Source organism: Xiphias gladius, chromosome 23 (assembly GCF_016859285.1).
Source record: "Xiphias gladius isolate SHS-SW01 ecotype Sanya breed wild chromosome 23, ASM1685928v1, whole genome shotgun sequence".
Taxonomy (NCBI): Eukaryota; Metazoa; Chordata; class Actinopteri; order Istiophoriformes; family Xiphiidae; genus Xiphias; species Xiphias gladius.
In genome coordinates, this window is record NC_053422.1 from 22,085,001 (window position 1) to 22,307,492 (window position 222,492).

A 222,492-nucleotide genomic window follows, 5' to 3' on the forward strand; every position below is an offset into this window, starting at 1 on the left:
CATCTCACCATCCTTCTCTGTACCCTTTCATCCTTTTTTCGTCCTATCTGATTCTTCCACCTTTTCCTTTCTACCTGTGCCAGTTGCTTACCTTGAGTTGTCCTTCATCAGACACATGTGTGACCTGCCTTTTTCCCCTTTCCAGCCATACCTTTTGTCCTCCCCTTCACTCCTGTACATCAAAAATCCTTTCATTCTATAGTCCTCTTCTATTTCTGTCTTTTCACCACGTCGTTACTGCTTTAAACAGACAACCAGATGCAACTTAAGACAAAAACACAAATTCCTCATGAGTACAGTCATATAAAACTTAGTTTTCAAGTATGTTACATCATATATTGTTTTAGCCTCTATAAATGACACAGTAAGTACAGCAGAAGGTTGCTGTGTCGAAGATGGTAGAGACGGTGATGCAATTCACAGAATAGTTTTAATCAAGATGAACTTTTCAGATTCCTGGTAACCCAGGAGCCAGTTGCACCAGCTCTTTGTAAGTTCAAACTTACATCTCTGAAGTCAAAACATGTTGCACCACACATACTAATAGTAATTAACATCTAGTAGCAACCAGGCAACAGTTGTAAATAAATATTTACCCCCACTAACTGCTAACGGCTAACCTAAAATACAGACAAAGCTAACTTTAGCTTGAAAATATATGACTTGTTTAGAGTGACGAGGAGAAGAGGTTAGCTTATATGAAATCACTGGATAAAATGGGGTTTAATAATGGTGCAAACTAAATAGATATTTAATGATGTCTCACAAAAGTAACACAATATACCTCATATTAGAAAAAGCTACAGTATGCTAGTAACACTGTGCTATGACCAGATAACGCCAGCTAGGTTAGCATAATCAGATACTTTGCACTAATTCTAATCTGTTAGTATTCTAATCAATACTAACTCTGAAAAAATTCATATTTTTTTTTTAGATTATTACTAAATCAATACAGTCTTTACTAGCTAAGACTTGTCTAAGGTTTTAATGGTGCAACAACCACTAGCTAGCAGTTAAAAAGAATTTAGGAAGAGCTTTACACACAAACTTATGAATATTTGGTGCAACTCAATCCTGATTCTTATTTTAACATTACCCCACCCCCCAGTGGGACTGCTCCATCAGCATGAAATTATTACATTTCCCTGAGGTGAGCCAAGCTGAGAGGATGAAGACTATGAGACAGGCAGACAGGCAGTACTATGGGAGACTGAGCATGGCTTTAGAAGCTGATACTCACAGGAAAGACTCATTTGTCACCCTTGTCTCAAAGCCATATGTATTTTCAAAAAGTGTGTGTTTGTGTGTGCATGTGTGTGTGTGTGTGTGTGTGTGTGTGTGTGTGTGTGTGTGTGTGTGTGGCAGGGCAAGGATCATGAGAGTGTGATGCACACTGATTTTGAGGGGGAATCACAAAGAAAGCTTTGAAAGCTTTGAAGCAGCATCACTCCTCTCCGCCACATGTCTACCCATGAGATCAGCTCTTTTGTTTCTCTCTTACATTTTCTCCATCTCCTTCTGCCCTCTCTCCCTCTTTCTCTCTCTCTTTTTGACCACTAAATGTTCTCCCACTCCAGGCACATGGTGATTATGGTGGGTCCACATGAAGACATGTCAGTGACGTTATGAGGCACTGAGCGGTGTCTAACTTTTGGGTTCAGTGCAGCTCTGTGGCCTGGAGTTACCATAGCAGTTTTTGGGCTGTGTGTGTGTGTGTGTGTGTGTGTGTGTGTGTGTGTGTGTGTGCGTGCGTGCGTGCGTGTGTGTGTGCTGTATGTATGGCTTGGGAGCAGCAAAAGGGACAAAGTCATTTGTCACTTGCGGCTTCACATGTCTGGTATTGAAATTGATGACAAATCTATGAGGTGTGTGTGTGTGTGTGTGTGTGTGTGTGTGTGTGTGTGTTCATATTTGCTGGTTATCAAGTGGATGAGGTCATGCATGAGCGCTTCTTTTTTTGTCACACTTTAGGAAGCCAGCTAAGGCCCTGCAGACTTTCAGTTTGCTGACATTGCAGGCAAGGAGTGTGTGTTTGTGTATTGATGTGCATGGGTGTAGCGTTTTATTGCTTTCGTTGGACGTTTGCTGCAGACCACAGGGAAACATTGGCATTCGGACTCCGTCATACACGCCTGCCATCCACCATTACGACGCCCGCTGCCCCTGTGTGCCTGTGTGCAATAACATGGGTGTCCGTTTGTGTATGTTTTGCCCTTTTCAGTCTGAGAGGCGCAGAAATTCTACCTAGCAGGCGTGTTAGAAAAGTTTGAGACGTAAACTGGATGGACGGTGAGTTTAATCCGCCGTTAATCAGCTCCTCGGAAAACTCACTCAAGCATCAGACACCGCAGATTGCTCTGCCTCTCCCTGTAACTCCCTCTCGGTGTTTTTCCCAGTCATCACTTTACTCTCCCCCGTATCACTCCATTTCGCCCCCACCTGCCTCCGTGCTTCTCGCCCCTTGTTTCCCTCAGAGTGCGGTCGCCTCCTCGCTCCCTCCCCTGCTTTTTTCTCTTCCTCTGCTGTGTGTGATGCTGAGAAGCCCTCAGGATTAAATCTAAGTCTTTTGTTTATCATCTCAGCTATTACTGCTAATGCCGGCTCTCCCTCTCCTGCAGCGTGTATGTGCGTGTGTGTCCACGCATGCATGTGCGGGCAGGCTCTCAGATCAAACGCAGCGTAAGACGAGACCATAAACAAGCCTTCAGGACCACTTAGGGTTTTCAGGGGGAGTCAGTGCCGGGGGGGAACGCGGAGGGGGAGCTAGGTACAGAAATCAGCTGCTCTGTTTATGTACCTTTCAGTGCTGATTACCGGTCCAATCTGTCTGTTAAACAGAGGAAATATCATAGCCTGGCAGAGTGTGTGCGTGTGTGTGTGTGTGTGTGTGCGTGTTTGTGAGTCTGGGAGATGCATATGGTACAGTTGCAGAGGAGAGGGCTGGAGCGATGCCACAGAGTTGCGTGGAGCTAGAGTGCTGGTGCAGCAGTAAGTGTTTATTTACCCAAACATACAACCCCGAGTAAGGCGAGTGAAAGCAGAGGAAGCAGAGGACCACCACAGACCCGAGGGAGAGGGAGAGGGCACTGAGGATATGTGTCAGACACACTGTATAGCCTTGGCACGGGCCTGTGTTTCCACACAGTGCAGTGAGGGCTGTGTACTGTGTGTGTGTGTGTGTGTGTGGGCAGACACACTGGCAGGTATTTGCCAGCGTGTAGGAGGGAATATATTGACAGAGTCAGTTTACAGAGTGGAATATTCACATTCAGATGAATAGGCGACATTATAGACTCAAAATAATCACTTTCATGACATTACAGTGCGGCCAGTGCCAGGCTGAGTCATTCGCACGTCACGCACCGTGCCGAGTGGCGCGGTGGCGCGAGCACGGCGTCGACTGAAGGCGAAACGGGAAGCGTTTCCGTCGGAGGAAAGTCTGGGCAGTTCCCATCTGCGGCCACCGGATGGCGCCAAATAAACACGAATTAACTCTCGGGAGGCGATAAATGGTTTTCAGTGGTCACTCTCAAGCCAGCAGCAACAGTCGTTTAAATTAAGCCAGGTGCGAGCTGTCTTTATGTGTGGCGTGCCCCCCCGGAAGGAGAAGTAGATTCTCTGGCTTCTCTTTCGGATGTGATCTTAATCCCCTCCAGCCACCGGAAGCGCTCGGGAAAGCCGAGGTTGCAAAGTGCGTCACATCGCGGAGCTGCTGCGACTACGCGGAGCCTGACCTGCAGCCACTCGTCTGCCCGCACCAGAAACACCACCATGGTGAAGATTGCTTTCAACTCGGCGCTGGCGCAGAAGGCGCTGGGCAAAGAGGTGCCGGCCGCGAACAAGGTGAGCTAACGGGCTTCGGCGCGGCGCCCGAGCCCGGTGTCCGTCTTCTAGCCCGGTGGCGGGCCTGCACCGGCCGCAGACGGTTAGCTGCGACCGTGGACTTTATCCGTGTACATTTTCACGGGGCCTTTATGTGTGCCCGTGCACATGACCCTGTCTAGAGGCTTGCGGTATTTTTTTGCAAAATGCACGGAGATCCGCATCGCACCTGATGCAGCACACAGTGGGGCCGCCCATCATCTGAGCAGCCATTCTGCAGAGGCCAGAGATTCAGTGGGATTATAGGACTCCTGAGTCAAAGCGCCGTACACGTCGATTGTTGAACCTCAGTGCGTGCAATAAGAAAATAATTCACTGTAGAACTGCTGACAGTATCGTGTGTGTGTGTGTGTGCGTGCGTGCGTGCCTGCGTGCCTGCGTGCGTGTGTTTAGGATCCTGAGCTGGCCTCTGCTCCAGCGGGCAACGAGGGCTCCACAGGTCGCTGTCTGCTCACCCTGCTGGGCATCGCCTTCATCCTCAGTGGGCTCATCGTGGGGGGAGCGTGTCTCTATCGATATTTCACCCCAAAGGTATTTCTGTGTGTCGGCTTGTGTCTGTGCACATTGTTTATTGTCATTACAGGCGATATCAGTATCAACATCATTAGAATTGTTTTCACTGATGCTTAGAGGTTGTTGTTTTTTTTGTTGAAGACTACCTTGGGCAAATTTAATTACTGGGTCCCTCTAATCGGCATGAGTAAACTTTGTCAAACAGCCGCACCCTGTTGCCACAGGGAATGTGATGTGACCCAATATACTGATTACACAACTACAAAGCCTCTGTCCAGGCTGCGTAGTGGCTTAAATTTGCTATATTAACACTAAGAAATGTTAATATAGCAACAATCATGGTATTGTTCCATTTAAATAATTGCAGCAGGTTGGAAAAATCGAGTGTCCTAGTGGTTAAGATACATGTCATGTAAGGCCAGTAACTTACAGTACTTACAGTAACTGTAAGGCCCGGGGTTTGACCTTTTTTTTGCATGTCATACCCGTCTCCTTCCCTCGCCCTGTGTTTTCTGTCTCTTTCTACACTGTCACTGTGTAGTAAAGACAAAATGCCAAAACAGGATCTTTCAAAAATGTCACTTTACCCCGAGGTGGAGAGAGGGAGAAGTGTTATTTGTGTTTGGGAAGAATTATTAAGGCTGCTCGTGACTGCTGATGGGACTAACTTGCCTGGGTGGGAAACAGGAGTGCTGACTCTTGCCTATTTCCGTCTTCAGAGAAAGTGCAGAGTTCATTATTTGAGTTTTACTGTGTTGTCAGTGGGAGGGTCTCACACTCAAGAGTAGCTCTGCCCACAGGGATTTATTCTCTCACGCAGACAAAGCAAAGCCTAAAATGTCTTATTAAACGTTTCATACAATGCATAAACAACTCTTAGTTCAAGTGAAATCCAACTCTGTTTAAACACTCATCATTCTTCTCGCCTTTGTCATCTGAAGTCCTTTATCTTGTTGTTATGGCAACAAGTTCCGAGAAGCAGCAGTTTTCTTATTTACCTTATATCCGTTTTTTTTTTTTTTTTTCGAACATGCAAACTATAAAATTTTAATATGACAGATTTTTTTTTTCATAAAACAATATATATGTTGGAGGTTGCAAAAATATACACAGTACACATTATTAAAAAATTACATTAGAATACATTACAACAAAATTCATTATTGAGTTTATTTTTCCGTCCTCTAGTGGCTGAAAATCATTTGATGCAGCGTTAAGCTTCATTAGCATTACTTCTTTAGACCAAGTCCCGTCCTGTGTCATGGTTGAAAGTCCTACAGAACTGTTGGGGAAAACTCTTCTGCACTGAGACCAAATGAAGCCCAAACCGTGCTTTGGCTCCCCCTGGCAGCCACAAGCTGCTGCAGTAGGATATTTCTTAAGTAAGACTGGTGCTTTTTCTTTAACTTAAGGCAGTGGATGAGCAAGCAGGTAGACACGCAGAGAAACCACTGACTGCTTAGATATAGGTAGTTGTGGTTGCAGAGGCAGCCACTGGCGTTGCCTCAGTTGAACAAAAAGTACGTTAGTAGCAGGTGTTGTTTTTGCTCCTGTGTGTGCATGACAAAATGTTGAAGTGTCATACCTCACTGGCTTATTTCTAGTGCAGGTTCAAGCCGATTTTCTGTAGGTTGAAAGACAAACAGATAAAGTGGTGAAAGTGGGGGCGTGAAAAGAAGTAAATGAACGCATTAATGACAAAATAAGGCTTTGAATTTGATTGTTCTTCGCGTCTATCAAAGTGATTTAATTTGCTCTTACTGGGGCATATCTCCTTCAGAGGCTCTATCACGGCGCGATGCAGTTTAACGACGCGTCAGCCGGAGCTGGGGGAGAGAGCCAGCCGTACTACCTGCCACGGGTAGAGGAGGAGGTGGAAATCTCCGACAGCATGGCCGTCATCAGCGTCCCCCCTCCTCGCTTCAGACCCGGAGACCCTGCTTACATCCTTCATGACTTCAACAGGGTGAGGATGAGGACTAGACGCGCACTTAATACCCCACATGCAATACTGTAGATGCTTGTAGATGTGGTTGAACTTCCTGATTACTCTCTCTGTATGTGTGTGTGAAAGTAGAAGCTGACTGCCTATCTGGACCTGACCCTGAGGACCTGCTTTGTGATACCTCTGAACACCTCGGTGGTGCTCCCCCCTCAGGACCTAATTGACCTCTTCTCACAGCTGATGGTGAGCAGTGAGCAGCTTGTGTCCTCAGGGTGCTAACAGAATCGGAGAATGCAGCTGCCAATATAAGAGTCGTAGCTATTTTGGTTGGTGGTAGAACGACTATAGTCACACAGCACTCTCACTCAAGCTCATGTATAGGCCCTAATACTAAGGAAGAAATGTTATCTGGGGAAATCCGGGGATGTGTAATAGTTCCAGAGATTTCATTCTGTGCAAATCAGAAGAGTCTGCAATTTTCAAAATAAAAAATTTCAGCACACATCACCTTCCCATTTCCCAGACATTGTTGGGTATCAGTAGCTCTGTATGACTCAGACTGAGTAACCACTGCCAGAATTTGGTTCTAGCATTTTCTTTTTCCCTTCACTGTCAATAGATATGTGACATGAAAAAGGTGCAGCTGGCACTGATGGATATGTCTTACTCATCCATCCATTACTTATCCAAATGTCTTACTTTTGCAGGTATTTGGTCATAAACCGAATTTTGATGCGATGATGGTGCTACATGAAATGTTGAGAGACGGCCAAAGATACTACAATTTTGTGGCACTCCGTCCAATAAGTTTCATGTTATTTTGCTAAACAACACAAATGCTTACCCCACGGTGGTGGAGTCATGAACACATTCTGCTAGCGTGGCTAAAAATGATCACGTTGTGAACATAAACGGGTCTTTCCTGGTATCAGGAAACATGTCCCTCACACGTGGTTGGGTCTGTCACGTCCTATCACAAATATTTTTGACCAGTGAAAACAAAATGTAATTCTTCCTCAGTTTCATGTAGACGATCAGGTTCCCGTAGAGGATTTTTTTTTTTTTTTTTTTTTTGGCAGCCAGTCCCAAGAGCGTATGTAGGCACTGAAAGTTTACTTGGTTTTAAAAAAAATTGTTGTCACTGTGGCTTCCACCATGACCTGGCGGATTTCATAATCAAGTGTGGAAGCGTTCAACAAAATGCAGAAGTTTTGGGATGACTCACTTATAACACAAAGTCCTTCCCTCTGTTAGTTTTCACCCTTGGCTGCAGTGGTGTTCACTGAGCTGCTTTTCGTTTCTTGAACTATAAAAGCAGGTTAAAGAGGCATTATAATTCCTTCACGATCCGTTGTTTTTTCCCAGTCTGGCTCTTACCACAGCTACCTGGTGCATGAGGATCTGGTGGTGACCGAGCGTATTGATGATGTCAAACCTCTGGGCTTCTACATCCGCCGGCTGTGTGATCGAAAGGAAACGTACAGAATGCAACGCCGCGCCAGCCTGCCGGGTATGGATGTGGTGCACAGCCAAAACTGACATGTTGTCATGTTTCCTAAGCTTCATCCACATTTGAAAAGAACCAGCGCTTTTTCCCATCGTTCTAAAGAGTATTAAACATTTTTTGACATATTTGTGGAAACAAACAGGCTTAAAACCTCTGGGGGACTTTTCAAATCTCAGTGGTATAGCCACACATATTTTACCAGTCATATCATCAATATTGACAACATTAATATACGGGGTGCTGTTATTGCAGAAAGATAGATTAAAATCAAATTTCTTCTTTTTGGTAATTACAATTATGACCCAATAAGAACAGAAGTAAAAAAACACCAAGTTTATGTAGCCTACATAATTCTTAGCAAAAATTAGCATAAATTTCAGTTCACCTGAATATTTAGGACTAATACCTGTGTATCTCTGCGTCTGTCAGGTGGGGGCATCCAGAAGCGCTCTGCAGACGAATGTTTCACCATCCACCACTTTGAGAACAAGTTTGTGACGGAGACCCGGATCTGCAAGGCTTGATGGGAAAGCATGAGCATAGTTCAGAGAGAGAGAGCGATAGGGAGAGCCAGAGTGACAGAGACAGAGAGTTGATGGGAGTGGGCGCAGGAGAGAACAACTTTCAGCAGAAAGTTACTTTTGTATAAAACTCTTAACTCCAGTTTTTGGCCCCCCTCGCTTTAACCCCCGTGATAAGTGAATTAAAGTTACAGCGTTTCAGCCTAACCCCCCTCCTCCGCATTATTCCCCTGTACCTGTATGGGTCATAGCTCTCTTGCGCAAGTATTCACTAGCTAGTCTTGTACTGATAACCCGTGTCATCCTGCTAACTAAGGATATAACCGTGTTTCATTTGTTATGTTGGTTTTCGTTCTGTTGCCGTAGCTTCCTGCAGACTAATCTTATCCTGTGTAACTGTGTAACAGTATCATGTCACCTAGAGACCAGAGTTGCTAGTCATTCTACTGAATATCCTGGTGATACTGAGAAATCATTCATATCAGGCCCATCTGTGTGTCAGCCTACTGTTCCCATTTTTAATGCAGTTTATAGAGCAGACTTGATAAGATATGCTACTGTATATGTTATAGTTTGATATAGCACAAGTCAACCTGGAAAGGTATGGTACAGTCCAGTTACAGTGCACATGTAACATGTTTGCTGTTGTTTTTTTATGGATGGTACCAGAGATGCACAAACCCAGAGCTCTCAGTCACCACTTTGTAGATATTTCCCAGAGTGCCCCGCCGTTCCCAGAGGCCTCTGCTGTCCTGGTGTGTGATGATTTCATGTAAACCTGATGGTGAAGAGTCCAGCACCCTACATGACCAGTGTTTGTGTTTGTGTAGAAGTCCTCATTTGTGACAATAAACTTGAAGGATGGTTGGTGAGCTAAAGGAGTGTATAAGCTAAAGGGAAATTTCACCAAATTTGACACTAGTTTTTGAATATAAATTTGTAGTCCCATAACATGGAGTTATCTTTACCGAGACAGTGAGAAAAAAGTTCCTGTAGGTTTAACATCTTTTTGAAAAACATTATATATTTAAAATTGTCAGAGGAACTAATTATCTGCATAAAGTTGTTTGTTTGATTTTGAAAGTCGGTAAGAAAAAGCTTGTATGATGTATGGAAAGACTGGCTTTTTGTAAAAAGTGATTTCAGTGGTTTCCCCTGTAATGTCTGCACGGAGAGACAATCAGACAGGAAGTGTGCTTCTATAAATGTTTCTGTCTCTGCTTTTTAACTGAATACTAGAAGAGTAGATAAAAACCAATGTTGTGTGCAGCTACTGAACTGAACTTCACTTTGTTGTTGAATAAAGTTGCATTTCTTTACCTACTTGAATATTTTAGCAGTTTGCTCTTCATTATAGCGCCAATGAAAGCAGCACTTTAGAAAAGCCAACACTCACCCTTTTATCATCCTCTGCAAGCTGTTGGCTTATCATTACAGAGGAAAGTGTAGCTGGACTAGGTTTTCCTGTATTCTGTATTTGCTGATGCTTATAAGGGGTTGTTGGCACTGATGGAAAGTTCATCCTTCATAACACGAACAGCTTACTCTTCACCAGGGCTGTATAAATTTGGAAAGAACAGACACCTATTTATTGAAAAATAAATAGAAAAAATTCACATTTTGACAGTCACTCTCATATTTTCACATACTGGTTTGCATGTGTATTACATTTTCCCTAGTTTGTAGGTATGCAGAGAATTAATGTCAGGGTTTAGTGGTCGAGATTAAACTGTTGGTCCTTCAATAGGAGAATTTGAGGCTGCGGTCTAGTCCCGCTCTGCCCCCTCTCCTCCAGTAATGCAGGACAGACGCCTGCTGAAAGTCATACCCTCTGGTATCTCTGGCTTGCTCAGTCGCCTCCAGAATTCATCAGTTGTGAAATAGTACATGAGTGGGTCCAGGCTGCAGTTCAGGCTGGCCAGACAGAGCATGACGGGGTGACATCGCAGAATCAGGTCCCTGAGGGCACAGCTGTCAAGAGCGTTGACTTTAGCCATGAAGTCCAGGGGCATAGTGACATGGTAAGGGGCGAAGCACACTAAGAAGACCGTAGCACAGCTCGACACCATCCTTAGCGCCCTCCGCTTCTCCCCTCGGTCAGGAATTGCCCCCGTTGTCAGCTTCCGAAGGCTACCAGCAGTTAGACAGGTGCAGGCTAACACCAAGATGAGGGGGATGATGAAGCCCACCAGCTCAGCTATGATCAGGAGGCTCCAGGCTGCTGGAGTACTGAGATTCCTCATGGGCAGCTCTGAGAAACACACCAAGTCTTGACCGGGGAGGGGGGCACCCGAGTTGAGGAACTTGTCATTTGAAATGATGTTCTGCTCAGAGATGGGGTTCCTCAGCAGAGGGAACGGCAGACAGGCCAGACAGACCAGCAGCCAGCCAAGGGCACATATAACCAAGTCCCCCTTTCGCCTGGATGAGTTGTACCTCAGCGGACGCATGATGAGCTCACAGCGACGCACGCTAATGCACACCAGGAAGTAGATGGAGGCGTACATGTTGACATACTTGAGATAGAAGCAGATCATGCAGAGAGGATGTCCAAAGGGCCAGGTGTTGTTCAGGTAATAGTAGATCCGCAGAGGCAGAGAGAGCACCTGAGGAGAGCAAGATGGTCGGAGAAGAAGAAAACCCTGTTATCTTTGGATAGTATGCCCTTATTGTGATGACAGATTGAGCAATTCAGCAGCCCATCTGCTTTTTCTGAAACATTTAGTCGGTTAATCAGTTAAAAACATTTTGATAATCAATTAATTGTTTAAAGGATTAGTTCACATTCTTCTTAAATCATGTGGTATATGGCCGCTTATCTGAGTAACTAATACTAGCTTCGACTGAATTCAGAGTTAGAAATGAGGAATTTTATTTGTTTTATTTTATATCACTTGATGTTAAGTAACCCTATCAGTTTCACCGTCACCCCCAACTTTGCGGACATATCATGGACATTTTCCATTATTTTTTGACATTTGACAGGTGAAATGATAACACTATTATAATCCCTCTCTTTGGCATTTATAAATCAGTCAATAAATGGTTAATAAGATACTATAACACACTTTATAGTAGTTGTAAGCTCATAGAGGGACATTTTTTAGTGTTCATTAATGTACTTTTTAACACGTATAATGCAGCCTGACCAGTGTATAAATAAATACACAGTTGTAATCATATAAAATATGTCCTCGTGTTGCATATAAATATGAAATATGACTCATTTGTTTATTAGTTATTGAATATATGTGTTAATGAAGTATGTATATTAAATATTAATTGCATCTATTTATGAACTTTTTTTAATCAATAAGTGCTTCTTCCTCCATCATCATTACAATTGAGCAAACTCCATCCACCGATCAAGGCCACAAGATGTGGCTGAAAGCCCTGCAAGAAATCTAGTAAGTGGCCCCCTGAGTTAAGAATTCGAGGTCAAGAATGAACTTCGAAGCTCAAGATGTCTTGTTTTGAGCCGATAGATGTTCTACTACATAATGTAAAGATGTGTTCATGTGTGTTTGTTCATACATCATTAAATTTCATTACAACTGTTATTCTGCGTAATCAATCAGGGGAAGTTATAATTGTTGACAAATACATTAATAAACACTTCAAAATAACCATAGACTGTACCTGCTTACTACTACATTATAGTGTGTTACATACAATCTAAGTGTTAAGTGCTCATAAATGCTTATTAGGTGGCTTAAAGGGTTAATTGAAGAAATAATTGCTAGATTAATCAGTAGTGAAAATTATCGTTACTTGCAGCCCAAGAGAAATTGAGTCAACAGCAAATTTCAATGATAAATAGTTAATTCTAGCCAAATTAGGCTCGATGAGATGAGACGAACAGACAAAGAGACAGATGAAATTACAGTACTGCAGTTGTTTACAAATGTTTGGTCAGGCTTCAGATGTTGACTTTTGCAATGAAGTCACAGGTTAAGGTTTCCCTTCATGTAGACTTTGTTTGTGCATTAACGCTGCACAGTGGAAAGGGACACCACCCCTCCTGTGTCAGCTAAACCTTCCTGCTCCTTTGCAAGCATATGGGGAATTTGGTTTGCCTTTCTGCCCAGCAGACAGGCAGTCTGGCCTGAAAGTTGACTGACTTCAACAGCTCCCCTACACATGGCATTTCTTAAGGCCATTTCACGAAGTGGAAATGTCAAGATTGACTCTTGATATCTTTTTATAGCCTGTGAAGCTAGCTTTATTTTCAGATCCTCCCACTTCGTAGGTTGCTTGCTGTTGATTGATAGCAAAAGGTTTGGAGAGTCAGAGAATTTAGAGGCGACTCTTGAACTGCCTTACAAGTCCTAACGAGTTAATGAATTTCTGAGTGTTTTTCAAGTCAAAGCGTCCCCTAACTTTTGCATATGTCACAGTTACTGTTTCATTTTTTTTTTCAAATTTTTTAAGCTCGTGAAATAAAAAGCAACAGTGCATTAACATTTGAAGAAAGACTCATTTTTAAAATCTGCTTGCTGCAGGGTTTGTGTTTACTTCTTTTCGCTTTAAACAGGGGTGCATACAACTGTGTATAAGTGATTGTATGAATTTTTAAAAAAAAGGTAATACAATCAAATAAGAAGTACCAAAGACATGGATGGATTTTTACCTGCAGTAGATCGGCCACAGCCAGGTTCATCATGAACACTACAGCCTTCTTGGTTTCTCTGACATAGACCCTGAACACCCAGAGCGCCAGCACATTACCCAGCAGGCCAGGTGCTAAGATCACGCTGTACACCACTGCATACACATGGTGCTGGTACGTCCGGAGATCTTCACTGTTTTTACAGCTTTGGTTAACAAAGTTCATCTTAAGCCACGGGCTGTTTACTGTTAAGTGTTCAGACAAACTGCCTTGTGAACCAATAGGAAGCTTGTATCAGCAAAGCTGCTTGTGGTCTGGTGATGGGTTTATTTGACTGTCCATTTTGTCCATTATGGGGAGGAGGAGGTCATGCTATGACCTGTGCCACTATAGTCCTGGTAGAGAAGAGAAAATTGGGTCAAATTAAGGGCACATTAAGGGCAAGACAAAGGAAACAGTCTGTGTGTCAGTTCGAATGTTGGCTGCACAGTCAAATCACATCAAGGAGGCATGTGTGAATTTCCTCCCACACGAATCGGAAATTCTGAATAACTCTTGTGATATACATGTGGACTGTGACAAACTGGCCACCTGTCCCGCATTTCACCAGGTGCATGCTGGGATAGAGAGCAGGTGGTAGGGAAAGCAGGGTGATTTTTGTGTCACTGTGAATCAATAACAGATAGCGGTATGTTTTGCACGTCGCACAAACACTATCAGGTATTGAGAAGGATCCTGTCCCAAGAAGACACATATCACACTGTAGCACTGTCACACACACACATGCAAACACGCTCACACGGCCTCAGCTCATTACAGCATTTTTTTCTACAGTGCATTTCATAGTAAACCAATTTGCATGAGATCAAAGGCTGTTGCAGTAGCATTTACAGTAAATATGTAAACCCACAGAGAAGTTCATGCTATAATATCCCACATACTGTGCACCGTTTAGCACCACCACCTGCAGAGTAGCCTGCAATAAGCCTAGGAGCGAAGCGTCAGTGAGAGTAACGCAGTTTGCAAGTCTGATTAGCCGTGTGGCTAAGAGGGTCGGGTCAAGGCAGACCTGCCTTCACTAAGCCCGCTTAGATGTGAGAAACAACACCTTTTGTGGCGAATCTTCCATTTCAGAGTGAGCTTGACTTCAAATGGAAATGTATAGTAATGTCTTGAACTGAACCTCCAGCGTGTAGGTGTGATACACCCACTGCTGTATAGTACGTGCACGCCGGCCCAACAGAGGTTTACTTACATTTTGCGACAACCCATATAAACTCATTAAGAATATACAATGTGAGCTATGAAGATTCATGCTACCTTTGATACTGTGGTGTTTCTCTTAGTATCTAATCTGACCCTGTCCAAACTCATCTTAACTGATCATGGAGCAGAGCAAAGAGAGGCAGCTTTGTTTTCAATGTTTCGGTCATCCACACATACGGTATTTTTACAGATAAGAACTTGAACTGATGATTTCATTAATCACATTGGACAAACTGTAAACTCAAGATAACTGCTGATGACTTTCTGCTTTTTGAGGATTTTTTTTTTTTTTTTTTAAACCCTTAAGGGCCATTTTGTCTGGGCTAGAGACAAGCAGAGTTTTGTCTTCCAGTAAATTACTTCAAATCCCTCATTCAAACATGACAGCTGCTGTGATATTTTAACAGAACAGAACATCATTACTTGAGAATGTTTGAACTGTTTAACATCTAACTTAACTGTTATTGGATGTAGCCTAAACATAGTCTGTCACTGTTTTTAGTATTATAAGACAAATGACTAGACTACACTCGAGACTTATTATTATTCATGCCCTAAATAACTGTCACACTGTCACACGTGCTCTCTTCTCTCAGCTCTGTCCTCTTTACAAGTTTCTCAGCAGTGGTGGAATTAGTACACAGCTCTTTGACTTAAGCAAAACTACGAAATACAACAGTGTAAAATTAGTTCATTATAATTACAAGTCTTGCACTGAAAATTGCACTTGAGTAGAAGTACTGAAATATTAGCAGCAAAATGTACTAGAGTACAAATATATCAAACTAAAAGTAGTCCTTCTGCCGAGTCATGTAGTGTTGTGCAATATGCTCATGTATCAGTATATGATCAGCACCTTGCTGCTATTGCTGGTTACCTAACGGCTTTAAATACAGTTATGTAGGGCAGTCCATTGGTTTCCAAACCTGTGGTTGGCCCCCTCCAAAGGGTGACAAGATGAATTTGATGGGGAGTGAGGATTTTTTCCATTTTTTCCATATTCCGGATTTTCTTTAATCTTTGCTTTTTTACTGAACATTTATATAAATGGGGCCAACTGAGATGTTCAGAGGGGAAATCACTCTTTGGTGGGACTATAGACATATGACACATGACAAGGGACCCTAACTGAATTGCCACTGTGTTTTTGTAATGGGTAACAAGCTACAATGGTTGGTAACCGCTGTTTTTAATCTTCAACAGTTTGTTGTATTATACAAGTTTATCATATATGTTTTGTGAATCCCTGATCGGAAAAGTAACTAGAGCTGTAACATTAATGTAGTGGAGTAAAGACTACAGTTTTTGCTTCTGAGACGCCGTGGAATTGTAGTATAAAGTAGCATAAAATGGAAATACTCAACAACGAGTGGACGAATTATGAATAAGTGAAGAAGGGATGTCATCCAGTTCTGGATGCAGTACAGCTCTGGTTTAAGAGCTATAAACTCTTCCACAGCACTCTGGCATCTGCCTCTGTTTGCTGACTTTTATCAGAAAGAGCTCCCAATGGACTCTCATTTGCCAGTTTTCCTTTTAGCTTCATCCACCTTTGACCTGAGTGTGTTTTCTAGTGTGAACCTTTTCTCATTACTCTCATTTGTGCACGTACAGTGTGCTTCTGCCTGTATGATCCTAAGGGACTTGCTAGTGACCAATCAGAGTGGGACTCTCATTTCCGCCTTGAGGCAGTGGACTTAACATGAACAATGTTGATCCATCCAGAACAGCCCATCTCTGATGTCAAATAGCTACACATCGTTTTACTGTGACAGAAATAATATCATATGTCCTTCTATCTGGTTGATATTTGGTTGCACTAAAGAAAAGTGGGTTAGGGGTTTGTGAAGAGTTTTAGTTATTTGAAATTTCTCTGTTTCAGAAAAGAGCTGCATCCCTACCTTGGGATTCAGCAGTATTAGTCCTCAGATTTTGCCAATGTAAACACTTTATGATGATTCATCTGACTGTGGGTTGTTGGCGGGCAATAGTTTTTCCACTCAGACACAACATCTGGCCTCATGTATCAGCAACCGAAATGTTGGTGGTGGGCACCCAGGTCCCTCCGAATCTGCTAACCTAACACACAAAACACGCCATGATCCCCCATCCAAGATACTGTACCCTTACATGAACACACGGACACCGTGACACTGGTCTACAGACAAACACGCGCCCACACACACAGTCAACATTACAGACATTCCACACATTGGAGAAACATACAAGATCCCCCAGGAGGCATGATTCCACACTGAAAGCATCCAGCCTCTCACACAACAGCTCACACTCACTGTTTTTTTTAAAAGAATGTAAAAGAATGACAATATCTCACCTTTGTCTTCAAACTTGAAGCCGCATCGCATCAGAAAGCAGAAGCATGAAGCATCAGCCAACACACATGCCATCCCCTCCCTCTTCCCCTTCTAAGGCTATGCACTTTGTTTGTCCCGCCCTCCCTTTTCTCACTTTATCTTGTTCTGCCTCATATACAGTTTCTTCTGTCTTTTTCTCCTATAATGTTATTTCCTGTTTTGATTTCTTACTATGTTGTCTCTGTATCCGTATCTGCTGCTCTTTCTGTTGGTCTCTCTCTGCTGTACTGGGAGTTTTAGTACTGATAGGGCTTCCTGTGAGTGTAGGGGTGTGGTTTACAAGAATGTTTGACACCATAACTTCTGCCATTATGCTCATCACCATTTTTTCCTTCTGTATCACGTCTGTCTGCCATGTGCGTCCTTTTGAGGTCAAATCAAAACATTATAATATATCAGAACTGAGAATCAGTACTAAAACTAGAAACAGAAAAGTTTTTTATGCCGTTTTGAAACTGCTTTTGGTTAATTTCTCACACATTTTTCACAACTTTTTATTTTCAGTAACTAAATACCAGATAAAATTTGATGCTGGAGTATGACAGCAAATAGGTAGAAAGTGGGCACGTTTTGTCAGGTGAATCAGACATCTGGCAGTTTCTCCGAAGGTGGGCTGTGTGGGGGTGGTGGAGGCGTCAAGAAGAGGCGGGTGGGGGGCGTGGGGGGGGTGGGGGGGTGCGGGGGGCTGGGTTTCAGTTTAAAAGCCGACCTCAGAGCCTGGCAGTTACTGGTTTTTCAGAGCTGCGCCAACTGCTGCCAACTGTCTTCACCACTTTGCATTGCAAAAGGAAGTAGAGCAAAAATGAGCTGGCACCTGTTTTCATTTGCTACTACCCAGAGGAAACCTCATCATGAACCGATCTCAGATACACAATAGAAACAAACATCACAGCACGAGAAGACCAAGACTGAAAGCACAGACTTGCTTTTATTTAAAATACATTTGCATGCATTCACATACAGCTTTGACGGTTATGATATAGCTTATTTAAAGTGGATGCATTTTTACTGAGACGGGGGTTTTAGAGCAGGAGATATAGCTGTGTGATGTAAGATGAACAAAACTTCCTGCATTAGGCAACTATGAAGATATTCATGAAAACATTGTGTGCACACTCGTTATGAAACATGGATTTACATTGTTTAAGTTCATTTAAAATCTTTGTTCTAAGGCAATGTCCTCTGGGAGTCTCTTCAGATTGAGGTCTAAGCTCTTTAGCGTGAAATCCTCTTGTTGTCCAACGTGGATCTTGTCAGTCTGTTTTCAAGTTAAACAGAATACAACATGGAGACCTATGAGTTTGCCATGTTTAGCGCTTTCATTCCTTGAGGGAAAAACACATTTGCCTTTGAATAATGCTACTCCCTGTCTGAGCAGTTACTCTCCATACTCATCAGTCTGTGAGGTGCCGAATGCTGCGTCGGGGAGCTGATCGGGGAGGAGAGTAGCGAGGAGGAGAAGGAAGAGCTGCGCCTGGTGAGGTGCAACCTGAACTCAGCTGTTAGAAAATAATAGAGCAGAGGGTTGAGGCAGCAGCTCAGGCTCGCTATGCACAGAGACACCGGGTGGAACTGATGCACGACCAGCCGGGTAGCACAGTGGGTCACCATGTCCTGCGACACCATCAGATAGAACAAGAAGTTGAGGTGGTAAGGGGCAAAGCAGAACAAGAAGAGGGCCGAGCAGCTCAGCACCATCCGCAGGGCACGCTGCTTCTCACCGTTTGTCTGCTTCTCGTGATATTTATCCGTCTGACAGCTAGAAGTGTGCGACTGGAGTCGGCTGCGTGATGAGGAGTGGTTGAGGGACTGGACAATGCGGATGGAGCTGTAACTGATGCAGGCCAAAGGAATGAAGAAACCAAACAGCTCAGCTAGAGCCATCATGGTAACCGCCAAAGAGAGAGGCAGACGCCGCATGGGCAAGTCTTTAAAACAGCCCACTTTGGTGGCGCTGGGACTGGAGCTGCTGGGGCTTGTACTCAAAGGTGGTGCATAAAGCTTGGTGTAACCTAAGGGATGCTGGGTAGAAATGGCATCCAGAGAATAGGACATGTTATACATCGTCTGCGCACTGACGCTGGCACTGGTGACGCTACCACTACTCCGCATCATAATGAATGGCGAGCAGCCCAGACCGACCACCACCCACACTATAACACTGATCAGCAGGTCATAGCGCCGCCTCCACCGACGAGCAAAGAACGGGTCGAGCAGGAAGACACACCTCTGCACACTGATACACACCTGGAAACACAGGAAACAGGCAAAATAGTGGCATGAAAATCATCTACCAGCTTTAGAGTCATAGTAAGTAAAACTGTTCTGAGAACTGAGAAGAAGGGAGTCACTGGCTTAAATGCAAATGACTTTCGTCACAAAAGTCACGTTTTGACATCTGATTCCTTTCAAATTAAATAGGAAATTCCAGGCTGTCATTTTGCATTTCCTTGTTCCTTCCATGAAGTTTCATCATGATATTCCAGGACTATCTTGACCAAACTGATTGCTTACCAGGAACACTATGGCAGCGTACATGTTGAGGTATTTGAGGTAGAAGCAGAACAAGCAGACGCCTCGTCCGAAAGGCCAGGTGTGTGTGAAATAATAATAGATCCTGAGGGGCAGAGAAAGGATGTGGGCCAGGTCAGCTAATGCCAGGTTTATCATGAAGATCACTGCCTTGGTCTTCTTACTGTGGAGCAAGACGCAGAGGAATAAGCCATGTTAAAAATATATTTGGCATTTCATATGTGTCTGTGTGTGTGTGTGTGTGTGTGTGTGTGTGTGTACCTAATATGTCTGCAGAGGACCCAGAGAGCAGTGGTATTGAGCAGCAGGCCAGGTATGAAGAGCAGCAGGTAGAAGTAGGTGTACATTTTCTCCATCCGCTGTTCCCAGCCAGTCGTATTGTGGTCACAGCGTGAGGAGGAGTTGACCAGGGACTCCTCCCACGACGCAGACGTATTCAGAGTCATTCCCTCGCTCACACAGGCACTGGAGGCATAATTCAAGCAACTTTTCCTGTTGTCAATCCCTCACCTTTTCACTCCCATAACACTGCAATGGAAAAAGGGTAGTTGACATGTAATGGAAAAACATTATAGTATATGTCGTACCCAGATCCCTTATTGGTATCACTTTCTAATAAGGTTCCTTTAATAAATGTTTTATACATTTTAACTAAGGGCTTTAAAATTATTAAATTATTAAACCTTTTTCTAATGCTTAATAAACCAGCTATAAGTCATTACTCATAATAACTTCTGGGTTGCCAGGTTGAGACAAACCCCATGCCCCTCCAATATGTCACTTCTTTCACATTTAAGCCAGCTCTATAATTCATTAGGAAACGTGTTAAAGATCATCTAGACCAAAATCCATTTAATGTATTATGTATTTACACCAGTGCAGACTCCAGGGATTGTTGTAAAACCCTTTTATTAATGACTTTTAAACATTTATATCTCCACATCAGATGGTTTTTATGAAGTGAGGAACTCAACAACAATCTTCTCAATACGAAACTAGTCTTTATAATGAACTAAAGAACAAACTAATAATACGAAACAGGAATTCATGCTGCAGGACAGAGACTCTCCGCCTTTCTGACTTATGAGCCTAGAGTGTAACTACGTACATTTACTTACGTCCTGTACTAAAAGTACACATCTGGTGTACTTTTACTTCTTCTACATGCCACTTTTACTTATACCCCTCAACATTTCAGTGTTAAATATTCTGCTTTTTACTCCATTACAGTTATTTGACCGCTATAATTACTAGTTACTTTAAAAAAACTCTCTATTTTACATGCAAAACATATGATTAGCTTTAAAGTATGACACACTGGTATAGATTTATTTGGCTCCCCTCAACCAACTACAAAATTAAAGAGCTCCTTACATGTTAATGCATCAGTAATAAAAATCAGTATATTATATAGTAATACAACTCTCACAGGTGACGTTTTTCTCTGCATTATGAGTGCTTTTACTTTTGATAGTTTCACTACATTTTGCCATTAATAGTTATACACTTTAACTTGAGTAATATTTTCAGCGCAGGGCTTTTACTTAATATCATCCATGCCCCAGAGTATATTTCATGTAATATTTGCGTACCACTTTCTAGTAAAAAACTCCAAATAAGTGTATCTTTTCAGTAACTAAGGGCTTTATTAATGGTTGGGACCCTTCAAGAGGTCTCTAGAAAAATTTGAGAGGTCACTGACACTTCTGTTTCACAAACTATGTATATTTTTCAGATTTTTCTGTTACATTTGCTTTTGTTTTTTTGTGTAATACTAGATACTTAGTATCCTAAGTTCCTCGAGTAAATCAAAATGAAACATCTTTTTCGTGGAATTGCTCACAACCTGTGTCCACTAGTGATGGAAGGAGTATTCAAATCCTCAACTTAAATCCTTGTAAAATATAAATGTTACATATGTGCCACGGACTCATTTTGTCATTTCTTGTATGTATCATCTGTCTAGATTTTAGTTTCTTTAGGTAACACAATGTTTGGACCATTTTATACGTGCAGGATATTTGCTGAATGCCAAATTCATGGTCATGAAAATACTGATAGAAAGTATGATAAATCAGAGATGTCCCTGACTGGCCAAAGTTTGCAATGGGAAATAAGTAGAAGACAAGAACACTATTATTCTACTCATCACTGAAGCATCAGCCGTCTTTCTGCCATCAGGACACCACACCCTTCCTCTGTCGCCCCAGAGAGGAGAGAGGGGAAACAGTGAGCATTTTTTGCTGTCTCTCTGTATTTTTGTCTCCTGCTTCTGCCGTTGAGGCTACTAGTCTGCTGCAGTCAGCCAACTGACTCTTTCACGCGTCTTGTACAATTAAGAGTTGTGCGAGAATATGTCCTAATACTTGAATTTAAGGAAGTAAGTATGTGGCAGGTTTTGGAACTCATGAAGAAAATTGGCAACTTGCGTTTTCGCAGAAATATTGTTTAAGAAGCATTTGACACTCAAAACACATTTCAAAAGATCCTCAAACTATGTCTTAAAATTCAGTCAAACTTCAAAGTAGTTACATTAAATATTGCTGCAGTGTAATGATTTCACATGCACGACCACAACAGAGACAAACTATCACAAACTTACTTACATTCTTTCTTACATATATATATATATATATATATAAATATATAGGACATCTCTTTTATATATATATATAAAACAGGATACTCATGATATATGCATACTAATAGATAAAGATTTTTTTTATAGTATTCAATGCAATGCAAAGTGAAAGAGGACAAAGCACATAAACGTTACTGCCTCACAGACATTATCTCTCGAAAGAAAAACGATGCCATTACCTTGTGTTCTTCTCTCTAAATGATCAGCCTGCAGTGGAGAGGTCGGACCCCGCAGCGGCCGCCAGCAACTACATGCTTCACACTCCTCCGTAAACAGCAGACTGATGCACAAACAGTCTCTCCTATTCGAGGTGTAAAGTGGCAAACAGGGTCAACAGTCAACCTTCCTGGCGCTTTTTGCACGCAGAAGAAAAACCCGTCAGTGTGTGCATGTGCGCAAGTCAGCATTAACCTGCCAGTGATGTGGTTTTCTGGTTGAATGTGTAGCTGTATCAAGTGGTGGTGTCTGTTGTGGGCTGTTCTCCAGCTCAACTGACTCTCGGTGTCTTGGGTATATAAAGAGGGGAATGGGAAGCTCTGCCCTCACGTGAGTGTTTTTCTGTTGCGTCACAGTGCCCCAAGCAACACCGCCAAACGTAAAAAATATTATCGTGCGCACAGGGAGGGTGAGTTTGTGGTTAAGAAAACAAAATGGCAGCGCTTACAGGTTAAGATATTAATCTAACAGAAGACAGACAGACAGGGAGGCAGATATTACTTTCTCTTAGTTCTGAAATTTTGGATATTTCTAAAGCAGGTGATCTGGTCAGTGGACACAGCAGATTCTGAGGGCACCCACTGCTTTTTATGCAGTTTGTATGTATACATCTAACTACTATACTGTACAGTAGTGTAACTTTTGTCTCAATTTGTGTACTGCTATGTTTGGAGATGTGACAAAAATGAAAGCATCCACCTGCTTCCCCTACCAGATGTTACACTTCCTTTTTTGATGCTGTTGTTCATCAAAGAATTAGTTTTATACGGTAGATTTGCATGTAGATGTTAAACTTGTCTTCTGTGCTTTAGTCTGCTGAATTTTTCAAAGAGCTGGATTTTTCATTTTTTCTGTGGTTGAGGAGTTGTGATATTGAGGAGAGGTTATTCACACTTTTTGTTTCGACTGTGTGGCGTCTAGAAAAAAAAAGCACACAAACAAAACAGCAGCGGTTTTATCCATCCTGTTGGTTCCACAACACTTGGTACACATAAATCCACAACCAAAAACACTGACTTGCTTACAGGTTCCCAGGCTGTGCCAGGCACCTGCGTGGCCTGTGTGAGACTTCTCTGCTTCCTGTGCTGTTTGGTTTCATTGCAACACAGTTCAGTATAAAGTTAAGACGGGCTGAACATAAAGAAACATGACAGTGAAAGGTCAGAAGCGTTTAGTTTGTTGTTTTCACTCAAATTTGTCTTTGTTCCTACTCACGGCCACTAGAGGTCAGAGCAAGCCAATACTCAAAGCTACTGCATGCAGCTGTTTTCTTCTGCCATCAGAAGAGCAGATTGCTTCGATGAAGGAGACATTTGAAGGGTGAGCTGTTAAGTGTCATCCATTGCAAGATTTCCGCCACATTGTTGACACAAAGGGCTCAAGAGTTAAAGGCGAGCTTTTGCATACTTCTACTCTCCCACTCTTCTTATTTCCTGCTCTATTTCTATCTACTCCAGTATGTTTATCTTCCTCTCTGCTACCCTTGACCCAAAATCCTTGAGTCCATCTACTGAGGCCATGAATCTCAAACTCTGCATGGCTCTAGGGAAGAATGGATAAATTACTTGTACTAACATTTTGTATAATGTTCCAAAAAGATGACCATTCACTTCTCCAGCAGGAGGCTATAGTGTGCATATAGAAACATAAAGACGACCCTGCTGCTGGTCCTTATAGTAGCACTGACACTGTTAGAGGGCTCAGGCACACCAGAGAGTGGCAGAGCATAGTTTGTTCATGTGTCCCTGTGAAATAAGCTAGAAGCTTGGTGACATAGTAACGTCTCTCGGGTCTAGTAAATTACTGTAGCTAGAGAGTTAATGGCTAACAAACTAGCAAGCTGGGAACATGCTAGCGCTTGTCAGGCCCAACAGCTCTCCGAGTTATTTGCCCCTGGCAATTTTTTCTCGGGATTGTGCATCATTTCATTCAATAAAAAGTTTTAAAAAAGCAATCCCACTTAGCTAGTTAGCTCGGTTGCTAATTGGACTAATTATTCCCTGTTTATTCAAAACACATATTTGTTTTTACCACTGAATTGGTCTACAAACCAAGCCTCTTTTATGGAGCAATTTGTACTCTGACAGAGGGTTAAATAAAAGTGGATGGAGCAACAAAGTTAATAGGCCATGATAGCTCCCTGGTTTTTGGACTCTCCAGCTCTTAAAAGGTCAGCACTGTCAAGAGACATTTGCCACTGGTCAACTAGCGAGTTAGTGTGCCAAAATTCAACACAGTGGTACCTGACAAAAAAGATTCACAATGAAATCACTAGATTTTGCTGTGAAATCAGTTAATTTTGCTAATGTAGCCCGGTCTGACCAGGCCTCAAGTCCAAATGAGGTCCTGCGTAATAAAAGTCGATGCAGTGATTGTAAATTTGGATTAAAATTTTATAGCAAATGGCCCACAAATTCATACGTGCAAACTCAAACTCCTGGATCTGCTGACTCACTACTGTTTTGTGCTTCATGCAGCGTAACACTGCGATTTTGGGGTATTTAGTCAACACTGTTCACTCATACATTGGAGTGTGTGCACATTGCTGTGTGTAAGAGACTTTGAGCAGATCTGCAGTCTAAGGCCAGATTAAGACAGAGAGACCTCATTCAGAAGCAAACAATGGACCATTGCTTCAGTCATAATAAGCATTTGGCCTGTGACACAGCACACAGGCCAAGGTCCTCGACCGGATCAGAGCTGCCTTCTCCTCTGAGAACAAGATCACACTGGCTCCTTGGTGAAAATGAGGAGTCCAAGTCTAAAAATTCCTCCATGGGTTCAAACCTACAGTCACGCTGACAGAGGCCAGTTTGACCAGACCAACAGTCGCAGAAATAATAAATGCTGCCACGAAAGCAATTCAAAACAGACATTTAATGGCCTCAAACTTCAACATTTAGAGACACATTTAACTCAGCAGGTCAGTGCGCTGCTGTGTTATAATAACAATGGGTCTCACCACACTAAAGAGTGTCATAACATTAATGTCTAAAATGATATAATGCAATGTGAAAGCTTGAGCTTTATGACAATAAAACTTAAGGGCTCAGTGTGTTACAAAAGTACTTAACAGCATATTTCAACAATGTGGACAGAAATCTCCATTTTATCCACAATCCAGTGCATTTGTGAGTGTTTGTGTGTGTTAAGCCTGAGTGATGATGTGTTGGAGTCTCTTTTAGAGGCTCTGCATGTCTCTGGACTATCACAATAGTCCTGATGTGGCTGGGTCTCTGGTCCCTGTAGTGTTCTCTCATAATAAACACAGATACATTCCTCTGCTCTCCAGTGGTGGATTAATCCTTAAAGCCCAGGCCATACCTCAAGACTTACCACAGGACTTAACTAATCTGCTGAGTTATGCTTTTGTCACTTCCAGGACCAAACAGCTGATTGCTTATTTTTTCAAATTCAGGGCTCCTGTCTTTCAAACCCATCCTGTCCTTCTTTACCTTCCATCTTCCCCACTGAGTCAGAACTGACTTTCAGACATCTTTGTCTCTTTTCCATTGCTGGCCAGAGTATGTGTATCTCTGGGGAGAGTATTTGCTGTGTCCTGGGTCTCAGTGTCGCTGCGGGGGATACTCTCAGGTCGGGAGCTGGACCCTTTTCCTCCCATGGTCAAGCTTTTCTGGAAGCTCTCTGAGGTGAAGTAGTAGACCACAGGGTCAAGGCAGCAGTTGAGGCTGGCCAGGCACAGAGTGATCGGGTATAGAGTTCGGGCAAATCGCTCTACAGCACAGTTAGCCAGGGCCTGGGTCCGCACCAGGGCATAGAGGAAGAGGATAGAGTTATAAGGGACGAAGCAGGTGATGAAGATGCCCAGATGGACCAGAATCATCCGTAAGACGCGTCTCTTACTGTCACAACCGTGACCAACAGTCGCCGGGCGACGCAGTGTTCGTAGAACCAGCGAGGAACATACCAAGTTGGCCAACAGGGGGATGAGAAAGCCCACAATCTGGGACAATAATAAAAAGCATAACAAAACTTCACTACTATGTGTCTGATTAGATAAATTAAGTGTAAAAATAGTGTGTATGTGAAACTGTGTGACTTTGAGAGACTTTTGCTGCTAACTTACCTCAATAAAGATGGTGATTTTGGACAGGTAGGTCCTCCAGGTGCTCTTAGAGAAGCCCTCGAAGCATGTGGTGGCTCTGTTTGTGCTGTTGATGGTGGAGAAGAAGGTCACTGATATTCCTCCTCCTACGATGGTCAGCCACACGGCAGCACACACAAGCGCTGCATTCCTGCGTGTGCGGATGGAGCGTGAGCGGAAAGGGTAGACTATCGCCAGGAAGCGGTCTACACTGATGCAGGTGAGGAAGAGCATGCTGCCGTAAATATTGGTGATGAAGGCTGTTCCTGATACCTTACAAAGTCCATCTCCAAACGGCCAGTGACGGTTAACATTGTAGAAGACCTTGAATGGCAGTGTAAAAACAAAAACTAAATCAGATAATGCTAAGTTAGTCATAAACATTGTGGTCTCGTTGCGCATCTTCATCCGGAAGCAGAATACAAAGAGGGCAGCACAGTTGGTGATCAGGCCTAGGACAAAGACCAAACTGTAAACCACAGAGTACAGGTTGTACTTGAAGGAGTCGTCAATCCCACAGTTCTCCATTCCAGTCTCGTTGAGCACCAGACTAGCCATGGTAACAGCTCATACGGTGAGGTGAGCTCCACAGAACAAGGGTACACCAAAACCGTCAGGAAAGAGGGCAGTCAGGGCGGATATGTGAGGATCGAAGGTGTCAGCGGGGGATCCACCAGTCAAGCCCCCTTTGAGCCATCTTGGACAATCAGACACAAAAATGGAGGCAGAGACAGTCAGGATGCACGGCTGCAGGGCTGGTCAGTCCTCCTGTGGAGAGAAAAGGAAAAGGCACATGGTCACTTCCTCACAATAAAAGTTACAGACCAAGAGGCAAACAACTGCAGCTCTCCATAGGACGAAGCACATGGTATATACGCCTTCAGCCATTACACCAGTAAACAGAGCACAAATTCAGTATGTTTAAAATTTAATTTCAAGAATATAGGTGGAAGAAAACAACTTAAACAACTGAATCTTAAATGTGCAATTACCATATAATAGCAAAATCCGTAGAATATTTTCTACAAATTTTTCAAGGTTGCATTTGACACCAGACACAACCTCCAAACCTTGAAAAAGTATTCTGCACGTATCATTAATTTCACTAGTATTTATTTGTCCACATCCATTTTCCAACCTAAACCATTCAGCATCATCCTGTTTTCTTTTGTACCACCATCACGCTGTTTCTTTCGCAATATACTTATAGCAGTTATCAATCGAGTGTCTTGGACCCTTTAGATTTAAACACAGTACAAATTGCACGTAATCTAAAACAAAGCAAGAATGAAAAGATATTAGAGAGATCCTTAAAATCAACTTTTACACACGGATTTAGTTAAATTTAACTGTTTATCAGCTGTAACACTCAGTTTATTTGCTGTGTCTCTTCATCCTTGTAAGGCTGCGTACATACATGTTCATGTGTTATCTGTCAGTACAAACACAACCTCTCATCTGATCAGACGGCCTGAGTTCCAATGCCAGTGCAGCACTCAGGCTGCCATTAGGACTCTGAGAGGTAAATAGCTGCCAGGGACAGAAACGTAGCTTAGATTGGGAGATTAAATACACTTCAGCTAGACTGACTGCCAATGTAAAAGAGCTCAACGTAAAAGCCACCTCGACCATAAACGTACAGAAAGGATCTAAAGCTGAGCTCCAACTGGAACAAGTATATAACTCAGAATGTTTTCTTAGGGGAAAAGTAGTGCAGAGCCACTCCCACCATCACAGAGCGCTGTCGTACAGAAAACACAATAGTTGTGTTGTCAAACCTGAACAGTTAAGCTGATTTGACATTGTGAAAGACAAAGCATTTTGTATTAGTTTATTTAAAGCGATATTTGAGTGTGGGATGTCAGAACACAACACACTTAATTTTTGTATTGTGGAGGTAGTGGCTAAAGAGTCATTCTCCCGTCATAAAAATGTACCTTTTATGTTGTATAATGACCAATTCTTCATGATTCAAATAGTTACATCTACATCTAATTTGTTGAATGGTTGCTTACAAAAACATGTTTGGAATGAACTTGTTTGGAAAAAAAAAAAAAAATTAAAATAAAGACAAATTTCCATATGAAACAATATAGACTGAGCAACTGCCGATTTGTATTTGTCAGCAGCAGACAACTTGTATTAAAGCCCCTAAACAGATGCTACAACACAGAGAGCTGCTTGTGTGTAGAATTCTTACCATTTTCTGCATCGTTATTATTTATAATAAATAATTTATAAATATTAATTTATAAATGATTATTTTATTACTCATGCCACCAGAATAATTTATGAATTATGCTGGTGGCATAAGTATGTGGTGCTGGTAAATTTATGAAATCCCAGTGAAAATTGGTTTAGTCCGAGTGGTGTGGAGTGGTGGAGTTTTGTTTCAGTTTAGAAGCCACAAATGATCTCCCTGCATCTACTGTACAGGTAAACATAAACCGCTTCAACACTGTGCAAAGCTTTGCAAACGATGGCACAGTATAAGTCACAGTACACTATCAGTAGTTTGTCCAAGAAACTAAACTCTGCAGAACCACAAAGGCATGGGCCAAACAAATTATAGGGTTTTAGACTGAATCGCTGGACATTTAAATTACTCTCAGGCAAAACAGACGTTGGTAATTTCCCTCTCCAACTTCACCTCTCTTTCAGTCTCAAAAGGGAAACTCCACCAATTTAACCCATGAATTTCCTGAGGGTGTAGAATATGAAAGATGTTGGTGTTTATTAGGTGGGGGGATCTATCAAATTGCATTATGGGAAGTGCTGGATCCAGGATATTTGGAGCTTGGCCTACAGTACATTATGGACTAAAAAAAACCAGGACATCTTGGCCTCTGTTGTACTGGATTTAACCATTCATTTTATCTTTCTTAATAAAATCTCGCTCCCAAGTCCTCCTGCTTTATGGAAGGGTAGTTCTAAATCACTACAGCACCCGATTTATCAAGCTAAACTGGCCTTATCTTATGTTATGCAACTGAGATAAACCAGCAGTGAGGTGGTCGGCCTTTGGCATCCAGTGTAAAAATCTTGTGTGTCTCTGGATGAGATTCCCTCTATCTGTCTTTTCAACACACACTCACACACATACACAGACACAAAGACAACGCTGTGAGTGCAGGCAGTCCATCAGCCCTGTCCTGTGCCAGCTGCAGTGTGACATCTTTACTGCGTTTTCACACGCCTACCCGAAAAGCTTCCACCGGCCCTTACAATGCCCTCACTGTACCCATCTGCTCCAAAAACACACTTCGAATGCACAAGTCTCCACACGTGCATACACAAGCAGGCAAACACTTACATGTGCCAGTCCTCAAACACACAAACACACCCACACACACACACACACACACACACTGTAGGGGGCTGTGTGCTGTGGCTCAGGCCCAGGACCCCTGACAGTCCCAGTTTCATATTCAGCTGATGTTGTTTCTGCAGGGAGCCGAGTCTATAGAACATTGAATTTGGCCGCTATACAGTTTGTATTTGAAAGAAACAAGAACCACCTCTATTGCAGACTTGTTGCAGACATATTTAGGCATGTTGTGGATTACCAGAAGTCCTGCTGAGGGGGATTTCAGTCCTAAGTGTGTGCATGCGTGCGTGCGTGCATGCGTGCGTACGTGTGTGCGTGCGTGCGTGCGTGTGTGTGTACTACATGTACAGGTCATGGACAGCTGTACAGTCACAGGGTTTCCCCCCGCAGCCGGCGGCGGCAGTGACAGAAACTGGCCTCTGGGACCCGCTGATCTGAACGGATCGAGTTCAGGCTCAGCTCACATCCAGCTGTTCCTTTCTCTCACATGCTAGGAAGAAGAAGGCAGGGAGGGCTGAAGATGGGGGACAACCTGACACACAGTGTTGTGTTTGAGAAAACATCTTCACTGCTTACAGCCAGCACAGCTTATAGTGTTAGTATAAAGAATTTGTTTTTAATCAGGAATATCTTGGTAGAAATGTGTCTCAAGTAACATCAAACTTCACCAATATCACGAAGACATGAATATGAAGTCTTCAAACTACTACTTTATGATGTTTATAATGTTCAGTTTTTGTTAGAGTTAAAACAGCTCATCGATTAACTGAACAGTCAAATGAAGGGAAATTAATCAGCAACAATTTTGATAACTGATTAGGTCATTTGAATTTCACAAATGTGAATACTCAACAGTTTTCTTAGGCTTTTTCTATTAGTAAATTGTATATCTTTGCATTTGGGACTTTTGACAATCTGAAGATTTCACCTTTGATCCTGTCATCCATAATGAAAATAATTTTTGGTTTCAGCTTTATTTTTTTATGATTAAAACTGTCTGATTAGAAAAAAAAATGGCAAACTTTTTGTTGAGTCTGTAAAAAAAAAAAAAAAAAAAAAAAAGATAAATGTTGATCGAATTTTTTGAGGCCAATAACGTAATTTCTGGTGATGTTATGTGATAGTGAATTGGATTAGCCCATAGTGAAAGCTGAAAGCTGTCTGCATTGTTTTGTAACCCCAACCACGTTGGTTAAAAGCCTTGTGATACACATTAAAGCTACAATAACCCTCATAATGTTGAATTCTTATGAAATGTAAAAAAAAAAAAAAAGTTCCCTCGTTGTCGTGTCTGTGTGGAGGCTGTGGTTACACCACCTGTTAAGGGCCTATAATTTGTGCAGTAAATTAGCCTCTACTTAAAGGTGTTTGTGTTATTTGTACCTTAAACAACAGCAGTTCATAGACAGTAAAAAAAAAAAAAAAGCTCTACAGCGTGTAGATGCCTTTTACATGCGCTGTTTAACTCTGTTGTCAGATATGACAGGTGACATCTATATACAGCTGAGTATAATTGGATGATGTGGCGTCAAAGGTTGTGGCCGAACCAGCACGGTCGTTCCCCCACGGGAGAGGAAGATGCCCAGAAGTTCTCTTCCACTACGGACAAAGCATGTTCCGTCGGCCGAACGGAGAAGCGTCGCTGTCTGAGGACAAAGCGGGAGAAACTTACTGGCAGCCGGACGGACGGTGACAGCTCACCTCCCGGTCACTGATGTCTGTCAAGTCTGGCGGAGGCAGCGGCGCGGCTGTCAAAAGAAAAACTCCATACTTTTTTTTTTTTTTTTTTTCCACTCAAATGTTTTGCCGCCGCTCGAGTTCAAACTTGGAGTTTTCAACTTTCCCGAGGCAAACTGTGCCCGAGCAGCACGAAGAAATAACGGAGCCCTTTTAAGCTAGCTGGCGACAACGAATCCTGCGGGTGAGAGTCCTTCCATTAATCCCGACCGCTCGCTCCGTCCGCCCGCTAGACACGGGACCTCATCACATCACATCCACCGCGCCTGCTCACCCCGGGAGTTTCTGCGCGCGCGCGTGCGCGCGTGCGCGAGCGAACGTGTACGTGGATCGCTGCTAGCAAGGCCACAGGAAACGAGACAATAGCACCTCGGCAGGGCAGTGGGAGGAGAAGGGGGGTGGGGGGTGAATAGAGGATTGTGGAGAAGGAGGAAAGGACCTGGGGGGGGGGGGGGGGCATAGACTGGTGTCATCGGCTGGAGAGCTCACAGCTTATTGGGACCGGACACACACTCATTATACATTTTTATTATAATCAATATGATAACAGACATTTCCGCTGTGTCTGTGGCCTGTAACAAAAGAAACTTTGATTAAATAATGTATTCAAGTATAGAAAAACAAATAAAGGTACTTGTACTATAATTGAGTATTTCCATACAGTATTACTTTCTATTTTTACACTACTGTAAATGGACTTGCTTTATTCTCCAACACAGTTATTTCAGAGCTTTAGAAAGGGACAGTATTAAACTTTTATTTAATTATATGGAAAAACAAAAGCCACTCCCATATTTTATGTGGTCGCTCTCATTAAATTTGGGAATAAACCACAGCCTTCTCCCCCGAATATCTTAAAATAATATGTTTTATCAAACATAAAAAAAAGTGTGAAAATTCCACCAACTTTCTATTTTTAATAAAGAGCTGTTGAGTGAACGGCTAGTACAGCCGCTGAACTGGTGAAACAGGTACAGGCACCAGCTTTAGGGCTGCTAACGGACTTGAACACTGCAATATTAAGATTCTGCCTAATAAAATAGAATAGAAATTGAATTAAACCAAATGATGCTATAGACTGATATGTATGAGATCAGATGTTTCCCTGTTTTCCCATCAAATCAATCACATGATACATATTAAATACTGAAAGCCTTTTGTGGTGAAAGCGTAAACTTCCAGACTTATATCAGAAATAAAAATGTCATAAAGTTATTAAACTGAATTTAAACCCACATTATGTGCTTATGTATACCAAAGAATAACTGAGCTTCCCATAGCGAGTGACTGACACTGGACCAACAAGTCCCTGTTCTCACCTACTGCTTACAAACTGTAAAATATAACCTACAGCAGAAAAAAGCTTACATAAAAAGAAGCTATGATTAAAGTTCAGGGGGTGACATCTTCAGAGCCTCTGCCAGTTTCACACCAGTGATGCTTGATACCTCAGAATAACATAGTGCTATTTTGGCTGATCAAAGTCCTGCCACACCATTGTTACTATACAATCTTCATGTCTGAGGCTACCAAAAGAGTTATTTTTAGCAAGTTGACAGGGCGGTGTTGGGCAGGTTCCCATTGTGTTCAGGCTGGCATGTGGCTGTGTGTGTGTGTGTGTGTGTGTGTGTGTGTGTGTGTGTGTGTGTGTGTGTGTGTGTGTGTGTGTGTGTGTGTGTGTGTGTGTGAGCAACAGTGAGGGAGACACTTGAAAGAGGGGAAGTGGTCTTTGGGGGTAGCGTCTGGCAGGCTGACCACTCCACAATAGCAGCAGGAAGGACAGGACATCCTGCTTACTCCATAAGCTGAACTCAGACCCGAACATGCACACACACAAACACACACACACATTCAACATGCAGACAAGCAATACATTACACTAGCTGCCTTTAACCTCTTTATTGTTGGTGGTGAAGAGCATTTAAATAGAATGACTCACAGTCTCTGATAAAAAACATGTTTCCCTAATGAAATTTCATAACATGATTCTAGTATTTTTGTTAATTTAATCAGCTTACACGTGGTATTGCTTAATTAGATGGCAAGTAAATATTCTAAAATCTTCTTTAAGAGTTTCCTATAAATTTGGTAGAGACATAATTTCAGACGTAATGACACACTAGACCATTGTGGGGGCAATGGTCTAGTGTGAATAGAAAGTAAATGATTAAAAAACAATAATCGAATTAATGTATTCTCATTAGACCTTATATTATATCCTAAAATGAGAAAATATTTTCATATCATTCCATAAGAAAAGGCCCCAGTTTTCATAGTTTCATTGGAATGAGTCTTTTCCTCACAAAACGACGATCGTCATTACCCCAGTTTCAGTTTTAGTTCACGTCTTTGAGTTAAGGATTACGTATTCGGCTTTAAAATGAAAAATGAATGTCTGTAGAAAGTGTTGTGGGGATTCATACCGTATTTAACCGGATATTTCAGTCTAAAGAAAAGTGGTAGACAGATCAACCCAACGGCCAGCATTGCCATCATTAGCACGTTGCCGCCAGCATGGCTAAAAGGACTGTTTAACAAGGCATTCTCCTGTTTGTATGATATCCTAGCAAAAGCACACATTTTTCACTTATACCCCACACAAAGTGATGTCTACTTTTTTTTAACATGTTAAAATGTGTATCTTCTTCACATAATTATGACAATAATTTTGGGTCAGTTCTTTAACTTAAGGTGGGGCCAAAGTTCTGCTTTGTTGTATATATTTTTTTAAAAACCCCATTCTACCCCAGCCAAAAAATTCACAAGTTGTCATACATATGCTATGAGTAACAAATGTTTTTGTACAAACAAGTGCAAATTTGTTGTGGGCTCTTCAGATGTCTTTCCCTGCAAAAAATTAAAGGGGAAACACTGCAAAATATTATTTGACCAGTTACCAGTGACAAATAAAGTTATATGTGTAACCTCCTCAAAACCAAGTCTGTCTGTAATGACAGATGATGATGTCTGTGATGTACTGACAGTCCAAGCAACCAATTAGGGCCAAGAGACCAAACTAACAAAATCCAAAGCAGACCATCAAAAGCTGTGTTAAAATTTCATGAGTGGATGAACCATTAGATAAGTTTTGATTGGGCTGCAGAAATCCCCCAGCCCTTACACACACACAAACACACTGGCACACAAAAACACACACACACACACACACACACTCCTTCCGCCTTATCCTCTGTGTTTGGTAACGGTAACTAAGCTGCGCTGCCCCAGCCAAGGCTTTGTGAGTCACACCAACCAGAACAAAGACCCCATTACTGCAGCCCCCCCCCCCATCTGCCCTCCACTCCCTCTCCCTCCATCTCCTCTCTTTATCGACTACTCTCTCCTGCTCTCCTTTAATACGATGATGAGTGTATTTCCTTCGCTTTCCTCTCATTGCCTCTGTCCATCCTCTCATTCATTGGCTCCAGGAGGGTTTAGGGGCAGCCCCGTCGTGCCATACATACCTCTGCCCTGACAACTGATCTGGACAAAAGCAGCAAAGCACTACAACACAGGAGTCTTGGGCTTTACAGGCTTTATGGACTGATATTAACATGACAGCAGTGGGGTCTCCTAAGTGTCTATGTGTGTATGTCTGGAGCTGACCTTAGCCCCTGTGAGCCAGCGTTCAGCTGTGACCTGATTATAGACCAGCTCATCCGCAGCTGAGCAGAGCCCGGATCAATGCTGCTGGCTGTGACTGAGGCCATAGAGGGAGACTGCAGACACTCTGCAGCTACAGCCTGAGATTGAGAAGTGGCTGTTTACCCCACCGCACTGATAGGTGCAGCATGAGCAGTCATGGGTGAGCGTTCGTTCTGCAGACTGAGAGGCGAGGCAGACAGGCTGACCAGACTGACCCCGGCCTGTGCAGACAGAGCCAGCTGTTTGTCTCTGTGATATAATGGACTGATGTACCTTGCCTCAGGGTACATACAGTGAAAATTTAGCTGTCATAGATTTGATCAGTTCATTTACAAACATGGTCTTCTTGGGGGAAAAATTGGCATGACTTGCAGGGATAATTGCATTTAGTTCAGTTCTAATCTGCTTTATTGGCGTGATACAGCAGATAAAGGATTTATGTTGCCTGGGCCATAGCCAGCAGTTTAGAAAGACTGAGCTCATAACTCAACGTCCCCTCAACATCCCCTCATGATACACAGGTGAAAGTCCTAATATTTTTTTAATTAATTAGATTACTTTGCTTCTATTTCCCTATATATAATACCAGTTGGTGTTTCCAGGGAATTTTCTGAAAAATGATTGGGAATTTATAGCCCCATAAAATGCAATGAATCCTACTGACTTTTGAAACCTGACTTTTCATCGAACACCACCGTCGGATCAAAATTTCAATTCATCAAGTACTTTGGTTTATGGCCAAATATCCGAAATACTTATGACATTCCCATCAGCCTGAGCTGTACTTCGTGTCTTGTGCTAGTTAGCAAATTGTGCATGCTAACATGCTAAACTAAGATGGCAAACATGGTAAATATTATACCTGCTTAACATATGCATATTAACATTGACATCGTCTAGCAGGACTGTAGACTGTTAAGTCTTGTTGTACATTGCAAAATACCAGCAACACAATGTAAAACCACAACCTACAAAGGCAATTTACAACATTCAGCTGAAGCCAGTGCATCATGATGAAAATCTGCAAACTTATGTAATAATTTGAGTGCATGATGGCTCATTGTTACACTGTCATGGCTTATTGGGACACTTGTGCTTTTCCTACTATGACAAGTCAAAATGTCTGCTGTGAAAAAGGCCTATGTTAGAAAAAAATGCAGTATGTATAAGTGACCAGAGGTAAAGGCATTAGTGTGTTGGTCATCCTTCACCCACCATCTGTAAAGAAGAATTTTTACATGACGCAGGTGAATGGTGTCATAAGTTCACCACTTCATACTAATATTTACAAAATTACACAGTCCAAAGGGGGTGCTATTGAACTGTATTCAAGAGGCAAGAGGACATACTGTACAGTATGTTAATGATTAGCCAAATATTGGGTTGCATTGTTTCACCCATGGGAAGCAACATAATTGTGTTAGTTTTCTGCTGTCTTTGCATAAAATTATCTCAGTGCGTTGTCTTCTCCTCACTGCACGGATGAACCTTGACTTGTTCAAGAGGACAAACAGGATCTATTGTTATTTTTAAAAGTCTGACCTCCCACATTGTGTACTCGTGAGTGACAGCCTCAGTGCCAAAGTAGACTGTGCAGGGCTACCACTGCCAAACAGAGAGCATCATGGGAAGGAAGCGACCACCAGTGTTCTTCACTCCTCTGTACCCTGTTTTTCCTCAGTTTTCAGCCATAATTGATTAGTTCCAGGAACACTTGAAGTTGCAGCTGCACACAAACACACGCACACACACTGAAGCAGCCATACTAATTAGCTTGGCGTAGGAGCTGAGTTCCTCCATCCTCCTTGCAGAGCCAAGAGAATCTGTAAAACTCAGACTCACTAGCTCTGTGCTTCTCTCTGCTGGACACAGCTCATACTACAACATTAAAATCCAGAATTATTATTTCACTCACCTGAACCTTACACCATGCAGTGTGTCCTCAGTAACTTTAGATAAGGAGTTTTTCTCCTCCTTAGTCTTGTACTTTGCATCAGTGTCAAAGCTGACATTTCTCAGCAGTGACTGTGGCGTGTGATGTGGTTATGCCACAGATTCCCTCCAAACATCACAAATGGAAACAGTTTACCCACAGGATGTACATCTTTTATCTTTCATACTCTCAGAGAGTAGTTTGTGCAGTGCAAGGATGATTGTAGCAGCTGATGTGTGAGCTAAAGCCACAGAGTGCCTGGGTGCTGTCTTCAAGCCCTCAAGCCCTGTATTTGCAGCATATGTCGGAGTGTGTGTGTGTGTGTGTGTGTGTGTGTGTGTGTGTGTGTGTGTGTGTGTATGTGTGTGTATGTGTGTGTATAGAATCTGTACAGTAGCTAGCTCACTAATTGGATGGATGTCAGACAGTAAACAAATTAAGCTGGATCCGTTTCCATTTATCAGAAAACAATCTTGCTGCTAAACCATTCCATTTGGTGTTTTATGCTCTGCATCAGTTTTACCGTAGAAATGGTTAGCTGCAAAACAATGTAAAGAGGGACATTTGTTTACTTCTGGTCAGCAAGAAAGACACGATGTAAAAACAGAACACATCTATAACAACGTTTTAGAGAGAGTGAGGAGCAACATTCTGCACACACTTGTTCATTAGAGTTGTATTTTATTTTAACATCTTGCCCTGGCTATCGGCCATATCCAATAGGGTAGAGAACATGTTTACAATATGAAACAGATCACAATCTCTTACTGTGAGATCAGCTTGCTTCACAAGCATCTCAAATAGAGAACGGAGGAAACGTTTGATTGAAAATCCCACATGAAGCCACAACTGACAAAATATCTATTGGTCTCCTGCACTATATTTATTGTACCAAGAGTTTGCACCATTGTTCCTGCTTTTTATTGAATGCTTGTAGTTCATGTTTTTATGTAACACATTCTAAAATTGGTTGCACTTTTCCTGGAATGGCATTTTCATTTAAGTTGAAACTATGAAACTTTGGAAAGAAGAAATAACAGTCTTCCTTTTACAACTGAAAAGTCCTAAGTCCAAAAGTCCAAATTCGATAAACACCCCCCTTTCTCAGTTCAGTACTCTCAGCAGTGTTGCTGCTATAACCTTGGTTGGTCTGGTATCACTAGTAGCTTACAGTGGCTACTATTAGCTCATTTTAGTTAGAATCTTTAGTTAGATATAGCTGTGTAACACATTTATTGACATTTACTGAGTCAGTTCACTGAATGTTTTGCCTCTCTGGTACTTGTGCTACTGATACACTATGTCTAAGCATGTCACCTAACATTTTAATAATTCCATCACAAAGTGACTAAAGAGTGTTAGTTTGTGTGATGTGGTAGCCACTTGTAGCAACAGAGACTACTTTTTAGCTAGTTACATAGTCAAACAGTAAGGCCTAAAGATATCTTACTCATTGTGTCCATTATACATATTATATTATATATAATGATTAAATATAGTTTTATTATATTAATAACATTGATAACAAATGGCAAAGAATAAAGAGTTGTATGCTATTTTACAGCCAAGGCTTTTAATGAAAGGAGCTCTTTCTTCTCTGTGGTTTACTATAGAAAACAGCACAATGCAGCCATAAATTCACAATCCATAATGTCCTCCTCAGGCAGGGGGAGAAAGCAGGCAGGGAAGGAGAAGGCATCAAAACAACAGATGAAGTTTGAGAGCCTTGGAGTGTTGCAAGGTCCTGCACAAGCTTTGAGTGTAGCGATAGCATGAGTTCTAGCAGTACAAGTATCCAGACTAGGCTGCAGCTGAGCTGAGCCCAGTGAGAAGTCCTGAAATTCCGGGTCTGCTGGGGCCAACGTGACACCAGTGTAGCCTCTAGCCCCAGCAGCCCCAGCAGGAGCAGAGAGGCTAGGTGGTGAGCATCAAGCAGCTGCTGACAGAGCACGCTCACAGCCTCCCTCCACCAAACTGATTCGCCCTTCTTCATGAGGCCCATCTCAACCCCACATCCGACCTCCTCCATCCACCAGGCCAGCGTAAATCCCAGCCAAAGCACCCACTGCAGCAGAACAAGACTGTCGGAGAGAGCCAGATGGCCCAGGAACACAGTAGAGGGCTTGGTGGAGATTTGAGGGGAGTGGAGCAGCAACAATGCCCGCAAGCTCAACACACAGCCGACCAGCAGGGGAATGCCTGCTCCGTGGGGGAACAGCAGCACTGTCACCAGCTTTAGCAGTAAGAACCGGCGCAGCCATCCTCTAGGGGCTGACAGGACTCCTTCTGTGGCTGAACAAGGCCAGCCCCAAGAGCTTATCTCCCAGATGGAAAGTTGGTGTGATCTGCAGAGAGTTGCACACTTGTAGGTTAGCTCAGTGTCACACTCACACATTATTTTGACAGTCTAAATATTCAATATGTCCCTCTTCTCCACCCATTCAAAGGTGCAAACACGCAGACACACACACGCTAGTGGTGTTTTTCTTCCACAGAATTCTCCTTATACCTTTCTCTTTTTTTAATGACGTTATGACTATGCTACTTTGGTATCCAAGTAGGCAGAGGCCCAGGAAAGCAACCAAGCCATCAGAAATTCTTCAGTTTTACAAGTACCATTTAACGTGACTGAGGCTTTATCTCAGCTGGCCTTATCTATTTTTAGTTCCATTGAGAAAGTATTGGTATGGCATTCATTTCATTTGAAAATAAAGGACAAAAGAGCCACATAAACAGCACATGGCACACTACGACAGTTAAATCATTACGGAAAGTAAGTATCTGAAGTGGATCCTAATATCGAAAACTATCAATAATAAACAGCTGATTCAACTTATCATTCAAAAAACATGTGTATCTGCCTTTAAAAGGAGAATTTAATCTTGTTTGTGTGGGACTCACCTGTGTATTGGCAGGAAGTTGAGATTGAAAGCCATTGTCCCGTTTCTCCTGGATGTGGCTCGATAGCTTTTTTTCCCATGCTAGCACCTCATCCCAACCTGGCTGCCACGGGACTTAAAGTGTGAGGTGAAAGTGTGTGAGGAGTGTTCTCTCTTTCCTCTTTATCATCGCTGGTTGCTTCAACTCGACTGGCTCAGTCTAAAAATGTCATCATGTCTCGTATAGAGGTGAGCCAGTCTGCATCTGACTCATGTTGGTGGGTAAATCTGCGCCTGAGGGTTTTCCCTGCACCACTGACATCTGTGTAAACCTGTGTGTTTTTCCATGCAACAAGGAGCCAAAAAAGGAACTCTGTGTGGGAGAGTTGTTGCCATGGAGTGAGCTTCATAGATGTCTCACATACATTCAAGGAATTACTCTTGAAGAACATTTCATACTGACTAACATCAAACCACGAAATAATTCCACATAAACCCAGAAAGTATGTCAGAAATATTGTTGCAACTTGTTGTCAGTTACTGAGTGACTTATGTCCCTGATTCAGCACAGCTAACAACCCACACATGCTGACAGTATTTCAGATGTTGTTTTAGGGCAGGCAGGCTGAAACAGACAACCGTACCCACAACAAATAGCATGTGATCACCATCATAACTGGCCTACCACACAATATGACTCTCCTCTAAAATGACTAATCACTCTGGCATTTTGATTTGCATTGCTTAATTCATTAGTTGCTGCACGTCTGTGTAACTGCCATTTACAGTGTAACTTTTTGTATGAATCAGCTACCATTAAAACACTTTCTACTAATGCTAAAATGTTGATACAGAGGTATAAAATGCAGTTTTTCCCAAACTTCAGTTTTGTTACACATTTCTGTGCTTCATAGGTACCCAGCATTTATAAAAATAGTTTGAGTATAATTTATTTCTAATTTCTTCCCTAGAATTTCCAATTTTACTCCCTCGTTGCACATAGTCATGTTTTCTTCTGCTGAATCAAGTTACATTTAAGTTCCAGTAGGAACCAGTGAATAAAGGATTTGTACCTGATTCATACAGTGCAATTACACCGTAAAGCATAGGCAGTATTATAAAGCATTACTCACTTCTCTGATGGTTGACTGGGAACAGATGGTTTCACTTTTACGCTGGTGCACATAACACACACTTGATGATGTTTAACAGGCCAGGTGTGTTTCTAAGTGTGTTTCACACAACATGTGACTTGTGTCGGACCTCTGGTACGGACATCTTTTTTCAAGTTTAGGAATGAGGCACTAACATTTACAAAGTATGTAGTGTTGTATCAATGAGAGGCCATAATCATGTTGGATAATATGCAAAAACCTTGTACAGAAACAAACAACAAACTCTACATTTTACAACATATATGACTCTGGATATAATTGACATTGTGTGTTTGCTAAATAGGAACAATACAGTACATTTTTTATAAACCGTTTGATAAGCTCTTTTTTTTCATAAATCACACCCAATTTGAACAAAACAAAAAAGGTGTTAGATTTGGCTGGAAACATTAAGATTATTTTGCTCCCCAGGTCACTGGTATTTAGGGGAAACAGGTGGACAAACTGATGTTTTCTTTTAAGCTGTATTTTGAGATGGATGGCAATGTTGGCCTGTTCACCATTTTGATCCATACTAATATATCTCAGCAACTGTTGGATGGATAGCCATACAATTTTGTACAGACATGCATGGTCTCCAGAGGACGAATCCCTTTAACTTTGGTAATCCCCTGACTATTCCATGAGGTTGATGTTTTTGGCTTTGAGTGACATGACAGCCTCTCATAACATTTGGGAGAGACATTCTTCTTCCCCCCAGAAGGAATTCTAACAGCTTTGGGAATCGTTAACTTTCCATCTATCAGGTCAAAGTTTGACCAAAATTTGTCCGGTACTTTGGTTTATGTCCTGCAAAACTAATAGCATTCCCTTCAGGCTCAGCTGTACTTTGTGTTCAGTGCTCAATTAATTACAAAGTGCTAGCATGCTAACAGACTAAACTAAGATGGTGAACAATGTTAACATGAAACCTGTTAAACATCTGCCTGTTAACATTGTCATTGCTTGACATTGGAATCATCTTAGCATGCTGACGTTAGCATCTAGCTTAAAAGAACAACTGTGCCAAAGTACAGCCTGACAGAGCTGCTAGCATGACAGTAGGCTCTTATTCTTGTTAAAATCCAAATGATATTAAAATCCTTTCTTGGCTGGAACACAACAGCAGGGGCAGCCCTATGAACACAAATGTCTGTGACTGACTGACTGACTGACTGACTGATGAAGTTACACCAGTGGTCGGCCGGCCGAGTGATGGAGCTTCCCCATTGGCTGCTGTGCTTTCAAAATGAATTGGCGCTGACAGTTTCTATTACATCATTAGGGGGCATTTACAGGCAGTGTGGCCAATTTAGTACCCTTGTCACTAGATTTACCGTTTTTTGTTTTTTTTTCAGACCCTTTTTCAAAAAAGCACCTAGTGACAAATCTAGGGACTTTTTGGAGAAACCATAGCTACTTTCCATAGAGGAGAGTCCCCATTATTTCCCAACAAGCGCAAGGTTGGGCTTTCCCTCTGCAGGCACACCAGTTGAATGCATCTCATTCAATTGACTGCATGGTAGCTGACATAAACATGAATATGATTCTAATTTTCTCTGTGAGTTAATTATTTTACAAGTAAATATAGCGGAAATCACAGCACAGCCATCTTCTTTATTGTGTACGGTGATTTTGTCAGACGATGTCACTGTTATAAAATCAGGATTTTATCAGTACAGAGCAGCAGCTTGGAAATAGCTTGGAAGCGACAGTTGGTTAACATGTAGTCTTAATAGGCCGCATTTCAGTCACTATTTCATACTTGTTCCGTTGTCTGACAACAGAAACAGAATAACAGGGAAATGAGAACAGCTATATGGGAAATTTGGCTGTATTAAATTACTGTATATGTAAGCACAAAGAGTAGGAGAGAAGCAAACACATAAACGGAAACTGACTGAAACCAGGCAGAATGCAAATACAACGCGATGACATCATGAATATGCTAATTAGCTAATTACGTCATCTAGCGAAATTTAGCGACTTTTTGGCAAGCTTTAGCTGCTTTCCATTGACAGCAGTTGTTTACAGCAGTTCAACAACATTTTTCAACTACGTCCTCAATTTCGCACATTGACCATACACGGTCCAACCATATACAAAGTTTTGACCTAGTCTTGTTCCTCACATGTCGCACTAATGCAAGAGCATCAAAGTCATCAAATGTTCGCCCTCGACCACAATTTCCCACCCTATTTACACTGTCTTTCCCATAGACCTAAATGCAGATGTCACTTCAGTCACTGTTCCTATTGAAACACCAGCCAGTTGAACAGTCTTTGTGACTGAAGCTCTTGTCATCTGTGCCCAAACAATGAATCCTATTTCAAAGGCACTTAGATCTTTTCCTCTCACCATCTTGATACAAAATCAGAATCAACTGGGCCTGCTCAGCATTTTTATACCAGCCACAGAGCATGATGCAGCACACCTGTGTGGAAGCATCTGTATTCGTTATGTTTCTCCACCCATTTATTCAGGTTTTTCCTTTGATATGTAACGGGTGTGGTATATTCCCCGCAGCAACGGTTTCACTTCACTTTGTAATATAAAGTAACAGTCAGCTACATCAAGACTTTAATAACTGGAGCTACATCATGGGGAATTTACACCTTTTGGCCTTTTTTCAGTTCAGTGAGTGGAACAGATAGAGCTCTGGTCAAACACTGAACCCACTGGCTGTACGAATCTTTTGAACAAATCTTTTGAGGTGTATGATATATGTACAATTAAAGCCATGTGTTTACATAGAGGTCATTGGTCAAAGGTCCTCAGAGGGTGCCTCATAGTTTGAAAAGGAAGTTAATGCTTTGTGACTGAAACCATATGTTAGTGACAGTTTTTAGGAAAACAACTGCCCTATTTAAGATTCGGTTATCAAGGCGGATTTTCAGCCTGGTTCATTGGCTTCACACCCTCTCACAAGCAGATGTGCAGATGCTTGACTTGGCGCTGTACTTCTTTGTAGTAAATCTTTATATGCAATCAAGAAGGTGTAAGCGGAGTCTCCTTCATCCTCTTCACATCATCAACACCATCTAATAAACTACACTTTTTAATGAACCGATTCTAGTCATTTGGGACACTGAAAAGAACTGATTTGAACATTATTCTACATGATGGTGCCCTCTAGGTTTGCATTAATATGAGTGAATACCATTCCAGTATCTGTGTACATAGATGGAAACCTTATTTTGATACAGCCAATCAAATCTTTCTTAAAGCAGTAATGTATCATAGACAGAGCTAGCTCCATTTAGGACTGTCTCATCCACTGCATGGGAAATAGTCTCAAAAGCCAAACCATACTTTTTGAAAACACTTCCAATGATGCGTAAATCTCACATTTGAGATTTGAGACTGACAAGCAACACAAAAGTGAGATTTATGCTTTATTGGAAGTGTTTCCAAAAAATATTTTTTTGGTTTAACAAGAGAAAAGACTTCAGCGATGAAGATTAAATGGTTGGTTTGTCAAATATTTGTGTGGTTAACTGCCCCACCTCACTTAAAGTGCAGCACACAGCTGCTTCAGTGCACTTTTCAATGGTAGCTTCCAGGACTGTCTCCCACACAGTGGATGAGACAGTCCTTAATGGGGCTAAGGCAGAGCAGGGGGTCACACTGAGCCAAACAGCAGCCTACTATACAACACAACAGTCACAGACAACATCCCAATTTAGATTTACCTACTAAAGTCTCCTTATCCAACTTACAAACACGAACACGTCATGTCCTGCACCTTCGCTTGTTGAAAGAGCCACCTACCAAAACTTTACAGAGGAATAGTGCACTGCTAATGTCAGTTTGCAGGCTAGATACCTTATTAGTGGCTCAGCATGTAAACTTACCTGCTAATGTCACTTTGATTCAGTGAGATGCCGGTGTGTTCCTTACTCTTCAGTACCCAGGCTAACAACAGACTGGCTCTCCATGACATTTAGCTACAGTGTAAGTTGTTTACTCTGGCCTCCCTCACAGGAGAAGGAGCATTTCTGATATTTCCCCAAACACCTTTTTTCTTCCTTTTAATAATAAAAAATTATCAACAACACATTTAACAAATACACTGACATTATTTTAGACTGCAAAAAGGAATGACTCAATGGGATTTCAGCTTGACTTTAACATACATTAGGTTCAAATCAACATACCAAATGAATGCCATGCTGACTTCACCCACAGAAAAGAAATGAACCCTACCTCCTATTATTATACTACTAATTGTTTTCCCATATATGTTTTGAAGGAAAATATAACTGTTGCCTGGATGCTGTTCATCGGAACAAAATATAATAGGCCTATATGTTGTAGAATGTAAAAATTTCTAAACTTTGTATATATATTAAGGTATTTGTGTATTTTGTGATTGCATTATAACTCACAACCCTACCATCACTGGTGTAGACTATTTACCTTGATCTAAAATGAACTTGCATTTCTTTTTGGTATGTTGTTCATAAAATAAAAGCCCTCATAAAATGGTGATAAACACTAATGAGAAGCTTCCTCGAAATGTACTCTCCGGGGAAGTAACTTTATTTTGCGTATTTCCTTTTTACATAATTTTGAACAGATTTATCTGTGTGTGCATGTTTGTTTGTACGTACTAAACTATTGAGTTCTGGTCCATGCTGGATAGGTGTCGGAGTTTATCCAAACAAGCCCTGAAGCCATTTGTTTGGCAAATGGAAATATGAAACATGAAAGAAAACCTGGTCTCAATCAACCACATGAAGCTGTAAAGGATCATCTGAATATATTTTATCTTCCCATGTACAAAGATGCCGTGCCATGGCTGCATTGTGGCTTCAATTATTCATTATGTTTTTTAAAAGGAATGAAAAGGACATATAAAACAATATCTTTATATCAGCTAACAGACATTCTGAACACTTGCATGTACAGTATCAGCAACTACGAAACCACATAAGTTTTAAAAGTTTGTAGCAAGCCTCCAGTGTTCTGGCATAGTCCTATCTCTGAGCTCTCGTTAAAAAAAAAAACACTCCACCAAAGTGCTGAGATGAATGGTAAATTTCAGAGATAGTCTGACCTACATAAACATCCTAGTCTGCAGGGTATTACCAGCTCTGTCACAGCAACAAAAAAGCCCATTTGAATTACAGCAGATCTCAGTGTAAACAGACCACCCAGATATTAATGGTCTTTGACTATAATAGGCCTGCTTTTCTTTCATCTCAGCTCCACAAATCTGTCTGTTTAATCATGATGAATTCAAAATGAATTAACTAAACTAAACTGTATTTTGCAGTTAGTTGAGGCTAACAGTGTTGGAGAGTTCCAACAACTGCCAGGCACACAGAAACAATTGATGTGTGTTAGCTCAAGACGCAGAGAAACAGCTGCTCTCACTGACATGAAGGGACTAGTTCTGCTGGAAAGGCAGAGGAGCAGCTGGACCCAGGTCAAATACGCAGGGTTTCTGTATCCAGTAAACAAAAGTTAACAAGTGTTCATAACTAAAGGACAACATACTAGGCAGGTTTGTTAGTATCGTCCTAAATGACTCATATGAGTGACCTTTATGGCTAAAATGTGTTTAATTTAAGGCTCAAATTTCTGTTATAGAGGATTACTCCATAACACACTAAACTATTGAGTTATAGAGTATTAGTCTATAACATTTAAGCTGCTTTAATCAATAATTTTATATTAACAGCTCATATGACTATGTATAATGTGAAAGGTCCCACAGACAATTATCACCTGACTCTGCAGTTCCCCTCAGCTCTATGGAGTGCTCTTGTGTTTTGTCCACTCATTGTTTTGGATTTCCAACCCTCTGCTCTACTGTTTTGGTTCACTCACACTGGACTCATCAGTGTTATATCCGGTCGCATCAGAAAGCTGTTTTCATCTTAAAAACAACGTATTCCTAACAACCCAATATTCACTACCATAGTGGAACATTTAGTAACTAAGGGAGCTGGAACCTTCCCTCTGGAATTGGTAGGGACAAAAAAAAAAGAAGAGCTAAAAGGACAGCGAATATCAGTCTTGTTTCTGCCTGACGATAATAATGTTGCTCTGTATTTGCTAAATTAGTTAATAGGCAATTGTTCGCTAACAAGGTTGCCAGATTAATTTGAAAGATTTAAAGATCGTGTTCATGTTTTGAGAGATGTTTGGAGATAGCACGCAAACCTCAGTCTCTGGTGTCAAATGATTTTTAGCCATTCCGGCCTCCTCCTTTAGAGGTTTTGGAGCAGCATTAACAACATCATACTGTAACATGTCTATTACCAGAGAGAGTGGTTTTTACACAGTTGGTCTTTGTTCCTCTTTTTTCTCAAATTTCATTTTTGGGGTTCCTTGTCAGTGCCAGTTTCCACTGTTGACCAGCAGATGCATACCAGTATACTTAAGAATTACATTATTACATATATATATATATTTCCTTTATTTAGAGAGGCAGAAAGTAACTGTGTCCAAATTTCATCTTGCATCTCATCACAGATCTACAATTAATACTTACCTTTCAGTAACCATAACCTTAATATTTTCCCAATGTCACCCAAGAGTTTTAGTTGACCAACCCTGACCATTACTTAACCACAGTTTGCAATTACCACAATCTGCCATGCGCAGGTACTTCAGAAATCAAGAATTTCAAAAATATTGTCACTGCATATAATCCAGGGTTTTGTAGAATCATCCAGTAATCATCCTTGTTCTGCAATGGCATGTGTCCCTTCCAGTAAACTCGGAATCACCCCCCCCCCCCCTCGTCTTGAGGAGTCTCACAAGAAAAAACACACAATTCTCCCACAACACTGTAGCTCAACAGTTGAACCGGTTAGACCCCACCTCGTCACAGCCAGCCAACAAAACTGAAGTCCTCAATACAACCCAAAAGGACCTTCAAACACTGCCAATAGGTCTTTCTCACAGCAGATATTTGAATTTTTAAACACATGACACATATGTAATAATATCAATATTGGCTTCATTTCATGCAGCTACATCTAACTTAAATAAATCACACTTAATGCCTTTTACAAATTGTAACAAGTGACCTGGAAATGCCGAGGTGAGTTAACAAAAGTAGTGTAAGCAAACAGGCCATTTTTGTCAATTACTGTAAAATCCACAGCAAATCCACTTACAAAGAGATGATGCACTTAGTGTACTAAGCATCTCGACTTCCAACCCACATTATTGGATTTTGCAGAATGGCTCCTGAGTGCAAGTGGGGTTGAATGCTTGCCTGTGTCAGCGCTTAACCATTAAATGAGTTACAGATGAATTATCCTGCCCTTCCACAACACAGGCCTTTCAACTGCAAAAATGAGTTTGCCCATTTCCACTGTGGTATCCGCACTCCATTTGCTCACTGTAAGCCGCTATCATTAGCAAAATACATAGGAAATGTTGTGGAATAAACAAAAGTCTTCTCTCATCAGTCAGGAGGGATTGCGTTGCTTGAGCTGTGCATCTTCATATCACTTAGTAGTATCACCTCACACCATCTGATCTGGGGTTACACAGCTCATTCCTGATTTGAGTGAAACAGCTGCACCAAACTCAACAGATGACTTACCGGGAACATGAAGTGTATCAAAAATGCAGGACTCCGGACCTCAATTATTTTAAGTGTCTCTTCATGTAATCATAAGTCAAAAGGTACAAGATTGTTTGACTACTTCTTCCATTCCAGTATACACATTCCAAAGGAGAAAAACCAGTTAGGCAAGCCAAAGTCAAGTTCAAGCCAGACGCAGGTCTGTAGTTGCCAGCAAAATTCAGGGGAATTTAGGAAAATGTATTAATGGAGCAACCAAGTAACAAGAGTACAACTTTAAGTGTTTTGTTTTTTTTTATCATCAGTTGTCTTTCAGTTACCATAATTGTGTGGCTACGTGGTTAATGGTGTCACTGGGTGTGATGCCCTTGTGCTGCACAGTAAAAGAGAAACACCAGTCCTGATAATCTTCCAAAGAGCTGAGGGCTATGAAGAGGCAGTCACCTGCTCCAGCGTCCTCCCACTACTGCTGCAACATCTGGCAGACAAGAAGGCAGCCGGAGACACACCTCTCGTTCACACCAGCAGCGACAATCAACAGCCTGGCTGCACCGTTCTGACAGCAGACAGGGATTCAGTGGTAAGGAAAACCTATTGGAACCAGATTTTATTCAAGTGGAAGTTTTACTGTTGCGAAATCAGATTTCAGTTCAGATCAGATCAGTTTGTAATTTTGTAAAGGGGAATTAACTGAAAGAGACAAAATTACAGTAACGGCATGTAACTTTAATGTAATATGTTGCTATCCAGTGTTTGAGCAATGTAAACATTTTCAGTACTGTAGATAATCTTTGATTGAGCATGCTTCATATATGTATCTCTCACTAAAAAGACAACAGTGACATGCCAATGCAAAAAGATGGTATGAACGAATGAATGAATCTATGATTTGATAACTTTCATTTATGTAACAGGAGATTCTGATTCAATGGATGCATTTTCTATTTCTAATGGCAGCAATAAGAATTTTTCTAGAAAATTACCTTCGCATTTTCAATCGAGGCTGCCCATATGTGAGCAATTGAATTATTTATGACCTGATGTACAGATATTTAGAGGGTAAAATAAGCAATAATATATAACAATATAATATAACAACAATATAATAGAATTTCCTAAAATTGTCTTATACAACAGACAACAAAAGTAGTCTTTTTGCCTGTTTTAATACAGAAATCAGGCAGAACAGTTGTCACCGTTGGACTAAATAAAGGTCCAAAATGCTTATCTACTTTCTCAGTTTCCTGCAGTCTTCGCAGCTGCAGAAAAATAAAGCCAATCTCTGAAACAATCTTTCACATCAAAGTCATCACTCTGCAGAGCTCCGTGTTTTTTCTTGCACGTACGTTTTTTGCGGAGGGGAGTTGACGTGCCTGCAGTTTCTTTCATTTATATGCTTTTGCATTCATCATCATATCTTTTCTCTCAGTCTCAGCAGCTGGCGGTGTAGCCCCAAATGGCCCAACCGAATCAGACAGACAGCGTAGAGAGCAACTCTACTGACTGTCCGTCCATAGATGACTTCCGTAACCAGGTTTACTCTACATCCTACTCCCTCATCACTGTTTTAGGCCTAATTGGGAACGGCTTTGCGCTGGTGGTGCTGATCAGAACGTACCGCCAGAGCTCTCCTTTTCATGTCTACATGATTAACCTGGCTGTGTCTGATCTGCTGTGTGTTATGACACTGCCACTGCGAGTTCTCTACTATGTCAACAAGGGCCAATGGAACCAGGGGGATTTCCTCTGTCGCATCAGCTCCTACACCCTCTATGTAAACCTCTACTGCAGTATTTACTTCATGGCTGCCATGTCTATTACACGTTTCTTGGCCATTGTCTTCCCTGTGCAGAACCTGCGGCTGGCGACAGAGAACCGTGCTCGCCTGGTGTGCGTTGGCGTGTGGGTGTTTATCTGTCTTTCATCCTCTCCCTTCCTCATGTCTGGCCAACATTTCGACTCCACCACGAATAAAACCAAGTGCTTCGAGCCTCCACGGGGTCAAGGTTTGCAGAAACTACTCATGCTGAACTATTTGTCTCTGGTGATAGGCTTTGTCCTGCCGTTCCTGGTAATCCTGCTCTGCTATGCTGGCATAGTCCACACTTTACGGTCTCGCACCCATGCTTCCCGACGCCAGCAGGACACAGGCACCAGAGCCATCCGAATGATTGTCATCGTCCTGCTGACCTTTCTAATCAGCTTCATGCCTTACCATGTGCAGCGCACTGTCCACCTGAGCTTCCTTTCCCGGAGTGACACTACCTGCTCAGAGAGGGTTGCCATGCAGAAGTCTGTTGTTGTGACCCTGTGCCTGGCTGCTGCCAACTCGTGCTTTGATCCACTGCTTTATTTTTTCTCTGGAGAGGGTTTCCGCAGCCGCTTGACCTCCCTGCGCCTGTCAAGGAAAGGCAGCACCCTGCACTGCACAGCCCAGCTGAAGCCCGTTCCAGTCTCCGTGTCTGGGGAAAACCACCAGCTGAAAGTCAGTTAATTTACTACAGACGGGAGGTATCAAATCAAACAAGCAGCTCAGGATATGTTAAAGTGCTCAGGATGACGGGTTCCTCATTAAGAGTCAGGGAAAAAGTTGAGAGAAACATATGAAGATAAAAGGCATAACAAGTTTTAACAAATGTTGACTCATGAGCAGAGTATTAAAAATGTAAGTTACAAGTCTCACAAGGACGATCTTTTCCACTAAAACTGATTATTATTCTAAAGAGCGCATATTGTTCAGTATTTAAGTGATGTTGTTCTGTATTATTATGACTGTAAGCAGTAGCCTGATGTATCTGAAAAATTTACTCACCCTGTCAAATCACAATATAAATATACATCTTATCAATGTATGAATGTATTGTAGGTTATGTTGAAATATGTCTTTTTGTCTGGCTTGTTGATCATTTTTTGTGGAATCTTAATGTTGTAATGGCCATAAACCTTTTTGGCCATGATTATTTGTCATTATGTTCTCGTAACCATTTTTCACTGCCTTAACCATTTTTCTGTTTTAATCTCCGCTGTTATTTTGTTCTTAGTTATTGTAAATCCCCTTGCTCAATATGATAACTTTGACCCAATTAGGATTTGAATTTGTTGTTTTTGTGCAAATGATTTTTATTATTTCTTTGTCTTATTTGCATTTTTTTTTTAACCTTTTATAGAGTTATGCACTGTAATCTGTTTTGAGATTCAAATTAAAGAAGAGAATCAGATTAAAAAGAAGGAGAAACAGCTAGCCTGGCTCTGTGTAAAGGTAACAAAATCCATCTACCAGCACTTCTAAAGCTTACTATTTAAAATGTTTTATCTTGTTTGTTTAATCCTTATTAAGTGTGATTCTAGGCAGGTTTTGGTACCTTTAGATAGAGCCAGGTTACCTGCTTCCCGCGTTTCCAGTCCAGCTGCTGGCGGTAGCTTCATATTTACCATATAGTCATGAGAATGGTAACAATCTTCTTATCTTACTGTATGGAAAACATAATTAATAAACTGCTGTGTCAATATTGTATGCAAAGCATATTTCATGTTATGTATATGTATATGTGATAACTGCATTAATAAATCATTACATATGTGTGAGTTCAGTATGATCTGACCTGTTCCTCACTGTCCTGGAAATCTAGTCCACTTCACTCTGCATAAAGAGTTGCACACTTTGTCCACTGGGTGTCCCACCAGCACACATATTGATACTCCTTCCCCAAGTAAGCCAACACTGATCATTTTCTCCAGTGTTACTGTATTATCTGTCTCTGTTTCTCTAAGACAAGAAAACAATGCGTTGCTGTGTCCATTCTTAGGAGTTGTGGTGCACGTTTACTATCTGTGTTTATGTGAAAAGTATAGGTCATAAAACTGTCTATGTGGTATATGACCGTATTATCTGAGGCTTTTAAACATGTTCCATTTCCAGAAAACGATTAGAGCATATCCTCATCCTTATACAAAGCCACAACATTCAGACATATGTTTAGCTTCCAGGTTTATTAGAAATACAAAACAACACTGAGAGGCCAGGCTGCTGAGGCTGACCCTGCTGGATAGAACATAGAAGGCCACTGTATTACCACTTCATAAACAGATAATATCAAGCACATGATAGGCTCCATCCTCCATTTGCACAAAAAGATGTTTGTTTCAGGCTGCAAAGTAGAGCTATCTTAGAGATGATGGGTTGCAGTGTTAGTGTACCTCATGGCAAAGAAACTCACCATAGAGGAAGTAAAGAAAGTCCCTGCTAAATTCCTTCCTAAATTCCTAATTTGTTTCTAAAGAGGTTATGGAAAACAGCGCACCCCATTACATTGCAGGAAGTCGCTGATATAATTTTATTTCTTTCTTCTGTACTTCAGGTTTGCCGCTCCTTAAGTGATTTGGCCTTAGCATTGAACAGTTTTTGGAATAGGTCAAGGATAAAACTTGTTTGCTTTCATGGGGAACAGTCTCAGTTTTGCAACATGTGTTAATGGCCACCATGTGAATTCTTAAACAGTTTGAGGAGCTCTCCAAAAGGGCTGCTTTTATTGTAGTCATTCAGCTTTTCTGTCATGTTTTTAAATCAGTACTGTAGCCTATATAATTTGAGCTAACTGTGTTCTAAAGTTTTGCCTTAGGCAATTCGGATTTCCTTTATACATGGACTGCCTTTACCCTCTATACATACATCACAATGCAACAGGCCTTGAAAGTTTCTCTGTCAATGGTGTCTTATTATAGGTTCAATTATCACAATAAAATCGTGAAACTTTAAAGGGGCACTTCAATATTTCACTGTCTTAAAGACAAGGGGCATATTAAAGACAGAATGGTCAAAACTGATGCAGCAGAGGCCAAGAAATTCTGACCTTTAGTCTCCTAGTATGAATTTGTAAGATCTTTGAGCCTACATTTCCCATAATGCTATTTGATAGTGTGTTTCATTATACCCTCCGTGCTTGATAAACAGCCAATCTTAGCTAGCCTTAAGCTATCTATCTGAGATTGACATGAGTGATGTCACTTGGGTTGATTTTAGACTTGCACCTCCGGAGCCAAAGGAGATGTCATACAAGGGTAATCGGCTATATACTATTCCCCATGAGTTATAACATGACTTTGACATGTAAAATCAAAGGACTGCCCTTTTAATACAGTACATCAAGAATGGTTCACTGTTCCTGCGTGAATTATTTCTTTGGCCTCCTGTGGGCAGCACAACAATCTGTAAATACAGCAGTGACATATTATCACCTTATAAAGTTTAAATAGTTAAAGTGTTAGAAAACAGTTGCTTGTTTACACATCAAGCAGAGTTGGAGCATCATTAGCATTCATTTGAAGTCATGTGTTCTTGTAACCTGGTGAATATAGGTCCAGTATTCACTCTACTTTTAGCTCGGTTGTGGTCTCCACCAAGTCCTGAGGGAAATATCAGGCTATTTAGCTACTAAATGTTCCACTATGTTTACCACATTGTCAGTAACTGTGTCTGTCTGCTGTCTGGTGCTGGGTAGGTAGCAAGCTGTGGGGTTTTTAAGCCGGTAAACTGAAAACAGCTGTCTGCTGCTGCTCGAAACAACACTGATGAGGTGACTGTTGAAATGAACAAAAATATTAAAGTTGCAGCAGAGTTGAAAGATGCTAAAAAAAAAAAAAAAAAACCTCCATAGAGCTAATGGGAACTGCAGATTTAAGTGCAATCCCCCTGTCGGTTTCCTCACGATGTGTGATCCCTTGTGCATACTCATCAGTTGTTACTATAAAAAAATCCTGATTATGGCAGCTTTAAACATGTATAGTATTCAAGTCTCCAATTATTCTCATGAGCTCATGTACTGTAGGTGATACCTAGAAATACACACAATTCTCTCCTCAATGCAAATAGACAGGAGACAGTGGAAAAAGGCAGAAAAATTGTCCATTTCTTCATGGTTGTCACAGTTCATGGCTGGCCTGTAGTTAAGCTCTGCTACAAACCACATACTGGGCGCAACCAGACTTGATTTATCACCCACCCTTGCTGCCCCCACCTTTTTGATGAATGTTGGAGGGAGGCAGTAAGAGTGCCTGTTGAGGCCGGAAACTGTGTTGCTATGTGCACACAATATAAATCCAAACTGTCGACTCAACAGAAGAGAAAATGGAATCCCCCAAATTAGATCTTTTGTCTGTTCCCTTTTGTATCCTTAGGTATAAAGCAATCAGAGACCAGAGATTTCCGATTTTTCAATAAGGTGCTTTGCATTGCCATTTCAAACATATCTGTGTGTGTGTGCATGAGTGCGTGCATGCGTGGGTGGGTGTGTGTTTGTGTACGTGTGACGTGCCTGCACCCATCTACACATGACACACTGGAATCAAGCTATTTCAGGCTGTTACTCAGACATGTCAGTCAGTTGTCCATTATACATCAAACAGACAGTAAAATTTGTCAGACTCCCCACTTTATCAGATCATGTGCTATCCAACACACCAACCCCCTGCTGCTTTACCCCGGAATTTCTTCGCCCCACAAATGAGGGCCTGCCCGTCACTTACAGAGTTTGTCATTGCTTTAACAGGAAGCTTGTGAACAGTCCAACAGGGTCCACTACAGAGACTGCGTATTCCACTGAAAGTATTTTGGGCCATCAGTGTATTTTTGTCCGTGCTGACGCACACAAAGAGAAAGGCCCCTCAGTTTGCTTGACTTTTAAAATGTTATCACCGAATCACTTCTCCAAATTACATAAAACCTTCTGGCATCTGTAAAAAGTGCTGTTTTTCATGGAACGAATAAACATGAGTGCATGGAATTATTCCATTTTTAAAATGGGGGGGGTATGTAATCGTTTTTTCCCCCTTCATTTTGAATACAATAATTCCACAAGTTCAGAATGTCTTATTACTTTATTTAATGGAGAATGAGGTGATGTCAAGAGAATGAAAAAAACAAAGCTAATCTTTCATTCTGTATACACAAAAAAATGTGTTTATTTTCTGGTGGTTTAAGACAGAAGACCCCATTATCAATCCTAGAAATACGTTGTAGCACATTTTTCTCTGATAATTTCTATCCAGTCTCCTGCTAATGTTCCTCTCTCCTTGCAGACACAGTTATTTCTTCATAACTTGATATGATATTTTATATTAATTAACAGTAGCCACAAAGTTTCATTCGTCTGCTCAAACATCTTGCAGGAGGCTTGACTTACAAAAGCTTTTCTTATTCTCTAAACAAAATGAACACTTATCTGGAGAGTTGAATATAAACTTAACGGAAGTTATCATAGAAAGCTAAAGTTTTACAGAATGTCTGTAGCAACTCTCATACTCTAACAAGTCCAAATGTATTCAGTGTGTCCAAACACAGACTCTAGAAAACATTTCAAAGACCAAGACAGTCATTGAGTTGCAGATGTTTCATTAAGAAAAAACTTTGCTTCTTTCACCAAGTTTCAATCATTTCCTCCATGATTTAGTCATCTAAACCAGTGAAATCTAAGTCTGTTGATTCTTAGCAAAGGGAAATCCACAGCAGTCGTGTTTATCTCTCCACATACCAAGTCTTCAGTGGGAGAGGAGCTTAACGCCTGCAAATGGATGTTTTGTAAAAACTTGAGTTTGGGATCAATTACCCAAACAGAAAACTCTTTGTTCAGGGTCAAAAGAAACAATCGCTTTGCAGCTCTCAGTTTGCGTCTTTCCCTGACAACAGAGGCTGAAAGCATCTTTGTAAATCAATCAGGAGGAGTGCAGTGAGGTGCAGTGAAACTGGGTCATTCTCGTAATACCCCAGTTAAATTTACTGAGTTCTTCTTTCTCTTACACATTTTTAAATGCCTGCAGTGGAATATACTATTGGGCTGTTTAAGGCTCTTTTTGTCCCATGAGAAATTGGTTAGGAGCTGTACATATGCATAGTGATTGAGCAGGCTGTCACAGTTTGTCAAGGCCAAATAGACCACTGTAAACATATAATGGCCCCTGAGGGATAAAGCTGAGGTTTGGCTCTGAAACCTCCTGCCACATGTTAGAAAATCAAACCAAACACAAAAACTGTAAACACTGGTAAACACAATTTGTCTTCATTTAGATAATATTCCTATGTCAATAACGCATTTTAATGAATTTTGTCTTATTTCTTATGACCAAATATGAGTTACCAGCTGATTCACCTTTAATAATGCAAGCATAGTATCATTGTCCAATGAAACCATTTAATTCTATTCAAATGTTACATATTCATGAAGTAGGAAAAACAGCCTTGTTTTAAGCCTAATGCACTGGTTATACAGTTCAGTGGGGTTTTAGAGGGTTTTGGTAGTCAAAGGCATGGGACAATTTAATCCTCCAGTTTATCTGAAAACTTAAAATCACCAAATAAAGAAACCCAGTTTGCCCAGGAAAACTACAATAATGAGCCATGAAACCAACAAAATGTAGATGTATTGTTGTCAAAAATATAACTGAATACATCAATCAGCAATACTATTAGTTAAATCCTTTATGTGTGTAAAGAAATACAAAGCTTTATTCTTTCACTTCCATTCTCTTGGTAAAAAAAAGAAACATTTCTGAAAAAAATGGTAGGTAAACACAATGAGCTAGCTACCCAGTAGAAGCTAATGTAACTTTTGTCATATACAGTACTGTAACTACACAAGAGCAGGTCAATGTAATTGTCTATTTACTTTGTACTGCTGAAGCAGTACTGAAGCAAGCCAAACTGGAGACAGAAGTTCAGGATTTAGTTTCATGGGTCCAGAACCCAGAGGTATAAAGTTATGTTATCAGTGTTTTGGAGATAAAGAAAAAAATGTTCCCTTTTTTAAAGCGGTTAAAGGAAAAGTATAAAGCGTTACATTTCTTTGTACTGTCCACTTTAATTATTCATGTTCAGAAATACTATTAATAATTGATGCATTCAGTTATATTGACTTTTATATTTAATTATATTGATATACACTAGGATTTTTTGTTCTAGCTGGAGATATTTTATATGGCTTACCTATAATTAAACTACATTCATATTTTTAGTCTATTTTGGAATCATATGTGTGAATCTGTCACCTTTTGTTGCCAAAGTTGCAAATAGGAGCTGTTGAAAACTCCCCTTGCTTGAGAGAGTTCAAAGACCGCAACGTCTGAGTTTAAAAGCTGCTCAAGTAATGGGAGAAAACCTCTCATGTTTACTGCTTTCTCGCGATTTTTGTATCTGAAATACAACCCAACTATTTACTGTTTGTTTGTGCATGTGGGGTTTCTAAAGCCCTTCAAGGCATCCCAGCAAAACCAGTCACTACAGTGTGGCTAACTGAAATGAAATGCAAAACAGGATAATTACTCATGTATTATAAGAATGAAAGAAAGCAAGAGAAATAAAAGGAAAAAAGAAAGAAAAACAATATAGGTTTAGACCAAACTAAAATTGTCAAAAACTTAATAGGGCACATCAAAATTAGGAACTAAAGTAACAAACAATAGTGAACATTATTATTCCTATATGTTTTTTTAAACAAACAATTTAAGTATAATAAACAATTTCGGTGTATTATGTTATTTTTTATCTTACCAGATAAGAAGTCTCGGTTTAATCTTCAATCCTGCCGCTGGGAAAGTCAATACAAACTCCATCCCCAGTTTGTGCCTCTCATGTTTTACCATTACATTTGAGCCACAGAGCTAAACATCAGTTCTTCCAACCAATAATTTGCGGCTGAATTAACCAGAATCCCCCAGGTATTTCCAGACTGCTTAAAAATTCATTTAATGATCCCGACCAAAAAAACATTTTCCATCCACAACACAATTTAACAAAGAAAGTTATTTCAGAGATGTACAGTACATGTACACAGATGATTTAGGAGGAAAAAAAATAGCCTACATGCCATGGTTATTAAACTTTAAATTCTTTAAAAGATTCACAGGGTGGAGTCCATAGGATTCAAAAAAAATGTAAAGTGCCTGAAGTGATGGGTCATTATATGGCTGGATGAAGCTCATGTAGGGCTGTGTGACTCTGTGGGTGGGTGAGAGGTCACTGCAGCGGTCTGGATGCAGAAGAGAATACCACCAGAGGTTAATGTTGTTTACTTTCTTCTTCAAGTGGCCATTGTGTTCACTTCCACCCATCACATGACACCTGGTCACAGTCTCCTCATCAGGGTTGTCCTCGACCCTCCACTTCCACTATCACAAAGACACACACACAATCACGCACTTAGACGCACACAATGGGCTGCTTGTTATTCCCACAAAGTGTACAGGAACCCTCCCCTCCAGATTTGAGTTGACTGAAGAGGGCCCAAATCATGATGTTGGCATGATCTGGCATGTGCCCCTCGCTGACCCTGAATCCTCATCAATACAGACCATTGATGCTGCACTCAATTCTTTTAATTAGTTGACAATAGTATCTATTACCCTGCTGCCATTATTAATCCAGTCAACGCTGAAACAGAGAATATGGTCATACTGAATCCGTCGCTTTCACTGGCTTTTTATGTGTTAAATTCTGTATAATTAGTGATTAATATGTAGTTAACCGAAACAGTTGCTGCTATAACGTGGGACATTAGCTACACTATGGTTGTTTGTGAGCAGTAACATACTATAGAAACCCATGATGAGGCTTTCAACCTCACACTGAGAACAAGAACTAGTGATATGCTCACATTTTATTCAACAAGATTATCTCTTACACTTGAGACATTAAAGAGTCTAATTAAGGTTGGGTATCAATTTTTTTTTCTTTTTTTTGGCTTATTAGGACCACAAAAAACATTTTCTTCATAAATATAAAAACCCTGTGTGAAGTAAGCATTTGAAACGTGGCAAAGGAACCCCCGGCTAGAATACTTCCTTCCACGTTTCCCGTCCTCCTCTTCCGTCCCCGATTATGGCGATGATGCTACATGCTGATTTCGGAAACGTCTAGTCAGTGAAGCGGAGGAAAGAAAATGTAAAGCAGATGTCCAGCTGGTTTGTATGCAAAGCCAAAACCCCACCACAGCATCCAGGTTGAGAAATGAGAACATAAATTCTGATGGGATGTTGTGTTGGAAGCCAAAGAGATTAGATATTTCAAAGCAGTGAGTGTTCCTTTTCTACTGGCTTAGTTGAAAATCCCATCAAGGTGCTTTGAGACCGACACATTTACTCACACAGCACGCTCAGTTGCAAAAATCAGCAATCATAGTAGATATTTCACGAGCTCAGAGATTGAACGGCCAGTGTTCAAGATCTGTGCAAATACGGATTTTCTGTCGTCACCTCAGGATTTCAGAACAAATATTTTCATATCCTCTAGGTAAAAGTGAAATCATGAAAAACAAAATTTGAATCAGACTCAGCTGAAGTTCTCTAACCTTCTTTCCACCTCATCTTCTTTCCTTTTCTTTTCTTTAACCCCCTTATTTGTTGTATAAAAGAATCGGTAACTTTGAAATGTCTTTGCCATAAATGTACGGGTATACTTATCTGACCAAAAAACAACTGACAGCTTTGTGTCCCCAATTACAAAGTCTGCCAGCCAGTAATGGGACACATGAGAGCTTCATTAGGAGATGGACGGTGAGTCCATCTGTTGCATAAATGACCCGCAGATTTGCATGTGTACACAAAAGTACTTTAAACTAGTAGCCACAGCAGACAAACGACTCAAGGTCTGACAAATATTCAATATTCCTTGCTGCTGGCCACACACACACTCGCACATTTACACACCAAGGTGGCATTGTAGTCAGAGACATTGTCTTTCAATTGGAGGATGAACGACTTTAACACATCTTTGTCTGCGAGCATCTGCTAAAATGTCCTTGAGCAAGCCATCTGTCCCATCTGTGCTGTGGGATAGCCGGTCCCGTACTGGGAACTTCTTAGAGGGGGCATAGGTCAAAAAGTCACAAACAAAAAATATTTCACACACATAGGCCTATTTGAATGGAAACTCAAGTATTTTTCATGGCGCAGCGTGTTAACTGGAGTCCAGCTTTAGGTACCTGTGGCACAGGTTATGATTAAGTTCACCAACAGATTTCACCCGTTGATAGCATCCCATTAAAAGTAAACAGATATATCGTGTGTGATCAGCCCATATTGTTCTTTAATTACAGATGTGTGACATATGAAAGGTAAAACCACCATGAAGTGTCTTAGGAAGGTGTTGGGCCACCACAAACCACTAGAACAGCTTCAGTGCACCTTGGCATTGATTCTACACGTCTCTGGAATTCTACTGGAGGGGTGAACACCATTCTTCAAAAAGATATTCCCTCATTTGGTGTTTGTGATGATGGTGATAGAGAGTGCAGTCCAAAATATCCCATAGGTGTTCAGTTGGGTTGAGATCTGATGACTGCAAAGGCCATAGCATACAATTCAAATAATTTTCCCACTCATCAAACCATTCAGTGACCCCTCGTGCTCTACGGATGCGGGCATTGTCATCCTGGAAGAGACCAGTCCAATCAGGATAGAAATGTGTCATCATAGGAGAAAGGTGATCACTCAGAACAACTTTGTGTTGATTTGCAGTGACCCTTCCCTCTAAGTGGATCCAAACCATGCAAGCAAAATGCCCCCCACAGCATATCAGAGCCACCAGATCCCCTCACTGTAGGGGTCAAGCATTCATGCCTGTACTGTTCCCTTTGTGTACACCACCCGTAAACTTGCCCACTTGTCAGGATAATGGTGAAGGATGACTCATCTGACCATGTCACTTTTATCCACATCTCTGTAGACCAGTGCCTGTGGTTTTTGCACCACCGAACTCTCAAATGTGCATTCATCTTCGAATCAGGGCTTTATGATGCGCAACCATACTATAATATCCCTCTCTATGTAACTGTCGACGAACTGTTCTTGCTGACAAAGTCGGATCACGTCCTGCCTTGACTTTCTCAGTCACCTGAGGAATAGTTGCTCCTCTGTTTTTGGCTGGATCACAACACTGGGGCAAGCCCTAGAAAAATGAATGTCTGTCGCTGACTGACTGACTGACCGATGAAGTTACACTATTGGTCGGGCAGCCGAGTGTTGAGATTTCTCCACTAGCCATTGTTCTTTCAAAATGAATTAGCAAAAACAGTTTTCTATTTTGTCATCAGGGGGCTTTTAAAGGCAGCGTTGCCAACTTAGGACCTTCGACGCTAGATTTATCGACTTTTCAGACTCCTTTAGCAACTTTTTCACCTAGCACCTAGTGACAAATCTAGTTACTTTTTAGACAAACACCTACTTTCTGTAGAAGAGAACTGCCAGCATTGCCCCACAAGTACAAGGTTGGGCTTTCCGCTGGGCTTTCTGCAGGCACATCTCTCTACGTGTCTCTTTCAATTGACCGCACGGCAGCTAACATAAACGTGAATGAGCGTTTAACTTTCTCTCTGAGTGATCCTTTTACAATTAAATATAGCTGAAATCACAGCACAACCGTTTTTCAGTGTTTCAGTCACTCTTTCATACTTTTTCTGTTGTCTGACAACAGAAACAGAAAAGCATGTAAATGAGAACAGTTTTATTGGGAATCTGGCGTCATTAAAATACTGTATATTTGAGCATAGAGACAGGAAGAGAAGCAAACAGATAAAGGGCTGAAACTAGCTGACACTAAGCAGAATGCAAATACGAAGCACAAATATCATGAATATGCTAATTAATGAATTACATCATCTAGCAACATTTAGTGACTTTTAGGCATTCCGCAGCGGCTCTACTTTTTAAGGATACCTGTTTGACAAAAACCAACCTGTCCGCGAAGCTGCTTGAGTCTTACTACCACTGCTCTATAGAGAGTGCCTTGACATACTGCATCACAACATGGTTTGCCAACTGTTCTGCAGCAGAAACAACCACAAACACTGCCCCCCTCCCAGCCTAACACTACACACCAAAGGACTAAAGAACTTAATTATTAGGAACTGGGGAATTAGGCAATAATTGTTCATGCGCAATAATATCTATACACTTTGCATTTACACCTCATGGAAGCAATAACACTAAGTATAACTACCTCATATTGATTTTTTATATTTATTTTATTATCTTTTAAGTTTTTTATCTGCATTTTTGTTGCTTGACTGTTTGTACAGGTGTGCATGTATGCATGAATGTATTTGGAAATGTATGAACTGTTCTCAGGAGCCGCACAGAAAATTTCGTTGTACGACTGTTTGCAATGACAATAAAGGCATTGTATTCTATTCTACATGTCACACTAATGCAATAGCATCACGGTCATCAAACGTGCACTCTCGACCACAGTTTCCCACCCTACTTACTCACGTCTTTCCCATAGACCTAAATGCAGATCTCACTATAGTCAGTGTTCATATTGAAGCACAGGCCAATTTAGCAGTCTTTGTGACTGAAGCTCCTGCCATCTGTGCCCCAACAATGAACCGTCTTTCAAAGTCACTTACTTCTTTTCCTTTTACCATCTTGATACAAAATCATAATCAACTCAGCCTGCTCAGCATTTTTATACCAGCCACAGAGCATGATTGGATGTTAACTTACTTAACATCCAATGTTGATGTTACTTTTACTGAAATTACTCCAACCATGTGGCCGTTGTCTTGTTTGGTGTCTCTGATTTCATTTCCTCATTTTCCCCCTTAAGGCTGGTTTATACTACTTTCTAGGATCGTCGCAGAGCCTAAACCATAGCCTATGCAGGTGTTCTACACTGCTGTGAGTATTTATAGCTGTGCGCTAGTGTGTCTGTGTCGCTCTGCAATGAAACTGACAAACCACTAGTTGGTGGTAGGGATTTTATGCCACTGTGTTGAATTCCTTTGTGTACTTCAAACAACAACAACACACCGGGTCACAGCGTAGGGTTCCCGGTTATGCCATACACACAGTATAGATTGCGGTGTTGATTTTACACAGAAGTATAAACTGGACTTCACTCAGACTGCTGCAGAGGAAAAGAAAGCATCTTCAGTCGTGGGTACACACAAATGGAGACTCACACACACACACACACACACAGGTTTGGTTTGCTTGGCCACTTCCCCTTACTTAGCTAATAGCAAGCGCTGAGTCTTTCTGCCTCCACGTCTGTCCAGCTCGTCCACGGCTGTCAATCTTATTTCTGTTCCATCGCCCCATCTCACACCAGCAGACTTTCTCAGTGGAGCATCCTCAACTCCGCAGTCAAACTCAATAAGAAAGTTGCGACACTCTTTGATTTTGCTGCCACATGATCACATGGTTCACTTAGCTCTCAATAGTTCAAAACAAATCCATGCTTTCAACCTGTTTGAAAGGTTTAAAGTGAGACAAACAGCAGCGGTAACTATATTTGCAGCAATTTTTGGAAACTATTAACTCATTATGTGCATCGATTACTACACTAACTACACTTATAGTAGAATGTTTGGTGGGTAATGATGGACGTACAGCATTAATCTATTTTTGTGCTCCTATGGTCATAATTACTCACATCCTAATTTTATCTTATGTAAATACATTCACATAAACATGCTAAACAAGTAAATATCAATAAATGAAAGAAACTGCTCAATTTAAGCCAAGAAAGAAGTTTGGGCAATATTGCAAAATAAACAAGGAAACCAAGTGCATTCAACAAAATATTTTATCATAGAATAAATCCAGGGAGAGTGCAGATAAGTTTTTCCTTGAATGAGCAGTCTTCAAAGAAACTTGACCTCCTAAAGGGAGAGACAGATGGCAGAAATTAGGCCAGGAAAAGCATTCTTTCACTGCAACAATAGGAAGAAAAGGAGATCTGGACACCTGGCCGTGAGCACTCAGTAAGCTTCACTGGATGATCAGATTACTGCTTAAAACATCCCCAGACACACTTGGAAGAATCCCAGAGTCAAATACTTATCCAAACAATGATAGCAAAAAGTCCACACCACAAGTAATGCTATAATTACTTGAATTTTTTGGTGAGGGCATTCCACGGACAGTTGAAGACAGCGGAGTAAGATGTATTCAGGTCCTTTACTTGTGTAAAAGTTATAGAACCACACTCTGAAAATACTCCTCTACAAGTAAAAGTCCTCCAGTCAAAACCTTACTTAAGTAAAAGTATGTAAGTATTATCAGCTAAATTTATTTTATGTATCAAAAGTAAAAATTCTCATTGTGCATTATGATGGCCCCTTCGGGTGTATTACTATTGTATACAGTATGATGTTGTTGAAGTAATATTACTGCTACATTAATGTGTATTTTGCATTTTACTGGTGTAGATGTTCAAGGTTGAGCTAATTTTAAAGGTGCTATATGTCAGTTTTTGCTATCGCTACATAGCCAAGGTTAGTATTAACAGTTTTTTAATACCACTTTGTGGTAGTAAGTCACTGAAGCATCTAGTCTTGCTTCAGTCCAACATGAGGTGATGAAGAAGTAGTGCTGCTCAGAGGCTTTAATCTAACCTCATCTTGTAAATGCAACAATGCCCGAAACCCTAAGTAAGTAAACACCTGTTATGCTAACATTGGCTAGGTAGCGATAGCACATAACACTTACATAGCCTATGGCATCTTTAACTACTTTATATACTGCTGGGTATGTTTAACCTATAGCAATACAACATATCATAGATCATCATATGCTGTACTGTGAGAACCACGTATCTCTAAAAAGTAAACCTTTCCTGAGCTCAGAAAAAAAGCCCTGTTTTCAGCTTTGAGACAATGCATGCTCCAGCTAATCCAAGAGGGTTTTTAAATAGTCTATTTATCTTAATAAATAAAAGGGTTTTCTCAGTGCATTAAAAGGAACACTTAATCCTTCAGTTTATCAAAAACAATCAAAATCACTAAATTTGGAAATACATGGTTTTCACTGGACAGGAAGGGTATTGAAAATTGTAATCTGAAAAGTAACTAATAAGTGAAGCTGCCAAACAGATTTAGCGGAGTAAAAAGTACAATATTCGCCTCTGAGATATAGTAGAGTAGAATTATAAACTTGACCTAAATGGAAGCACGCAAGTAAAGTATAAGTGCCTCAAATTTGTACTTAAGTATAGCACTTGAGCAAATGTACTTCGTTACATTCCTCCACTAGAAGCAGACCATGTCATAGGCCCCAGAGGGGACCGGTTCTTGAATCGAGTTGTCGCTACTGGAGAGAAATTTGAGTAGTAAAGAAAGATGAAACCATGTTAAGGTTAATACTTTAAAGCACATAGATTAAATACACATTTAAAGCCAATGTTTCCCAAATAATTACATGAGGTTGAGAATTACAGAAGTGAGAGTGCACACCAATGGGACTATGTAAAATTCTAATACGCTCTACCTCTCATATATATATTTCAGTTTCTGAATGTACTGGCAATGTCAATCTAATCATTTGAAATACTGGAGGGATCATATGAATTTTATTTTGTCTTTTAATTTAAGCAAAATTTCATGGCAGATTGGCTTGTTACACTAGTATGTTGGCTGAGTGTGGAGCATGCCAACTTACATTCTCATGTTGAAGAGAAGTCCTTCTGGAAACAGAACTTAGAGAGAGGGACCAGGTCATCCTGGAGTTCTGCAATGTTGCCACGGCTCAAGCAAAACACTTCACACCCCTGCGGTTACCGGAACGCGACCATGGACGATGATCCATCACCTCAGGAGTTCCAGAGCATGGGGCCATTTCAGCCCAACATGACGATCTGTGGATTTTCTTGGGAGAATTCCTGGTCAGCTCAACTCCACGTAATGTTAAATCAGAGCACTGGTCTGTAGTCCACAACGGTAAACATGGTGCAAATTGCCTGTCCCGATTCTTTAGCCTCTGGACCTTCCGCTGGCCAACCAATTTAACATCCAGAGTTTACATGATGCTGTAAATAGGAGATAAATATCCTTTATCTCCTGCATAAAGGATATTACATCCTCCTCTCTGCAGCTGATGGAACAACACACGACTACATCTGCAGTCGCTGTCCACGTTGGCAACAACGTAATCAAAAGACAGCCATTGGAGCTTCTCAGAGAGGAGTTTGTGCACCTCATGGACAGTCTGCTGGACACCGGAAAGAAGGTAATTATCTCTTTTATCAACAAATATCAAGATAACTCTGCACCCCTGTAAGGCTTGTACACCCTAATTTGCAGTGAGCCCCTCTGACTGTAAATCCCTGATCCCATACAGTAACACTATTTACCCAACATCCTCCCCAAGTTCCCCCTACCTGTATGATACTCCCCACACAGCTTCTACTGCCCCTGTGATATGGGGGCAAAGACCTGTTAATGTAAGGACCAAGAAAAATAATTTCAATAATCTTATTTATATTAACCCAGAGTCTACACCTCCTGCTGCAAATCCCACATTGTTTAATCTAAATGCACCACACTTTCTCAAACCTAGTTCAAGTAATTTTCAACCTAATACAGCCTTGGAACTAGTGCAACTTCAAACACCTCATGAGTTCAAATCTAGTAACAGACTACTATATTTCCATCTTAATGTATGTATTCTGGCATATAAAATGGACTTTATAAGACTATGGGCTGACTCAACTGACTCAGACATCATGGTGTTCTCTAAAAAAGTCAATTACAATTGACATGATTAATATTGAGTTATATACTTGCTTTAAAACTGACCACGCTAAAAGGAGGAGGGATTGCAATTTATGTCGAATCTAAATTAAATTGCACTCGCATCCAGTCCATCAGCAAGCCAAAATGCTTTGAAGTTGATTTTACTTGGAGACTTGGTTATCATCATCCTCAGTCTCATTCAAGGGTATATGTAACTCTCTCTGTTTGGTTAAATTAATAAACTCTCCAACCCGGTTAAACCTAAAAGTTTAAAATAAATCCACACTACTTGCTCAAACCTACCCCACAGATTCTCTATCGTTGGAAAATTTTGTGATGAGGTTAGTGACCACTTTGCAGTTGTCTGTATGAGAAACGATTCCCAAGAATAAACCACGTTTTATCTATAATAGACATTTTAAACATTTTAATGAACAAGGATTTCTGCATGATTTGTATAACAATGACCTAGGCTATGTCAAACAAATGACTAATTTTTACCTATTTTGGGATTATTTTAAATCCACTTTCTTGTCTATATGTTATAAACACACCCCTTTTACAAAATGCAGGATAAGTGGAAAAGACAACCCCTGGTTTAATGAAAATATCTCCTCTTCTATTAGACAAAGCCTGGGTCAAAGCAAAGAAAACTAATAACCCTGTAGATTGGACCTTACACAGGACATTAAGAAATAAATGCACTAAATTAGTAAGAAAAAAACTCAACATGTGACAGCTATTGTTACATGATAAAAGAAAATTTGAATGACCCAGCCAAATTCAGGAAGCTATTCAATTCCTCCTCAGGTTCTACTACGTAAATCAGTCTTCAAGATCTACTAAAAGTAAATGAAAGGGAAATCAAGGGTAGAATCAATATTGCAGACACCTTCAATAGTCATTTAATCCAATTTGGTTCAATCTTTGAATAATGTAATCTTTTGTAATAATTCCAAAGTTTATGTTGCAAAAGGAAACACTGAACCTGTCCCATGTTGCCACTGCTCAACTTTTCATATTTACTCCTATCCCAACCTTACAAATTCATAAAGCCCTACTAAACATGGATTGTAACAAAAAAAATCAGGCCCAGATAAGACAGAGCCTTACTTTTTAAAACTTGTAGATATTATTGCAGAGCCCATTGCCTCAATTTTTAATCTCAGTTTTTGCTCCAACGTCATAACCAGCATTTGGAAATCAGCTATAATTCTCCCTTTATCAACGGGTGGACACCTTTCAGAGCTGAATAATTACTGTCCAAACTATTTGAATCCTTTGTAATTTAAGAACTCAACTCACTTTTTATCTAACAATAATTTAGTGAATTTCAATCTGGTCTTAGATCTGGCCACAGTACTATAAAAGCAGCTATGCTATTTACTAATGATATTATCAACTTTTTAGATAGTAAACAGCACAGTGCAGCTCTTTTTGTTTATTTATCTACACATTTGACTCTGTAGACCAAGAACTGCGTTAACAAAGACTTCACTGTATATGCCTTAGTGAAATGCCTGAATTGGTTTAACAACTATCTATCTGAAAGTCCACAATGTGTAAACCATACCTAAAAGAAAACCATACCGCAGCCTCACTTACAGTGAACAGATTTGTACTTCAAGGATAGATTTAAGCCCCTATCTTATTTTCTATTTTTATAAACAACTTAGGTCAGGGTATAAATGCAGCTCAAATATTTTTTTATGCTGATGACACAATTATTTAAACAGAAGTACCCTCTATTAATCAAGCCATACAGCGTTTCTGGGTTGCTTTTTATTCACTACAGCTCTCACTGCTAAAATTAAAACTGGTCCTAAATCCTAATAAAATGAAATTTATGACCATCACCCACTTTTGATCAGAAGAAGCTGATCCTACAATCGTGATACTGGAAGGGACATTATATAGAAAGAGTTGCATCATACAAATACATATGTATATGGATTGATGAAAAGTTGGTTTTACTATGCACATTGATAATCTAGTGAAAGCTCAGGCCTAAATTGGGCCTTTTTTATGTTTAAAAATCCTTTCTGTTTTAAGCCAGAGATAAAATTGAACAAAACTCATTCATATCAGTATTAGATTATGGTGATGTGATCTAGATGCATGCAACTTCATCACCACTTAAAAACATGGACTCTGCTTATCACACTGCTTTACGTCTTGTAACAAATGCAGGATCACGCACTTACCATTACAATTTATATGAATCATTAGCATGGTCCTCTCTACACCAGAATAGAAAAATACACATGTTGATGTTTATTCACAAGGGATTGTTAATTAAAATACATACCTATATGTCCAACCTTTTATACTTCACTACTATAGCACTGCTAATCAGATTCTTTTAAATGTCCCCAGGGTGCACTCAGAGCTTGGCAAGACTGTGTTCTCCTTTTATGTACCTTGGGCATGGAATGAGCTACAAAATCCGATTACTTTAGAAGCGCTTCCCTTGTTAAATATATATTTTTCTAAACTATTACAAACTGCCCTCAACGAAACATGTTGGTGTGTTATATGACTAACCAGCTGTTTTTAAATGATCAACTTCACATGAGATGGACTGTGTTATGCATATTGATGGGTGGTCAGCATATTTCTCATCCCTAGTCCAAACAACATCCAATTTAACACAGCAAATCCATAAAACTATGCAATAATAACTCGATAAAACCATATAAGATAAGATAAAGGTCAAATATATATAGATACTGATAAACCGAAACTGAATAATGAATTAAAACATGCGAATGTTGGGACCAAGAGAATGAAAAAAAACTTTGCTTAAAAGAATGTCCTATCCTGACATTGTCGTCACTATCAACAATCTCCACCTCCATCAGAAACTCACATGAGAAAACTCAAGCAGCCACATTTCTCATGGTCCCTACATGGTATCTTCGAAGGCACATTTCTCATCAACTCAGAAAGTAGCCCCCGGTATTAGGTACTGAAGTCAACAGCGTAGGGATCAACTTCTGGGACAACTTGCTAGCTAAGCAAACAGCTGCCTGTTGATCTGCACATGCTTGATGGTTGAGGATGTGGGTCACTGTCTATTTAGCATGCAACAGAAGAAGTAGCTGACAACAGAAGATTTGGAGGATAATCAAATGAAAGAGGAAACACAAATAATGGAGGCAGAGTTAGAAAGACAACAGAAGATCACAACAAAGATACTGGTAGATACTAGAAGATACTACAGCTGACTGAAGAGGAAAACTTTGCTGCAAAGAGCAGGACTTGCTGTATTTGGCTAACCAAACAGCTAGCTTAATTAGACGGCTCGTTGCCCCATAAGTAGATCTAAATACACTTAGCTACAATAGCTGATCCAGCGAGTTACTTTCTGTGTTTACTTTCATTTATACTAGGAGATGTAAAATTTAAGTTTATTTGAAAAGTTTTAGGAGGGTCATGCTGCTTGCCCTGAGGTATGCAGTTTTTCCAGAGTCACGTCTCTCAAACCTCTACAATGGAGGCAGTGATTACAAAGTTAACATAATGACCAGTTAGCATAAATTTGTTAGAATGGCCACAATTATGAGGTAAAGACCAGTGACAGTGTTTGGGATTTATAGGTCAATTTGGTAAAATTATTAGCACTTTAGTATTTCCAAATAGGTTGTCTCAGCAGGGTTTGATTATAAAAAGCAACTTTTAAATTTCCAGATTGTCAAATTTTCCAAAACACATTAAAACCTGCAAAAACCACAGCAGACGCTGACAGAAGAAGGTGGATGGATAGAACAGGCTGAACTGGCAAATGCAGCCTCCCATTCAGCCTCATCATGTTATTTTTTCAGACAGCAGATCAAATACAGAAAGGAGTGAGAAGGGGACAGTCTGCATTACAGAGCAGATTCAAACCAGTGAACTCATGATACAGGTTTCTTGGTTCCCTAAGGCTGGAAGCAAAATAGCAATATCTAAAACACATGAGGATGTTTTGTTAAGATCTTGTGGGGTTTTTTTTCTTTGGTTTTCTTTTTTTCTTCAGTACAGCTGTGGATCAGCATGAGATCTTCAGTTGGGTGAATACAGCAGCATGGCTAGCTCACTGTCTGCTCATCGGAGTACTGGATTACATAGCAATGTCTCCGTCTCTCTGTGTCACTTTGCATTCTTTTCCATTTCCAGTCTGTCAGTCTCTCCTTCTTTCTCTTTCTATCTCAGTCTCTCTCCCCTTTCAGATCCTTACTTCCCCTTTGTCAGCAACCATTGACCTCTGACTTTTAGGGTAAGTGCTGAAAAATGGGGAAATTAACGATCAGATAAAGATATCTTTGTTTACACCACATTCAATTCAAGAATACACAGCATATAAGAGATAAAATAACTGAAAACAAAGGAAATGTGGCTGTGAAACACCAGTTTAAGATTGTGTTTAAATAAAATGTTCCCTTTTTAAAAAACAGATAATCTAATGTCGGAAATGGCAAAACTAGAGGACATATTTGATGTTCAGCTTTTGTAAAATTTTGTAATACATTCAAACTGTGAACAACTGAACAATATAACTTTTTCAAGCCCTTGAATTTATGTCCCTCTATCCCTTGCTGCTGTCTTTGTATATCAGCAGTTTCCTGCACAGGGCCTTAGCAGAGAGGAAGTACCCACCTATCCTGACTTTGACACTAGCTGTCTTTTACTTTAATATTGTTGCTAAACAGGGAAAAAAAAGACCCTTTGCCCTGACACTAACATTGTGCTCCCTGCAAACGTTGCTTGACCAATAATAACCCGGATATGTGCAGCAGGTTTTCCAGTTGTTGATGTCAGCTCGAAGTCACTGTTCCTGTTCCCAGGGTAGAAGTGGGCAGGGTGGGTGAGAATTGTTACAGTGTGGAGGGGGTTATGAAGTGTGTGTATGTTTAGTGTTTGTAAGCTGGAAGGAAGCGTGTCTTCAGGGTTATCATTGAGCTGCTGAGGGGAAAACCTGTCAAACAACTCCCTAAAAAAGAAAGGCTCCACACAATGTAAGATCACCTCCCCTTGCAGCACCTCAATGCAGAGCCAGCCCCCGACAGCATCCATCAAACCTGAAAGGATTTCTTTAAGTTAATCCAGACAAGAGTGGAAAGAGCACACAGGGAGATTTGAAATCTCTGAAAATTTTTTTTTTAGCCCCTTTCACAATAACCCCAAGGGTAACTCCTACTCTTTAACTGTAATATCATGTAGCCAACAAAACTGAAACATGCCAGGAGGTAGACACGCACACACACACACACACACACACACACACACACACACACACACACACACACACACACACACACACACACACACACACACATACAAACACACATACACATAGGAATATACAGTACCTACACTATTTACACTGATCAGCCTCAACATTAAAACCGGTAACTGGTTTTATTAATGCGGCTAATCCATGTATACATATACTGTATATTGCAGGCTGAGCCAGGGGACAAATCCCTACCACTTCGCTTTGCTCCATTCCAACTGGGAAATAATTTCCAATATTATATAGTTATCCTAAACTGTAGATTTCATTTGACACAGACATCTCATCATTCATTAGTAAGTACAACATATTCATTTACAAACTGTTTAGGTCATATTATTAGGAAAATCCCCCAGCACTGAGTAATCTAAATAATTCTTAGTTTTACATGCACTGGATCCGGGAAATAGAGCATTTTCCTTATTTGAAAAGCAGGAAAAACACAACACTGAACCCATGTCAGTCACAGCATTGGATGCTTACATGTGTTCATCAGAAGATTGATTCCAACAGTCCCTTATTGGCAAGTACCCAAATAATACTTACACATCCTGAAATCTGTGTAAAGGTTTCCTCTCTAATACTTCCCAGGATTCTGCCTGCTGCCAAACCATCTGCTTGGCTACACACCAAATGTATAAACAGGCTTAGTTTGCACAAGGTAGAGTATGAGGAGATGAGATTTACCATTCTGCAAAACAGCTATCTCGTACGTTATGGACTACAGCAGCAAACTATTTAATTCTCAAATCTGGTATCTCTATCTTGTCTTGGAAATCCTGGTAGGATTGAAGAGGTAAAGTTACATAACTCCAGGAAATCAGATATAGGCAAAACTAATGTTTAAACCTCTGTCACTTATCAATGCAAGAGTGCCATTAACAATGCAATGTAGAGATCAGTATATTTATATATTTATACCAGTTTTGTCCTATGAATGTATTAAAAGAGCTGGATACGATGCTGCGAGTAAGTCTTGCTATTATGTTGTCCCAGTATCCAACCACAGTAAAACAACAAAAAAATCCCCTGTGAGCCAAAAACCATTTCCCCATAGACATTATCTATTTAAAAAGAGATGTATTTTTAAATGGCAAACCGTTGACAGGACACCTTCAACTGCAAACAAGTCAAAAAGTAACTCTACATTATGAATTTTTAAACCATAATATTTGTAAAACCTCTCTAGAGTGTAGCAAAGCTAATTTTGTGTGCCATGAAAATCACTGAAAGCAAACCATTATGCAGTTCATCAGTCTGAATACCCACTACGCCTTACCTATCCTTCTAGCTAAGCAGAAAGTGATCACTACCATAGCAAACACATTTTTTGTTTTTTTTTTTAAACATCACACCAGCACTCTAAAGGTCGGGTTATGCTCAACCAGAACAAGTTTGTACAATTTTTCGTCCGACGACGTTGGAAATCAAAAGTGCTTACAGTTCATCTGAACGGCCATTTTGGAAGGTGAAGTGAAAAGCAGGTCATCATGTAGAAGGGGCGAACTGAAGGAACTCCTGGAAGACACTCATAGTCTTGCACTTGGTTGTTCATCAAGTTTAGAAGAGATGTTAAAACCCTTGGTACTTTCTTAACTCCTCACAGTTGGCCAGTCATGGCATCAGGCGGGCGTGAATTTCAGATCGTTGGTTTAAAGTTACACAGCCTTCCCTAATCTGATATTGGAAATGTGTGGGTGGGTGGGGTTTCCAAAGCTATCTGACTATCTAACAAGCAATTTTGAAGAAGCATATTGGTAGTTTAAGTCTCTTACACTACAAGATTTTCTGAGTTCTTTGCATAGACCTAAAGAGAGACCTATGCATGTCACCACATAATTAGGAATCTGCTTCCCTCTCAAACAGATGCAGTTCCAGTCAGTACCAAACACTGGGGGATTTTGGATATCTGGTAGATCTTGCGCAGATTGTTTCTTAGAGCTTAGACCGTAAAGACAATAAAGACCCAAACAAAACAGAACTAGTCTGTGGAAAAAAATACTCCTCACCAATGTTTCTGTGGTTCAGAAAATAATGAAGCAGTATCTATCTCCAAACTCCACATTCCAAAAGATTACTCATGCAGACAGTTGGTTGAATAAGACAGATGGGAGCACACATAAAATTGAGTGATTCTGCTTTCCTAGCACAGCTTTTCAAAAAACAAAACCATGTTGCGCATTCACCAGAACGTGGCACCAGAACCAACAATCAACACCAGAGCATCTGATAATCGTACATACACCAACCTGTTTCTCTCAGGATTTAATCCTTGTGGGCCCACTATTCACTGGGCACCATGCCCATGATGTGGTCCCACAGTGCTTTCCAATATTGCTTTAAACAGAGCAGTGCAAGAAGCCAGTGAATCCATGTGTACCATAGTGCTGTTGAACCACGGATGACTGGCAGGATCTCATGTGTGAATATCCCAGGCAGACAAGAGAACAGACGGAAGAGAGGAATAGGAGCAAGTACAGTGCATGTGTACACTTGACTGTGTCTGCCCACATGCTGAGAAGGATTAGAAGTCTTGAGGGAATGGACACAGGCTTTCCTCAGCCTTAAACATCAGCGGTGCTTGAACGCCTGCCTGCTTGTTAAGCCACTACGGTCTGGTTGTTTACCTCTCATCCGTGGCTTTAAGTTGTGCCACTTTCACTTTCAGAGGCCGGATGTGGCATTGATCCAGTGGAGTCCAAACTCCAACTGTTTTACTTCATAATGCAGATTCTTCTCTAATTCTATCAAGACAAAACATGAGTGGTTATCCTCACCAGAGATTTCCCTTCTGCTATGATTTGTGGGTGTATCTGGGCAGTGAAAACCTGGCAAGCTAAATCCAGACCTTTTTTTCCAGCAAATTCCGCATCAGGCTCTGATTCCACTCAACTGTATCCCACTACTATAACTGGAGAGCGGTTTCAGTGTGTTTGTGTGTATGTGTGTATGTTTGTGTGTGTGTGTGTGTGTGTGTGTGTGTGTGTGTGTGTGTGTGTCTATGTGTGTCTGTCTGTCTGTCTGTCTGTCTGTCTGTACGTGTAACTTATCTGTCTAGGAATTAGCTAGGGACACAAAATTTGGAGGAATCTATTTCTTAATTAGGCCTTTCAAATGACACAGAGTTTGCCTGGTTTGGTCCTTTCAGGTCCTGGATCGGTCATTCCCTTCTTTTTTCCCTTGCGTGTATGCTGTGTGATGAGGCGAGTTGTTCTGTGCACTGATATCAATAAAATTCACGTGCTTAACTATCTTGAGCTTAACCATCATAGTTACAAACAAAGGTGCGTCTCAGGCGTCGCACAGCCATTGATACACATACTTCTTTGCAAAGTTAATTATTGAGGTTTTGGTCAGTACATTCTTTTTCCCTTGTGCTTGTACTGTGTGATATAAGGTAATACTGTAAGTTGAAAGTGCAATACTGAGGCGGTTCAATACAGCTCAGCTGAATCTGAGGTGCTTTAGTGTATGTCTTCTTTGCTACCTTTTTTTAGTGGAATAAACACTCTACATCATGCCTAAAAAGAAGGGAAAAACAGTAACAGCACAGTCGACAAGACGTTAAGACGCCAAACGCAAGAGATTTGCAAACAGTACTGATTTTTCAGAGAAGTCAGGTTATATTTCGTAAGCATACTGCTGATTCGCAGTTTTGTATAAGCATTTTAATAATGTAGCTACCTACCTACCTGGTGCAGCATATGTTACAATAAGTTAACTCACATACCCTTTGTTACCAGTCTGTGAATTAAATTTAATTACATCTTACTTGTCAGTTACATTGCTTCTATTTATGTGACCTAATTCATTTAAATATTTAGACATAATATTGCTTTACATGGGCGTGAGGTGAACTATCATAGTTACAAACAAAAGTCCATCTCAGGCGTCACACAGCCATTGATGCACATACTTCTCTCTAGAGTTACTTAAATCGACAGTTATCGAATAAACAATGAGACCGGAAGTGGGCGATCAAGAACTAAATCAGTGAATGCGAAATTCCACTATCATAGGAGGCCTCAGAGAGTGGAGGTCACACTGAATGATATCAACATATGTTTCATGTCTGTACGTTCAGTGTTCAGGTAGGACGCTGAGGAGGCGGACCATTTTTCGGCAATCGGGCAGTAAGTGTTTAAAGTAACTTAATAACCCTCCACCCCCGCCCCCTCCTTCTAGTTTAGAAAAAAGCCAGGAGGCAAGTCATATCTGAAACATCCAACACCCAGCTGGACCACTTTGAATATTTCTCTTTATATTAATATTTCCCATAGCCTAAATCTATGTACAAATGATACATTTTGTGTGAATGGATCCAAGAGAGGTTTCATGTTCCTGTTTTGTTGAGCATTTGAAAATGGCCAGAGTATGGGTTGTTGTGGTGCCCTAGAGGCTTAGATATAAACCATATTCTGTGATTGCCACGCTCATGGCTGAATGCCCAGCCATGAGCATATGTTGCATGTCGTTTCTTCTCTTTTTTCCTGCACCTCACATTTGTCTACCTTTGAAAAAAAAAAAAAAGCTAAAAAGAAAAATCCCACAATACAAATCTTTGCTCACAATCTTTGGAGGGCTTACAGTTACTCTTGAAACATCATGAGTGACTCCCTAACTCCAGTAAATTGCGGAGATACACATGTAAACTGGAGCATATGGTCCAGCGCATTCTCTCCAGTGAACTTGTGGGGAGACAACACTCCTAGATGTATTTTAGCAAAAGATATATCCTTAACTTCCCGTAAACATTGATGGAGCTGTCTACATCTTCGACAAACAGCCCCCAAACATGTTCTCCCTTGCCTACGAGGAACCAAGGATGCTCAACAGGGAGAGAGCACTCCTTCTGTTGGGGACAAGATTGTTGGGGACAAAATAAGTTTCAAAAGGTGCTCACTGACCAAGGCCAGAGGCTGCTCCCCCTCACTGGTGATCTGAACTGCAAGACACGAGGCTGTTATCAGCTACGCCAACTTTCCGACACTGACAAAGGCAGCACAGAATTCCATCTTGTTGAGAAAGAATGAGAGAGCATTATCTTCACAGCCAAGCGGTAAAGCGGAAATCAATGTCCAGAGGGATGAGTAGTAATGATGCTACACTCCCCCTCACAGCAGAGCACTGTTTGAAGAAATCCTTGGAAGAAGACCAACTTGTGAAAAGAGCAGTTCAGGAAGCTGGCAGTGCCTGATGTCCTTATTGCCACTGAGAATTGATGGTAGCCACTGAGCTGAAACAGGAAGAGCAGAACGAAGGGCAATCGTGAGATGAAGCTGTCCTTGGCCAGGCTGTTGTCATGGTTGTTGATGAAAATGTGGATGAGGAGTAGGGTTGATCCTGCCCTTTCAAAACGACTGTTTCCTTTGGGTTGACTGAGTTTATCCTGATTTGCTGAATATATTTTTCTAAAATTTATGTGCTCAAATATAGCATGTGAAGATGAGTTTAAGCCTGCAAAGACGCCTGTATCATCTACGTTAATAGGCAAAGATATTTAGAGCTTTGAGAATCAGACACACGGAATCATAAAACAAACATAAATCCGTTACACACATTATAACTTAAAGTCTTTGGTCCAATGGAACACGAGGAGCACAGAGAAGACAACCAGACAGCTGCAAGGTTTCAACACTGTATGTTTGACTATGTGTGCTTGTGTGTATGTTACAATGTGACGGGGGGGGGGGGCAGACTGGTGTTGGTTAGGTGAGAATGCAAAATGCAGAACTGTAAAATGTTTCCCTTTATTCTGTGTTTTTGGTTTTGTTTTGCTATGTGCATGTCTTCTGTTCTGAAACTCGATGACTGACAAAGAAGGAGATTTAATTATCCTCTGTTCTCTGTTGTGTGTGTTTGTGTTCGCGTGTGCAAGTTTGCGTGCATGCCAACCAGTTCATGAGACCACTGAATAAACTGACTCTTCCCTCCTGTGTTGATCCCTGTTTTCAGAGTTCAAAAGTTCTGCAAAAACAATCATTAACCAATGGAAGTTGCTCATGTTTGTTACCGTTAAAGCGATGGTCTTACTTGGTAAGATGAATCTTTGAGTTTGACCTGACTTGTGCATCTCTTGATATTTGTTACAATCATGCAATAAAACATCCTCCATATTCTCAAAGTTATTTATAGCCTTGCAATTACAATGCAAATGCCACCTGGCCAATGCAGCTTCAAAATAACCAGAATTTCATCTTAAAGGTTCATATCTCAGATCCTGTTTTTGAGGAGCTGCAGAATAACACGAGTGTTAGATTTGCAGCCAAAAGCAACATTTCCTTACACTTGTCTTCACTCAGTAGGAAACATTCACAGCTGGCACTGCTCAGCCTCAGCAGATTTATGTCAGAGGTTATATCTAACCCTTTAGTTTCTGGTTTAGTATTAATCAGGGGCCTACATCAGCAGTCGCTCCCAGTCTGTCAGCTGATGATTTCCTGAATTTTCCCCCATAATCCATAAAATCAGGTCTGCTGTGTCTTTTAAAGGACTTCAGAATCCTATGCTGAGATTTATTTATAAGTAAGTATTCATATATTCTTTTCCAGACTAAGAGACTAACTAGTCATGTTTTTAGCTTGCTGTCTGTTAACCTTCTCCATGTCGGTTTCAAAGGTTTTCTTAAGCCTTTTAAGAGTTCAGAGAACTTTTTCAATTACGTGGATGAGCATGTAATCCTTTCTATGAAGAAGAGATGAAAATCAGCAACAATGGAGTTACAGGGTTTTCACATGATAGCAGTCATATATTATTTTAACAGACACAAAGAAAAAGCCTTAATTTGATTTGAGCTGGTTTCAGATTACCCTAATGTGTCTGATGTTCGGGGTTCTCTATGTTTCATAAACAGAGAGTCTGCACCGCAGGAGCCATGTGGTGCAGACAGAAGCATCCTATACTAGAAATGTTTGTCAGGACACCAGCCCGAAGATGGAGCCCTGTCTTGTTCTTTATATATCAGTTCAGTTCAAAGACATGAAGTAGGATCATCTCTCATAATTTGTCTCTTGTTGTCAGCCCTTGTCTTTTCAGTCTCTGACGCTTTTTTGGGTCAGGAAAAAATAACTGTTTTCTTCCTGTCGATACTCTTCCAGGAACAACAGTATATACTGTAAAGTTCAAAGTGAGCTTCTTTCCTGTGAAGGAAGAGTGCTTACATATCAGGAGGATCCGACTGTGTCCCGCCTGCCAAGGCCATGTAGACTACAAAGCAACAGGGACAACAGCAAGCCCTCCCCTCCGTCTCTCTCTCACACACACACACTCCCACTCACACAGGTGCAGAGGAATGCAGTTGACTTGGGGAGAGATAATGTGTATAACAATGTGTATAATGGCAGTAATGTCTGCTAATGGTTTAATAATATGAGACTGTCCTAATGACAATAATGATGCACCAGGAATAGTCACCTCCCAAAATAGAGCACGGGATGGGTGTCATTAAACAAACTCCACAGAAAGGTCCTTTGTTTGGTGTGCGTGCGTGCGTTTGTGTACGTGCGTGTGTGTGCACATGCTGGGTTAATGGCAGTGGTGATGGTGATGGTGTGACGGTTGGGGAACTTTAAGAGATTGATCCTGTTTTCGGCATGTTTGGTGCCTTTGTTTGCACATCTGCAAGCGCGTGTGCAAGTGTGTGTATGAGTTTGTCACAAGCACTGACAACATAAATGGTCTGAGGTTGTTTGTATCATTTCATTATTATTGTTTATTTTGTATATAAAACTACATAAGAATTTTTTTTTACGTCTGTAGAATGCCTTTTGTATTGTCATATTCATGCTATATGGTGAGTGCGACAGACCATCGTACAGCTGAAGTGTAGAACAACATGCATACTCAAATTTATGCATAAAACTTTCTGTAAGCAGATCTTTCTGTTTGTATGACAATGAGTCTGTTTCCACTTACAATACTCTGAACATGGCGGAAACGTCGACAGTGGCAACAACACTGAAAAAAAATGTGCCCTTTACAAGCACAAATAACCAAAACAGTTTAAGGCAGAGCTCACTGTGAACACCAGTATGCTCAGTCAAAGCATTCACACTGTTAGCAAGAAAGTATAGACTCTCCACCTGTAACAAGTGATTTAGTGGTGTAGGTGATCAGAGTGTTACTAGGTCTGTAAACCAAGCTACATCATACTGCTGATTCAGAGCACCATTCACATACCAGTTGTAAGTACACGCTTTTGCAAGGAAGCATGTGCGTAACGCTCGGGTGAGACTTAGTGAAAATCTAAAATCTCACACACCTGAATTGGAGTCAACAAGTACCTCATTGGTTTTCGTCAAGTGCTGGTATGCTGGGGGAAACAGATGTGAGGGAATGTGTGTATCTCTTGTTTTGAAACAAGATCCTGCCAGGGAGAGCCCTGCAGGCTGAACCCTTCCTATGACAGAAGGCCTCAACTGAAGCTCTACAGCACTTCAGATAGGACACCCCCTCTTCCATCTCCTCTCTCTATCTACACTATGTGTAAGAGCTGGAAAACCAGAAACTGGAGACGCGCTGCACATTTTTCAGGAACTGCCCTTGAGTAACGGAGACGGAACAATGCCCGTGTCTGGGATGTGATTGGTTGTTTGCGCAGCCTCCCGGCTTGTGCCTATAAAACCCCACATTGTACTTCGGTGCGTCAGAGCGCAGCCGGGGCGGCGAGCGGAGGATCCTGACGCACAGCCGGACACACTGGACACACCGTGAACTTTCACTGCTGGAACTCCCCAAACAAATCGTAGTAATCCAAACAGCAATTAGCGGAACTCTGCTGGAATACTGATCGGAAAACTCTGGCTTTGGCCACACCACCGCGCCGCGTTCCGGTGAGTCCAGTCACGATGTTTACGTTTAAATTGATATGGTCAGTGATCTTAATTTAACCGACCGCCGAGTTTAATTGTAAATGGCAAAGGAGTGGTTTGACTTGGCGCAACTCAACTGACATTGTTACTGCGCCTCTTTTGATAAATAACTTTTGAACCGTAGAGCTATGTTTCATTATGTCTAATAAAAGTCTGTCTTTCTATCTTGGTTTTAGTTTGATAGAATCAGTCTGCGATTTTTATTAAAGGCTAAATGAAAACGTTTGCTAATTTTATCAAGAGTCACCCTGGCCTCTCCGCTAATCATGTCACGTTTTCAGTGATTGCTGAACCACAACTTTGCATGTCGAGTGTGATTCGTCGCTTCGTTCGCACGCCGTAGAATTTCATATTTGCGACCATCAAAAGTCTTTCAGACCTGTTAAGCGTTTACAGGGCCGGCGTGTTGGGCGGGAGAGCCGCAGAGGTGGCAATATTGTTTTCATGCGGTTACGCAGATGAAAACAGATGCCTGCCTGTGCTGCAGCGCGGATCCCCGCAGTCGGAATTTGCGGATCTATCCATAGGCTACCAGTCACACAGTTTGCGCACTTTTTCCATTTCACGACCTGCGGCTATGTGCAGTTTATGTGTTGAACTCACACAACGGTCTGAAGGCACCATAAAACCTGGCACATGATGGATTCCTAAAGATTGCGTCCAACAACATATTGAAACCAGAAAATGCGCTCAGGAGAGCGCAGAGCTACGCCAAGGACTCTGTCAGAAAACGTACACCAGACTTCAGAGGGACAAATTCTAATTCATTGTAAATGATCTGGATCTGCCTCAAAATGTAATGGGTTCTTCCCCGGCCCGTGCCCCATCCCTCCACCAAGTTTGGTGCAAATTGGTTCAGTACCTTTGGCATAACCCTGCTGACAAACCAACAAGCAGACAGACCTCCTTGGCGGAGGTAATCAAAAGAATGAAACTATGTTTACTTCACCGGCTTTTTGTTCCATGTAGACAGGATTTGTTGGGTCCTTTCACAGGTGAGACCACTAAACTCCAGGGAACTGGCATAAAAACTGTGTTTCACACCTTGACCAAGAATCTAAAATGAGGATGTAAACTTAAAGATGCTTTATGTAGGTTTTCTCTGTCGCCGAACGGTTTCTTAGTTGGTGGTGGTGTTGATAATGGTCGCTAGCCAAGAGCTCCAGCCATTGTTGCATTTACAGGACAAGTGGTTACACCCTCTAGGCAGTGCTACTTCTTCATGCTCTCTTGTTGGACTGGAGGCAGACTGGACTTATCCTTTCCCATCTTTAAAAACAACATTGTGGTGGCGTTTACATGGTTGTTTGCATTTTTACTTGCATGCAGCATTTCTGTTATGATTATAAGGTGTTCCTGTTATTCCAAACTGGACAAAATAACAGGAACACCTCGCGAAACGAAAGCTCAAAGATAACCACAGAACTGAATCAACACCTCTGTGATACGGTTTTACCAAAAACACTGTAAGATTCACATAGGTGGGATTTCTCGCAAAAGCGTTTCATGGTTTGCGTTATCGTGCCATAGATAATAGCTTCTTTGTAATATTTGTATTGTATTTTTGTTACGTTTTTCATACATCTGACACACACTAATTTAATGATCCAATTACTGTGAGGATACTGCTACAGAAAATCAGTGTGCTTTTAAAATCTTGCAAAATGCAGATTTTACCTACTTATTAATCATCAATTTATCAACCTAGGTCTACAACATTAATAATAAAATAACGCCATCCCATTTCCAAAGTTGAGGATCAAAATTAAATGTCTGTTTTCTCGTTTGAATCAGTGGACATGTGCTCTTGGGTCTTGTGCTTATTCAGAAATAAAATGAAGTAACTTTGGAGGAGCACTCTCTCGCTGGCTGCAGTTGTAGATCCACCCTCCCCACATCTTCCTGTCATGCCTCTGTCTCACCCTCAGGTCACTCTCATGACACCCAGCTCTCACTCTTTCCCCTCTTCTGACTTTGCATTTCTCACGTTTTCCTGTTCCTCCTGTTGTTCTTCTAAATGGTACAGTAGCTCAAACTGTCATTCTTCCCAGTCTTGGCCTCTTGAATTGCCAGCATTTCTGTGTTTTTTTGCCCTTTTTTCAACACCCACTTGTCATGCTCCTCTTCCCGCACACAAACACATTTTCTGATCACCCCTAGTATCCCCTCTACTTCCACTGTGCTGCTTGCCAACTTTCCACCTCCTCCTTTCTAAGAACTGGAGCCAGCAGAGCTAAAGGTCAGAGATGGTCTCTAAAAAAAAAATCTATTAGATTAAGAGGATCAGCCCATTTAAAACTCAGCTTCCCAATTAGATCAGACAACCCTGCTGCAACGTGGCCTAATGAGCTGCCATAGAATACAACACAAAGGCATTATTCAGATGACAGAGGGGAATATGTATGGATGATGGCCAAATTTTCCAGAATTGATTTCTTGTGATATGTGTGTGAGTTCATCCATGGGATTTTGTGCCTTTGTGTGTGTGAAGAGAATGAGCCTCTGTGAGCCAAATGTAGCTATGAATGCCAGCTGTGTTTGAGAAATTGTGCGTGCCGCAGAATATGTGCGTGTGTATATGGTGTGTGAATGGGTCTGCATAAAAGTTTGTATATGAACGCACATTCTTAGATGTGATCATTAAAAAGTTAAAGCATTTTTCCACAAACTTTATTCTTCCCAAACCATGGTGTCAAGAGGGTTGCACATCTGCTCTGAGGTGGAGAGGTTGTGTGCATGTGTGCGTGTTATTGTGCACCCTGATAGCATGTGTCTGCAGATATTGCTGCAATCGTCAATCAGCCCATTTATCCCAAGAGACACCCTAGGCCATTCCTGGGGATACACATGATTCTTGAGAGGCTCAGAGCCAAGCTAGGGTCCTCTGTGAGACAAAGAAAATATCTTTGTCAAACGCACACACACACACACACACACACCAGAACACACACTGGACACACAGAAGAGCTGTTCGTCTTCTAACCTATAAACTCAGTGGTCACGGTTCCATTTGTCTGTTTTATGTTTCAGTACTCCCCTCTCTTTTTGTTTATCTCCGTACCTCTTATTTATTTTGTAGTACTTTTCTATTATACAGAACCTTTTCTCACTGTTGTATTGACATACAGTGTGTACACGTACGTGTGCTTAAAGCTCTCGTGTTATTTAATGGAAACTTTAGAATGTCCGACTCAAAATATTTTACCGCCTACTGACCAGTTCGCTCATAAAATAGGATTAAGCTTGATCTCTTTGAATTAACACTGTGGTGCCGATACTTACACTTTGCACACTGTGCCTCCTTTGAACATTTACATTTAAGTTGCCTGACAAAGAATGGAATCAGGCTCTGGTGTTATACAAGTTCAGCTCCCTGGTCAACCCTGTCCCCTAGAAATGAGGTACATAAACAATTACACTGTAACAGCAAATATGTTTTGTAGGAAACGTAATCGCTGGATGGATTACTTTCAGAAGCAACATGTTTTTTTGTTTGTTTTTTTTTTTTTGAATGAACGATTGAAGCCGCACATTTATTAACGGCATCAGATTCAGCAGGGGGTGGATGGAGGTGCAAAACGTAACACTGTCAGGCCAGAGACAAGGGTTAGCATCCACAGTCCTGTCTGTGGTTAGGGTTCAGGCAACAAAAGCACTCTGGTGAAGATAAGGGGGAAAATGTTGTGGTGAAGATAAGGGGGAAAATGTTAAAAGGGCAATACGTAAATGTTTTAGTTTAACAGAATGTGTTCATCCGCCTCTCATGGCTCGTTGTGGCACTATTACTTTGGAGTGTGAATTTGGAAGTTGGATGAATTCTTAAACATTGCCTCTTTATATGTAAATAAACATTGTGTGTTTGAAGTCATTAGAAACTTTATATGTATTATACCAGACTTGAGTCCTTCTCTATCCTTAACCAAGTGTGAGTGTCTAATCATAAACGTCAAAACTTTAATAATACAAGTGGATATTGTACTTCAAGACCAGATATTTTTGATGGAAGGCAAATTGGTGTCTGTGAGCATTTTACTGATAAGTTCAGTATCAACATATTTGCGACCTGCCAAATTCGTAAATTAACAACATAGCTTCATTACGTTAATAGGAAACATAGTCTGGTCACAATTATGTTTCCTACGAAATGTATTTGCTGTTGCAGTTTGGTTGTATATAGAAATGTAATTTCCAGGAGACAAGGTTGCCCTAGTGTGTAGATGTTTTTGCTCTTAGTTCATCAGCAAACATAAAACTGTATGTAATAGTTAAAAGATTTTTTTTGTTGTCAACACATTATCTTATAAGCCTTCCCAGTTTATTATAGACCATGTTAACACCAGTTTAATGAATAAAAAAGACAAAAATATATACAGCCATGCTAGCAGCTCTGTGAGGTTGTACAGTGTTACTTTGATCTAAATGCTAACACTTTTTACTTTATCCGGGGATCATCAAAGTCATTAGGATTCATCCTCTGAGGACCATGAATGTCTGAACAAAATTTCATGGCAATCAGGCCAATACTTTGTGAGATATAAATGCAGCTGCTTTTTTGTTTGTGTGTAACATGATTGTTCTTTTACTTTCTTTGTAGGACAAAGAAACTTGGACTCAGACCCACGCTGCCGCAGTGTGTGGATGTGTGTGAGTGTTTAATTTTAGGCTGCTGTGTGCCTTTGAGTCAGCAAACATCTTGCAGTGTGAGCACGAGGCTCGTATGAGGATGAGAGCCGTAACTCTGCTGTGTCTCCTGATGGTAATGGAGGTCGGAGCCTTTCGATTTGTCCGTGACTCCCAGGGCGGACCTGAAGCTTCAGAACCCTCCAAGAGCAACGCCTCCCTCCCGCTGCCACCCCCACCGCTGGGCCGACCAAGGGGCTCCTTCCCCCCCATGTGCTTAAAGCCCACGGAGATCAAGCACGCCTTCAAGTATGTGAACACCATCGTGTCCTGCCTGATCTTTGTGGTGGGGATCATCGGCAACTCAACACTGCTCAGGATCATATATAAAAACAAGTGTATGAGGAATGGGCCAAATGTCCTGATTGGCAGCCTGGCACTGGGGGACCTGCTTTATATTATCATCGCCATCCCCATCAATGTGTTTAAGGTAACCTCATTTATCATTTGTGTCTGTCCTAGTGCTGGCCAAAAATGAACAAACTAATCTTTTACATTGGTATTTTTGCGACCTCAATAAAATTGGATTTACATTGGTATGTAGTGTCTCGCAGACAGAGCTGTATGCCCACATTCCTTTTTCCCGAATTGTTAACGTGTGGATATTACTCCTGATTCCTGCTGCCTGCAGACTTTGAAGACTTGATTCTGCGGCTTGGTTTAATTACATAACCTTTATTGCCTGTCAGTGTTAAGAATTGTTTCGCATTTTGATTTAAATATTTCTGTCTTTGCCATGTTTTTTTAATTTACTGTAACAATACACTTCGCATCAACACAATTATCACAGTAAGATAAGTAAAAACACTTCTTGATTTCATAACTTATCAGCTTTATGTAGCCTGCAGCTCAATATTTTGGGAGGATAATGATGCGCATTGTTTTACTTCCAATTGATACCAGAATATCAAGTTAGTGTTATTCTTGTGACCTGACACCGTGCAACACCCATTACTGTAAAACTTGCAATACTCTAAATACTCAATACATTTCCGCACCCCGTATATACTGGGGGAAAAGAACATTTGAATATCCCAGCACTAGTCTGTCCAGTGTTTCCTCTGTTTGTATGTGATGATCTCTGCCAAGGCTCTAGTTCAAAGACACTCACTTTTGTATAAAATATAACATGTCATAGCTATAACAAGAGAAATTGGATCAAATGAAAATTTGTTTAATATAAACTCATAAGATGCAGCTTTTGCACATGAAATGAAAATGAAATCCAGGCATTTTAAACAATATTAAAAAAATATATAACTTTATTCTAATGCAATTTATTACCCAAGCAATGGTCTCTATCTAATTTTTATGACTTTAATCTAAATCAATTTCCCTGCCCTGCACTTTTACGGCTGAGGCCTTTGCAATGCCTTTCTTGGCACATCTTCTGGTTAGCTCTGGTTTATTTATGAGTTTATTTCTGTTTGTCTCTAGGTTAAGTGTGTTTCATGTGGTTTTGTTCATTTCCTTTTTCAATATAGACTGTATAGACTTTTTCACCCAGACTACAATTCTAAATAAAAAACTCAGAAAAAGCAGACAAGAGCCAACACTTAAGGTCAGCTGAAGTTTTGGAATTGCAGGACAAACTTTTTTTTTTTTTTCCTTCGCTTGCCCTTGTGTGTGAAGTGAAAACATCCAGTGGGCTGGGGTGTAATTGCACTTTTCCAAATCTGATAGGATTCACTTTGAATGAAGCTGGAATGCTGTGCCCCATTTTATCCAAGGACATCTGAGTAATAGTCACTCTGATTCATATTTTCTTTTCCTAAATGTACTGTATGTCAACTTGATAATGAGATTTATTGAAAAAAATCTTGATTGTTTTAAGACAGTAGAGACAATACCGTAGATTTGTGTAAGAAGCCTCCCAAAAATCAAATGTGTAGCCTTTGTTGTTAAAGACAATGTCCGAATGCTGAACTGGTATTAGGAAGGACTAATGCAGTGAGCAGGAACACATTCCTGTTGGTTTTGGCTTTAGCTGCTGCAGTAATAATGGAAGACACGAGGAAGAAAGAACCCCTAAATGAACCTCAAAGAAGTCTGCCCATGTTTACACTGGGGACATTTCTCAAATTGCTCTCACTACAAACGTCCTTCCTCATGGTCTGTCTCGATTATTTTTCTCTGCAGCTAATAGGTGAGGATTGGCCATTCGGCGTGTACATCTGTAAGTTGGTGCCATTCATCCAGAAAGCTTCAGTGGGAATCACTGTCCTCAGTCTGTGCGCCCTCAGTATTGACCGGTAAGCACACTTCTGCTAAACAAGCATAAATGAAAGATATTAGTACAGAAAACAGCTAATACTTGTGTCTGTGTTTATATGTTGGTGCAGCTACCATGCAGTGACATCATGGAGCAGGGTGAAGGGGATGGGGATCCCTCTGTGGAAAGCAGTGGAGGTGACTCTGATCTGGCTGGTGGCTGTGGTGCTGGCAGTCCCTGAGGCGCTGGCATTCGACATGTTGGAGATTCCATACAGAGGCAACAAGCTGCGCGTCTGCCTGCTGCACCCAGAACAGACCACCAGCTTTATGAAGGTAGGGCACTTGATTAGATGTGCAACCTGTTAGCAGTGATGGAAGTATTTAGATCCTTAGCTTAAGTAAAAGTAACAATATTAGAATTTAAAAATACTCCATTACAAGTAAAAGTCACTCATCCAAAATCGTAGGCACAAATACCAAAGCATTATCTACAAAATGTACTAAAAGTATCAAAAGTAAAAACCCAGATTATGCAGCACAATGGCCCCCCATTAGTATTGTATTATACATTATTTTATTTCATCATAATTACTGATTAATGTGTATTAATTGCATTCATGTGTAAGCATCATGTTAGCGTCGTAGGTAGTGGAGGTGCTAATTTAAACTTCATTATTTTCTGTTGGATAGTTTAATCTGTAGCAATGCAGGTTTTATAACATCGTCATAGATTTTTATACATACAATTTTAAGCTTTTAAGTAACTAAAGCTGGCCAAAAATGTAATGGAGTAAAAAGTAAAATATTTCCCTCCGAATTGTAGTAGAAGTCTTTGCAGCTAGCATAAAATGGAGGTACTCATATAAAGTATAGGTGCTTCAATACTGTATGTAGCTGGTATTTAAGTAAACAAACTATACTGCAACGCTGCCTGTTAGTTACACGTTTGGAATCATTGTTTTTATTTTTTTCTTTAATTAATGCATTTTTCCTCTGCTTTCAAATTAATCATTTGTGTGCACAAATCGACAGAGTATTACGTTTAGCAATATTGTTAAAACTTTAGCACAAAGTCCCAAACTAATTTGTGTGAAAAAATCTATAGCTACACTAGTGGCTCTCTGAGGCTATACTTAGTCACAGAGTTGCATTCAGTCGAATGCATATGTCAGCATGCAGCAGTCGTCACCATGTTCCCCACCTTAGTTTAGTTTAGCATGTTAGCTCGCTAACGTTGGCTAAATAGAACTTAACACAACAAGCTAATGTGTTTACAATGACATGCTCATATCTAATAGGTTTATCTTTAGCATGGTCAAACTAGTTTAGTGGGTTAGCATGCTACCCTTTGGTAAACATTACTAACCACAAAGTACAGCTGAGGCTGATGGGAATGTGATTATAGTAGGTATTTGGTCATGAGTCAAAGTAAATTTAAATTTAAATTTAAATTTTGACCTGACGATTGTGCTAGATTAAAGGCAAGGAATCACCAAAGTCAGTAGGCTTTATCCACTGGCGAACATGAGTATCTGCACAAAATTTCATGGCAATAATAACATATATTTGTATGGATACTTCAGTCTGGACCAAAGTTGTGGACTGACGGACTGACAGACTGACCGTTATTGCAATTTCTACAGCCACACTAGCAGCGTTGCTAAAAAAGTTACGCCGTAAAAGACAGATTGTATATCTAAAAATGACAAACTAGGTTGAGGATGAAAAAATGTGAGACTATAACAACTAAATGCATGACTTTGACAACATGATAAACAGCCGGATTCTTCCATCTTCCCATCATAGAAATATGATCAGAATAACCCTCTGCTAGGCAGAGTGTGGTTACTTATCATGTATTTCAAAATGTTTGATGAGATTGTATGTTCTGTTAATATTTTCCCCAAGGCATATGGTCGAAATATCCTGCACAATGATTAGGATCTCTCCATTAAGGCTAAGTTACGAAATCACTTGTGGATTTTGTTCAGCCTGCACCCAATGTTACTTTCAAGTACAAATGTCAACAGAATGATTCACTTCAAAGTAAAGCGCCTGAGGAGAAACATTATAATTAGCATGCTTCTTTAATCAGGATTTCTTTTTCTTTTTCAAGCGCTGCCAATAAATGAAATAGTGATTCCAACAAATGTAATGCAATACATTTACACTGCATCCAAATCATCTGAATGTGACTCAAAATATTCACGCTGCATTCATAAAGCTCCATAGCAAGAAAGAAATGGCAAGGCATTTCCAATATGCGTGTATTTCCAATTTATTTAAACAAGGGTTTAAGGAACTGTGGGACACGGAGGAAATAATGCATAAAGCTGATATGTCTTTTCATGTGTAATCAGTCATTTGCAATTAGGGAATTGTAATTTCAGCTTGATGTCATAAGAAAAACCATCAATCGCCTAATCACAAATATATAGATGCAAATCAGTTCAGTACTTCTTGCATATAAACAAACCAACAAACAGACACGGGTGAAAACATAACCTCCTTGGCAAGAGGTAAAAAATTATTTTGACAAAAAATTGACCACAATATATATATATATATATATATATATATTCTGGTCAATATATATATCATTCTTTAAACACCTAAATAACAGTTTTCATTTTAACCATTTGGTTTTATGAATAAAAAAAGAGAATGAAAAATACTGTATTTCACTGTCTGTATTATTATAAAAATAGAAGACTTTTTGACTTTTTGTTGTTTTTGTCCATAGGAAATCTTGTAGTTTGTGCACAAATCTTTGACATAACAACACTTCCAAAATAAGTGATCAAAGGTTTTGGGGGAAAAGTTACAGAAAGCACACATAACATCTGTTCCAACTTCACATCTCCATGCAGTGTATGTTTCGACAGAATAAAATTTGTGACTATGTTTGTAGGAAACTTCAGTAACACCATATATAATGCAAAACATATTCGGTATAAAGACTCAAGGCCCCATTCCAGTATTATGTAGTCTACGTATGCATTTGTTGTTGCACTTTTTGTGATGGGATCTTTTGTTTTCCAGCTCTACCAGAATGTCAAAGATTGGTGGCTGTTTGGCTTCTATTTCTGCTTCCCACTGGCCTGCACAGGAATCTTCTACACACTCATGTCCTGTGAGATGCTCAGTCGCAAAAAAGGCATGCGCATCGCACTCAACGACCACATGAAACAGGTATTTAAGCAAAAGTCTGGTGCGCGCATTGAGAGTCACATAACCATAACCTGTAAGACTTGAGGCTGCTCTGTGACATCAGTATTTGTCTTCCTTCTCTGTGTAGCGGAGGGAAGTAGCGAAGACGGTGTTCTGCCTGGTGTTGATTTTTGCTCTCTGCTGGCTGCCCCTTCATCTCAGCCGTATTTTGAAGAAAACAACCTATGATCAAAACGACCCCAACCGCTGTGAACTGCTCAGGTAGGCAAGCAGATACAGTAGGCGACACAAATGTACTGCAAACTTCATGAGAACCAATTGTTCTCTGCTCCACGACTTCCTCTAGTCTTTAACTGTAAACTTTGTTCTTTTCCCTACCAGCTTCCTGTTAGTGATGGATTACATCGGCATCAACATGGCCTCCCTAAACTCCTGCATTAACCCAATTGCCCTCTATTTTGTCAGCCAGAAGTTTAAAAACTGCTTCCAGGTAAGAGGGAACAAAGTGGCACTAAAAATGTGGTGTAATTAGAAAATGCCATGAATAACTGTGCGTGTGTTCCTGTCTCGTAGTCTTGCCTGTGCTGTTGGTGCTACAGAACATCCCCCCTGGACGAACGAGGTTCAGGAGGACGCTGGAAGGGCTCTTGCCACGGGAATGGACTAGACCGCTCAAGCTCCCGCTCCAGCTCCCGCTCGAGTCAGAAATACACAAGCTCTTCATAAATTCACACACACACACACACACACACACACACACACACACACACACACACACACACACACACACACACACACACACACACACACGCACATCACATACCTCTTCTGCCAAACCCATGTTCCCATCAGCTCCCGTTATGGAGAAACAGCGTCGTCACTGCCAGCAGACCGGTGATAATATCCAAGTGAGGAGTGAAAAATGAAGCGAGCTAGAAGTCACTTCTACAGGACTCATGGCAGACTGAAAGACTCTGACATAAAAGGATTGACAAACTGATGAATGAAATAACAGGACTGTACCTATTCAGGCTTTAGTACTAACAGCAAAAACTATGAAACCAAGGCTACATAAATCTGTTTATACTCCGACGCTGAGGCTTGTGTAGAGGACTAAAAGTCTCTTAGGGGACCATTATGGTAAATACATTTATAGAGAATGTTTATTCAAGCCACGTTTAATTTTATGTACAGTATTATTTACATGCAGATTTTAGGCTTATGATCATATCTAGCCTCAGTGCGTCATGTATGAATACCAGCACTGATGAGTACTGCCTGTTGAAGATTTCATACCTCACAGGGAAAGATAGAGGGAAACTGTGACCCTGAGTTATTTTCCAAAAAAACCTCAAAAAAATTCAAGTCTTTTTACAAGAAGTGCACAAGTGCATGTACGGGATCAGCAGCTGATTAACTGACAGTCAAGTGCACGTTGTCACTGCTTGACACCCATGTGCCCTGGTGACATCACACCCGAGGAAAATGAGCCCCACTGTGGGTCTCACAGTCATGTGGAGAGTCGACCGTCGGTGATCATCACTGCCTTAAGTCATGTGGAGGGCATCTGTTGTCCGACAAGACTGAAAAGTACCAGATTATTCCCATCAGGCCGCACAAAGAGGTCATTATTAGCACTATCATTATTGCATTACTCATGCTTTTTGTAAGTGGTCTCCACTGTGTATAAAGTCTGAATTTGTCTCTTACAATGCAGCTTCTATTTTTCTACGAAAATGTCACAAAATAGGTAAAGCTTGTTTCATCTTCCAACATTAGGTGTTCATTTATTATTTCCAAACATTTCATCTCCATCAGCGAGTGGCAATGTTACATAAATGTTCCTGTGGCTTGAAATTACTCGGACAGTTACTACTAAGAGCTGCTTAAGGAATATATTATCTATAATGGACACATTATAAAGCTTTAGGAAGGAAAAAGAGATTTTGTACAGCTGGATGTCTTTAAGAAGTGAATGTTTTTAGCAGATATTACATTTCTTTAATGATCATAGAAATTATTTTGAAATATTAGTACTTTCCATTCAATATAGGTACCAGAAAAATCCAGGTCAAATTCAGGATCTCCATCTGATTTAATGTGGTTAATTGACATAATCTGTGAATGAGAAATGCAGGCTAAAGAATTCTCATAATGAGAAATGAAGGATGCGGGGTGCAACACAGTACGAGAATGTGTTCCTAATATCTTATGATAACTTTAGTGTCTGTAGCTAGAGCTAGATGCAAGCACTTACTAGTCACACACTTGTAACAAATCTTGTGATGCCAGCACATCAAGAAAATACTATTTACACAATTTCTGGCTCTTTAAAAAGTCAGATATGAGGAGAAACTGCAGTTTGTGCCTGACAGGAAGTCTCCAGTCCATCAGAGGGGATGCATGGATTGTGTATTCATAGTATTATCATTTGGGAAAACCTGAGTGTTACAGTTTATTGTAAGCAAACTTTAAACTTAAATGAATCAAAGATTTTTAACACTGGCAGTATTGATAGCACATATTGGTGATACATGCACAAGATGAAACCATTTTATCTGGTGCTTGTTTTGCTCTCAGTGCATTGTGACTAAGATATTATGTTAGAAATCTCACGTATTCCGTTTTCTTTAGCAAGTTAGTAAGCCCATGTGCCCTCTTTTAAAACCTAATTTCTGCTAAGCAATCAGACAATGCGTTTAATCACACTGAAGCATTTTTAAATAGGCAGGATTTATGTGTAACATTTCAATGTTTGGACAAAATATTTCCTTTGCCACTGTATTGGAGTTGCAACAGCACTCAAATCAGCTGATCATATAGTATGTGACTCTTTAAGTCACCGTATCCATTCGTGCCGTCTTCCCCCTGCAACTGTGTGCATGAAGGTCTGAGAAACTTTGGGAGCATCTTTATAGAGGGACTACCAAGCGAAGACAAAAAGTATTTTGAGGTTTAAGATAAAATGTGAATATTAGCCCTGGGGTTTTGAATTACATTTATACTGTACTTATTTGTTGAGAGTATGCAAAAATAAATATTATTTTATAGCATTTGTGTTATTTGAGTTATTTACTGACCAAGTAGCAAATACATGGTGCATGGATATAAGGGTGTTCGTGGTCACTAGTGACGCAGTCTATAGTTGCTGACATAATATTACACGTTGCACATCTGCTCATATTAAGTAGGGTATTTGGAAAGTAGTTTTCATTGAGTTGACTCATGTAAATATTTAATGTAACAGACTTTAAATAAATCTCTTTTATTGTACCAGTAGTATAAGATTACTTTTACAATTGCTGAAAAATATTTGTTGACTTCCCCTTAAAATCAGAGCAAAGCCATAGTATGAGAGTCCGGTGAACTCTTGACAGGAGTGAACATAATCAATCATCTCTGTTATTAACAGCCTGCAAAAGGTTAAATTCTGTTTTCCTGTTTTTCCATTTTTTTTTTTAAGAAGAGGTGACATTTGGTTTACATCAGATGTCAGAGAAAGATCATCAAAAGAATACGTTTCGGATGTATTACAAACTACCTTCTACAAGGCTTTTCCGGGTTTGAAATTATTGCTCCAGACAGTGGGACACTGGGCTCCAGGGGCCAATTCCAAGATTCAGGTTGAGGGAGATAACAGCTGATTGAATCTCAAAAATGATCTTTTATCTCAGTTACCGACTAGATTGAGTTCTGGGTTTTCACTCAGTTAAGCTGTTTCTTGGAAACGGCTTCAAGTTCCAAAAGGCAGGGAATGTTATTTATTTGCAGTTACTTCATTTTCTCATTACTGCAGAGTAAAGTATTAAGGTTTATCTGAGGTTCAGTGTCTATGTTACAGAGGAAACTATTTAGGATTTTTTCTTAACATCTGACAAACCACACGGAACTGACTTCAGTCATTGTTGAAGCATGATGTCAAAGTCGTGCACTGCTACAATAAACTTAAATGCAGGATAAACAAAAATATAGAATAGCTGCATGAAATAAAATCATTAAAGCAAATCTACCGTATACTGTTACTGACAATTTTATAAGTACACAATGTACATATCTGAAAAATAAGGAGAGAAAACAAAGAAAAGCTTATCTGTAATAATTCAGTTTGGGGGAATTTCCCTCTGAATTCGTGAACCCAAGATACACTGAAATGTGTTTATGTCTCAAATAAATCTTGAGCTGGGACTTCATCCCTAATGTGTTAAATTCTGAGCTTAATGGAGGAGTGACATTTTGAACAAAACCACATCAAATGTGGCACAACACAATTATCCACATCAGTGCTCCAGTCTCCTACCGCTGCTGTAAATAAATGCAAATAATATTTTGAGTGTCGTGCCCAGGCTTGATGTGGTTTTGGACATTAGATGACTTTTGGGAATTTCCCTTCTACAGCCAGCACCTTAAGTTGTGGTGTGACATTGCAAAAGTTGTTCAAAAGTTCAAACAAGTTCGAAAGTTGTTCATTTTGAGAACTTAATAGCGTGTTGGCAGTTTGAGTCCTGTCATCCCCACAGTATCGCTTGATTGCTGACCCCAGGTTACCTGTTACATTTAAGTGACTTTTAATGAAGATATAACACAGTCTTTGTCTTATAATAAAAGTTCTTAAAATGCACCCTTACTCAGTTTAGTACACTCCGGGGTTTTGCTGCTACAGCCTCCTTTGTTCTGCTATGTCCCGTAACTTGTGGTGGCTAATGTTAGCAAACTTTTGATTGATATCGTTGAGTAACTGACATAACAGAGTCAGGTCACTGACTTTATGACTGCACTTGTGCTACTATTACACTTAGTACCATCATCCAAGTACTGCCACTGGTACAGCATTGCCCCAAGTGAGCTCTTCAGCAAAGGTTCCACAGGTTCCCTTTATTTCAGTTCACCAAATTTTCACTCTTCCCAGTGTTAGGACCTGGTGTCTTCACACGTTGACTCTTATTAGCTATAAGAGTCAATGTATGAAGACAAGCAGATTAAAGTAATATTTTGACAATGTGGGAAATAACGTTACACTTGTTTGCTCTCGCTTATTTGCTTTCTTGCCAAGAGTTAGATGAGAAGATTGATACGACTCTTACTGTATATCTAATGCTAAATATAAAACTTACCCCAGGGGGAGAAAAAAAAATAAAAAAGCTTACAACTAACACTTTAGATCTTGACTGTTTACTCTGTACAAAAACAAAAGTGTAAAACACTTCGCCCAGCCAAGAAATAGTCCAGCACACAACTCCCTGTAAACCCCAACGTGGCATTTTTTACACATCACTTTTTGTACATATTAAATAGACAAGATAAAGCAACTTAATTGGTTAGCTTTAGAGGCGCTGGTACGTGGATTTTGTTGGTTCAGATAAAACCAGGCTGTGTGCTTCGGTATCTATCTTCTCATCTAATCTCGGCAAGAAATCAGCGTGTCCAAAATTTCACACGGATTTAAAAAATGAAAGTCAACTGGTTCTGACATATGAATAAAAAACTTAGTGCTAGCCTAATTTTGTATGCCGGAACAGATACCATTTCCATACTGCACATATAATTTGTTAGATAGGAGTCGGAGCTGCTGTTTTTCCCCAAATTATGCTCTGTACTCAAGGAGGCAGCTGTGCATGAACATGAGGCTGACAGGGATATAATGAACCTTGAATAACTTTAACCTCATTATTTACACTTCTATCCCCTAATTTTCCCTCTCTGTCTTCCTGGCACTGTATGAAGTCCCTCACACCACATTCCTCTGCTAATGAGGACATTCTAGTTTCCACTTCTTCCTTTACTTGTCAAACATGGCCTCAAAGGCCAGATGAGAGCAATTTTGTGTTTGAGAGACACATCACTTGAAAATAAATATTAAGGCACAAGTCAAAGGGCTGAGTGACTAGTGTTACAAAACCTTTCCACAAAATCCCAAAAATAGGAAAATGAAAGACTTTGTTGACTAAGTTTAATGTTTGAAATCTGTTCACTAATCATTCCAGCAGTTCGGGAAAGATGGACACACATTTATCATACATCATAAATCAATTTGAAAATTATACAAAAGGAAAACTGTACAAATGTTTAAATGTGACAGGATGAAACTAGTTTGAGGGGTAGGAGAACTTGCCATACTTCTCTCTGGCTAGTAAACATGTAAAAAGGGAAAAAATCAAGATAACTAACTAATTTTTCACTTTGTAGGAACTTATGTCTGACAGCTCCACAGTTCCACATCTGATGCTCTTCATTCCATGGGTTGCTCCTGCCTCTCTTTGAACTCATTAACTCTCGCCTGGAACAAAATAAAAGAACATGTAGTCAAAGCTGGAGCTGAAACAGCGTGGAGACTGTTCTATTACATCAATGCTGACAGAGTCTCCTTTCACTATGGGACTAATATATATAGGCAAACAGAAAACCCAGGGTTTTGTCATGTCCCCCACGTGAAAATAATTTTACTACATATGTGGAAATTAATGTTCACTTCTTCCTCGTCTTCCGCTGTAGAGAGGTCAGAGCCAGGGATCAAGTTCTGGACTGAAGCCCTGTGGTGGGCACAGACAAGGACCCTACAGCAGAGCAGACGCTGCTCACCGCTGCCACAGAAGGATGACTGATGATCCTCCCTGCTCAGTACAAAAGTCTGCCATACCGCTAAGCATCAGCTGCCATCCAGTTTTACTGCTAAGTCAACAGAAAATACGAGCTTGTGCATCATCTGTAAATGGGCCAAAAGTGGGTTGGACTATGCTCCACCTGCAGCCACTTACATTTAAAAGCTCCTTACGCTGAGATACGTTTATGTAAATTCAATAACTGATGTGCTCATGTACTGATTCAAAGTAAGCTGTTTATACTTTTTCTATATGAACTGAAGCACAGCCTAGCCACAGATCAATACCAGTACACTGCTGGCCAGATTTTTTCAACAGGTGACTGGTGAACAGTGCTCCAAATGGACACGCAGGCTTACCTGAAATGTGTTGAGAACATGTTGACAAACGTCACTGAGCTCATTCAGACCCCTCCGCAGAGGCTCAGTGGCTGCAACTCCCCCTGAAACAGACAGCAGATACCGCATGAAAAAAAAAAAAAAAAAACCCACCATCATTAACCATAGTAACAAAAACAAGCACAGATGTGGCTGACGTAGTTGTTTTTGCACATGCAGGGGTTGCATGTACTTCCCAAACATTTCAACCTTAGTTCAGAAGACATTTTTGTAGGAGCGTTGGGAGTGTCAAGGTGCTCTTTAGCAAACTTGAGGTGTGCAGTGATGTGTTTTTTTTTGGAGAGCAGTGGCATGGAGCATGGTCACCACCATTGCGTATGGTGTACTCATGAACACTGAGTAATCAGCTCCAATTATTCTTTTAAGCCCACAGCTGTTACTCTGGGCTTCTGTTTTTATCGTTCTTTGTTGTGCCTTTGAGCCATCTGAGCCAGATGCCCACTTCTAGGGAGAGAAGCCACCAAACTAAGTCATCTCCATTTATAGACAGTTTGTCTGACTGTGGACTGATGAATGTCTAAAGTCTTAGAGATGACTCAGTAACCCTCCCGAGCTTTACACAGATCCACAATTCTATTTCCTAAGTCTTGAGACTCTTTTTTGCAAGGCGTGGTTCACATCAGCAGATGCTTCTTGTAAATAGCAAACTCTAAATGATTGAGTGTTTTTTATAGGGTTTTATAAAGTAGTTAATACCACATCTCCAAGCTGGTTTCATTGACTGGACTCCAGGTTTGCTAACTCCTGACTCCATTTAGCATTTGTTGATGTCATTAGCCGAGGGGTCCACATACTTTTTCCAACCTACATTCTGAATGTTTGAATGACGTTTTCAGTATGGACAAGAACAATTCCAATGGGTTCAATAACTTTTTCTTGCCACTGTAACTCTCATAAAGAGCGTAAATTGAATTTATTAAAAGCATGGAAAGACATTTCTGCCTTCTCCCTTGAAAAGAAATTACATTTTTAAATATAATTTATTAAATTAGTCAATTTAGCAAATGCTACAGCAGCGTAAGAAATGGAAAATGAATGTGCCCCAGAAGTGATTACAGTTGCACAAGTACAAAGAGTTACTTGTTTTTTCAGGTTCTTATCACTATAAATTTAACACTTTTGTTTTCCTGGATATTAAATGAAATTAAGTAAGCCATTTTTCAACATCACTTTATGCTTGAGTGCCTTGTTATGGTCATCTAACTGATAAATCAAAACATGTGATACTGAAAACAAATGAATGAAAATGATTGTTAGCTGCAGTCCTAGCCTTCCTCTACCAACTGACATGGAGGACTTCCACCCACCCATTTGCTTTGTGGTCACTGTGGGGAACAATGACAGATGTATATCTAAAATTACAGCTGAATATCTGAAAGCACAGTAGAAAAAAAGGGTTTTTTCCCAGAGCCTGAATGATGAGGCAGTGAGGCAATATCCTCCAGGCATCTTGAAAACTTAGTTCAACAACAAAAACAAGTTGTTTCTCAGTCTTGCAGAGTCCTTGCATGTGATGGGGTTGCTGCTATCTGTTTGCACTTTGCATAAAGCGGCTGACATTTGATTTTTTTTCTCACAAGGCGAGTGGCTATAGCTCTCTGTGGACATGAACAAGATGGGGTGTGTGTGCTGTGTTCTGCTGAAAGTCAGTTGCTGGCTTTTCTTCTGTGGTTAAGTAGAGAAAGTGAATGCACCAGACTCCAATTAACATGTTTACATGTTCATGACACGGCCCGAAGATTCTTACGCTCAAGCTGTCCTACACACGTATGCGCACTTAAACAAATATAGGTTATGGAAGGAAGAAAAATAAGATGACCCGATGTTAGTTTAAAAGGTTTCTCTCACCTCGTGTCTGGATGCGGAAGTTGATCTTGCTCTCAGATGGATGGGTGATGGTGTAGCCACAAAAATCCACATCCACACTGGTGGGAAACAGGAACGTGAAAGTGAGATTTATTATCATTATCAATGTTTGGCTTAAAATGGGTGGAGGTGTAATAACAAGTTTTCGTCTACCAATTGATCTGTTGTTCCGTCGGTCCTGACCTGGACCGACAGAACAAAAACAGAGGGAACAAAGAGGAATAACAAATGCACTCAGAGTCCCTTTTTGATTAGATCATCATGAATTGTCAAAAATTATCTCTCTGAGCTGTAAGGAGAAAAAAAACAGCCCACTCCATTTGGAGTTTGACCACAAATGGCACAAATTAAGCATCAGTCATCTTCTTTGTGCATCAAATGTGATACATGCAACATGGGGGGGCTAAATGTTTTTAAATACAAAAAGAAAAAGAGGTCAAGCAGCATGACTGGAACTAACCTTTTCATGATCATGTATCTGAGGGAGTTGCCCAATGTATGGTCTTCATCATGCAGCACAAATGTCACACAGCCCTCATCAGCCCCATCAGCTTGGACCTATAACGCAAAAGAAATATTTTCTCATAACATCCCACATCCAACTCTGATCAAAAACATCACCCAGTTCCCTCCTTGGGGATCAGTGAGTGGGAGAGTCAGTCACACTGTGAGGTAACTTTTGTGCATTGCGAATAAATTCAACACTTACTACCTCACAGATGCGCATTGACAAGCGTCAGTTGAAAACATCGAGCGAAACGCTGAGAAACTGTGGGAACACTCGGGCCCGTTTGAAGACTGCCCCCCAGTGGAGAAACCCCGAGCCAGCTACGGACTTAGCAGGAAGCAGATGCACAGCAGACAGAGCGGTTCGCCTTACAGCTAACCTCAACTCCACATAACACTACTCATAATACGTGTCCAGGGCTAAGACTGGATTCAAGAGGACAGCTTTAAATGTGGTCTGGGTTTCAGGTGGAATGACTGTTTTCCCATAGCTAGCAAATCTAGCTACCCACGTGAGGCGATTAAATGCTTCCATAAGCTTCTGCAGTTGAATAGTTCTTTTACCCACCTAAACAGAGTTTAACGACGGCAAGGCAATATTAGATGTACGCAAGATTAAAAAAAAAAAAGGTCACAAGGCGTTTCCGCTTCTTACCATCTCCAGCACTGGTTTCTTTTCGCCTTCTCCAGCCATGCTTCACATCCCGACTCCGACCGGCAATACAAACGACGTGGGGTTTGAGCCCTCCCTGCTGTCTGACAGGCAAGAGGAAGCGCGACGGGGATTTGCCTTTTTCCCCACAAAAGGTGTTTAAAAAGAAAAAAGAAAAAAAAAAATTCTATAATGCAAAATACATGTGACAGTAACAAATGGTGTGATGATTTCAGTAAACATGAGGCACATATTCAGAAGTATAACAGAATTATCAAGAGATGCACAGTAGCCACTAACTAGTCTTTAGGCCTGACTTTTTTAAAGTTTGGATATGTGGGTACAACCTGAGCCACTTGTCTGAAAGAGAGCCTTTTTGCTAGTCCGCAAGTTAGAGATGTGCTTGGCTGAATTCAAATAAATATAACTAGCCTACTCTATAATAGCATGTATGAGAACTGTTTGATAAAAAAAAAAAAAGACCATTAACCCGTTGGCTGGTCCGAGCTGCCTTTGGCATCAATTGCTTGTCTGTTATTGATCTGGACAGTGATGGATAGGAATGGTCTTATGCTACTGGAGGTATGAGCAACATTATAAAGGTAAAGCAGCAATTTAATGTTTTATGTAAGCGACATGTGAGGTGTATGGTCACATATGTAGAACTGAAGCCATGTGTTTACATAGAGGCCCTATGTCAGAGGGCTTAGGTCAAAGGTCTTCAGAAGGTGCCTTGCAGTCTGAAAAGTGAGACAATGAAAAAACCATATGTTAGTCACGTTTTTCAGGAAAACAACTGCCCTATTTATGATTCGGTTATCAAGGCTGATTTTCAGGGTGGTTCATTGGCTTCACACCCTCTCACAAGCAGATCTGCAGATGCTTGACTTGACGCTGTACTTCTGTAATAAACCTTTATGTGCAATCAAGACGGTGTCAGCGGAGTCTCCTTCGTCCTCTTCACATCATTATCACCATCGAATAAACTACACATGCAAATACATCAAATAACATATATTTTATATTTCATTATAATGTCTACAACGCTAGTTCTGTAACAGTGGTGAAAATGGGCTTGTTATATTTTAAAACATGTTATTGTGCTCAAACAGCATTAACTTGTACTGTACAGGACATGCCATGCTGGCTGTATCCATTGAACTTTAACAGTTCAGCAGTATTAGAGTACTCTTCCATGATAATGTTGACGATGTTGCAGGTGCATGATAAACAACACATTTCATTAAAAACTTTCAGCAATGGTGCAGTAATGTATAACCCTGTGATTTTGATTGCTAGAATTTTGCTCATATTAGTGTTTGTGAGAAACTAATGTTTTATACTCATAATATAATATACTTTTTTTGTATATGACTATTCTTAACAAAGTGCTTTACAGAAAAAAGAAAAGTAAAAACAGTGGATAAAACAAATGCAATTAAAACAAATTAAAAATAACCATAGGGATCATAAAACAGTAGGGGATAAAGAAAATTTAAAAAAATATATAAAATGAAAAGTGTGGGTTGATAAAACCCAGCAGCATATTAAATATTGATAAATGGTTTCCTGTAAAATAATGTTTTAAGAAGGAATTTAAAAGACGCTAAGGATGTAGGTGATGCATTGCTTAACCTGGGTACCACTACATCTGGCTGACATCCCTTAAATTCACTGACTGACTAGCTTTAGTGTTTGGCTGGCTCTTATGTCATGCTGTTTATAGTGCATCCATAGATGTAGTGTATATGGTATTGATAAAATGAGGTTATCAGTAGCGTGAGTAATCCATGGACAGCGCACTAGTCGCCTGTCAGACCACTACGAGGGCTAAACGGACAAACGTCACCCAGCTTGTCGCCCTAACGTAACGTAAGTATGAAAACATGTGACGTCAGGATTACATAATAGGAAGTTGACAAATTCATTTCAAAAATCGAAACGGTACAATTGAGTACGATAGGTAAGGGATGTGTTAAGAACTACATTACCCAACACGACGGTGACTTGGTTTCCGGTCTGGAGGTCTGGGTGATTTGCAAAGCAGAAGTCGCTCGGAAGGGATTAGCTAGCTTGCTAGCATCTGAAACGTCTGTAGATGTTGGAATTTCCGCTAAATGAGCTACGTTGAACAGCGCTGACACATCGAGGTAGTGGATTTTTATTATTATATATATCACTGTTAATTGTGTTGGCTCAGTAGCCAGAAACATTGATTGTTAGTGCGTTAAACATCCATCTACCTAACGCCGTTGTGTACATTAGTCAACAACATTATTAGCTAGCTAGCTTGTTGTATCCCCGACACCGTTAATCCTGTTTTCGCTTTCGCATTCAAACACACATTTTCCCCTCCTTGATTTCTCTCCTATCTGTAACAGCACCCTCAAATGTTTCACCAGAATCATTCTGTGAACCATTCTCCTTTTACCCCAGCCCATCCTGCTCGCCTCTGGCTCCACCAGTAACATGTCACTCTCACTGCTCTTGTGTTTTCAGCGACTATTAGAGCTGATATCCCAGCTGTTGCCATGGCAATCCTGTTTGCTGTGGTGGCTCGCGGAACCACCATCCTGGCCAAGCATGCATGGTGCGGTGGGAACTTCCTGGAAGTGACTGAACAGATCTTAGCCAAAATCCCCTCAGAGAATAACAAATTGACCTACAGCCACGGCAGGTAGGATGTACACGCACTTACACTTTTCCATACGCAAATGCACACAGACATCACACAGCAGTTACGCACCATATGCTGTGACTACGGCTGACTTCATCTTTCCCGGCTTGGCCCAGATTTGTACCAGTGCCGGTGTGATCCGATACGTGTATACAGTTATAGGAAGTGCATCATGTGTACAACAGTGACACACTTAACCCAAAGGCTCAGGGCTTGATCTACTCCCGGTAGTGGCTTCCACAGGCAAGCGTAAACATCGGTTGTCAACACTTGTTTTTAACAAAATTACCTGATAAGGGAAATGTGTGCATTTACATTGACATTTCTGAAATCAGATGAACACAGAAAGTGGGGAGAGTTGGAATACAGCAAGACTGTGGTTATTACAGTGAATATAAACACTTTGCAAGTAACCAGTCTATCCATGGACCAGCAATGCCTACAAGATCAGAATGTTTTCTGTTTATCTGTATGCTCTGATTCTGTTTGGACTGTCATACAATAGCACAAGTGATGAGCTCTAGATCACTAAAAAATCATATACCGGAGCTTCCAGAAGTCAAACCAAAGGAAATCACCTCCTTAAAACAATAAAGTGGCATCACATACCACAATGGCAGATTTTAAGGTGTCCTCATTTCGAGGCAGTGAAAAGGGTAAAGGAGAATACCAATGTAATTTAGATTTACAGCCATTTACTACTGCTTACTTCTAGTTAATGTTTCCTGAGATATTTTGCAGTGCATATACTGTATTAAAAACCAACTAAAATTCAACTGTGTGCTGTCAACTGTATATAAGCAATGTTGACAAATTTTCTCTTTTTTCTTTCGTAGCTATCTTTTTCATTATATCTGCCATGACAGAATCATATACCTGTGTATCACTGATGATGTAAGTATATAATTGGCTCAGATATCTACACATTTTTTGTTTGGGTGGTTGGAAAATAAGTCATCTGAAAATGCTCAAGGTCCCTTGAAATTTTTTACATACACATATATTTGGCCTATAACAACAGTTACCACAACAGTAGAGTCACAGATACAATGTAACAATATAGAAGAAAGCCATTTTTAATTTCACTACATCTTTAAATTAGCTTGTATTTATAATTTATATATATTTAACTCTTGTGTGCCAAAGGACTTTGAGAGGTCACGTGCATTCAGCTTCCTCAGTGAAGTCAAGAAGCGTTTCCAGACCACATATGGGTCGCGAGCGCAAACAGCCCTGCCCTACGCCATGAACAGTGAGTTCTCCTCAACACTAGCAGCTCAGATGGTGAGTATGACAAGAGCCAGAGATACAAATCAAAATTTTCTTGCGAGGGCTCTCTGACTGCTTTTTACTTCTGTAGTCTATAAAAAAACATAACACATATACAGATTTAGTAATCACGAAAGACACTTAGATGTCCTTTTCATTTCTTTCTTCTCCTCTACCTTTCTCTGTCGTTATTTCTCTTTGTAGAAACACCACTCAGACCCACGTGGATCAGACCGTGTCACTGAGAGTCAGATGCAAGTGGATGACCTGAAGGGCATCATGGTCCGCAACATAGGTCAGCTTGTCATGAGTCCCCTCCTACAGGGATGCCTAATACATGGTTCTTATTAATATGGATCTATAAGATGATAATAGAATTACTTGTCCAGTGTGATAATTTAATATGATTTACAAAAAGCTTACTGTGTGTGACTAGCATTTTCTTCACTCTTAAATGGATGCAGTGTGCTATGGTGGCATCAGTGACCTCTTCATTATGCGGTGCCAGTGAAGCACTGCTATTTGTTGGCCACCGTGCCCAAAGCAAGGTTCTGGCCAAAAAAATTATACAATATTTTAAAATGTAAAATTCTCTCGAAAACTGTAGTGTTACTGTCTCAAATGTCAGTCAGATTTAAACACCGGTTTGATGTGAACCTCATTACACGGGATCTTTTGTTTATCCCGAGTTAACTTTGGCTCTCTCTGTGTCTTTTCACAGACTTGGTAGCTCAGAGAGGAGAGAAGCTGGAGTTGCTGATTGACAAGACAGAAAATCTGGTTGACTCAGTGAGTTTAAAGGACAGTGGTTTTACCCTGTTTGATGTATTTTATTTGGCATTGATGTTATTTTCTCTCCATCCTCCTCCAGTCGGTCACGTTTAAGACCACGAGTCGTAATCTTGCACGAGCCATGTGTATGAAGAACCTCAAGATGACTGTTGTCATTGTGGTGGTGTCTCTGGTGAGTACAGAAAGTAATGATAATTGGCAAGTTGATTATTAGCTGGATGCAGTGTAATTGGTCTTTATCCAAGTATGGTGGATTATTACTTCAGCTCTGTCTCTGCTGAGAACGTGCTTTTAAGTGGAAACATAAAAGAATAGCCAGATCATTTAGCTAATACGGCTTTTATTTTGAACCATGGTGAACATCAGGCTCCTGTAAAACTCCTGGAATTTACTTCACATTATTAACTGACTGTAAACACATTGCATGCATCCATCTTTCCTAAGAGTTCTCATCAGCATTTTTTGACATTGACTGTAGGAATTCCCTAGTATTGCTCACTATGTGATTAATCAGACAGTTGGGCACAAAGTGAACTTTTTTCTCCTTGCCCTTTTCAGGTGGTCCTTTACATTATTGTCTCTGCTGCCTGTGGAGGTCTCAAGTGGCACGGTTGTGTTAGTAAATGAGAGGAGAGTAGGGATAAAAGAGACGGAGGTAAAAGAAAAAAGGGTGAGGGGGGAGAAGCGTCTGTTCAACTCTGCCTGCCAATGGACACAAAAGGAAACACAGCTTTCCTTGCTTTACTCATCTAGCTTCAACATCCCGGGAAGACACATGCTGCTCCTCCTCCTGCCTCCTTCCTCAACCCTTCTTTGATAGTGTGCACTCTGGCTTGCCTTCTGGACAGGAAGTCCCACCTCATACCCACGCTAATGGACAGCAGCCATGTGGCCTAAAACTGATTTGGAACAATAATCTTGTCATATTCTAGTCTGGTACATTCATCCTGTTTCATGCACTTAGTGGCCTGATGTATCAGTCTGTGATACTGTCCTCCATCTATCTGTGTAATTAACCCATTCAGACCGATACCAGAATGAACCATAAAGATAGAGAAACATAGCACAGATTATATTGTTATTTTGCTGCATTTCCTTTGATGAGAGATACAGGACCTGCAAGTGTAAGTAGCATTTAGAGAATATTGCAGATTCATCAAGAAGAACTCCTACAATACAGTGTCTGGTCCTAGAACTGAAAACTAATTTTTGACAAAACTGATGCAGTGTAGAGATTTTCTGATTTACATTATTTTTTATCACCAAGCAGAGTAGTATCTTCTAAAATGGATGTTGTAAAATACCAGATATGATCATACAAAGAAATACTGTATATTTGATTGATATCACCGATTCAGAAGATGTAAGGGTTCCTTGAAATCAAGCCTGATTTTTGAGAGAATCCATTACTCTTTCCCACCTGTGGACTTGATAGGAGGCTTGATCTGCCCTTTACATTTGCTAGGATATTCAGTGTGCCCATATGTTCTTTCTGTTAATCCAATGCACTTTTTCATTGTACATAAATTTGCTGCCTGGCATCAGTTGGTTTATAATCATGTAATTATTTAATTATTGTACATTCAGATTTGAAATAATAAACTATGATGTTAACAAGTGGTTCATCTCTACAGCTGGAAAACTAAATATATTGCTTTCATTTCAGCTGGTCACACTGAAGAGAGATGAATTGATGAAGGTGAATATTCTGTCATTATTTATGACTAGCTATTAGTTGTAAGTTGGCGCCAGCTCATCACCTTGTGTCAAAGTTCAAGAAAACAACATTTGTTCGTCCCTTGTGCGGGGCAGTGTGAGATGAACTCCGTTATGAGCAGTCGGTTGTTTGAATGACAGATGACTGAAAGTGGTTTGTTGAGGATGCGCTGAAAAAGCGAAACAACCATGTGAAACTAATTGTTGATTAGGACCTTGACGGCGGCGCGCTCCCATCGGTGCTGCGCGCTCCTGTGACAGGTAAAGTGGTGATTTTTCAGTGGCATACCATGTATGTTGTTTTTTTTTGGTTTTGTTTTGTTTTGTTTTTTGAGGGGGGGGGGGCAGGTTGTAAGGCTGTTTATTATCTTTTCTCCCACATTACTTACCTACTTTAGTTGTATACTCGAAGTACCATAAAGTCACACACAAATCGCCAAGCACTGTTCTTGTTTGCCTGTTAGCTAACATAAGCTAATTAGCTGTTAATTATTAATTTTTGTGTCGACGGCTGTTTGCTGTCCTCCATTTTTGTATATCGACCTTAGAAATGCATATTTAATTAGTTAGTGTTAGTCCGCTTTGTTTGTAACTGTATTCAAGACTAACAACAAACGTTATCTAATACCGGGACATTTTAACATAATACTATCTTATTTCCTAATCTTTTAAGGTGTAGTCTACTGTGTTTAAAACCATTTATGGACTTTAAAGAGTATTTTCTTTGCTATTTGTAGCTGAATCCTATGTTTACTCCAGATCTAATTATAGACCTGACTGAGCTGGAAGGGGGCTCACACTGGGATTATCTATCACTTTCCCCACGTCTCAGTAATGTGTATTAAGCGTATGCATCACTGTTTAGGATAACTAAATGATCAGACTTCTGACATGCCTCTGTTTTTCACTAAATGGCACAGGCCCACAGCTAGCCTTTTACATTTCTTCTTGCTAGAACGGACAAATATTCTGACTGTTCAAAGAGTGCTGTGCGGTTCTTCTAACCAGGCTCATTGGTGTGGTTTTGTTCCCTTGTGCTTTTCAGAGGACAGCTTTGTCCCTGTGGTATGCTGGCTGGAATCCCCCAGTTTGACCTGCTGCCCTGCTGTAGTGTGGGGCAACTCTGTGCTTGAGCTTTTGATGGCTGTCACTGCTACCCATAACTGCTTACTGTGTAATACTGATATGTCCAATCACCCATTCAAAGGCAAGGAAAGGCAATTCAAGGCTGTCTGCATGGTGCCTGAGGGTCTTCAGAAATATTTCTATTGCATTGTTTTATTGCTCTCACTGAGATTTAAGTGTATAATGCAATTTGAAGATTGTAATTTGGATTGGATTCCCCAAAGGTAAACAGAGCTACTTTGTGAGACCCCATATCAAAAAAATACATGTGTTCACAGTTCATCTAAGCCACTTTCAAAATAACCCCATTTTATTGTTTGACAAGGCAGAATAGTTCTAAGTTTCAATCCACAGGGTCCAGTACAGAGGGTTCTGAATCTTGAACTGGAGAGTTTAAAAGCTTTTTTTAAATGCTGCCGAAAGTGGACATCACTTCTGCATTCTTGTTAAACAACGGTACCTGTTTAACAAGATGTTGAAATGCTTAGATTACTTAACTAGACCCACTAAATTACAGATTTTACAGGATATGATACTTATTCTTAGAACCCTGGGGAGATGATAAGCCTTCTCTGTACCCTGATTTACATCTTGCCTCTAGTCAAGATTAGACTGTAGCTCCCAGGGTCGGAGGCCTTGTATAGATTAAGCAGAAATAGCGTGGGTCTTAGGGGTCTTAGACTGTGGTGTCACACCACTGCTGTAGTGTCAGGATCAAGTGTCAAGCTGTTTGTGTACAACATGAGGCCATGTCATCAGACAGTGATGTTGTCAGTGGAGGACTTCAGAGAACTTATCAGCTACACCGATATTGCAATGTGTGTTGCCATCTAGGAATAAGGGAGCAATTCAATGCAATTTGTGGTTGGTCTCTACATTGTAAAACTGTCATAGTCCAATGTTGTCCTGCACCTAGGCCTCCCGTCATTCTGTTCCCCTTTTCACTTATCCCTTACTAAAAAGCTGTCTGATCCATTCTCTCAAAAAGAGGGACTTTGGCTGCTTAGCAACAGTGAATGCCAACTCAGCCTGGCAGGCCATGGCCCCTCCCCTTGCACTGGGCTCGCCACGGATAAGGTAACATGTTGCTTTCTTCCTCGCTTGCTCCCTCTGTAAACTTGGGAGTGGAGCTCTATAGTGAGCACAGTCCCTAGCTGGACTTTGACATGCCTGCAGTACAGAGCAATGTGCAGCAAAGGAACTGTTGATGTATGACACATGGACTTTTTGGAGAGAGTGCTTATCCACTGCTGCAGAAGGCCGACTAGTCTTGGTCATGTTACCTCAGGGAGGGGAGGAAAAAACAGAATCTACACAGGGGGCTCCCTCATTCCGGTTGTGATGTTACTGATGCACGGTTGACTCTGAACCAACACGAGGAGAAAAGAGTGTTTGGACGGGGGTTATTGGTGTCTGGCTGAAAGAGACTCGCACGCCAATACTTACTCAGTTGGGTGGATTTAGCACTTTGGAAGGAAAGCAGTAATGAGATTGTCTCTGGGGAGTAAAATGAGCCAGGTGAACCTGCAGAAACTGATCTCTGATGTGATACAGCAGACAACGCTGCTGACTGTGGAGGCTTTTTCTTCCTCACTGACATGTTTGAATGGAGAGGACAAGAGTGCAGGTATTAAGTTAGTTAATACTATATCACTTTTTTACTGAAAGGTAAGTGTTGTAGACCTGTTTTTTAAAATTGTGTTCCAGTGTGTCAATGTATTCGTTTACTCCGTGTTTTGTAGCTTGAATCTTGCAGTTTTGTTTTTCCATAAACATTGTCAGGTTACGGGTTGTCTCAGTTGCAGTTCTTTACATAACGCACTATGTCCAGTCACATTTAAACCAGTAAAATCACCGCTCTGCATCATTATTTTATGCCATTATTATTATTGCCAAGGTTCAGTGTGCACAGCAGTTTGCCAAGGCTGTATACTTTATTTGATTTGCAGAGATGCAATGTACAGTGACGTGTGTTCCTCTGCCTGTTAAACATATTATTCATCCAAATTTGGACTGTTGGCCATGTTCATGTAAAAAAAAAAAAAAAAAAAAAAGCGACTTTGATATATCTTATCAGCAGTACTATTGAAAGTAAGGCAGATTGAAATATTATATATTTATTTATATGTTCAAAATGTTATTTTATGCTCAGAGGTGAGGCCATAATGGTCCACCCATAACTAGGGACACCTATTCTTGATTTTTGTAAATGTTGTGTTTCCGAGAAAACACTATTTTTTTTTTTTGTTTCCTGGAAATTTCCATAGAAATTTGGAATCAACTTTGAATCACAATCCATTTCATGGTTGACAATGTGATTTAGATTCCTCTATTACAATGTTTTGTTTGAAAAATCAATACATTTCAGTTGACAATTGTGCTAAATGTAATTTGTAGTTTCTGTTGAAAATTCTGATTGAATCAGTCTGCTAGTAGAAATTAATTTGTAAAGTTGGCTGAAATTTTGGCTTAAAAACAGTCAGTGTATATATAGTTCTGTGCATTTCAGGTTAGCTGCAACTAGCTCTAGTGTTGTCAGGTCTCTAGCGACTACAGGTGTCTTTGACTCTTTAGCTGTTCAGTTACGTCACACTTTAAGTAGAGCCTTGTTTGCCCCTCTATACATATGGAAAAAGATTTATTTTGACACCCAGGCCATTCAACTACTGATTGTTTAGATACTACTACCAAAGAAACTTCTATCTTGGCAGGAAAACATACAGACAAGCCAAAGTCAAGCAGGCTTCCACCCTAGAATGGAAACATGAGGTTAACATGCTGCGTATTACGAACCAAACCCTCTTTCCAATGACTGTTCAGATTTTTTTTTAAATCTCCAGACGTAGTATTTTTAAGGTAGATTGCTCTTTTGAGTATTTGTTTTCTGCATTTTGTTATGTGTTTCCTGGGAAAGTCATAGCCTCACTGATCCTGCCCCTCCTTCCTTCACCAGTATACTCACTCTCATACATAACTTTGCTCCCAGCATGGAAGATAGATTATATGGTGGTGTTTCATTCATTACTTCAGGGTGGTTACAACCAGGGCAGATGGAGCTATAAAACTGTACAAGGTCAATTTCGTGCTAAAGAAAATTATTATTCTGCATAAGTTTACCTCAAATGTTAATTTTTCTAAAATGCACTAGGATGTCTGGGTCCACATACTGGAACATTTTCAGGCTGCTTGTGACTTGATACCTTACTCTCTGGTGGTACGTATCACAATGGTGCTTTTGTTGTAGTTGTGGCTGGCAAGCTTAGCAGTCCAGTCAGCTTAAGTAAACACAACAGTGCACAACAAAGCAATTGAGACTGCCTTTTAATTCTCATGCCAAACACATGTTGCCTCATTTCAGCGTTGAAACATGACTGCTGGTCCATCCTCACATTTAAGCTTTTATGAAACCATAATTCAGCAGAGACAGCAGCAACAACAGTGGTAGTGATATTTTCTACCCCCTTTCAGCTTCAATGTAAAGTACTGTATATCCCATACAAAAGTAAAAAGAGAGTTAAGTAAAACATAGCTTTTGAAAGGGTAAAGGTATTTAGGTAACCTGATATTCAACAGTCTGAATGAAATTACATCTCACAGCACATTCCACAACTAGCAGTTTATTTAGACCGACTTGCACTGCGGTATTCCATAAGCATGATCCTAATGAAGTTAATATTTTTGATTGAATTAAGTCATAAATAATTTGAGTATTCAGCTACTGTTTCAGTAGTCAGTGGCCACAATGGCTTACCAGGCCATTCCCAAGCCTTTTTATAGCCCTAAGAAAAATGTTACACTGGAACATCTGGGCATAAGCCTGTTTATCAGTATTCCTGTTTAATATTCTGTTAAATTACAAAGATTGTGTAGCAACATGGTCACAAAAATTTGACCCTTCCCTCTTCTCCACAGATATTCATGCCTGATCATCAAATTTGATGGCATACATTGCTGCTAACCGAGTGTGAGGTTATTTGGAACTACAGAACTAGGCAAAATCCCGCCAGAACTCTACAATGTCTAATGAGACATTCAACATGTCCGCTGACCAAGTGGAGAGCACAGTTCCTTTGCCTCACGGAGGCCTTCAGCTGGGCCTCTCCCCTGAGAGTCATTACAGCAACTCATCCATGTCCCCGTCACCTGACTCCGACAGTAGTATTTCAAACATTAGTGATAGAGAAGCCAGCAGCTCCCCTGAGATCAACATGGTGGAGTGCTGCCTCAGTGAAGGTTCCCCTGTGGATAACCCCTACAACACCACCTTACCACAGGGTGATGTGTTCTGTGGTGTAAGCACAAACCTGAACCAAACTTTTATTGCCACACCCATTAATGGCAGCTTGAATTTCTGGAATAAAAACTTGAGTCTGTTGAGCAACCAAAAGATGGCATCAGAGAAGTACCAGACTTTTAGTAAGAATACAGAGGATGGAAGTAACATCGCAGCTTCGTTTCCAGACTGTTCTGGGAGGGAAAGCCACCTGGGTTCGTGTGAGACCTCCCGTAGAGGATCCACTGAGAATGACTGCTCCTCCCTGAGTTCTGGGGAAATGGTAATAAGGAGCAACAGTTTTTGCCTGGAGGACCAGTCACTTTTAGTAGTCTCTTCCCTTGAGGAGTCATCAATCTCGCCAGCTTCAGGCCGTCCAGCATTACCTGCTGAATCTAACCTGCTGTCAACCACTCTACCGGATATCTGCGAGAAATTTACAGAAAAAGTCATGGATAAAAACATAGGCCATCCGTGTCTTAGTATGACTTTCAATCAGGCAGACAACTGGGAGCTCCTCACTGAGGAAAATGATATGGCAACATGCAACTCTCTAGTAGCTCTGCCAAGTGAGAATGAAGTAGGTCTTTTGATGACCTTCGTCTGTGAAACATCTTCTGCAGATAGCGGAAAAGAGGCTCAGTTTGCTAGTGTTGAAGCAGAGATGTTGGCCCATTTCCCTGGAGCAATTACACCAGAACAAGGGAAGACCTTTGTGTCCACTCTGTCAGCTATGCAAGAAACTGGCAAGGATATTCATACTTCCACTCCAGTACAAAATACTGGAAACAAGATACCCAGCCTCCCCTCCTTTTCAGAGTCTCCATGCACTGGAAATGCAAGCAGCCCGGGACTCCAACCTGTTAAATGGCAGCCAGTCTCTGTTACTCCTAAGCATTTGGTTGCAGGACTACCGCCTTCAGCCAGCAAAGTCAGGAAAATGGAAATTAAGAAGTTTCCAAAGTCAGACTTGAGTAATATAAAATCAAAAGTCATCACAAGAACTTTGCATCAAATAGCAGTGCCAGGCCCTGATTCACAACACAAACCATCACGACTTAATGTGACCAATAAACAAACTGAAGCACACAGAACAGACACTATCAGGATTAGTCCTGCCAAGATAAGGAGTAGCATTGCAGTTCTCTCTACCACTACTAAAATGGTCAGTGACACTCAGAGACAAATGAATACTCAGGCTGCCAAGTTGGGCGTGACAATGATACAGTCATGTGGGCATACTGCAGTGGATGGACAGGGCAAGAGCAGAGCATCCCCACCGGACCACTACACAGCTGTCAATAAACATGCTTCAACAGTTCAATGCAGTAACGCCAATTCTGAAACAGAGCAGGAAGCCTCAAGTCAAGTAGCAGACACCTCAGTACAGCATGCAGGCAACCAGACCTTCTGCTTCTCATCCTTAGAAAAATCCCCTGTTAGAAGTGGCCAAAGAGATCCCAAACCAGCTCCAAAAAAGAGCATGTCAAATATAATTCAGGTCAGGTCAGGCTCAGCTTTAGGTCAGGGCAAGCCACCTGTCCTTAAAACAAGGCCTCGCTGCTCATCGGAGAGTTCATCATCATCATCTAGGCCACCCAAGGAGAAGAAAACAACTTTAAGGTTCTCAACCAGCTTTACCATTCCCGAAGCTGAAAACTACCTGGGCCAGACCAAACCAGGGAACCTGAACTGCTCTTCCCAGAATAAACAGGACGTACAAGCTGAGGTCACAAAGGGATCTGCCGAAAACTCAGCTAGAGCGGTTAAAAAGATCAGCCTGGTGGTGAGTATGGACTTATTTTCAACTATTTTTAATATTAATTTTCTTGCAACTTTCTTTATAAAACACATTAAATATTTTAGAGAAAAGAGCTGCAAAAAGGGGACACAGAGATTTGGTTGGAACTGAGGGGGTTCTTTGGGAAAATGTTTTTTGTGGTGTGAGCTATCGGAGCCAATTGCACAGAGCTGAGTGACTAAGTGAAAAAATTGCTCTTCTTGCAGGCAATGTTCAGCAAATCAACAGCAGCGGGTGCCTCATGGGATGAGAGTAAGAGCAGATTTCGAGGACGACCATCTCCTAGACAAAAAGGAGGAGCACCACTTTCAAATCCTCCACCTGTCAGTCCCAGACTAGCCACTCTGTCAAACAGGCAGAAGCAGGGAACTCGAGATAGAGATCAATGCAGGGCCTCCAAAGCTGTAGGGACACCACTGTCCAAGCAGAAGAAAATTACAGGTAGGAAAAATTGTTGGACTGTGTTAAAACACAGTGTGCCGGATTGATATCCAGTTAAACTGAGCCTATGATAGTTGTTCATTTTTCTAATAGAGGGCATAGTTGACCTGCAAATGTCAGTAAATAAACACTGACAGTAGGTCACAATCAATGCCCTCATAAGTTCTATGACCTGCCTTTGACTAAGCAGAAAGCTAATGATTTCCTAACTATATCTGCTGTTGTGTAAACAGAATTGTGTAATAGGTCTGTTTAACCCTGTGTATAATGGAAACAAGCACAGTTGCACAGCTGGTTTGCACTGCTCTTGAAGGGCCATCTAGGATTAAAGGCCAGCTCCTCAACTCTGCTGATACAGCAGGATCTTTCAAAGTAACACAGTGATGTTATAAGATAGTGCTTTATACTCTTCAAATGACAAATGAACATTTTTGACATATTCACAAGCTTGTGGCTAGCATTTCAGGAATAATGAAAATGACAGATACAAATAAGTTTCCATTTGTATAGTTTTGTAACACATAGCAATGCTGTTGTGAACTAGAATAATTCAGGTTGTAGTAAAGCTGTCTCCCCATCAGAGGGTGACATTCAGCATTTCCTGTAATAGATTACTGTCGTCTTCCTGATGAGCTGAGCCATGTTCATGAGTGATCACAGGAACAGTGTTGGATACAGATGTCACCTCCGGTCTCTTGTCCAGTTCTTGGGGATAAATAGCCAACTCCCTCTAGCTCCCTGCTCTTCACAGTAAGAGGAGTCCTCAGGACGGAAGGGGACTCTTCCTCTGATGGGAAGCCATCTGTATGAGTGGAAAAAGCAGGGGAAGGAAAGGGAGGTTTTGAGTTCAACAACAGTGTTAAAGTCAGTACACAATGTTTGAAACAGGCACCCTGAGTACAGTAAAGAGCAGTAACCTCCTCATGCTCTTGCTACAGAGAAAGTCCAATGGGATACAGTATTTTGCGTAAACCGCAACATTTTTGTTTGGTTGATCCAATTTGACATGTTTGATGTTGTGAGTAAGATTGGTAAGTTTTTTTTTTTTTTTTTTTTGTTTTTAATTATTGAAAGTGGAAGACAGAATGTAAGCTTCTAGGGATCTTTTTTCATTTATTGATCTTTGCAGTGTTTTCTATGTTTTTAAATATACTACTAGCTAATAAATGTACTTTTTCAACCTATCATGAGAAAAAGATGGGCTAGTTTACTAGGCTTGAAGTAGTCTGACCTATGATAGCAATACACCTCTGAGCTCAGTCTGTGTACTCGTTCTCAATAAATAGGTTCATGCTGCTGATCTCTGATGTTTATTTGTGCTCAATTGCATCCTAGGCAGTCAGAGAGCACAGGCAAAAGGAGACCCATCCCATGGAACTGCCTCAGCAGCAAGTTTTAAGCCCAAGCTGAATGGATCCCAACCTCTTCAGATTCCCACTCGCTCCTCTCTTATGGGCCTTCCCCCTACTCCTGTTTCTAGACTACCACGCAAGACCCTTGGGACATCCAGGACCCTCACTGATGTTCACAGTGAGCTGAGTGAAGGCCCTGGAAGTACAAAAGGTAAGCAAAACAACGATTTACATTGTTTTTAGAACAAGGATCTTTTGTCCCTACAGGCTGTTACATAAAGATATAAAATCAATTTGATGCAGGCTGCTTTCCAAGTTCAGTCCGCAGTTTTCATTGTGGTTTTTAAGGACACATCTGGACATGAATGGGAGGGGGCAGCTGTTGTACATGGTGGCCCATTTCAGGGCTGGGGTTGGATGTAAACCTCTCCTGAGGCAAATCTTGTTCTGATTGAATACCTTCACATCTGCCATGATACAGGGGCTCAGCATCTTAAAGCATAGTGACATTTTTCAGATATCTTTATTTTAAACTCTCTCTGAAAGGAAGTAGAGCTTTCAAATGTAACAAAAAATCTGAATGAATAAGCTGAACTCCACCCTGGTGTCAACAAGTCATTGTGTTTCTGCTGAGCTTTGAATGGTTCTAATGAGATCTTTAGCTGGTATTTTATTCTCACTGGTTTATAAAGAAAAGGAGCACTGTTAGACCCAGGGCTCTTTTCCTCCATCCAGCGTTTTCAGCAACATGCAGGTCTGTGATTGGCTGAGAGGACCTTTTTTCCAATCTGATGGACCCCCCTTGTGTGGTTGTCAAGGCAACGGGTTCTATTCCACTCTAGTTCACACACAGCATTGCCTGGAGGTGAGAGAGCAGACATTCACTACAACTGATGTCATTTGAGGTTTATAAAAGAAGCAGTTTCCCAATTTTCTTTTTTAATTGAAAACCAATGGCTGGATACACGGGACTTCGAAGCTGCACTTGGACTGAATTTCCAGCTCATGTTTACAACAACTCCTCTTTAATGGCGCAGGGCAGTGCAGCATCCAACTTTGATCTTACCCTCTTGACATGTCTGCTCATTGGATCCTATCGCTTTTGTATCATCCCTTTGTTAGCTGCATTTAATGGAAAAGATGGAAAGCTTTGGAGCAGTAAGTGAGACTGGATGTTAAATCATAACTGAGATTTCTTTGTTTCTGTTGTGAAATGATTTAAAGAACTTCTGGATATCTTCATCAGTTATCATTCAGAGGACATAAACAACATAAACATGTTCTGCATGCTAGATATTAATTCGGCCATAATGTTTAGAAATTTGATTTGTATATGCTGAATCCTGCTATAGTAAATTTTGTCATGATGGTCAGTTTGACAATACCTTTTGTTAATCTAATTCATTCTTCCTTCATGTATATATTTAATCATATCAGTATATTCTTTGTTATTTTAATATCTGAAGATTTTTATGACCTTGTTGCTCTAGAAGTTTGTCCCTATTATACTACAGATGGTCTGTTAACATAGATGGATATGACTTTCTTACAAATTAATAGTGTTGAATGACTACATGAGGTTGGTGGTGATGACAGCAGTGCTGTATTGAAAGCAGAGGGGTATTGAAATCTTCAGTGAATTTTAAATGCTGTAACAAAAGCACACGCTATCCTCAAAATTTCACAGTATGATTTGCAGTGTTTAACCAGCACTTCTCTATGCACTCCAACAGTTTCTGGAGGAGCTGCAAATAAACAAACCCCCTTCAAATCTGTTGTGCTGAAATCAAGGCTCATCTCAACACCTGGAAGAAACACTGGACAAAGTGAGATTACACACACACACACACACACACACACACACACACACACACACACACACACACACACAGGTCATGGAAGTAATTTAGCTAAGATTTTGATCCGATTTAAGTCTCCCTTTGTGAACTCCCATGTGTAGAGTAACTGAATGAGACCACATTGATTTTTGCATTTTTTTTTTTTTTTTTAATCAAATCCTCACACTATGAAAAGGAAATGGCCCTTTTTAAATCTCACGTAAGTAGAAAGTGATTAAACCATCCCCAAACAGTCAACAAAAAAAGACTATTGTTACTTCCCTAATTCTGTGGTAACCTCATTTGATTAGGTGTGTTTGATCTTGATTGAATTAAATTAGTTCTATCTTTGTTGGCCATTTTCACAGTATGTTTGATCAAACCTCCATGAATTAGTTCTGACTGAAAAGCCATCTGCAGTTCAACAGTTTTGGTCAGTTGCAAGTGTTCCTGCTACATTATGGGTCAGATTAACTCTCGCCTCTTTTCTAACCCAGATATTCTGCTTGTAACAGCTTTGACCACAGCATGCAAGCCTGCTGCTTCCACCAGCAAAGGAGCTGCAAATTCTACAGTTAGTCCTTTGAAAAGGACTGCTTCTGCAAGACTTCTTCGTTTAACTTCAAGTGGACCTGGTGAGAGTTTTCTCTTTTTCTTTGTGTTTTCAATACAGCTTGTTCTTTTAGTAAAATTACATCCATTTGATTTTATTTTTTTTTTACATGTATTATATGGCTTAATGATTACATGGCTTGTCAAGGGTATAGGCTTGACTTCAGAAGTGAGGTGCACACAATTAAAAGAAGAATTTGGTTATTGAGTTGTCTATAATAATGGTATAGTATAAGAAAGACAAATAAAAATAGAAATGCTAAATAAACCTCTATTATAATGCACTAAGCCCACTTGTTTAGTCTTCTCAATAGATCCGTGCTTTATGATAGGTAATGTTATTCTGCAGAGAGCACTGTCCTCTACTTCATTATCTTTGACGTTCACCTTTGGCATCTTTTTAAAAAGAATGTTAACCGTAAATAAAAATATAGATAACATTTTTTACCTGGGAAAAAAAATTGCTGAGAAGTTCTAAGTACATTTTTAGGCCTTAGTGGTGTCAGCAGTCATCCTCTCAGGCTGCATACAGTCCCAAAAACCTCTAGCAATAAGGTAGGGCAACCTCTATCTATCCTGTGAGGCAAAACCAGGGGCAAAAACTTGCTTCACCACAAAGTACAGTTACAATTGAAGGCAACTCAAATAAAGCACATCAACACTTTTATCATCTCCTGTCTTCTCTCATCTAGATATGGTGTCCGGACAATAAGAGGAAAATGTTTAGAGGTTTTGGTAGGAAAATTAACCTTAAACTATAAAAGTTGGGGATATAAAATTTGGATTTTGAAAAGTTAGGGGGACATGTTCTTCTCCTCCATACCCAATGGAAATTACGCCCAGGTGACTAATATCCATAGAGTACATGTATTTTAGGCAGAAACTACTAATGAACTATTCTTTTAATGCTGTTCAGTGTTTTAAGGAACTTGTGGTACTTTAGTAAATCAGATGTGGTGTAATTTAGACCAGAACATTCAAGTTCTGGTATCCTTGGTGTTTATCTGTGGCCACTCCTGTAAGCATACAGTAATCACACTAAAGGTTTAATTTGGGCTCTTTTATTCTTGGCCTTAGTAGCTCTCTGCTGCTTACACACAATGCTTGATGCATATTTTATGGCTCTTCCATTGTCTTCTTGTCTTTTACTGTTTCATTACCGTCTTTTACAGAAACTAGGTGAAAAATATGCTGCATTATATAATACTTAATTAGCAAATTGGTTTGAGTCTTGGATTATATACGGTTCACAGTCATAACTGAGGACACTTTCACAGAGAGCTGTGCCAGCCAAGCTGTTTTAAGCACAGCTCATCAGACAAAACCTTGCCATCGCACTGCTGGTGACACGGGAAAGAGTAATTGGGAGGAATAGTGGATGGCTAGATTAAATTCTCATTGGCTACAGTTATTCTGTTCGCTCCTCCCACCCTTTCTCTCCTACCCCATCCCCCTCTGCTCTCTTCCTAGCATCTTGGCTCTGCTACAGCACCGCTATCATAAAGCTTGGAGATGCTGCTTTGCTCTGCTGTGAGAGATTCATTTGTTTGGTTTATAGCTGAAACCTTGCTTTACCAAGAGGATTAAGGGATTTTTTTTTTTCTTTTTCCCCCTGTTCCTATCAGATTTACCAGGCTATCCAACAAACCACACTCTGTGTATTCCAGCCTTCACAGCTGGGATTTAGAATTTTAGTGGGGAGACCTGCCATGCCTTCACGTTTTTCAAGCCCGTTTCAGTGGAGTTACCCTTACTGCTTTTTATTAATTTATTAATTTTCTGCCATTTCTTGTACCGTGCTGCTTTCACTTAAGGCAGGATACAGTGAGGCACACCATGGTGTGTGGTTCATAGCCAGCATCCAGCACCTGTATTTGGGCACTGTTTTTTAAAGCGATTATTAGCTAAAAACTGTGACTTTCTTGCTTGATTTGCTTTTTTTTTTTGAGAAAGAGAGATGTTATGGTCTCCGAAGGTCTCCCTGTCAAACATCCATGTGCGTCTGACAGCTAAGGGTTTACTCCGCAACATTCAGCTGCTGTCAGGATGCAGGAAGAACACTGTGGTTTTCCAAGCAGGTCTGTCGATTATTTCTGTTAAATATTTCTACTTACATTGTTATGGGTGTCTGCAGTACGATATGTAAGCCAATCCTATCAGTGCCTCTCAACTAGACCTGTGCAGTTATCTGTTTCTGAAATCTATTTTTAGTATGGCTATTTACTAGTCGGCAAAACAGGAGGTTCATCTTTCATTTACCTACCTTGGTCACCAAAATGTGTGACCCCATGCAGAAGTATTTTAGGAAACAAATCTTGAATTCAGAAACTCAATCTAAACAAGCATGAGAATTTCTTCCTTTTAAGTAATTCTGACATTTCAGGATGGCTTGTATTATTTTTGTGGCCACCTTTTTATAAAACTGTGTCAAAATGCACTTCGTTTTGCTCACTGGAACACCCAGTACTCCTGTTTCACCCTGAGATGTGAGGTTATTTTGGTTCTTGGTCTCTAGGGTGAACCATAGGAACCTTGTTGTGATTGTTGAACAATGTTATGGGAATACAGTAGCTTCCTGTGGTTCCCAAATGATTTAAAGCATTTTTCTCCTGTTTTTGAAAGGTTGCAACCAAATATGGTAACTAAGTTTTACAGTCGCAAAGGGCTTAATAATGAAATGGGATTATCTCTTACTTGTTTAAACAAATGACAGAATTGTTAACATACTTTCAAAAATTGTTCAAAACGAAGCCTCCCTAAGATGTCATTGTTGTCACAATTGTATCACAAATTATTTGTACAATGTCCTATCCATCAGTTTATTTTTCATTAATATAAGACAAGTCCCTAGTAAATACTACTCTGAGCATTAATGTCTGGTATTGTCAACCAAGCACTGTAACAAGTGCATGATTGTGAGGGGTCTCATCACCCATCATGCTTTGTGATATGTTGTGACATCTCCTTACAGCAGCAGAGCACTATGCTGTAGAGTTACTAAATCCCTCGGGATTTGATGTAAAGTGTACAACTTGAATTGGTACAAAATTATTCTTTAGGCCTGGGAGGGAGAATGAAATGAAGAGGGCAACGTGTGTCATCTGTTCTGTTCAGATACTTTGATGAAAATAGCTGCCGGTCCTCTGTTGCCATGGAACAGCAGTCAAATTGAGAGATGGCCTATGTGCTTACATAAAGCCTAATTAATTTGGAAAGAGCAGATCTGTGTGTTAATGGAAAACAAAAGCCACATTACAGTTAAAAATACCGCTCAAATATGACATGATATAGCCAAACCATATCTTTGCTTATGTATGACTAAGTATTTTCTGTATTGTGAGTAGATTAGGATTACACAGGGCAGCCCTCAGAAGAAATGAATGTGTGAATGAAGCAAATACGGGATTCTCTTTTGTAGCCTGAAAATCTGACTGAATTGCCATTTCATTTTAAGAAATCGGAATCACTGCCAACAGGTATTCTCAGAGCGACCTCTTTAGACCATTTTGAATTGTTTAAATGGGCGAGAGCATGAATTTTTTAAATTCAGCAGAAATCTGTTGCATAATGTCACATTTCTGTTCTTGAATACAAGCACAACCCAATCCTTTTTATATAGACATTAAAAGTGGCAGAAGCTAACATGGCTGTGATCCCACTGTTTTTTTGTTATGTCCTAGGGAGGCAAGCAAAATGCAAACTGCATTAACTACATTTTTAAGTTTGAAAGATTAAAACTTTTATGACAAGAAAATAAATTAAGGATTACATACTGTCACATCACACAGGAGTAAGAAATTCACATGCTGCTTACTAACAACTGCTTACTTTTACCGACATGGTAGCTGCACATGTGTAGCTTGACAGCCTGAGTTTGATGTGGAGCTTGGCTTTGATCTGTATGCAGGGGTTTTTGTGGTAAATTGGCTTCAACTTGACATGGTATCTCTTTGTGTTCTTTGCACAACCAGCAGAGGGCATTCTAACTTAAAGAAACCCTTTAAATATAGTTGCCCTCCTAACTGCAACATCATCAAAATGATTGGAGGCTGAGCAGCAAACCTCAACTTTTTGTTTGTCTCTCTGTCAGATAAAATTTTCTATTTTGACATTTTCTCAGTATGTAGATGGTGTAAGAATTCAAATGTTTAATTAAATCATAATATTCTATGTAGATTAGTATGGTAGACACAATTTTAAAAGTAAATTTCTAATCTGAGGATACACTGAGGACATTGAGATGGAGATTTGTGTATTTTGGTTGTGAGCAATCTGATTCCTATATTTCAGTTAGAAAATATAAAAATAATCTTTATAAGCACAAATTTGTGCTACGGTCCAAGCTTGAGACTGAATACATAATGATTGAAATTGTTCAACAAATTTAAGCAATTAAAATTGTGAATTTTTTTTTTCAAAATTTTTTGTTCCTCCTTTTGTCAGTTGTACCATCCATCTAGGTACAATAGAGTATTAATATTTTGTTTGTCTTAAAGGCTGTGCCTGTCTTATGCTGAACAGTATACTTTGGCTCTGATACGCAGAGGAAACCAGCTTTGAGGTGAACTGCACATCTGGATATAGAGCTGTGTAAACTCAAGTTAGTCTGTGGCATAAATACAGCATGTAATTATTCAGATGAGATGGGTCTAACTTTTTATTACCCTGTTGTCTCTTTGAAAGTGCTAGTTTTACTGCCTTGACTCCACAGTATTGTTTTGAGTCTGTTCCCTCTTAGTTCTTCACAACAGTGTGCACTGTGTTGGCCTGACCAGCCAGGACTGTTGATATTCTATGCAGTATTATGTTGCCCCTAGTAGGCCAGTGTGCAGAGAGCAGCTCCAGTCTCAGCTGTCTACAAAAGGTTAAGAATAATTCTCAGATTGAATACCCTCTTATTTTTGAAAGGCATCTAAGTAGATGCAGCATTATTTTGCTCAGAAAGATGTCTAGATCCCATAGTTACATGCGGTGTTATTCTGGGATGTTATGATGATCTCAGATGATACCCTGCTTAGTGCGTCTAAATTTAACTTGAATATGCTCGCGGTTTTGTGGTTCATAAATGATATGTCTATAAACACTTCATGGACCGTGGTATGCCTATATAGTATTACTCAGGCACACTAGTGTGCATTCAACTAGCTTTTAAGTAAATTTATAATTTGATTGACTGTTATTAATTAAATTGCAATTATATCAATACTTAGTTTTGTTTTGGTTTTTTTTCTTTTGGTTTTTTTTAACTTATTAATCTTTATTTGGTCTAACAGCTGTCAGCAGCAGACAGAACCGAGTGGGTATCCCCACAGGCCGCTGGTGGTGGGCTGAACTCAACTCATTAAAGATGGTATTTCTGATACGTCTCATGCTGTCCTCAGTGCTGTTACATAACAATAACTACACAGTCTCCTCAGAGACCAACTTTTATTTCAGAGGAACAACCTTTCCACAAGTGTCCAGTATCAATGATAAGTTCTTTTTTTTAACCCTTCTCCACTGTAACTGTTTTTTGTAGTGAGATTGTCAGTTCTGTGTTCCACTGTTTTGATGTTGCAGCATTGTGAGTGGCAGAGTAAACAGTGTTCTTCAACAGTTGGCTTGATGGTAGCTATTGCATAGGGGTATTTATAAAGCTTATGTAAATCAAAACTACAGTAGCATGGCCTTGCTCAAATAAGCTGTCCTTGGAAACCTGTATCTGCAGGGCACTAGATTAAAGTAGGACATGGAAAACTAATTGCATTCAGAGGATTCATTTTTGTGTCTGTGCTGCCGGAGAAGCAGCACTTGGAAACTTCTGACTGGCTGGTTGGACAGACCAGTTTTGTACTGCAGAATTGTCCCAGACTTTGACAAGGGAGTTTGCTGTATCTGTGACCCTGATGGAAGTTATATGGGCTGGGTTGCTGCTGTTGGACCAGCTGCAGCAGTTATGGAGGAGGGTATGATGATGATAAACATTGTCAAGCTAATCAACACATGTTCTTCCACAGTGGACAAGAACAAACCCACAGCCAGCTCCCGCCAGCAACACTCTCAGCAGCAACCATCCCAACCAAACCAGAGTCATGGACCTCCAGATGTAGTACCAGCGAGTGTCGCCAAGGGTGAGAGGAAGGACCAGAGCACCAAACAGCTCAGAGAGCTCCTGGCAGCCAGTAACCGCAGATTTCAGGCAGTCACCATTGTCCTGCAGCAAACATTGACTGAGGTAAGAAAATTTTACTTACAAAGGAAAGTTCATTTTTATTTTTACCATTCTTTTGAATTTAATATTTAAAGGCCATGCACCCTTTACATTTTTTCCAAGCAAATTATCTAATCAATAAAGAAAATTTACAATACTTTTCATAGATTCATAGGTTATTCAGGTAGGCAAGCATGACCCTGACAGTTTTTTAAAATCTGGGTTTTCAAGATTTGTTTGATTTAGATCTGTTTGGATAGTGGTACCATGTTACTGGCCTCCAGGAACTGGATACCCCAAGGGAATATTCATCCCCATAGTGCATTACAAATAGATTTCTGCTATCAGCTGCCTTCCACCCGACCCCATCCATCGTACCGCTCCCCTCTTTTAGTGTTGTCAAAGCAAAATTATGATGTGGTGCCTGGACTCTATTAAGTAACTGTACTTCAGGAGCCCTACAGTCTAATATAAGTGAATTATAAATTTGAGTATATAAAATGCCACAAGCTATTTCAGTCCCTCCAGTTGACATTAGAAATGTCCTTGTCAAATATTTCCTCACCATATATGTTTTCAGTACATAATGAAAGAACATGATTGAGTGAAATAACTGGACTTAGTGTGTCAGTGTTGAGATATTTCCATCAAGTTACTTTGGGTTTAGTCATTTTTCTCAAAGAAAATTGATGCTTAATCTTGTTTTAATTCAAAGATAGGTCTAAGTGAAAAACTACAAAACACTTTTAGATATATTACAAATACTGAATCATGTGGTTCAAATGCTGTTCATTAAAAGCAGTAGCTGTGGGCATCAGGATTCATGATGTATGTGAGATTTGATCTTGTCCTCCACTCTTCATTAACCCCTTGCTAAGGGCACCTGCTGTATTGACAAACATCACCAACATTCAAACAACTTAATCCTTCTCCTTTTCTTGTCAATCTGTGACAAATTATTGATTTGCCATCTTTTTTCCTTTCTTTCTTTGTGTTTGTAAATGGGTTTAATCTAATTGTCAAATGTGGCATGATTCAGTGGACTGGGGAAAACATCAGATCTGTCAAGATTTTCCTCTAGAGGCCGCTGGGAGCTTGCCATTATTTATTTAGCATGACTCCACTGGACCTTGACAATGTTGTTATGCACATGTATGAGGTTGTAAAAATACCTGCATAAATAGATACATCTTCTTTCAGTTAGCATCACCGTAACTGCAGATATTTCAGACTTCTAGTCATCAGGGTGGTGCAGAGGAAAAACTACAGCAGAAACCTTATTTCAGTCCCTAGTGTGGCTGCGGTACTTTCAGCTTGGCATAACGGGTCATCACACACAATTTGTGGGTGTTTGTGGGTGAGGGACCCCTTGTTTACTTTTTGCTTCTGTAGTGATCTCTTCTGGTTGGTCAAGGCACCTCTGCACACAGTTGGGTTCTGGTGTGAACCTCAGTGTGCATTAATGTATGTAGTCCTGTTGAAGTTTTGTTGCTGCCAAGTGGAGAGAAGTGGCTGGTGACTCCATTAATATGTTCCAAAGTTCTTTTTAATAAGCTGTTGTTGTAGTGTACTTGAGCTCTATGCAGCTGAGAACTGTTTCAGAAAAACCTTTGCTTCATTCAGCTCTGATACAGAAAGTCACTCATGACTTTATTTCCTGGTGCAGATTACAGCAACTCCCTTTATTCCTGGCTTACTCTGAGTTTGACACCAGACAGATATCTCGTGGCAGTGTTCTGGATTGCTCCAGCCGTGACAGAGTTCATACAAGTCCAATTTTAGCCTCAGTGAGCTTCAGTGAATTCTGTTGTTTCCTAATTTCTACTGACAGGTTGCACTGCCCCACTGATAAAGTAGGTGAAAAATAATGGTATTCTGATTATCCACTCAGGTGTCTAACTTATGTTGACATTTGCTCCTCAGATGTTTAGAAGCCAACTTGGGAACATTTCTGCCTGTTGTAACTAAGACATCAGAAAGCCAGTAGGAACGTATTTGTTGAGAGTAGTGTGGAGGGAATTGATAAATAGTTATATGCAGTCATACAAAACAAAGCTGGATGAAAATGTTTAAATGTATCAGATGCTTGCCCATGTAATGTAATGCAAAGTATTTAAGACACAGTGTGTGATCCCCAGTCACTGATGTTTGACCCATATCCTTTTTGCTTTCTCAACCTCACTGACTCAACTTTAACTACAGCATGTTTTACTTTTTTTTTCCACCTCCTCCACAGTGATCCTAGTGGACATCAATACCTACAGCATCTGAGACACACTTAACATGAATTGCATTCAACCTCAAACCCCAAATGTGTTTATCAGGTGTATTAAAGGGTGAGAGTGTTCATGTAGAGCACAATGGTATCTTGTGGCCACTTATCGGACCAAGAATAGGAGACTGGACGTTACTGTGAGAATGTCCCAGCTGGTGACTTGATATGGTTATGAGCAGTAGCCCAACACTAAGCAAGGACTGCACACTTTCTTATCATCTGTTTAGATGGAGTGTGTAAACACTGCACCTGGTTTTTCCATACCTTCTCTCATAGAGAGCAATGCTGTGAAAGAAGTTGCACTAAGTATAGGAATCGAGGCACATTCCAAATAACCAGAAAATGATTTACTGTCTAGCTTTGCTCTGCTGGCTTTCTAATTTTCACAATATCTCCAGGAAACTGGAACCTGATCCGAAGCAATTAGTCACTGATCTTGATTCTACCATCAATTGTTATTCTACACCTGACATGATATCATCATACACATGGGGGACATGTCTCTTTGGACCCGGCTAGATATTCCTAAGAGTTACAGAGTGATAGCCAATTGAGAAACTGGATATCAAATGGAAAAGCATGCACACCCAAATATTGAGGACTGTAATTTCAAGCATTTTTACAGTACAAGTATTTCGACAAAGTTGACTAAGGATGGACAGAATATGCATGGAAATGTTTCAGTATAAAGCTGCATGGCAGCAATTATTTTCATCTAGTTCCTAGTGTACATACGCATTTTTACCTGAGAGAAACGTCCTACCAAAAATCAGCATACTTTCTGGCGTCTATCACCAAAACCAGAAAATGGTTAAATTGCATCATTGAAAATGATTTTGGCTGTAGCCACAAGCGTGTGTGAGAGACAGGTGCAAGCTCGGACCAGTTGCCTTCACGATTGAGCATGATCCATCACAAGTGCCAAGTTAAAATGTGAAAACCAAACATGATCCCGGTTTTGATACAATGTACTATACAGTTCAGCTTAGGTGACCGACATTCATTTATATACCATCATTTATTTATTTATGGTTAGCTATGACCTATTAACTATTTCTGATGCAATATGGAAAATAATTACCAAGCCAGTTGAATATTAGTCAACAAGTGACAAGTAAAATGTTCTCATATTATATACAGTGGGGTACAGAAGTCTTGAGACCACTTTCCCATTCAAGTGAACTTGCAATAGAATATTCACACACGAGCTGGAAATTTGATCTGTCACAGCACTATATCGTCTTGTAATGGAGAGATTGTACAATGCAGCGTATAGTTGTGCAGCAGATTTTATGGTTATGGTGTAGAGGGGTGAGGGGATGATTAAATGTAGGTTTGTATGAGCAGTGGGGAAGGTGGTAATGAAACCTCTCCATGTATCCCCTGGGAAGGTCACTGCACAGCACAAGTCCTGCTCCATCAGCCTGATGTCTGACAGCTTTGTGCAATTTATCTGTTTGCTCCACTCTCTCAGTGCTTTCTTAAAGTGACCCTTCCTTGCTGGTGAGGAAGCTGTTCTCTGTAGCCTGCCCCTTTTGCTGTTTTAGGTGGAATACGGTAATGCACTCTGCAGTCACTCACCACAGCCAGTGAAGCGGCTTTTTCAGTCCTGCCTCAGATGTTGTTAGAGCAGTCTGGAAGGAGGTGTGTTTGGAGGTGGTGCGTCCACCTGGACCACTGTTTGTCGTGGCGTACTGGGTCTCCATAGCTGGAGGGGGAGACGCCGGCACCCAAGCCTCAGGCTGAGGCTGGATCATGGGCTGTTCTGGCAGTAGAGCGTGCCTTAGTGCTCCCTACGCTGCAGAGAGGGTAACTGGCTTCTACATTGTTCTATTCTGCAGTGAGGTATAGATACAAATCTCGGGTACAGTAGGACAGGGTTTAATACTATATATTTGCTTTGTAAACTTATTAGTAAAATGATGTTTGGCTTGCCTTACTTGGCTATTTTGTCTTACTTGGCTATTTTGTCATAATTGAATTATGCAGGCTCTGTGATGCACTCTGTTATATTGTTTGTGAATCAGCATAATAGGTGAAAGGTAGTAGAGCAGAGGTAAACAGTTTTTGGATAATCTATGCGTCAGTTTGAAGTCTAGCAGGAGCACTGCAGCTACAGTGCAGCCTCCTCTTTACTGCAAAACTGAGTCAGTAAATGAGTTAGGCTGACAGAAGGCATTTGGTAAGACTGAAAACACGAGTTCAATGTCAAGTTTTCCTTTAATCCCCCTCTCGTTATCCCTGCTGATGGTTTTTCTCTGTTAGCTGCTGCTGTGCCTTCAGTGTATTTGCATTTGGCAGTCAAACACAATATCCTAGTAGGAAAACTGGATTCATGCGATGGTTATTTGTCAGGGTGTTGCCCTGACAGAACCTCCCTTCTAATAGTGAATTACTTTTCAAACTCATATTTGACTGTGATTATTTAAGGTAGGCTTTAATAAAACAAAGAACCCTCAAAATTAGTAATATTGATGCTGTCCTGAGCATGTATATGATTGTTGACATTTTTCTCTGCAGCGTGACGAAGCCATGAGGCAGTGCAGGGAGCTGTCCCAGGAGCTGGTAAGCCTTCGTGGAGATCTGGGTAAGTTAGGTCACCTTGGGTCTCACACTACAGTGGTTATCACCCAAGTACACACTCCTGGTGCAAGGTTTCCTTTTACTACGTCTTTCTAATCTGTTTTTGTCTGTTGGATTATTCAGTTTACTTGACAAAATTGGGAAACATTTTGGATTATGTTTCTAAAGACAGTCAGGAAAATACAGTTTTCACGTCTTGGCTGTTGGGTTTTTCATCATTGGTATTTGGTTGTTTACTTTGTGCACTTTTTTTGGTTGCTGTGATCTGATGCAATTATTGATCATTGGTGCTTTATTGTTGATATTTTATAGCGTATGTTAGGCATTATTCCTGCAATGATGAATTTAATCACCATTGCAAGAATTCCTCTGGACTGGCAGTCAAGCCGATCAATTTGTTTGATTAAAAAAATGTGATCTTTATTTAATACTAATACAATAGTTATCACTGTGGAAGCTCCAGTACTCTTCCTGAGAGTGATTTGTGATGTTAGGGGTTAACCTTTCTTATTTGATGGAACTGGTGTCAAAAATTACTTGATGAATTAAATATTATCATTTCTGTTTGCAGGTGAGGTTTTACTCTTGTTTGCTTTTACCTGCCACATAGATATTCCCTGTGGTTCTTCCTCCACTTGTTAATTGCTTTGTCCTCCACTGGAAATCAGATATGTTTGTCAAGGCAAGTGTGTTTAATCGTTGCTAGAAAGGTGGTGTCAGCCCATTCCCCAAGGAGAGGCAGTCTGAACCCTGACCCCACACAGGCAGGCCTCCCATTGGTGGAATGCCACACCACCTGAGGCCTTGTGGAGGCCTAAAGACAACGACCCAAATTTTATGTCAAGCCTAAGTGCTGTCACACGGAATAACCTTGCACATATAGGCCCATGCACGCTCAAACGTGCACTCACACACCAGCTTTCATCTCTGTTATTTAAGGCTGCAGTAGTGTTGTGACTCCTCCCCTCCCTTACACCCTCGGGACTTCCACATGACCGCTTATATGCTGAGCGCTGTTGTATCTGCGCTTTAACACATTCCTCACCTCAGAGAGGCTGTGAGACCCCCCGTGTCCTCAGATTGACCTTTTGTATTATGTGTAGCCAAAGATGTTTGCAAATCCACAGTCTGATTTTAGTTTATTTCCTCCTCAAAGAGTGTCCCTGCCTGCTTCCCCAGTGATCTCACTCCTCACACAGCAATAAATTCAAGGCTTAGGCTATAGCCAAAAGTGTGATTCAAATACACCCCATTTATTATCATTCATCATTTGTAGAATTACAAATGAAAGGGATCTGCCTGTTTTAGCATCTGCATTATCTGTGATGTTTCAAAATCCCATCATCCTGCTGACTGTAGGCCAAAATGCAGCTAACTTTAGATTATCCGGGTCCTCCTTTCCCATACTGTTTGAGCCGTGAAGTGGTTTTGTGGGGTGGATTTGGACTAGAAGCGCTTATATGACCAGATCTTTGTTACACATGGTTGCGGAATGCCGGTCTTTGTTTGTTGAGCTGTACATGCCAAAGCGTGATAGATAGTCCCTATGTTAGCTTGGCCTCTGTTCCTGGATCTGCTGCCGTTATTCCACTCTGGGTAAGGTGAATCTTCATGCTCATGCAGTGCGATGTTATTCCTTTCTACTTTAGCTCAGTGTTCAGCTGTGAAGAAGAGACTCTCGGACTTCATTTATATCCAAACAGCAACAGGGATATTCATTATGACAAATAAGTAACAGGATTTGAGACTATTTGTGTATGAGAAAGTTGTTCAACATTATGGATAAACACACTTCAAATGCAGCATGTGACCCTCATGGCTAAGGGGGGAATCTTCATATGTGCAAAAGAAGGGAAGCAAAAGGCGTTGATAACAACTTTTTGGTAACCATGAATCATTATATTGTAGTTACTAAATCTGTGTTTCAGAATAGGATATCAAATTGTAAGACTACTTTTATTAGGGAATAGTACCTTTATTGTGCCCTTATAATTTGTGAGAGCACTGATTGAGAAAATTTACCTACCACCCATGTTGTAACATAGCAGAGCAACATCTGGATTCGGTATTATTTTACGCCCACTACTGATATTTTACAGTTTCAAGCTCTAAATAGTTGTGGTTTGTCATACCATGTATTAAAGACCAAACTTTTGAAGGAAAGTCACCTGCTAGCCCCGACAGAAGAGTTTCTTGTTGCACACTGCAGTCTTTCTCACTGTACACTGTCACTGCGACTTTGCCAGTGAGCTGAGTTCCAGTGCCAGCTGCTGGGTATCAAGTGTTTGTGCACAGCCACTTAAACTGGAGACAGTTATGGAGTTGATCACAGTCACTGACTCCTGAGCAGATATAAACACTTGGTGATGGAAACGGTTGGGAAATAGTGAGACAAGTTTACAGAACAAAAAAAAAAGCCATCAACAGCACAAACTTGAAATGGCAAATTAGTGGAATCTGTGGAAAGGAGAGGAGAACCTGATTTAAGAAAACTGTTACTTATGCCACCAATTTCAAGATATTGTGAAAGAATTGAGACTTGTTACTATATCTTCATCTGTCTATAAATAACCTCAGTGTAGTTGTAGTTAAGTGCAAGAGGCACCTCCCCTTTAAAGTCAGTTTTTCCATTCCTTTTTGGAGAGCATTGGAGTCACACATTAACGTCAAGGACGATTTTGCAAAACAGAGGTTCCTCAGTGGACATACCAGATTTCCTACACAAGCAGTTACTAATACACTTTTTCCTCTGACCTTTTTTAATGAATATTACACAGTCTACACAACTGCATATAGTCACTGAACATCATGCAAATGTCCTGTCACCCTTTCACCAAGATAAAATGCTATCTTTCTGTTTGTATTCCCAGTTTGCTCCATCCATTCATCAGAGCGTTTGGAGAAAGAAAAGCAGGAGTTGCGTGTTGCTCTGGAGGATGCACTGCAGAAACTGCAGGAGCAGCACCAGAAGGACGTGGATGAGCTGGAGCAGAGGCTACAGGCGTTCTACCAGGCTGAGTGGGACAAGGTCCACCTCACCTACCAGGAGGAGGCTGACAAGTGCAAGACTCTCATGGAACAGCAGGTTTGTCACTACACTACCTTTCATGATGATTTATGTTATGTAATATATATTTAAATGATTTATGCAGCAAGATTTACTATTGCCTCTGATGACCGTATATTCGTTTAATTATTGAATTAATGGAAAGCTGTTTTCTGTAAAGGCTCTGATGTCAGCATTTGTTTCACAGGGTGGGGTTTGTTAATATTCTGCTATTGTAACACAGTCTTGATGCCAGCATTTTTTTAAAATATCACTTTGTTTGAATTTTGACACATTTTCTGTGCTTCAGAAGAAAATGCATGTAAAACATCTTAATGTAATGCAGTGCCTGGCTATGTCTAATTAACAGTAATGCTTTGGTTCAAAAGTAAGTATATTGTGTGTTATTTAGATCGGAGAGCTTAAAGCCAATCATGAAGCCATGAAGCTGGAACTACAGAACAGCCACGTAGAACAGCTGCAGTGTGTTAAACAGCAGTATGAAATGTCACTGGAAGGTGAGGGGACGGTACTGGCACAAACTATTCAAACTACATCCACTCCCTGAAGCTGCTTTTTATGAGTTTTTTTTAAACTGACTAGAGCTGAGAAAGCTTTGAGTATATTTTAACTTTAGATATTCTTTCTCAGTCCACTAATGCATGCAGTATAAAAATGTGTTTTTGCATCATGCATACCATGAAATTGTGATTAACCTTAACCTTTGTTGTACAGTTTGAGGTTTCGGAAATGTTTTTAATGTCACAATACCTTTTCAGAGCTCAGGAACGTTCACAATCAGGAGCTGCAGTCTTTGGACAGAACTTTGAAAGATGCAGAAGCTTCTCTATCTGTAAGTGTCACTTTTTCTGTTTTCATGTAGTAACACGAGAGTAACTTGTGATTTAATAAACTGTTTGATAAACTTAACTCTGTGACTCCGTGTTGCTGTGTGACTCCACAGGGACAGATTCAAGAGCTGACTGTGGAGAACAATGCTCTAATAGAGAAGCTAACAGCAGGGGAGAACAAGAGGAAAGAGCTGGCCGAAAAGAGTCAGGTACTCTTATCTGTGTGTTTATTATAGCAGAGCTGCACTTTAGAAACATCTCATGACTCCAGTGTTGTCTACCCCTGAGCATAAAAGGCGGGAATTCCATGAGGCCAGCGATTACTAGAAAGATAGATTATTAACAGAAGCAAAAATCAATACATGTTTTCTTGAAAGACTTCATTTGTAAGTAATCTGTAGTTTTTCTGTTAGGTCAATCAACCATTAACCTTTCTTTACCATGTACAACAGTGTCAACTACAGCGGGTTAAACTCTGCTGCATCGTTGTCTTAGATACTAAACTGTCCTCCCTGTCGAGTGTACATTTTCATTTTCCCAGAATGCTGTTGTACAGGGAGGCTGCCACATGTAATTAGCATTCTGAGCTGGCATAGTAGTGTAATTAAGGTAACTACTTTACGTTACCCTGCCACTCCACATCTGTTATTAATTGATAAATAAGAAGAAAAGCATTAGCAACAGATCAGTGTTATGTATTGACCATGCATAGACTAGGAGCAGCTAAACACTACCTTCATGCAGAACACATCATGTGTATATTTGTAATATATGAGTCATTGTGGATGACACCTAAACATCCACAGTTTGATTGTCCCTGTGAACCCTGACTAGTGAATGTTTTGTAAGTGATGCACAGCGCCCTCTGTTGTGTGATTATGGATTTATGGCCATATGACATTTATGAGGCTTGCAGTACTAACGCACACATTTTTTAAGTCTTAACAGTCCCTGAACTGCTTGGCACTACTTATTTGTCCCCGCAGAAGGACTCCCACACCCTGTATCTGGAGCAGGAGCTGGAGAGCCTCAAAGTGGTGCTAGATATCAAAAACAAACAGCTCCACCAGCAGGAGAAGAAGCTGATGGAGATAGACAAACTGGTGAGAACTGAGAGATGAAAATGATTGCTGGGCATCAAGACTAGCAATGCTACTGGCATTAAAAAAACACTTTGATTAGTCAATCATTCTGCTATTTATTTATTTTTTGTTTGTTTTTTTGTTTTGTTTTTCCCCCCAGACGGAGAAAAATGTCAAGTTGGATGAGAACCTTAAGAAGGTCCAGCAAGAGAATGAGGACCTCAAAGCCCGCATGGAAAGACATGCTGCATTGTCAAGGTAAAAGTTCATCAAATGAGCTCATATGAAGTGATGGAAACCCCCCGTCTCCGCTCAGACTCCTATGCCTCAATGAACTTTTGAATGACTGCATTCAGTTAAGTGCTCCTGTGTGCCATAGACCTCCATTATTTTTGCAAAAATTATTCATCAGTAAGCCACAACATTACACTGGGATGAACGTGGGTACTATAGCTTATTTTGACTAAATCCTACATACACCTTCCTGCTGCTATTAATATTCATTAGAGCACCAAAAGTGTATCAATATCTGGCTGAAAATAGTCCCTACCAAATGCATTATATACTCCTATTAGTTACATTTGCTAAAAACTTCCGTGTCCAGTTGTTTTAGGAAATAACTGAGCTATTTTAAAAAACAAAACTCTACATTTGTGAAAAGATTAACATTTTCAGTAGGAACCAATGAGTTAGGGCTGGGAGAAACAGACAGGCCTGGGAAGAAAAGTATTGAGAGACAGACTTAGGTTTTGTTGATTTGGGTTTTTTCATGGTATTTGATGGCAATAACACAAACTGAATATTGACAGTCTCGTCCTTTAGGCTTTCCAAAACAACCTGTGTAATCATAATTTTATTTCAGATATGTATTTATTTGTAGTGGTTAATTTCTTAAAGCAGTGCGACAGCAAATACAACAAATAATTAGTAATATACTGTTGGTGAGAACTTCACCAACTGGTGACTGGTTGAATTTTTCTGTGCCTGTAAACATTTATGCTCCAGATCATTTCTGACTTGTCTGTTGTGTTGATGCACCACAGGCAGCTGTCCACAGAGCAGGCTATGCTGCAGGAGTCTCTTCAGAAGGAGTCCAAGGTGAACAAGCGCTTGTCCATGGAGAACGAGGAGCTGCTGTGGAAGCTCCATAATGGAGACATGAGTAGCCCCCGCAAGGTGTCCTCAACGTCCACCTCCCCCTCCCACTCCTTCAGCCTCCAATCACCTCGTAGCTCCGGCCTCTTCTCCAGCCCTCCTGTCTCACCCAGATAACGATGGGCCCTTGCTTCCAGGAAGCAGACCCTCATGTTTGAGTTATCCCTCTAGAATATGGAGCCATGTTTTTTTTTTCCTGTACGCTTAGCAAAACAGCCTGACCTTGGCTCCTTCAGGATTGGATGAACTCTGACACTTTCTGTACGGAGACGCTACAGACTGTAAGAAAAGAAAAATGTTGCACAGAAGCACTTAATATGCAAGGCCATCTTGTTCTCTGCCTTTCACATCTGAAACTATCGATGAGGGAAAAGGAAATCTCAGGACTTCTATGTAATGAAACATTATTTTTGTTACTTGTAGTTGTTGGCAGAGGCTTGTCTTTCCTGAAGCTCAGCAGAGGCACACATAAAGTACATGCAGTAAAAAGATACACACACACACACACATGCATGCATACGTACACATGTGCAGACACAGCCCTGCAGTGTGAGAGGGGGCGTCTTTGTGTCTCGGGAGACCACAGCCATGGAAAGTCTGAATGCAGAATAGCTATGAATACAGATGACACTATCCCTCCTCAGGGCATATTTTTATTTTAAATATGAATGGAATATTGAATTGCTTCAGTTGGATTCCTGCACCATTTCTCAAAGCTAACTGCTCAAGGGTGACAGTCAAACTGTCATATTACTAACATCCCACTGCTAGCCAGTACACCAGTGCTGTACATGCCTCTGTCTAAAAAGAGAAATGTTAATACCCATATGCAGGCCGTTCTGTCCACAATGCTCGTGGTCATGTTCCAAGTTTCCTTATGGTTATCTTATTTTCAAAGGTCTAGATTTTTTTACGTTTAATTGACAGTTTGAGTATCATCTCTTGCCTCAAACATGTTTTGTTTTTCACGTTTGTTTGTTTGACTAAGGGACCAATCTAAGTCTTTGTGCATGCATTTGAGTCAGTCACCCCTCACTGAACCCTACTCCTAATGCAGCTTTAAATTCGGGGTCTTGACCACAAGAAGCCTTGCTTGTACATGTCAGAGACACCGCATCTTCGAACTGTCTCAAAAAGAGTATTTTGTGTGGAATTGATATTATTGGTGTGTTGACCCTCTTTGAAATATGCAATTAATAAAGTCTTGTATTAAACCTGAAGTTTGACAGCTCTAAAATGGTCTATCAGTGTCAAAATATTTTGCTGTTATCTACATATTTTAAGTATTTAAGTATTCAGATGAGGCTCTACCTATGGTTTCCTTAAAAGGGATGTATTACAGGAATTCAGTTTTTACTGGGACTGAAAAACTTGAACTCAACAGGTTTTACTTAATAGTTAATATTCGCCATCCGTCCAGCCTTGTGACTTGAGTCCAATAGTCTTAAATGTCTTACTAAACCACAAACATTCATGTCCTAAGCTAAAGTATAGTTCAAAATCATAACAACCAGCCACTATTCAGCAGCAAGTGGGAACTGCAGCAAGTGCTGCAAGTTCTGGGCCTACAGATCACATTCCACATACGGAGCGCATTAGGACGTCAGTCTGGTACACTGCTCAGCTTTAAACCAGATTCTCCTCCTCATGACATGCTACAAAGCCCGATCAAGTCTCTGATGGCGGCGACTCTCTTTTCCAGTGTCATTATTTGATTTTAATGTAGCATAGAACACAACTGTGATTGATCAGTGATGTGTGGTTGGGTGTCCGACCCAACAGCGTGCCAGGAGTTATTGTGGTTTGGTGTTTCTTCTGTCATGAGGCCTGAAATATCTGACTCAACTACCAAAAACTCTCATCTCCAGATACAATATTAAAATTACCATCTATATTAAGTCAGAAGGTTTCAATATTTTGCAGACTGAGAATCTTATTAAAGCCAGACTCCTGCAGAGTATCAAACAAAGCATGTTATGAACCAGCTTGGGCTTTTCTCTGATCAAATCTTCCCAGAGATGTTCAGTAGATTTTGGGGTCTGGTGACTGTGGAGGAAAAGCCCTGCAGGTCACAACTCCGCACTCTTCTTTAGACTCCAGATAGTTGTGATTCATGTTTAGGCTCATTGTCCTGCTACATAATTAATCCTCCTCTTACACTCGCGGCTTTGAGCCAGAGGGAGTGTCATGGGGTGGTCCCTTTTCTATTGAGCCTTACTTTCAATAAAAATGACTTGTTTTTGTGGAAGTCCCTCCAGTGTTGCTCTGCTCCTCTGAAACCTGCGACTGGATGCTTTTTAATGTCAAAATGATCTCGTTCACTGAAGTACATAGCAAATCTTTATTGTTATTACCATCTGCTAAAAATACATCCATTTTAAGTATATACATGCTGATTTCATCTGGTCTCCCTGGTTGGTGTTTTGCAGTTATATCTCAACAACAGGTCAAAAACACTTCAGCATCACACATAACATAACACAGGGCCTATTGGGACTATTTGGAGATGATGCCGATTGTCACGATTGTCTCACCATACTGGTTTTTGGCTTTACAGATGTAGTTTCCAAAGTCAATGGTCTCCATGTCCTCTACAGTCATGACACTTTGGGAGACCCGTGTGGTGTGGCCCATACCCCTGCTAACCAGCCGCCAGGAAGTTAAGATGTGAACGGGACGAAGGTCCTACACAATAAAACAAACATGGCTACTGTTATTTTACTACTTAGAGACAATCAGGGCAGGAAAATGACTGATGCATCATTCACAATGGTTTATCAATAACCGTTTATCAGTAACTCGACAAATTTAGAGCACCTTAAAGGTGTGGCTGGTTACTCATCAGAATGATTATCAGTCTACATCTCACCAGCAACAGCAAAACATATTGTTTTATTTGAAGTAATATGAGACATAGGATTTGAATAACATATACAATAGGCCTCTCTGGAGCCTGAAGAGTGCCACCTGAACAGTTTCATAGCACCAAGTATTTTATTTCATCATTCTGTCTTTAACTTATGACTGATTTTAATTGATCTGTAAAATAATTTTATTTATTGCTTATTACTTCCATCTTCTCTTAAGACATTTTCATACAGTAAGTAAGTACATGGAATAAAAAGATTTGAAAAAATGAATAAAGATTTAAAAGGCTTTTAAAAAAATAATTTGCAAATTCATTTGAAACATTAATTCGTTGTTTCCTCATTTAAAGAATAATAAAACAGAATTGTTAACTGGCCAATTTCATGGTCTTTTTTTTGGCTTTTATTTAATACCCTACTTTTGGAATTATTTTACTTATTATTGATTTTTTTTTAAATGCAGCAGTTGATTATTATTCACCTCTGTCCAGGTATACAGTTATTCTGATGTCACACCTCTGACTCCAGTGAGTTCATTGCTGTAGGTGTGCAGGAGGCGTGAATTGCTACCTATATTTTCAGTCACTGATGTGCATGTCAGATTTCCGCTTTTTTTTTTTTTTCTCTTCGCATGACGGCAGCACTGAGCTGAGCTGACATGTTTAATCTCACAAATCATTGGCAGACAGTTGGTGGATGGTGTTGGTATCGTGTTCAAAATGCGGTTTTGGCGTTTAAATGTGAACCTGTTATTCCTCTTACCTGACCAGGATAAGACCAAGTGAAGCTCACATCCACCTCTGGCTCCCCCAGCACGGTGCAGGTTACATTAATGTTGTCGCCTCCTCTCACAGACTCTGGAGACACCTCTAGGCTCACAAATGGTGGACCACTGGGAACTGTGCACACGAGAAAGGGAAACAAAGGGATTTTCTCCTTTACATGGAGAAGTCTACCTACCCACACTCACTCTGGTAGGGGTCACTACACTGATATCAGCTGGTGAAGGCAAGAAGCTCATGTATGGTAATGTGAATGATTTGAGGTATTTAAACATTTACAACAAACCTCCACCATCTCTCTTTCTCTGCAACTGCCAGTCAAACGTGCCATAGCAGCTTAGTTTTACTTAAACCGCTCACAATTTCCATTTAATAAATTCCTCCTCCCATTTTGTAAAATCCAGACTGTATGTTTCCAGTTCAGCTGGCAAGCGTCCACATGAACCAAGCTCGGCAGCGAGGAGCAATGAGGCCTTTCACAACTCTGAAACACAACCTTTTTCCTGGAAGCTGATGAAGTGAAGCAACCAGCACTTGATTCAGGACTTTGAGAAAATCTCTCTCACCGTGGCTCTTGGCACTTTTAATCATTAAGGTGATGAGCTAAATGGCTATGATTGACAGTTAAAGGCACAGGAGAATTGGTGGAGCAGCATTATAATGTGTTACTGTAGTGTAGTATCGAAGTGTTGTGTGATCGCTGTGTCCCTACCCTCCACATAGAGAAGCTGGTACTTTATGGAGATCTGAGGGGTGCCCTTGGCCACAGCCTTGCAATACAAGACTCCCTGGTGCTCTGGACTGGGGTTCTGCAAGACAAACCCTTTGGTGGGGTCAAAGGTCACCAGGGTGTCATCTGCTGGGATCTCCTCTGGAGGGACTTCTCTGTGCAGGGTCACCTTGGCCTGTGGGTCTGTCACACGACAGGGGACCACAGCGGGACTGTCTGGGCGCAGGTACACGATCTCAAAGTGGATCGCAGAAGGGACGAAGAGGTTGTCTTTGTCTGGTTAGAGTAAAAGAAAAACAGTTACTGTTTTTTCAATGCAAATAAGCTGCACATGTATTTCTCTCTTTGTCACACTGCTGCAAAAGTACACCTAAATGAAAACGGGGTCATCTAATCACCATGCAGATCAGAGTTTTCTGCTTTTCTGATTGGAAAAGCCTCTGAAGCAGCAGGAAGACCCCTGCTGAACACCGAAACGCTGAACTGGCTTGACTGAGAGCTTTCGAGGCTGATATACTAATATTTTTAAGATTGGAGCTGTTGATAGCTTGTACTTGCATTCATTATCTTAAAAACTTTTCATTTTGAAATGAAATGAAAAAATGAACTGTTTTGGCAAATATTCAGGCATTTTCCTCCAGAGGCCTATCAAAGAGTAAAATCCTCTGAATCCCAGTTTCTCTGAATCCCTTAAAAGTTCACACTAAACTCTGTTTGAACTGATATGGGTCTTGAAATGCTTGTATTTCTAAAACAGAAGTTACTGATGAGGCGTTGTGTTTGCTTTCTGGGATATTAAAATTCTAATAATGAAACAAAATATCTTCCCAAATCATCAGCAGCTGTGTATTTTTGCACGAGGAGACAGGACATTAAACCCCAACTGGCTAATTTATTGTAAAACATAGCACAGCTTTTCAGTAAAACATACCAGGGGTTTTAAACAGAAATGGATGCAGGTGCTCTACTGCAGGGTTGCTCAACCATGTGTCATGGAAATCTAAGTCTGCATGTTTCCATTCCAACCAAAGACTCCAACTACTGATGAGCACTCACTAAACCTAATATAATTTTTTTGTTTGTTTGTAATAAACACAACATTTACATATTATCACAACATGAAGTTGATATAGCGAAAGTATTAGCATAATGCCAATTGCCAATTTCTGCATCCAGCAGAAACAGAGCCACATTTTCTTTCATTTGGAGTCATGTTTGTGTCAACCTGATTAATGTAGATCCAATATCCTCTCCTTTTAGCTTGTTTTGGTCTCCACCAGCTCCTGAGGGAAACATCTGGCTCTTTAGCTGCTAAATTTGGCACTGTGTTCAAAAGCTAGTTTCTAACTGGCTCTGTCTGCAGCTTGGTGCTGGGATGGTAGCGCACATAATGTGTATCAGAGATTTTTCTGCCTGAAAACAGCTGCCCGTTGTTGCTGGAAGTTGCAGCCCGCACATTTCAAAACAATGAGCTTTAAGATGCTTAAAGGCTCATTGAGCTGAGGGAGAGCTGCAGAGGCAGGTGATCATTTTCTGTAGGTTTGTCACTACTATTAGACATAGTCATTTGACCCATTGTTTATATAAAAATATCACTTAGTGCAGCTTTAAAACTATATCACTTGTTGTTAAAATCAGAGAGTGTCATGACTACATGTATTGTACTTAATTACCTGTGAAATAGATGTATGAGACATGGGTGCGATCGTGGTCCCTCTCACACTCTGTCCCATCACACACTATCACCCAGCAGCTGTAGGGGCCTGTGTCAGCAGCTGAGGGCGACGTCAGGATCAGCTGACTGTACTTGTCACTCTGCTTGATGCTGGAGGCGGGAAACAAAATGTAAGACCTTCACATTCATGTCAGCTCATAGCATGATAAACAGCTGATGTCTTCTCGCAGCACCTGAGGCGTGAGTCGTTATAGGTGTCCAGGTAGGTTGGGTACGACCATCCGATGCTGCTGCCTTTGCAGCGCAGCTCTATGTTCCTCCCAGGAGTCAGAGTTGTGGTCTGGCCCATGCGAAGGAAGCGGCCCTTATCCAAGACCTGAGTCAGCAGGGACTGGCCTTTCCCCCCTCCATCCTTAAGTTTGGGGTGTCGCATCTTCACCCGTTTCCCACCTGGTCTAATGCGGTTCTCTCCCACGTCTTTTCTTCGCTTGACTTGTTGGCAGTCACCTGGATACACGGGGCCAAAGGAGAAGGGAGGGGAGCGAAAAAGAAAAAAAAAAAACATGATAAAGAAATCAGGATATCTGAATCAGCAGGTCTCTTTCCTGACAGAAACAGCAGAGGCTCAGACTGGTGGTGAACAGGGTTCGGTACGCTCATCTGGAGAGCCTCTATTTATGCTTCCCCAAGCTGCGACAACACTTGAACAGGAAGTGTGAAATCCGTGTTACTGGCACAAAATGTCCAGAACCCAGCCTTTCTTTCAGCAGACTGCTCCCTTTTTCTCCGCGGGCACAGAATACAGAGACCAAGAGAAAAAAATGGTTATTCTGCAGTGTAGACTTTCAGGGTTTGTTGTTTTGTTCCTCAGTGCAGCATTAATGAGAACTCTGAGAAAAGGTCAACAGTAAAGGCCAGTTAATTAGAAACGGCTGTTGCATGCCTCAGATCCAGCTGGTTTGAGCTAGTCTGCGGAATTGCTTTGCAAAAACTCACACAACCCCTAAACAAACTTCTTAAAGTTACAGGCATTGTATAAAATTCAAATATAGCAGATTGCTGGCTTTTTGTCTGCCTGAGGACACAGAAAATGACTGAAAGAAGAACAAAGTGTTTGTCTTTGCCATTTATGAATGAGATTTGCTTCTTTGTGAATACACCTCCCATTCTACAGCCATCACAGAGACTGGTGCCCCCAGACAGTATTTCTAAAACCTCAGAAGGTGTCCAGGTAGGTTTCTGCCGTGATGACGTTAACACTTATTTGCTTCACTCAAATCTACGAGACCAATGTGGAGATTTACTCACCATTGTGGAGCTCCAACCAAAGCAGTGCCAAGCAAAGCACAACCCAGGTCTTCATGGTGTGCTGATGGGATGGTCAAAGGAGCGACCGCTCCACAGGGCTGGAGAGATCGGGGAGGTTTTGGTGACGGGCTCAGTAGGAAAGGAGATCAGGCTTCGGAGCTTCGCTGGAACTCTGCAGGCTCCAGCTGCCCTGTTTAGATTTCCAGCTCCATCCTCCTCACAGACTGAGAGGAAAAAGAAAAATAAGAGCCCTGCTGTTTGCTCCCTCTCCTCAGACACAGAGAGTGAAAACACATACTCTGGAGCCCTCTGCTGGATCTGAGTGTGACTCATACTGCTCTTTGAAGGGTACATCAGCATTCAGAAAACCACAGCTGCGCCAACTCTGAGGGGTTCATGCTTTCAAAGGTGTTGACCACCTGTCAACATCCTAGCTAATGATGAAACAGCAGGTGTTTTGCCATGAAATGCTCATTAGAAGCACATGCTGTGAAATCACTAAATGGGTTGTGGCTAGAGTTGCAACTCGGGTAAAAGTTTTAAGGCACAGAGTTCAGCAAAGCAGCAGTTTTCTGCCATTTGTAATTCACCTCTTAATTTATCCTTTAATGGTTTTAGAGGTGATGAATACTGTTGTAGTCATAACATATCAGTTTGAAATTACATTTAGTTTAATCGTAGTTTATTTTTAGGCCACTAAATTTGTTAGGATAATAATAGCCTATATTTTATCTGGTTCCAGATGTGCCTTAAAATAATTTAGTGAGAGAAAATGACGCCATCTCATGGCCACTGGATTAGAGCTATTTAAATTTATCATGTTGCTGTGATCCCACCTATTGTTTGAATGCCATCTCCTTTTGCAGGATCAGTCAGAAAACCTAAATTTTAGTGACATGTTCCAGAGTTACAACAATCCATGTCAAACAGGCCATGACTACTAGAATTTGCTACCAGTTATAGGAAAAAGGTTTGAAATATAACCCAAAAAAAATTACTATTTTGTCTGGATTTGTAGCAGTGGTGGCCCATATGGACGGGTATGTGAGGAACCAAAGAAAAAAGAAAAAAAGTGTCAGTTCAGAGGTTATGAGCAAGAATATAGAGTAACTTTTAATTGGCTGCATAGTAAAAAAAACATAGTAATAATTATCAGTTCTTCCATGGTTTATGGCTTAAAATCTGTTCCATAGTTTTTGAAATATTCTTCCAACTGAGAGACAAATAGGACAGAAAACATAACCTCCTTAAGGCAGTAATAAAAAAAATGAAGCATTTAACACTGTCTTTTTGGAAAATACATTTATTTTATTTGTGCAGTTGCTAACAAGTCCCCCTACATTATGACATCATGGTTACTTCTATGTACTTTACCCTGTAACTTCACTGGAAGACTCTACACTGTTAATGTAGAGGTACAGTCTGGTAGAACGCCCACCTCCCTCCTGCTGACACCAGGTTCTGAATTTGTTCCACATTTATTTAAACCACAGCACCACACACATCAATCAACCTGATCAATCAGTTACCCACATCTTACAGCCGCAGTATCTGACCTCTGGAAAAGTGACAGCAAACAAGTTTCTACTGTAAACTAGAGCTCACTGAGCCTTACAATTTATAGTACAAGAAAAACGCAGGTGGCCCCTAAAAGCCCAGAGGAAAGAATGTTAGCTCGGATTCTTCAAAAAGTCTCTTCAGATCGGTTATGAAACAACACAGACTCCAGTCTTTGAAGTAAGGCACTGAAGACAAAGAGAAGAAACCTGGAAAAATACCCATTTCATCTAAATTATGTGGCAAAACGAACCTTTTCTTATATAATACTCTCGTATCACAATTAACTTGTAATTAATTGTAATTAATTGTTGTGCTTCTTGTTAAGTGGCAAAATACTGTAGTTACGACGGAATCATTTCATGAAGATTATATCAACAGCAAGTCTGCAACTGTATCAAAACAGCACGAAATTATCAGACAGATGAAAATACAGTGTCATAATCTAACAGTGAAAAAAGAAACTACAAATACTCTTGGATGAGAGTTGTGTTTCAATAACAACCTTCATATTCAATAAAAAAGTAAACTTGTGCTGTATAAAACCATCACAACAGCTACGGAGATCACACTAACTACAGTAAAGAAAGAAATGATTTGTTACATGCTGTAGTACCTACAGAAGCCTGAAATTTTTCCACTAGCATTTGGCCTAGTTTCAGGTCACTGACTTATAAATTCAGTCGGTGTTTGAATTATTGTACATTGGTCTAAATGTGGCAGTGTCTTTATGATCTTTTTATAAAGATATCACAATTTCACACGTATGCATATGAAACAATTACGCACATAATAGCTCAACACTATTACAATGGACAACACATCTTTAACCTAATACTGGTCCTTCTTCCTTTTAGTAAGCTTATGTAAGAGAAATATGAGTGCTTTTACCACAAACTAACATTACTCACAATACTTACATATATTTAATGTATCAAAATCTAGTAATATTCTGGACCATTAAATGGATAACACAGATTTCAAAGACTAAAAATCCACTTGTACAAATCTGCTAAAAATGTAAAAAACTGACAGAAAAGACAAAATGTGTGTTGTGCACTGAAAATTCAAGTCCATAATGAAACACAAAAGCTTTGGTGCAGTCTTGCCATGACTGCCTCAGTGTTAAAGGAAATGAACATCACTCTCCAGTGTTACCTGTCTGTTCAGTTCTGCCTCCACGCTGTCCATGAAGTACAATGGGACCAACGGGATGAGGTCCCATCACAGTGATAGAGCGCTCCACTGATAGAGAATACTGATGCTGCCTTCGCAGACTGAATGTGTTCGTGACTGAAGCACACATGGTGAAGCAGTATATACAGGTGCATCAAGGCAGAGCTGCTGTGTGCTTTTATGCATCTGTTGCCTCACAGAGTCTGTGAATGAGCTGGTAAACTTTAACACTGGCTGGTCTTCTCTGGGAAGATGAAACACTCCTGGTCTTTTCCTACTGCCCCCATGCCAACTTGCTTCTCCCTGCTGGTCTTGCTGTGTTCCTGGGCAGTGTTACTGCTGTTTAGAGGACCCTGAAGTTGGCGCTGGCGCTGGCGCTCCACACTGTGCCACATGCCATAGCCAAAGTAGATCAGGAAGCCTGAAAAGGGGTGTTGGAAAAGATATGAGGTACCAAAAAACACAGGCTATTAAAGGAATAGTTGGACGTTCTAGGAAATATTTGCTTCCTTGCTGAGAGTTAGATAAGACTGATACCATTCTCATATCTGTCCATTAAATATGAAGCTGGAGCCAGAAGCTGGTAAGCTTATCTTAGCATAAAGATTGGAAATGCCAAAAAAGCTAAGCTGGCTTTGTCCAAACAAAATTTATCTGCCAGCACCTCTAAAGCTCACTAATTAACATGCTATGTCTGGTTGGTTTAGTCAATACAAAAAATGAAATGTAAAAATGACAGGAAACCTCAGAGACAACAAAACTACAGGAAGTCACTTCACCCACCCTCATGGAGCTGTTTTCCCATCAAATAGGCATGTGTCCCAAAAGATTGCACTACAGCTGCAATGGCTGTTCATGATTGTTTGGACCTGCACTTAAAAGGCACTCACCCACAGCCATCCACACAGAGAAACGTATCCAGGTATCTCCACTCAGCTGAACCATGAGGTAAATATTGACAAATATGCTCAGAATGGGCAGAAATGGCAGAAGGGGGACCTGTGATGATAACAAGCACACAAAAACTGTCTGAGTTGGGACAACTTCATTCCATAACGCAGGACTTGGTGTGAAAACGGTGGACTTCTTGAGCTTCTACGCACCATGAAGGAGACCTTCTTGCTAGTCTGAGGCTGCCTGCAGACCATGAGGACGCAGCCGCTGAAGATGAAGAGACACGCAGACAGCAATGCCAGGATCCAAACTTCCATAAGAAGAATGGAGCTGATGTGGTATGTGGTGAGATAGCTGACCACACACACTACCAGCACTGTGGTGTAAGAATACATATTTTAACAGATAATCAAATGTTGCAGTCTTTCAATACATAATACAAATGCTTGGGACGGAGCACGAATAAAAAGCTGCTAACGTGGCCTGCCTACCTAGCACACCGATGGACATGTTTACTACACCGGAGGAATGCTCAGAGGGTGAGACAGGAGGATGCAGGACAGTCTGCAGGGTGGAGCTGCCATCCTTCAACATGTTGAGGTGGGACTCTGATTCTGTCAGGTCTGACTCGCCCTCCTCAGAGGACAAGTAGTCCCTCTCACTGGTACATGCACGCCGCTCCAAAGCCCAGTCTGGCTGGTATCTGGAGGGCAGAGGCAACAAAGGTTAAAGGTCATAAGTTGCTGCTTTACTAAGGTTCATAGCCTGAAAAGCTGCACTTTGCTCAGCGTTTTCAGGATCTCAAAGTACTAAAGTACTATGTGTGTGTGTGTGTATATTTGTTTATATATATATGTATATATATATATATATATATAGACATGGTGAAATTGTTGTTTAAGATGTGTTTTTCCAAAACAAGTGAGGCCTATAAAGCTGGTTTAAACCAGGGAAGGAACACTGTGTCAGTGTTTGCTGTGGCTGTGGTGATGAATCACAGTGGTACGACCAACAGAGGTATACAGCAAGTAGAGTTTAGCAAGTACAGAAACTTATGTAAACACCTTCATTCACTCAAGCAGCCACTTCACGTTCATACAGTGGGAGCATTCACAGCTCTTACATCACCAGTGTGATGCCACAAAATGAGGTGTAGAGTACGTTTCCCAAACAGGGTAATCATACCTGTGGGCTCACAGTGGGATCATACTGCACAAATAAGTTTTCCTTTGAGTGATATTTAGTTGTTCATTTAGTTTTTTACTTAGTAGTTATTTAGTTTTTTTTTAATGTAGTTATTTATTTATTTTACATTTTGTTGGTTTCTTTCAATGTACCCACCTGAGAATCAGTACGCACACAGCGACCAGCGAGTAGGCCAGCAGAGTTCCAATGGACATCATGTCAACCAGGGCTTTGAGGTCAAAAAGGAAAGCCATGATGGCTACAGCAAGCAAAAGAAATAAAATGAACACAAATACATTCACATTTACATGAACATATATAAGAAGTAGGCATTACTGATTACTAGAGGTATCATTTTAAATACATAAAAACATTAATTTACACCCACATACAGTAGTGCAACAATAATATTCTTGCAATTATAAATGGGAAAGCTGCTTTCTTCAGATGCACCATCCAAAAAAAAACACATCAACGTGAACAGATGCAAATTAAATTTCATGCAGAAATGTTTTCACAAGACACAAAAGAGCTACAGTAAATGTTTCCCTTGGCTGACAGCTGTAATCATCTCCATACCATGTGTCGTTTGATGTGAGATACACTGTGGTGTTCCTCTCTTGTATCTCAGCACCAGACTTGAATATGGAGCTGATCTCAGCAGTACAGTTCAAACACAGAGCAGTGGTATGTCTGCTGCTCCTCACAACATTATGTTAAAACAAAAACAACAAAGAAAGCTCTCCTGAACAGTACTGTCAGGTGTTTAGTGCATGGTGAACCCTCCCAGGGTTCATATCTTCCAGCCACTTCACCAGGTCCTTCACCCTGCAGGTCTTTTAGCTCCAACCCCTTAGTACAGTGAGCAGGATGTTACTATGTACTAGACACCTGGATCCTACTGAGCAGGAGAGCTTTAGAAGTAGACATTCTTTACACTGTATGAGCACCACAACAGTCTCCAAAGACCAGATTGTTTATCATTACATTAGACTGGTGTATACCAGTTTGTGTGTGAGTGTCCTTTGTATTAGAGTAGAAAGACTAAAATGGAAGCGAGAGAATTGTGTTGAAGACTACTCAACTAAAAGTACCAAAGTAGCTGGAGACTACTGTGAGAAAAAAGTGTCCCGTAATTTCATTATTGTGAAAGGGCTAAAATGGCATTCTAAAACACTTTCATTATAAATGCACCCACTATATTACACCTCTCTCTCCTATATGTAAAAGCGCTCTTTGTGATTATCATTCAATAGAAAAAGGTTAAACAGAAAAACTGGTCTGATTGTGAATTACAAGCATAACTGTAGGCTACTCTGTACATTTCCAAAAGTACCATTAGATCAATAACAAGACTAATAGTTTACAGTCTTCAGCAGCAGCTGAAGCAGAGCTTGGTTGCACCGGTCCTTTGAAATAAATGCTAACTGTAACATGCTACAGTAAAATGCAGAGTGACAATGCTAACATGGTGATATTTAGCAGGTATAATGTTCACCAACTTAGTTTAGCCTGAAGAGTAACATTTAATACTACAATTAAGAGGTATTGGGACAAATTCAAATTCTGGCCTGATGAAAGTTCAAGGGATCACCACATTTATTACAGTTCATAATGAGGTGGGGCCTGAATGTCTGTACCAAATTACATGGCAATCCATCTAATAATTGTTGGAATATTTCAGTCTGAAACAAAGTGATGGACCACCTGACCGACTGACTTTGCATTCCTAAAGCCACGCTGCTAGCATGGCTACTCAACTACACAGCACTTGTAGTCAGTTGCTTTCAAGTATCTAATTCTCTCTTTATTATTATTTTAAAAAGCGACTTAAAGCCAGATGGACTTGTGGACTGAAGTGGTGAGCAAAAGATAATTAAAAAAAATAAATAAATAAAAAATACTTCACATCCTTAATAATGAGTGTAATGGTTTTGTCACATGCTTTTAGAAACGCCATCACCAAGTTTAACATGCAGTCACCACCACCTGACGACGGGTGTAAAGATATAAATTGAAAACCCCAAACAAGGCCACGATACAACCCCACGAAAGGCGAGTCCTTGTCTCAGGAGCTTACCCGCAGTGGTACCTGCCGCCATGGTGGCAGCCACAGGCGACTGGCGCTTACTCACTTTGGACATAAATTTGAACAGAATACCATCTCGTGCCATGGCAAAGAGAATACGTGGCAGAGGGAACATGGAGCCCAACAGGCTAGGGAGAAGAGGGTTCATGGTTAAGTTGAGGGCAGTCTAGGAAAGAGAACATGACACCTGTACAACTGTGAAAGAACGACACATGTAAGGATGGAAAACCTCCCAAAAAAAGGATAATTTAAAGCAGAAAGTTTAATAGAGTGGTTCAGTTAAGGGATGAATGCCGTTCATGAAATTTTAGAGGCAGAAGAACCAACACATTCATCTGCATCCTTAACTGTGTCTTTCACAGTTGATTGGTGGAGAAAGATTAGCATGAATGATCTCACTTGGACGCTCCCCGGCTCTCACCTGCTACTACACCGGAGCTCATAGTGGCAATAAGTGGGGTCTTCGTCTTAGGATTGATTCGGGCTAAGGCTTTGAAAAGCACCCCATCCTCTGCCATAGCATAGATTACACGAGGCATAGGGAAAATGGAGCCCAGCAGACTGCATGAGACAGCAGAGACATGCAAGGCCAACACGTTAGTCAAGAGCCCCAAACACAGACACACACACAATCACACACCTACAGTCGCACTTTTAAAGCTTCAGAGCATGATTAAAATCAATGAGTGTCTTTCTTTCCTGTTGGTAATGATCCCATAGTATCACCCTTTTATCTTCCATCAATTTACATCAACTTAAATGAGTGGAACACCTAATGGAGGTGCTGTCAGACGACAATTAAACGTCACTGATGTCTTTCATAGTCATTTTTTCATGTTTGAAAGTAAGGTTCCAGTAGGTTTTAAAAGTTTGCAAAACTACCAAAGGGCAGCCAGTGTAAACAACAACTGCAGCAATTACTTATCCAAGGTTTAACTGATTCCATCTGATTGATTCGAATCATATTTAATATAACGCACGATTGCAGATTAGGGAATGAGTTGGTGACTGACATCCACCAGGAATTTTTTGATAGAAAAACCGTAGGGGAACTGAAACCCTCAGGAAAAAAAGACAGAAATGAGTCACACCACTATATCATTTTGAGACAAACTTGCCCACCTTACTTATGATATCTTAATTAGAAATAGTATATTATAAAGACATGCAGGTATCTCAAAACAGAGAGAATTAAGCACTGCCCCCACTACGTCCCATTAAGCGACAGGAATCAATCCAATAACAAGACACAGATGGAGATGTATGGTCACAATTTAGACCAGATCTCATTCACCCCCTTATGGCATGCTCATCAATCCGGAATTAAAGTCATAAATTCTGCTGACTCACATACAATAAAACCAACATCTAAATAATTTCTTCTGCCATGATTTTGCTCTCAAATTATTTTACAAAAACATATCTTGTTAAAACTGTTGGTTACCTGGTAGAGAGGGCACAGAGTGAACCCACAGCGACCACATATTTGGCGGGGCCCCACCCCACATATTCAAAAGCCATGGGCAGAGGGCTCTTTTCATCCAGCAGGTAGTAGGGCATCATCAGGGTGAGCGCAGCTGACACACCAAAGTACGCCAGGAAACACACGGTCAGTGACACCACGATGCCGATGGGAATGGCTCTCTGGGGGTTCTTCACTTCCTCACCTGTCAGACACAGACACACAAATATATTTACATTTAGCTTACAATGAAGTTAGATCAAACTAAATCACAATCTATCAAGGGGCTCACCTGTTGTCGCAATGCAGTCAAATCCAACAAAAGCATAGAAGCAGGTGGCAGCTCCAGCCAAGGTCCCACTGAAGCCGTAGGGCATAAATCCTCCGACTCCATAATCGCTGCTCACATTGGCCGTGACCGACAAGTTCCTGAAACACGTAAACTGTTATTTTATAACAACACTTGGAATAAAAATATAGGTGATAAGCTGCCTACTGCCTTGTTTAGGGAAGCATGACATTGAATGTTTTTCTTTTATGCATTCAGCCAATTTATACCTGTCCAAAAAGCCAGGCTTTAGTTTCACATCCACTATGTGTGGGGTTTACACCAGCGAAGTTTAAATGTTTTACTGTACCTGTGATGCATAGTGTGAACTTCTCATTTATTGGCTATCAATCAGTTGTACAGACATATAATTGTTATGTTAGCAGATGAATAAATTACCTTCTAACTATGGTGACATTTATAAGGGATTCTTCAGTTATCTTCCAGTTGTATGTGTCTCCTTTGACAAAGCCGGAGATGATGACGAACAGGAGTACAAGTACATTGACTGAAGTGAAGACTTTATTGACCCAGGCTGATTCCTTCACCCCAAATGACAGGAGCCCTGCACAAACACAAAGTAAAACAACAATGCTAACATGCTTATGCTAAACGGGTGTACGGTTTACCATGGTCAGTTTAGTGTGGTAGCATGCTAACATTAGCTATATACATTTTTTCATTAACCCAAGAATAAAATTTTGACCTGATGATTACACTAGGTGAAAAGTCAAGGGGAAGGATCACCAGAGTTATTACAATTTATCCTGAGGGGTAAATGAATGCCTGTAACAAAATTTCTCAGCAATGAAATGACATTACACGCTATGTTACGGGTAAAGTTTGTTTGAGCCCTTTTAACGTTAATTATTGAAAATCTGCACATCTCCAAGCAAACCTGATGGAACTGTGTGTAATAAATACATTAATGAGAGAAACGTTAAAAGGATAAATGCCACCGAAAATGATCTGAGGCGTTTCAGACCACATCAAATGAAGGACCCAGTTACAAACCTTTATTTGTCTTTTAGTTTTCATAAATACAGGAATGATTTTGTTTATTTTATTTTGATGAATAGATATTGCAAGTTCTACATCTGTCATCCAAACACTTGTGGGTTGTTCCTGGGTCACACTGAAATCATGCAACCATTGCATTAGCTGGCTGATAGATAAAACGCATGATTTCAGTCATAAACCATTTTGAATCATTTGAGTCCCTGCATCGTCATGAAGCTGACCACAAGAAATTAATATGGTGTACTCTCAATCACCAACAGCTACTGATGGTACTAAACCCTCAGCTGCTACAGTGGAGCCTCTCAGTTGCCTGAGGTTGTAAAGAAACTGTAGTTGTACTGGGCAGTTCCCAGCTGTGACTGTGGGAAAGAGGGTGATGCTGAAGACAACCAAAATTATCAGGGAATTTCATACAAAGGAAGAGGGTGAATTTGGGCTCCCAGTGGACTCACATAACCCTGGCCTCCAGGGTGCATGTGCCCTGCCCCATTAACCACTTACTTAAACATCTCTTTTAATTTGATTATACCAGCTGTGGTTCAAGAAAGTTGGCTGTTTAAAACATAATGTACCAATCCTAATTTCAATTCTTTCTGTGTGCAGCCTCACATTGACCTGAGTTTTATGAGTCTTTATTTGCTGCCTTACCAGAGAGCAGAAGTATCAGGCAGACAGCAAAGAAGTCTGGGTACTGAGCAAGACCAGGAGAGTTCATGCTGAAGTAGGTTTTACAGAATATCTCTATGTGTCCTCCTATCATTTCATCAAATGTGCCACTCCAAGCTCTGGCAACTGAGGAGGTACCTGTGAGAAAACAGAGAACAGCCACCATGACGACATAGCATCTTCTTTAAGTAACATCTGAATCAGAAGATTTTCAGTGACTCACCAATCACATAGGAGAGAATTAGATTCCACCCAGTGATGAAGGCCCAGACCTCTCCCACAGTCACATAACTGTACAGGTATGCAGAGCCTGTTTTGGGGACGCGGGCCCCAAACTCAGCATAACACAGACCGGCCATGACGGAGGCTAGGGCAGCAATCAGAAACGAGATGACAATGCTGGGACCAGAGTCTCCCTTGGCCACTTCACCGGCCAGCACGTAGACACCGGCGCCCAGAGTGCTGCCCACTCCCAGTGCAATTAGGTCGACAGTTCCCAGGCAGCGGCACAGCTTAGAGTCCTCCAGGCTGCTCAGGTCGACAACTTTTCTGCGCACCAGGGAGCGGCCAAATGACAGAACCTGCTCCAGCATGTTGACAACTTCTGACAGAGGGAGTGAGAGAAGAAAAGACTGAAAATACCAATATAGCTTAAACCCTGGCCTACTTTACTGCATAAATAACAGTTTTATAAAATTTTGTGTATGAGTCTTCTGTGAACTGTCCTGTCCAGACATGCTGTGTCTTGTCACCTTCCACATCAGAGCACAGGGAATGAGTGGGTAATTTGGTGGGATGAATCAGTATGTGTAGTGCACTGGAATGTGTGTGCATGCAGTGTGAGGGCCTCTAAAGTGCAGACACTAACATAAAGAAGAAATAATGTCAAATATATTTTGAAAAAATTCTCAAGTGGAAAAAAAAAAAAATCAGCTGGTACACTCATCCAATCGTCACTACTATTCTTTATCTTAGCATGTCAATATTTGCACTTTTTTAACATCTAACGGTAGGTGCAAGAATTGTGAAATCACAGGTCTCTGAGCACCGTTTGATTTAGCTCCACCTGCTTTGCATTCTGAACAGCTCCTGCAGCTCATTGAAAAATGTTGAAAAGTCAGTTGAATAACATGTGAAGATGAAACAAAGGTGGGGTTAGGACTGTTGAGAGGGATGTTAACCCTACAAACTATGATGTGCATTTAGGAATGCTGCCAAGTGCTATAGCGTGGTAAAGTCCATACAGTAAGTATCCCATTAAAATCTATTGTTTGGGGTTATAGTGCAGATCTAAGTACTCAAAGGGCTGCATTCATAAGCAGACCATGAATGCACCACATTCCAGTAGCTCTCTTTACTAATTACATAAAAAAGGACATAAAAAGAGAAACTGCAAAGTCTTCTTTGTTTTCATTGTCTTGTATCTAAAATGCCTCTTTACATTTATAGGATGGGAGGGGATGCTGCCTAAAATATTTGCATGAATACAATATGATAAAGGAATGAAATATGCCTGCTCGCCAATGAATAGTTTCTAGCTTGCTTTTGAAGTTAAAGATCCTTCTTTGAACCTAAACTTTGATGATTATGACCGTAAATTTACACTGACGACCGTCCAAATATAAACTGATCTCCATTTAAGTGTGAATTTTTTGACCAAGAGAAATTCGTTTTGGATGTGACAGCTCATTAACATTACAATGCTGGCTGTATAACAGCGTCTCCAAGGATATAGTGGATAAAAACTGGAAATCACAGAGACCTGGATCAGATTTTGACAAGTGAAAGCCCAGTTTTGGAAAAATTACAATACAAACTGCAGTAATATAGGTTGTCAGGTAAACTGTGATTATGCATGATCATTCCAGACTTGTCATATATATTTCACATTGCACAATGACAGCAACATGAAGCACATTTCTTACACTGAAAATGGTGAATTTCTCTGCAGACTGCTGGTTCTCAAACAACTAACAGCTACTGCAAATGTCTGACTAAATTTAGTTTTTCTAAATTTATGCACAACCACTGTAGCAAACATGTTACATTTTCTCTATTTCATGACAGGAAACAGGCACGCACCTACCTGTTAGAATGACTCTGCGTAGATATGACTGGTCCAAGTTCAGGCACAGAAACAAGAAGGCTGTCAAAAGTGCTTTTCTTCCAGCTTGCTTCTGCAGGGAGTGCCTCAGCAGATCAATTGCACATGAAGCACAGGTAAAAGTCAAATTACATCTACTGATCCCATGAACTGCAGCCTCGAACCTCTTCTTCACCGGTCTGCTCAACACTAATTAACTATGCTGGCATATACAGTGTGCAGAGCAGTATTTTTACTCCTCCCCTCTCTCTCCCCAGTGTTTCTTCATAGGATCTCCCCTCGCCTTGCCCCTAGACTCAATCTCCAGTCCCGCCCGTGCTAGGGGAATGATGTCCCCTGAGGAGGGAGACAAGAAGGGAGGAGGGGACCCCAAGGAAATAGGGTGGGGGTGTTTCACCTCCATGCTTGCAGTTTTACTCTGTGGGGGCAAAATTGCACCATAAGCTCTCAACATGGGATCACACAGCTGAACAGAGATGAGGAAAGGAGGAATCTTGACAGTAGAAACTGTGACATCTAATGCACGCTCAGGTCAAACAGATCCCAGCTGCCCAGATGCTTACTGACTTCTGATAAATGGTTAGGCAACTGGCATTGACAAACACTGAGGCAGACACTTGTGTTTACCCAGTGCAGTCCACAGGAGTGCTCCTAAAAGCATGGGTGCTGATTGGTCAATGAAGGGTGGACGAGCTAAAGCACTGGGAGTTTAAGTCCCTTTAATGGAAGACAGGTATTGCTCAATGTTCCCTGAGCTATTGGACCCATGGACATTACTAAATCAATAACAAAGCTCACAAGGCGCTGTGGTACACCACCAAAAGCTTGGACTCTCTACTGTAACATCAGTTACAAGTTTGAGCTCTTGAAGTTAAAAAAAAAAAAAAGTCTGTTTTCTCTGCCAAACACTGCCTGCGAATTACAACTAAGGTTGAGTTTGCAGCGGAGAATGTCTCTGTCAAGACCAGCTCAAACCAGCTTAAGACCTCAGTGGGAAGGTGGCAGCTGGCCCCTAGAAACACTGTCCAACCCACAGACCAGAGACTTGACAGCATGACAACAGCCAGTTCTCTCTGTTTGTCCATCCAGCCAGCCAGCCAAATATCATGGCTGATTGCCCACCAAATCTTGGCTGCAGAGGCTGATTATCTGACCTGCATGCTGATGGGAAAGCAAATGCTCTCCTTAATGGTAGGCTGACTGGAGACACTACTGTAAATGCTGGTTGTTTGTCTTAAACACACACACACACACACACACACACACACACTTACACACACACACACACACACACACACACACACACACACACACACACACACACACACACACACGTACGTATCTACAATAGGACCTACAGTACATATATGTACATTTAATACAAATACAGCCAAAAGTTTACACTGACAGGACAATATGGCTTCCATCAAATGACAGAAAAGCATAAAATTTCGAAGAAAAAAAAGGTATCTATCCATCTATCATCTATCATCTATATCTATATCTATATATATCTATATTTATGTCTCTCTCTCTCTCTCTCTCTCTATATATATATATATATATATCACAGTGGAATTGTAAGCCTTTTCATTTTTTTATTTCGCTAGTCATGTTCTAACAAAGTGCTATAGTTCACCAAAGAACAAGTTGGAGTAAAAAACTAAAGCTGGTGAATCAGTTACACTAATGTAATTTGAAATATTGGATACCAAATACAATTATATACCTTCCATGCCCACCAAGTTACAACTAGGAGCAAATCGTATTTGTTGCTGTATATTCACATATGAATTGCAATATACTGTACATGGAAGGAGCTTTCAACATGTTTTTAAATTTATAGCACTTATAAAGATGTCAAATTTATTTTTTTGACAAAATTCACAGCATAACACTTTTACTTTGTTCTAATAATAATAATATCTTCCTGTAGGACAAAAATACTTGCTTTTGGAATGGGCATTAAGCTTCTTCACATATAGGTTGTCACTGTAACCATGGAAAGGATGGAAAGGAGTCACTGACTCACCGTATTTCATTGTTGACCTGCGCTAATTGTGTGAAGCCAATTGAATGCATTTGCCCTCCAATGGCTGCGTGACCTAGCTTCAAAAACGTGGATATGGTCAACAGATTGAGTGGTGTTTGCCTTGCTGACAGCGGGACTGCTCGCTCCAGTTAACACTGGTGTCACCAGGAAATGTTAGAGTGAACAATTACTGATGAGATAGACAACAGCCACATGTAAAATCAAGACAGCAAGAGTGACCTCAGGTTTAAAAACAGCAGTTGTTGGGCCAGGAAGATACTCAGACCTCAATTTGACAAAAATCTAACAGTCTTATGTGCCAAAGTTAACTGTAAGAACACTGTACTACTGGATGAACTACAGGACAAAGCCTTAGGGTAAAGAACAGCAATAACATCCAAGAAGTTTGTCCAACATCACATGCTGACAATGCTAGATTGGATATGTAAACCCAAATCAACCTCATCCACTTTATCTTGTTCGGTGTCACTAAGCTGAAAAAATGGAAAGACAAATAAGTATAAAAGTAGGTATAATTTTTACGTTTAGGACGCCAGTGTAAGCCATGGTTTAAATGTTGTACCGCCCGAATTTAGTGTAATGGTACAAAGCCTCTTCATATTACATTTTAAGAACAGTCTGGGGACTGAAGCCTAAAGACATTACCTGTTCTTAGTTTGACTTAATACTCTTTTTATTAGGTAGGAGGATGAAGCATTATCTACGGATGTATTGATTGTCGCCAGGTAAGTTTCCCTCTCCTTGCTAGTGATTTCCTGTCTCTGGCTAGTTTACAAGCCTTGTACAGTACAATACTTGCAGGTTTTTGTGTGGTGGCTTTGACTATGACAAAAAAACAAACTACATTTGCAAAAATATCATGGTAGTTTCATGATTTAGGAAACTAGACTGGACAAATGTTTGAATGTGAGTGAATAGCTTTAATATTGGAGTAATATACTGTGTATCAGCACTATCTATCTTTTGTTCTGACACATCTGGCAACAGAAACAGATTCCTTTATATATTGTATGATCTGTGATATCCAAGAATCTTTTGAGCCTCAGGCCTCAGGCTAACTTTATTCCAAGTCCCTTGGGATACAATGACTCTTCCAAAAATGAATTCCTCACTGAGAACGATAAAACGTGGGTCTCAGTAAAACTGGCTGACGTGCACAGGGGGTTTCACAGGTTTACAACTCTAAATAAATATTTGGTTCAAAACCTTCCTCCTACACACACATGTTGATTTTTAATCGTTTGTGGTCTTTTATATGAGGTATTTATTCCTACAAGACATGTACCAGTAATAAAACAGATATCATTCATAAACAAATATCGGTTCAGTCATCAAGTCATCATATTAGTATATGCACATAATATGGTTTTTCATCTCAGCAGGGGCGAGTTATTTTATCTGACTGATACAAACCGTTTTTTATAATCATTAGAATATCAAGCTTTTTTGGGTTCTTGAATGCAGCACAGCAGGATCGGGTGTGCAGCAGGGCTGCCAGGCGTCACTAAATCGATCACTTCTGCTTAGTTTAACTAACCACTTTTATTGTTTTGGTTTTTTTTTTCTGTCTACTGTCCTGCAACAGATGGTCGCTCCGCTCCGTGTTGTGCAAAATACTGCAGAATACAGTAGAAACATACATTTGTAAGTTTGGAATGACTAGCCAAAACTATGAAGATGTCAGAATAACTTGATAAACTAAAACATTACAGTGTGGGTGTACAGATAAAATGCGTGTGCATCTAGTTTCAAATCTTATGGGATTCATCTGTGTTTGCACAGGGGAGTTTCTCAAAATAGCTTCACGCTCTGACTATTTTACGCTCCGGGCCAGAAAGTACAACACTGTACCCCATAAATTTAACATTTTAAATGAACTCTGCTGGCCTACTTGGTCACACACCCGTGGATGATGCCAGGTTTGACCATGTCACATCCCCACAGGTGGTTTCCACTGACGTTGCCCGCGTAGACCTCCTCTCCTGACTGCCTCAGTCTCCTGTTGACTTATGTTATACGTGTGAATCTGGGATTTCTACCTTTATCGTTCTCAGTAGAACATTTTGGTGACCCCCTCACAGTGATTCAAGGCAAAGTTTCATCCAACATGAACCTCGGCAGATCTATTCAGCCAGAATAAATAACAACACCCGTCCTACTGTGCAGCATCTTTAAGACTTTTGTTGTTGTTGTTGTTTGCCTGCAGTATCTAGAGTCTACAATTGGCTCTTGGATGTTTACAAACCAAAGAAACTTTTTGCAAAGACGTTTCAATCCATTTTTACATAGTGAGCCATGTAAATTGCAGAGATTCACCCCGAGACCCTCTTTGAACCAGGGTATGGGCTCAGGGTCTGTCCACAACAGGTAGCTAGATGGACTCACCCCAGGTGTGAATTGTGTCTTAATGGGATGGCCGGAGTGAAAACCAGAGCCCTGACAGTGGGAGTAACTTTTATCCTTCCTGTAAAAACATCTTTTTCTTAACAAGGTTACTCTGGCCATCATTTGCTCAATGTTAAGCTAGCTTATTTATCAATAAACCACTTCCTTAACCGAACTGTGTAATTACCTATTTCTGCTAAGATGTGTAGTATGACGCATTTTTTTCTCGTGGACGACCTGGGGTCAGTGAAAGTCCGGAATTTACTTACTTTTCGCGGCGAATACGCCGCAAAATGACAACTCGGTAAACAAATGTGCTCATTAGCCTGAAATCCCCATTATCATTAAGTTTTCCGGCCGCAGGCCGGCACCCGGTGGGCTCTAGGACCCGGAGGTGCACCTCCCGTGACGACAGCTCAGGGAAGAGCGATGCCGCGGCGCGGTTCACCTGAACGCCACCGACGGACGGGCCGTGGCCAGTTAATCTAACCCACAACGCGCTGCGACACCGTTGTGCACATGTTGTACCGCTGGTAGCGGTATCGTGACGGGTTAAGTGGTCGCGGGAAGCTGCGGCTCGTCTCTCTCGGCTGCCGATGGAGCACATCCGACTACCAAAGGTAACCGCGGATCTCGCCGCAGTGGTTAGCGTGAACGTCCGCACTGCACCCCCAGTGACACCTCAACACAAACCGCCACGCGCGCTCACAGTCGGCGCGGAGTTTTAATTCCGATTATTAACCAAACACACAGGCTTCATGTAGATGTAGAGGGCGTGTGCTGTGTCGGCCACGTAGGCAGCCAAGGTCCTGCTGCCGCCGCCGTCAGCTACATTTGACGGCCGGGTGTGTTGGTGCATTGGTGCAGTCAGCACCTGCGTACAGCTGTGTCAAAGCCAGATGAATAGTTGCTCCTGCTGATGCTCTTCTTCTTCTTCTTCTTCTTCTTCTTCTTCTTCTTCGTCCTCGTCCTCCTCCTCCAGGTGGAGAATGTCAGGCTGCTCGACAGAGTCTCCCCCAAGAGGAGCAGGGTGGGCACCCTCTACCTGACGGCCACGCACTCCATCTTCGTGGAGAATGAGGCCGGAGTGCGCAATGAAACATGGGTAGGCATCAGGCTGTTGGCACAGTGTAGCACAGATAATACACTATGTGCATCCAAGCATCATGTCTTCCATCTGCACGTGGTAAAGGATGCCATGGCATCGTAAAAAGGTCCATTTGTCTTCCATTTATCCTGTCTCAGGTGCTTCACAGTTTGGTGTTCAGCGTGGAGAAACAAGCCGCAACAGGCTCGGGGTGTGCTCTGCTCATCCACTGTAAGAACTTCCAGGTTCTTCATGTTGTCATTCCCCAAGAGCGGGAATGCCATGATGTTCATCTGTCCCTGCAGCGTCTCTCCCAGCCAGGTGAGCTGTGGCATGAAAAGGCCAGAAAAGGATTGATTTGATTGATTGATTTTGCAGAGACGTAGCTTGCATTAGAGTCCAGCCAGTATGTCACGGGGTCCCTACTATCATCTTTTATCGGCTATTTTACAGCTGCATCAGTATCAGTGCTGGACGAAACATCCTGCCTCCAGAATAATCTGCTGATACACTATAATGAGAAATAGTTTACTTCGAAATATCAGTGTCAGTGTCAGCCTCAAAATTCAGCATAGTTCAGGCTCTAGTTTTCATCTCCTCTGCTTTTGCGAAACACTTTGGTCTGTCTACCTCTCACATCATCAAACTTCAGCTGTGAGCCAGTGTTGTGCCTTACAGAGAGCTACGCGGAGCTGTACTGCTTCTCCTACAAGCCTAACGTTGATGATGAGGAGAGACGGCGGGAATGGGACTTCTTGGACCTCAAGGCCGATTACAGCAGAATGGGACTCCCAAACTCCCTGTGGAAACTCTCCTCCGTCAATCAACACTACAAGGTCAGTGAGCCGCCATCTAAGACCAGTTGTACTTTTTCATCCTAATATGGACATCGCAGTCGCTTAGACTTTTGTGATGTCTTCTTTAAAGGTGAGTGACACTTACCCGGCTGACCTCTTTGTACCTGAGTCTGCCACACCTCCGGTCATCGTGGGGAGCTCCAAGTTCAGAAGCAGAGGCAGATTTCCCACTCTGTCGTACTACTCCAAAGAAAATCATGTGAGTTGACTGCATGCATAATCTCTTTATTTTCCAAGGGCGGGAGGCATCTCTGACATTTCTTAGACTCACATCAACACTGACAGAGATGATCTGTCAGACTCAGACCCTGTAAAGGAATGGTGTGAACTGGAACCTGGTAGAGGACTTCATGTATTAGGATGCAAAACATCACAGCTACAATACTTCGTATTTGCTTACTTTGCTTGGCCGGTCATCCTCAGCACCACCCTTCCTCTTCAAGCAGCCAGAAAGTCTTGCTATCCAGAGAGTGAGTTTTGAAAGTCACAAACCCCTAAAGTACATTAAGTTACTGCTGTTGAGTTATTGGTGTTGTCTGCAGATGTTTTCCGGCCATTTTTAACAATTAGCAACAGTCAGGTTATTAAATTTTTCTTTTTCTCTCCATTCTATTTTCCATCAGTACATCTGATATAGACATTAAAAGCCTGAAATAAAATAAATAGGACTTATATTGCTCTGATGGTACAGAAGTAGCACCAGACTCTGCATTTGGTTTCTAATTTTGTATAGTATGAGAGCACTCTGTCCCAGGTATAGGATATATGATATACTGTTTGTCTGAAGTATTACATAAGATTGTTATTAAACTGGTTCTCCAAATGTAGTTTAGTTCACATCAAGCTATTGGACCAGTACCTATTCAGCTGAGACTGACCTACTGATCATGTGGGTTAAGGGTTTTCCTCTAATACTATACCTCTGCTACAGCACAGCAGAGGTACATGACAGTATGAGACTATGGGAAGAAGAAAGAAGTTCAGATGCCCATTCTGTCATTGCATCAAAACATGAGTGATAACCATTCCCTACAATTCAGCCGCATGTATTCATTTTTTGAAAGCCATATATTTGAATCGAGAATAAGCCTAAACAGCCAGAAGGGAGAATTGCACGACAATCTCTGGCGCTTTCCATTGTGGCTTCTAAATGGAGATATGAGAAGCTGTGCGGCGGATTCATTTAAAATGAACATGCAAGGAAAGAAAAAGTACTGTGAATTTGTATTGACCCCGATTCTTACATTGAATTTATGTTTAAAATGTTGTGCAACGTAATAATTGACTTAAAATCAGACGATGTCAGACTAGGAGACATTCCTGCATGAAACCTGACTGCCTCTCGCCTCCTCCCAGGCTGCCATCTGCCGCAGCAGCCAGCCCCTGTCAGGTTTCAGCGCTCGCTGCCTGGAGGATGAACAGATGCTGGAGGCCATCTTGAGGTCCAATCCCCGCAGCGACTTCATGTATGTGGTGGACACCAGGCCTAAGGTGAGCCCATTGTGCCTAGGGAACGGCCTGCGAAAAAAACAAATCTTACAGTACTATGCTGTATGTTCAGGTGGGCTTTGTTTTCCATATTGCGTTTTGCCAGCTGGATGTGTTCACAGCAAAAGACTTGAAAACATCCTGGCTCTGTACTAGCTGAGCCCTGATCAATATTATATAATGGAGATTTGTGTAAAACCATACTTTTGTTTTATTCTGCTCTTGAAACTTTCTTAACTGACAATCATGTTTTACTAGCTGAATGCGATTGCAAACCGAGCTGCAGGAAAAGGCTACGAAAATGAAGACAACTACTCCAACATTAAATTCCAGTTCATCGGCATCGAGAACATCCACGTTATGAGAAACAGCCAACAAAAAATGCTAGAAGGTAATTATCATGTCCTCTTAAGACAGTTTCTCGCACTGATTTTAGATTTATTTACCGTAAAAACAGTTTGGAGCGGGCAGCATTGCATTCATCACTGTGTCAGAAATGTCTAACCACATCAGTGTTTGTGGAGCGAAATGTATATTTTCTGGCATCATCTGTTTTAATTTGCTACTTCTTCCGTTACTAAAGCAGAGCGGGACCCCATGCTACTCCTGTGACTTTCAAATGCACTCATGCAGACTGGACTGTGCTGCAATCAGACCTCAAATGAGCCCGCAGGAGAATTTCTTGGTATTGTGCAGGGGTGCTCCTATGAAGACTTTGAATCCATCTGGATTTTATTTCAGAGCTATTTTGGTTTCCCAGAGCGGACAATCCGGGATCTTATCCCCCAAAGAGAGACCGAGGGCGTGAGAATGATGTGATTTCAAGTCTGAAAAGTTATAGCTGTTCTTAGTTGTGATAACTCTTTGCCCCCTGGCAGTGCAAGGGAAGTCTTTAAATGCTGGAGACAGCACCTACCCTTCAGAGCCCGCCTGATTCTCTCTACCCAATAGCACACTTCAGTAACGTTTAGTAGACCCCCTGCCTGGCAGAATTAGCTCAAACGTTTTTTCTAAGTGGAAGTACACTCTTCTAAGTGTAAGAAAACCGAAGGCTTAATAAACCTGTCCACCCGCTCGCTCTCCTATCAGTGGCCGCACAGCGCTTCTGCAGGTCAGCAAACTGATGTACAATCAGCAAAAAATACTTTGTCCCCGCCCTCAGCACCTCAACGACAGAGGGCAGAGCAGATGTTTTCACACAGTTCTCTAAAAGTGTCTGAATTATGAGTGTTAATGTGATAAACTGTCCTCAGCAAAATGTCAGCCATGGAGAAACGGGTTCATGTCAGTTGGCCTCTCAGTGAACTTGCAAATATTTATGTAAAACCCTGATGATGGAAAAATAATTTTTAGACTCTTTTTTTACAAGATAAACAAACATAATGCAGGAAGCGTTATGGCACAGGAATGAATCTTTATTTAATTGCCTCAATCCACCCAATAGTTGTTGAGACATTTCACTATGACCCAAATAAAAGTCAACCTGCTGGTGGCACTAGGGGAAGGGTCAGGGGGTCACTAAGTCCATTAGGATTCATACTCTAGGGACCACGAATGTCTCTACAAAATTTTCATGGCATTTCATCCAATAGCTGTTGAGATATTTCAGGCTGGACTAAAGTGGTAGATGAAAGTGTGGCTGGGGTCCAAATGAACCATCACATGAGAAGCTGAAGGAAAACGGTTTTGGAAAACAAAATACGCTCACGTGACCCACATTTTCCCAGGCCATGCGCAGATTCCCCCATAAATTCACTGTCACAGATGTTGTCTTTGTAATGAAAGTGAATGTGAGGTTTAATAAAGTAAAATGAATGAGGTATGCTCCATGTTTCCTGTCAGTGAGACAGCTGTGTTGTGGTTGCAGTCTGTGAGCTGCGTTCCCCCTCAATGTCCGACTTCCTGGAGGGTCTAGAGAGCTCAGGCTGGCTGAAGCACATCAAAGCTGTTTTGGATGCAGGCATCTTCATCGCCAAGGTCAGTCTGGAGGTTAATCCCCGCTGTCTGCTTCACCACTGCATTCAATATTAGCTTAGGTGTGTGCGTGTGTTGTACCCTGCATGCAATGTGTGATACACATATTGTCTGTCTTTGCAGAGAAATTTTTTATTAAACTCTGCTTAGTCAACAAAAAAAAAAAAAAGTATGATTCTTCGGTTGCCAAAAATCACTGTCACTTTGAGTTATTATACGATTAGGAGACTTTGGGCTCCTACTTGCTCTTAGGCTCCACCAATCAAATACTTTAGGTAGTACATGGCTGAGGTTGGGGTCAGTCAGTTCAACTGGCAGTCAGGAGTTGTATGCAGCCCAACAGGAAATTCTGATAACTGGACGTTTTCCCCAATCTCAAAATATGCCATTTTAACCTGGGGCTTTTAATTACTGATAAAATATCGTAACCAACTGTGTCAGACTTCTCATATCAGATAAAAACAGCAACACCAGGCAGCAATCATATAGCAACGTGATACAATCTAAGCACAACAAAAGCGTAAACTCCAGGCCTATTTCTGACACAGTCCTGTTCGAGCCATTTTCATTGTTGAGCCATATGTGTTTTAATTTCTGTAACTTATTTTTTTAACTGGTAGAAAAAGGAGAAATTACAACATCTCAGATATGACAAATGTCTTTTAAAAATATTTGAAATCATGAAATGTTGACATGCACATTTGCTTGCTAGCACTTTTTTTTTTTTTTTTTTTTTTCCTTTATTGGCTCATTCCTACATCTATTGGCACGTTACTGCCTCCAACTGTTGATCAGTGGAATTGCATGAAACCAGCAGCAGGAATTTGTCTTGCATTGCATGTGCGTTCATGTGCAACATATAAACACTGGGGTCTCACCCACAAAAATGTTGCTCTATAGCGCTAACAGTGGACAAAAACTCCAAAGAAAATCTTTAACATTAGCAAAACTGACATTACGATTTTTAAGGATCAATTCTGCCTCAAAGCACTGAGACAATCTGTGTCGTATTTACTGCAAATTACTGAATTTGATTTTCTGGATAACTGGGAGGAAACCTAGATGATTTTTTTCATACGGAAATATTTCTAACGCAGCTACAACATGATTAAAGTATGACAAACTTTTTAAAAAAAATTTTCTTCCTTTTTTTTCGAGTCGGTGTCAAAGGGAAAACATCTTTTCTGATAATGCACTGACATTGAACTAAAATCCATCATAGAGGCAAAAGAATTGCCAAATTTTTTCACAGACAGTTGCAAGTTTTAAAAAGACCCACTTTTTGTTCCCATTTTTGGTAACAAAAGGTTACATTTTTGACATTAGAAATCCACATCGATCAAATAGTGGTTGGTGCTTTCTGCTTACAGTTCACAACCCTGTCTGACACGGAAGAACGATGATTATTTTATTTACCATTAACACCCTGAATGTGCTCTGGCGCTGCACACACATTGTATTTATGTGTTTGTTTGAGCGTGCGCAGGCTGTTGCAGAGGAGGCTGTCAGTGTACTGGTTCACTGTTCAGACGGCTGGGACCGTACGGCCCAGGTGTGTTCAGTGGCCTGCGTGGTGCTGGATCCCTACTACAGGACCCTCCGAGGAATCATGGTAGATACTGAATCCCTCCCGTTTGCTTTTAAATGCATCTTAGAAGTGCGACTGTGAATGTCACATAAACCCCTTTGGTACACTCTGTATCATATTAATATATCAAGTTACAATCTGGTTTTAGCTGATAGGAGACCACACTGAGCTCCTGAGGCCTGTTTCTTTGATCATAAGGATTTGTACAGGCTAACTTGGAATCCAAAAAGAGCCACTATGGAAAATAAATATAATACAGAGGCCTGCTTTTGGGAATTGCCCCTGAAGTCAGAGGAAAATGACCCCACAAAGAGGGTGAGGAGGTTCAGCCATTCTGCAGGGATTGACCGTGCACTATGTCTGAACCTTTAATCGTGACATACTGGAATTCAAGATGTACAAAAATGTTAGTCTTCCTTCTGTTTCAGTACATAAATGTTCAGGGCTTTTTTTTTGTTTTTTTGCACTTAGGTTCTCATCGAAAGAGACTGGGTTTCATTTGGACACAAGTTCTCTCACAGGTTTGACTCTAAACACAACTTTCAAGGCATCTATGATTTGGATGTATTGTTTTGATCTAACTTTGTCTACCTCTTCTCCAGATGCAACCACCTGGTCGGAGACCCTAAAGAGGTGTCTCCCATCATTGATCAGTTCCTGGAGTGCGTGTGGCAGCTGATGGAGCAGTTCCCCTGTGCCTTTGAGTTCAACGAGAGGCTCCTCATCACCATTCACAGCCACATCTACTCCTGCCAGTATGGCAACTTCATTGGCAACAACCAGCGTGAGAGGATGGAGCTGGGGTGAGATTTAAACCTGCTGCTACCATCAGCCTCTTTTCTTTTTCACAGCCCAGACGTCTGGTCTGAGAGAAGACTGACTACTGAAGAGAAGTGACAGCCAGCAGTATATCACAGCACTGGCCTTGTACAAGTTGAGACAACTTTATTGTCGAAACAAAACAGAAAAAAAAACAAACTGATGGTTCCCTGTCTTTATCTGCCATTTGACATTCACACAGAGTGCGCGAGAGGACTCACTCTTTGTGGAGTTATCTATGGGCAAACCGTGCAGACTACATCAACCCTCTGTACAGGCCAGACCACAGCCAGACTCAGGGGCTCCTCCGGCCATCTACTGCCCCCTACTGCTTTAAGTAGGTTGTCACTAACAGCAGCTACCATACAACTTAGTTTGAAATCTAGTGCACACATGTTAAAAATACAGTTTTCAGCAGAATACTTGGCCTCCGATTATCAGAAAAATGCTCACAATCTAAAAGTGAAACTACTGTAGGGGAAGGCAGAGGGGTTAATGGAGGGTTTATTTGACGGATGAACTTGCTTTGTTTAGATTTTGGAGAGGCCTGTACAACCGTTTTGACCGAGGGATGCATCCGCGACAGTCTATAGAGGATTACCTGAGGGCCATCCAAGAGGAGACGCAGCAGCTGGAGGAGCAGCTGGCCTCACACAAACAGGTAGGGCAGCACCTGTGAATTCTTTCTGCAAGTCATGTCTCATGAGAAAAAATGCTAGTCCCTTGTTTTTCCTAGTTGTAGAAGGTGACTGTAGTCTCGTGCCTTACAATATCAATAGAAAATTGCTCAGCTGGAGCAGGAGCAGCGATGGAGCGTCACCCAGAAAGCCACCACCTTTGATAAGAGCCCCACAGCGTGGGCTCTTAGTAATGACCTCACTGTGGCCAACACCCCTCAGGACTACACTGGGGGCTTCATCGCCAGCAGCCCCTGTCAGCTGAAAGCACCAGACAGCAGCCTGATCCTCCTGCCCCAAGACTTGAACCAAACATCCGAAGCCAACCTCTCCAACGGCAGCGACCAGGAGTCAGGGATCGCAGACCTGAGCTGTCGTTCACCTCTCAGCGAGGACAGCACCAGGGATCCAGACTCGGATGAGGCGGTCTACTCTGCTGCCTGAGCAAATGTAGCGTGTGGTGGAGGCCACAGAAGCTTCACGGCCGCTGAACAAACACTACCTTTATATTAACCAAGTAACTCGCCTATTGGCTAACCTAAGTGAAACGTCTTGCTCGGGTTACACGGCTGACCTGCACTTTTGTTTGCATGTCGTGTGGTGGACTCTTCCTGGTCCCACATACATACTAGTTAAACTTTGTGTGTTGTAGCTGAGCACATTTTGCTTCTTACCCAGTGAAAGAAGTTCTGAAAGTAACAGCAATGTGAATATTGTGTCACTGTCATGTCTGTTGTTTGACAGCAGAATTAACCCATAATGCTGTACACAGATAGTGACAAAAAAAACACAAGTGATGCTTCCAAGGCCACAGAAAGAATTTAATATTGGAGAGAACAGAAACTATATTACTTGAGTTAAATACAACTTAAGAACAATTCTGAACAATTCAATGTAAACTGAGTGTGCAAGTATGAGTGCTGTTTACTATGGTCTTCCATACACTTTCTTTATTCATTAGGCATTTGGTGTTTGCAAAGATTTATCGCCTAAAGTCCTTTTCCTTGAAATGTTTAGATAATTTTGTCTAACACCTGTTTCAAATGCTGTCTCACCTTATGGTTGCTGCTACTCACAGGCACTCTGGGTTCAAGATTTCAGTCTGGCCTGAAAAGAGGGGCAATAATCCTGTTCTGCCCAAAGTTTAGTTCAAATGGCAATGTAGCGCTGTTTCAGTCCCAAAGGGCATATTATGAAATAAAGGCACTCAGCACACCACAGTGACCTCCGATGGGTTTTGGAGTCATTACAATACAATAACCGGTGGTTAGTTGTGGATGATCGGCACCCTATGGTTTACACCCCCTGGTTATTTCAACTTCTTACACAATATCATGTGATATTAACTCTACAGGATCTGAGACAAGGCGACTTTATACATTCAAACCAAAATGTATGCAAAAGCAAATCAACTGTCTACTGGTCTAAACAGTGCACAGAGTAAATGATAGGACTACTGAACCCGCAGAGATGAGCATGTAAACACAAATATTCTGCTGTTTAAGGAAGCAGATTAGCAACTGACTTTTTGAATATTTGTTTCATTTTAACTGTAAACTGCTCACTGTAATAGTGTAGTACACATTACTGTAGGTGCACTCCAGTACTGCAAATGAACAATGTACAGATTATCAAGCAAAGCATGTTAAGATATTTTTGTACTTTGACGTTTTTTGTTTTTTGTTTTTTTCGACTACTGAAATCTTGCTTTCATGTATGTTGTTTTTATTTCTATCAGAGGGGTTAAAATGTCTGCTCGTTATGAATTTTGATCTTGTTTAAAAGAAAGCTTTATATTGCTGCGTTTATTTGTTCAGATGGGGGGAGCCAGATTTGTCAAACCGACCTAAATGCAAAGTTGTGTCAAAGTTCTTGTGAAATAAATAAGTACATTACTGTCAGTAATATTGTTCTAATGATTGGTTGTGTTCTTGTTTGATCTCTCAAGAGTCAGTTCACTTGAACTACAAAAAGCACATTTTCTCACATATCCATACCGGTATCTAGCCATGCAGATAGTTTTGGTTTTAATAGCACAGGGTTTGAGATTCCTGGACAAACTCTAGAACACACTCTGACCATTACTTTTGTAGACTGAGTTAACCAAACCTGTGAAAATGTCTCCAAGCGTTTGCAAAACCTCCGCTTTGTACGTTCAACAATTCTTCTAACCAGCCAGAAAGTCAAACAGGTTAAGCAATGAGCTGCACAGTCTGGCATGTTTGAGAATGACATACATTTATTTATTTACTCAAAACAGTAGAACTGAAACCCAATTGTACTGCACTCCTGTGCCCCTTTTTTTCACCATACATAAGCCTTGATGCAGGAGAGCTGCAGCAATTTATGTCTGAACAATTCCTAATGCAGACAGCTTATCTTGTAACTGGTACGAGTAGGCCTCGACCAGTTTTTTTTTTTTGACATTATCAGTCAGGTTTTGTCAGTGGCAACAAAAGTTGTCACAGAGCACCAGTACCTGTTGCTGATGAACATCTGCCCAGCTGTACTGGCCCTGAACCAGACCCTGAGGCCCTGTCAACACCAGTGGTGCTTTTCTGACAGCTGGATGAGCTGTCTTAACTGTCTGCTTTTCATTTATTATCTAAAAGCAAAGAGACGTTTACTTGGAGGATAAAATGTGTCTTTTTTTTTTTTGTTTGCATTATAGTCTTTCTAAACTGTATTAGTGGTAAAAAAGAAAAAAAAAGTGCCTGATGAAAAACTGAAACTGCAAGAAAAAGCTAATTATTATGTACGTAAAAAAAAAAATAAAGTGTGCGCGTGCAGCGAGGAAAAGCAAAATTGATGGCGAACTTTAAGAAATAGCTGGTCCATAACATTTAAAAGTTTAATTTACTTTGGATCAGTTTGATTAAACGCGTAATTAAAAATGTTAAACAAATATTCTCAAATTTGTTAAAGTTACTGAAGCTGGAGCTGTGACCAAATGGGACGTGGGTCATACGGCCATAAGCATACATACATACAGACGCGCATGACGTTTTCGTTTTACGTGATGACGTCGTGTTGTAGCCTCAGATATGATGGCAGCCGTAGGTTGACATCGATACAATACTGAATATAAACTATTTAAAAGTTAGCGGAACAGCCCCGACACAATAACGTAGAACAAAGTAACAGTTTTCAGATAGTACACGCTTTAAACACACACCCGCCCGGTTTGGGGAACGGTAAGTTAACCAGGCTACAGTAGCTTTGCAGTATCAAAGCTGCGCCGAGTGTACATAATGTGTATATGTGTACATATAAATATATATACATATATTTGTGCGCGCGCGTGTGTGTCTGTGTGTGTATGTCTGCGTGTGCGTGTGCGCTGCTGCTGCCGGTGCTAGTTGGTCGTCTCTTTCATGTTTTGCACACACTCCTATTTATCTGACGAGTCAGCTGTCTGCTTGAGAAGTGCCCTGAAACTGTACACAGCCGCCGACCTGAGAGCCTCCACTGTCCTGCTCATGTTAACCAGCGCTAAGCCTGTAGCCTGCTAACTGCTACAGGTAACCTAGCTAGCCCCAAGTGCTGCTGAAAAACTGCCTGCGACGAGCCAGTGTTAACAGCAGCCGCCTAAGCACGTCCTGCAGGTCTTCAGTAGCCGGCAAGCAGACGGTTCCCACTGTCTGCTTGCATTTATGTGACTTGTTAATCTAGCAGTTAATGTGAGGTGTCCCAGCTGAAAGGAAGCACAGACATCTCTTGAGATTGAATTAGCTTCCTCAGTATTGAGACTGACATACAGATAACTGTGATGTGATGCCCAGAGCAGGTTGTGTCTCCTACAATTAATATTATAACGGTATATATTGTTAGCCAAATGGTTTGTCAGCAATTCTTGGGTATCTGGGGATCATGTGTTCAATGCCTTTGTGCTGCCACCTTTATTATTTGGTCTGTCACAGGTCAGCATATACAGAGCTAGGACTATGAATCTACTATCCTCTTGAAGCTTCTGTCTTTCTGTCTGTCCCTTTCCCTTTGCATGGCGAAGTGGCACTATGCCCGCAGCTACTGTGGATCACAGCCAAAGAATATGTGAGGTTTGGGCCACCAACCTGGAGGAGGAGCTGAAGAGGATCCGACATGTCATCCGAAAATACAACTACATTGCTATGGTGAGCGGTGCTCATAGAAACACACGGGGAAAGAAACTTGAGTTTTTTTGATAGATTTCCATTGTGCATAATAAATTGTCTTCTCGCAGGACACAGAGTTTCCAGGTGTAGTAGCCAGACCGATCGGAGAGTTCAGAAGCAACGCTGACTATCAGTACCAGTTACTGCGCTGCAATGTGGATTTGCTCAAGATAATCCAGCTGGGCCTCACGTTCATGAACGAACAAGGAGAATACCCTCCGGGAACATCAACATGGCAGTTCAATTTTAAGTTTAACCTCACGTGAGATGATTTTCCTGTCTGTTTCATCTCATCATTTCTTATTGTGCATCAAAATGTATCCGGAGCCTTAACCTTACATTAGTAGGATTTACCACGGGCCACAGTGTTGGCAACACATCTTCACATGCATCATTTCGGCACTGTATAGTCATGTTTAAACCAGAATTTGCAGAATCCACATGTATGGTTCAGGTACTAGCTTTGAGAAAAGCATCTCATCCCTTTCAAATGCATATTGTAACAAAACACAAGCCATTATTTTAAACTCACAAAATTTTGACGTTGTTGTCCATGACTGCTAACCTACCCAGCTGATTGTCTTTTGTGTTTTCAATAGTAGTAATAATAATAATAGTGTGATGTGTGTTGTGTCTCACCAGAGAGGATATGTATGCACAGGACTCCATTGAACTCCTGACCACTTCAGGGATTCAGTTCAAGAAGCACGAGGACGAAGGCATCGAGACGCTATACTTTGCAGAGCTGCTGATGACATCAGGAGTCGTGCTCTGTGATGGGGTCAAGTGGCTGTCTTTTCACAGGTATTCTGCTTTTGCAATTAGTAGCTGTTTTTGTATCCAGACAGTTACATTGGAATTCCGGCAGCTATACTGTAGACGGCTGCATTTTTCTCTCGCTTTTCTTACCAGTTACCCAGTGAACAAACCGTTGTCAGACAGTATGCACTTACGAGAAATACAATGTGTTAATTGTAGTATCATAGGTTATCATTTGACTGTGTTTGCTTATCGCCATATACGTAATAGACAATATCTGTTATCCAGACCGTCCACTTTATCGGTGTCTTGTAATGAGGGGTAAGATGTTACGCGGAACTAGGATTGTTTTGCTACACAGGAGCAAAAACAAGAAAATATCCTGGTTAAAATTTACTATCAAATTTTCTGTTCAAGTGTAATTATTGGTGACGAAGCAACTTTTTACTCGTATTTTCTACAATCTGCTTTTTACCATCTTCATTTCGTACTCAGTTTCCCTCTGTGTCTCCATGGCAAACTGAGACTAGAGATAACCAGGCTTTGGATGTAAAACAAAGCTTAGGTTTGAAACATCACTGTCATCTTGTTCAGGTATTTAGAACACACTTTTACAATCAGGCTTTAATTTCATTTTTATTTATAGACTTGTTGTTTTTGCTGATTCTGATTTTGATATGGTACTTCTTCAGTTCATCCTATTTCCTTATTGTTGTGAATTCAGTGTTAATCTTATTGGATAATCGGTCTGTAGCGAAGGAACTGAGCATCTTGTTCATCTTTTTTTCAGTTCCTGTTAGCCACTGGATACTTGTTGTAAAGTTCTCATTGACATCACATGATCTTTTTTGGGACTATGTGTAGCTATTGGCTCTTGCATGTGTAGTGGACTTGAATACTTGACATAGGCCAGGCAAGCGGGTACAGGCATAAGAAAAAGAAAACCAGTCAGGCTGCCCTTAATAATCTTTGTGTCATGACAACTTGGAAGTGTCCAAATCTTTTGGAGCCTGCTGCTTTGTGCGCTTTAAAAACACTGTTAAAAGCTGTGCGTGTGTTTGTGTATACGTGTGTTGCAGCGGCTATGACTTTGGATACCTGATCAAGATTCTTTCCAACGCTAACCTGCCTGAGGAGGAGGTGGACTTTTTTGAGATTCTTCGCTTGTACTTTCCAGTCATTTATGATGTCAAGTACCTCATGAAGAGCTGTAAAAACCTGAAGGTACTTTGATAAATATTACAGCAGCTAGCACGGAGCACCTCTCTCTCATTGTGTGGCCCCTCAGGTTTTACTTAGACTAGAAGAATGGATCTTGAGTGACAGTGTTTTGTTTTCAGGGTGGGCTGCAGGAAGTAGCTGAACAGCTGGAGCTGGAGAGGATTGGACCACAGCATCAGGCCGGCTCCGACTCTTTACTCACAGGCATGGCTTTCTTCAAGATGAGAGAGGTAGGCTCATCGGGTCAGTGAAAGGAGTTGTGTTTAGTGAAACTCAGACCTCACAAAGCTAGCCGAAAGTATGAATTCGAATGGCAATCAAGGATTTTCATTTAAATACATGTCTGTTAAGTCACTATCTATTGCTGAATGAGGTAACACGATGGTGAATAAGCCTGTGGCCCACTGATGAAAGTATTGCAATATTTACACATTTGCAGTATTATGAACTGGGTGTCTGTGGCGACATTCCTGAAAAAAAAACAAAACGCTGCTGTTCATCAAAAATGGGTCATTTTGGGCACTTCTGGACAGTCGCTCAGTCTGAAATATTGCAGGGAGTAACGGAAAAAGAAATAGTGGCCACAGTGAGCTTTTAGATGAACAGCTGCAGGCGACAGGCTACACACCTTCAACTTCTCAGGGAGGTAACCAACTCCTTTCACTGTGCCCTGCTGTTCACAGACTCATAATGTGTGCAGCATAAAATCAGATCACGGTTGCTCACAGAATGATGGAATAAGGCAAAATTATGCCTGTTTTTCTTTATTAAAATAACAATAGTTTGTTTTGCTGTCCCCAGAATTCTGTGAGCTGCAGTATTAAACCACATTTGCTGTTACCACCAGTAACTACAGCTGTCGCCAAATCAACCAGGACTGAAATCTTCCAGATTGCCACTTTAAGCCCCTTTCATACATGCACTCTTTTAGATTAATCTGACGGCAATTTAACATGTTGGTGTCATGTCTGAATAAGCACCCTGGTCACTTTCATGTATAAGACAAGACAGCAGTCGTACTAGTTCGGACTTAGTTAACATGGATTGGTGAGCGATGAGCGATCAGTTTCAATGCAGCACAAGTCCTAGCTGAATGTAATCAGATTAGGCTGCAGCAAAACCACAAGGTAGAACATGCAGAGAGAGAGAGAGAAATGTGCATCCTGTAGAATCTTCTAAAATCACTTCATTATCTCAATCATCACCTCTTATGCACAGTATGAGTTTAATAAACTAGAAAACACTGTGAAAACCTTCGAGCCAATTTCAACTTCTTGAGGAAATACTCCGCAACTCTTGCTCACTTGAACCTCACCTGCACCCTCCCGGCGTCCGATAGAACTGGACCAATGAACCAGTCACTTGCCTCTCTTATTGGTCTTGGGTTCAAATTTTCATTGTTTGTAAAAACATTGTGATTCTCTAGAGACTACACACTGAAACACTTTGCATATTTCTCAGAGTGCTAATCTTGTGGAATCTGAGCTGATATTTATGCTTTGCAAGGCTAATGAAAATGAAGAAGACAAAAGAAAAGAACAGCTGTTGATCATTTGAAACACTTCACCACTGTGGGAATCACTTTATAGCATAACTTACCACTGAATGGAGTTGGGAAGAAACACATCAGTGCCGGTATTTTGCATGATGATGCTATCATAAGCTTAAATTTGCGACCAGTTCCAGAGAATTAAACTTGTGGCTTTTAAGATCAACTTATGACGCCTTTAATAATATGATGTGAAATGAATGTTTAAGTGTCTGTTCTCAGTGTCCTGTGCTTTTAAATGTTTTTCCTACAGATGTTCTTTGAGGATCATATCGATGATGCAAAGTACTGTGGTCACTTGTACGGGCTCGGCTCTGGCTCTGCCTATGTCCAGAACGGAACAGGAAACGCTTACGAAGAGGAGGCTAACAAACAGCAGTCGTGACATCACTCTGAAACTCTCCCATCCTGCAGTTCATCTCCACAGTCAGTGTGGCGCTGAGGCCAAGCTTCGACAGCTGGATGAAAATAATAATGGAAGAACACAAAACATATACATTGTTTAGCAAGCTGTTTCTCATAGGCTCTGCCCACCTTAGACAACTGAGTATGATGGTCAAAAAAAAAATCCTAGCTGCCCTCACACATGTTGCTGCTGCGTGTGTGTGAGTTTAGTCTTTTATTCCTTCGAGGCAGCGTAGACAGTCTGGTTGGTTCAGTTACATTTAACATGCTTGAAAAGATGGGATTTTAGTTTTCCTAAAATGTTCTGTAGAAATGTTTTGCACTTTAAAGCTCTAACCTGATTTTATATGGAAAGCTGAAAAAGTTTCTGGTGTCTCTCTCCTCTTTGTTGCCTTCTCTATGTTCCCATTTTACATTGCGAACATGTGAACCTTTAATATCAGAACAACTGCTCTCACCACGCTCAGCCTTAATATTAGCTGCATTCTTATCTTTTAAACTTTAATTTATTGTGCTGGTTGCCTGACATTCAACACTACGACACCGCAAGTCAGTATGCTCCTCCCCAATCATTGAATTTCTAGTGTGATAATGAGAAAGGGAGCCCTCAGTGAGTGTGTTTACGTGCACATGAATAGTCAATGAAGTATGTTTCATTTGGTCATAAGGAATGTTTAAAATGACCTTAACAAGCTCTAATCCCACCGTGAGAAGCCTTTAACTAACAAGCTGGTGCATTGTGCTTATAGATGGGATGGTGAAATACGCGATCATCCTTTTCTCTGCGTTATTAGTTGCTGGTTCTCTTTCTTTATTCACGATCATTCTCAGAGTTGTTGCAGTATGTACCAAGATGCATACAAGTGGCTTTTATTGGGGGTGTGTTGAGTATTTGTCCATGTGAACGCCCTCATTGACACAAGCACATATGAACGCAGATGCATCACCTCTCAACATAATGTCCTGCACTGATTTTGACCAAATTCACCAGACCTTAAAAAAACAATTAAAAACTATTGAAAAAAACACTCACAATGCTGGGGCTTCCCTGAACTACTCTTTTGAGAGTAAAGTTTCATTTTTAATTCAAATTAAGGATTTGAGTTTTAGTGTTGTAATAAAAGAAGAAAAAAACTTTCACTCGTTGGGGAAAACATAACATTGCTTTTTAACATGAATCTTTTTCTCTCCAGTGCAGTTAATTTCTCTTGTAGTTCTGGCCTTTGAATGAAACATTTGTGCTTTTTTTTTTAATGTTTTTGTTTTGTTTTGTTTTTTTGTTTTTTTTGTACTGCTTTCCAGATTCATGCTGCCTAGAACAGACGCATGTACTAAAAGGTTTGAATAAATGCTGTGTTGTTGAATAGTATCCTGAACTTCCATAGGTGTGTGTTGAAGTGTAGGTTCATGACTTATTAACCTCCCTCAGCATCAGAACGTGATAACTGAAACACTTTTCTTTCTTTCTGCAGCATATCTCTCACACTGTAAAGGAGTAAAAGAAGAATATGCAATATACAAGAGGATTGTTTTTAGATTATTTTGTAAATAAAGGCGTGAAATTTTTCTACCATGAAATGCTCTTGAGCATTACATCTCTTCAATGACTCTTTAAAGAACTGAATCAGAACGCGGAAGATGAGCTCATTTTATTCTTTTAAGGCATTACAGCTGTACGGTACATTGCCTCACACATCCATATTGTCTCTGGAGTCATACAGACAGAAGAATAGAAAAATAGAAATTGACACTTACCATGAAGCTTTTTTGAAACAAGCATACATTCTTTAAACTAATTTTCAGTGATGTTTTTAATCATTTCCAGCCCGAGACGAGAACAGATAGAATCCTCAGTAGGTGAAAATAAGACTTTACAAAGTAGCTGGAGCAGATTCTTTTTTTGTTTGTTTTAGTTTTTTTTTTTTTTTGCTCCACAGTACATCCACAACATCATGTTGTGAGTTAGAAAAACACTCAACAGTATCAGCTTTTTGATGGTGAACAGATCTGCAGCAGCATCACACAGAGGCTTGTTTTTGCTGGCGGCCAGTGAGCTGGCCCTCCAGACACAAACAGTCAGGAAGCTTTTGGCCGGCAGTTTGACATGTATTGTAGGCTACCAGACAGCATTTTAGATATTTGGCGGGGCGGGGGGGGGGGGGGTGTCGGGGCACAGAGCATCACCAGCTTCCAGGTGTGACAGCAACATCCTCACTCATGCTATAACGAGTCAGAAGAGCCCTTTTTAAAAAATGTAATAACTAATGACCACACTTTTTTTTTTGGTTTTTTTTCGTAGTCAAGCAAAAGGGAGAACATCTTGTGGTACAGGTCACTACAACAGGGTGTGTTTGTGTTGACATCCTGAGATGAGAGCATGCATCATTTGAACTTCCAAAACACTCAACGCGGTGGGTGGAAACCCGCCCCCCCTCCAACAAAAAAACTTCACTAAAAAGAAGAAAAAAAAAAGACAAAAGGAATGTCATTTACATCACATTAACACCACTACTAATTTATACTTAATATGCAAATGTTTAGCGAAATTATAACAGCATTCACGAATGTGCTAAGCTATGAAAAATACGTAAAACAAACTTCTTGTAGATAATTCTGAGAGTTTCTGTCATGAACTGTTAACATACAAAAGCAGCTCAGATTGATTAACCAGTATACAAAGTGCAAAAACATCCCCTCTTCCTGTGCTTATTCACATAGAAAAAAATAAAAATAAAAATGTGATTGTTGGAATGCAATTTTCATTTTTGACCCACTTGACTTGTTCTGATGCCCAAATACTCTCAGACAGCAGCAGATAATGTTGCTGATAACAGTAACAGTGATACTGATGGTAATAATTATTCATTTTTCTCGGGGTTTGTATGTGATGTCGGTCATGTAAACCTCTCAGAGGAAGGGTGCAGTATGGAAAACCAGGAATATCGATGATGTCACCACCACATCACGTTCTGATAGGCACAAACACCGAGGAGGGGGGGGGGGGGGCAGAGACCTGTGGGAGAGACCACATAGTTACAGATGTTAATTTTAAAGCATGACGTGCAGGAATACCCCGTGACTGTAAGCTTACTTTTCTGGAAAGAAGGTGCCAATTCTTACTCCGGTTATGCCTCATTTTCTATGGTCATCCCTGGGTTGCTGGCACCTAAACAAACACATGGGTTTGAATAAAATCTATCATTTAAGTCATAAAAATCTGTTTTAAATCTTAATAATTTGTCTTCCGGAGGTCATGTTATCAAGCAGCCATGGAAAAGCCATTATCCTACCTTTCTTGTCCTTGTCTGTTGCACTGTCGCTCTCTGTCCAGGAGGGGGTGCTGGTGAGCAGTCGACTCTGACTCTCTCTCAGCGGCTTGGATGGGAACTGGCGGCCCTCTGCTGCACTGGAAACACACAATTACCCGTGAGCAGGGATGTAACCAGGAATTCAGGGCCCCCTGATAGCCCCCTTCTTTAAATAAAATAGTCCTAAATCCTGTAATCCTATGATCTAAATGATTAATTTGAAACTGCAGGGCCACAACTGCTGCAAGGGGATATTCCTGCTTCCTTAAACCTACAGGTTAATAAACCACTAGGGGCTAACTTGCGACTTGTGCAGACTCTATTGTTTTCTGCACAGTAGTCGAGTTAATGTTTTTATGGATGTGTGGGTTCTTCATTTTTGCACTCACGCCTTGTTGGCAGGGTTGGAGCCAGTGGGTGAGGAGGGCTGCTCAGGGTCCAGATTCACCAGACAGGATGGGAATGAGCAACCGTCACCTAAACTGGAAAGCCAGCAGAAAGGAAAGGAGGAAGTACAGCTTGATGATTAAATAAGTAGATAATAACTGTTAAGTTCAGGTGAGATTAAAAACATCGGTAGAATTATATGTTATGATTCAAATTTTATCTACGTGGAAATGGTGACTATTAAAGACTGTAAATCGTGTTAAAGCGCCCATATAACTTGTGCTTAATAGAAACCACTGTGGCCCCAGTTGGCAATTAATGGTAAATGCTAAAGCATTGTCAAACAGTATTACAAGCAGAGAAGAGTCATAAAGTCAGCGAACACTGACTCAGTAATGTACGTTACACATTTATATCTGCCTAAGTTGAGCTAACAGTAGCCACCATAAGCCACTGGTCATACCATACCAAGTAAGGCTGTAGTAGCAAAACCTCTGAGTTTACTGATTTAAGCAAAGGTGTGTTTTATTGCTCATGATTTTAACTTTTCATTTATAAGAGAAAGTGTGTGTAATTTCATCTTTCAAAAGTTACACAGTTTCCCTTTAATGTCACCATCTCTAGGGAAAATTTGCTTTGCAAAACATCCTACGACAATAACTTTCCATGTGTTTGAGTATTACAGTGGTTGAAGTTACAGAATAAATAAATGCATAGTAACTAGTTGTTGCAAATATTTTAACACACAGGCTTCTGTATCCAGTTACAACTGAATCTCAAGTTTGTACCTCAAAAACTATATTTAGTCTTCAAATATTCAAACTGTGACTGTAATTACCAAAAAGATGTATATTCATGATGTTATTCATTCTGTCAGCATGAATCACTAATATTGCAGAACTAGAGCCTCTGCATTAATTCACAGTTTTGATGCCGTTGTTTACTGGTGCTGATGCTTTCGTGTCTCCTTCAGGACTTTTCTCTCTTTTAAACCATTTTCTTTCAATCTAAGTGGCAGGGCTCACTAATCCCCAGTTTGAAGAGGGGCTCCTTTCATTCAAGACTCCTCTGACATCCTGAGTTAGATTATTTTGAAAGATGACTGAATTGCTTTTTTTGAACCAGAGAAACATTTTCTGAAGAAACACGTGTGTTTAGCATGAGCATTGCTGCTGATTGGCATGACATTTGGATGACTCTGTAATTAATATGAAAACTCATTGTCCTTATAGAGTTCTAGTTACCCCCACCAAGGAGGTTACGTTTTCCCCTGTGTCTGTTTGTTGGTTTGTTTGTTGGTTTATTTGTCAACAGGATTACGCAAAAAGCACTGTGCCGATTTGCATCAACCTCGGTGGAGGGATGGGGCATGGGCCAGGGAAGAACCCATTACATATTGGTGCGGATCTGGTTTAAGGGGCAGATCCAGGAATTCCCTATCACTTTCCTTAACAGGGCTCTTTTCACCTTGGCAGAGGTATGTGCTCTACAGAGTGCCAGTCTAGTTATAAATGCATTAGGAGTGAATGGAGACTTCAAAACACTTTAGTATTAGGTTGTAACACAGTATGGTATATGATTTAAAAAATGCACATTTCATCGGGATGACTTTATGTAGAGTAGATCCATATATAATAGTCACCATTTTGAAATTTGAATGGAGACTGTATTGTAAGATGCTGTGTTATAAATACAGTGGGACTTAATAGGCCTCCATAGACACGAATGCATTATATAACTCGCAATAACTCGTAAACTATGCATTTCAACATATTGAGATTATTCGCAGTTGATCAGTGTGCAGGACTGAGCAAACTGATGTAATATAAATACAGTGGATGCCTATGGGATAATGTTTTTAACTATTAACTAAAAGTCATCTACAAAGAATTATGCGCAATGTTTTTTTAAAACATGTTTTAAGGAATACCTCTTTAAATATAGGTTTTTGAAAACAATAATAATAATAATAATAATAATAATAATAATCAGTATGTAAGACAATATGAGTGGGATTGCTGTGCATCACAAACCTGTATTTCTGTAGCCCCAAACATACATGGCATTTCCTCTACATCCATTTACCTACAATATTTGTATTTTTAAATAGGCAACAAATAAACTGTTCCTGGACATACCTGTCATGACCTTTTGAATCTTATTGCACATCAATAGATCAGTTTATGCCTTTGCTAGAGTGGACAGTAGAGAGATGAAAGGACACAGATTTAGTCAGCAGTGTCACACAGTTACAGTCCTGCCATTCGGACACCACATAATCCAAATCTTAGCATCTCAACAGGTTACAAAAGTGGATTTAATGTTTACCGATCTCATATTTAGCCCAGCTGGGAGTTGTGGCCCGCCAAGTAGAGCCTCAAGTCTTTCAGCTGACTGTCCTTCAGTCTAGTCTTAGAATCACGTGTCATCGGGGCTCCTAAACTGTAAAATAACCTGCCTGAAAAAGTTGTAGGTAATTTCTTAACTCATACACTCACTTTATTGGGTGTGTTTTTTAGTTTGCCCACCTTAAATCTTTTTTTTTTTTTAATCCAGTGATCCTTTATTTGATTGTTATTTTTAGAATAGTTTCTTTTGAATACCTTTGGCAAATGATCTTACCTGGAGAAAATGGGAATCGGCCAATATTTAGCTTCATCACCAAAGACCTGGCGGAAGTTCTTACTGAAGCCCAGACTGAAACCGTTCTTATCTGTGCCGTGACGAAACACCGGGGCACGTACAGCCTCTGAGAGAACACACATGGAGAAGAAGAGTCAGTGTGATATGAAGAGGAAGAAATCCACCATTCCTTATTGCTTCGACTTTTAACAGCAGCTCATACAGATGACAGATCAACACATGAACCTGAATGGCTGCATCAGTGAAACAACACTGAATGAAAATGTCTTTGTTGTGCAGGAAAAGCAGTTCTCAGGCTGTTCCACCAGGTGTGACTTCTCTTCCTAGCAGTGTCTGTTACTAAGCTGCTTACGGCTCTGAGCCTTGTGTCTTTGCTTTACACAGTAACACAGTCCTCTGGATAATCCACTCTCCTCAACGCACAGAGACAAAGAGTGCCAGTGTGCGCACGTAATGAGAGACTGCTCCATCTAAAACAGCCCAGAGAGGCTCATCAAATCGCTGCGCTGATGAGGATGGTGACTGGCGGTGGGAACAATGCAATGACACGTCCTTCGTCACGAGTGCAGGGACGACACTGTGGAAACAGTGAGCAGACTGGAAGCAGATACTCAGGACGCTGCTGCTGTCTAACTGAGGCTGTTGAAATGCTGCAGCTACTGAAAGAACACACAAACACACGTGCAGGTATGAAGTACCGACCGCCTACCAAGAGTGGATCTGTTCTTGCAGATGAGCCAGCAGTGATAGGTGAAAAGAGAGGCGAGGCTGATTGAGAACATGGATGCCGAGAAGAAGAGGAACAGGATGTGGAACTTTGCCTGCGTGTCTGGGAGGCCGTTCTGAGGGGGAAAGCAACACATCAACACACAACTACACAAGCACAGAGTGCACCATAAAAAACAACTTGAAGTGGGTGAAATCTGGATACTGAGGAGGATCTGAGAGATTTCTACTCAACTAGTCTAGAGGGGGCTTTTCAAATTGTTTGTATTTCGGTGCCACTAACTAGCTGGCTGGTTCATACCAGGTATTCTCTCAGACGGAAATGTGCTCTTCCTCCAGCCTTGTGAAAAAAATCAAATACCACATATGTAACACTGAATGCATGTTATCTCAGATGTCCTTTAAGAGATATTCTGAGCTGACACAACAGTTTCTAAAGAAGAAAATGCACAATATAATGAAAAGTTCGCATTGTAGCAAGTAAAACTTACCGTCCAAAATTTAATGAAGTACTGAAGATCTGTAGCAGTTATGAAAAGGCAGTAGAGTAGCGAATATGCCAAGAACAGCATGAAGCATTTGTAGTTGGAGAATCCCACACAGTTGTTCACCCTGCAAAAAGAATGAAAGGGACCGTAAAACCCGGGGATGGATTCGTGGGCATTTGTGTCCGTTTTTTCTGTTATTACACTTTTTTTTAAAAGAGGTACCCACACATTCGAATCAGAGCTCCCTTCAGCTTTTATTAGCAACAACGCAGGCTGTGCACATTTGCCTGATTCCAGTTTGCGAGTACACTTTCATTGTATTCACGTTGAGTCTTTGGTATCCGGCACCCATCCTGCTGAGGTTTTGTGGATGTGCACACAGCTATTCTAAGCATTCATTTTAAAAGAATGTCCTATTTTCCAGCCTGTTTTGGCCTGAAAAACATGCAAATGCATCACTACTGGGTTGCAGAACTTAACTAGAAACCCTTCAATCAGGAGGGTTGTTTCATTTAAATTAGATCATCTGGTAGGGTCTGGTATTGTACATTACATTTTGTTTAAGAGGGCTAACATTTTTGGAACCTATTGCTTTATGATCCTATGGAAAGACAAATTACACGGACTGGAATGAGATTTGTTTTGTCTCCCTCTGCTGCCAACATCTGTCATCTGGCGGGGTGAGACGTTAAATTCTGTCCAGTAAGCAAGCTATCTGTGCATCCATGTGACGCCTGTTTACACGCACTGTTAGCTTGAATGTAGCTGGGCAATTTGAAACTAATGAAAATAACACCTTTTTCCACGAAACCTGAATTCTGTGGTGCCTTAAATGAACAGGAAATTATATAATCACACACCATGTCAGTACAGTTGTACGCTGGCGCAGTGTCACTGATCTTTTTTAAATCCTATTGCCTGTTTAATGAAAGAGTGTCACTACATACCAGGGGCAGTGGTGATCCATTTTCAGGATGCACCTGTAACACAGCAGGGTCAGACGTCAGTGTAATTGAATCTTACTCTGCCTGCCAGAATGCAGTATATCTTGTGGTCTTTCCTCTATAGGTGCATGAGCAGAGAGCCATACTTATCGCAGACTGAACAATGGTGACATCGATCAGGCTTCAGCAGCTGGCAGCGGTCACAGAAACGGATTGCTGAGGAGACACCGACAATTCAGGCACACATCCGTCAGCAGCAGCCTCTCCCGACACCTCGCCACAGACTAGCAAGGTGACGGGGCTAAAATGAGCTCTGAGAGCTGCACGTCAGTCTAGACTGCACCCGCTGTTCTGCATCAGCAGCGGTGTGTACTGTACTGTACCTCCAGAGTTGGTGCGGGTGTATATGGGCAGATCCTTGGCTATCCTCCTCAGGATCTCCTGCTGGGACTCTCCCCGATCTTCACGCTCCAGCAGCTCCTTGTCAGAGTAGGACAGGTGAAACTGGGTAGGGCAGAACACAGAGGGAACGACACACAGAACCTGTGATTTATCAGTAGCTCTATCTGTGAGCAGTGCTGTTTATTTCTAATGAATCATATCTTTACATTTGTCAGAACAGTCAGGTATTTTGTCAGATGAGCTAAGAGCTATGTGAGTATCATTAATGCAAGAATGTCTGTTATGCTGCAGCTTAGCAGGCAGTGAAGGGAATCTCTGTTTCTTCCTGTTGTTTTGGCTCTTTCTGCCCCAGCAGGCAAATGGGGGCAAAGCGACACAGAGCTGTGATATTACTTTCAGCCACTCAGGCGACTTATGATTGAACAATGGAAACAAATAACTCTGATCAAAACAAACAGTACAGCACCCACGAAATTTGCCTTCTATTACAATCCCTAAACCTCAAGTGATCCGGTGATCACATCTCATAAAGCAAAGCTTTCATATGAGGGGATTATTGCCTGCATGTGTGCTTCGCCTCGGTGGAAACTGAAATGCAAAGGTGGCTTTTCTCTGACTGTCCGCTCCAAGATGTATGCGTGTGTGTGTCTGCCGCGGTCAGGATCCGAGCCATTAGAGTACAGCTCCAGGCACTTCCACTGCAAAGTATTATTAGTCTAAATGCAGCGTTCAATCGCACAGGGAGGCTGCAGCCTGCACCTGCACTTCCCACCATGCCTTGTCATCCCAGCCGACTGTAATTCTGCATCGTAATCGGAGACACTCACCTCCTTCAAGGGGTTCATGGGCTGGGTGAAGATGGTTTGCCAGTACGCCCACACAAACATGATGAAAATGGCATGATACACCAGCAAGTACATGACTGAAAGCAGAAAAAACATAAACAAGTCGTCATCATCTTCTTCTGCTATCAGTGGTGTGCATTTAACCATTTATTCACAGTTTGCAGCTTCATTAAATATCAGTAATATTGGTGTGATTTGATGTGATTCCATTTGTCTGATCACGGTGCTGCGGGACTAGTCAGAGGATCACCAAAGTCAGCAGGATTCATCCTCCGGGCACCATAAATGTTTCTACAAAATTTATAAAAATTAAAGACAGTGGTCTCTTTCAAATCACAAAAGACATGCTGGAAAAAATCCAGCCTTTAAATGTAACGGAGGTAATGAAAAAAATCCTAATGACACACTTCCAGCTGACACAGGCTGACTGCAGTGTTTTGAAGGGAGCTGTCTCTGCACCGACTGAAGGCTGCTGAACCTCCTCTGGCCCAAAACTCTGCTCAGCACTTGACAGATATAGAACAGCTGGAGACACTTAGAGGGGAAATGATTCCTCTTGATGTTAAACAGCATTATAAAACACTCACCCTTTTGTCCCGTGTCTTCGATGGACTCTGACAAAAGAAAAATGAGACACAGTCATGTTTGCGTTGTTGAATTAAAGAAGGTGAAGCACACTGTGGGGTGTCTCGGGATATTCTCAAATGTGTCAGCCAGTGGGGAAAAATTATTTTTCATTTAAATCCCTCAGACAGGGAGCAGCTGCATTTTTTACGTGATACTTGTTTGACTGTCAGTCAGTCTGAATGCAAATTAGCAAAACTGACAAATGCCGATTCTGTAAACCCTGTAAATCCCAGTGGCCAATACCACACCATTCACAAAATCAATACACAACATGCTCCTGGTCAAAAAGATCGACTCGTTGTTCCTCTCATATAGATAAGCACTACTGTTCATTGGCAAAAGGCATCAAAAGCGACAGGAACATCCTTCACACTTTGTGTGTGTGTGTGTGTGTGTGAATGCTGACAGCTGCAACTGCGAAGACTGGGCGAAGCTGCTGATCATCAGCACCCACATACTTGATGAGCACCCCAAAACCTGCACAGACACCCAGAGACGCGCACTAGAACATAAAAAGAGACAAGTGGAGACCTGTTGGAAGATTAGCTGACACTGTTTTATATCGGTCCTGATATCTAAGCAATGCTTAGCTGAGTTTACAGAATCATCTATCTTCAGCAGTCAGGCTGTAAAGCTGCACACACACACACACACACACACACACACACACATGCGCGCAGCAGGAACTGAGGAAAGGTGAGCCAAGGAGCTGAATCGAGGAATACAGCCAAAAATCATGTGCATGCCACCTTGCCAGCATAAAATCCCTAGAGTCTGACAGTGAAGCACAAGTGTGTATCTGTGTGTGTGTGTGAGAGAGAGGGATTAAGGGCATGTGCAAGGATGTATATTAATGTGTCTATGAAAGTATTAACATCACTGCATTCTTGCTACAAGAAAGTAAATCTCCAACAACACACTTACTCCAAGAAGCCAAAGACCACCTGAATTCACATTTTTAACAATGTTGGTCCACAGAGGACCAACAGTTCAAAGGCTGGTGTTCGGTGCTTTAAAAAAAAAGTGGGTCAGCCACAGATTGCTTGGGGCGAATTATGTAAGAGAAGACAATGGGATTAACTGAGCTGCTGAACGAGAGGTATCAGCTGACGATACTTTCGCACAACTGTCTCTGTGTCAGTCTGCAGAGCACATGTTGGCCTTGAGCAACCGCTGTCCTGCCCTGCTGCTGTTGTTTTCATCTGTCCATCCCATGTGACTGGAGTGCACCATGATTTCATTGTTGTATTGCAGGACGCAAAACAAGATGGTTAAAAAAAAAAAAACCCTGATAAAAGTGATTTTGCTTTTCTGTCATCCTGGAGTAATCAAAGATGTCCTAATGTGTACCAGAAGAGGTTCATCCTGGGACAGATGCTGTGCTGGCCTCTCTTGTGATGAGGGATGGGTTTAGAAACTTTTGAATGGGGCGCCAGACTGAGGCACGGTTTTAAAGAAGGGGGCACATTTGTAACATGAGTAAAAATGTGTTACGACTCACATTAAAAGCCCTGGTTCTTGGCAATAATAAACTGTACATTATTGTTAGTTACCTTGCTTATTCAGTGCAATAAATTAATTCCAAAAAAAACAATATCAATAAGTAGCTGCTATTTGCAACTCTAAATAGCTTGCAGCCGTGGAGAGGCAATTTTGAGACAATGGGTCCCACCCCTCCTACACAGACTCCCACACTGTTTGTAGTCAATTTTTGGTCATGTTCGTCTCTTTGAGGTTGTTTTTGTCGCTTTGTGGTCATTCTTTGTATCTGTGGTTGCTGGTCGTTCTTCATCTCTTCATGGTCATTTTTCATCTCTTTGTTATTGTTTGCATTTCTGTGGTCATTCTGCATCTATTTGTGGTCGTTTTGTTTTCGTCTTGTTGTTTTCGTCTTTTTGGGGTCATTTTTGAGTCTCTTTGTAGTCATTTTTTGTCTTTTTGTGGTTGTTTTGCATCTCTTTGTGGTCATTTGACAACAAGAAATGTTAAGTCACTTCATACAGAGGTCCCAGGTGCTCTGGGTAGCCAGTAGACCCATTGATGATCCATTGATGATACTAAAGGTCGGTTTATACTTAGCCTACACCGTACCCTTCGCAAGTGGTCTACGCCGTTGTGAGCATTTATACTTGTTCGCTCGTGTGTCTGCATTGCTCTGCAGTTACACCACTAAAACGCTACTTGGCGGTGGGGTTTCTATGCCACTGAGTTGAGTTTTTTCATGTACTTCTAACAACGGCAACTGAAACTGAGCTAATAAATGTTGAACAACAGTTACTTGTACTGAAATTACTGCAACGCAGAGAAGAGAGAAGAAGTTGGAGGAGACGGGGGGTACGACCATTTTCTGCGCTTGTCTGGCCACTGAGGGACATGGACGAGTGGCCCAATCACAGTTGTTGGGTTTCTGTGCCGCCACAACGCGTAGTTACATCCCTAGGGAGGTACACGTCAGGCAACGGTGTAGGCTACGGCATCAGGTACGCGGCTGTGCCGTGCCTATGTTGTCGATATCTACGCACAACTATAAACTGGCCTTAAGATGCCAGCTAGCCATCCCCATGGGCGGGTGGGGCATCAAAGGGGACCAGTCAGATTTCGGGGTGACATGCCGGTGACATGGCACTATGACCCCCCCCAACTCTCCTGTGTTTTATTCTGTTTGGTCTCGTTAAACCATCTCCATTTCATCCCTCCCCTTCTGACAGACGAGGTCTTCTTTGTTAGTGGTCTGACAAGCTGCCAAATGGAACAGAGGAGTAGGCTGCGGAGACTCCTGTGAGACATCCTAGAAACCATTACTCACTATCCAGGTCAACTCTGTGTCCACCGTTCACCGAGGAGGCTCGCTGTGTGTAACCGCGCCGTCCAACATTCAGCAGCCAGAGGCAGTGTGAAGGAAGGAGGCAGGCCTGACTCAAAAGCCATTACACAGTCAGACTTATTGCCAAAAGATAATGTTGCTGGTGTTGTGGTGGTGGATATAAATTCAGATAATGAAGCTCAGAGACTACATGAGCCTGAGGCTATTACAGTTAGTCTTTCGGATACTGCTGACAGAGTGGTAGGCCAGTGGTGGAGTCAGATAATGAATCTGAGACACATAGAATAATCCCTTTCTGTACATCCTGTGATAATGTTTATGTCATAAGAATGAAATCAGAGCTCCTTTACAATAAAAGCAGGCTGCCAAATCGTTCCAGTTCTGTCTGTGTTATGATTTGAAAATATTTAACTAGAGTTTTTCATGCAAAAATACATCAGTGCCACTTCCCCATTAATATACTGACAATCCCTTGTTATTGTCATGTGACTGACACTGTGCACACACTGCGTAAACAACAAGCCAGTCTTCTGCATTGAAAAAAAAGAATCAGCCTTGACCACAAACAGAAATATCTCCCTACCCCATTACCAAAAAACACACACCAGTAATAGGCATTTCCCCCTCACACACGGACACATACACACACACACAGCCTCCCCATTCTACCCAACCAGCTGATTTCTTACCCATGCAAAGCTGCAAAACATAGGCGTAGTATGACCAAGCCACTATGAGGGCGATGAAGAGGACCGGGATCCAGTACAAAACTCTCTGACAGCCCCGCTTGATACTACGCGAGCCCGACGGTGCCATGGTCTAGGACCGGATCATTTCTCGTGCGCATTCGTGTGCTACTCGCCCTCCCCTCCTCTCCCTCGCTCAGTGTGTGTGTGTGTGTGTGTGTGTGTGTGTGTGCGCGCGCGTCGGTGTCTTCCTGTAGACCGTCACTGCATCGTAGCTCCGGCTCTGATCAGCCTAATCGGCAGCTCAGACTCAACATCCCACCAGCCTCCCGCCCGCCCGCTGCTGCTGCTGCTGCGGCTGCGGCTGCACTGCTCTCCCCTCTGAAGGTCCGGCTCGGCCGCTGCCACAGACCACAACCAAATATCAGACGGCTCGCTCACACGCACGCGCGCGCGCGCACACACACAGACACACACACACACACACACACTCTCAGAGTCAGCGCCGCCTCTGCTGCCTCCCCGCAGGTTGCCATGACGTCCGCGGGATGCTGCAAGCCTGGCACATTTTTCACCGCGAGCAGATGGGTTCAATAAGTTCATACTCGCGAGCGTTCATACAGGGGTCCATTCACTCTCAACACACACAGACACAGACAGAGAAACACACAAAAACACACAGGCCGCTGCCTTCAGATACAGACTTGTACCACAAGTTGTCAACTTCTCCCCCCTTTATATTTTGGATAGGTGTAGTGTGACGATTTTAACTTGTTTACTGTTTCTCAGGCTTTATAATGTTGCTTGCTAATCTCAGAGGTACTGTTGCCATTATACCGTGTTTTGTCGTGACCTGACAGTGCAGGTGGAGGTCTGCAAGATCCACCCGCTTCACACCCAACCGCTCCTGCAAAATCCTTTGCAGCCCTGCACATCATCATGCAGCCCTCCTGCCAGGCTGCAACCTGTATTGTTTGCCTGTTACCATCATGTTTCACAGAATAATTTCTGACGTTAGAGTGGGGAGCTCTTAAAATCTTGTCATAAGTGCTTTCAGTTTTAAGCTGTGATTTACCACCTGTTGTCAGCTGCTGGTGTGGGTGGCATGCTGCAGCGGACTGACAATATGCACCACAAGACAAAGGACAGATGACTCCGTAACACGTTGAGACTGACATTGTTTGAAAACCACTGAGAGACACAGTCTAGGTGACCACAACAGACAATGTAATACAAATGACCCCAAATATGACAATCACCAGTTTTAATTTTAAAAAAAGAGTTATCTATAAAATCTATATTCTCTACTGCATCTTAAACTACTTACACATAGAGAAGGTGTGTTTAGGTGTGATTTATAAAATTACGAGCATTCTAGTCACTTTTATAAAAAAATCAGTGTTCCCAAAGGGCTTATAGATATCAGCCAATCACGGTAAAATCAAAGAGGATATAATAATGAATAAAAAACACAATTAGTACAATACACACATACAATGCAGTACATACACAAATAGGCACAGGTTAAAACCAACATCGCTACTGTCACAAAACCCAGAAGCCGGAAAACCTGAGGTCACTGCATCACATCCACAGCTGGAAGCAGGACAAATCACATTTTGTTTAAAAAGCTAAGAGCTGATGGAACAAGAGACGTTGTGTATCTGTTTGTGTCGCCTCTAGGGAGGTAAACCTCCGGCCGTAGTGGAAGCTAAGGAAACTCTCTGTGTAGAGGGTGCTGGGAGTCCAGCAGGATGACCTGAGCTTTCTGTGTGGCTCCGACTTGATACAGTTGGCAAAGATAATTGATTTACTAGTCATGAAAAGTGCTCCTCAAGCTGTGACCACAGTTGTATAAAGTCCTCGGTATTTCTGAAGGAGCTTTTTAAAGTCAGAGAATATAACCCCGATGATTTCATCAGTTATTTTGGATTGGGCTTGACACCTCCATTTTTTATCAGAAAGACCGAGTTACTAAGATGTGGGCATTTACCAGGCAGGGAGATCTAACGAAAGACACTACTGAGTTGCATTGTGGGAATTGTAGGATCCAGTGTCCTCTTAGTTTCACCCATAAGAAAGATAAAAAGTTCAGGATATCTCAGCCTTTGCTGCCTCAATTTTGACCTTACTTTCTTTAATCTGTCTCTTGTAAATCCCCAATCTTAATGACAGTGCAATTCTAAATTGCTGAAATATCCCTTTGGGCTCCCATTCAGAGGTTAAAGTATTTTTTTATATGAACTGGGTTGTTCATACTAATGGTAAAGAGAAACCTCTTATCAAACAGTCTAAAGCCAGTCAATAGTGGGCAAAAGTACTGGTACCTTCAGGCAAATATGAGTGGGTGAATTTAGCAATGTGTGGATTTGATGAGCAAGCAAGCATGGGCATTCATTTTTCCTTTCACTCAGCTAACAGGCAAAGTTCAGAAAATTGTATCACTGATGTTTTGTGTAGCTGCACTACCAGAAAAAATACCAGAAAACCAGAAAAATACTATAAGCACATAGTGTCTAGTCACAAAATAATACATTTATTGTCATACTATTAGCAAATAATAACACAAGCTATTGCTGGATCATTTGGAAAAATAAGATCCTTCTTTACAACATTGACTTGACACATAAAGGCCTATTCACAAATTTTGCTAATGGAGCAAAAGGCAGCATATCTTTCTTTAAATTCACCAACTACATGAATGGCTAAGAATGAATGGGTGAACACTGAAACAAAACTTCTCTTTATATTTCAGGGATCTATTACACAGTCCTTAAAGAGCCCCGTCACCTTACTTCAGGAAGTGCAGGATTAGAGTGTGAGACTGCAAATTATTACCCTGCTGAATTAATCATTTAAGGGTAAAAAATCCCTGATTAGATTCTCGAATACCCACACAGCCCCAGGATCCCGACGATTAATACTGTTAATGATTTGCCTTCAGGTTGAGGATAAAACAGCCCATTTATTCTACGGTGGTCCTGCCATCAGTCCACTGCAGTTAAAAAGAAAAAGAGGTTTGGCTGGTGAGGGCAGTGAGAGCAGTTCATAGTTTGTCAGCTGACTTGTCTGAAAACAGCAACTGAACAAGCAATTTCCAGCATGTGTGCTTTTTGTGGGATTGACCGAGAGAGCAGAAAATAACCAAGAAGCCAGAGATTTTATGCTATATTTATTGCACCATGTCATTATAAATGCATCTGCGCTGTAACATCAGTGCAGCAGTTGGGAAGTATCCAAAACTCTTCAAGAAGTAGACTAACTAATCCAAACATTCAACATTCAAACAGAAAGCAGTCTGAAATACAAATACATCAGTCTGGTTAATATTAGAGCGTGTAACATGTTGATATATTCAGTCTTTTTCAGTACATAACGCCACCCAAAGCAAAGATTGTACCAGGAAACAAGAGTTATCGAGAATTCTTCCATAACATAGAAGTACAAGTGAGGAATTCTGCAAAGAAGATAATGTGTAAACTCTTCCTTAAAGAGCCTAAAGGGAAGGTCATTTTAATCTAATGCTCATTTAAAACCAACACTATTTTAAGGTGAGTGTCCCAAGAGTGGAACAAAGATATGGCTTTAATATTTTGCATATTTATAAATAGGTCATCCCTGCCAGTGGCATGAAAATAGCACTTCTGTTTTTACAAGCCAAGAGATGATTAACACTGGTAGCTGCCTATAGTTTAACAGTGACAAAGCCACAGACTGGGTGTGTGTGTGTGTGTGTGCGTTCAGGCCTTCTGGCTCTGGGGGATCCTGGAGGATTTTAGTTGCAGTGCTTTGGGAAAGAGGAGGAGGATAAGGGGGAGGGGAGGTGCTGCTGTCCTAAACCAATCTGTGCAGGGGGCTGCAGAGCAGATAAACTCACAAAGTATGTGGGTAATGCTGCTGTCATACAGAATAAACTCAAGACATAAGGAGAATCAAAATGAACACTAGCAAAGCAGTAATAAAACAATGTTTGGACATATAGATAAATATATAAAATCAGTGTTAATAATCTTTAACTGATAAATATATTTACAAGTAGATGAATCAATAAATAGTTTTAAACCGGTGTGTTCACAATAGGTCACGTGTTTGTTTGACCAATTGCTAGACTTGTGAATTAGGATGACCACATCCTGTTTGTGCCACATCCTGTTTATTTAACATTTCTAACATGGTGCAATAAGATGCTGCAGCATGCATTAACCTTTCTGCCCTGGGGGAGAGCACAGAGGAGGCAAAGCTCGTCCAGTTTGTATGACCTGCACTGATGCTGGGATCTTCACCTGGTGACAACACAGAGAGAAAATGATACACGCCGTTGATAAATCCAGCAGGCAATTCTTTCATATATTACACACCAGAAATTAGATGCTGAGGAACTAGAATTTGAAAAAACTCCTTGCACCTGTTGGCGCACAAGTGCTGCAGTAGTTCTGCAAGTATGCATAAAAAGATCTGGGTCTTCTGCAGTGACTACACCTGTAGATTTTCAGCATACAAATCCTCATATGATTTTTAAACGGGCAACAAACCCAGCAGCCTCCCCAAATATCTATAATATCTGTAGATTTTACTAGTTCTCTTAATATTCTCTACAGAGACTTCCTGTAGTCTCTGTGGTTGCCTAACAAACTCACAGTGACCTTAAGACTGCAGGAAGTCCACTGCATGTCGCCATCTCTCTTTTACACTTTTGAGTCAGGTTTTGACAAAGATTAAACAAATTACAATTTATAATTTGTTAATCAGTGAGCTTTAGAGGCACTGGTAGGTGGAATCAGTGACCTTTGAACAGAGAAACGCTAGCTGTTTCCCCGTTTCCAGTCTTTGTGCTAAGCTAAGCTAACCGCCTGCTGGCTATAGATTCACATTTACAGCACAGACATGAGAGTGGTCTCCATCCAAACTCATGGCAAAAAACTATATCCCAAAATTTCAAACTATCCCTTTAACTACTGACAAGGTAACATAATGTGTCAAAGTGACATATTGACTGTTGAGAATAACAACAAGGATAAATGGAGGCTATTTTCTCTTTTCTCTCAAAATTTCCAGATTTGTGGAACCAGACATTTTCATATTGAGGCACGGTATCCAGAAATTTTCAGATCAAGTCCTTTCCCAAGTTTTATCAAGGCAAATTATCAAGCCCTCGCAAGGAAGGTGCATTTCCTTTGAAACATTTATATGGTTGTAAACTGCACTGCTCACTGCTCATGTGTGCAGACTTAAGCTGGTATCTGGTGGCAGTTGATCAGGTGTTAATATTACAGTGTAACTTAATGCTTCAGGCGAGAATAGCTTGGGCCTCAAAACTCATCTGAAAAGACTGACTTTATACTGCAGTAGCGTGCCTAGAAACTCTGTTAGAGAATTCATGTAGCATGTTTACGCCTCACATTAAGCATAACTAGTATATCTTTATTCTTGTCTCATTTATCAGGGAACGCTGACAGTGTGAGAAAAGACTTTTACCTATTTGCCTGAAAGCTCCTTCTTCATGCAGGACTTGAAAGAGTTGAACTTCTCCTCCACTCGAACACCCTGTGAGTGTGTGTGTGTGTGTGTGTGTGTGTGTGTGTGTGTGTGTGTGTGTGTGTGTGTGTGTGTGTGTGTGTGTGTGTGTGTGTGTTGTACACGCGTGTGAGAGGAAGGAGGGAAAAAAATCCATGAGACCAGTTTCCTATGTCCCGCTAGGTGGCAGTATAATTTCACAAAAATCACTAATCACAGACACAGAGGTGAGATGTGTTCCAGTAATAAAAAGTGGCAGGAGTGTAATTTAGACATTACAGCATGGAGGTGTTTAAGTGCACCATTACCTAAAGAAAAAAGAGACATAATTAGTGCTTGCTTCAAGTTGTAATTAAACAGGAAAGATGATGTTTGTGTTGATAATAGTTGCTTAAGTAGCCCTAATTGTGTAAAAGCACCCTGTTTTGAAAATAAACATGTATTTCTGAGCTCCGCATCAAGCCGTATTTGCTTGTTTGTCCTTCATCACGTTAAATCTGACTTGACTTTGCATCCATGTGTCCATCTTTGAGCTCTTTTTGGCATCCCTACACAGATTACACATTAAGAAGTAGCTGACAGAAAGTATTGTAACGCTCGGATCTTTCACATCAACCAGTGCTACCGTGGAGTCTTGACACTAACGCATCTGTGCTGCTCTCCTAGTCAGTCCTCCGAGGAGCTGCTCTCTGAGGCTGATGAGGGAGGACGAGAGTAGGCTGAGCGAGGACATCTCTTCTGTCATAAAACAGAGATAATTGGCCTTTTAAATGACCTCTGCTGTCTCACCCCATTGGCACGGTGCAGCCGGTCCTTCATTATTCCAATGAACTCCTTATGGCTGAGTTTATCGTCGTAATCCTCGTCAAAGATCTTGAAGACGGTGTTGACCAAGTGGTGGGTCAGCTTGACGCCCGTAGCCACGTAGACAGCTCGGGTGAACTCTTCTGAATATGACATTTAAAGCAGTAAGACAAAATCTTAGAAGCCTTTTTTATGTCTTTGCATGCAGCCACATAGTGAGCTTTACTCAATTCATGGATACCTTTGAGATCAAGTAGCGCTTATTTAATGGAGGGAACTACATATTCTTTAGTGATCAAAAACCGCTTGCAAACTATATTCTTATTCGGCGACCATTAGATTCTGAACTGTGTCTCCTAGACCTTCAGAAATAAAGACCAAAAGAAATAAAGACCAACCCCAAGACTAATGCTCCTGAAAAAGCTTGAGAGGAGAGAGATTAAAAAGAGAAAACTGTTTTAATTAAGACTTTGGTGGGAAAGATGTGTAATGGTTGGCAAGTGCTTCCCTTCTGAGCTGCTGGATCATAGTAGTATAACATTGTAAAACTGTATCTACACCTGCTATTTAAAGGATGAGGACAGTCACAGACACCAAACATTGTTCATGAGTGAATGATAGCTCTGGAACGTAAAAAGAGCTTTATCAGATATTAAAGGGGCACTCCATTGATTGGTGAAGGTCAAGGAGTCCAGTTTACTGGGAAGGAGGACTAGTCAGACTGTGAAAAGAATTGTATAATGTTGTATAATGTCCTCTGTGGCTCTAGAGGAGCTCTTCAGAGGTTGAAAAAAATTACCCTAATGATGTCACCAGATTTTTCTTTCTAATGGACTAATAAATGACTTCAAACGGATACACGATATCACCAAGGAATCAGTACCTCTGTGCACAAACCCAAGTAGATGAAGAAATGGCTTTCCCAGTTCGGTGTGGAAGCACTTAACTGACCTCCTCAGAGCCCTGACCTCAACTCCTTCCAACACCTTCCGGATGAACTGGATCACTTACTGCAAGCCAGGCTTTATCGTCCAACATCAGTGTTGGACTTCAGTAATGCTTTCCTGGCTTAATGGGAGTAAATCCCTGCAGCCAGGTTCAGAAATCTTGTGGAAAAACCTTCACAGAAGAGTGGAAGCCGTTATAGCAGTTACTGGCTGTTCGTAGAGTATGTTCAAAAGACACATGTGGGTTTAATGTTCAGGTGTCCACATGCTTTTGGCCCTGTAGTGTAGTTTCTTCAGGAGACATGTGGTTGATAGCACCAACATACCTATAACAAAAACCTCAAAACAGTAAGTGTGTTTATAAGAGGCTCATCAGATTTGAGGGTTTAACCTTTGTGCTTATAAGTCTACAAAAACTCCCACAAGCACAAACAAATTTCTAACAAATACATTGTGGTTGGAATAATGTTTTCCAAAAAGGATGTTTTTATTCATCAGCTACAGTATGTATGCGCCTTGGCTCTGTGTAAACAATAAGATGACTGGATGTTTGATAGACAATGTACTTTATATATTTTTTTGTCAAGATGAAATTAGCACCTTCAAGCATAGAGCAGGTAAATTACAATATGGTTGGTCCAGCCAGTCATCTCTGCAGAGGTTTGTGTTTCCCCCATGAGTGCAGCTGCTATTCTCATAGATATCCATGAATTTAACTAACTACACTGCAAACAGAGACATGAGAAAGTAACCAAAAAGTGGCTCTCATCAAGAGGAGCAAAAATAGTAAAACTCACTCAAAACCAAAGTATCCAGTGACTCAACTGTATGTGTTGTGCAGCTCGTATTTGACTGCAAAGTGAGTCTTTACCTTGACCAATGGAGCGGTTGGCAAAGTTGTACATCTGCATGGCGATGGTAAAATCCTCCAGGTTGTTTAAGAACTGGAAGAAGGACCTGAACTCCTCAAAGGTGATCCCCTGCAAAGAGATGACAACACTGAACAATAATAAAAATGTATGAAACATAAACCTCGTGAAATGTAACATGAGATTTTATAAAGTGCTTCATAAAGCGAACGGCTGCATGTGTCAACACTCCAGCCAAAGATAGTGCTACAATTCACACAATACATAATAATCTGCTTCCTTTCATCCTGCGGGGGTTTCTTTCGTGTGTGTGGGACCTTGAAGCCATCAGATAGATAACACACCCAAACAGACAAAGTATACACTGCTGGATTTTCCCCGCGCAGTATGGACACGCTGAGCTGTCAGCAGTGGGGGAGGACTGCAGCTTTTGGGAAGAGGTCAGGCCGTTTGCAAACTTTTCTAAAGCAGATTAACCTGATACTTGCATAAACAAAAACAAAAGTGATGAATCCCCAAACATCTCAGGCTTGGCTGATGACTCAAACACTGAGCCCATTGATGTCCACTCAACCGTCCTGCAGCTACTAGCTCCTTCTTTTGCCGGGGGCCCTGCCGAACAGGCAACACACACACCCTAACAAATGGAGTAATGACTAATCTGTGACGCTTTGCTGTTTTAACAAGGTGAGGGCCATAAAATATCTCTTAGCCTAATGATGAGAACCACTTGATTATCAATGGAGATCTAGCAACAGGCTACTCGAGGTGGCTGAGGAGCTGCTGGCTTCTTTTCATGCGGGTCAGCGTGCCAAGAGGAAAAACAAATTAAAGCTCAAATGAGGATGCTTCACTCAACAGCTAACTCACACAGTGGTATTGAAAGAAACAGAGGAGTAAAATACTCCCATATTCAAACAAAACAACTACAGACTATTTCTAGGATTTACAACCACGTGTAGCCATGTGAAGGTTTTTTTTTGTGTCACGCAAGCTTTATGTTTTTTTTAATTTGTTCTCAATGGCGGATAAAAAAGTTGGAATTTTAAAATTGTAATCTTTGTTGCTTGAAAAGTCTGATAAAAGAGGGATCAGCATCTTGAGAAAAACCCTTTTTCACTTTCTTTCAAGGAGTTAGATGAGAAGATCGACACCCTTCTCATGTCTGTCAGCTAAATATGGAGCTATAGCCAGCATGCAGTTATTTTAGCTTAGCATGCAGACTGGAAAAAGCTTGCCTAGCTATCTCTAAAGTTAAAAAAGTCTTTCTAGCAGCATCTCTAAAGCACATCAAGTAACACACTATATTTTGGTTGTTAATTCTAAACAAAAACCAACATGTAAAAATGACTCTTTGTGATTTTACTGGGGGTTAGATGCTGGAACTATTTCTTCGAAGGGTGCACTGACTTCCTGGAGTCTTGTCATTAAAGTGAGGGTGCCAGGTGTTGTACCATCGTGTCTGTACAGGCACCTATATATCACTGACTGTATATGGCAACCTGAGCTATGGAGAGAGGTGTTGTCAATTAGCTCCAACACGTATCCCCCCTAAAACCAGAAATTGTAATTTAAAAATTCGATGTAAATTAAACAAATTAGATACAACATGAATTAGTGAGCTTTACGGGGGGACATAGGCACATTTTTAAACAATGGACAGAGCCAAGCTAGCTGTTCTTCTGACTTTATTTGCCATGGAGGGAGTGTGAAGAATTATTAGAGGTAAGGATTAGGTTAAACGACAGGGGTTGGACAAAAAACTCTGAAAAACCAATATAATAATGTCCAATTTAATCTCTCCTGCTCCAGTGTGTGATCATATTGTTAATATTATTCTGTCTACACCTTTTACTTTAAGATGAGAAATGGGAAGTTTCAGTGGTAGCATTTCATGAAAAAGTGAATGTGAAGGAAAAACAGCGCACCTGTTCATCCGGCATGCTGTGTCGCACGTTCTCCAAGTTCTCCAATCTGCTGACGTCGTCCACCTTGGTGTAGCGAAGGAGGATCTGAGCAAAGTCTTCCTCGCTGATGGTGGGCATGCCTTTGGAGTAGGAGAGGAACTCTATCTCAAGCACTTCTGTCTGCAGGTTGTCCATGAACCTGGAGGAGCGAGACGGACGGCAGCTGCTGACAAGAAATGCCACCACCACTAACTCACATGCACAAAGGAACCCTTAACAGTCACTAACAAAACTACTAAAGGTGTAGCTGTTGGAGGTTCAATGTGGTATGAAAATGATTAATCACAATGAATATTACAGTGTGAGATAATAATTTTCTCAGGGACATCATGATTAATGACAGAGCAGACAAAAGGTATCTCAACTCACTTGTAAAAATCTTCAAATTTCAATTCAGCTTTGCCTTTTTTCCCAAAGAAATGTACCAGCAGCGTTGTCTCTGTTTTTTCATCCACGTGCTATCAGAAGGACCAAAAGTTAACTACGTTATCACTCCTTATAGCTTTAAATATCCACCTCAGATGTGATATTATTTGTAAAAGCAACAAAAATGCAGCAATGCACAACAGATTACTGCTACAATTCAGTCAAACCTTGTCTAAGGTTTCGCAAAATCTCAGTTCCAGCAGCCGGGATAAGCTGTTCTGTCACATACAGGACTATTGTGGTAACATCAGGTAAACATTAACAATGGCATTTATTTAACCATGCTGAAACTTAGTTAATAGCCATACCCAGATTCAACTATTGAATAATTACTCAGAGTTAATGGTTAATTTTCACTGTGCCTCAAACCAAACAGTGGGCCATTTCTCATTTCTTCCCGATGCAACAGATTTATTACACATGCTACACCCCTTGTTACAGATGCTACTTTTGTTAGAGGAAACATTACAGGAGCTCTTTGAGTATTTACTCATACTAACAAGAGGTCAGGTGCATAAATCGAGAACACATTCCACTGTGCTTGCTAGCGCAGAACTTTCTATAGCGCAGGAATTTCTTTAAAAACAAAACAGGAAGGACAGTCAGATGATACAGCAGGGCCTGTTGTATGGTATTACTGTATAAGTACAATAGTCAAAGGTGAAGAAGCATCTTAATGACTGATTCACTACCTCAGTGAGATCAGAAAACAGAACTTGACTTGTGCCACGTTTGAGAACATCCCACATGCCCCGGGCCTCCACATGCTGACTGTCTTTTCTACGAACCTGTGGCAGCAATTGAATCACAGCTGTTAGAAGACAAAATACTTCTGGCACATGTTAACTAGATTAGGGAAAGGAAAATGGACAGACAAACACGAAGGGTGCGCACTGTGGCAGGAGAACATAGACACAGGGACTAGAAACAGGATGAGGAGTCAGACACATACAGTATAGCAGAGGACAGACAGATAGGTGAGCATGCTATCCACAGAAACACAGAGACAGACACACAATCAGAACAGGCAGAAACAGACCAGGGCTGACACCAGTGTATCTGAGAGGCCCTTCAGCCCTGACATGAGCCTGCTCTGCAGCGATGCATGCAGCCTCTTGGCAGAACGTTAAGCCGACACCGCCAACACATGTCCAAAGCATGCAGGGCGTAAGACCTGGAGGATGATTCAAGCCAGGTTAACTGGTACTATCCTCATTTGATACTAAGCTGCCAGGTAAATGCAGGATATCAGACACCTGCCATCCACAGTGCTAGTGTGAAATAGGTTCAGATTTTGATTTGATACTGTACATTTCTGTAATATTTTTTGGTCTTTTGTTTTTGTCACCTTCGCTGCTTAATGCTGTCTGGAACAAAGGAGCCACTCTGTGCTATTTTTCTCAATGAGGTCACGCTCCTGTTCTCAGATTAACCAATCATTATTATTATTACAGTTTACACCGCTCCCTTGGGTCTCTCAGCTGCTGTGGGACTAATATAACTACAGCTACACTGAAACACAACTGTCAACAACAATTTGCTTGTAATTGTTGTCATGTACAATAAAAAAAATCACAGAAAATCTGTCTTCGAAGTAGTTAAAAAAAAACTAGGATTTCTCACAACCAGCTATAAGCCAAGCCATGTTGGTGTCTCTCACTCTCTCTTCTGCTTTTTCAACCTATCATTTCTTCAGTCTAGATGCCTCTCAAGTCTCAACATCACCTCACTGAAAAGCACACAACCAACCATAAACAGCCAGGCGCCGTCAACACGTGTATGGCTTGCTTGATTTCATAATATTTATTTATCTTATTCAGTTTTTTCGTCTCTCAAGCCTGAGGGGGAATATGAGACGGTTGACGAAACAGCTTTTCCGCTGCACCTCACCCCTTTTCACCAGAGAGGGAGATATATGATATGATCCCACAGCTAATTACAGAACGACTCTTTAATGCACTGCGCTGGTCCGGTCTCATCCCATGAAAAGATCATGATACACTTGTAAGTAGAATATGCTGGGGAAAGCCCAACCGCAGCACTGAAGACATGCCTGTTAGTATGTGTTTTTGAAGAGATTTGACTTTGGAACTTTTAGCTGGAAAGATACCTAGAGTACTGCAGGAGGAATCAAAACAAAAAGGACACACCTAAAGGTAAAGTCTTCAAACCCGACTCTGAAAAGATGGGTCTGTCCTTCTGTTAGCTGTAGGCTCTTCTCTGGGTGTGTTGAGTGCTTTTCACAGTGCTGCTTCTCCTCTCTGACTGCCATCTTCATGGTCAAACCCTTCTCAAAAGGTAACCTGAGCCCAAATACCACTCTTCAAGAAACTGTAAAAATAAAACATGGGGGTCTGGGTGAAAACGTTGTCAGTCTTCAGGTAAGAGCTTTTTGAAGTGGAATCTCTTGCCCAATGCTGACAAAAGGTAAGTTCATAAATCATCTGCACTGCACCCCCTACACTACCCCCCCCCCACACACACACACACACACACACACTCACACAAAGATAATTTTTCAGATAATGTTGAGGTACACAGTGATGTATTTCAGTGAATGTGGATGTGAATGAGACTATCTGGTGTTAATAGAGATAAATATGGGTGGTGTCAGCCCCTGAGATACATGTGTGTTTTCTGTGCTAACTCAGAATGCAGAAACATTTTCAGGTTAGCAAGACTGCATGCCAAATATACATGCAACAAGCAGAACCGTTCATTTTCCTTCGGGAAGAAAGAACAATACGTACACCGTGTGGCTGCGATTTGCGATGACCGTAAAGCTGCAGGACCTGAAATGTAAAAGAGAAAAGGTGCATGCATACCAAAGTATTATAGAACAGGAAGAGGTACGGGGATGAGTTTGTAAGCTATCAATTGATTTTTTAAGTCAAAGCCATCAAGTTTATATGATGTCATTTTACCGTTTAACCAAGATTAGTCCTCCTTTCCTTAAGCTTTATGAATGCGTCTTCATCCTCAACTTCGTCTTCTTGCACAGCATCATTATATTTCCAAATCTAGAGTACCCATTCTAATGATCTTTTTGATGGTTATACGGGCGCCAGATTAATTCAAGACTGTCCAGAGATGCTAACATTTGTCCCAGCAGAGTAAGCTCCTCCATGCTGTGTTTGTGTGATAAGACCTCAAAGAGTTGCTCTTATCGCTCTATTCGGCTCTGCTTGTTTACATCCACCTGCATGCAGCATAAGACAGCCTTAAAGAGATGAAAGCCTCAGGCATGTTTTACCCTGTATGACCACATTCACCTATGTACAGCCGGTGTTCTCTCTAGGAATACTGTAAGTGTTGCAAGCAAAAATCTACAATGTGTGATGCTGCTTCAAATTTAAGATTTTTAAGAACTTAAGATAGAGCTGTATTTACTTTTTTTGGCTAATGGGAGCAGCAAAGCGAGCTTAGAACGCAACATTGACATATCATCACGTTATTGAGCTATTATAGCAAGCAATTTCTTATTCACATATCAAGCAGACATTAAACAACCTTAGCATTCATTTGAAGTGTTTGTGTCAATCTGACATCAAATATTCACTCTCCTTTGGCTCTGCTTTGGTCTCCACCAACTCCTGAGGGAAATATCGCTTTAGCCGGTAATCGCTCTGCTTTGTTCACCAGCTAGTTGTCAACATTGTCTGTCTGCAGTTTGGAGCTCAGCAGGTAGTGTGGTAGTGTGGGTTTATCACAGCTTTTCTGCTGGAAAATGGGACTGATAAGACAAACGAGATGGATCCAAAACAGTGAAATTCCAAACTGTAAAAAAACAGTGGGCTAAGAGACACTAAAGTGCCTCATAGAGCTGAGGGGTTTGGTCATAATGATTGATTAGTGCAGCTCTAATTAATTGATTTTTTGGCCACTTATGGGAGGCAGAACAAGCTGAAAACACAACTTTTGACATATCATTGCCTTAGAATGTTGTTGTGTGTTAGAAAACAGCTGCCTATTTAAACATTCAGCTAATATGAAGCAACATTAGCAATCATTTGGAGTCGTGTTTCAGGGCACCTGGTGAATGTAAGTCAAATATTCACTGTTCTTTTTGTTCTGTTTTGGTCTCCCTAAACTACATGTTTTGACTGTCTTCACCAGCCAACTCTGTCTGTCTTCCATTTGGGGTGGGTGTGTTTATTAATGCCTTTTTTGCCGAAACAGCTGCCTGTTGCTGCTAGAAACGAGGTTGATTAGAAAACGTTGCACACCGGAAAACGAAAACAATGAGCTAAAGGATGCTAAAAAGCTCTGTAAAGCTGAGAGGAACTGCACAGTTAGGTGATGACCACTGGTTTTGCCACTAAGCACAATTCCTTTAATATTAGACATAGTCATTTGGTCCACTATAAGTAAAAAAATACATACATTGGAGCAGTTTTAAAACAGTCTTAAAACTCATACTTGCTGCTCCAATCTTTGCACGTCTTCAGTAACTTCTTTTCTATCCTTTTTCTTGCGGAAAATTTCTTCCAGCTGGAGAGAGGATGATATGGTATTATGCAGATTGTAACAAAAATGATCAAAAGCATTTTATTATAACCAATTATCAAGATATGGTTCATACCACCAAGAACTCCCTTTTGTCCACCATTTCATTCCCATCTACATCAAACATGTTGAAAGCAATCCTGAAGCCTGCATGGGGCTCTGAAATCAAACAGTAATTAATTACATTGCAGAGTCACCTTTTCCTTTCTAAACTATTTTCAAGATAATTCTGTTTAAGTCAGTTAAAATATTTACTTACTTGTTAAAATGCAGAGCAGGAAGAGGTACTCTGTGTAACTAATGACACCTGGAAAAAAAGAGAAAAATTAGTCAACGTGAGAAACAAAAGCCAAAATGTTCCCTTTTCCAGCATCAAATAGCATTAACGACAAGGTGTTCACAGATGTTCAAAGTTATGCGGCCGACATGAATAAGCCTCCCAAAGAAACACTGCACGCCTTCAGACAAGAGTAATCTTCTCGCGTCACTGATAACATCTTAAAAGGTGCCTTTTACTTCATGCCTGGTGTTCCTCTAACAAAAACATGGGCTTTACAACTGAGCTGACCTATCTGGACACAAACCCAAACAAATTTAAAGCCTACGGCTTCTGATCATGTTTGGGTAACAAGGTGTAATACATTCTCAAGTGATCTGTCACTGATTGAGAATGGCCGATTCAGGTTTTGTGTCGCGTCCTTCAGCTGTCTTTGTTGTGTGACACGGAGAGGGGAAGAGTAAGTGTCAAGAGACATCTCAGCCGACTCAGGAGGCTTCTCCCCTCTGACTCTGAAAGCATTCCCAAGGTTTTGTTTGCTTGGGAAGATAGAGAATCGAGCTCAGATAGTTCTGGGTGACTGCTCTGGGTGTTATGGGAAAAGAATTCAGGTACAGGGTTTGCTGCTGGGAGATGTTTCCAGAAAGAGGAACACTAAAGGAAAAAAAAAAAAAAAAAACTAGCAAAAGAAGATGGAATTTTTACTCTGTCTTACATTTCCTCTAGAGGCAGGAACTATGCCGCTAATAGGATGATGTAAAAACCACTGAAACACATGTACAAACGGAGGTGTGAAAAGAGAATTAGTGATGCGTGCCATTAGACAGAGTTCATCTAAAAATTCCCCATGACAAAGTACTCCATCTTCTCACCCCAGCCCTCACTGGTTGGCAGGTACGGCCTTATAATGACAACAGATCTCTAGCTTCAAAGCCTTTAAAGCTTAAATGGGTTGAGGAGAGGAAAAAAAACTTTTAGGATTCCAGCCATGTCTCACCAATACCACACACCTTCACTCCTGGGGCGAGCCCCCCTCCTCCCTACAGCTCAGCCTCTGAGCTCAAGTATATGTTGTTAGACAATACAAAGAATTCCACAGAAACACTTCATACAGAGTGGCAGTCCCGGAGATGTAATTCAATGCCATTCTTAGGCTTCATAATGTCCGTGGTGATCAGGGGGCTGGCCAGTGGAACATGTCTCAACATAGCTGGGTTCAAACAGCTCCCTCATTCTCTTAAGCAATGCTTTGTTCACAGATCAATCCAGTCCTTTTTCCCCTGACAAAGCCACAACGTTTAACAGCAGGATTAAAAGCCCCAAATCCCAGCATTGGCACTTAGCTAAAGCAACAGAGGAGAGAGCAGAACAGAGAGATCTGATGATACACTAGCTCGTCTGACCTACTGAGTGGGAGCGTGCAGACCCAGGTGGGAAAATTAAAGATTTTCACTCTCACTCAAGACTCAAGATTTTTTTCATGCGACGTTACTATGAAAAGAGGTTTGCAGCTGAAGAGAGCAGTAGTTTCAATACCCGCATTAAGTGCAATCAGATTCTCTTTTGAAACACACCCGTGAAGATTCCACATATGCCGAGTGCAGTGCTCACATACGGTGTTTACAGGCTTGAGGAATCTGTGCAATGAATATCACTAAAAATAGTGACAGATTGGGAAGTCCTGAGGCCAAGTCCTACTCCTTCCCTCCCAAAGCAGTCGGGATTTGTTGAGCAATAGTATGGATGACAACACAGCCAAATAGGTCAGTTAACATTTTTAGGGCTACAACTAACAATAATTTTATTATCCATTAAAGTGACAAATATTTGCTTGATCAGTTAATCATTTTGTTTATCAAATGTCAAATAATAGTCAATCACAATTTCCCAGACCCCAAGCTGGCATCTTGGAACTGCTCCTTTTGTCCAACCAACAGTTCAGAAATCCAAAAACATTCAGTTAACTGCCATATATGACAAAGAACAGCCACAAATCCTCACAATTGAGCAGCTGGAACTAGAGAATATTTTGCATTTTTGCTTGACAAATGACTGAAAAAAACGGTTATCCAATCGGTTGCCATTTAATTTTCTGAAAACAGATTAATCGTTGATCCTGATCTGAAAGATTGTCTAAAAAATTTTATTGTGCATGGTACAATGCACACAAGTGAATATCAGGAGAAGGAGTAAAAAAAAACAACCATAGTATCATTAGCGGTAGGAAAACCTTTTTGCCCATCCAATCTAACGTTTGATGGAGATTTGTAATGCAAAACGACGCTAAAACCTCACTCAAGTCTAATCAGTGCCATTTTAAGCTTTTTCAGCAAGGCTTTCTTTTAAGGGTTCATGAGTTCAGAATAATTTCTGATGTCTTTTGGAAATCTTTTGCAGTTTGGTACTAATCATAGGGAAAACAGAGAAGGTAATTGGCACACTTTCAATTAATTAATTCCAATTAGTTGCTAGTTAAACACAGAGTCATTTAACAGCTCAGCTAAACATGCAGAAATGTTATTATAAATGTCTATAAATAATTCATGATTTATCTACTTAGGTTTAACAGCTAGAGCTTTTCTTTCAAGGAAATTCCTACTTTACCTATACTTAGTATGAAATTATATAGTTCTTTCCAGGATACTTCATTGTTATTTCATTTTTTAATTAGAGAAACTAGGGAGAAACTTTCTGTATATTACCAATGGTCTTCTGGCCCTCTTGCAAAGGTTACCTGAGAATAAATCTACAACATGTTACAGGACTGATGGAGAGATAAGATAGCATTTACAGCACACACTTTCTGCTCTGGATTATATGAGGTTGACATGCAGAACAGAGCGCACTCGGAATGAGACATGGAAGCCCTTAATATGCTTAAAAAAAAAAAAAGCATAAAGGGGGATTACTGATATTCAAGGGGTTTATGTGTACAGCTCTAATACATCAAGTGGGTTCCTTACCTTGTTCACGAAGATTCCTAAACAAATTAGATGATCCTTTCCAAACAGGTGGGGTATCAGCCAGCATCTTTTCTAATTCCTGAGAGAGTAAAATTCTAAACCACTCATTCATTTCTAAATCCTGGGTATTCACAATATAACACAATGTTTGTTGGCATTACAGGCATTGCAGTAATTACAGAGGTGAAACAGAGATTCTCCTCAAGATCAACAAAAATGAACAAGTCTTTATTTATTGTAACTGAGAATGTATTTAGCTAGAGAAGCCTCTTCAATATAAAACATCTTATATTAATAGCAGCTGTAAACTGTAAAACATTATTGGGTTCTTTCACAACAGAACAACTCACCTTTTTTGTAAGTGACCTCCATACTCTTCTATCTAAAAAAAACAAGATCAACAGTTAGCAGCTGACATGTTTGTGGGTTTTACATTTCAATGCTGAATTCTATATAACTGGGAAACAAAAGTGAAAACAGGTGTCTATGTGGACAGCAACATAAGCCGTGTATCTCCATGGACACATTCCGATGGTCTATAAAGCAGAAGATAAGAGGGATGCATCGTAAAAACACCTGGCCAGGACATCAGTGACAATAACCCTCCACTGACACATTTTAAAGCCTGCGTATAAAGCTGGGATTATGATTTCCGTGTGATGGCTTGCTCTCCACCAAAGTGAGGAAGGGGGAGATATTGTCCTCAATGTGGGCATGTATTTGATGCTTTCAATTAATGTTTCATAACCTGCAATTCTCATGGATCTCATATGAATAATTTACATGACAGCACTTAAATTTTTGACTCAGACGATTCACTGATAAATGGCCATAATTGCACCAGCCTCTTCTCCATGTGTTATCTCTGAAATTAAAACATCACTGATGCATAATGTTCATGTCCAAGGTCATCCTAAACATCCATAGGAATGACAAAACTCTCTTTTAACACCCACAATATAACTATAAAACACAATGATTACCATTTTGCAACACATTCCAACTCCATTAGTTCCATTAGTGCTTCTTGTTTACCATCCTCATTATATGACTAGTGAAACCATGTTCAAAACATTACAGCAGGCCACACACCAAATCATATTCAATCACAGTAATCAGAATGTCTTATCATTACATTTATGACATTCTTGCTAAGTAGTTTGGTCTCTCTGGGTCTCTGCAAGATTGTTGCCACATAAATGAGCCATAAAAGTGGGGTTGCTGGTAAAGATGTCTATCTTTATGCAGGTGTTATGACTGAAGCACTTCAAGCCGCAACTTATTGTCTGATGACACTTCCCAGGCCCTCAGCGACAAGTAATGTTCCAGGAAACAACAGTGGGGCTTTTTGTTTTTTGTTTTTAAATCTCGAGTAATAGGAGGATGAAGGAGCAGGGATTTATCTGATGACTTGACGTAAGTGTAATTAAGCAAATGGCTGCTGACAAATATAGCCGATTTCTCCACAGAGTTGCAAAGATCACACAAGCTGAGTTGCATCTGCAGTGCAGCACCCAGTTACAGTACAGGAAGAATAAAGAAAGGTAAATCTGCTGCCACTAGAGGTGAAATAATAAGTTGATTAATTGATTTGTCAATGGACAGAAAAGTAATTGCAAACTATTTATATAATCAATTAGCCTAATTGTTTCGGTCAATTCTTAAGCAAATATACAGTATATGTAATAGTAACCTGAATATCTTTGTTGGTTCGTTTGGAACTTTTAGTCGGACAAAACGACACATTTTAAGACTTTAGTAAAAGGGTATTTTTCAGACTCATTCTAAATGTATCAGGTAATTTAAGTCCAGAGTTGTTTTAGACCACATTCACAGAGTCTATATTCTGCATTTTGAACAGACTGAATAAGACATAACAGAAACCTTAAAAGGAACCCAAGAACCTTCGCAGGAACTTTTCCCTGTGTTTCAGTTGGAGGAACCAAAGTCCATCATCTGAAGATAGTACTTTCTGATGGCCCAGGAACCAATGGGAAAGAGTGGTCAAGCATTAAGTCCAGGCTTCTACAGCTTTTGTACAGAATTGATTCATGTAGTCAGCAAGAACTTCTAGTGCTACAAGAATTAATATTAGGATGAGGGGATGGATGTTACTTGTGATCATTATTCATCTTAAAAACGAAGTTATGTTGTAAACTTCCCAACTTCCCTAAAGCTAAAGAGAAAGTGAAAGAGAAAGAAAAACGTAATTTTCAAAATGATGTAATGCAGTCATGTACTAAAGAGATAAATCCTCATGAGTGAAAAATGTCAAACAACGCCAACGTTTTATATCCCTCTAATATGACTAATGTTGACAGTTATTATGGAAACACAAACAGGGATTTGGTTCCTGGATTCATTCCTGAATTTTGTTTCCATGGCCCCTTAGTTCCTGGAACTGCTTGGTCTAAAAGAAGTAAATGTTTAACATCAACAGGGTTGAAACTAATTAACAATTTACTTAGCAATTAATCTAGCAATTATTTTCTCAGTAAATGGATCAATAAATTTGTTTCATAAAATGACCAAAAAATGGCCATCATCAGTTCCCAGAGCCCACGGTGATGTTTTCCAGTAGCTTATGTCAGATCCACAATCCAAAACCAACATTCAATTTATGATGATGGAAGAGAGAAAATGAGCAAATCCTCACGTTTTAGAAGTTCGAGCCACAGAGCACTTAAACCATGAACTCATTATCAGTTTTACAAATAATTTACTATCAGCTGACAAACTGATATTTAGTTGCTTTTCTTGAGCTTTTGATCTTATCACACAATCTCCCTCTGCCGATGAAGTCTGCCCTTTTGTCACAGAGCTGAAGATATTCAGATTTTCATTCCTATGAGCACTTTAAGAACTTCTCGTGTGTTTGAATGTTTAGTGTTTTGGGCTTGAGCAGAGGAATAGAAGCACACTCACTTTTTGGTTCGTTCAGAGTGACGGATTCGATGAAGTTGAGTGGAGTCATGTACAGCTGCCCGTCGTACTCCACTGAACTGAACAGGCGAAATCTCTTTTCATAGGACGACATGTACACATCTCCATCATCCAGACCATAGGTCCTGGCCTGTAAACACACACACACACACACACACACACACACACACACACGCCCAAAAACACCACACAATCACATCAACAGTGATAATACTGTCTGAAAGATGCTTTTTATGAAATCCACAGAAGCTTTTCTTCTCATGAAAAGCCTGGCTCACGTGGAACAACAAACAGGCGCACGCTTTAATTCAGTAATGGGGCGCATGTTATGTCAGCCCTATTTTTCATCCCTTCGAACCAGATAATGTCCCTACAACTGTGCAAACCCAGCCAGATCAGAAGGCTGGATTGGTGAAGACAGAGTGGATCTCTCTGTCAGGTGGCGCAGTGCCAGGTCCACTGGGCACACAGCAGACACCTAGGGAATGTGTGCCCCCCTCTGCTTAACCATTAAACCCCCTCTAACAACCCCTGCCTCTCATCAGATGTCAGCCCCTACGCCAAGCCCCAGTGTCCGGTTTCCTGTGTCCCTGAATTCCTGCTGCCTGCGGACAGCAGTCGAGTTCACCTCCCTCCTACCTGCACATATCAAACAAGGAATCTTCTGTAGCTGGAGGTGTGCAGGCCAGACCTGATTTACATGTTTGTTTACATCTCCTGTGATCTGTGAAAATCATGTCAACATTGTCAACACATGTCTGAGCTAGAGACTTGGAATTGCTGGTATGTAAGCTAATAGGGCCAAATACACATTACACAGGGGGCAGAAAAAATAACTTGAACATCTGACATGCAAAGAATTACAATAGTGCTGCGAAAACCTGTGTTAAACTAATAATTAGTGCTTGAATGATTAGTAACCAAATCGATTGGTCGATTTAAAGAAAATTTACAAACAACCCTTTACATAACTGATGATTCGGATATTTAAAAAAAAAAATCTCAAAATTTCTCCAGGAAATGTTGCCATTACTGATTGACTCCCAGAATAAGTCTTCAAACATCTTGTTTTGTCAAAATGTGAAATCTAAATCTTCTCTGTAACGTGCTGTATGATGACAGTGATGAAGGCCATAAACTGAAATGCACTGGTGTCATAGTAAAGTAGTTGCTGAGGTTTGGACATTTTAACACTATTTAACTTTATCCTGCGCCTTGGGAGTAGGTGACACTGTGCCAGAATATTCCTGCTTTGCAAGTAATAGATTAACTTATGCATCATTTCAGCTCTAAGATTGATGCAGTTTCTACTGGCTTAAGCTTCTGCTGCTTTCATGATTAATATGATTGAAAATTGAATATCTTTGGGTTTGGGACTGCTGTGTAAAGACATCAAATTGTAATAAACTGTGATGGCTGTTTTGCCTACTAGTTTTAGATTTTTAGTAAGTGAATTAGTGATACATCTCAGGAAATATTTGTATCCATTTTTTCCCCGTCTCTGTAGTTCAATCCAAAAACAACACCACAAACTATGACCTCAGAAATGACCAATTACGAATCAACAGCTCTCTGATATCGTATGAGCAAAAATTCACAACGGTACAGTTCAGTGCTGGACTTTTGTATTAGACCAAATAATATAAACAGGTTTTCCATTAATTGTATCCACCCCTCAAATAATATAAATATTGTATAATGTATACATGAGTAATATATATATATATATATTTAATTTCATTAAGGTTAAGTGTTAAATGAGCGAAAGAGCAGGCAAAACGTTTAATAATGGCAGCCATCAGGTCACGTGATCTAAGACGCCTTTGACCGTTTCCCCATTTCAGCACCAAAGGTCGCGGACAGCTCCGGATGGTGACGACACATTAATTGTTACTGTGGTGTCACGGGCACGTAATGATGTGAGTCGGCCTAATTAACGCGACGGCACGTGCTCCGGTCGGTACTGCCGTGTTCCGAAACGGGAGCGCGCGTCCGTCAGACTCCCCGCGAGCTGAGTGCTGCCGCTGGAGCCCCGCGGCTCGACTGACGTCCCACTGTACCTTGTCGCTGGCCGAAACTGAAGGCAACGCCAGATGCGAGAGTCGAGCCCCGACGTGGCTCTTCGGTCCGGAGCGCCTGCCGACAAACGAGCAGCAGTAGTACGCGGCGCCGGCCGCGGCGGTGACACACGCTCCCGCTGCGATCACCGTCAGCGCCCTCGCCCCGTGAGAGGACGTTTGCTGTCCCCGCGACGTCAACGTCCCCGTTTTGGAGCCGTTGGCGAAGGAGGCGGTGAGCCTGCGCAGGGCGGCCATGGCTGTTTACACTGAGGTGTCGTAACCGGTAGCGCAACAGCACGGGGCAGAGCAGCGCGAGCCGCCCGCTGCTCCGAGCTCGCGAGAAACGCCGTGGGTGTTTCAAGTCGCTCCGGGATTACGGGGCGTCAAATTCTCGAGAGTGAAAAAAAAAATGTTGAAATCTGTGCAATAAAAGACGGAAATTGACATTCTCATCACTCGTGGGTTGATTTAAAGTGTCATACATTTTATATCAAAAGGTTTGATTTGAATTTTAAGTGATGTCAGAGCTCAGTTTTAGCCCCCGGCCCACCATCAACTCTCCCTCCCCGTGTCTCTCTTGTTTTATGCCTTTGGAGAATGAAAAAAAAAGAAAAAAGAAAATCCCTGCCAGGGCACGTCTGAACTGTGACAGCCCCGCCCATTACTAGTCCTGTGGTTTTGCACCTGCCTCACCACCCCTGCCACTTTGAGCGCAAAACCTCCAGGAGCTCCTTTTACCTGCACTGCAGCGTCGGTTCAGCCCCGTAGCACCGAATCCCTCTCTGCCGCGTCTCTTCCACGGCTCCGCTGAGGCATCGACCGTCCGCTCCGAACAGGCATGCAACATGAGGGCTCTCTGAAGAGCAACTGCAGCCCACCTCCAGCTGATGAAGACGCAGCGGTAAAGGAAAAGAAAGAAAAAAAAGAAGGAAAAGGGAGCAATCGGTGCGGCCAGCAGCGAAAGGTCTGGTGAGTGTTTCATGTCAGGGGAGAGAACCCCGTGCGTCCGCGTGTCCTTGCTCCGCGGGGACTAAGTAACGGGGGAGGTGGACGTAAACATGCAGTAAGTGACAGTGGGAAGCAGGTAGCCTACTACGCAAGAGCGCTCCCTCCGGACCTCCTCACTGAACTTTACCCGCTGAGCTCTGACGGGATGGCTGCCGCCGCCGCCGCCGCCGCCGCTCTGGGGGAAGTTGGAGGCGTCTTGCACGGCATCGATGGTGTCGCACACGTCGGGTCCCACTTCCTCCTGACCCCTCCTGGGGACAGTCCGACGCTGTTAGGGGAGCACCTCATACCTGGGGACAGGCTCTCCCGGAGCACCACCGCGGATTTAACGCACCTCAAAGGGATTCTCAGGAGGAGACAGTTATACTGCAGAACTGGATTTCACCTGGAAATACTTCCGGATGGCACAGTGCAAGGGACGAGGAAGGACCACAGTCGTTTTGGTAAATGCTAAGGTTATATTTGTAATATAGCAAAAAAAAAAAATAAAAAAAAAAAAATAAAGTAGACTATTGTGAAGTTAAAAAGAGTTATGATAAAACAAATAGTTATGAAAAGAGTGAATAACATTATGAGAATAACAAACGTATGATATGATTCTGTTTTCTTACAATGTATTAGTTGTGCTGGTGGCCCGCTGACAGGGTTGAATTGGGATTTTTGAGCTTCTCTGATTATTATATTCTTTCGCCTTTGACAAAGTCTGTACAGAACAACTGTGTTATTCTTCTCCAGGTATTTTGGAATTCATAAGCCTTGCTGTTGGGTTGATAAGCATTAGAGGGGTGGACACTGGACTCTATCTGGGGATGAACGACAAAGGAGAGCTGTATGGCTCAGTGAGTACCATCTTTGCTTATCCATGTTGCCCCAATCCTCATTTTTGACCATGTTATAACACCAGGCATCTCATATTTGGAGAATTTGATATTCAGGGAGATAATTTAAAGAAATAATGAAATGTGTCGTGTGTCTCTCTTTCATGATTTCTCTTACGTTGTTTCCTTTTTTCTTCAGGAGAAGCTCACAGCTGAATGTGTCTTCAGGGAGCAGTTTGAGGAGAACTGGTACAACACGTACTCCTCCAACCTCTACAAACACGGAGACAAAGGGACGCGTTATTTTGTGGCACTGAATAAAGACGGGACACCAAGAGATGGGACTAAATCCAGGCGGCACCAGAAATTTACACATTTCTTGCCCAGGCCTGTGGACCCTGACCGTGTGCCAGAGCTGTACAGGGATATCCTGGGACACAGCTGAGACCTGGAGGCCTGGTGCAGATCAGGAATAGCTGCTAAAACCCTCACAGGCAGGGAGCAGAGAAGAGAGAGAGGGACGCAGGCAGGGATGTGGCCGGTGCAGGCTGGTGGACAGCAGCCCGACTGGCAGGGATAAAGGTACCAGGGCCTCTTGTAGGAATGCACGGGCCATCTCTCAGCAGCCAGGAAGACAGGCTAGAATGTCTGCACGCTCGGCATGAGGAGGTCGTTTGTTTCAGAGGCCGGACGACCCTAGAAAGTACCTGCGTGGAATAGGAGATGAATGGGAAAAAGAGCTGAATGGTCAGAGAGAGTCTCCTCTGTTGGCTGTCGGACAGAGACGTCAGTTGATGAGGAGTCCGTGGGAATCTGTAGTATCACAAGATGATACTCTTTATTTCGGTACTGTGTCACAGAGCCGCAGTTTGTTCAGAAGGACTTTGAAGGAATTCTGTTTTTTTTTTCTTGGCTGTGTCTAGACCTGTTTAAAAAGAGCAAAGTGTAACAAATTATTTATTCCTTTTAGATACATATATTTATGTTATATATTTATTTATTTGAGAATATATTTTTTCAGTTAGAAACATGCAATATAGAAAAACCACTAGAAACTGTATCGATTATATAAAGACTGAGACACTGTACCGTTATGTCTTTTATTTTGAAAAAAGCTCAGCCAGTGATATACTGTAATATGACCAAAAATATGAAAAACATTAGCAAAATTTGGAAAAGACCCACGCGTCTGAAATGCATTTTTATCACGATAACTGTGAATCAATTTTTTAAAAATTCTTTTTGACACGGTGATTATAACCAAACTACTGTTACATGTGTTATAAGCAGAATCTGAAGCTGACATACTGACAATACAAACAATAAATTGCTCCAAATGTCACCAGAACGCTTTTTTGTCAGACTATATGATAAGAGATAAAGGGACTTTGTTAGTTGCTCACTGTGTCCACTCATAACCAATGCTCCTTTAAATAACACACGTTTGTACTTTTAACAGCACAATATTGGAAAAGAAGTGTACTTTACTGGTTGCCTTTGTCTTTCAGAGTTTAAACATATAAACCTGCTTACGAGATCAATGTTGTCTTTCTTTATGGACACCATTATGCCAAGGGATGAGTCGTTAGACCTGTCGCACGCATAAAACTTCAAAGCGTCCCTCCTGAATGCTGTGAATGTAGAGGCCGCACAACAACGCGATCAGGACAAAATAAAACCTGACCTTTAGCTCAGACCATGCAACTTAAGCAGCTGTATAAAACTGGAGGTCAGAGTGATAAGGATTAAGTAACCTCTGCTGACAGTTTGAAGATTGCAGACTGGTTGAAATGTCTTATTAAACCATGGAATGCAAATGTGGCCCAGGCATCTCCAAGTCTTTGATTCCTATTCTGTTATTTCCAGACAGTTTCTGTTTCTTCACATTAAAAAATGTTTAATGGAAGGATTCTTTTACGGTACCATTTTTTTATGCTATAGTCGGATTTTAGGGCTACAAAGCAGCCCTATTTGTGATTTATTTTTAAAACGCCACTATCTCATATCTGTGTACAGTTTCCTCAATGGTTGCGAGCAGATCTGTGTTGAAGCATGAAAGCTCAGCCTGTGATCTCAGCGAGTGTGTGTGATGGCGAGCCAGTGGGGGAGTCTCGATACGGGGAGCCAACCCTGCTGCCAATTCTCCCCTGTCTGCAGCGCAATGCAGTGGGACTTTCCCACTTGCACACCTTGAACATCAACACACTTCTGTTGTCGATTAATGACAGCATCCCAGAGTGTATTATAACCTGCGTGCACATGGACATCCCCTGTCCACCGGGTAAACACACGCAAGCCTATTACAACATGAAAAAGGATTCAGATGCTTGTTTTTGGAAAGATACTGTCACCGCTTGCTTGCTTTCGCTTAGGAAAGTTAACAAGCATGAAAATGATGGACAGGGCGCGCTTCATTCCTGGCTTGTCCCATCTTTCCAAGCTAAAGAGTGTGTTGCTATAATAGTTTGTCAACCACTTTAACCTGCAGCTTTTTTTTTTTTTTTTTTTTTGCAATACCTCCAAAGAGACTAAAGTTTCAGTGCAGGGCTCGTCGCCATTACCTTTGTGGCCATGAAAAGCAGACTTTGTGCAAATCTAAGAGCGTAACCCCCGCTGCCCCCCTTTGACATTTTGAAGGTCAGCTCTCTAAAACACGCTGGAAATCCTGACTTGTGATAGCTGATGCCCAGAAGTGCTCTTTGGAACTTGTTTAGCCAACGTTTTTGGAGTCTACCTGGCCCTAAGACAGATGCTTTTGTTCCACCCACTCTGCCTCCTCCAGGTGGTCCGTTACTCCTTGCTGAAAACACTTAGACCCCTCATCCACACCCACTCTGGAGGGCTGTCTCACACGTTTAATAGACGCCCCCTGACTTTCACCACCTCCTCAGCAGCAGCAGCAGCCTTAAAGGGCTCTTGAGGAAACCTAATCAAGTGTGTGTGTGTGTGTGTGTGTGTGTGTGTGTGTGTGTGTGTGTGTGTGTGTGTGTGTGTGTGTGTGTGTGTGTGTGTGTGTGTGGGTTTTTGTGGCGTGGTTCCACGGGCAGGTGTGGAAGTCAGTGATCTCCTGTGTCTATCTTCGCAGTCCAGTCAGACAGCGCAGGTGTTACCTCAGCACTCAAGCTCTCACACTCTGATCTCAGCCCTGCTGTTTGTCAGCTGGGGATATAACTTAGCAGCACAAGGAGGAGGAGGAGGTGGAGGAGGGTGGAAATATAGCCGGCTTTGTTGTCTGCCCCCAATTATCAGGGAGCATAATTTCTATATTTAGAAGGCTGCATTGGAGAAGACAGGGGAGGTGCCGAGAAACTCACCTGTTGCTCTAAAGCCGTGGCCACTTCTAAAAGTGTTTGCGCAGGGATGGTGCCTGCAGCTTTGTGTTATTTGAATCCTGCAACTATTGATTTCAGGCTCTTTGTTGTTTGTTTATTCCTTAGTAAATTGCCGTGCGCACAAATTATGAGCTGCATGTGTGTTTATAGGGATTACAGCAGAAGTGTAAGTATAGCGTTATCCACTTGATACTTTTGGGCTTTCATCTGAGTCCAGAGAGAGAGAGAGAGAGGCACTCTGGAAAAATCTGGAGCCAGTGGTCCCAAATATAATCCATTCATCTATTCTTCTATCCATCCATCATTCATGTTTTGTAGCCTGAAAAAAAAAAACAACGTCTTTCACACTTGCTGCATTGTACTCCATTTGAATTCAATCATTTTTAGTGTCATAGCTAAGAGGATTTTGTGGTCTGTCTTCTGCAAGCAGCAATTAGACCAGCATACCTGATTTACTGACACTCCACATCGCAAGCTGTCAGCTCCAGTGGAAAATATGCTCCTCTGTTTGCATCTCCATGGAGACATTAGTAGAAAACAACCATGTTTAGGTATTGTGGGGGGAAAAAAGAAGAAGAAGAAGAAGTCGAGGCACTGTCATTTCTGCAGAGTTTAGTCTCTCATTTCACAACACTGTCATGCGTTTGCAGTGACTGACAGTGTTTTGTTTTGCTAAAGGGATCTGAACAACCAGTGCTGGAGCCTGGGTAGACTGAGCAGAAGAATCTGCACTGGTACAACATACACACAGCTGCCATCTGTAGCATCTAAAACACAGTGGAGGCAGGTCGACAAGACGTAAAAGGGATATGGATACATGTATATAATACGTATGATGTACTAGAATATATAATTATATCTACCAGGGTTTTGAAGAGATCTAAACACTTTTAGCCTCTAGCAGGAAAGTTTGTGGTTGGTAAAATAACAAAAAACTGATTTTTACATCCTGTATTTTATAGAGGATATCCCACTCTGAATGTCAAACAGGATTAGAAACTAATTAAATTTGTTCATGAGGGGCAGAGGTGGAAGTACATTTTCTCAAGTACCTTACTATAAAATTGTGAGGGACTTTACTTGAGTATCTCATTTACATGCTACTGTAGACTTCCACCCCAGTACGTAGACAAATATTGTAATTCTTACTTGTATTTTTTGACAGCTTTAGTTTAAAACTTTATACACAAAACATATTATCATCTTAAAAAATACGATGTGCTGTTGCAGCTTAAACTACCCATCCGCATGTAAAGTTGTTTAAATTGGCTCTATTTCAACTGGCCACAACATTAAAAGGAAACAGTTTCACATTTTGGGAAATGTGCTTATTAGCCCTCTTCCTGAGAGTGAGATGAGAAGCCTGATACCACTCTTGTGCCTGTAGCTAACTACCCGCTGGCTGTAGCTTCATATTTACCGTACAGACATGAGAGTCATCTCATCTAACTCTTGGCAAAAAAGTGAACAAGCGTATCCTAAAATGTCAGACTATTCCTTAAATGCATTACTAGTAAGATTCCAATGAGATCTCGAATTTCTATTATGACATATGTACTTTTACAAAAAAGGAATTTAGGACTTGTAACAGAATATTATAACCACTGATGAAAGACTTTAAGTAAAAGCCATAATACGCAGCAACCTCAAACGGGATTTTTTTTCCTCACACGAAAAACAACTCATTTTTGTCAGCAAAACAATATCAGGAGATTGTCTCTGATAATTTAGAGTTCATTTTGGAGTGAAGGTTGTGAAATGTACCAGGTTCTCCTGTCCATGTCTTCCAGCCTCTAGTCTTAACTCCCACCCAGCCCCTCACATCTGCTGACCAAACCAGTGTGTGAGCAGCCATGTCACCCCATCCTCTGGCCCATGGGTCCACATTACAGAGTCACAAATTAGCTCTTGACATTTGGGTGCTATAATTGCCCCCTGAAAAGCATGAGGCATCAATTAGGCTCTCAGCACCATGACAGGTTATCCCTACAGGACATAATCGCCCTGCTGGACTGCTCGACTGCACTGCCCTGCCAGGGCACTTACACATTCACACACACACACACACACACACACACACACACACACACACACACACACACACACACACACACACACACACACACACACACACACTGGTAAAGTTTTGGGTAGCAATCAAGACGAGACAGGCCACAAAATTTGCCAACATGATCTATCTCTACATAGTTTGACATTCTCAATATAAATTAAATCCTCATGTTGAAATGGTAGCCGTGTGACAACAATGAGTGTGTGGAGGCCATGCTGGAGGAGTGGTAGAAGGTCTCAGGGTGCCACTGCACTAATAACAGCATAGATCCCTTTGATTTCCCGACTCTGGTGCCGCCTGACAGTTTCTGCTCCCAAAGGACGTGGAGATCTTTAGGGTCAGAAAAAAGGTCAATTGGTTCATTTCCATAGCTTCCACTTTAAACATTCTTGTAGGCTTTGGAAGCAATTCAATCAGCAGTGAAAACACTGGTTAGCGGCGTGGAATTACCAGCCGTCGTTAACAATGCAGCGTACTCATAAACAAGATGGATGTGTCCCACAGAGAAATACAACATAAAGTGTGTGAAGCTCTTCAAGATTTGGAGATATGAGTATGTTTTTCAGTGCTGAAAGATATTAGATATAATTAGAACACTGTGCATAATTGAATAAAAAGCTTTGAACATTATGAACATAATGTATGAGTGATTAAGACCTGCAATCATCTTTCTGACATTCTTTTTTGTTTGGGAAGATAACAAACTTATTTATATATTAATGTTTCATAGGCTTTATAAAAGATAAATGACCCAGTAATTTAAGTGGCAAACTGTTGGAAAAGGATGATCTAGAACAAATGGAATTTGGAAAATGCACCATGAATATCATGCCCATCAACCATTTATTTTTAATTAAATGGTTAATGTGCAAAAAAAAAAAAAAGATTCTAAAAAAAATAATACTATGAAATAATATAAGCAATGCAACTAAAAACAAGACAAATAAAACAGGCATTATATGAAAACCTTAAAAAAAAAAAATTGTTAAAAATAAAACAAATATCACACAAAAGACCCAAATATCTCATGTCATGTATAAGTTGCACAGCTGCGGGCACAAAGACAACACATTTTTTAGGCTGTATATGGTTTGAACTCTCCTC

At 41.0% G+C, this 222,492-nt stretch overlaps 17 protein-coding genes across 35 annotated transcripts; 8 read left to right on the plus strand and 9 right to left on the minus strand.

Annotated features, from left to right (window-relative positions):
- The first annotated feature begins 3,480 nt into the window (after positions 1-3,480).
- Positions 3,481-9,700, plus strand: LOC120785219 (integral membrane protein 2A-like). Its single transcript, XM_040119743.1, has 6 exons — positions 3,481-3,846; positions 4,279-4,416; positions 6,179-6,364; positions 6,476-6,586; positions 7,709-7,853; positions 8,280-9,700. The coding sequence occupies exons 1-6, from the start codon at positions 3,775-3,777 to the stop codon at positions 8,372-8,374; spliced, it is 747 nt and encodes a 248-aa protein (XP_039975677.1). The 5' UTR covers positions 3,481-3,774; the 3' UTR covers positions 8,375-9,700.
- Positions 9,701-9,711: 11 nt separating this feature from the next.
- gpr174 (G protein-coupled receptor 174) lies at positions 9,712-16,830 on the minus strand. Of its 5 annotated transcripts, XM_040119742.1 has the most exons (5): positions 16,582-16,830; positions 16,148-16,325; positions 13,002-13,375; positions 10,200-10,977; positions 9,712-9,928 (listed from the first exon to the last, which is right to left on the minus strand). In XM_040119742.1, exons 3-5 carry the CDS (start codon positions 13,203-13,205, stop codon positions 9,897-9,899), a joined length of 1,014 nt encoding a protein of 337 aa, XP_039975676.1. In that variant the 5' UTR covers positions 13,206-13,375; positions 16,148-16,325; positions 16,582-16,830; the 3' UTR covers positions 9,712-9,896. The 5 variants fall into 5 exon arrangements, with proteins under 5 accessions (XP_039975676.1, XP_039975674.1, XP_039975672.1 ...); XM_040119740.1 differs by having other exon boundaries at positions 9,712-10,977; positions 16,148-16,320; XM_040119738.1 differs by having other exon boundaries at positions 9,712-10,977.
- Positions 16,831-17,360: 530 nt separating this feature from the next.
- Positions 17,361-23,766, minus strand: p2ry10 (P2Y receptor family member 10). 4 transcript variants are annotated; one of them, XM_040120044.1, is made up of 5 exons: positions 22,206-23,766; positions 21,974-22,095; positions 19,415-19,681; positions 19,136-19,316; positions 17,361-18,868 (listed from the first exon to the last, which is right to left on the minus strand). In XM_040120044.1, exons 3-5 carry the CDS (start codon positions 19,597-19,599, stop codon positions 17,981-17,983), a joined length of 1,254 nt encoding a protein of 417 aa, XP_039975978.1. In that variant the 5' UTR covers positions 19,600-19,681; positions 21,974-22,095; positions 22,206-23,766; the 3' UTR covers positions 17,361-17,980. The 4 variants fall into 4 exon arrangements, with proteins under 4 accessions (XP_039975978.1, XP_039975979.1, XP_039975976.1 ...); XM_040120045.1 differs by adding an exon at positions 21,299-21,351 and having other exon boundaries at positions 21,974-23,766; XM_040120042.1 differs by having other exon boundaries at positions 21,974-23,766.
- A 659-nt stretch (positions 23,767-24,425) lies between these two features.
- Positions 24,426-31,489, minus strand: lpar4 (lysophosphatidic acid receptor 4). Its single transcript, XM_040120046.1, has 3 exons — positions 31,116-31,489; positions 26,098-26,883; positions 24,426-25,974 (listed from the first exon to the last, which is right to left on the minus strand). The coding sequence occupies exons 2-3, from the start codon at positions 26,671-26,673 to the stop codon at positions 25,486-25,488; spliced, it is 1,065 nt and encodes a 354-aa protein (XP_039975980.1). The 5' UTR covers positions 26,674-26,883; positions 31,116-31,489; the 3' UTR covers positions 24,426-25,485.
- A 6,842-nt stretch (positions 31,490-38,331) lies between these two features.
- LOC120785743 lies at positions 38,332-39,847 on the minus strand. Its single transcript, XM_040120616.1, has 2 exons — positions 39,660-39,847; positions 38,332-39,103 (listed from the first exon to the last, which is right to left on the minus strand). The coding sequence occupies exons 1-2, from the start codon at positions 39,692-39,694 to the stop codon at positions 38,332-38,334; spliced, it is 807 nt and encodes a 268-aa protein (XP_039976550.1). The 5' UTR covers positions 39,695-39,847.
- An 8,971-nt stretch (positions 39,848-48,818) lies between these two features.
- On the plus strand, positions 48,819-51,839 carry cysltr1 (cysteinyl leukotriene receptor 1). Its single transcript, XM_040120183.1, has 2 exons — positions 48,819-48,920; positions 49,770-51,839. The coding sequence occupies exon 2, from the start codon at positions 49,797-49,799 to the stop codon at positions 50,832-50,834; it is 1,038 nt and encodes a 345-aa protein (XP_039976117.1). The 5' UTR covers positions 48,819-48,920; positions 49,770-49,796; the 3' UTR covers positions 50,835-51,839.
- A 26,778-nt stretch (positions 51,840-78,617) lies between these two features.
- Positions 78,618-94,276, plus strand: LOC120784920 (endothelin receptor type B-like). 3 transcript variants are annotated; one of them, XM_040119067.1, is made up of 8 exons: positions 78,618-78,637; positions 85,577-86,092; positions 87,802-87,914; positions 88,005-88,209; positions 90,919-91,068; positions 91,175-91,308; positions 91,429-91,537; positions 91,621-94,276. In XM_040119067.1, the coding sequence occupies exons 2-8, from the start codon at positions 85,700-85,702 to the stop codon at positions 91,771-91,773; spliced, it is 1,257 nt and encodes a 418-aa protein (XP_039975001.1). In that variant the 5' UTR covers positions 78,618-78,637; positions 85,577-85,699; the 3' UTR covers positions 91,774-94,276. The 3 variants fall into 3 exon arrangements, with proteins under 3 accessions (XP_039975001.1, XP_039975000.1, XP_039975002.1); XM_040119066.1 differs by lacking the exon at positions 78,618-78,637 and adding an exon at positions 80,872-80,943; XM_040119068.1 differs by lacking the exon at positions 78,618-78,637 and adding an exon at positions 80,872-80,943 and having other exon boundaries at positions 85,645-86,092.
- Positions 94,277-96,977: 2,701 nt separating this feature from the next.
- polr1d (RNA polymerase I and III subunit D) lies at positions 96,978-101,209 on the minus strand. Its single transcript, XM_040119073.1, has 5 exons — positions 101,070-101,209; positions 100,368-100,465; positions 99,890-99,966; positions 98,003-98,085; positions 96,978-97,321 (listed from the first exon to the last, which is right to left on the minus strand). The coding sequence occupies exons 1-5, from the start codon at positions 101,106-101,108 to the stop codon at positions 97,274-97,276; spliced, it is 345 nt and encodes a 114-aa protein (XP_039975007.1). The 5' UTR covers positions 101,109-101,209; the 3' UTR covers positions 96,978-97,273.
- Positions 101,210-102,978: 1,769 nt separating this feature from the next.
- Positions 102,979-107,482, plus strand: sybl1 (synaptobrevin-like 1). Of its 2 annotated transcripts, XM_040119072.1 has the most exons (9): positions 102,979-103,216; positions 103,566-103,743; positions 104,580-104,637; positions 104,890-105,027; positions 105,217-105,307; positions 105,734-105,801; positions 105,884-105,976; positions 106,363-106,459; positions 106,558-107,482. In XM_040119072.1, the coding sequence occupies exons 2-8, from the start codon at positions 103,598-103,600 to the stop codon at positions 106,429-106,431; spliced, it is 663 nt and encodes a 220-aa protein (XP_039975006.1). In that variant the 5' UTR covers positions 102,979-103,216; positions 103,566-103,597; the 3' UTR covers positions 106,432-106,459; positions 106,558-107,482. The 2 variants fall into 2 exon arrangements, with proteins under 2 accessions (XP_039975006.1, XP_039975005.1); XM_040119071.1 differs by having other exon boundaries at positions 102,980-103,216; positions 106,363-107,481.
- A 147-nt stretch (positions 107,483-107,629) lies between these two features.
- On the plus strand, positions 107,630-137,364 carry mtus1a (microtubule associated tumor suppressor 1a). Of its 3 annotated transcripts, none has more exons than XM_040119060.1 (15): positions 107,630-107,781; positions 112,558-114,704; positions 114,926-115,160; positions 116,496-116,723; positions 118,246-118,338; positions 118,848-118,985; positions 124,959-125,176; positions 129,948-130,014; positions 132,881-133,095; positions 133,469-133,574; positions 133,836-133,909; positions 134,021-134,116; positions 134,894-135,010; positions 135,150-135,247; positions 136,033-137,364. In XM_040119060.1, the coding sequence occupies exons 2-15, from the start codon at positions 112,662-112,664 to the stop codon at positions 136,259-136,261; spliced, it is 3,957 nt and encodes a 1,318-aa protein (XP_039974994.1). In that variant the 5' UTR covers positions 107,630-107,781; positions 112,558-112,661; the 3' UTR covers positions 136,262-137,364. The 3 variants fall into 3 exon arrangements, with proteins under 3 accessions (XP_039974994.1, XP_039974996.1, XP_039974995.1); XM_040119062.1 differs by having other exon boundaries at positions 107,631-107,781; positions 118,866-118,985; XM_040119061.1 differs by lacking the exon at positions 107,630-107,781 and adding an exon at positions 109,756-110,272.
- A 1,113-nt stretch (positions 137,365-138,477) lies between these two features.
- pdgfrl (platelet-derived growth factor receptor-like) lies at positions 138,478-143,805 on the minus strand. Its single transcript, XM_040119069.1, has 6 exons — positions 143,507-143,805; positions 142,432-142,705; positions 142,197-142,348; positions 140,506-140,799; positions 139,774-139,910; positions 138,478-138,829 (listed from the first exon to the last, which is right to left on the minus strand). The coding sequence occupies exons 1-6, from the start codon at positions 143,559-143,561 to the stop codon at positions 138,641-138,643; spliced, it is 1,101 nt and encodes a 366-aa protein (XP_039975003.1). The 5' UTR covers positions 143,562-143,805; the 3' UTR covers positions 138,478-138,640.
- Positions 143,806-144,828: 1,023 nt separating this feature from the next.
- On the minus strand, positions 144,829-156,842 carry slc7a2 (solute carrier family 7 member 2). Of its 3 annotated transcripts, none has more exons than XM_040119064.1 (12): positions 155,970-156,842; positions 154,107-154,484; positions 153,866-154,021; positions 152,597-152,762; positions 152,162-152,298; positions 151,852-152,074; positions 150,829-150,968; positions 148,475-148,577; positions 147,625-147,836; positions 147,343-147,509; positions 147,130-147,238; positions 144,829-146,660 (listed from the first exon to the last, which is right to left on the minus strand). In XM_040119064.1, the coding sequence occupies exons 2-12, from the start codon at positions 154,474-154,476 to the stop codon at positions 146,464-146,466; spliced, it is 1,980 nt and encodes a 659-aa protein (XP_039974998.1). In that variant the 5' UTR covers positions 154,477-154,484; positions 155,970-156,842; the 3' UTR covers positions 144,829-146,463. The 3 variants fall into 3 exon arrangements, with proteins under 3 accessions (XP_039974998.1, XP_039974997.1, XP_039974999.1); XM_040119063.1 differs by having other exon boundaries at positions 154,107-154,487; XM_040119065.1 differs by lacking the exon at positions 150,829-150,968 and adding an exon at positions 150,399-150,535 and having other exon boundaries at positions 154,107-154,487; positions 155,970-156,841.
- Positions 156,843-160,854: 4,012 nt separating this feature from the next.
- mtmr7a (myotubularin related protein 7a) lies at positions 160,855-169,703 on the plus strand. The gene is made up of 14 exons (XM_040120458.1): positions 160,855-161,045; positions 161,408-161,530; positions 161,671-161,833; positions 162,191-162,348; positions 162,440-162,568; positions 163,726-163,860; positions 164,116-164,248; positions 165,725-165,834; positions 167,318-167,443; positions 167,891-167,940; positions 168,022-168,222; positions 168,441-168,575; positions 168,773-168,899; positions 169,018-169,703. The coding sequence occupies exons 1-14, from the start codon at positions 161,022-161,024 to the stop codon at positions 169,357-169,359; spliced, it is 1,956 nt and encodes a 651-aa protein (XP_039976392.1). The 5' UTR covers positions 160,855-161,021; the 3' UTR covers positions 169,360-169,703.
- Positions 169,704-171,944: 2,241 nt separating this feature from the next.
- cnot7 (CCR4-NOT transcription complex, subunit 7) lies at positions 171,945-178,556 on the plus strand. 3 transcript variants are annotated; one of them, XM_040120758.1, is made up of 7 exons: positions 171,945-172,109; positions 172,925-173,048; positions 173,138-173,331; positions 173,712-173,873; positions 174,908-175,052; positions 175,169-175,279; positions 176,852-178,556. In XM_040120758.1, the coding sequence occupies exons 2-7, from the start codon at positions 172,932-172,934 to the stop codon at positions 176,981-176,983; spliced, it is 861 nt and encodes a 286-aa protein (XP_039976692.1). In that variant the 5' UTR covers positions 171,945-172,109; positions 172,925-172,931; the 3' UTR covers positions 176,984-178,556. The 3 variants fall into 3 exon arrangements, with proteins under 3 accessions (XP_039976692.1, XP_039976693.1, XP_039976694.1); XM_040120759.1 differs by lacking the exon at positions 171,945-172,109 and adding an exon at positions 172,227-172,436; XM_040120760.1 differs by lacking the exon at positions 171,945-172,109 and adding an exon at positions 172,470-172,702.
- A 1,562-nt stretch (positions 178,557-180,118) lies between these two features.
- Positions 180,119-191,013, minus strand: zdhhc2 (zinc finger DHHC-type palmitoyltransferase 2). 2 transcript variants are annotated; one of them, XM_040120048.1, is made up of 13 exons: positions 190,887-191,013; positions 187,334-187,360; positions 186,729-186,823; positions 185,883-186,003; positions 185,646-185,715; positions 185,503-185,535; positions 184,559-184,679; positions 184,369-184,407; positions 184,051-184,183; positions 183,321-183,447; positions 180,701-180,793; positions 180,294-180,409; positions 180,119-180,169 (listed from the first exon to the last, which is right to left on the minus strand). In XM_040120048.1, exons 1-13 carry the CDS (start codon positions 191,011-191,013, stop codon positions 180,129-180,131), a joined length of 1,143 nt encoding a protein of 380 aa, XP_039975982.1. In that variant the 3' UTR covers positions 180,119-180,128. The 2 variants fall into 2 exon arrangements, with proteins under 2 accessions (XP_039975982.1, XP_039975983.1); XM_040120049.1 differs by lacking the exon at positions 184,369-184,407.
- A 3,043-nt stretch (positions 191,014-194,056) lies between these two features.
- Positions 194,057-214,420, minus strand: micu3b (mitochondrial calcium uptake family, member 3b). 2 transcript variants are annotated; one of them, XM_040120511.1, is made up of 15 exons: positions 214,160-214,420; positions 212,082-212,229; positions 209,507-209,538; positions 209,157-209,235; positions 206,176-206,223; positions 205,993-206,075; positions 205,830-205,901; positions 204,161-204,202; positions 202,103-202,198; positions 201,354-201,442; positions 200,946-201,123; positions 199,020-199,128; positions 197,187-197,344; positions 196,359-196,427; positions 194,057-195,166 (listed from the first exon to the last, which is right to left on the minus strand). In XM_040120511.1, the coding sequence occupies exons 1-14, from the start codon at positions 214,412-214,414 to the stop codon at positions 196,359-196,361; spliced, it is 1,458 nt and encodes a 485-aa protein (XP_039976445.1). In that variant the 5' UTR covers positions 214,415-214,420; the 3' UTR covers positions 194,057-195,166. The 2 variants fall into 2 exon arrangements, with proteins under 2 accessions (XP_039976445.1, XP_039976446.1); XM_040120512.1 differs by lacking the exon at positions 202,103-202,198.
- Positions 214,421-214,469: 49 nt separating this feature from the next.
- fgf20b (fibroblast growth factor 20b) lies at positions 214,470-217,680 on the plus strand. The gene is made up of 3 exons (XM_040120513.1): positions 214,470-215,610; positions 215,903-216,006; positions 216,185-217,680. The coding sequence occupies exons 1-3, from the start codon at positions 215,313-215,315 to the stop codon at positions 216,428-216,430; spliced, it is 648 nt and encodes a 215-aa protein (XP_039976447.1). The 5' UTR covers positions 214,470-215,312; the 3' UTR covers positions 216,431-217,680.
- The last annotated feature ends 4,812 nt before the right edge of the window (positions 217,681-222,492 follow it).

Coding starts and splice junctions, on each gene's coding strand:
- LOC120785219 (XM_040119743.1), top strand. CDS start 3,775: ATGGTGAAGATTGCTTTCAACTCGGCGCTGGCGCAGAAGGCGCTGGGC. Junction 6,365..6,475: donor TCCTTCATGACTTCAACAGG/GTGAGGATGAGG, acceptor GTGTGAAAGTAG/AAGCTGACTGCCTATCTGGA. Junction 6,587..7,708: donor ACCTCTTCTCACAGCTGATG/GTGAGCAGTGAG, acceptor GTTTTTTCCCAG/TCTGGCTCTTACCACAGCTA.
- fgf20b (XM_040120513.1), top strand. CDS start 215,313: ATGGCTGCCGCCGCCGCCGCCGCCGCCGCTCTGGGGGAAGTTGGAGGC. Junction 215,611..215,902: donor GAAGGACCACAGTCGTTTTG/GTAAATGCTAAG, acceptor ATTCTTCTCCAG/GTATTTTGGAATTCATAAGC. Junction 216,007..216,184: donor AAGGAGAGCTGTATGGCTCA/GTGAGTACCATC, acceptor TTTTTTCTTCAG/GAGAAGCTCACAGCTGAATG.
- slc7a2 (XM_040119064.1), bottom strand. CDS start 154,476: ATGCTGGAGCAGGTTCTGTCATTTGGCCGCTCCCTGGTGCGCAGAAAA. Junction 154,022..154,106: donor AATTCTCTCCTATGTGATTG/GTGAGTCACTGA, acceptor GTTTTCTCACAG/GTACCTCCTCAGTTGCCAGA. Junction 152,763..153,865: donor CCTGATACTTCTGCTCTCTG/GTAAGGCAGCAA, acceptor GTGTTTGTGCAG/GGCTCCTGTCATTTGGGGTG.
- pdgfrl (XM_040119069.1), bottom strand. CDS start 143,561: ATGAAGACCTGGGTTGTGCTTTGCTTGGCACTGCTTTGGTTGGAGCTC. Junction 140,800..142,196: donor CTCATACATCTATTTCACAG/GTAATTAAGTAC, acceptor TACTCTAACCAG/ACAAAGACAACCTCTTCGTC. Junction 139,911..140,505: donor CCAGCTTCTCTATGTGGAGG/GTAGGGACACAG, acceptor TCGTGTGCACAG/TTCCCAGTGGTCCACCATTT.
- mtus1a (XM_040119060.1), top strand. CDS start 112,662: ATGTCTAATGAGACATTCAACATGTCCGCTGACCAAGTGGAGAGCACA. Junction 114,705..114,925: donor TTAAAAAGATCAGCCTGGTG/GTGAGTATGGAC, acceptor CTCTTCTTGCAG/GCAATGTTCAGCAAATCAAC. Junction 115,161..116,495: donor CAAGCAGAAGAAAATTACAG/GTAGGAAAAATT, acceptor ATTGCATCCTAG/GCAGTCAGAGAGCACAGGCA.
- gpr174 (XM_040119739.1), bottom strand. CDS start 13,205: ATGAACTTTGTTAACCAAAGCTGTAAAAACAGTGAAGATCTCCGGACG. Junction 10,978..13,001: donor CTGTGGCCGATCTACTGCAG/GTAAAAATCCAT, acceptor TGCTCTCCTCAG/GTGCTCTCTCTGCCTCTGCG.
- p2ry10 (XM_040120044.1), bottom strand. CDS start 19,599: ATGACTCTGAATACGTCTGCGTCGTGGGAGGAGTCCCTGGTCAACTCC. Junction 19,317..19,414: donor GTCCTCTGCAGACATATTAG/GTACACACACAC, acceptor CTTGCTCCACAG/TAAGAAGACCAAGGCAGTGA. Junction 18,869..19,135: donor ACGCTGCCATAGTGTTCCTG/GTAAGCAATCAG, acceptor CTGTGTTTCCAG/GTGTGTATCAGTGTGCAGAG.
- polr1d (XM_040119073.1), bottom strand. CDS start 101,108: ATGGCTGGAGAAGGCGAAAAGAAACCAGTGCTGGAGATG. Junction 99,967..100,367: donor AGATACATGATCATGAAAAG/GTTAGTTCCAGT, acceptor GTTTCCCACCAG/TGTGGATGTGGATTTTTGTG. Junction 97,322..98,002: donor ATGTTCTCAACACATTTCAG/GTAAGCCTGCGT, acceptor ATTTTGTTCCAG/GCGAGAGTTAATGAGTTCAA.
- LOC120784920 (XM_040119067.1), top strand. CDS start 85,700: ATGAGGATGAGAGCCGTAACTCTGCTGTGTCTCCTGATGGTAATGGAG. Junction 88,210..90,918: donor AGACCACCAGCTTTATGAAG/GTAGGGCACTTG, acceptor TTTGTTTTCCAG/CTCTACCAGAATGTCAAAGA. Junction 91,069..91,174: donor TCAACGACCACATGAAACAG/GTATTTAAGCAA, acceptor TTCTCTGTGTAG/CGGAGGGAAGTAGCGAAGAC.
- mtmr7a (XM_040120458.1), top strand. CDS start 161,022: ATGGAGCACATCCGACTACCAAAG. Junction 162,569..163,725: donor ACTACTCCAAAGAAAATCAT/GTGAGTTGACTG, acceptor GCCTCCTCCCAG/GCTGCCATCTGCCGCAGCAG. Junction 167,444..167,890: donor GGACCCTCCGAGGAATCATG/GTAGATACTGAA, acceptor TTTTGCACTTAG/GTTCTCATCGAAAGAGACTG.
- micu3b (XM_040120511.1), bottom strand. CDS start 214,414: ATGGCCGCCCTGCGCAGGCTCACCGCCTCCTTCGCCAACGGCTCCAAA. Junction 209,539..212,081: donor CACTCTGAACGAACCAAAAA/GTGAGTGTGCTT, acceptor TGTTTTTTTTAG/ATAGAAGAGTATGGAGGTCA. Junction 209,236..209,506: donor GGAGGTCACTTACAAAAAAG/GTGAGTTGTTCT, acceptor TTACTCTCTCAG/GAATTAGAAAAGATGCTGGC.
- lpar4 (XM_040120046.1), bottom strand. CDS start 26,673: ATGGCTAGTCTGGTGCTCAACGAGACTGGAATGGAGAACTGTGGGATT. Junction 25,975..26,097: donor AAATCACCATCTTTATTGAG/GTAAGTTAGCAG, acceptor TTATTGTCCCAG/ATTGTGGGCTTTCTCATCCC.
- cysltr1 (XM_040120183.1), top strand. CDS start 49,797: ATGGCCCAACCGAATCAGACAGACAGCGTAGAGAGCAACTCTACTGAC.
- LOC120785743 (XM_040120616.1), bottom strand. CDS start 39,694: ATGGCTTTCAATCTCAACTTCCTGCCAATACACAG. Junction 39,104..39,659: donor AACTTCCTGCCAATACACAG/GTGAGTCCCACA, acceptor AACTCTCTGCAG/ATCACACCAACTTTCCATCT.
- cnot7 (XM_040120758.1), top strand. CDS start 172,932: ATGCCCGCAGCTACTGTGGATCACAGCCAAAGAATATGTGAGGTTTGG. Junction 173,049..173,137: donor AATACAACTACATTGCTATG/GTGAGCGGTGCT, acceptor GTCTTCTCGCAG/GACACAGAGTTTCCAGGTGT. Junction 173,874..174,907: donor AAGTGGCTGTCTTTTCACAG/GTATTCTGCTTT, acceptor CGTGTGTTGCAG/CGGCTATGACTTTGGATACC.
- sybl1 (XM_040119072.1), top strand. CDS start 103,598: ATGGCAATCCTGTTTGCTGTGGTGGCTCGCGGAACCACCATCCTGGCC. Junction 103,744..104,579: donor TTGACCTACAGCCACGGCAG/GTAGGATGTACA, acceptor TTTCTTTCGTAG/CTATCTTTTTCATTATATCT. Junction 105,308..105,733: donor CATCATGGTCCGCAACATAG/GTCAGCTTGTCA, acceptor GTCTTTTCACAG/ACTTGGTAGCTCAGAGAGGA.
- zdhhc2 (XM_040120048.1), bottom strand. CDS start 191,013: ATGGCACCGTCGGGCTCGCGTAGTATCAAGCGGGGCTGTCAGAGAGTT. Junction 187,361..190,886: donor TGTTTTGCAGCTTTGCATGG/GTAAGAAATCAG, acceptor TTCTTTTGTCAG/AGTCCATCGAAGACACGGGA. Junction 184,680..185,502: donor ATGGATCACCACTGCCCCTG/GTATGTAGTGAC, acceptor TTCTTTTTGCAG/GGTGAACAACTGTGTGGGAT.